General features: G+C 44.3%; 5 protein-coding genes across 7 annotated transcripts in view; 3 read left to right on the top strand and 2 right to left on the bottom strand.

Moving 5' to 3' along the window:
- The first annotated feature begins 18822 nt into the window (after positions 1 to 18822).
- Positions 18823 to 156360, top strand: bmp1a (bone morphogenetic protein 1a). Its single transcript, XM_078565710.1, has 21 exons — positions 18823 to 19177; positions 52315 to 52425; positions 78178 to 78261; positions 79185 to 79346; positions 80420 to 80537; positions 84830 to 85008; positions 85496 to 85601; positions 99359 to 99483; positions 125515 to 125630; positions 127847 to 127949; positions 135399 to 135515; positions 139207 to 139352; positions 140579 to 140774; positions 143330 to 143455; positions 144532 to 144692; positions 146623 to 146803; positions 149355 to 149480; positions 150723 to 150850; positions 151498 to 151711; positions 153207 to 153457; positions 155119 to 156360. Exons 1-21 carry the CDS (start codon positions 19039 to 19041, stop codon positions 155251 to 155253), a joined length of 3024 nt encoding a protein of 1007 aa, XP_078421836.1. The 5' UTR covers positions 18823 to 19038; the 3' UTR covers positions 155254 to 156360.
- An 11583-nt stretch (positions 156361 to 167943) lies between these two features.
- LOC144694927 (phytanoyl-CoA hydroxylase-interacting protein-like) lies at positions 167944 to 228714 on the bottom strand. The gene is made up of 6 exons (XM_078565709.1): positions 228520 to 228714; positions 201261 to 201344; positions 180704 to 180871; positions 173950 to 174124; positions 172660 to 172777; positions 167944 to 170808 (listed from the first exon to the last, which is right to left on the bottom strand). The coding sequence occupies exons 3-6, from the start codon at positions 180866 to 180868 to the stop codon at positions 170271 to 170273; spliced, it is 996 nt and encodes a 331-aa protein (XP_078421835.1). The 5' UTR covers positions 180869 to 180871; positions 201261 to 201344; positions 228520 to 228714; the 3' UTR covers positions 167944 to 170270.
- Positions 228715 to 239120: 10406 nt separating this feature from the next.
- polr3d (polymerase (RNA) III (DNA directed) polypeptide D) lies at positions 239121 to 258237 on the top strand. Of its 2 annotated transcripts, none has more exons than XM_078565708.1 (9): positions 239121 to 239229; positions 244610 to 244788; positions 247792 to 247835; positions 249141 to 249295; positions 250399 to 250523; positions 251330 to 251495; positions 254608 to 254879; positions 255716 to 255868; positions 256860 to 258237. In XM_078565708.1, the coding sequence occupies exons 2-9, from the start codon at positions 244624 to 244626 to the stop codon at positions 256977 to 256979; spliced, it is 1200 nt and encodes a 399-aa protein (XP_078421834.1). In that variant the 5' UTR covers positions 239121 to 239229; positions 244610 to 244623; the 3' UTR covers positions 256980 to 258237. The 2 variants fall into 2 exon arrangements, with proteins under 2 accessions (XP_078421834.1, XP_078421833.1); XM_078565707.1 differs by having other exon boundaries at positions 239156 to 239346.
- A 13055-nt stretch (positions 258238 to 271292) lies between these two features.
- LOC144694925 (WW domain-binding protein 1-like) lies at positions 271293 to 283998 on the bottom strand. Its single transcript, XM_078565706.1, has 4 exons — positions 283833 to 283998; positions 276433 to 276535; positions 275411 to 275572; positions 271293 to 274963 (listed from the first exon to the last, which is right to left on the bottom strand). Exons 1-4 carry the CDS (start codon positions 283914 to 283916, stop codon positions 274326 to 274328), a joined length of 987 nt encoding a protein of 328 aa, XP_078421832.1. The 5' UTR covers positions 283917 to 283998; the 3' UTR covers positions 271293 to 274325.
- Positions 283999 to 287490: 3492 nt separating this feature from the next.
- LOC144694924 (outer mitochondrial transmembrane helix translocase-like) overlaps positions 287491 to 288358 on the top strand; it is a 15479-nt gene continuing 14611 nt past the window's right edge. For both annotated transcript variants that reach the window (XM_078565704.1, XM_078565703.1), the window contains exon 1: positions 287491 to 287664. The gene's annotated coding sequence lies outside the window, so the exon portion shown is untranslated. The remainder of the gene's footprint in view (positions 287665 to 288358) is intronic.

Here is a 288358-nt window from a genome sequence, read left to right as displayed (position 1 = left end):
CTCTGCGGAGGGAGCAGCTTGGAGCCTGAACTCTCCCCCCTCAAAAGCTGTATGATTGTGAGTACAGCTTCTCTCAGAGAATCTGAATTCTAAATCCTTATTCTTGAAGTCTTCTATGCCTAACAGTTTTTTTTTCTTGTGTTCTTTAGAAGGGTACAAAGAGCTGAATGTACCCACATGCATATGTTATTTTACTTTATTGTTTTTGCCCATTTCTTCCCTCTTCTAAAGCTTTATTTAAGGTACCATTTTGCAGGTGCCAGCAGCTCTTTACTCCCTCATCCACGTATAGTTGGCAGGTTATTTGGCTATGTTAAACATTGCATCTATCATGGCTACATCCAATCCTGTACTCACTGAATGTTCACCAATGCACTTCTCTGCGGGAGGAGTGGGGGGCACGGGGGCGGGTGGAGGAATCATTGAGCAATGGGAAGGCAGGCTCATCTCCACCCTCCTTACCTAAGGAGGAGCTGCAGCGCCCGTCACTGCCAACCCACTTAAAGTAAGTTGGCACAATTGAGCCATTGAATTTTGGGCCATGATGTCTGTATGGCTCAGATGCTATCGGTAGCACTGGAGGACTTGCTTGCCATGTGTTTGTTGATTGGAGCTCTCGGAGCACTGAAGCTTGTATCAGCAGACTTCTCAGATTTTACACTTCCTAACTCATTCTACCCTTCAGACTGTGCTCTGCTTGGGTTTACATTATATGTGTGCATTTTCAAACTGCTACCATAGATTTCTCATGCCTCCAAGCTTGTTGTCAATTAACTGCTGCTTCCCAATCTAACTCGCATTTCCTGCTTTCTCAGTCTCTGCAGTGTGTTCTGCACTTAACTTTAGAGTATCCTGAGCTTGTAAAAGGTGATATGGTAAATGCAAGTTTTTTTTTCTCTTACTGTGGGCCTTGTCTCTATGGCTAGCCTTTTCAACATAGAAACATACATCCTTGGTGTAACTGAATTAGCTGTTGCTATAATAATCCGACTGAAATCGGAACTTTGATACACCTTAAAAACCATGTAACAGTGATAACAGTGCAGGATTGCAGCATATTCTTGGGAGGGATGTAGTTAGAGCCTGGACTTTACTCTCCTCACTGTAATATGATTTTGAGTCCAGCACCAGATGCCAAAATCTTTACCCTTTAAGAATTCCAAGCTTTTTTATTTCTTGAGTTTTTAAGCAGGTACAGTTAACAGCAGGAGGAGGCCAGTCGACTTCACGATGCTGTTCCGCCATTCTATATCATGGCTTGATCTGTACTCCATATCTCTCGATACCGCTCCCTAACAAAAATATATTGACATCTTGAAAGTTGCAGCATAACTTCTTCTCCATTGCAGTCCAGCCCCTTGAGATAAAGCCTGACATTACTTTTCAATTACTTTTTGTACCCAGCTTTGTGATTGGTCCACAAGGGCACACACATTCCTTTGCTGCTCCTCAGTTGCTAGTTTCTCCATATTTGGGAAGTATTCCAATTTGTCTTTCTTGAATCTAAAGTAAATGATCTAACGCTTTCCCATAATTAGGCTTGTCTTATATATCGAATAGCTAATTACACTCTAATACTGCTGTAGTTAGCAGTAAGATAACTTGTCCAGTGGAATGTGCGAAAAGGAAAAATATATAATAAAATGGTACTGAGTGCAATGGCACCAGTGAGATGGTCTGAATGGGCACCAGTGCTGTGAATTCTGATAACGCATACAATTTGGACAGTAAAAGGCACACCTGCCTTGAGCTCTGGGGTTTGTGGTAGTCATTTCAGGTAGTTTGGCCAATCCTGAATTATCCACTTTAAGAATGGATAGTGGGGCCCAAGGTAGAAGAAATCAGGTACGGTAAGAATTGCAACTTTTAAAAATAACAAGGTATTTACAAAGCTGAAAGGGCATATTCAATTGCAATAGAGTTTTAAATTAAAACAGAATAGGGAAATAAGCAGATATGGAAGTTCTGTTGCGAAATGTAAGAAGGGAGCATGGCCAAGATTGTCTGTAGATGAGAGACTTAGTGAAGCAACATCGAAGATGGCTGATCCAGAAAGACCAAGATAAATACAGTATCACCATTGGATTAATGTAGCTCAATAGGCTGAGTTCCCTCTCATTCTGAGCAATGTGTTACTAACAGTTGAGAGCAGCAGGAATTGAGGCACTTTGGAGAAGCAACTCTGGGGAATGCAAAGCAAATGTACAAAAAATAATACTGGGCTTAGGAAAAATGCAGATGACCCCCCTTCTATCCTTTAGCCAATTCTGTATCCAAATTTTCGCCATCCCTTTTATGTCATGTGTGCTTCTATTTGTTGAATATATCTGTTAAGTGGTACTTTATCATGTGGCATTTTGAAAGCCCATATATACATATACAATGCTACCTTCATCGGCTCTCACCGTTATTTTGTCAAATGACTCCATCGTTAGTCTCCTTTTAACAAATCTGTGATAGTTGTCCCTTATTCACCTGTGCTTCTCCAAATGAGAATTAATCTTGACCTTGACAATGGTCTCTAATAATTTTCCTATCACTGGCTTTTGACTCACCGACCTTTATTGCTAAGTTTATTCCCTCCCTTTTTTTGAACAGACATGTCTGCAATCTTCCAGTTCTGTGACACCAATCACATATCTAAGAAGGATTGAAAGATTGTGATCAGAGCCTCTGCGATTTCCACCCTTCTCTCCATAACCCAGGATGTGGCCCATACGGAATGGGTAACTTCTTAACCTGGAGTGATTCCCAATCTTTCTATTTTTATCCAATCTAACATCATTATTCCTGCTCCCCCCTCCCCACACTTGGAGAAAAAAATAAAGACTTGCATCTATATAGCACTTTTCATGACAACCAGACATCCCAAAGTACTTTACAAGCAATGAAGTACTTTTTGAAACTGTTGCAATGTAAGAAATGCGGCAACCAGTTTGCACACAGCAAGCTCCCACACACAGCAATGTGATAATGACCAGATAATCTGTATTTTTGTGATGTTGATTGAAGCATCAATATTAGCCAGGACACCAGTTCCTGTTCCTCTTCAAAATAGTGCCAAGGAATCTTTTACGCCTACCCAAGCAGGTAGATGGAGTCCCGGTTTAACGTCACATCCAAAAGCTGGCACCTCCGACAGCACAGCACTCCCTCACTGAAGAGTGCCAGCTTGGATTTTGTGCAACCTGCTGAAATGCCCAGCCAAGAACGCTCACACATAACTCATGTGACTAACTTGCTCAACAGCCACTGTTGTCACTTGTGTAGAATGAATCACCGGGGAGTTGTTGAGCTGACCTCTCCACTATTACAAAACATGCATTACATTGCAGACAGGATTTGGCGTGTTTATCCTTATGCTGTTCCCAAGCATTATGCTGTTGCAAAATTTCAGGATCTGTCATATTGGCAAAATTTCAGGATTTGTCATATTGTCGTGTGCACTGTCTTCGTTACCTCACTTTCCAGTAAAGAAATAAACAACGCCAGGATTATTGGGAATCATCACAAAATGCTGTGCAAAGATGCACTTTTTAAGCCATTCCTTGCAGGCTTATTTGATTGTGGTAATCTGATATGTTTCATTGGTGAGAGATTTGTCAAGAAAGAAAAAACAGAGTATAAACAATATCTTATACAATCATCTGGCATCAATTATCTCACAGCAATAATAATCATTCTGAAGGGCAGTGCTGTTGTAAAATTCATTGTTTGGTAAATATTTGACTTCTCAACGTCGGACAGCATTCATTATTTTTACGCCTTTGAGTACTTGGCTTCAGTTTTCATTTGTAAACTTGGCTGGAGTCTGCAGCTGATCCGATAGCTGATTTTCTGTATAAAATGGCATTTCTCTCTTCAGATAGTAATACAGTTTTATGAGGGAGACTGGAAAACTGCAATAAAAGTGATAATTTAAAAAATTCTTTAATGGGATGATGGTGTCACTGGCAGGGCCAGCATTTGTTGGCCATCTGTAAGTGCCTTCAGGAAGGTGGAAGTGAGCCGGCGCCTTGAACCGCTGTGGTCCATGTGGTGTAGGTGCACCCATGGTGCTGGTAGGAAGGGATCTTGATCCAGCAACAGTGAAGGAACAGTGGTATAGTTTCAAGTCAGGGTGGTGTGTGGCTTGGAGGGGAACTTGCACAAGTGAGAGGAAAATGCACAAAGTGGTCAACTGAAAGAGAAAAGAGGGATGGATATCTTGGGGACAACTCTACATTGGAATTCTGATCGCAGATACAAGGGGACGCATGTCGAGAGTGTGTCATAACTACATAAGCATCTCTAAACCATCTAAACTCCTGTCTGTTTCTAAGGATTAAATTGTAATCCTCATCAAAATTACCTAGGTTTAGTGACTCAGATGGGTAGAGGGGCAGTTGACACTTGCATCATTGTGACAATTACAGGTGCTGGGTAGGGCAGGAGAGACGTGACGAGCCCTGAGTTTGCACTGCGTTGCTCCACATTGTTCTCTAATTGAAGTGAATGTGGCAGGATTAGTGAAAGATCAGAATTTTGAGGCTTGTTTTCATTAAAGGCAATGAGATTAGATAAAACGCAGTTTTTCAATTGCTGGAGGGAAGGATAATCTCTTTCAAGCAAATTAATTAATTTGGATGCAAATGCCGAACTAGAGCAGACAAGTTTAAAACTAAGCCCCAAGCAAGGAAAGACAAAACATTCCCCTCCACCTGAACAAGCAGTTACTGTGAAGTTATTGCACAGTATATTAAAAAAAAGCTGGAAATTATCTTTTGGCAAACTGTTAGAGAGTTAGAGGGATAACTACAGATATAGAAATATGTAACTTGCATTTATATAACACCTTTCATTGCCTTAACACATTCCAAAGTGCTTTATAGCCAATATATTTGAAATACAGCCAGTGTTGTAATGCAGCAAGTGCAGCAGCCAGTTTGCGCACAGCAAGCTCCCACACATCGCAATGAGATAAATAATCAGATAATGGGTTTTGCTGATGTTGATTGATAGATTAATAGTGGCCAGGGCACTGGGGACAACTCCTTTACTCTTCCTCAAATAATGCCAGGGAATCTTTTGAGTCCACCTTGGTTTAATGTCTCATCTGAAAGATGGTACCTCCGATAGGGCAGTACTCCCTGCACTTGTTTGCCAGCCTGGATTATGTGCTATGATCTAGAGTGCGACTTGAACCCAAAACCTTCCAATCCAGAAGCACAGCCAAAATCTAAGATGGTTGAATGATGCGTGGAACGTAGTGCATTCCTGGCTGCTGGAACCATAGTCATGTCAGTCAAGAAAGGCAACCAGTAATGGATGAAAACTGTAAGGTTAGGAGAGACAACCTGGATCTTGATTTATCTTGGGAGCTAAAAAACTCCAAAGATCTTTTTCCTCAGAGCTTTAAATTTGTTCATTACTGGGGAAAAAATGGCCTTGATGTCTCCTTTCCTAGTTTGTTTGATAATTGTGAGTGTGAGTAATACATTGATGTCATTCAGCTTGCTTTCTTTGACATATACATCACAAGGAGGGAATTGTCGCCTTAGCTTACCTGGCAACGGTGTCAGTAGTAATGGGCATGAGTCACTAGTGTCAGAAATTCTGTTACACTCTTCATCCCCTCAAAGAGATCTTACAATTTTAAAAAGCCAACACTTGTACATTAAATAGAAGAGCTGAATCATTCTGGGACATTTGACCATCATTTACAGAAATGCTTTGGGCATCCGATACTTCAGTGCTGATAGTATATGGACCTCCATAATCATCACCATGCACGTTTTCATAATGATGGTGAGGAGCAGGAGGTCAGTGTAAGGGAAGAAATGTTTCAGAAATTGCACATTCGTTGTCACCATAGCCTTAATGGGGCTGTTGTTCCTTCTATGGCTTTCTTCAAACCTCCCTCAGTCCATGTCTCAATGTTATCCACTCATCTGATTTTGCTTCTCCCTCTTCTGTTTTTACCCTCAATTTCTCCTTCAATTGTTGCCAGGATAAGGCTGGCAGATCTTCATTTCCAATGTCTGAACTTGGCGATCTTTCTCTCTCTAACTGTACTTTGCAACTGTTTTGATTCCTGAATTTTTTTTTCTTGGTCTAACCCACTCATTTGTCTTCCTGTCCATCCAGCTGATTCTGAGCATCCTCCACCATACCCACATTTCAGAAGCTGTTATCCTCGCCTCACCCTTTTTCTTCAGAGTCCAACCCTCGCATCCATTGAGTTCAACACTTCACACTAGTGACTACTAGATGCTTTTTTAGCTTCATGCTGATGCTTTTGGACTTCCAGATACTACTTAAATCACCGGTCATGGCTTTTGAAGTAGCTGATCTAACCTGGATTTCATTCTTCTTTGAGCCAAGGAAGATAACAAGGTAGTCAGTAGTTAATCTTTTCTGATTTCACTTTTCAGTATCAGAAATGCTGACTTGAAATTGATTGAGTAATTAAACTGTAAGAATTTCTGAGGATTTGCAAAAAAGACAGTTCCTCTGGGCAGTGTCCTAGGTCCAACCATCTTCAGCAGCTTCATTAATGACCTTTCCTCCATTGTAAGATTGGAAGCGTGGATGGACAGTTGCACAGTGTTAAGTACCATTCACCACTCTTCAAACACTGAAGCATTCCTTGCCTGCATGCAGCAAGACCTGGACAACATTCAGGCTTGGCTGATGAGTGGCAGTGTTACACAGGTGCCAGGCAATAATCGTCTCCATCGGAAAGAGTCTCATCCTGTGACATCATGATTGTCGTATCCCACCCCCTCCCCACCAACCGCCCCCACCATCAGCATTGCCAGCAACTTAACTTGACCATACACACTGTGGTTACAAGAGCAGGTAGGAAGCTGGGTATTCTAGGGCAAGGATTAACCTCCTGACTGTCAAAAGCATTTCCACCACCTACAAGGCACAAGTCAGGAGTGTGAAGGAATACTGTCCAATTGCCTGGATAGTGCAGCTGCAACGACACTCAAGAAGCTCAACACCATCCAGGACAAAGCAGCCTGCTTGATCGGCACCTATCCGCCACCTTGAACATTCACTCCCTCCACCACAGCAGTGTGTATTGTACACAAGGTGCACAGCAGCAGCTCAGCAAGGCACCTTCGACAGTACCCGCCAAATCCACAACCTCCAGCATCTAGAAGGACGAGGGCAGCAGGCGCATGGAAGCATCGCCACCTGCAAGTTCTCCACTTCACAAACCACCCTGACTTAGAAAAATATCACTTTTTTGCAAACTGCATTTGATGCTAGATCAATTAGTAATTTTAAATCTGAGTTTGATAGATTTTTGCCTTCCAAAGGTATGTAGGGATACGAGGAAAAGGTGGGTATGTGGAGTTAAGTCACAGATTAGCCATGATCTCGTTGAATGGTGGAACAAGCTCGAGGGGCTGAATGGCCGTCTCCTGTTCCTCTGTGAGAGAATAGTGGAAATCTGAAACACTCCTGTAAAAAGCTGCTATGGCTACAGGTCAGTTGAAAATTTCAAAACTAAGATTGATAATTTTTTGTATTAAGAGTTAGAGAACCAAGGCTGGTAGATGAAATTAAGATACAGATCTGCCATTACCTAATTGAATTGCGGAACAGGTTCAAGGGGCTGAATGGGCTACGCCAGTTCCTAAGGAAGCAGCCATTAGAGGGAAAAACAATGCAAAAAAAAAATTGAGCTATTTAAACAGATGATTCCCAGGAGTTAGGGTAGATAGTGGCGTAGTGGTAATATCAATGGACCAGTAATCCAGAGGCCCACGCTAATGCTCAGGGAACGAGGTTTTAAATCCCATCATGGCAGCTAGCAAAATTTAAATTCAATTAATAAATCTGGAATCGAAAACTAGCCTCAGTAATTATGACCATGACAACAATTATTGATTGTTGTAAAAACCCATCTGCTTCACTGATGTCCTTTAGGGAAGGAAACCTGCTGACCTTACCCGGTCTGGCCTACAAGTGACTCTGGACCCACAGCAATGTGGTTGACTCTTCACTGCCCTCTGAAATAGCCGAGCAAGCCACTCAATTCAAGGGCAATTAGGGATCGACAACAACTGCTGCCCTTGCCTGCGACGCCCAACATCCCTTGAAAGAATAAAAAAAAAAATTGAGACATACAGTGAAGAATCCACTAGAATTTGGCAGAGGTTGGTGACTAATCCTCTCCTTGCTGCTTACAATGTCCTGTGTCCCAGACAACATGTACCACTAGAGGGACACCTCACGTTTCCTTTAATAAACTGGCAAGAGCCCATTTTTGTGTGTGAAAGCGTAATGTGTAACTTTCCATAGCAGCCGAGCTCAGCAGTAAAACTAATATCTACAAATAAAATGAAGTAGCCGTTCAGTCTAAGAAATAGTGGCTGACCTGAGCTGCACCAGACTAGGAACTTATATTATGTACAATACTTGCAGACCTGTGTTAGGATCGCTGTCTGGCTCTATATTTTATTCATGTCCTGCCTTGGAAATGCCTTAAAAGCCCCGATCGCACAATAACTCGCTTTGTTTTGTTGGCAAGCTTGACAGCCATTTTGTGCTCAGCAAGATCCCACAAAGCATCAAGAAAATAAATGAAAGGTTGATGGCTGCTTTTGGCCAGAACATCACTGGGAAGCCACTGCACTTCAAATAACGCCATGGAAACTCTGACTTCCGCCTGAACCATGAGAACTGGCAGATGGCAGGCTTTGTTAGATTCCTCAGGAGTTGCACTTTTCTGAATTCTCTAAATTAAGACAACATTTTGAATCCGGAAGCTGACTATTTGACTCTGATCGCGAGTCAGGGGGAGGCAGTGGTGTAGTGGCAATGTCACGACTAGTAATCCAGAGGCCCAGGCCAATACTCTGGGGGCATGGGTTCGAATCCCACCATGACAGCTGGTGGAATTTAAATTCAGTTGATAGATCTGGAATTAAAAAGCCAGTCTTGGTTATAGTGACTTCTCAAAATCAATTCTGGACCCCATGAAAAGTCACGTGGCATTACCTCAAACATGGGCAAGAAAACCTTCTGCTGATTATCACCTAGCGCCCACATCCAGCTGTGAATGGTGGTGGACAGTTAAACAACAAACTGGAGAAGGAGGATCAACACTCGTTACCATCAAGCCAGGGGATCAACCTTGTTTCAATGAAGAGTGCAGGAGGGCATGTCAGGAGCAGCACCAGGCATACCTAAAAATGAGGTGTCAACACAGGACTACTTGCATGCCAAACAACATAAGCAGCAAGTGATAGAGCTAAGTGATCCCACAACCAACAGATCAGATGTAAGCTCTGCAGTCCTGCCACATTCAGTCATGAATGGTGGTGGACAATTAACTCACTGGAGGAGGAGACTCCACAAATATTCTCATCCTAAATGACGGAGCAGCCCAGCACATCAATGTAAAAGATAAGGCTGAAACATTTGCTACGATCTTCAGCCAGAAGTGCTGAGTGGATGATCTCAGCCTCCTTCTGAGGTCCCCAGCAAATTTGGTTCTTCAGCCAATTTGATTCACTCCATGTGATATCAAGAAACGGCTGAAGGCACTGGGTGCTGCAAATGCCTGACAACATTCCAGCAATAGTACTGAAGACTTATGCTCCAGAACTAGCTGCTCCCTTAGCCAAGCTGTTCCAGTACACCTACAACACTGGCATCTACCCAGCAATATGGAAAATTGCCCAAGTATATCCTGCCCACAAAAGCAGGACAAATCTAACCCGGCCAATCACTGCCCCATCTGTCTACTCTTGATCATCAGCAAAGTGATGGAAGAGGTTGTCGACAGCTATCAAGCGGCACTTGTTTAGCAATAACCTGCTCGCTGATGCTCAGTTTGGGTTCTGCCAGGGCCACTCAGCTCCTGACCTCATTATAGCTTGAGCCCAAACATGGACAAAAGAGCTGAACTCTATAGGTGAGGTGAGAGTGACTGCCTTGAAATCAAGGCAGCATTTGACCGAGTGTGGCATCAAGGCACCCCAGCAAAACTAGTCCATGGAAATGAGGGGGGAAACTCTCCACTGATTGGAGTCATACCTTGCACAAATGAAGATGGTTGTGGTTGTTGGAGGTCAGTCATCTCAGTCCCAGGGCATCACTGCAGAAGTTCCTCAGGTAGTGTCCTAGACCCAACCATCTTCAACTGTTTCATCAATGACATTCCCTCCATCATAAGGTCAGAAGTGGGATGTTCGCTGATGATTGCACAATGTTCACCATTCGCGACTCCTCAGATACTGAAGCAGCCCGTGTCCTTATGCAGCAAGACCTGGACAACATTCAGGCTTGGACTGATAAGTGGCAAGTAATATTCGCGTCACTAAGTGCCAGGAAAGACCATCTCCAACAAGAGAGAATCTAACCATCTCTCCTTGACATTCAATGGCATTACCATCGCAGAATCCCCCACTATCAACTTCCTCGGGATTACCATTGACCAGAAATTGAACTGGACCAGCCATATAAATACTGTGGCTACAAGAGCAGGTCAGAGGCTAGGAACCCTGCTGTGAGTAACTCACTCCCTGACTCCCCAAAGCCTGTCCACCATTTACAAGGCACAAGTCAGGAGTGTGATGGAACACTCTCCACTTGCCTGGATGAGTACAGCTCCAACACTCAAGAAGCTCGACACCATCCAGGGCAAAGCCCACTTGATAGGCACCCCATCCACCACCTCTGTCACCAATGCACATTGTCAGCAGTGTGTACCATTTACAAGATGCACTGCAGCAACTCACCAAGGCTCCTTCGACAGCACCTTCCAAACCCCTGACTTCTACCACCTGGAAGGTCAAGGGTGGCATATGCATGGGAACACCACGACCTGCAAGTTCCCCTCCAAGCTACTCACCATCCTGACTTGGAAATATATCGCCCTTCCTTCACTGTCGCTGGGTCAAAATCCTGGAACTCCTTCCCAAACAGCACTGTGGGTGTACCCACACCACATGGACTGCAGTGGTTCAAGAAAGCAGATCACCGCCACCTTAGGGGTGGGCAATAAATGCTGGCCTGACCAGTGACACACACCCCATGAAATATTTAAGAAAAAATTTTAAAACAGTACAGAACCAGGGAGCACATAAGTGTGAATCTGAGGGTGGTTCCCTTTAGCCCACTCTGAGAGAGGAAGTCTTGAGGGAAGATGTGTGAGCTTAAGATGATTAACCTCCTTTAAACATGGGGCTGGAGAAACATCTGACTGGGAGTGGGTAGGTGGTTATAGAGACAATGGAGATGGCATAGTCAATAATCTCCTGGACACGTTCCCTCTGCTGCTGGGGCGCAGGGAATGATGACTTTGGAGGGCCAAAGAGTGTCATTGGCTCAGACTGAAAGAGCCAATCTCAGTAACAGTCCTACCATCAGCTTCAACATCCTTGAGGTGGGGAAGTGGCAAATCAGCCTGATTCAGAACTTGTGTGATTCCTGTTGGAAATTGCACGTGTGAGGACAAAATCGGGCTTTGCTGGGACCCCTAAATTTAATTGGTTTGCTGTTGGTTTGTGTTAAGGGACACACACAAGCAATAACCAGAGGACACAGATTTAAGATAATTGACTAAAAGAACAAGCGGGAAGATGATGAGAATATTTTTAACACAGTGCATTGTTATAATCTGCAGTGCTCTGTCTGACAGGATAGATTGAACAGTAACTTTCAAAAGGGAATTGGATATATACTTATGAAGGAAAAATTTGCAGAATGATGGAGGGAAGGGGGGAGGGCAGAAGATGGAATGGAGCTAATAGAATAACTCTCCCTTAAGAGCCTGCACAGACACAATGGGCTGAATGGCCTCCTGTGCTGTATGATAGTCTTTCTTTGTGGCACACTGCACTCTTGCCTCAATTCAGAAGGTCATGGGTTCGAGTCCCACTCCAGAAGCTTGACTACCACAATCCAGTTTAGTACTGAGGGAATGCGGCCCTTTTGCCTTTCACTTAAGACGTGAAACCATCTTAGGTAAAAGATCCCATGGCACTGTTTGGAAGAGAGGTGAGGATGTTTTTACCAGGTGTCCCAGCCCACCTTTTCACTGAACCAATACCTAAAAGTGATTATCTGGTCATTAAAACATTGCCGTGTGTGGGAGTTTCCTGTGTGCAATTTGACTGCCACATTTCCTACATTGCAACAGTGACTACACTCCAAAAGCCTCCCAAGGTTGTGAAACTCAAATTTGTTCTTCCTTGTCAATAATTATCTCGTAAAATGTATGTTACTAATCAGTGAAGACTGCAGAACCTCCCCCACCGTTCCTTAATCAATGTCAGTGCTGACTGAGACTGCTGAATTACAGAGGTCAAGCACACTACTCACTACTAACAAAGCTGCTGCTGTCTCCTGTACCAGCCATAGATGAGCTCCCAATGGTGTGTATTGATCACACACTTCAACAGCAGTGCAGAGCATGGAGCCACTACCGAGCTGTAAAAGGATAAGAGGGGAACAATGTTCAGCATCTGGGTCTGAAACTTCAAACCTCACTCTTGAGCATCAAGCCCAGACTGACTCTTCAGTGCGGCCCTGAGGGAGTGCTGCATTGTTGGCGGTACCATCTTTCGGGTGGGATGTTAAACTGAAGCCCCGTCTTCCACTTCAGGTGGACGTACAACATCCCCTGGCATTATTGAAAGAAGACCAGGACCTGGTATTGCAGTCGATATTTATCCCTCAACCAACACGTTAAAAGCAGATTACTCGGCCATTGCTGTTTGCTTGAGCTTGCTGTGTGCAAATTGGCTGCTATGTTTCCTACTAGGCAACAGCAACTACACTTCAAAGGTCCTCAGGCTGTAAGCTGCTTTGGGACATCCTGAAGTGGTGAAAAGCTGTAGAAATGCATTTCTTCCCCATTGTTGCTGAAAGTGATTTAGGTTTATGCTGAATTTGCTCTGACCCCGTGCTGACACAGCAGAACTCTGCACTCAAATTATGAAATTATACAGCTCAAAAGCTGGCCACCAGAGGTCCTTGGCGTGTACCCAGCTCTTAAGAGTTATTCAATTATCTCCACTGCTCTTCCTGTCATCCTGCAAATTTTTGCTTATCAGCTATACATCCAATTTCCTTTTGAAAGTTACTATTGAATCTACCCTTTCAGGCAGAATATTGTCAGGAAGTGCTTCGCTTTCATTGAGTCACTTTTGAAGAGCAGCCACTGTGATGCAAGCAAGTACGGCAGCTGATCTGTGCACAGCAAGATCCCACACAGCAGCGGTGAGATGAGAGAGCAGTTTTCAAAGATATTGGCCAAGGGAGGGCCAATATTGGCCCAGGGCCCAGGAGAGCTCCCCTGCTCTTCTTTGAGTCGTTCTACAGCACCTTTTTAATATCCAACTGGGACCTTACATGTGAAGATACGAATTAAGAGCAGGAGTAGGCCACTCAGCCCCTCAGGCCTGCTCCACCATTCAATAAGATCATGGCTGATCTGATTGTAACCTCAACCCCACCTTTCCGTCCACCCCGATAACCTTTCACCCCCATTACTTATTAAGAATCTCTACCTGTGCCTTAAAAATATTCAAAGACTCTGCTCCCACCAACTTTTGAGGAAGAGAGTTCCAAAGACTCACGACCCTCAGAGCAAAAATTTCCCCTCACCTCAACCTCTCCTGCAGAAGATTAGGAAATTGAAAGCTCGCAACTGGCTGAATTGGAGTTCAGGCTTCAAGTTTCCAGGAGATCTGTTCATCCTTAATTCTGTGCTGCATTAGATTATGAGTTTAATGTGTTGCTGCTTTATTATTACAAAGGTGCCAAAGGCATCGAGTTTAAAGCTTTATTCAATTTATGTAATAACAGACACATGGCTGTTCTCTAGCAGGGAATGGAGAATAAGCAGTTCAATTAAATTCAGCTACCATGGCTGTAATCATTTCAATTTACTATCCTCCGTTTTCTGGTATAATTCAGACAGCTTTTGTTATTACTTAAATCAAATCAGCCTAAAGGGTCTTGGCGCTTTTGTAATGATAGATCATCCTTTTTCTAAACTTCAATTGAACAGAATAATTTGACGCATGATGAATTTGCCCATTTGGGCAACCATAGCAGAAATTCTTTAAAAAAAAAATCAGAATCAAATGGCAGCAAGTGTTCGTAGGCTGATTGACTGCAGGGACATTGCAATCTTGATTTTAACATCCATACACACTTTGCTGTAAAGGGTTCATTGGATGGCAATCGCCACGGAAACACTGGCTGAGTTTGCTCCTCTTGATTTTAAAATTCTCATCCTTGTTTTCATATCCCTCCATAACCATCCTGCCTCATCTCTGTAAACTCCTCCAGCTCCGCAATCCTCCAAAATATCTGCATTCGTCCAATTCTGGCCTGTTGAGCATCCCCGATTTTCATCACTCCACCATTGTTGGCCGTTCCTTCAGCAGTCTGAGTTCTAAGCTCTGAAATTCCCTTCCTAAACCCCTCTACCTCCCTCTCTTCCTCTCGGATGCTCCTCAAAACCAATTCTTTGACTAAATTTATGGTCATCTACCCTAATATCTCCTTGCGTGGTTCAGTCTAAATTTTTTTGACAACATTCCTCTGTCAACATATTTGAACATTATATTACTAGAATGAAAAGAAAGACTTGCATTTAGATAGCATTTTTCATGGCCACCAAAGCGCTTTACGGACAACGCAGCACTTTCGAAGTGTAGTCCCTATTGGGATACAGGAAACGCAGCAGCCAATTTGTGCACTCCCACAGGCAGCAATGTGCTAATGACCAGTTAGTTTGTTTTGGTGATGTTGATTGAAGGGTAAATATTGGCCAGGACACTGGGGAAAACTTGCCCTGCTTAACTTCGAAAAAGTGCCATTGGATCTTTTACTTCCACTGCAAGAGTGCTACCAACTGAGCCATAGTAATAAATGTGACGTTGTTGTCGTAAAAGTTATTGTAATACCTGCACTGTCACCCCTTACTGATATCAATCAGTCCACAAAGACTCGCTGCCAGACTAGATATGGCATTGAGCCATCACTGCACAATGGAGCGCTTGGAGGGGAGTGGGAGGGGGAGGGGTGGTGCCTGTTTGGGTCTCTTATTTGTGTTTCCTTCAAAGTTTTTAGTTGGCACTTTCCTTGCTTTTGTGCAGGTGTGGCTTGCAGGAATAGTGAAAGTTTTCTACATAACTGCCACATTTGCCAATGAATGCTATACCTCAACTGGATGCAGGAGATTTGCTTGGGGAGGGGAGAATCAGCCAATGAGCCAGTGAGCTATTTAGTTTCTGCTGCAGAGAAGGGTTACTTCCCTGTAATTGACAGTCTTCCATCTCTGGCTGCCCACACTCGCCTGTGATTCAAGGCCATGAGCAAGGCGTCCATGAACCCCAGCAAGAGTCAGTGCCTTTTTAGCTAGTGGCACCAAGGAAAGCTGGGTTTGGGGGGGGGGCGTGGAAAAATTGCTATTGATGTGCCTTGAAAATTTCTTCATTTTCTGATAGACTTTCCAGTGCCTATCATGACCCTTCAGGATGTCTCAAGATGCTTTACAGCCAATGAAGTACTTTTGAAGTGCAGTCACTGTTGTAATCTAGGAAATATTGCAGCCAATTTGCATACAGCAAGCTCCCTCAAGCAGCAATGTGACAATGATCAGATATTCTTTTTCTGCTGAACGATAAATATTAACACAGAGCTGGATGGAGCGATGGGTGAATGTAATTTTCTGACTTGTGTTCAACCTTAAGTCACAGGGAGCCCTGAATAATTGGTTGAATTCCTGACACTTTGCGCTTCCCCTAATGTAATTGTCATTCAGATGACTGTATCATTTCCAGGACAGTGCATGTAAGTGCGCACTTTAACCCAATTTCCAATGACGTAGGAGTCTGTGTTTTTTTATTATAAGCATTGATGGAGATAATCTTCGGCTTGGTAAACAGTGGAACAGTTTGATTCAGTATGTCCCCCTGGGAGTAATAGTTAGAAAGCCAGCAGATCTGATGTAATGTTGTGAATTGAGTCAGATGTGAAGGAAACAGTGAGAAAATGAGGATGCACGACTAGATATCAATAATTTCTCCCTCTCTGTCTCCATGTGTCTCCGAACTGACCGTCATCTTGTTTCACCGATCTGAGTAAAACCAAGACAAAGAGAGATACTCTGACCTGTGACTGAAATACAGCACTGCATCAGCTTCTAAAACTGATTCTATTTTTGTCATTTCAAAGTCAGGTCAAATAAACTTGTCACGTCTTGGGGAAATAAAGGTTACTTTATGACACTAAAAGCACAGAGCTATTGTATGGGCCTGATTTATTCATCTCAAGAAACATTCCTTTGTGTCAGGCCCTTCTCGAGATTATAATGCAGGATACATTCTCCCAAAGGTATATTGTTGACTTCTTGTGCTCTTGCAACTGTACTCTTTTGTTTCCTTGTTGTTTAAAATTCTTTCACAGGATGTGAGCATCATTGGCAAACCCAGCGTTTGTTGCTCATCCCTAACTTCCCTTGACAAGGTGGTGGTGAGCTGCCTTCATGAACTGCTGCAGTCCATGTGGTGTAGGTACACCCACAGTGGTGGCAGGGAGGGAGTTTCAGGAATTTGACCCAGTGACAATGAAGGAACGGTGATATAGTTCCAGGTCAGGATAGTGTGTGGTTTGGAGGGGAACCTGTAGAGGGTGGTGTTCCCATGTGCCTGCTGCCTTTGTCCTTCTAGATGGTAAAGGTCACAGGTTTGGAAGGTGCTGGTGAAGGAGCCTTGGTGGCTTGTTGCAGTGCACTGTAGATGATACACACTGCTGCCACTATGTGTTGGCGGTGGAGAGAGTGAATGTTAGCGGATGGGGTGCCAAACTTTGTCCTGGATGGTGTTGAGCTTCTTGAGCGTTGAAGGAGCTACACACATCCAGGCAAGCAAAGAATATTCCATCACACTCTTGACTTGTGCCTGTAGATGGTAGACTTGGGCAACACATAACTTGGCTTCTGACTCATTGTTACTCGCCGCAGTTTCTGTTGTGAGACACACAAAGTTATTTGTCACGTAGATAAATTGGGATGCTGTGGACACTGAATTACTTTTGGAGTATTGGTGTGTGTCAAAGGGGGCATCTAATAGGTTTACTCAGACTGTGTGCGTGCGCACAGAGGGCATTTTGGGCTGAAGTACTGGAAGTGGACAAGGCTGCCACTGGAGGGGAGTAGGGAGAGTTGGCAGTTTTGGTCTCTTTATTTAAGGAGGAATATATGTGGAGGCAGTTCAGAGTAGGTTCTTTGGGTGACGGGTTTGTCATATGAGGAGAGGTTGAGCAGGTTGGGCCTGTACTCGTTGGAGTTTAGAATAATAAGATGTGATCTTATTGAAACATACAAAATTCTTAGGGGGCTTGACAGGGTAGATGCTGAAAGGATGTGTCCCTTTCTGAAAGAATCTAGGGGGCATAGTTTCAGAATATGGGATTGCTTATTTAAGATGGAGATGAGGAGGAATTTCTTCTCTCAGAGAGTCGTGAATCTTTGGAATTCTCTTCCCCAGAGACAGATGGAGGCTGGGTCATTGAATATATCCAAGGCTGAGATAGGCAGATTTTTACAAGGAAGCCAAGGGTTATGGGGGACAGGCTGGAAAGTGGAGTTGATGCCATGGTCAGATCAGCCAAGATCTGATTACTGCATGGCAGAGTAGGCTCAAGGGGCCAAATGGCCCCCTACTCCTGTTGCTATTTCTTATGTTCTGTGGTGGGAGGCATTTCTGGAGGTTTGACCATGTGATGTCTGATAATGTGACATCTGATTATGAACCACCCCCATTCCTCATTTTGTAGGGATCAATGGGACTTGGTGCAAATTATACAGGTGGCAGAGTTTTGGAGGAGTGGACTTTACAGGGGGTTTGCCAGATGGGAGACCAGCCAAGAGAGCTTTGGAATAGCCATGTCTGGAGGTAACAAAAGGATGCATGAGGGTTAGAGTCAGAGTCTTTAATGCACAGAAGGAAACTATTTGGCCCATCGATTCCATGCCAGCTCTCTGCAGAGCAATCCAGTCAGCCCCATTCCCCTGCTCTATCCCTGTAACCCTGTGAGTTTATTTCCCTCAAGTGCCCATCCAATTTCCTTTTGAAATCATTCATCGTCTCCGCTTCCACCCCCCTCATGGGCAGCGAGTTCCAGCTCGCTGTGTAAAAACGTTTTTCCCCACATTTCTCCCTGCATCCCTCACCCAAAACCTGTGTCCCCCTAGTCCTTGCACCGTCAGCCAATGGGAACAGCTTTTCTTTGTCTACCTTATCCAAACCTGTCAGAATCTTGTCCACCTCTATCAAATCTCCCCTCAATCTCCTTTGCTCCAAGGAGAACAACCCTAGCTTCACCGACCTAACCTTGTAGCTAAAACCCCTCATCCCTGGAACCATTTGGATAAATCCCCCCTCGAAGACCCTTACGTTCTTCCTTTTACTCAGTGACACATCTTTGGGTCACCCCCTTTGTTTATTTGTCAGACAAGGTTTGCAAGAAACACTTCGCTGCGAAGAGTGTTGAAACTCTGGAGCATAGTGGGGTGAGACGCCAAGTCTAAAAGGCAATCTTACTGGATGGACGGGAATTATATCATTTGCAAAGGCGTTCTTTCATGTGGGAAGTTGTGAATCATTGAATCAGCGATAAGATTATATAAAGAGGTAATCTGAGGTAGTTTAGAGATTTGAACAGAGTGGGAGAAGGACCCTGTTTGGAAAATTCCTTCTGGTCGCCAGCTAGCATCAGTAGCAGTCTGCACAGAGAGAGAGAGACACGTTTACTGTGTCGAGTTGGAGTTTCTCTGCCGGCTTGGCTAGCTTCCCAAGTCCCTCTCAGCTGATTAATGGCAGCTTGAGCTTTGCAAAAGGGGGCTGAGCATTGCCACTGTCCCGCCCCTGGACCTCACTCACTCTCCACCTCCTGCATCTCCCCCAATCTCTGGGTTTTCTCCCCCCTCCCCTCTGATTCTCCCTTCCTCGTTATTCTGTGTGTTTCTCTGTGTCTCCTGCGCCCAGACCCAAGCTAAACGCTGCACCCCGGGTGATGGCTCTGGCCAGACTCGCTCTTCTTTGCTTGGCTCTCCACCGGGCTACCCCCATCGACTACGACGACAATCTGTACGAATATTTTCCCGACCAAGACGACCCGACAGATGTCGACTATAAAGATCCCTGCAAAGCTGGTGAGTAGCAAGCTGAGCCGCGTCTCAATGTGTAATCAGGGTGGACTTTTTAAAAAATATATATCTGGGATTTGCAGCTAGTTTGGAACAGTGAAGTTAGCACTGATGGTTAACTTCTGCAAAACATTTGGGGAAGCTTTACAGGAAGGAGACTTGGTAGAGGGAGTGGGATTTCTGTTTCGGCATAAAATGTGCAAATTACACACACACACACACACACACAGCAACCTCCTGATTTGAGAGGACAATAAACGAGGGTGAAGTGTTTCAATGGGGTTGGAGTTTTTATCTGTCGCAGGACCTATTAAGAGAGTTGGGGGCAGAGGGAGCCACGAGAGGTAACGGGCTCCAGGTCTGGGGGTGATCCAGACATCCTCACCGCCGCATCCCCCCCGCCCCAAATCCGTGGCGGGAGCTCAATCACCACCGCCCCTCAAGTGTCACTTTCTGCTCGGGTGAGTGAGAAAGTTTCCAAAGTTTTGGGGACTGGCAGCGGACGCCTGACGCTAGGACGCCTGGAAGAAGGGAGCGGGAAATCTGAATTTTGGGGGGGTGGGGGGTGGAATAAGGGATGAGGGAGAGGGAATGAGAGAGAGACTGCGAGAGTTGGGGAATGGAAAGAGATGGGGATAGAAAGAGAGAACGCGCGAGAGTTGGGGAATAGACAATGAGAGGTGGGAATAAAGCGAGAGAATGACAGATAGGAATAGTGAAAAATGTAAATGAAAATAGAGAGGGGGAATAAGATATGGGAATAGAGAGAGGGGTGGAAAATAAGAGGGAGAGATGGGAATAGAGAGAATGAGACATGGGCCCAGAGAATGAGAGAAATGGAAGTAGGGCGGATGGGGAATAGAGAATACATATAGAGAGAAAAGGACAGAATGAGAGAGAGTGATGGGAATAGAGAGCATGAAAATAGAGAAATGGGGAATAACCAGAACGAGAGAGATGAGAAAATAGAGAGAGTAACCAGATAGGTGAATAGAAAATAGCAAAAAGGGAATTAAATTGAATCTCAAGGAGAAAAACGTGGAAATGGAGAAAAGATGATTAAGACAGGGCAAAATAGGGAATGGGGTGAAACACCGACTGGGAGAAACCGAGAACAGGATGTAAGTGTTACAGGTAGAGGGAATGTTGTCGACAGAGTCATTTCTGCTCTGATCAACGTCGGCCTGCTGCTGGGAGGGAGCACACCGATCGGTGTAGGCCTGTGGGAATCCTTTGGCACCTTTCATAGGTGCCTTACTTGCATCATGCCAGTGCTTGTCAGTGCTCCGATTACTTGAGAAGGAAAAAACCACAGAACAGATAATCCTTTTGTTGTTTCACTGTTTTGGGATGTAAAGAAAGGTTTGCCTTTGATAACCTGTACTGTGAAGATGTTGCTTGGTTGTGGGGTGGCGTGATCCATTGCTGTTCTGTTCCCAGAATGATGATGACTCCATTTAGCTTGCAAGCAGCTGGCAAGGACTAGTTATTTTTGAAGTTTGCAAGCAATATCCTTGATTTGCAGTGCTATCAAACACATTCGCTTAAATTAAAACTTTGTAACACACTGCTAACCTCTTGCTATCCCTGTATTAACTCTCTGTCATGTTCTTGCTTCACATCTGTATTACAGTTGTAGGTGGCAGATGTGGCTCATTGGGGAGAAGATGCATCTCTGAGTCAGGATGTTGTGGGTTCGAGTCCCACTCCAGAAACTTCAGCATGTAATGCAGGCTGACGCTCCAGTGGAGTGCTGCCCTGTCAGAGGTGCCATCTTTCAGATGAGGCCCTGCCTGAGGTGCCATCTTTCAGATGAGGCCCTGCCTGTCCTCTCGGGCATATATAAAAGATCCCATGGTACTACTTTAAATTGGTACTATTTTGAAGGTGAGCAGGTACTGCAAATGATTAAGGCGGCAAATGGAATGTTGGTGTTTATTGCAAGAGGAATGGAAAATAAAAATAAGGAAGGTTTACAGCAGCTGTACAGGATCTTGGTGAGGCTACATCTGGAGTATTGTGTACAGTTGAAAAAGGATATAATTGCATTAGAAGCAGTTCAGAGAAGGTTCACTCAACTCATTCCTAGGATTAAAGGGCTTATTTTATGAAGAAAGAATAACAGATTGGGACTTTACCAATTGGAGTTTAGAAGAATGAGAGATAACCTTATTGAAACATGTAAAATCCTGAGGGGACTTGATAGGGTGGATACTGGGAGGATATTTCCACTTGTGGAGGAGAATAGAACTGGAGGACATCATTTAAGAATTAGAGGTCTCTCCTTTAAGACAGAGATGAGGAGAAATTTCATCTCTCAGACGCTGAGAGATCATCTGGTCGCAGATTCTAAAACACGGGTGCACAGTGTCAGAATAAGGGGCCGACCATTTAGGACTGAGATGAGGAGCAATTACTTCACTCAAAGGGTTGTGAAGCTTTGGAATTCTGTACCCCAGAGGGCTGTGGATGCTCTATCATTGAATAAATTTAAGGCTAGGATAGACAGATTTATGGTCTCTTAGGGAATAAAGGAATATGGGGAGCGGGCGGGAAAATGGAGTTGAAGCCCAAGATCAACCATGATCATATTAAATGGCCGAGCAGGCCCGATGGGCCAAATGGCCTACTCCTGCTCCTATTTCTTGTTTTCTTGTGTGTTAGTCTGTGGGGTTCTCTTCCGCAGAAAGCAGTGGAGGCAAGGTCATTGAATTTATTCCAGGCTGAATTAGATAGATATTTGATAGACAAGGGAGCGTCAAGGGTCATGGGGGGCAGACAGGAAAGTGAAGTTGAGACCACAACCAGATCAGCCATGTTCTCATTGTAAGGCAGAGCAGGCTCAGAGGGGAGAATGGCCTCCTCCTGCTCCTAAGTCCTGTGTTCTCCCTGCTGTCCTGCTCGATTTTTATCCCCCAACCAAACTCAGTGAAACAGATTATGTGGTCATTATTGCATTGCTGTTTGTGGGAGCTTGCTGTGCATATTGGCTGCTGCGATTTCTACATTACAAGAGTGAGTACACTTCAAAAGTACTTAATTGGCTGTAAAGTGTTAAAGGACATCCTGAGGTGATGAAACACACTATTTAAAAGCAAGTGAAACATGCCACTGGTATATAATTGTAAATGTTCCCTTCATGCTGTGTCACATTGCGTGGCTGAGAAGCTGAATGATGGCCTTTCGCTTCAGTTACTCCAGACTGTAACAGCCACTATTGCTGTCAATCAAGACTCCATTATATTTTGCTTTTTTTCCCCTCTAGCTACATTTACACCCCTGTCTTTCCTTAAACATTTCCCTATTCCATACTCAGATTTCCTCCCACATGTGCATCTGGTACCAGACAATCCCTACCACAGACCTGAGGTTTAGAAACATTTTTTGAGGTGGTATGTGGATACCCCCGAGCTCCACAGATCCTCCGTTCAGCACACGTACCTTTTCTAGCAATTAGATAGCCAGGAGGGCTGGTCTCCCACATTTTACCCTCTGTAAACGTGAGGTCATCCAAAACTCTGCTGCCTATATCCCAACTCACACAAGTTCTGTGCACCCATTTTATTCCTGTGCTCGCTGACCTAAACTGGCTCCTCATCAAGCAACGTCTTGATATTGAAAGCCTCCTCTTGTTTTCAAATCCCTCCATGTCCTCCTCCCTCCCTATCTCTGTAATCTCCTCTAGCCCCACAACCCTCCAAGGTAGCTGCGCTCCTCGAATTCTGGCCTCCTTTGCATCCCCAGTTTTAATCGCTCATAGCCATAATTAACCATTGGTGGCTGTGCCTTCAGGTGCCTGGGCTTCAAGCGCTGGAATTCCCTCCCTATACCTCTCCGAGTCTCTACCTCACTCCTTTAAGACACTTGAATCTTGCTGAAAAGAGAGAAAAGTTGCTGACATTTTTCATCTTGCACTCATCAGGAGAAACACAAGAATGCCAAATTTCAAACAATCACAACAATTTATACTACGGGAGAAAAGGTGCTGATTGGTTGGCAAGTCGATTCTGATTGGCTAAAGCCTTGTCATGGAGAAAACAGTGGGGAACTATAGGCTCCCCAAGCTTTTGGGTAATTCAAAGAAGGCACAAGGCTTGAATGTATTTCTTTTATTTGTAGAGAATGAGTCCCTACGTACAAATGTATGTCGCTTCTAGCAAAGTGTAATTTTAAAAATTAATTAAAATTAAAAATTATTCTTAAGTCACTCCTTAAAACCTGCCTGTTTGAAGAAGCTTTTAGCCATCTGACCTAATATCTCCTTATGTAGCTCGGTATCATACTTTGTTTTATAATGCTCCTGTGAAGTGCTGGGGACGTTTATGACTTTAAATGCTGTTGTCGAGTATGCTGATGGAAACCATAGTCTGCTCTGAAGCATGTCAATGGGAGTTCCTGGACTCTCCAAAATTCCTGTCGACGACATGAATTGGCTGGAATCACTTCTATCGGCAGTGCGGCTTGCATAAGAAAATTACCAGTCCAGCAAACACTGAATGCAGATTTGGCTTCTACTTCTCTGATGTTTGCATAGCAGTTCTTCCCTCACTCTGCATTGTCACTCTGGTAGTAAGGCTTTTCCACACATTTTCCCCCATTCCACCTACATGTTTTTCTGCGGGAAGCCCCTCAACATCTGAGGGTAAATAGTTGCAACTGTACTAAAGTGTGAAATCCAGTATTTAAGTTGAATAGTTTGATACTCTTCTGCTACATGGGGACAGTGAGGTGCTTATGCATTGACCAATGCACAGGTCCATGTGAGATGTGACTTTAATTGAGGATCAGTTAAGACAGGAACAAATGGGAAAAGACCATTTTTAGTTGATTCATCCAGCTGTAGAATTTCCAAACAGTGAGCTACTATTATCCCACAATTAATTTTCTCACCGATGTTTTCTTAAAATTGCGGATATTGTGATCTTCAGTTGCCTCATTTCCCCATTCTGTGTGCAAAGTCATTGTATCTTACCTTTTCTACCTCTTCCCTCTTCTGAGCATGTCATTCTTGAGGCCAATGGCATCCCTGCCTCAGTCTTTAGCTTGTTGCTACCTTTAAGGAGCTTGAATATTTCAGCAAGATCCTCTGTAAATCTTTTTTCTCTACTGTAATCAAACTGCTCCCCCCCCCCTCCCATCTCTACATTGCTTGGCAGTCTGACTCCAGGTACTTTAGTAGTGTCTCTACGCTGCTCGTATTCCAGTGTTAAGATGTTATTCCTGTAATAGTGTGACCAGAACTCCACGTGATGCACCAGATAGGGGGGAACCAGTTTCGTGTATGGGCTCAGTTCACTCTGCAATTTGCATTCTGTTCCCTGCACTGTACAGTACAAATTCTTATTGTTAGAGAAGTTTTACAGATTTATTAAAGAACTGTAAGTGCTTAAGAAGTAGGAGCTAGAGTGGGCGATTTGGCTGATCTGATTGTGGCCAGCAGGGAGCTGAGGAGAATTTTTAAAAATGGCACAGAAAATTGCTATGATCTGGAATGCGGTGCCTGAAAGGGTGCTGGAAGCAAATTCAATAATAACTTTCACATGGGAGTTGGATTAAATAATTCAATGAAAAAAACTTGCAGGGCTCTGGGGAGTGGAGAGCTCTCCCAAAGAGCTGGCACAGGCACAACGGGCTGAATCGCCTCCTTCTGTGCTGTGTGATTCTATGAAACACCCAGCTAGTCAGGCGCACAGTGTTCTGTTTTTTTTTGCCCTGTTTACCTTCTTGACTTTCTGGGCGCATGACAAGGGTCCCTGAGCCATGCTATGACTGTTGGCTGTGCTGGTAAATATACAGTCAGCTTCACACGACAATATCTAGCTAAATTACAGAGGAATGGTGTGCGGTTTTGTATCTTTTTCTTGCAATTTGGGTTATTTTTGGAGCCCGATTTCAGAATTGAATTGAATTGTGGGATCGCAGTTAGCTGTAAATGAAGGGTTGGGCAGAATGTGCGAAGATTATGGGGAATTATTGTGAATTATGCTCAACAGAGAGAAGGGAAGAATTAGAGTTTGAATAAGAACCAATTTGTTCTTTTGTGCAGCGAGTGAGGCTATGGAAGTTTGCCTGTTAGAATTTACAAATCTAAATGGGGTGCAGTAGCAGAGGGACCTTGTTGTATTTGTGCATAAATCATTGAAGGTGGCAGGACGGGTTGAAAGAGCGGTTAATAAAGCATCCTAGGCTTTATTAATAGGGGCATAGGGTATAAAAGCAAGAAAATTATGTTAAACTTATATAGAACATTGTTTCAGCCTCAACTGGAGTGTTGTGTCCAGTTCTGGGCGCCACACTTTAGGAAGTATGTGAAGGCATTTGAGAGTGCAGAAAAGATTCATGAGAATGGTTCCAGAGCTGCAGCTCTTCAGTTACTTAGATTGGAGAAGTTGAGACTGTTTTCCTTGGAGAAGAGGATGTTGAGAGGAGATTTGATAGAGGAGTTCAAAATCATGAGGGGTCTGGACAGAGTAGATAAGGGAAAATTGTTCCCATTGGTGGAAGGATCATGAACAAGAGGGCACAGACTTAAGATAATTAGGAAAAGGAACAATGGCGACATGAGGAAAATCTTTTTCACGTAGCGAGTGGTTAGGATTTGGACTGCCTGAGAGTGTAGTGGAGACAGATTCAATCGAATTCAGAAGGGATTTGGATTATTATCTTAAAAGGAAGAATATGCAGGGCTACAGGGAGAAGCCGGAGGAGTGGCACCAGCCCAAGTGAATTGCTCCTTTGGTGAGCCAGCACAGACAAGATGGGCTGAATGGCCTACTTCTGTGCTGTAACCATTCTGTGATTCTGTGAATTGAAGTCTCCCACCAGGTCACGGGATTCGTGTGCAAACTCATGTAGTTTTGTCCAGATGATGCTTTATCCGTAGGGTGATGAGTCTTTTCTGATTTTGCTCAGGGTGTTACCAGGCATTCTCCAGGTGAGACACCTGGCGTGTTGTTACTCTTTTTCTGCTGAGTCTAGAGGCAGTACCTTGAAAAAAATTCCATGACTTGCAATTGGTCTGTGAATGGGAATGGTTGGACCATCCATTTTCTACAAGCACATGCAAGCGGGCAGGGGCATGAGGAGAAGTGAGGAATTTTCTTTGTTCCTCTGAATAAATCCCACTTTTAAAAGTATTTTTATGGTCATTTCAGCCAAGGGTTGACAGGAAAAATCAGCTGCTCATTCCTTTCAAATCTCCCTGTTGAAAATATTTATCGTTTTAGTGATGTGACTGGGATTTCAGTGTAGTGTAACACCTTGAGTATGAAATCTGTACACTGTGTGAACTTGAATTGTGGTAAACAGTCAGCAGGACAGGTCTAGCTTGTATCATTCCAAACTTGGGCTGTGTATGTATGTGGAGAGAGTGTTATCCAGCTCAAAACACAGGGCGAAGTACTGGTGGAGATGAGGCTGTACTGGAATGGAAGCAATTTGAGAGGATGAATGACGAGCTAAAATCGTAGTGATTTCCCCGACAACATATTGGCACCAATGCACCGAACATGTCCATACCTCCCTTGTCTGCTCAAAGGTCGGAAGCAATAAATCCCCAGGAGTATATGCTGCAAATCCCAAGTTGCTAAGCAACACCAAGCACCAAACCACCAAAGTGCTGACACGCATGGAACTAAGCCCATGATATAGCTATCTTCAAGAAAGACTGCCAAACAAATCTGAAGTCCTGTGAAAATGTCAAAATAACCAAAATAAGCATTAGGAGTGAAGTTGAGCACTTGCGTGATAATAACCCATTCACAGATTCAGAAAAAAAACTTGTATTTATACAGCATCTTTCACAACCACAAGATGTCCCAAAGTGCTTTACAACCAATGAAGCACTTTTTGAAGTGCATTCACGGTTGTAATGTTGGATACGTGGCAACTAATTGCACGCAGTAATCTCCCACAAATAACAATATGATAATGACCAGATTATCTGTTTTAATATTGACTGAGGCATACATATTGGCCAGGACACCAGAGATTACTCTTTGCTTGCTCTTCTTCAGAAGAGTGGCCTGGAATCTTTTGTGTCCACCTGAGAGAGCAGACAGGGGTCTTGGTTTAACATCTCAGTACCACACTAGAGCACCAGCCTACAATTTTGTGCTCAAATCCTACAGTGGGACTTGATCCCATGACCTTCTGATGCAGTGACAAGAGTGTTACCAACTGAGTTGATACTGATAGCTGACTGAAGGGCTAATCTTGTCTGCCTTGTGTCATTGATGTTTTTCCGAGGAAGTGGCATTCCAAGTGGACAGCAGAGAGTTCTGTGGAAGGTGTATTCCAAGCCTTCCAGCATGCTTGCCATAAAATTCACCTTCTGTTTAATGCCGAAAGAGGTGCAGTAGCGGAAATGTTAAAGAATAGTCAGTGGGTTGGTTGCCTCCTTTGAAGGAGCCACATGTGCTGTGGATAAAGGAGAACCAGTGGATGTACTGTACTTAGATTTCCAGAAGGCATTTGATGAAGTGCCACATCAAAGGCTTATTGTGGAAAATAAAAGCTCATGGTGTAGGGGGTAACATATTGGCAAGGATAGAAGGTTGGCTGGCTAACAGGAAGCAGAGAGTTGACATATATGGGTCTTTTTCTGGTTGGCAGAATATGACAGGTAGTGTGCCACAGGGATCGGTGCTGAGGCCTCAACTTTTTACTATTTATATAAATGGCTTGAATGAAGGGACTGAAGGAATAGTTGCTAAATTTGCTGACAACACAAAGATAGGTAGGAAAGTAAATTGTGAAGAGGATATAAGGAGGCTGCAAAGTGACATAGGTAGGTTAAGTGAGTGGGCAAAGATCTAGCAAATGGAGTATAATATGGGCAAATATGAAATTGTTCATTTTGGCAGGAAAGAAAAAAAGAAGCTTATTATCTAAATGGTGAGAGATTGCAGAGCTCGGAGATTCAGTGGAATCTGGGTGTCCTAGTGTATGAATCACAAAAGGCTAGCATGCAGGCATAGCAGGTAATTAGGAAAGCTAATAGAATTTTATCATTTATTGTGAGCGGAATTGATTCCAAAAGTAGGGAGATTATGCTTCAATTGTACAGGGCATTGGTGAGACCACATCTAGAATACTGTGTACAATATTTGTCTCCTTATTTAAGGAAAGATGTAAATGCATTAGAAGCAGTTCAGAGAAGGTTTACTAGACTAATACCAGGAATGGTTGGGTCATCTTATGAGGAAAAGTTGGACAGGTTAGACTTGTACCCACTGGAATTTAGAAGAGTAAGAGGTGAATTGATTAAAACCTTTGAGATCCTAAGGGCTCTTGACAGGGTGGATGCGGCGAGGATGTTTTCTCTTGTGGGAGCATCTAGAACTAGGGGTGACTGTTTTAAGAATAAAAGGTCATTCGTTTAAGACAGAGATAAGGGGAATTTTTTTCTGAGGGCTGTGAGCCTTTGAAACTCACTTCCTGAAAAGGCAGTGGAAGCAGAGTCTTTGAATATTTTTAAGGAACAGCTAGGTAGATCTTTGATTAACAGAGGAGTGAAAGGTATCAGGGGTAGGTACGAATGCGGGGTTGAGGTTACAATCTGATCAGCGGTGATCTTATTTAATGGCAGAGCAGGCTCAAGGGACCGAGTGGCCTACTCCTCCTCCTAATTCATATGTTGTGGCACCCAGTATCACAGCAAGAATGGCCCATCACCACCCCCCCCAGCTTTTTGCTTAAACCAAATCTGGGACTAAATCTCGGGATAATTGGGAGTTAAGGGAGTTTCTGGTGAATGCCAGATTAGCTGCAAATGTGAGCTGGGAGTTCCTGCATCCCGGCTTTGTTTCTTCATTTTGTTTATATTTTGCATGTGCTCTCTTAAACTGGCTAAATGTGAATTGCTTATCTCTGTAATTGCTGACTGAGTCATTGAGTATTTAAATTAGGGTTCACCCCAAAAGCCCTCTCATTTCCCCCCCACAAGGCAAACAACGCTATCAAAACTCATTCCATTTGAAACTTTCATCCCAACAAGTCAGAATCTAGGTCCCCAGAGACAAATTTTTTAAAATTAATTTATGGGATGTGGGTGTCGCTGGCTGGGCCAGCATTTATTGCCCATCTGTAATTGCCCTTGAGAAGGTGGTGGTGAGCTGCCTTCTTGAACCGCTGCAGTGAATGACCTCATTGCCACGCAGTCTGCATATAGTTTCTCAGTCAAATACATATACACTGCAGCAAATGTTTTTTTTCAGTATTTCATTTTTCCTTCTAACTTTGAACAAACTTTACTGCATTTTAGCGTGGGACTCAGCTAAAGCTGCTGATTTGCTTTATCCCTGGCTATAATCATGATGTACCTGGCTTGCCGAGGGTGAGAACTGAATGCTGTGTGTTGTTTAAACTCCCTCCCTTGCTGTTATGCTGTTAAGAAGCTTATAGATGTGCCCAGGATTCGAATTCACCAGTTGCGGAATCCAATTGTTTGGAACACAGGTTCAGCAAATATTAACTGCATCAAATTTCTATAGATTCAGTTCTCTTTGTTTACCTTAATGGAGCAGTTAATGATTACCAGCTTTACAGACAACTTGGGGTAAGGGGTTAAAAGGAGGGAATAAGCTGTGAGTATGTATACTTAGAAAAAACAATTTCGGTTCACACAGATTTTAATTTGGAGATGTTTCAAATTCCTTCACCTGCTGCTTCCTTTGCTGTATACTCATCCCATAAGCAGTAAAACTTGGCGAACTTCACCCCTGTCACCATACAGATATTCAAAACTTTTATTCAACCAGTGGAAGCAATCAATTACTGGAGTCTTGCCCACTCTGTCTCCTTTAAACTGTGCACAATCCTTGAACTCTTGAGCATTTTTTTCATGTCATTGGTAATCTATCCTGGTGCCCTTCCCTGCTGCACTCTGTCCCCTTTGCACTAGCAACAGTTGTTCCTCTCGACTCCAGTTGTCTCAAGAATCCCACCATTCTCCCGCCAAACCTACTGTGCGTGTCTGAGCATTTCATTCCCCCAGTCTTTGTATTTCAGCAACTTCTTTCCCCCAAGGGACTCGTGCCATATACATCCTTTCTTTTTTTCCAGTCTTCAGCTTGGTGCTGATTATCTGTGTTGGAGAGGGCCGTGGTTCCCTGAGTTGTGCAGTCAGCTCCTGGCATTTTTACCAACAAATAATTCACCGTCTTCTCTCTTCTTCCTCCCACTCTTCAGCTACTCCTCACAAGCTCACTCGTTCCCTTGCTTTTTCCACCATCTGCTCCAAACCCTTTAATATCTTTGTAGATTATTTCAACTAAATGTTTATCAAATTTTGAGATTGTGATAGATGCCAAAGAAATCCAGATGCCTGTTCTTCGGTTTTTTAAAATCACGGTGTCTATTGCACAGCTTAAAATTTGGGGAAGCTATTCACACACAAATGTCAAAGAAAGAGACTAATTTATACAATTTTACCCCATCTCTCAGGAGATTTTGTGGCGCAGTGGGTAGCGTCCCTGCCTCTGGGCTAGAAACTCCGGGTTTGATTCCCATTCCAGGACTTGATGGCCAAGGAATTCATAACAGTGCCAAACAGGTTGGCTATCAACCTGCAAACCCTTCCAAAACATCCCAATGACAGAATAGATTCCTGGTCAGCCATGTAATGGAATGAAAGTTAGAGACTCTACAATCACTATCCATTGCTCCAGACTACAACGTGCCTGTAAAAGTGAATGTTGCCACAGCAACTCGGACTCCCTGAGTGAACTGTACCGCCACCATTACCCATCTCTTTAAAACATTCAAAGCATTTGGTGCACAGTTAATTATGGACTGCAGTTTGATATTCATATTCCTTTGATTCAGAATGGTATTTTAAGGTAATCAAGTTGAGGCACATTTGTTTGCCCCATCTCTTTGTTGTCAGTGTCTCCCATTATCCACAGTTTGGGTCAACACCGGTTAGTTTGAGCTGCAGCTTGGATCTTTGCTGCGCAGTTTATCCTAGTCTATACCTGCGTTAGGTTTTGTGAGCATTGGAGTTGGCTTGATTGTGCCTTTCAGCTGTGTCAGATAGGTTCAAGATTAGGTGATGCACATCTTTGAGCATGCTTGGTTATTTGTGGGGAGAGGAGTCAATTCCATTTCGGCAGATAATTGGGGTTCCATTAGAATTAAAAGAAGCACCAGCTACTCTCTTCTGGGACATGATAGCACATATTGACGGCATGAAAGTCTCACCTGACTGTTGACTGCAAGAGCTCCACATCAAAAGGTGATTATTACACTTATGTCTGTCTGGCGCACAGGATTTCTCCAAAGACACTGAAACACTTTTTTATTCTTTCATGGGCTGTGGATGTCACTGGCTAGGCCAGCATTTGTTGCCCATTCCAAATTACCCCTGAGAAGGTGATGTTGAGCTGCCTTCTTGGACCTCTGTAGTCTATGTGGTGCAGGTATACCCACAGTACTGTTAGGAAGGGAGTTGAGTGCAGTGTTGTACTGTGCATGCCATTTATTTAAACAGTCTGCTTTGCGTACGAATTGCCCACAACTTGTTGACAGGATTCACAGGTAGTAGTTGAGGTGTGGGCAGTCGGAAGTGGTTGATTTGAACTAGGTGTTGCCACATGCAAACACCCAACAAGACGAATGGCAGAAAATGGCTGAGTGAGGGAGCAGACTTAAGTCGAGATCTGTTCAGCCATGGAAAGGCTTTTTTTTCGCTTTCGGTCCAAAAGAGAAAAGGGCTAGATGAATTCAAAGTCAAACTGGCATGAAATGTACTTTTGAGATTTGCTCAGTATGTCCGCTGCCATGCTTCCTGGCGAAGCATACCTGCAGGATTAGTTAGCAGATTCCATGTTAATGGGGAGAGCTGACGGCTGAATGGATAGGAACCAAATGAGCAGTCTTCAGGAAAAGCACAGTAGTATCAGGTTACTCTGTGTGTATGAAATATGATGTTCAAGCAGGCTGGCGTATTCTGTGAATTAACGGGCAAGAGTTAGCTGTCAAAACATTGGCAAGGCTAACGACACACTGTTATTTATGAGTAAATAGTACAGCAGTTTAAGCAAGGCACTGATGTGCGGTTAAACGTGAATATCTAAAATTTGTTATCCAAGATCCATCATTCTATTGTTAGTTTTGTGAAAACTGCAGCTCGCCCTTAGCTTCTTCTTGCATTTGCCCATTAGACTCACCGCAGAAAGTCAAACTTGTCATTACAAGTATAAGTACTTTTTTAATGAAGTGATGTGTTAATGATTAACAATCGACCTCTCTGGCCCTGAAAACTGACCCTTACAAGCATGAATTCTCATTCCTTTAGGTTCTGAACTTTTCAAGGAGATTTTAAAAATGTCACAGTTTCATTTCTTTTCTTACTTTTCCTCTGTCTCTTTGTTTTTCTCACTCTCGTAATCCAGTTTTTAATTTTCTTTCTGTACCTGCTCCCTTGATCTGACATTGAATTCACCCTGTTTAGTTCACCCCCTGCTCAGTCCTTCCCATGTTTATTTCTCAAGACTTAAGGAGATGCCAGTTTCTTGTCCAGGTCATTCAGGACCTAGCTGCTTGGCTGTTCTCACTGTGCCGATACCAGCTCAAAATTTCAGAAATTTTTGGGCAAGAATATTTTGAGCTAAGGCTGTAGGGGCAAGGCTAGCTATCAGTAAATACCATTAGATGCCCTTCTGAAGCAAATACATCAATGACCTTCCCTCCAATCATAAGGTCAGAAGGGAATGTTCACTAATGATTGCTCAATATTCACTGTCATTTGCTACTCCTCAGATACTGAAGCAGATCGTGTCCATAAGCAGCAAGACTTGGACAACATTTAGGCTTGGGCTGATAAGTGGCAAGCAACATTCACCGCACACAGGTGCCAGGCAATAACCATCTCCAACAAGAATGGATATAACCATCTCCCCATGATATTCAACGGCACTACCATTGCTAAATCCCCACTATCAACAGCCTGGGGTTTACCATTGACCAGAAATTGAACTGGACTAGCCATATAAATACTGTGGCTACAAGAGCATATCAGAGGCTGGGAATTCTGTGAGGAATAACTCACCACCTAACTCCCCAAAGCCTGTCTACCATCTACAAGGCACAAGTCAGGAGTGTGATGGAACACTCTCCACTTGCCTGAATGAGTGCAGCTCCAAAGACATTCAAGAAGCTTGACACCATCCAGGACAAAGCAGCCCGCTTGATTGACACCCCATCCACCACCTTCAATATTCACTCCCTCCACCACTGATGTACAGTGGCAGCAGTGTGTACCATATGCAAGTTGCACTGCAGCAACTCACCAGGCCTCCTTTGACAGCACCTTCCAAACCTGTGGAACCTACCACGTAGAAGGACAAAGAAAGCAAGAGCATGGGACCACCACCAGCAGCAAGTTCCCCTCAAAGCCACACACCATCCTGGCTTGGAACTATATCGCCATTCCTTCACTGTCACTGGGTTAAATTCTGGAACTTCCTCTCTAACAGCACTGTGGGCATACCTATAGCACATGAACTGCAGTGATTCAAGGAGTTGGCTCACCCCCCACCTTCTCAAGGGCAATTAGGGATGGACAATAAATGCTGGAACAAATAAAAAGAAAAATTCCAGCCTGATATATCTGTGAATCTATTGCACTTAATTGCTAACTCTTTTTCTTTCTTTCCCTTGTGCCTTCCTTCCTTCCTTTTAGTTCAGTTAATGCCTAAGCTTTACACGCTCTCTGGGGAACTCGTTATCTTACGTCCTCTCTGGGGATGATCCTTCAACAAACCTGAACCTTGTATTAATGAGCAGTTGGTCTTTGAACGAGCTGTGTTGTTTTTGTTGATTATAGTGACAGGTTTTTCTGCACCTTTTTAACAGCTAAGAAAGATTCTCTCCTGCTGTCTCCCCAGCTTAAGCACGTAAACCGAAGTGTCACACAAATGGGAATTGCATCCATCAATTCTTGGCAGTGTGAATGTGCTTGGGGTTAAGACAAGTACGTTTGCTGTTTGATGGACATGGGTGAATGGGTCTTGTCAGCATTCTGTTTGCTCTGACATGTCTGTGATTTTTCTTTAAGCACCTTCTGTTGCTTCAAACCTGCCAGTCTCGATTTTGTACTTTGAAGTTAAATGCCAAGAGCTCCCAAGAGTGCAGCACAGTTTTGACAGCATTTGTTTCCCTGAGCTAGCTGAAGGTCATTGAGTAATTTTGAAGCTTTAAACAGTGAATTCAGCAGATAAATCGAACATTTGTAGACAAGTGTAAGCCACAGTATGGACTTACAGAATGCGACCTCAGTGGGATTTGAACAGAGATTGGAACACCTCTGCTCCCCATCTCTCTTGGTGGGTCAGATTAAGCTTTACACCAGTAGAGTCATTCTGCTAATTGTGTAATTGATCAGATAATCCGCAGTGTGTCCTGGAAAGTTTGCTTTGCTTAAGGCCTCGCATTCACTGCCACTGTGTATCTTTAACAAGGTATTGTGGTGCAGTGGGTGGCATCCCTGTCTCTGAATCAGAAGCACCAAGTTCAATTCCTACCCCAGGACTTGATGGCCAAGGAAGGTGCATGAATAACACGGCCAAACAGGATGAGTATCAACCTGTTAATCTTTCCAATACGTGCCAATGGCATATGGTAAGAGCATGAGAGATTCCTGGTCAGCCATGTGATGGAAAGAATGTTGGAGTCTCTACCATCATTATCCATAGCTCCAGACAAGAACACAAATGTAAAAGTGTGTGTTGGCATAGCAATTGGAACTCTTTGAGTGAATTGTCAACACACCACCACACATCTACAGCTTTTCACTGATGTAATTTCTTCACTTTCCTCCGTGCCACCCTGCAGTCAGTGAAACAACCATGCTGCAAAATATGGCAAGCTCTTCCAGAATCTCAGTCCTGCCATCTTCCCAGTATTATATCCACCTGTCTCTTAAATGGGCTTTTATTCTCATTCCTTGACAGGATGTGTGCATTACTGGTAAGGCCAGCATTTGTTGCTCATCCTCATTGCCCTTGAGTAGCCATCTTGAATACAATTATATTGAGTGGCTTGCAAGGCCATTTCGGAGGGCAGTTAAGAGTCAACCTCATTGATGTGGATCTGGAGTCACTTGTAGGCCAGACTGGGGAAGTAAGGATGGCAGATTTCCTTACCTAAAGAGCATTAGTGAACCCTTTGGGCTCTTACAGCGATCCAGGCATTTCATGGCAACAATTATTGACACCAGTTTTTTATTCCAGACTAATTTAATTAATTGAATTTAAATTCCCCTGCTGCCATGGTGGAATTTTAAGTCATGTCTCAGGATCATTAGCCCAGACTGCTGGATTATCAATCCAGTAACATAACCAGTATGCTCGCGGGTGTTAAGCATCCTAGCTGCAACAGCCGTTCCCTCTAAACCTCTCCAGCTGCTGATTAGCCCTCTATGCAGTTGATTGAAGAGAGTCAGCATGAATTTGGAAAGGGTAGGTCATGTCTGATGAACCTGATTGGATTTTTTGAAGAGGTGACTGACTAAAGCAGTGGTGAAGGGAATGTTTGTGGATGTTATTTGCATGGACTTCCAGAAGGCATTTAATAAAGTCCCTCAAAAGAGACTTAACTAAAGTTGAAACCCATGGGATTGAAGGCAATTTATTGACCTGCTTAGGAAATTGGTTGAGTGACAAGAGACAGAGAGTAGAGATAAAGGGCAGGTACTTTAATTAGCAGGATGTGACTAGTGGTGTCCCACAGGGAACTGTGGCAGGGACTCAACTATCCACCATATTTATTCATGACTTTGATTATGGGATAGGAAGCCACATATCCAGGTTTACCGATGATGTAAGGCTAGATGGAAGCATAAAATTTCAAAGAGATGTTGACAGATTGTGAATGGGCAAAATTAGCAAATGTATTTCGATATGAGGAAGTGGACCGATAAAGGATAGAACAGTACTTTCTAAATGGTGAAAAGCTAGAAACATTGAGGGCCGAAGAGACTGGGGAGGGGGGAATGGGTCCAGATACATAGCTCATTAAAATGTCATGAACAAGTACAGAAAATAATCAAAAACGCTAATGGAATGCTGGCCTTTATATCTGGAAGACTAGAATACGAGGGGGTTGAAGTCATACTTCAGCTATACAAAGCCCTGGTTGGCCATACCTGGAGTTACTGTGAGCAGTTCTGGGTGCTACTCTTTAGGAGGGATATATTGGCCTTGGAGAGAGTGCAATGGAGATATATTACAATGAAAGCTGGAATCCAAGGATTAAATTACGAGGAGAGATTACACAAACTAGGGTTGTGTTCCCTGGAATTTAGAAGGTTAAGGGATGATTTGATTGAAGTTTTCAAGATATTAAGGGGACCAAATAAGGTAGATAGAGAGAAACCACTTGCACTGGTTGGGGAGTCTAGGACTGGGAGCATAGTCTAACCATTAGAGCCACACCTTTCAGGAGTGAAATTATGAAACACTTAACACAAAAAGGGCGGTAGAACTTTGGAACTCTTCCGCAATTGACCCTAGATCGATTTTTAATTTTGAATCTGAAATTGACAGAATTTTGTTAGCCAAAGGTGTTAAGGGAGAGAGGTCAATAAATGGAGTTAGGTTGTAGATCAGCCATGATCTCATTTGAGTAGTGGAACAGGCTTGAGGGGCTGAATGGTCTACTTCTGCTCCTGTGTTCCTACTGAGCCAGATAAGGAAATATCAGGACTGATAACCTTTAGTAAAAGACACAAAAACAAAAATAGCTGGAAAAACTCAGCAGGTCTGACAGCATCTGTGGAGAGGAATACAGTTAACGTTTCGAGTCGGTATGACTCCATCAGAAGAATGAGTCAGAATGAATAGTAAAAGACGTCAGCTTTAAGGAGCATCTTAAAGGAGGTAAGGGAGGAAAACAACTGTTGTTCAATTTGACATGCTTTGCTATTCTTAGTATCTCTCCCATTCATCAGGGTCTGTGCTTTTTTTTTTGCATTGGATATTGTGTTACTTGGTGAGGTGATGAGTCTGTACTGATCTGTCTGTCTCTTTGCAGAGAACAGCTTCATATTGATTGCGAATAGCTGAAGTAATAGTGTTCAAAAATTCCTCATGGCCAGCAGTTCAAATGAATTGTACAAAACCGTCACTCATCAAATTGCAGACTTGAGTCAGGCTTTGAGTAGTTCTGTTCTGTTCTGTCCTGTGTCTTTTTTTTAAATGACGCAAGTTTTGTCTGGAACTGAAAAAGTTCACATTTAAGGCAATAGTGTCAGCTGGATCAAATAGAGCATGGGCCAGTGAAGCTACATGATCGTTAACAAAAACTCCGAGGGCAGGTACAACAGAGGGTTAGATACAGAGTCAAGCTCCCTCTACACTGTCCCATCAAACACAGGACAGGTGCAGCACGGGGTTAGCTACAGAATAGAGTTATCTGTACACTTTCCCATCAAACGCTCCTAGGACAGGTACAGCACAGTGTTAGATACAGAGTCCAGCTCACTCTGCACTGTCCCCATCAAACACTCCCAAGGCAGGTAGCACAAGTTAAATACCGAGCACCCCCTTCCTTCATAGTTTGACATTTTTCCATTTTCTTAAGTTTTTCAGTTCTAGGGTACCTCAGGTCATCCTACAATTATGGAAGGTGTAGAATAAATGTTATTTGATAATGGTTGAGTGGAAGTGGTGCAGGAAGAAGAGGTCTGAGGGCTGTACCTGATCCTGCCCAGCAAAGTTCATTAAGGATGGTCAGGATAATGCTCCCCTTAACCCATTGCAATCCCAGAATTTATTGTGTGTCCCTCATTGGCAGCAACTCCCTCGACACAGACTGGGATAGAACTGTGGAGTGGCCCAGATTCCACCGTGCCCCTAACATTTATCTGCCCTTATGAATTGTGCCTTCATCTAGTGATGTATAGAAGCTGTGCAATATGGAAGAACTTCCAAGAGCAACAATGCTAAGTTCACACAGCAGGGAATTCAGTATTGGCCATATTCCACAACAAGTCTGCTGGTATAAATGCTGCTCTCCCCGCTTTCTCCTTCACTTTAAGCTAATATTAGCACAAAAACCTGTGCCCCCACCCCGGCACACCCACTCCCCCTACCCCCAACCCCCATCCAGAGACAGTTTCTAAAATCTCTTCTCTCTCTCTCTCTCTGCTGAGCAGGTGACATTTTAACTGGCAGGCAATCTGTATTCTGTATCCTGGCATCGGCTCACATTGCCAAGCAACTGGGGAAAGCTGGTTGACATCAGCTGTGTGTTCAGCTGCTTCTCCTGAAGAATAAGCTGTCCAGCTAGCGGAGAGTGTTGGCTGCGCCGTCTCTGCACAGTTTGTTTGCTCTCAACCCACCGCCGTGGCTGCGGTTATAAAACTCCCTGGGGCTCAGATGGGTTCACAGAGAAACTGTTAAAGGGAACGACAGCGCAGTATCAACTTGTATGCAGAGTGTGACGATCGCACAATTAATGTTTTTCAAAAGCTATTTGCAAGGGGAAAATAAAAACTCCTTTCACTGTGACATTACATCAGACTATTGGACATAAATAGAGGAATTGCTAAATGATAAAAGCCCATCGTGTTCAGCTTCTACAATCCTTGTAGACACATAATGCAATGATAATGGAGTTATTTACTAATTCTAGGATTAAATTAGTCCACAACAAATGCAAACATGAGGGGAGGAAAACCCCAGTGGCGGAGAGCTATGGGAACCATAGCTCTGAAGTCATCTGTTCCTCTCGAGCACACCAAGCTCACCAGATGCCATGTCTTAAATTACTTGAATGCTGTGACTCACTATTAAACTTCATCTGCCACCTGCCTGCTCAAAAGTAATTGGTCTTCCTCGGATTCAGTCCTTAAATATCAGCAGCTGGCGTGGATGTTTCAGTAGGAGTGAGATCCGAGAAGGGTCTCGTTTCACCTCATGTTCTGAATTAGCTGCTGCTACCAGCCTAGGTAACCACTTGGTTTAGAGAGGGGAAAAAGTGAGGCAGAGTCCCCTTTGCTCCTGACTTCTCCACACCTACTCCTACAAACGCTAGCGAGGACAGCAATCAGTTTGGCCGTGATGCTCCTTGTGGTCGAATCGTCAACTGACCCTCATCTATCCTGGCTCTGGCTTAAAGCTCAATCGTAGGGACACGGTTACCTTGGTCTGCCGGCCTTTCGTGCAAGGTACGCCATCGCGAGTCACACGTTCAGGAGGGAGGATTAAAAAAATAATAAATATTTTGCTTTTAGGAGCAGGAGGGGCACCCTCCAGGTAAAGATTTTTTTTTTACTGTTTTGGCTGAAGTGGTTCAGTTTAGCTCTTTTTCTGTTCCATGGAGGGACTGCCCCCCCCTGCTTTTCAAAATAGTGCCATGGGACCTTTTACATTCATCTGAAAGGGGCAGAAGGCCTCAGTCTAAGTGGACTATAATGTGGGAAAACGTGAGGTTGTCCACTTGGGCGGGAAGAATAGAAAAGCAGAATATTATTTAAATGAAGAGAGACTGCGGAATGCAGTACAGAGGGATCCGGGTGTCCTTGTACATGAAACACAAAAAGTCAGCATGTGAGTAATTAGGAGGGCAAATGGATGTTGGTCTTTATTGCAAGGGGGATGGAGTATACAAGTAGGGAAATCTTGCTACAACTGTACTGGGCATTGGCGAGACCACACTTAGAGTACAATATACAGCTTTGGTCTCCTCACTTAAGGAGGGATATATTTGCATTGGGGTTGTTTCAGAGATGATTCACTCAGCTGATTCCTGGGATGAAGAAAAGTTAAGCAAGCTGGGCGAAAACTTAATGGAGTTTAGAAGAATGAGAGTGATCTTATTGAAACACATAAGACTCTGAGGGGGCTTGACAGGGTAGATGTTAGAAAGACGTTTCCTCTCATGGGAAAATCTAGAACTAGGGAGCACTAAATAAGGGGTCTCCCATTTAAGACTAAGATGAGGAAGAATTTCTTCTCTGAGGGTCATTAGTCTTTGGAATTCTCTTCCATGGAGCGCAGTGAAGGCTGGGTCATTGAATATATTCAAGAATCACAGTGCAGAAGAGGCCCTTCGGCCCATCAAGTCTACACCGACACGTGAGAAACACCTGACCTACCTACCTAATCCCATTTACCAGCATTTGGCCCATAGCCTTGAATATTATGACCTGCCAAGTGCTCAACCAGGTACCTTTTAAAGGATGTGAGGCAACCCGCTTCCACCACCCTCCCAGGCATTCCAGACCGTCACCACCCTCTGGGTAAAAACGTTTTTCCTCACATCCCCCTAAACCTCCTGCCCCTCACCTTGAACTTATGTCCCCTTGTGACTGACCCTTCAACTAAGGGGAACAGCTGTTCCCTGTCCATGCCCCTCATAATCTTGTACAACTCGATCAAAGAATTAGATAGATTTTTGATCGACAGGAGAGTTATGGGAGATGGGCAAGAAAGTGGAATCCAGGCCACAGTCAGATCAGCTATGATCTCGTTGACTGGCGGAGCAGTCTCAAGGGGCCAAATGACCTTCTCCTGCTCCTATTTATGTAAGCTCTTATCCCAAAGATGGCACTTCCTCAGGACTGTACTGGAGCGTCAGCCCTAATTATTATAAAACTCTCAGGACTAGGACTTGAACCTATAAGCTTCTGACTTAGAGGCTATCTATTTATCCATCTTATTCAGCCACCCATCAATTGAAAAGAGCCAATGGAAATACATTTCCCATTGATCCTGGCAGCAGTGAAGACCCAACACTGCCATCCCGATGTCTCTAGATGCCCAGTATTGCTTCATGCTGCCAATCCCCCTTTTAGGCTTTGTCAAGTGAAAACAATGACTCCTTTTCAAAAGTTGGCAGCAAAGAATGAGTAACAGGCGATTGACACCATGCTAATGTTTCTCAGACAACGCAATTTACTGGAAGAGCTGGCGCATTGTCCTTCTCCAAGTGCTGGGCAGTAGCAGCAGCGGCATGCACCCACCACGAGTGTATTGCAAATTATTTGGTTTTACAATTGAGCCACGCAAGGATTTGCACTCTTCCAATCACGGCCACGGTTGAGTTGGGGGGTGAACTGTGTGCATGCACGCTCACAGGTGATTGCAGGCACATGGAGGTCTCGTATGTTTCACCTGCCAGTGGCATCTCAGGTTGGCAGGGCTGAAGTTTTGCCTTGCCAGGGGTACCTCACTGTTTGGTGGTGTGGCTAGCCGGGTGGGGGGAGGGGTGGGACATGGTGTGGGAGGAGAATGAGGGGCTTTTATCGGTATTGGGCTGGAGCAGCACATGCTATCTTTAGGCAGTGAGCCGGACTCATTTCAGTCTTCTTTTCCGTGCTGTCTGCCGTTTGGCTTCAACAGGTTGTTATAAATGGCAGTATTTTTTTTATACGGAACAAGGTGTATCTGGTGCAGAATAAGTGTTGAACCAATTTACACAGGGGCTCACAGAGGATGTGGGGAGCTGACAGCAATGTGGGATGTGGCACCATACGAATTTGCTATGGTCACATCCCCATAGACTGTGGGTTACCAAATTTGATGAAGCTTAGTCCATTTGAATCTGTTAACCTAATGGGTCGTTTTGTAGAGGCAGAAACTTTCATCACATTTTAAAAGTGCTTGAAGTGCTGTAACCTACAGGGCTAGGTACCAAGAACTGGAAAATGGGATTAGAGCTGGGTAGCTCTTTTGCAGCCAGTACAGACACAATGGGCCAAATTGTCGCTTCCTGCAATGTAACCTTCCTTTGTTTCTATCTCCTCTCCTTCACTCTCCTCTGTGAACATATTTTTGGATAATTTTGACGTCGCTCCCATCATCTCACTGACAGTCTTTTCTATCCCCTACCATTTTCTGTTTATAAGTAAGTTCAAAAGTCTTCAGTTCATAAGTCTTTTAAACCATTTACTTTCTCTGTCTGATGAGTGTCTTTATTCTCTCCCTGTCCCCCTATCCCCATCTCTCAGTCATCAAACAGTCATTCCCCTATGCTTTCTCTTTGAAATGCTGTTCGAGTTATTGTATATTTCCAACGTTTTCGGTTTTTATTTCACGTGTTCAGCATTAGCAGTTTTTTTCTTGTACGCATTTTTTTCGTATACATTCATGGAATGTAGGGGCCATTGCCAAGGCCAGCATTTTTTGCCCATCCCTAATTTCTCTTGAGAAGGTGATGGTGAGTTGCCTTCTTGAACCCCTGCAGTCTGTGTGGTGTAGATTGGGCCTAGGATACTATTCAGAGGAACTCCTACAGAAATGTCCTGGAGCTCTGATATGCCTCCAACAACCACTACCATCTTCCCTAATGCTAGGTATGACTCCAACCAGTTGCGAGTTTTCCCCCTTATTCCCATTGACTTCAATTTTGCTAGGGCTCCTTGATGCCACACTTGGTCAAATGCTGCCTTGATGTCAAGGGCAGTCACTCTCACCTCATCCTTGGCAGTCAGCTCTTTTGTCCATGTTTGGACCAAGGCAGTAATGAGGCCTGGAGCCAAGTGGTCCTGGTGCAACCTAAACTGAACATCCAAGAGTGGCAAGTCAGTGCAGCTTGATAGCACTGTCAACGATCTCTTCCATCATTTTGCTGATGATCAAGGGTAAACTGATGGGGCGGTAATTGGCCAGATTGGATTTGTCCTGCCTTTTGTGGACAGTACATAGTGGACAATTTTCCACATTGCTGGTGTTGTAGTTGTACTGGAACAGCTTTGCTGGAGGTGCATTTAGTTCAGGAGCACCAGCACTACCCCAGCACTACAGCCGGGATGTTGTCGGGGCCCATAATACACTGTACAAATCTCTGGTGCAGTAGGCAGCCATTGGTAGCTGAGGGATAGTTTAGCTTTTCCCTCCATCAGATGTCTCCCATTCCTCTTTCTCCTTCCCTGAAGACAATCGCTATCCTCTTGTACCTTGCTCAAGTTGCCATTTCATCGTGAGTGATTTCTACTGAAGTAACAAAAGTGTTGAAAGAACACAGCTGCCACTCAGAACAGAACTATCACTGTTCGCTGTATCAGTAACACGGAGTGACCAGAAAGAATCTCCCCATCCCACTCCCATTAAAAAGAATATATTGAATTTGATACGTAACCACACATCTTTTATTTGTTTACCCTGGGAGTGAGATTAATTCAGCTTCGTTGCATCAGATGTTTTGGGAAGAGTGACAGTTCTCTGGCTACGGTTTGCACTGCTTCTGTCATTGTAAAAATTCCAAAGTGTTTTGGCTCATAAGGAAGTATATATATTATACTTTTGTGTATCAGCCACAATTCTGTGGAACGTTTTCAAGGAGAAATACAGAACAGATTGGTGTGATGAAAGAAAGAATAGAGGCCCTTAACTCCCTTCCAGAATAGGAATTACACAACACAGGACTCTTAGGGACAAGGCAAGTCTTCTTCCCAAAAGTCTTATCTCTTTATAATGGATTATCCCCACCATATCCCTCAATCTCACCTATCTACCTTCTCAGTACATCCCTTAACCAGCTACCCACTGCTCCCTAAATCCCTTCATCCCACTTTCTCTCCTTATTCCTCAATCCCACCTACCCATCTTCTCTCCATATTGCTCAGTGTGGTTGCCTCTTAAATGCCCTCTGAACAAGGGCAATTAGGGATGGGCAATAAATGCTTGCCTAGCCAGTGATGCCCACATCCCGTGAACGAATAATAAAAAAAAATCTTTATTGTCATGTCTTTCAACCTGAGCTTCTACCTTCTCACCATATTTCTAAATTTTAAAAATTCTTTTATGGGATGTGGGTGTTGCTGGCAAGGCCAGCATTTGTTGCCCATCCCTAATTGCCCTCAAGAAGGTGGTGCTGAGCCATTTTCTTGAATCGCTGCAGTCCGTGTCGTGTAGGTACACCCACAATGTGTTATGAAGGGAGTGATGTTGTAAGAGACAACAGTCTCTTATGTCTGGAACCTTATCAAATGCCTTCTGGAAGTCCCTACATATATCCATAGACTTTTCCATCTACTACTTTAGCTACTTCTCAAAATAATCGATTGCGTTCATTAGACATGGCCTACCCTTTTGACCCGTCAAAAATGAAGGAACAGTGATATAGCTCCATGTCAGGATGGTGTGTGGCTTAGAGGAGAACTTGCAAGTGGTGATATTTCCATTTTTCTGCTACCCTTGCCCTTCTCCTCGAGTCTGTAATACAGGTGGTCCTGTCTTGTGAGCCTAGGCCCCTTCTGAAAGATAAAAACTATGGTACAGCAATGCTAACCTGGTGACCCACATGGTGGATGATTACCAATCAGCTTCTAATATGGGATCAATGCCAATTTAAAGCGATTAGGCTTCATGTAAAATATCATAAGGTTATGTTGTAAATTAATTGTTTCAGACTCACGAAGTTGCCTTCCCTTTCAACACACTGTTAACATCCACTGGCTCTGGGTGATGTTTGGGGATCTGTGTTCAAATTGTGACTGCTAGTGTAGGGACTGCATGTGCGCTTCTTGGGTTTGGCTTTTCTCCGTGCACTTTGAACCTGATAGAAGATTGAAGTTGAACAAACAGGTTCAGAATTCCTGAACATATTTTGCACAATCTATATCCTAATTCCGTCCACTCACCTTGCCTCCATATCTCAGATTTAGAATTATTAATCTATCTGCTTCTCTTTGTAATTTTACATTCCTGTCTAACAGGATTTACTGTGCCACCAATCTTTGTCATCAGCAAATTTGGATCTGTGAATCTCGATCACATGACTAAGTGATGAATAAATATAGTGACTATAAACAGCACATTTGCTTGTGGGACACCACTAGTCACTTCATCCAATTCCTGTGCAAACCCTATTCTGTCTTCTGCCGGCTAACCAATCTTTTAACCAATTCATTAATTTGCTTTCAATTCCATGAGCTTTAATTTTAGATAAAAATCTCTTACGGAGTTAGGATATAGAGCAGCCATGATCTAGTTGAATAGTGGAATAGACTCGAGGAGCTGAATGGCCTACTCCTGTTCCTTTGTTCCCATTGAATGGTGATCAGGAGTGACAATGCTGACTGACCTTCCACTCCTTAGCCCAAAGGAGCTGAAGTGCCTTTGTTGGCATTCCCAGTAGAGAGAAGCTAACTCGGCACAGGCCAAGAAGCAAGTTTTCTGCGATCTTGGAACCTCAGGGTTGTGTTTTTTTTTTATTCGTTCATGGGCCAGCATTTATTGCCCATTCCTAATTGCCCTTGAGAAGTTGGTGGTGAGGTGCTGTCTTGAACTATTGCAACCCCTGTGGTGTAAGTACACCCATAGCACGGTTAGGGAGGGAGTTCAAGGATTTTGACCCAGTGACAGTGAAGGAGCGGCAATATATTTCCAAGTCAGGAGGGTTTGTGGCTTGGAGGGGAACTTGCAGCTGGTGGTGTTCCCATGCATCTGCTGCCCTTACCCTTCTAGATGGTAGAGGGCACAGGTTTGGAAGGTGCTGTCTAAGGAGGCTTGGTGAGTTGCTGCAGTGTATCGTGTAGATGGTACACATTGCTGCGTCTAGGCACTGGTAGTGTTGGGAGTGAATGTTTAAGGAGATGGGGTGCCAGTCAATTGGGCTGTTTTGTCCTGGATGGTGTCAAGTTTCTTGAGTGTTGTTGGAGTTGCAGTCCTCCAGGCAAGTGGAGAGTATTCCATTACACCCCTGACTTGTGCCTTAGTAGATGGTGGACAGGCTTTGGGGAGTCAGGAGGTCAGTTACTCACCTCAGGATTCCTAGCCTCTGACCTGCTCTTGTAACCACAGTATTTATATGGCTAGATCAGTTCAATTTCTGGTCATCCAGATGTTGAGAGTGGGTGATTCAGTGCTGGTAATGCCATTGAACACCAAGTGGCAATGGTTAGATTCTCTTTTGTTGGAGATGGTAATTGCCTGGCACTTATGTGGTGCGAACATTACTTGTCACTTGTCAGCCCAAGCCTGGATATTGTCCAGGTCTTGCTGCATTTGGACATGGACTGCTTTAGTATCTGAGGAGTCGCGAATGGTGCTGGACATTGTGCAATCAGCGAGCATCCCCACTTCTGACCTTATGATGGAAGGAAGGTCACTGATGAAGCAGCTGAAGATGGTTGGGGCGAGGACACTACCCTGAGGAACTCCTGTAGTGATGTCCTGGAGCTGAGATGATTGACATCCGATAACCACAACTGCCTTCCTTTGTGCTAGATATGACTCCAACCAGCGGAGAGTTTTCCCCCTAATTTCCATTGACCCCAGTTTTGCTCAGTCTCCTTGATGCCACACTCGGTCAAATGCTGCCTTGATGTCACGGGTAGTCACTCTCACCTCTTCTTTGGAGTTCAGCTCTTTTGACCTAGCTTGGCTAGGGGCACGGCAAGTTCTGGAGCACAAGTCTTCAGTACTATTGCCAGAATATTTTCAGGACCCATAGCCTTTGCAATATCCAGTGCCTTCAGCCATTTATTGATATCACATGGAGTGAATTGAATTGGCTGAAGACTTGCAACTGTGATGCAGGGAAGCTCTGGAGGAGGCCGAGATGGATCATCCACTCGGCACTTCTGGCTGAAGATTGTAGCAAATGCTTCAGCCTTATCTTTTGCTCCCCCATCATTGAGGATGGGGATATTTGTGGAGCCGCCTCCTCCAGTGAGTTGTTTAATTGCCCACCACTGTTCACGACTGGACGTGGCAGAACTGCAGAGCTTAGATCTGATCCATCGGTTGCGTAATCGCATAGCTCCATCTCTTCCTGCTTATGCTATTTGGCACGCAAGTAGTCCTGTGTTGTAGCTTCACCAGGTTGACACCTCATTTTTAGATGCTGCGCCTGGCATGCCCTCCGGCACTCTTCATTGAACCAGGGTTGATCCTTTGGTGTGATGGTAATGGTAGATTGGGGGATATGCCAGGCCTTGAAGCTACAGATTGTGATTGAGTACAATTCTGCTGCTGCTGATGGCCCAGAGTGCCTTATGGTTGCTCAGTCTTGAATTGCTAGATTGTTCGAAATCTATCCCATTTAGCATGGTGGTAGCATGTTGGAGAGTATCCTAAATGTGGAATTGAAGTTCTCCCACCTAGAGTATATTCTGCGCCCATGCCACTCTCAGCGACTCCTCCAAGTGGTGTTCAACATGGAAGAGCACTGATTCATCAGCTGAGGCGGGGACAGTATGTGGTAATTAACAGGAGGTTTTCTTGCATATGTTTGACCTGGAGCCATGAGACTTCATGGGGTCCAGAGTCGATGTTGAGGACTCCCAGGGCAACTCTCTCCCAACTGTATACCGCCGTGCCGCCACCGCTGCTGGGTCTGTCCTGCTGGTGGGACAGGACGTACCCAGGGAAGGTGATGGTGGTGTCTGGGACATTAACTGTAAGGTATTATTCCGTAGGTATGACTATATCAGGCTGTTGCTTGACTAGTCTATGAGACAACTCTCCCAATTTTGGCACAAGCCCCCAGATGTTAGTAAGGAGGACTTTGCAGGGTCAACAGGGCTGAGATTGCCCTTGTTATGGCCATCAAGGGAGCTACGTAAATTTTACTAATAAAATTGTGCAGATGGGGATATAGTTCAGAAAAAAAACCTTCTCTCTCTACAGCTTTTCTGTGACTTTTAATTACAGATTTCTCACAAAACATGCATGAAAACATTCTTTTAAATGGTCAGTGCATTTTGTTTAATTCATGGCCCGGTTTTGATTTGGAGACCACAGTATGTTTTAGGCCTACGCTCCCTTTTGACAAGGTTCTAGTGCTCCTCCCGTATTCACTGAATTACAGAAGGAAGGATTAAACAGTCTGGGGTACAAAGATTTGAAAACAATTCATTTACATCTATAGCTTATGGGAATCTACATTCCACAGTCTGTGTTCCTCAGCCAAGCTATTATATGTTCTGCTTTAATGATCTCCTTCATTTTTCATTCCTTGAGTTCAAATCCCACTATGGCAACTAGGGGAATTTAAATTTAGTTGATTAAATAAATCTGAAATTAAAAAGCTAGCATCAGTGATGGTGTCTGAAACTACCTCATTGTTGTAAAAACCCATTTGGTGCATGAATGTCCTTTAAGCAAAGATACCTACTGTCCATACCCAGCCTACACCTGGCTCCAGACCTTCAGCAATGTGGCTGACTCTTAACTGCCCTCTGAAATGAGCCACTCAATAGCTGTGAATTCCCATGAATAAAAAATGAGTTTCTACGTCTATACTGTATCTATCAGGATGTGAATGTCGCTGGCTAGGCCAGCATTTATTGCCCCTACCTAATTTCCCTTGAGAAGGTGGCCATGAGCCGCCACCTTGAGTTGCTGTAGCCCATGTGGCATAGGTACACCCACACTGCTGTTAGGAAGGGAGTTCCAGAGATTGTGACAGTGAAGGAACGACGATATAGTTCCAAGTCAGGATGGTGTGTGGTTTGGAGGAGAACTTGTGACTGGTGAAGTTCCCATGCGTCTGCTGCCCTTGTCCTTCTAGGTGGTAGAGGTCATGGCTTTGGAAGCTGCTATGGAAGGAGCCTTAGCAAGTTGCTGCAGTGCATCTTGTAGATAGTGCACATTGCAGCCACTGCACATTGGTGGTGGAAGGAGTGAATGTTTAAGGTGGTGGGTGGGGTGCCAATCAAGCAGGTTTCTGTGTCCTGGATGGTGTCGATCAGAATTCCCAGCCACTGACCTGCTGTTGTAGCCACAGTATTTATATGGCTGGTTTAGTTGAGTAACTGCCAGGAGGTTAACAGTGGGGGATTTGGTGATGGTAAAGCCATTGAATGATAAGGGAAGATGGCTGGATTCTCTCTTGTTGGAGATGGTCATTTCCTGGTACTTGTGTGGCATGAATGTCACTTGCCACTTATCAGCCTAAGCCTGAATGTTGTCCAAGTCTTGTTGCTGTCAGGCATGGACTGCTTCAGTATCTGAGGAGTTGCAAATGGAACGGAATGCTGTGCAATCATCAGTATTATGCCCACTTCAGATCTTATGGAGGGAAAGTCATTGATGAAGCAGCTGAAGATAGTTGGGCCTAGGACACTACCTAGGACTCTACCCTGAGGCACTCCTGCAGCGATATCCTGGCTGGGATGGTTGGTCTCCAACAGCTACAACCATCTTCTTTTGTGCTAGGTCTGACTCCAACCAGTGGAGGGATTCCCATTCATTTCAATTTTGCTAGGGCTTCTTGATGCTGCACTCAGTGAATTGCTACCTTGATGTCAAGGGCAGTCACTCTCACCTCATCTTTGGAATTCAGCCCTTGTATCCATTTTGGACCAACGCTGTAATGAGGTCTGGAGCCAAATGGAACCCAAACTGAGCGTCAGTGAGCAGCTTATTGGTGTGTAAGTGCCATTTGGTAGCACTGTCAGTGACCCCTTCCATCACTTTGCTGATGATCGAGTGCAGACTGATGGAGTGGCAATTGGCCAGATTGGATTTGCCCTGGTTTTTGTGGACAGGTCTTACTTAGGTAACTGGATATGGCAGGACTGCAGAGCTTAGATCTGACCTGTTGGTTGTGTGCTCGTTTATTTCTGTCTATAGTGCGCTGCTTCTACTGTTTGGCATGTATGCAGTCCTGTGTTGAAGCTTCACCTGATTGGCATCTCATTTTACGTACGCCTGCTGCTGTTCCCTCATGCCGTTCTGAACCCCTCATTGAACCAGGGTTGATTCCCTGGCTTGATGGTAATGGTTGAGTGAGGGATACTCCAGGCCATGAGATTACAGTTTGTAGTGGAAGACAATTCTGCTGCTGCCGATGGCTCACAGTGCCTCAAAGATGCCCAGTTTTGAATTGCTAGATCTGTCCTGAATCTCTCCCACTTTATGGGGTGATAGTGCCACACAGCCACTCACCACCACCTTCTCAAGGGCAGTTAGGGATGGGCAATAAATGCTGGCCCAGCCAGCGATGCCCACATCCTGTGAATGAATTAAAAAAAAGCATGATGGAGTGTGTCCTCAGTGTGGAGACTTGTACAAGAACTGTGTGGTAGTCACTCCTATCACTAATGGGGTAGGATAGATGACTCTGTGTGTGTGTGTGTGTGTGTGTGCATGCATGTGAGTGATTATGCGCATGTCCATTCCCACATTAATCTACCATTGTTTCTTTGAGTCAGATTGTTAATTTAGTATTGCATTAGTGCGGTCTCTCATGTTAGGAATTGAACTAAGATTCAAACTAATTTTGCATTGGAAACTTAGTCTACAGTGGAGACCTTTGCACATTCCACCTGGTCATATATGTTACATTTATGTAATTTTTCTTTGAATTGATGCGATTGTGACACTATAGATTTTTTGTACACAATTTGTCTGTTCCTCACCATCCACTATGGAAGAGTATCTCCCCACCTTCTATCTGTTCTAGCATGTTCGAATATGAGTTATTACAATCCTGGAATTCAGGGATTGTTTCTTTTGATGACACTTCAAAGGAGGGCTTGTGCCCTTTGTTCTGGAATGCGCAAAGTTCAATGCTGTTAATTCCTAATCAGAATTACTAGATGTGGTTGAGAAGAAATGTTGTCTTCAAAATAATTGGCAGCTTAAAGGAAACCCATCACATCAAATTAGAGAAACTAGCTATCGAACTTCGAACCATCTGCAAAACGTTAGTGGCTGGGCAAGTGAAAGCTTCAGGTGTTTTTCAGCTTTGTGTGTGTGGCAAGCCCCTGCTTTGGAAAGCCTCAACACAGCTACCAGCTCTTGGAGGCCATTCAGCCCCTCGAGTCTGCTCTGCCATCCTATTCGATCATGACTGATGTGCATTTCAACTCCATTTTCCTGGCTTTGCCCCTTGTCCTTTCTGTCATATCAGTTGCCATGGAGTGCCCAAGTCTGCCGTAGATCATGAAGACTTAGATACAGATGAGCGTTAAATGTAGATTGGAAGAAAAATACCTTTGAGTAGCAATTCCTTTCTCTTGTTCCTCTTAAACTGTGAATATCTCTTCCTGCAGACACTTTTGTCTTTGCTCATTCATTGTTTAAATCTAATCTCAGCCTGCTATCTTTTACTTTTATTCACCATCTTAGACCTAGTCTCCACTTTGCCCCACAATCTTCATGCTTCTGAAACCCAAGTTTACCGTAATCTAATCACTGCTTCTAGACTTAGCCCAACTTTTCAAGAACACCTTAGATTGTATGGCATGTACAATGTAATTAAAAGTTCACAACGGGAACTAGGGCCAGGCAGGAGGGCTGGGGCGGTGGGTGCTGTGTGAGGGTTTGTTTTTGATGAAGCTTCAAAGGTTGAGAGAGATGCCAAGACAGAGTTCCAGACTGCAGGGCTATAACAAATGAAAATTGTGATGCTGATAATGGAATATGGGGGTGGGGGGGTGGGAACACTCACGGGATCTTGCTGTGCACAAATTGGCTTTCCTGCTTAATAGAGTAAGTACGGCACAGAAGGAGGCCAGTCAGTCCATCATGTCCATGTCTGCTCTCTGTAGATCAATCCAGCCAGTCCCACTCCCTGCTCTATCCCTGTAGCTCTGCAAGTTTATTTCCCTAAAGTGCCCATCCAATTCCCTTTTGAAATTCATTGTCTCTGTTTCCAACACTCTCGTAGGCAGCGAGTTCCAGGTCATTACCACTCACTGTGTAAAAATAAAAGTCCTTCCTTAAATACACTGCACAACCCCCACCCACTCCCCAGGCATCTTTTGTCCAAAACCATAAACCTGTGTCCCCCTAGTCCTTGTACCCTCGTAATGGGAACAGCTTTTCTTTGTCTACCTTATCTAAACCTGTCATCATCTTGTACACCTCTGTCAAATTTTCCCTCAGCCTCACTTGTTAGGTGGTCGAGGAGAGTTTGGAATTGGACCAATCCTCAGTACTGGTGAATTGATTTTAGTTGCTCCTGGCTGTGCGGTTGGGTGGTTTACGCTCTTACGTGAGTGGACTGTGCCAGTAGTATGCCAAGGCTCACAAGGTACAAGGTGAACATTTGGTTTAGCAAATACAAGTCAATGGCCCTGGTTTCTTCATCCTCGTTTTGTTTGTTTACCCCTCACTGCAGCAGTTATGTTTCTTTAATCTATCATCATGACAGAAACTGCTCTCCAATGAGGGGAGTGAGAGAGAGGTACATGCTGCGTGTTTTGACTTTGTTTTCACTGAATTTTCTCTTGCTGTCTGCAGCTGCCTTTCTGGGGGATATTGCACTGGACGAAGAAGACCTGAAATCATTTAAGGTCGACTGGATTGTAGATTTAAAGAAACATAGAATCCAGAAGTTCGGGCATTCTGCAGGTATGCTCATTTCCATTGCTGTTTGAATCATGGTGGCCTTGGATTCTTTCCTATGTAAATACACTGAGAATATTAATAAACTTGCTGAATGGACAAATAATTGCCAACTGAAGTTCAACACACATAAATGTGAGGTTGTACATTTTGATCGGAAGAATAGGGAGCTCACTTATTACTTGGAGGGTGCAAGTCTAGGTGGGGAAGAGGAAAGGGAGGTTGGGGATGGAATGGTAGTTTGTAAGGAGCTGGTTCACAATAAAACAAAAGCCTTGATTTTATATAGCACCCTTCACAACCTCAGGATGCCCCAAAGTGCTTTACAGCCAATGACCTAATTTTGAAGTGTGGTCACTTTTGTAATGGAGGAAACCTGGCAGCCAACTTGCAGATAGCAATGAGATTACCCAAAAGACGCTATCTCTGACATTGCAGCACTCCCTCGGTACTGCACTGGACTGTCAGTGTAGATTTTGTGCCCGAGTCTCTGGAGTGGGATTTGAACCTACAGTATTCTGACTCAGAGTTAACAATGCTAAGAATAATGATAATAATAATACTAAGAATGATCAAAAGGCCCATTCAGCCTGAGATTTGAACCAACTGGTTCTGTTGCACAGAAGTACAGTTTAGAGTTGGTCCAGTAGATGGGTGTAATCTTTTACAGATCAAACTTGGCGTTAGAAGTTGCTTTTAATTTAAATTCAGTTGTAAACTCATCTGATATACAAATAATACCGATCAGCAACCTTCATTAAAAAATCATTTTACTGGTATCTGGCCCTAACTGCAAATGCTTTTGGCAAGCAGATATCAAAGTTGGTCGAGCTGATGAGTTAAGTTGAGCAGTGAAGCAACAATAACTCCCTGCGTTTAAAATAAAAACACACTTTCCTCATCTTTCCTGATTCATTTGACAGTATTTTTAAATCCATGTCCTCTGATTACTGACCCTCCGGCCAATGGAAACAATTTCTCCCTACTTAACCTATCAAAACTCATCATGATGTTGGAAATCTCAATTAAATCTCCCCAATTCAGCAACAAGGAAAACAACCCCAGCTAGTCTCTTCTCTTCATGTAACTGAAGTCCCTCATTCCTGGTGGGTGTGTGTTAAAGTTCACCCAGGGAGTTTGAGTTGCTGTGGCAACATGCACTTTTTCTATGCATGTTGTAGTCTGAAGCTATGGATAGTGATGGTAGAGGCTGCAATGTTCCTTCCATCACATGGCTGACCAGGAATCTCTCCTGCTCTTACCATTGGCACGTGTTGAAACACAACCTGTTTGGCTGCATGATGAACATTCCTTCCTTGGCCGTCAAGTCCTGGGGTGGGACTTGAATCTGGAGATTCTGACTGAGAGGCAGGAACCTACCCACTGCGCCACAAGACCCCCCACCACATCTACCATTCTAGTAGATCTCCTTCGCATCCTGTCCAAAACCCTTGACATCCTTTCTATGCAGCTAACTGATTCAGAGTGGGCAGGATACAGTTTTCTTTCTGGATGAAATTCTCGTCACTGCATGTCTGTGGATGTCTCTGTAAATGAAAAGAAAAAACTGATTTCAGAAGATCACATACCGAGTGCTGGCTGCTCTCAGAAGAATGAGTTCTTTGCTTTGAAAACAAAGTATAGCCCAAGGCTGCAGATGTAATGGTAATTGAATAACATGAAGGAATGTTAAATGACCAGATAATGAGGGGTTGCTTATTGATTGATGGCCACATTTGTGTTTGCACATGTAGGGAAACATTAGGATTAAGTGGGGTTGGTGTAGAGTAGACTGAAACTAGAAGCAGTGAACCAATGTATCTGAGTGTGTATCTGTGTGAGCAGTTTTCCTATTAATACAGCAGGATGAGCACCCTCAGATTGGCCTTAAAAGAAGAGATTTGCAAGGCTACAGGGGAAAAACAGGGGACTGGGACTAGCTTTGTTGCCCTTGCAGAGAGCTGGCACAGACACAATGTGCCAAATGGCCCCCTTCTATGCTGTAACCATTCTATGGTAGTTTATTAAGAAGGTCAACCTGCTGCAATAAATAAAGGGGGGGAATCATTGAAAACAAAAGCAGAGATAGTGAAGTTAGGATATTGGTTGGGCCCCAACTGGAGTATTGTGTCATGTTCTAGGAAGCACATTATCTGAACAGCATTGGAGTTACTGAAAGGACAAAATGAAGATTATTAGGAGGAAGTTAGAATTTTTTTCACACAGTTTTAGAATGTGGAATGCTTCATCGGTTGTTGTCATTGAGACAGAACCTGTAACATCATAACTCACCTCCTTACTACCCAGAGCCTTTCCACCATCTACAAGGCACAAGTCAGGAGTGTGATGGAATACTTTCCACTTGCCTGGATGAGTGCAGCTCCAACAACACAAGAAGCTTGACACCATCCAGGATAAATCAGCCTGCTTGATTGGGACCCCATCCACTTTAAATATTCACTCCATCCACCACTGATGCACAGTGGTAGTAGTGCGCACCATCTATAAGATTACTGCAGCAGCTTGTCAAGGCTCCTTTGACAGAACCTTACAAACACTCAAGTTCTACTACCTAGCAAGACAAGTGCAGCCCTATATCCCTTGATTCTCTGCGAGACCAAAAATCTGTCTATCTCAGCTTTAAATGTATTCAACGATGGAGGATCCACAACCCCCTGGGGTAGAAAATTCCAAAGATTCACAATCCTCTGAGTGAAGAAATTTCTCCTCTCAGACCTAAATGAACCCCTTATCCTGAGATTGTGCCCCGTGTTCTAGATTCCCCAACCAGGGAAACAACCTCTCAATGTCTACCCTGCCAAACCCCTTCAGAATCTTGTATATCTCAATGAGATCACCTCTCATTCTCAAGATCAAACAAAACCTCAGAATCTCAGTGTTAACATGTGCCTTCCCTAATGCCATTTCCAATACTTCGTTTCTTGAAGGAAATCTCCAACTTGCTTGCTGGTAGGATTGCTTCGAGCTCATGTATGACTGAATACGCAGTAACAGCCCCACCAATGCAAGATTTTAAAACCAACTTAAGCTGCATAGTGTGGCCTTTATCTCTCAGTAAACGGGTCACCTGACTAAACGTCCCTGAGGATCCTTAAGCAGTGGTTGGATTTTTTTTTAAGAAGCCAAGTTTTCAGCACAGTGTTTGGAAGTGAATCTCTAAGAAGTATGTCAAATATAAACAGTCATCATGTTGCATTGAGTAGTCTATTTACAGCGTGTTACACAACTCAAGGAATCCAAAATTGCGGGAGAATTGCTTTCATTACCACTGCTCTGCTCTTCGCATTGCACAGTAAACTGGCTGCCCCCCAGTACTGTGACCAAGTGGCTGTTCTTCTGTGAGCCTTGACAATAAGTGGCACGGGCTATACTGTCATGCATCGTTTTACAGCCAAATCCAGAACCTGTTTCCACCTGACATCCAAATCTAGCTGGGATCTCTGGAGGCAGCGCATCAATAGGGACCTTGCTCAATATTTCCCCTTTTTGTTTCCATTTCTAGGCAACTGAGAGCAGTTGTCACAACTCTGGTATCCCCCTATTCCTTCAAGCAACTTTTTAAAAGTCTATATATGGGCTTACTAACCTGTGCTGCTACCTCCAGTGATATGTGCACCTGTGTCCCTAGATGCCTTTGCCCTCCACCCAAACCAACATTTAATGTCACAAAACCTCTTAACTCTTCCAGCTAAAATGCACCACTTCATTTATCTATATGGAAATTCATTCAACTGCACACCTACTCATTATTAATGTCTTCAAATATAACAGGTAACCTACAGAAATGAATATTACAGAAGCAAATCCCATAAGCCTACCAGGTGCTGTAGAAAGAGCAGAGAGAGTAGGCAGATCATTTGGATCCAAGATGGTCAACAAACAATAGAGGAAAAAATATTGCGTTTAGACAGCGCTCACCGGATGTCTCAAAGATCTTTACAGCTTATGATGTACATTAGAGTAGTTGTTGTTGTAATGTAGGAAACGCAGCAGCCAATTTACACCCCGCAAGCTCCCACAAACAAATAATGACCAGATAATCATTTTTTTTCTTTCCTTATTCTTTCTTGAGATGTGGGCGTTGCCAGCAAGGTCAGCATTTGTTGCCCATCCCTAATAGCCCTTAAACTGAGCTGCTTGCTCAGCCATTTCAGAGGGTAGATAAGAGTCAACCATACTGCCGTGGGTCTGGAATCGCATGTAGACCAGACCAGGCAAGATATCAGAATTCCTTCCCTAAAGGACATTGGACCAGGTGGGTTTTTACGAGAATCGATGATAGTTGTCATGGTCACCAATACCGATACTAGCTTTATACTCCAGATTTATTAACTGAATTCAAATTCCACCGTCTGCCAAGGTGTCCCAGAACGTTAGCTGGGTTTCTGGATTGCTAGTCCAGCCACATTACCACTACACCACCCTGATAATCCCCCTGCTCTTCTTTGAAATTGTGGCATGCATCATTTACATCCACCCAAGCAGGCAGACGATGCCTCTGCTGAATGTCTCACCTGAGACACAGCACCTCTGACAGTGTAGTACTCCCTCACTGTAGTGTCAGCTCAAGTCCTGGAGTAGGACATGAACCCAGAACCTTGCAAGTGTACTACCAACTGACTCACTGATGACACACTTCAATAGGAGGAATCTGGAGCTCTGGAACCTAAGTATTCAGAAGAGGGGGTTGAGAGGAGATTTGATTGAGGTATTCAAAATCATGAGCAGTCTGAAGAGAGTGGATAGGGGAAACTGTTCCCATTCAGAACCAAAGGACACTAATTTAAGGTGATTGGCAAAAGAACCAGAGGCAATATGAGGAAAGACTTGTTTACGCAGCGGATAGTTAGGATCTGGAATTCACTGCCTGAGAGAGTGGTGGAGGTAGGTTCAATTGTGACTTCCAAAAGAGAATTGGATTATTATCTGAAGAAAGGAAAAGGCAGGAGAATGGGACTAGCTGACTTGATCTTGCAGAGAGCCAGTACAGACACCAGGGGCCAAATGGCCTCTTGTGCTTGGTTGCCATTCTATGATTCTATTGCTACTAACTTAAACTAGTGTCACCATACGCATACCCCTGTGGTGTAACTTTAAGTTGTCAGTCACAGAGTTTACATCACTCAGTTATAGATTTCTAAAAATGTTGTGATCTGTGGATGCCACATAACAGGCTCTGGCATTATGAAGACTCTTTTGTGACCGAGAGAAGTTGGCGGTGGATTTAACTGAATGGTACATAATTGTCTGCAATATTCAAGTGAGTTTGTCAATTTTTGTGTAACTTACTACTTAAACAAGAAACTGCTGGAGATTCCAAGGCCATGAATCATTCTTTTCCTAATTCATGCATTTAAGGAGAAATTAGGTAAGCAAATGAGGGAGAAGGCAATAGAGGTTATGCTAGCAGAGTTAGATAAGGAAGGATGGGAGGAGGCTCGAGTGGAGCATAAACAGCCGAATAGCCTGTTTCTGTGTTGTATTCATGCATCAATTTGGTAATTGAGCGGCAATTAGCCTGCCTCTCCATAGTCCAACTATCAACTGCATTGTTGGATGTGTAGCTAGCTCTATTTAATTGTGCAACTTGAGGTCAGTGAAGGATCAACTGGTGCTGGCAACTGAAGCTTGCAGATTGGCGGGTGCTCGTGAATTCAAGATGACAGGCCGAATGAATGGAGTGCCCCTTTGTTTTTTTTGATATTCAGAAATCAGGATGTTAAAGGTAGTTTAAGAAATTGAGCATTCACTTAGTACTTTTTAGTTTTTGACCTAGAGCCAGGGCTACTTAAAAAAAAAACCCTTTCCATCTGAATTGGAAGCATAGGGAGATAGCCATCTGTCTCCCTAGCTATCTCCCAATTTCCAGAATACTCAATTTTGTTCTCTCTCTTTCTCTGGCGCATATACCTGCGGAAAACTGGCAAGATGCATTGGCCGAGCTTTCAGGCTGGACTGGCTGATGTAGCAATTAATGGGATAAAGTTTGCACACACACTGGAGCACTGAGTCGAAGCCAGGTATTCCAGGAAGGTGACTGGGGTCAAAAGTCTACACATTCCTCAATGATGCATTCATTAACATGCTCAGAAATGTTCTATGTCCGTTCCGAAGCTGTGTGCAAACAGAGCAACAGCCAGGGCCGCAGCCTCTGTAGAGCTCAGAGATCCACAATGATACAAGAATTAGGAGCAGGAGTAGGCCCCTCAAACATGTTCCACCATTCAATAAGATCGTGACTGATTTGGTTGTGGTCTCAAGTTCACTTTCCTGTCTGCCCCTATAACCCTTGACTCCCTTGTCGATCAAAAATCTATCTAACTCAGCCTTGAAGAAATTCAGTGACTCCACTGCTCTCTCTGGAACAGAATTCCACAAACTAACAACCCTCTGAGAGGAAAACAAAATCATCTTAGTCTTAAATGCAAGACCCCTAATTTATAAATGTGTCTCCTCATTCTAGACCCACCAAAAGGGAAACATCCTCTCACCATCCACCCTGTCAAGTACTCTCGGATCTTATAATAAGATCTTTCAATAAGATCACCTCTCATTCTTCTAAACTCCAACGAGTATAGGTCCCACCTGCTCAACCTTTCCTCATAAAACAACCCTTGCATCTCAGGAATTGGTCAAGTGAACCTTTTCTGAACTGTTTCTAATGCAATTATACCCTTTCTTAAGTAAGGAGACCAAAAGCACACGCAAGTACTCCAGATGCGGTCTGAGGCCCTGCATAGCTGTAGCAACACTTCCCTACTTTTTCCCCTTGCAATAAATGCTGACGTTAATCACCAGGACTTGCTGCTAAGCTTGAGTCCCCATCTTGTGATCCAAGAGATGAGGGTACTGTTGGGGTGAAAGGATTTGAAATATGTTGAGCTGCAGTATGGTGGGTCCTGTCTGGTACTGTTGTGGCAGCACAGGAATTGCTAGATGAGAAAGACCAAAATCTAGTTCTCCTTAACCATGCTGGTAGTAGTGTGATAACTTGTTGGCTAAACCTAGCAATGAAGCTGGACAGAGAAAGATTTTGCCCTTAAATGGAATGGTAATTGAGGTAGAGAGCAGATAACCATTATTTAAAGTTGGGGTGGGGAAGGAAGGCTGAATAGGCAGAGAACACCAGGTAGACTCCTGTGCCATTCTTTGTAAAATTTATAACTGCATAGAAGGATTTCGTATTCATCCATCAAAGTGAATGTAAGTGTCATTATCTAAAATGGAACTCAATGGCTAGTTGGTGATAATGTTGAAACCAATGAAGTGGTCTGAGTTATTACATGTAGCCTCTGGCTGGACTGTCACACAGGATCACGACAAGAGAAGCATACTGTGCGGTAAAGGGCAGCCTTCATCATTTGAACTCTGAATGGCTTCACAAACCTTGTGTCGATTGGCTTCAGTTAAGGATAATTGAATTATAGCTGGTTAACTGGGCCTGGGCCTATATTCTCCAGAGTTTAGAAGAATGAGAGGTGATCTCATTGAAACATAGAGGATTCTTACTGGGCTCGACAGGGTAGATGCGGGATGCTTCCGCTGGCTGGTGGGGTGGTGGGAGTCTCTAGAACCAGGGGGCACAGTCTCAGAATAAGAGGCAGGCCATTTCGGACTGAGATGAGGAGAAATTTCTTTACTCATAGGGTGGTAAATCTTTAGAATTCTCGATCCCAGAGGGCTGTGGAGACCCAGTCATTAAATGTATTCAAGACAGAGATCAATAGTTTTCTAGATATTAAAGATATCAAGGGCATAGTGTTGGATAGTGTGGGAAAGCAGCAGGCTTGAAGGGCCAAATGGTCCTATTTCCTGTGTTCCTATGTTAACGTTAAATGACTATTGAGAGGAGCCCCTCTTGAGAAAGGATTTACAAGTGGAAGCCTGAGGCCTTCTCTGCAAGGAGAGAGGGAAGATTAGGAGAAAGGTTAGTCAAGGCCAGGCTTGAGTATCGCATAGCAGCCAGCCCAAGAGTGTCAGCCATGGATCAGTGGTAATTCAGTCACGTGAGTCAGAAGTTTGTGTTTCAAGTTCCGATCTGGAGACTTCAGCACAAAAGTTTTCAGTGATTTCCCCAGTGCAGTACTGAGGGAATGCTGCACTGTCAAACGGGCAATACTGAGGGAGTGCTGCACTTTCAGAAAGGCAATATAGAGGGAGCACTGCACTGTTGGAGGGGCAATACTGAGGGAGTGCTGTACTTTTGGAGGGCCAATACTGAGGGATCGCACTGTTGTCGGAGGATTAGTACTGAGGGAGTGCTGCACCGTCAGAGGGGCAATAAGAGGAAATGTTGCACTGTCGGAGTGGTAGTACTGAGGGAGTGCTACACTGTTGGAGGGGCAGTACTGAGGGAGCGCTGCACTGTTGGAGGGGCAGTACTGAGGGAGCACTGCAGTTGGAGGGGCAGTACTGAGGGAGCACTGCACTGTTGGAGGGGCAGTACTGAGGGAGCGCTGCACTGTTGGAGGGGCAGTACTGAGAGAGCGCTGCACTGTTGGAGGGGCAGTACTGAGGGAGCACTGCACTGTTGAAGGGGCAGTACTGAGGGAGTGCTGCACTGTTGAAGCTCTTTTTGGGGGTGTGGGGGGCATTTAACCGAGACCCCGTCTGCCGTTTCAGCCAGGTGTAAGAGATCGCATGGCACTATTTAGAAGAAGAGGAGGGGAGTTCTTACCTGTGACATGGGGTCAATGTTTATCCCTTAACCCCACATGACTATCGTCATTATCGTGTTGTTGGAGCTTGCTGTCTGCAAATTGGCTCCATGACAACAGTGACTGCACTTCAAAAGTACTTCATTGGGTTCAGATTTTTTTTTTATTCTTTCACAGGACCTCGGAGTTGCTGGCAAGGCTAGCAGTTTTGAGTTGCTGGATTAGTTTGAAATCTATCCCATTTAGCACAGTGGTAGTGCCATATAACTCAATGGAGCGTGTCCTCAAAGTGAAGACGGGACTTCGTCACTACAAGGCTTATATTGCGGTCCTACTGATGTTGTCATGGACAGGTGTATCTGTGACAGGTACATTGGTGAGGACTAGGTCAAGTACGTTTTTCCCTCTTGTTAGTTCCCTCACCACCTTGACTCGGCCAGCTTAGTCAGTAATGGTGCTACCAAGCCACTCTTGGTAATGGCCATTGAAGTCCCCGACCCAGAGTACATTGTGTGTCATTGTCACCCTCAGCACTTTATGCAAGTGGTGTTCAACGTGGAGAAGAGCAACTGATCCATCAGCTGAGGGGGGGTGGGTGGTGCTGTGTGGGGTAATCAATGGGAGGTTTCCTTGCTCATGTTTGATGACATGAGACTTCAGAGTCAGTGTTGAGGACTCCCAGGGCAACTCCCTACTGACTGTATGCAGTGACCCCTGTAGGCCTGTCCTGTTGGTGGTACCTTAAATCTGTAAGGTATGATTCTGTGAGTATGACTATGTCAGGCTGTTGCTTGGCTAGACTGTGGGACAACCCAAGCCCCCAGATGTTAGTAAGGAGAACCTCGCAAGGTCAACAGGGCTGGGTGTACTTTTGTTGTTTCCGATGCCGGGTAGTCCGTCCAGTTTCATTCCTTATTGACTTTTCTGACTTGTCAACCACATCTGGAGTCACATATAATAAGGATGACACATTTCCTTTGGTTAATGAACCGGATGTTAATTGATGGTAGGTTGGCTAGCTTTATAATTCCAGATTTTAATTAACTGAATTTAAATTCCACCAGTTGCCATGGTAGGATTTGAACCATGTCTCCAGAGCATTAGCCTGGGCCTCTAGATTACAGGTGCAGTGACATTGCCACTATGCTACCGCCATTCCCATGATGGCTGTGAGAGGCACTACGTATGCAAGTATTTCTTCATTGCAGAGGTCTGGGAATGAGTGTACTGCCATCACTCATGCCAGATTAAAAGCTTTTATTGTGAGAGAGAGAGAGTCAGTGGATTCTGTATTTTTGGGAGCTTCCCATTTAAGCCAGTTATTTAGTTTTGGCAAGCAACGCAATTACTTGCGTTGATGCTGTTTATCACAGTGACCAAAATTACATCAATATCTCCTTGGAGTGCTGTGACCACAGGTTGGTAAAATATCAGCACTGTCCACTCTATCTATTCCACAGCATGTGAAAGAGATTGGTGCTGGTGCTTTTCACAAAGATTCGTGACAACAGTGCTCTCATTGATACAGACCATGAACAGGACAAAATCTTAAGGTGCTGCATGAAAAGGGGAGTGGAAAGCAGCCTGAACAGGATTCGAGAGAAGCTTTAGGGGGACTGAATTAACATGTGGATCGTGAGATAGGTTTTGAGAAGGCTTTACAAGATGTAAGAGGTGGAAGGATTTTGTAAGAGAATTCTAGAGCCTAAGGAGCCCAATAATTGAGTCAGTTCATGAGGAAAGATCTTCTCACTTCTATTCTCTTTATTTCATTTTGTGCTGCAGAATCTTGAGAGTTGAGTTGCCAAATACAGTGGTGCCTTGTTGACTTTGAGGTGAACAACATCTGGTTCACGAATGTCCTTCAGGGAAGGAAATCCACCATCCTTAGCCCGCCTGGCCTACATGTGACTCCAGATCCACAGCAATGTGATTGACTCTGAGCTGCCATCTGAAATGACCGAGCGTGCCTTCTCGAGGGGAATTGGGGATGGACAACAGCAACAAACAGTGACAGTCACCACCCTCTGAATGAATTTAAAAATGATGTAGCGCCTTTCATGTAATAAAACGTAGCAAGGTGCTTCACAGGAGAGTTAAAAAACAAAATATGACAATGAGCTGCAGAAGGCGACATTAGGCCTGATGACTAAAAGCTTGATCAACGAGTTAGCTTTTCAGCATGTTAAAGGAGGAAAGCGAGGTAGAGATGTAGGGAGGGAATTCTAGAACTTAGGCCCATGACGACTGAAGGCTGAGCCACCAATGGTGGAGCAATTAAAATCGAGAATGCTCAAGAGGCCAGAATTGGAGGAGAGGCCAGAATTGCAGGTATCTGAAATGGAGGGGGTCTAGAGAGGACTCACAGGTCTGACTCCTGGAAATAGAGGACTACAATGACTACACTTCGAAATTACTACAATTCTGAGACTGTGAAAGGATCTATAGAAATGCAAGCCTTTCCTCCGTTCTTGGTTGAGAAGGGCCAATACAATAAATACTTGCATTTCTATAGCAGCTTTTCCATAGTGGAAAGCATTGGAATCAGTTGAGAACCAGTTGGGTGTCGCAGTGTCAGAGAGTCATTACAGCGCAGAAAGACACCATTCTGCCCGAGTCCATGCTGGCTCTCGGCAGGGCAATGCAGTCAATCCCATTCCCCTGCTCTAACCCCGTAGCCCTGCAAGTTTATTTCCCTCAAGTGGCCATCCAATTTCCTTTTGAAATCATTGATTGTCTCCGCTCCCACAACACTTGTAGGTGGCAAGTTCCAGGACTCCAGGAGTGGCAGTGCCCCTGGATGAGTGAGGCAGAAGTGGGTTGAATGGCCTCTCTTCTCTGTATATAAGTTGTGACCTTGTGAAAGCTCCATGTCTGCTTTCCCATGAAGGATGGCTTCGTGGCAGAGATACCCCTGGGATACACCACAGGATGAGTCACTGCCTTCAGAGTAGCAGGGCAGGAAGTAGGACAAAAGCAAAAGCCCTTTAACTGTAACCTTCTATAGCTAAAGGGAAGAAATGATGAGGCCCCAGCAGACAGCTTCTAATATTTTCCCCACCACAACCCGTCTGATGCTTTTTGTCTCTTCTATTTAACTCCCTGTGGGCTGTAGACCCTGAGTCAACTGTGGGTTGCAGCCAGATTGTCTATTGTTTCCCGCAGCTGATTCTATTGGCTGCACACTGTTAGGTATGTCACTTGGGAATTGGAGACCGTCAGTGGGGTCATGCTGTTACCTGGTGGGTCCCTACTTACTCATCTTCGTATGCGAACACTCAAACAGCCTGTGTGGAGCACAGCAAGCCTGCAGTTGTTTGAAAAGACAGCAATTCTGCAATTAGAGCCTTTTCCAATAAGTAAATACCCCATTTGTCTCTTTGGAGGGGGCTTGCCAGTGTAATTGATACTTTATATAGCCTGCAAGTGTATTTAATTAAACCTGTGTGGATGTTATTTGAATGAAGGAATTAGCTACTAATTACAGCTGCAGAGATGTAACACTATAAAGTAGTTCTTGAGGATGCTTAGTGTGTTGTTAGGTTCTATGGGTGGAATTTTGGGGCCGTAAAGTACGGCGAACTGTTCAAAAATCCATTGAATTTGGCAGGACTGTAAAATCTCGCTGGCGTAAAATTCCACCCTATGTAATTGAAATTATCCCAGGTACTTGTCGTGGCTTGCCTCAGAAGGACGATGTGCTACTTTGCTGTGAGGAGCTGGCTTAGATTTGATTTAGCCTTAAAATGAGCAGACTCCTCAGATTCGGAAGCAATCCTTGCCCACATTGCAGTGCATCCTGGGCAACATTCAGGCTAGGGCTGATAGGTGGCAAGAGACACTTTGGCCACACAAGTGCCAGGCAATGACCATCTCCAACAAGAGAGAATCCAGCCATCTTCCCTTATCATTCAATGGCTTTACCATCTCCAACAAGAGGGAATCTAACCAGCTCGTCTTGACTTTCAACAGCATTACCACTTCTGAATTCCCCACTATCAACATCCTGGGGGTCACCATTGACCAGACACTTAACTGGACCTGCCGCATAAATACTGCAGCTACAAGAGTAGGTTAGATGTTGGGATTTCTGCAGTGGGTAACTCAATCTGATTCCCCAAAGCCTGTCCACCATCTACAAGGTACAAGTCAGGAGTGTGATGGAATGCTCTCCACTCGCCTGGATGAGTACAGCTCCAACAGCACTAAAGAAGCTCAACACAGGACAAAGCAGCCCGTTCAATCTGTATCCTGTCCACCATCTTAACATGCACTCCTTCTACCACTGGTACACAGCTGGTAGCGGTGTGTACCATCTACAAGATGCACTGCAGCAACTCGCCAAGGCTCCTTAGACAGCACCTTCCAAACCCACGACCGCTACCATCTAGAAGGACAAGGGCAGCAGATACATGGGAGCACCACCACCTGAGAGTTCCCCCTCCGAGCCGCACACCATCCTTACTTGGAGCTATACCGCTGTTCGTTCACTGTCACTGGGTCAGAATCTTGGAACTCCCTTCCTAACAGCACTGTGGTGTACCTACACCATAAAGACTGCAGCAGTGTAAGAAGGCGACTCACCACCATCTTCTTGCGGACAATCGGAGATGGACAAATTCTGGAATTTCGAGTGATGCCCACATTCCATTAATTAATTTTTTTTTAAAAGACAGTTTTGCTCTTGAACCATAGAATGGTAGAAATTCTGGAATAGGCCATTTGGCTCACTCTGCTGCCGCAACCTTCACTGGCGTGGAAACACTTATTATAGATTAATGCCGTACAGCAAAGAAGCAGCCATTCTGTTAGCAGCTGTTGGCATTAGCCACACCAGAGAGTACTATAGCTTAATGGTTTTAAAAAATTTATTCATAGAATGTGGGCTTCACTGGCTGGGCCAGCATTTATTGCCCATCCCTAGTTGCCCTTGAGAAGGTGGTGGTGAGCTGCCTTCTTGAACCGTTGCAGTCCATGTGGTGTAGGTACACCCACAGTGCTGTTACGAAGGGAGTTCCAGGATTTTAACCCAGCGACAGTGAAGGAACAGCAATATATTTCCAAGTCAGGATGGTGAGTGATTTGGAGTGGAACTTCCAGGCGGTGGTGTTCCTATCTATCTGCTGCCCTTGTCCTTCTAGATGATAGTGGTCATGGTTATGGTGCTAAACTAGTAACCCATTGGTTTGGAGTTCAAATCCCACCAAGGCTGGTTGTGAAACTGACTCAGTAAATCTGGTCATACGCCTGGGCTGTCTGATTCACTGATATTCTTCAAGGATTCTTCACATATGCAGTCTAGCTGACCTGTGACTCCACTATGTTGTTGAATCTGGGATTGGAAAACCATTGCACTTCTGAGTCGCTTCATTGGGGCAGTCCAGAGAGAGCTTTCCTCTGTATTTGACAACTTGCCTTTATTAGCATCTTTAATGTAGTAAAACATCCCAAGGAATGTCCTCAAATAGACATTGACATCAAACCACATAATGAGATATTAGGGCAGATGACCAAAAGCTTGGTCAAAGGAATACCTCAAATGATGAAAGAGAGGCAGAGGGTTTTAGGGAGGGAGTTCTGGAGCTTGGGGCCCAGACAGCTGAAGGCCGGGTCACCAATGCTACATCCGAGCATACGAAATAGGAGCAGAAGTAGGCCATTCAGCCCCTCGAGCCTACTGCCACACTCAATAAGATCATGGCTGACCTGTTTGTTTTTCGAATTCCATATTGCTATCTACCCTGATAACATTTGATTCCCTTGCTGAATCTATGTATCTCCGCCTTAAAAATATTCAATAACCCCACCCCATCTGCCACCTTCTGAGGTAGAGAGTTCTAAAGTAGCACAACGCTCAGAGAAAGAATTTCTCCTCATCTCTGTTCTATAAGGGCGACCCCTAATTTTAAAACAGTGCCCCCTAGTTCTGGACTCACCCACAAGAAGAAACATCCTTTCTATGTCCACCTTATCAAGACGTTTCAGGATCTTATACACTTCAATCCATCCCCCACTCTTCTAAACTCCATTGGAAACAAGCCAGTCTGTCCAACCTATCCTCATAAGACAACCGGCTCATTCTAGGTATCAATCTAGTAAACCTCCTCTGAACCGCTTCCAACGTATTTACATCCTTCTGATGGAGCAATTAAAACCTGGCTTGCACACGAGGGCAGAACTGTAAGAACGCAGAGATCTTGGCAGGTTGTGGGACTGGAGGGGATTGCAGAGATAGAGACGGGCAAGGCCATGGAATGATTTGAAAGCAAGGATGAGAATTTGAGGCTTGACCAGGAGCCAATGTAGGTCAACACAGGCACAAGGTTCATGGCTGAATGGGTCTTGGTGTGAGTTAGACTGCAAGGAGGAAAATTACGGATGAGATTAAATTTACGGAGGGTGGAGGATTGGAGGCCAGCCAGGGGAGCATTGAAATAGTCAGTTCTAGAGGTTACAAAGGCGTGAATGAGAGTTTAACCAGAGTTAAAATGATTAAATTATGAGGGCAGGTTGCCTAGCCTCGGCTTGTGTTCCCTCAGGTAAAGCAGATTAAAAGGGGATTTAATTGCGGTGTTTTAGATGATTAGAGCAGTTGATAGGGTAGATAGAGGGAAACTATTACTTCTGGTTGGATGAGTCTAGAACAAGGAGGCATAATCTTAAAATTAGAGCCAGGCCATTCAGGGGCGATGTCAGGCAGCACTTCTTGAAACACAGAGTATAAATCTGGAACTCCAAAAACAGTTGAGACTGATGGGGGCTCAACTGAAAATTTCAAAGCTGAGATTGATTTGATTTTTATTAGATAGTTGCCATAAGAGATGTGGAAGTAGGGCAGGCAGATGAAATTAAGGTACAGATCAGCCATGATCTAAATGGATAGTAGAGCGGGCTGAATAGCCTCCTCCTGTCCTTGTGCTTCCTCCAGTGTCTGGCTTCACAGCAACAGAGGTGACAGTGTAAAATGAACTGTCAGAGGCGCAGAGGTGTTGCGTTTTACTGCTGCCTCTTCACATCTCAATTCAAAGCAGTTAATAGAGTTCAGCTGTACGTGCTTCACCTCAAACTGTCTGGCCTCACCGTGGAAACGGAAAATGCCACAAGAGGCACAGCAGCTCCATCAAGGTCCGAAGCAAGAAGGGCGAGTTAACAATGTTCCGAAACATTAGCCTGCCTGTCTTCCAGTCAAACCCCCGCCCCCAGACCTTTTGAACAGCTACAGCACTTCTGTTTCCATCGCAAATGTGTTGTGTTCATAGCTGCAGTTCCATTTTATTCCCCTTACTTCTAATCTGTGCTGTTTTTAAATTGTGGGTGAAACGTGGCAGTGGCTCACTGTTACAAACATGCTGAGCATTTGAAACTGGAGAACGGGGGAGTTCTTGTTTGGGTCTGGACAGTTGTGAGTGTGTGGGATGTAAGCCTACATTGCTTGCATTAACTTTTGTGAAACATGTTTAGTCATGGCTGAGGTTGAATTGCATGTGTATCCATGTCTACTTCTTAATCTTGTGCTCCTTAGCAGTTTATCTAGCTGTTGGCTCTCCCTCAGTTACTCGGGAGCAGGCTTGGTTTTGTATATCCTGTGAGCATTGGGAACTTGCCAAGGCTTAGACAACCCCCACCTAAAGCAGTTGAGGAACCTGGAATTCCAATTGAGTAAAGGGACTCCCACAGTTTGTATTGTGCTAGATTCCTGGAGCCAGCGGATGTTAAATGAGAGATTAAGTGGATTCCACAGCTACATTAATACTTTGGCAAACTGTTTCTTATCAGAAATGTTTTGAGAAGTGTCAAAACTTTTTTGTAACTGTCCATTAATTGCTGTTCAGCCAATCCTGTTTGAAGATGTCCACTGTGGCTCAGGAAGTGGTACTCTTGCCCCTGAGTCACAGGGTTGTGAGTTCAAGCCCACTCCAGGACTTTTTTTTATTCATTCACGGGATGTGGGTTTCGTGGCTAGGCCAGCATTTATTGCCCATCCCTAGTTGCCCTTGAGAAGGTGGTGGTGAGCTGCTTTCTTGAACCGCTGCAGTCCATGTGGTGTAGGTACACCCACAGTGCTGTTAGGGAGGGAGTTCCAGGATTTTGACCCAGCGACAGTGAAGGAACAGCGATATATTTCCAAGTCAGGATGGTGAGTTACTTTGAGGTGGTGGTGTTCTCATCTATTTGCTGCCCTTGTCCTTCTAAATGGTAGTGGTCGTGAGTTTGGAAGGTGCTGCCTAAGGAGCCTTGGTGAGTTTCTGCAGTGCATCTTGTAGATGGTACACACCGCTGCCACTGTGTGAAGGTGGTGGAGGGAGTGAATGTTTGTGGATGTGGTGCCAATAAAGCGGGCTGCTTTGTCCTGGACTGTGTCAGGCTTCTTGAGTGTTGAGCACAAAAGTCTTGGCTGACGTTTCCAGTGTACTACTGAGGGAGTGCTGTACTGTTGTGATGTAATGTTAAACCGAGGCCCCATTTTCCCGCTTGGGTGGTCACATAAAGATCACACAGCACTATTTAATAGAAGAGTTCTCACCAATGCCCTGGCCAACATTTATCCTGGATTATCAGATTATATGATCATTATTGCATTGCTGTTTGTAGGAGCTTGCTGTGTGGAAGTTGGTTGTTGCATTTCCTACATTGCAACAGTGACTATACTTCAAAAATACTTCATTGGCTGCCTGTGATTGTGAAAGGCATTATAGAAATGCAAGATTTAAAAAAAATACTTGTTCCCATTTTTCCATTTTATTAAGTGACAATAGTGCTGGCTTAAATATTGACTGACACTTCTCAAAGCATTTTATCAGAACTGGCAAATTTCCCATTGCCTTGTCGGCAAATAGTTCATACTTCCATTGTGTTTGTTGTAGTAGGTTGATGAGTGGTTACAACACCATGCTTAGGGTAAATAAGAATAACTGTTGTTACCAATAATGTTACCCATTTATTTCAAAATGCTGGAGTGTGACAGCATTACAAATTCAAGGATTCTACACATCAACTATTAAACTGTGAAAAGTATCAAAATCTACACTTCCTACCACCTATCTCACATAATTTCTAATTGGAATTGCCTCTGCAAACATGTCTCACTCTAATCACATTGTCTCAACAGTGCTGATTACATAGAATTAGAAAACAGTACAGCACAAAAGGAGGTAATTCGGCCCATCGAGTCTGCGCCAGCTCCTTGGAAGAATAATCCCATTAGTCTCTCAAATCGTTCCCCATGTCCCTGCATTTTTTTCTCCTTCAAGTTTTTATCCAGTTCATTTTTGAAGCTACTACTGAATCTGTACCCACACCCCTATCAGGCAGTGCATTCCAAATCCAAAAAAACATCTGCATAATAAGTTTTTCTTGTGTCACCTCTGGTTCTTTTGCCAATCGCCTTAAATATGTACCCTCAAGTTATCACAATTGGCAACCGTTCTTCTATATTTACTCTGTCTAAACCCTTCACGAGCTTGAACACCTTTATCAAATCTCCTCTTAGCCTTCTTTAAGGAGAACGACCTAAGCTTCTCTACGTAACTGTAATCTCTCACACCAGGAACCAATCTCTTCCTGAAAAAAAAGACATGCTATCAAAGCTTTTCATCTTGCGCTCATCAGGATCATTCACAATAGTTTTCCAACAGTAAAGGGGGAGCAACAATTTATACTGCATGACAAGAGAGTGCTGATTGGTTGGCAAATGGACTCTGATTTGTGGAGGCATTCAATTGGAGAATGCAGCATGGAATAGTTAACTGCCCAGTTTTGTTCAAATTCAAAGTGGGCAGGTTGACTCTGGTCAAAGCATTGCCCTGGGGAATGGACCAGCGAATGACTGTTCCCTGAGTTTTTGTTTAGTTAAGAAAAGGTGCAATGTATGGACCTGATCCTTTTGTCTGCAAAGGACAGGGCCCTGTGCGCGAATATATGTGGCAATCCTGATTGTGCTAAGAATTACATTGAAGAATAGTTCTTGCATGCGTAAGTGTGCCACATTGTGAGCTTGGCTGACAATCTTAAATTGGTCATCAGTGTAAGCATAACCTGGGTTTTGGACTCTGTGCCTCTATTTATAAAGCCCAGGATCCCGTATGCTTTATCAACTAACTAACTGACAGCATGACAAGTTCAATACTCTTGGTCTCCATTCCTTGGGGATAAAACTCAACTTCAGCAGGGACATGGCGGGGGCTGGGGGTGGTGGTTGGGGGTCGGATCACAAAACAGACAGTAACAGATCAGCTGCCTAATAAGTAGAAAATAAATTATTTATCAGTAGACATGCAAATTAAGCAATTCAAGGACATAGAAGCTTCAAGGACCATTAGGGATGAACACCAAATGCTGGCCTTGCCAGCCAAGCTCGCATTCCATGAAAGAATTTTTAAAAATTTGGAAAATCGGACCTGTTGAGATGATTTTACAGTAAGGTTGATGGATATGCTGAAGTGAATTATAGAGCATTAGCCTTACATGAAGTCTTGAACCATCATCATGGCTTAACGACTGATGCCCTGACCCTACACTGAGATTGCAGCCTTCAAACCACTCCTGTGACACCTATTATTATGTATAATTTGGACCGCGGAGTTTCTTTTTTTAATCCCCTTAGAAGATTCCGATGGCATCCAGCGCCATGGTCTAAACTCAAGCTGTTTCTGAATGTTATCAAAGCCCCAGTTGAAGGAGGTTAGTTATATCTTTGGATTGAAGTGAAGGAATGAATTCTTGGCCTCTCTAAATCTTCCAGCAGCAGACTGAAGCCTACTTTTTAACCAGCAACACCCACCCCCCCCCACTCCATCAATATCTCATCACCAACTCCATCACCCTCGTCAGACATTCACACTTGTCACAGCACAGCGAGTTGTTAGTTTGGTGGCCTGACCTCCGCTTCAAATCCGATGGTTGTAATTAATACTGCTTATTTTTGATTGGTTAGCTTTGCCCACACCCGTTCCTAACTCGGCCCTGAATCCATGCTTTTTTATCACCCTTAGGTTTGCCTATTCCACTGCCATCATTTCAGACTTCCACAAAGGTTGTGGGTTCAAGTCCCACTGCAGAGACATGAGCATAGAAATCAAGTCTGACACTCCCAGTGCAGTACTGATAGTGCTGCACTGTTAAAGGGGTCCCCTTTCACACGAGGCATTAAACCGAGGCCCCGTCTGCCCTCTCAGGTGGACATAAAAGATCTCCTGGGACTATTTTGACAAGAGCAAGGGAGTTATCCCCCGTGTCCTGGCCAAAAAAAAAATCATCCCTCAACCAAAAATAGATGATCCGGTCATTGTCTTGTTGCGATGTGTGGGAGCTTGCTGTGCACAAATTGGTTACTATATTCCCTACGTTATAACAGTGAGTACAGTTCAAAAAGTGCTTCATTGGCTGTAAAACACTTTGGGATGACCTGAGATTGTGAAAGGCGCTCTAGAAATGCAAGTCTTTTTTCAACTAAGCTTCCTGTATGTCATGCTAACCTATCCGTGCCTACTTTCTCACATATTTCTATTTGCATATCACTTTGGGATTTGCTTTTAACATGGAAGGTTATAGAAATGCAAGTTGTTTTGATTCACAGTGCTCTGTTTGTTTAAAGCTCAGTGTTTTACTTGTGTTGCCAAAAGAGCCTCGTAACAAAGGAAAGCAGTTATTACCAATTTTGAGTTATCACCGAGGTTATTGTATTGTGTGAGGGGAGCTGCAGCGTTGCCTAGGTATTTTTAAATTTACAGGAAATGTTCCTGCCTTGTAAATATTGGGTGTGTTTAAATAACTCCTTGATGGTTTGTTTTGGAAGCTGCGCAGTTGGACTCTGGCTCCCAGCTTTCTCTATTTAGTTCAGTGTGTACTGATGTTTGATGAGGAGCTGTTTAACACATCAACCATATATCAGGGGAAGATGTTCTAATATCTCTCTCATCGTTTTAAACAGGACAGCATGAAATTTGTGTGACCAGTGATCGCTCTCAATCCCTGAGCCAAAACACCTGCCTTTGGTGAAACCTTCTTACATGCGTGCTCTGTGCCTGTCTGTCTGTCTCTCTCTCACTCATTCGCATTGTCTCTCTCTCTCACACACTCTCTGTTTCTCTCTCATCCTCACACTCTCTGCCTCTCATACTCTCTCTGTCTCACTCTCACTCCCACACCACTTTATCTCTCTGCCTGCCTGCCTGTCTCTCTCTCTCTCTCTCACACTCTAACTCTATCTGATATAATTATGATCATTGCTTCAATTTCCCAACTTCCCACTCCTGTTTCCTGGATGGCATTACAACAGCTACTACTTCATAAAGCACTTTGGGATGTCCTGAGGTTGTGAAAAGTGCTATATAAATGCAAGACTTTCTTTTTAAACCTTGTTCTTCCCGCTACATTCTCACGGTGTTGAAGGAAAGGTTATTGCACCATCTTGCACTGCAACTTGTTCTACACCAGGGTCTCAGACTGTGGGACACTTATCTACATTTTATATTCTTCAAACTAGGATCTGTAAGCAGTCTGTCAGGGGTATGGTGGTTTAGTGGTTATGTCACTGGATTAGTAAGCCAGAGGGCTGGACTAATGATTCAGAGACATGAGTTCAAATCCCGCCATGGCAACTTGGAAAATTAAATTCAATTAATTAATAAATCTGGAATAAAAAACTAATCTTATTAATAATAATTATGAAACTATGTGGTTGTCATCCCAATCTGATGCACTAACATGCTTCAGGGAGGAAACCTGCTGTCCTTACCTGGTCTGGCCTACTCCAGACCCACTGCAATGTGGTTGACTCTGACCTACCCTCTGAAATGGCCTAGCAATTCACTCAGTTGTATTGAAGTAGATGGCTTATCACCACCTGAAGGGTATTAGGGATGGGCAATAAATGCTGGCCTTGCCAATGATGCCCACATCCCATTGATAAATAATAAATGTTTTGAAACCATTCTCTGTGACTGTGGTTCCGAATGATGGCTTTTGGAGAAGATGAGAAATCTGTATCGCCAGGCAAGTACTGCCACATCCCAGAGCCAAGAGTATTCCATTTGTGAAACTATGGGATTTATTTCGTCCCTCAGGTTCCATTTCATGGAAATTTGTGCATCAGGAACTTGCCAAGTGAGCTGGAAGCTTTCATGTCTGTCTGTCTTTTTCAAGATATGCCACAGAGAGCAGCCCTGTCAACCAGGAACTCTGAAAAATTTACCTTGTAGTTTTGATTAATTGAGAGACTTTAATTATGTGGAAAGACTGGAGAAGCTGGTGTTGTTCTCGTTGGAGTAGAGAGGATTATGGGGAGATTAAATAGAGGTGTTGTGAAATATAAAGGTTTTAATAGCGTAAATAAAAATTCTGTTCCACTGGCAGGAGGGTCGGTAACCAGGGGACACAGGTTTATGATAACTGGCAAAAGAACTTGGGGCGAGATGAGAATTGTTTTCAAGTGTGAGTTGTTGTGATCTGGAATGTGCTTTGCCTGAAAGGGTGGAGGAAGCAGATTCAATAATAACTTTTAAAGTGAATTTGGATAAACACGTGAAAAGGAAAGATTTTCAGAGCTATTGGGGAAAAAGCAAGAGAATGGGACACACTGTTTAGCTTTCTCAAAGAGTCAGCACTGCTCTCTTCAATAAATGACAGTTGATGCTATGTCAGTTGCTAACTTGAGGTTGGTATCCCAATTGAAATTTGAGATTGGTAGTATTTTTGTTAGCCTAAAGTATTAAGGGATCACAGATCATCCATGATCTCTTTGAATGGTATTCAGGTTCAAGAGGACGGAATGGCCTCCTCCTGTTCCTATGTTCCAATGATGGGCTGAATGGCCTCCTCCTGTTCCTATGTTCCAATGATGGGCTGAATGGCCTCCTCTTGCTCCTATGTTCCAATGATAGGCTAAATGGCCTCCTCCACTGTTTCCATCATTGTATCTGCTTAACAGTAAAGAAAAAAGTGAATATTGCTACACCGCCATGTTGGCAATTGAGCTTCTCCAACTTCCCTCTTCTTGTATTGCTATGAAAATTGAAAGCTATAGTGGTTTTATAAAAATGAAATCCATTTTATCGTGGATGTGCAGTGGAAATTACAAAAATTACTGCTATTCGCTTGGTAGTACAAACCTTGAATATTGCTGAGCAGAGAGGCATATTGGTGAAGCTTTTCAGCTTGCACTCATCAGGACAAATGCAAGAATGCCAAATTTCAAGTGTCACAACAATTTACACTGCAGGAGAAAAGGGATTTAAGTGGTTGGCAAGTTGACTAATTAGTTGAGGCATTGCCATGGGGATAGCGACAGGGAACTATAATCTCCCCAAGCTCCAAGGTAATTCAAAAAATGTGCAAGGCTTGAGCATATTTCTTTTGTTTGCAGAGAATGGGTCCCTGCTTATGAATGTATGTTGCTTCTAGCAAACGTAAATGAATCACAGATTACCTTGAATTGGTTGTTAGTGTAGCTATTAGCACACTCAGGATTGTTCAGCAAGTGCTCCCCAATCACAGTTCTCATCTAACTATAGACATTTTGTTTTGGGCTTTGCAAGCATGGGTTGCTTGAGTACGGTCTGCACTATGCCTTTCACAAACAACCAGAGGAATGTGCTGTTTGATTTGATCAACCAATTGCTGGGACGTACAGATCAAACAGCCTTTGGTTGTTCATAATAGGCAGGGTACAGCCTGCACTTGCAAAACTCAAAACTAAAAGTATTTTGTTAGGTGTGATTTCACTTTTGGGCAGCACTTGCTGAACCATCTTGAGTGCGCTAATAGCTACACCAACAACCAATTTAAGATAATCAGTCGAGTTGGTAATGTTGCTAATGTGGCTTGCTAGAAGCAACATATATTCATACAAGGGACCCGTTCTCTGAAAACAAAAAAAAAATACTGCGGAGAACAACACTATCCAGGAAATTAGTCTTTAATTCCTGGAAACTTCAGGACGATTCTGGTGGGTTGGAAACCCTCACTGTTTCCAGTGTATGTACCAATTCGCCCGCGTCATGAAAGGCCTCAGGTACTTCGTGGATAAGGCCATATTTCTGATCCTGGATCTACAGAGGCCATTTCTTTAATGCATTCTTGGCATATGAGCATTGCTGGCAAGGCCAGCATTTATTGCCCACCCCTTATTGCCCTCAAAAAGGTGGTGGTGAGCCACCCCTTCTTGAACTGCTGCAGTCCATGTTCTGTATCTCCACCCATAGTGCTTTTTCTCTGTAGCGCTTTGATATAACCAAATGGCTTGCAAGGCCATTTCAGAGGGCAGTTAAGAGTCAACCACATTGCTGTTTGCCCGGAGTAAGGCAGATTTCACCCCCTGAAGGGCATTAGTGAATCATGATATGCCGGTAATGAGACTGACATTTTATTCCAGACTTAGTAATTAATTTAATTTAAATTCCCCTAGCTACCATGGTGGGATTTGAACTCATGTCTCCACAGCATTAGTCCAGACTTCTGGATTATTAATCCAGTAACATTACCACTATGCTACTGTCCCTCTAACTAACTGTGTTGAGTTTAAGCAGAAAGTATTGGAAGACCCTGAATTGTAACGCTTCTTAGCTCCCACGGTCTTTCCTTCATCTTATATATTTTTAAAACCCAGACTTGTTGCCTGCCCTACTCTTTGCAAACTTGGTGGAGTCTTGCACCTCAGATTCTTCTCCTAGATTTGATGATCCCTGCGATGGAATGACTTTAGGAAGTAAAGCGTGCTCATGCCTTGAGTGGGAAATGAAGCCCCTTGTTTTACTGTGACTTAATCCATTTGGAGCTTGGCACAGATACAGCTTGTGTTGGAGGACTGTAGCTGCAGATGGCTGTCTCAGGGATTAGAGAGGTGACTGGGTCCATTTCAATATCTTGGCACATCCAGGCCACTGCGATAACCCAAGGGTCAGTTACGTATTTTACAGATGTAACGTGCTGCCAATAGTTGTGGTGATATACTTCAGCAAAGTTTTTTTTATAAAAATATTAAAGTGTCGAACCAATTTTGCACCATCTAAAATTTGTGCTTTGTGATCTTGTCTGTGGTCTGCTGTATCCACTCCTGTAAAGCCTGTTTCATTTTTCCCTTCTTGTCTTGAAGGTGCTAACCATCATTGAGAACAGTTTGACATTTCCACTCTCACTGCGATCCCTCACACAACTGGCTGTTCAACACTTGGGGGGATAGGTGTTGAGTGTACACGGACTATCACCTTTGGATCCTTTCCATGCACACACATGCAGTGGGAACACACTCACATACAGATACTTAGCTACACCTAAGCACACTCAAACCTACACATATACAGTCACACATGTACGTAAGCACACTGTTGCACGCATGTACAAATATACAGCTGCACACATGCACTCATGTACACACTTGTGCACGCAAACACAATCTCTCACACACATACACGTTATTGCACATACTCTCATTTACATACACACACAGTCGCACATACACACATTGTCACATACTCATTTCTATACATACGTACACGTACACGCACTCACACAAGTGCACTCGCATACACATACGTACGCATAAACAGACTGTTCGCACACATCTCTCACAGTCACACATATACACACACCCCCACTCAAATACACACTTAGGTATACAAATGCACTCTTTCTCATGTACATATACACATATTATTGCACATAACACACACACGTACACGCACTGCTTGCACATGCACTCATACACATACTTACGCACCTATAAACACACATTGTCGTACACATATATATGAATGCGTGTCTGTTGCGCATACACACATGCACATACACATATACTATCATAAACACGACACACGTGCAAACACAAACACGCTCATGCACAAACACTCTCAATCACTACTTGCTAGGTTTGGGATTAGCTAACTCATTTGGATTGAACCTTTACCCATTGATGGAGCTGGGGTGCTTGGACCTATTGTACAATTGTGTGACAGTGACAGTAATTATTATGGAGCAAACTGAGACAATTCTGCATGAGCTTAGCATCTCACTTTAAATTCTCATGGCGATGTCTGTTCGACTAAAACAAAATATGAACAGCCTCTTTTTTTTCTCTCTCTCTCAGATCTGCTAAATGGTCTGCACTCGAATGGAACAAGCCCCCCGAAGGACAGTAGAACTGGCCAACCCAGCAGCAACACGCGGAGAGGTAAAACCCCAAGCAGTCTGTGCTATGTTAACTAAACTTCATTAGCTTAATTGGAGAATGTAAATGGGCAGGAATCCCATTCCTGCTGATCACTGTCCAGTGAGCTGTTTGGGAAGTAAACATTCCTGGGTATTGGGTTCACCTTGGCCCCTCAAATGAATACTCACTGACACCCACCGAATGCTCATGTGAGTAAAGTATCAGAGCATCTGGTTCCTTATTCCTAATGAGAATTGGTGTGGTCAGCAGAGCTCACTTGATCTCTGACAGTGCTCTAACACAGCTGATACATCAAAGGAAGCAATTTTAAAATCATATTCTTTCTTCGGTGAGACCACATTTGGAGTATCCTTGATGTTTTTTTTTATTCATTCACGGGATGTGGGCTTCGCTGGCTGGGCCAGCGTTTATTGCCCATCCCTAGTTGCCCTTGAAAAGGTGGTGGTGAGATGCCTTCTTGAACTGCTGCAGCCCATGTGGTGTAGGTACACCCACAGTGCTGTTAAGAAGACAGTTTCAGGATTTTGACCCAGCGACAGTGAAGGAACAGCAATATGTTTCTAAGTCAGGATGGTGTGTGGCTTGGAGAGGAGCTTCTAGGTGGTGGTGTTCCATCTATCTGCTGCCCTTGTCCTTCTAGGTGGTAGTGGTCATGGGTTTGGAAGGTGCTGTCTAAGGAGCCTTGGTGAATTCCTGCAGTGCATCTTGTAGATGGTACATACTGCTGCCACTGTGTGTCAGTGGTGGAGGGAGTGAATGTTTGTGGATATGGTGCCAATCAAGCGGACTGCTTTGTCCTGGACAGTGTTTAGCTTCTACAGTGTTGTGGGAGCTGTACTCGTCCAGGTAAGCGGGGAGTATTCTATCACATTTGGCATTTGTGCTCTTGCCATGTTCTCAGACTTCCTCCTGATTATGTGTAGGTGACAGACTCCGGAATGGCAGAGGAAAGTCCGCTCAGCGGAGAGGGAGAAAGGTCCGGAAGAATGAGACTCGCAGTCGAACGCGACGAGCCTCCACCTCCCGGCCCGAGCGAGTCTGGCCTGAGGGTGTGATTCCTTATGTGATTGGAGGAAATTTCACTGGTGAGTGCTACTGTTTCCTCAAATGGGAGCTACCCAACCTTTCTGGACCAATCAGCTCACTGAGCAAAAATATTCTTGAATATTGCGGAAAAGAGAGACATGTTAGCGAAGCTTTTCATCTTGCACTCATCAGGACAAATGCAAGAATGCCAAATTTCAAATAATCACAACAATTTATGCAACAGGAGAAAAGGGTCCCGTTTGGTTGGCAGGTTGATTCTGATTGGCCACAGTGTTGCCATGGAGAAAGTCAGTGCACCAATAGCTACACTGACAACAAATTTAATACAATCAGTCGCGCTCATTACTCAGCTCATTTATCCTTGCTAGAAGTGACATACGTTCATACACCCATTCTCTGCAAACAGAAGTAATATGTTCAAGCCATGTACCTTTTTTTGAATTAAAAAGCTTGGGGAACCTATTGTTCCTTACTTTCTCCATGGCAACGCCTTGGCCAGTCAGAGTCGACTTGCCAACCAATCAGTACCCTTTTCTCCTGTAGAATAAATTGTTGTGATTGTTTGAAATTTGGAATTCTTGCATTTGCTCTGGTGAGTGCAAGATAAAAAGCTTCATCAACATGTCACTGTTTTCAGTAAAGGTATTCTTATTGTAGTTGTAAATGATTCCTCTGTGTTCATTATCCATTTTATAAAAATGAGATATAGGGGCACTGGCTAATGCTCCCTTCAACAAATGCTTAGAAAATTGGATTTGGAAAAGCAAATTGGCACAATAACAATTGAATAACATGATGGGATGTCAAGTGAGCAGCCAAGGTGGGGGTACATAATCAGTGTGTCTCTTGTGTGTCTAGTTGCCTCCATAAGAAAGAAAAGCAAACAAACCCAGTCCAGCAGAAGATTGCTACTTCTGATGCTGATAATTCTCAGCAGAACTTTAAGGAGCGAGTCAGCAGAAGATGGGTAAAGAGCGGGGAAGTGTCTTCGCAGCCCCACATGGTAATTGGAATGGTCTCAGTGTAGGTGTACACCCTGAAGCTACCTGCACTTTGCGCTCTCTGCTCTGCCTGTCTGAATGATTTGAGTAGAATCTGTGTTGTTTTACAGGGAGCCAGAGAGCTATCTTCAGGCAGGCGATGAGGCATTGGGAAAAGCATACCTGTGTCACATTCTTGGAACGCACAGATGAAGAGAGCTATATTGTTTTCACGTACAGACCCTGTGGGTAAGTATCTGTGAGGAGCTGGCTCTCTGGCGCCAGCACAGTTAATACCTTTAACCCAGGGTTGCTGGGAAAGAGAAGGGGAATGGGACTAATTGGAGAGCTCTTTCAAAGAGCCAGCACAGGCATGATGAGCAGAATGGCCTTTATGGTTCTTTCTAAAGCGTTTATTTTTTTTTCATTCATGGGATGTGGGCATTGCTGGCTAGGCCAGCATTTATTGCCCTTGTTCAGAGGGCAGTTAAGAGTCAACCACTTTGCTGTGGGTCTGGAGTCAGATATAGGCCAGACCAGGTAAGGACAACAGATTTCCTTCCCTAAAGGAGATTAGTGAACCAGATGGGTTTTTACAGCAATCAACAATAGTTTCATGGTCATCATGATAACAGATCATTCCATCTGCAATGCGTACATTGCTGGGGCAATTAAATTCAACTGCATTGTTTGTGGGGAGGGGGCGGGAGGGCACGAAATACTAAAAAGCAAAATAGGATTTTTAAATCTTTACTTTTATTTCACTTAAAACACTTGAACAATGACAGCTGAAATTTTATAACTCATAAATTGTTCCTCGAGGGATTAACACTGTGTGAACAGTGGGAAATAGCTTGGCAATCAAAACAACATTTTAATGATATTTTTGCTCATAAAAGTGATGGATGTTCATGAAGTCAAAGAATGATTAATGTTGGGAATTAAACACTTTCATTTCAGAAACCCAGTGCCAACATCTCCCAGGGCAGGGTTAGACACAGAGTAAATCTCCCTCTACACTGTCCCCATCAAACACTCCCAGGGCAGGTGCAGCACGGGGTTAGATACAGAGTAAATCTCCCTCTACACTGTCCTCATCAAACACTCCCAGGGCAGGTACAGCACAGGGTTAGATACAGAGTAAATCTCCCTCTACACTGTCCTCATCAAACACTCCCAGGGCAGGTATAGCACGGGGTTAGATACAGAGTAAAGCTCCCTCTACACTGCCCCCATCAAACACCCCCAGGGCAGGTATAGCACGGGTTAAATACAGGTAGAAATTGCTCTACTCGCTGAGTTTCAGCCCCACTCTCGACAAGCATCCTCTACGTCATCAGTGTGACATTTTTCATTGTCGGCTTGGAATGAGATTGACAGTGGCTGATGACGTGGCAGTATGGGGCTCTGGGTCCATGCTCACCTGAACAGAGCTGAGATTGGTAAAATAGTATCACATACAACCTTTGAAAGCAGGATATGAAGCCTTATGACATACCATTGTTTTGATTTAACTATTTGAATCATATGGCACAGATGTAGGCCATTCAGTCCACCGTGGCTGTGCCAGCTCTTTGAAAGAGCGATTCTATTGGTCCCACTCCCTTGCTCTTTCCCCTTAGTCATGCAAATCTTTCATTTTCAAAGTACTTATCCAATCCCTTTTGCGAGTGAGTAACAGTTGAATCTGTGTTTCAGACAGTGATTATACTGAGGCTGTGCCTGCATGTGAACCAGTACAGCTGCTCGAGCCTCCAGTCCCCATCACAAGTCTCAAATTGACTCGAGTGTTGTTATGTTGCACAGATCCAGCCTCAATATCACTGATTGCCAGAGCTGCCGCCCTTACACAGCTGACAGCAAAGAATCACCGAATGGTAACAGCACAGGAGGAGGCCATTCAGTCCATTGCATCTGTGCCAGCTTTCTGCAGGAGCAATTCACCTAGGGCCACTCCGCTGCTTTTACACCATGGCCCTCAAATTTTATCCCCTTCAGATAATGATCTTTGAAAGCCACGATTGTCAAGGTTTGTTAATGCCCACAACCTATCAGATCAGCTGAAGGGACATTGCATTCTCTTCCAGTGTTGGCAGCTTTCAGCTGTTTTCCCTTCAGCTTCCAGACAGCTGCACAAATCCTGCGCTTTTGGGAGGCAATTCCGTGTTGCCTTTAATATAAAGGTGGACCTCCTTAGGGCAGCAGCACAAATTAAACACTTACCTAAAGGCGTCAAATGATGTCATGGACACTTGGGTCGAAGTGTTTCAATCGTAAACATGGACCAATTCCCCATAGAGGCCCGACACTGAAACAAATATCTTCGCCAGAGGGGATTTAACAGTTTCCTGAAGGAACAGATGTTGAGTGTTGTGTAGCCTTGCGCTGTCATGAGCTGGTGTCAACAGGACTTCTTGGGCTGTCGCTAAGCTACCCAAGATCAGGGGCTAATGCATTAATTGTGTTGGAAAAACACCAAGAGCTTCATATGGTGTGTGAGATCTGATTTATTCTCGTGACGTGAGCTGCATGATGCCTTCAAGCTGCTGAGAAATAATAACAGAGAGAGTGTGAACGAGAGGCACATCACTTGGGATTAGTCATGTGAATGCGGAGCACGAGAAGAGGCCATTCTGCCACTTGGGCCTGTTCCATTCAATGTCATTGGTTCATGGCTTGTTTGTATCTCAACTCTGTCTGTCTGGCTTGGCTCCTTATCCCATAATATTGATAGACAACCAATGTTTTTCAGTCTCAGTTTTGAAGCTTTCAAATGACCCCACTTTTTGTTTCTTTGGGTGGGGGGATGAGTTCCAGATTTGCCAGTTGTGTGAAGGAATACTTCCTCTGATCACCCTTAAACAGCTTAGATTTAATTTTAGATTTATGCTCCTTTGTTAAACTGAGGCCCCATCTGTCTGCTCGGTTGGATATAAAAGATCCTATGCCACAACTTCAAAAGAGAGCAAGGGAGTTCCTCTGGCTGATAATTATCCCTCAAACATCACAAAAAACAGATAATTTGGCTTTTATCACATGTCTGTGTATGGAGGCCTTGTAGTGCAGTGGATAGAGTCCCTGCCTCTGAGCCAGAAGCCTCAGGTTCAAGTCCTGCTCCAGGCCTTGATGGCCAAGGAAGGCGCATTGATAATGCAGCCAAACCATTGATCATCAATCTGCAAATCCTTCCAACACCTGCCAATGGCAGGTAGTAAGAACAGGAGAGTTCCTGGTCAGCCATGTAATGGAAAGATTGGAGCCTCCAGTTCCAGACTAAAACGTGTGTAAAAGTGCATCAGACGCCACCACATTGATGGGAGCTTGCTGTGCGCAAATTGGTTGTAGAAAGCACTATATAAGTACAAGTCTTTTTTCCCTTTTGCCCTGGCTCCTCCTCCCCCACCCCAAACCCACCACCAGTGGAAATATACCTGCCTTATCGACCCTAAAATATGAATTTGTTCCTTCTCCTCTTCATGCGTCTGACTGTTGGGGTAACGGAAACGTTTGTTGTTTGGCTTTTCTTCTTGTTTCCAAAAGGTATTTTTTAAATTGGGAAACCCAGGTGAAGGATTAAGGCGGAAACCCTGATGCCACCAAGGCTGGAAAGGCACGGTGTGGTAAATGAGAGTGTGGTAAAGAGACGGTGTGGTAAATGAGAGTGTGGGGAATGGAAGGCTGAAGGAGCAGAGCTTTGAAGGTGGCCCTGAATCCTGATGTTGTGTGGTGTATCACAGCGCACTTACTGATCCGCTGTGGATTTTGAAAAGAACGGATAATATTCCATTTCCCATATATAGGAAACTCTCCGACACTGCTTTTGTAGTCCGTTGGGTATAGTAGAAGGGTATGCTGATAGATGAAGCAGGGTGGGAGGAGGCTTGTGTGGCACTTCAACACCAGCATGGATGAGTTGGGCTGAATGGCCTGTTTCTATGCTGTACACTCTATGCAATATTGTATTGGTTTCTGTTAAAAGGCTCTGCAACATCTGGACAAATTCTCAGGTTGAATCTGGGTTTGGTATGCATCCTGCTTCATACATCTTCCAACTACTCTCATGAACTTGACATGCCTGCATCCATAGAAATTGAAATATTCTGTTCCATATGCCATTTGATCATCTCTCTCTCTCCCTGCCTCCCGTTCTACAACTCCCTCTTTCAACCCTCTTTCATTCATTAATTAACACAATATCAGCTCTTTAAGAAGAGAGGGAACTGGAGCAGAGAGAATTGATGGTGCTTAAATTCTTTTCTGAAACATAGTGATGGAAACAGAGAGCGTTAATGGATTAAAAGAGACAAGTGCATGAATTTGGAGGTTAATTTTAACTTCAGATGGCATTGAGTCAGCTGCTTGCTCTCTCCACTGGCATTGTCCAAAGTCAAAATGGTTCCCAGGGCATTAAGGCTGAGGGATATGGTGGAGCTAGGTGTATTTGATGTTGGCGGAGGCTTGTTATCCCCAATGCCATTCTGTGCCTTTTAAAGCCTCATCCCCTTCTCACAAGGCTGTGTGTGGCTTGCTTCTGTGTGCAGCTGCTGCTCTTACGTGGGTCGGAGAGGAGGAGGACCCCAGGCCATATCCATCGGGAAGAACTGCGACAAATTTGGGATTGTCGTCCACGAACTGGGCCACGTCATTGGATTTTGGCATGAGCACACAAGGCCTGACCGAGACCATCATGTGACCATTGTAAGGCAAAACATCCAGCCAGGTAAGGGTGGCTGCTGCCTCTTACTTCTAAGTCAGAAGTTTGTGGGTTCAAGTACCACTCCAGGACATAAAAAGGTGGCATATAAATACAAGTCTTTCAGGTGGATGTTTATATCACTGAATAGACTGGTGAATTTGCCAATTGTTTATCACAACCTCTGTGTGTATGTGTGTATTATATATTATATCTTTAATCCTATATACACCCCAAACACGAGGAGATAGAAATCCTTTAATTAAAAACATTGTGAAAGATATATATAGGAATTTGAACAAGTATTCTCTTCCCCCAACACACACGTACACATGCACACATGTGCCACCTGCACAATTACGAACTAACATTTGTACACATACACACACCCGCCCACCCACACATACACACACAGTCTGTGAATTATAGTTGGAAACCTGCCTCACTTGCCCCTTATATAAAGCTGCGCTTCTTTGACTACTGGGCCACTCATGGTTATCAAAACTCTTTGCAGGGCAAGAGTACAACTTCCTCAAGATGGAGCCAGATGAGGTGGACTCACTGGGTGAGACGTATGACTTCGACAGCATTATGCACTACGCCCGGAACACTTTCTCAAGGTTTGAGCCAGCCATCTGGCATTTTTCACTTGTGATGAACTGGAGGCTTTGCCTGCCTCACATTTGTTGGTGTTTTCTTTTCATGAGTGTACACATACTCAGCAAGGTAAATGGTGTTGTTGGCTTCAGTTGCCCTGGACTGTGATGACCGACTACAGACGTCTGTCACTGCTGGACGCAGAACCATAGTCCAATAGGCTCCTAAAACCTCTAAGGAGGCTCAAAAGATATACTGTTTGTATCAGAATTTATATATCAGAAAGTAAAATTGAGGAAAACTGTAAGCCCTATGAAAAATAATTGGATCAGTTCATTGGATCCCAGACTGTTGCTCTGCCAAATTCTCCCTCCCCTTCTTATCTTTCCCACCTTCCTCTGCTCCCCTACCTACCTGCTCCCTTTCTTACCCCATCTTCCTTCCCCTTTCTCCCCACCCTAAGCCTCCCTACCCCTACACCTCCTCATCCCCACAGAGAGAGCGCTGTATTGTCACAGGGGCAGTACTAAGGGAGTGCTGTATCATTGGAGGGGCAATACCGTGTGAGTGCGTTGCACCATCGGAGGTCAGTACTGAGGGAGTGCTGCACTGTCAGAGGATCAGCAGTGAGGGAGGGACAGTACTGAGGGAGCGGTGTACTATCTCAGGGCAGTATTGAGAGTACTGCATTGTCGGAGAGGCAGTATTGAAGGAGCGATGCATTGCCTGAAGCCTTGGGATTTGCAGGAAGTATCAAACAGAGTACCATCATCTGCTATCTTGATGGATATAAAAGATCCCATGGCACAAATCAAAGCATCACAGGTGAGTTCTGGGGTCCTGGCCAATGTTTAATTGTCCATTCATCATGTTGCTATTTGTGGGATCTTGCTGTGCATTCATGATAGTGACTGCAATTCACTGGTATGCCACTGGTTGTGAAGTGCTCTGGGTTGTTTTGAGATTTGTGAAAAGCGCTTTATAAATGCAAGTTCTCTCGCAGTGTAGCACAGTTCAGTCAGATATCCATTGTTTAGAAGCAGACTGATTAGACAGGAAGCCAAAGTATAATTCCCTTCCCTCTGAGTTTCTTATGTGGTGAACTAATTGTGCCACAAAAATGACTAGTTCATGGCTTTAGGCTTGTTGGATAGATAGTTGATACCTGAGTCCATGTTTGTTAGAAAAATTTCTCAATCTCAGTTTAAAATTAACAACTGATCGAGTAACAACTGCTGGTGTGGAGGAGTTCCAAACTTTTACCACCCTTTGTGTGTTGAAGTATTTCCTAACTTTGCTCCTAAAAGATCTGGCTCAAATTTTTAAACTGTACTCCCTAGTCCCAGAATCCCCAGCCAATGGAAATAGTCTCTCTTTATCTAACCTATCTGTTCTCCTTAATATCTTGAAACCATTGATCAAAGCATCCCCCTAATCTTCTGAGTTCCCGGGAAGACGGTCCTCATTTGTGTAATCACTCCTCTGACTCAACTCAACTGTGCCAAGAATGTTTTGTCCACTGAGGCTTAGTGTCTGATTTAAAGAAATTTCCTTGCTTCTTCTTTGCCTCCTGGACACTCTGTCCTCCCTTCCCACTTCCTGCATCACCACACCATCCCCCAGCCCATCCCAGCTAAAGCACACACAATCCAGCTGAGTCAGCCCTGGTGATGAATGCACAGACTTTCTGGGTGAAATCACATTTAACAGGCAAGAGCTGACTCCAGTTCTTCAGCAGCCTTTGTACTTTGAGCAGTTCAGTCCCAGCATCATGTATTACTTGGTCTCTTTCCAGTGGGTTTTTATTGGCTTTCTAGGCTAAAGAACCTCAAGACATTGTGCAAGCATTCACTGAAGATCCATGTTGTTTGGAAGCCTCCTTCAGAAAACACTGCCAAGACTGTCGTTTCAACCTTCCACCTGAATAACTCAAAGGCCAGGGAAGAACTTCATACCCAGCTCTGTGGCCAACAACTCACCCATGACCCAACACTAAAATATCTTGGCATCACTCATGACCGTACTTTGACCCACCGGCAACATCTCCAAAACACTGGAGCCAAGGGCAAGATGAGAGTGAATCTCATGCAGAAACTAGCAAGTACTACCTGGGGCAGCAGAGTCAACATGCCACTCAACCTGGCCTAGCCAGCAGCAGAGTATTGCTGCTCAACCTGGCTCAGGAGTCACCACACAAATGTGGCAGATATCCACCTCCGGGAAGCCATAAGGATTATTTCTGGAACGTTGAGACCAAAACAGCTCGAGTGGCTTCCTGTGCTAGCACAAATTGGATCTCCTGATGGTCGCAGGGAAATCATCCCCCTCAAAGAACACCACTGGCTGACTGTTAACACACTGCTAAAAGCGCTCCCATTGACACAGGACATCAGAAAAACCCACGCACTCATCTGAAATCCTGTAGTCCCCACTGGAACACATTCCACATGCTACAAACTGACTGCAGCCCCACCTCTACATGGCACAACTCCTGGCTGACTGCAGACATCACCAGCTGCAACCTGGTAACTGACCTGACTGGTGAAGTCCCAGGTTTCAACCTTCCATGGAAAATCTGGACAACCCTAAACCACTTGAGGATGGGCCAGGGGAGATGTGGCCACTTGCTGCATAAGTGGAGCATGAGGAACAGCTCAAATTGTGACTGTGGCCATCCAAGTCAGACCATCACCCACAGACTGAACATCTGCCTGAGAGATCCATTCCTGGTGGCATCACAACCATTCACACTGTGTCAGCTGAAGCCGTTGAATGATTGTTAACTTCGACGTCGAACTATAACTGCTTCCCCAGTCACAAGGATGAAAAAAACTTGGTTACTGGGCCATAGCTTGAATCTATTTTTCTTCATTTTAAGAATAGGCAAGAGCAGCCCCTGCCAAAATAAACAGACTTTTAACTTTGACGTTTCCAATCACACTAGATGTTGATGATGTCGTGTGAATGAGTTATCCAAAAAAGCTTAATTTATTACCAACCCCTGTTGAGGCAGTGCAGATGAAAATTTTGGAGAGGGGCCCTCCCAGCAGAGACTTATAGTTTTAAACTTAGAGTCAGCAGCATTGTCAAGGACTGCAAGTTGGATATGGACCAAGAACTGTTACAGCATGGAGCAGTTTGTTATATGTCAGGATTGCCAGATTTAGTTTCTGTTATCCTGACGTGTGTGTGTGTATATATATATATATATATATATATATCCCTAATTGCCCTTGACAAGGTGATGGTGAGCTGCATCCCTTGAACCGCTGCAGTCCATGTGTTGCAGGTACACACACAGTGCTGTTAGGTAGAGTGTTCCAGGATTTTGATCCAGTGATAGTGAAGGAACAGCAATATAGTTCTAAGTCAGAATGGTGTGACTTGGAGGGGAACTTGCAGGTAGTGGTGTTCCCAAGAATCTGCTGCCCTTCTCCTTCTAGGTGATATAAGTCATGTGCTTGGAAGGTGATGTTGAAGGAGCCTTGGCAAGTTGCTTCACTGCATCTTGTAGATGGTATACAGTGCTGTCAGTGGTAGAGGGAGTGGATGGGGTGCCGATCCAGCAGACTGCTTTGTCCTGGATGATGTCCAACTTCTTGAGTGTTGTTGGAGCTGCACTCACCCAGGCAATTGGGGAGTATTCCATCACACACCTGACTTGTGCCTGTAGGTGGTGGACAGGCTTTGGAAATCAGGAAGTGAGTTATTTGCCACAGAATCCCCAGCATCTGACCTGCTCTTGTAGCCACAGTATTTATATGGCTAGTCCAGTTCAGTTTGGTCAATGGTGACCCCCAGGATGTTGTGAATGAGGGATTCAGGATGGTGAGGTAATACCATTGAACGTCAAGAGCAGATGTTAAGAGTGCCCTGTGGCTTGAATTTACCCTTTGCCATAAACCTTGAAGAAGGCAATCAGAGAATCTATTCATGGCCTCTGCCTAGATTGCTCTTGGGCCATGAGATGAAACGAGATGAGGCCATAAGAGCTCACTGCTCTTCCTTACTCTCTCTTTATCCCTGACTGGCTTGAATCAGAAATATGTCGCATTCTCTCTGACATTTTTTTCTCAACTCTCAAAGCAATAGAATTCCTCACTTCCCTGCTTCATTCCTGTTGTCACATGACCTCCACCGCTGCTTCCTGAGCTCCCATAGGTTCAGCCTTGGCATTTGCTGTTCTCAAGGCCTTGGATTTTTACCTGGGTTTCTCGATATTACCTAAAGAAATGAAGCACATGCCTTTATCACAGAGTTGAATCGTGGCTGCTGTATCTGTGTAGGCACAAACCCTCCCCTTGGCACAAGGAAACTATCCAGCCCCCCTCTGCTACCTCACCTATTCATTCTTTTACGCATAGGCTTATTTGTTTTTGGATAGGCAAGAGTAGATCCGACAGTTTGGAACATGAAATCTCGAATGAGCTTTAGTTTCATTTGCTTTTTTTTCCTCTTCTTTGGAAGAACTTGCTGGCAAACCTGTGTACAGCTTTGGCCTCCTTACCTGGGGGGATATACTTCCACTGGAGGCAGTTCAGAAAAGGTTCACTGGGCTGATTCCTAAGATGAATGTGTTGTCTTGTGAGGAAAGGTTGAGCAGGTTGGGCCTATACACAGAGTTTAGAAGAATGAGAAGTGATATTATTGAAACATTGAAGATTCTGAGTGGACTTGACAGGGTAGATGCTGAGAGGATGTTTTCCCCTCGTGGGGGAATCTAGAACTAGGGGGTGCAGTTTCAAAATAAGGGGTCTCCCGTTTAAGATGGAAATTAGGAGGAATTTCTTCTCAGAGGTTCGTTAGCCTGTTGAATTCTCTTCCCCAGAGAGCAGTGGGGGCTGGGTCATTGAATATATTCAAGGCCGAGTTAGAGAGATTTTTGATCGACAGGGGAATCGAGGGTTATGAGGGACAGGCAAGAAAGTGGAGTTAGGGCCACAATCAGATCAGCCATAATCTTATGAATGATGGAGCAGGCTCAGTGGGCTGAATGGCCTACTCCTGCTCCTATTTCTTATGATCTTATGATGCATGAGGATCAGATAAAAGAATTTGTAGCTTCTCTCCAGCTGTGATCCTGTGGAGATCACGCTCCCAGTCAGCACCCCTGTGTCAATCCAATATTCAAAGGCTGTTGGTGTGCATAGCTCATAATTGTTTAAGCCTTCCATGCTTTTCATGATTTATTTTCAGGGAGAAATATATATATGTTCCGTGAAGTTTGTTTTGTGGTACTTAGTGTAGTACAGCGGGGTTGTACTGAAGAGCAGCCAGGCATGAGACTCTATACCCCTTGAGTAAAGGGCATTGAAGGATATGAAGCAAAGGTGGATAAATGGACTTGAGGTACAGTCAGCTACATTCCGATTGAATAGTGGAAGGGCTGAATGGCGTCCTCCTGTTTCAGTGTTGCTACAGTCCCGCGCTGAAGTTCAACCCTGTTCTGCATTAACTCTCCTGTTGCAGGCCTGAGTTGTCCCTTTGTTTTATGGATTATTCCAAATGGTGCTCTCCTTGAGAGGGATCTACAAATCCTGACCCGTAGGAAGTGGACCTCGCTCAACTGTGATATTCCTCGTGTGTAAATAGTGACAAGACTGTGTTGGTCTTCCCATATGGACAGGGTGCTTGTGCCTTAATGCTGAGTAGCATTTATGCACAGGGGGCATGTCCACAGCTTTTTTTGGCATCGAGGATGCCAATTAGTTGGTCATTTCCCGACTTTGGGCGACCATGCAGAGATTAAAGATTGCTTGGGACTGTTGGGGAGTGGAGATCTGCACCTTTGCCAGCTGTGACACGTGTCGACTTGCTGATAAAAGCATTTAGTGCATCTGGCTGATGTTCAGCCAGGGCCCTACACAAGCCTATTTCATTTCTCATTTGTATTTTCTAGCTAAGCCAGGAATAAATTCCACTTTATTATGCCAGATAATGTTCTTTCCCTCACAGCACTCTGAAGAATCAGATGTATTTCATTTGTTTTCACTGTGACGCATTTTGCCTCCAGTTGACTTGAATGCAACCTCTATTTAACCTTGGGCCTCATTGTGTCTGGATTGACAGATTAATGGGATTAGATTGAATTGCGCTGTGTATTGGAGTGATGCACTCTATCAGCATGATGCTGCTTGTCCTGCAGTTTATTCCATATTAAACCGAGCTAGAACCCTGGAACATATCAGAGATGCAAATCAATCACAGGGGTCCATTTCTAAGTGAGTAGAATTGAAAAACGTAAATGTTAAACTTGTATTTAACCTTGGTTAGACCACGCTTGGAGCAATTCTGGTCCCCATAGCATCAAAAGTATATAGCGACATTGAAGAAGATGCAAAAAAGACTTACAGAGATGGTATCAGTACTGAGAGGTTATCTCCATCAGGAAATATAGAAGAGAAACTGTTTCCTTTTGCAGAAGGATCAAGAACCAGAGCTCACTAATTTAAGGTGATTCACAAAAGAAGCAATAGCAACATGAGGAAATGCTTTTTCACGCAGCGAGTGGCTAGGATCTGGAATGCACTGCCTGAGCGTGTGGTGGAGGCTGATTCAATTGTGGCTTTCAGAAGAGAATTGGACAATTATCAGAAGAGAAAAAAATTTGCAGAGGTATAGGAGGAGTGGGACGAGGTGAATTACTCTTGCAGATAGCCAGTCAGGACAGGATGGGCCGAATGGCCTCCTTTTGTGCTGTAACCGTTCTGTGATTGTACAGAGAGGGCTGAGGGGTGATCTAATAGAGTTCTATAAGATTATGAAATGGTTTAATAGAATAGATACAGAGAAGCATTGTAGGGTGACCAAATTCAGGGGCCATAAATATAATGGTCATTAATAAATGCAGTAAGGAATTCAGGAGAAACTTCTTTCCCAAAGAGCAGTGAAAATGTGGAACTCGCTGTATAACACTGGTTAGCTGCTGCTAGGTTATTACTGGAGGTGAGAGCAGTTTCAAATAATCCGGTAGACATGTAAGGAGTTCAGCATCGAAGTCATTCATCCATTATAAATTAATGGATTAATGGACATGCTAAAATGACACAGTGAAATACCAGACGAGCTCAGCCTAAAGTATATTGGATGAAGTGTGAACTCTCTGATAAACCAATACCAGTGAGACAATGCTCATGAGCAATTGTTGAATGTAGCTGGCAGAATTGCTGGATGGTTCAGGTTACTAACACAGCAAACACTCTATACAGTGCTGCCATGTGCCAAGTTTTCTACTGCTCCAAGTGTTTGAAACAATCAAAAAGAAAGAATTAACTTGCATTTATATAGAGCCTTTCATGACCCTAGAGCATCACAAAGCACTTTGCAGCCACTGCACAGCAAGCTGCCACAAATCGCAACGTCATAATGACCAGATCGCTTGTTTTAATTATGTTGGTTGAGGAACAGGACGCAGGGGAGAAACTCCCTGCTCGTTACCAGAAAGTGTCATTGGATCTCTTCCCCGAGAGGGAAATCCTTGGCTTAATGTCTCATCTGAAAAAATGGCACCTTTGACAGTGCAATGCTCCTTCAGTACTGCCTCTCTGACATTCCAGCTCTCCTACAGCACTGACCCTCAACAGTGCAGCACTCCCTCAGTACTGCCCCTCTGACAGTGCAGCACTCCCTCAGTAGTGCCCCTTTGACAGTGCAGCACTCCCCCAGTACTGACTCTTCGGCAGTAAAGCGTTCCCTCTGCACTGACCCTCCAACAGTGCAGCACTCCCTCAGTACTGAAGTACCAGGCTAGATTTCATGCTCAGGTCTCTGGAGTTGGACTTGAACCCACAACTTTCTAATAAGGAGGCCTGTTTGGAACTGAGTGTATTCCTGTGAGTTTGGTGAATCGGGGAGTTATGTGAGGAGGGGAAGGAGGTGTTCCTTTCCTTTTGTTTTTCCTTTTTATAACTTGTTTACCATGTAGGAATTGGTTCTTACTCTACCACAGGGAAAGAAGCTAGCTGTTTGGTGAGTATCTGATAAGTGGTTCTGGCCTATTCTATTCCTAAGGTTTAAAATAGTACAGGAACTGGTGGTAAGCTTAATAAAATATATAAAAGGAAAATAAATGATTGAATAATATAACTAAGTGATTAATTAAAACGCATTAAGGATGGCAGGTGATGTGTCACAGCTGCAGCATGAGGGAGTTCCTGGGTGTCAGTGTGATCCAGGGCAAACACGCCTGCAGTAAGTGTTTATGGCTTGAGGAGCTTCGGCTCAGCCATTGAGCTGGAGCCCAAGCTGCAGACATTGCGACACATTAGGGAGGGAGAAAGTTACCTGGATGCTTTGTAAGAGGAGGCAGTCATATGCCAGAGGATAGGGCCTTCTAATTTGGTTAGTGGTCAGGGAGGAAGGAGGGTGTGACTGTGAGTGAGGCAAGCAAGGGGACCCAGAGGGTGGGAGTGCAAGAGCCTCAGCCTTTGGAATTGTTCAATAGGTTTGAGGTTCTCTCAGCTAGTTTGAATGAGAGGGGGAGCTGCAATGTGGATGAGCTGACTGACCATGGCACCGTGATACAGGAAGCCATTCAACGGGGGGAGCAAAAAAGACTGTACAGTAAGGGGGATTGACACTGTTGTCTGCAGCAAAGAACGAGAGTCCAGATGGCTGTGTTGCCTGCCCGGTGCCAGAGTTCGGGACACCTGCTCAGGGCTGGAGAGGAATTTGGAGTGGGAGGAGGTGGATCCAGTCGTCATGGTCCATGTGGGTACCAATGACATAGGTAGAACTAGGAAAGAGTTTCTGCTTAGCCAGTATGAGGAGCTAGGCACTAAATTAAAAAGAGGAACCTCAAAGGTAATAACCTCTGGATTATTAACTGAGCCACATGCAAATTAGCATAGGGTACATAAAATTAGAGAGATGAATGTGTGGCAATAGAACTGGTGTGGAAGAAGTGGGTTCTGGTTCATGGGGCACTGGCAGCAGTACTAGGGAAAGTGGGGGCTGTACTGTTAGGACCAGTGATCAAGCGATCTGCATAACTAGGGAAGAAGAGAGGGCTTTAAACTAAATAGTGGGGCAAGGGATCAAATTTGGGAAGGTGTGTCAAATCAAGGAGTAGGGACAAGGCAAGAGAGAAAGGTATTACTGTTGGAAATGATAGACAGTGACAAGAAGGGGCAGAGAGTACAAATCTAAGAGTATATCAGCAGATAATGCTAGAGGTTACAAAAATAATAAAAGGACAAAGCTAAAGACACTCTATCTGAATGCACGTAGCATTCAAAACAGATGAACTGATAACTCTAATAGAAATAAATAGGCATGATCTGATAGCTAATACAGAGACATGGTTGCAGGATAACATAGATTGGGAGCTGAATATTGAAAGGTACATGACATTTAGGAAGGATAGGAAGCTCGGAAAGGTGGAGGGGTGGCTCTCTTAATTAAGGATGGTATTAGCACAATAGAGAAGGATGACCTAAGTTCAGGAAACCAGGATGTAGAAGCGGTTTGGGTAGAGATGAAAAATTATAAAGGCAAGAAGTCACTTGGGAAAGCAGTGTACAGGCCCCCTAACAGTAACCATATGATAGGACAGAGTATAAAAGAAGAAATAATGGGAGCTTGTCAGAAAGGTACAGCAATAATCATAGGGGATTTTAATCTACATATAGAATGGAAAAATCAAGTGGGCAAATGTAGCCTAGATGAGGAGTCCATAGAATTTTTTCAGGATAGTTTCTTAGAACAGCATGTTCTGGAGCCAACAAGAAAACAGGCTATACTAGACCTGGTATTGTGCAACGAGATAGGATTAATTAATGACCTCATAATGAAGGCGCCCCTAGGTAGCAGCAATCATAATATGGTTGAGTTTTGTATTCAGTTTGAGGGAGAGGGGAGAGAGCCCAAGACTCGTAATTTAAACTTAAATAAGGGCAATTATGAGGGCATGAAAGCAGAGCTAGCTAAAGTGAACTGGCAAATTAGGTTAAGAGATAGATCCATAGAGATGTAGTGGCAGACATTTAAGGGGATATTTCAGAATGCGCAGAATAGATACAGTCCAACGAGAAAGAAAAATTCCAAGCGGAGCACCCACCATCTGTGATTAACTAAAAAATTTAAAGATACTATCACACTTAAAGAAAAGCATATAATTACGCTAAGATGCATGGCAGGTCAGAAGATTGGACAAACCATAAAAAACAGCACAAAATGGCTAAAAGATTGATAAGGAGGGAAAAATTAGAGTGAAAGAAAGCTAGCTAGAAATATAAAAACAAATAGTAAGATTTTCTATAGATATTTAAAAAAGAAAAGAGCTAACAGTTAAGAGTGTTGGTCCAATAGAAAGTGAGTCTCGAGAATTCATAATGGAAAACAAGGAGATGGCAGATAAATTGAACAGATACTTTGCATCAGTCTTCACTATAGAGGATACAAGTAACAGTCCAGAAATATCTGAAAATCAGGAAATTGATGGAAAGGAGGAACTCAAGAAAATTACAATCACCAGGGAAGTGGTACTGAGCAAATTATTGGAGCTGCAGGCTGGCAAATCCCCAGGTCCTGATGGACTTCATCCTAGGGTCTTAAAAGAAGTGGCTAAGGAGATAGTTGATGCGTTGGCTTTAATTTGTCAAAATTCCCTAGATTCGGGAAAGGTTCCATTTGATTGGAAGAAAACAAATGTAACTCCTTTATCAAAACAGGAGGGAGACAGAAAGCAGGCAACTACAGTCCAGTTGGCTTAACATCTGTCACAGGGAAAATGTTAGAAACTATTATTAAAGAAGTTATAACAGGGCACTTGGAAAAATTCAAGACAATCAGACAGCCAGCATGGTTTTGTGAGAGGGATATCATGTTTAACCAATTTATTGGAGTTCTTTGAAGAAGTAACATGTGCTATAGATAAAGAGGAGCCAGTGGATGTACTGTATTTAAATTTCAGAAGGCATTTGATAAGTTGACACATCAATGGTTATTGTGGAAAATAAATGCTCATGGTGTAAGGGATGTATTGGTATGGGCAGAAGATTGGCTAGCTAACAGCAAACAGTAGGCATAAATGGGTCTTTTTCTGGTTGGCAAAATGTAATGGGTGGTGTGCCACAGGGATCAGTGTTGACGCCTCAACCTTTTACAATTTATATAAATGATTTGGATGAAGGTATCGAAGGTATGGTTGCTAAATTTGCTGATGGCACAAAGATAGGTAGGAAAATAAGTTGTGAAGAGGTCATGAGACTACAAAGAGATATAGATAGGTTAAGTGAGGTGGCAAAGATCTGGCAAATGGAGTATAATGTGGAAAAATGTGAAATTATCCATTTTGGCAGGAAAAATGAAAAAGAAGCATATTATCTAAATGGCGAGAGATTGCAGAGCTCTGAGGTGCAGAGGGATCTAGGTATCCTAGTGCATGAATTGCTAAAGGTTAGTACGCAGGTACAGCAATTAATTAGGAAAGCTAACAGAATGTTATCGTTTATTGCAAGGGGAATTGAATGCAAAAGTAGGGACATTATGCTTCAATTATATAGGGCATTGGTGAGACCACATCTGAAGTACTGTGTACAGCATTGGTCTCCTGACTGAAGGATGGATATAAGTACATTAGAAGCTGTTCAGAGAAGGTTTACTAGACTAATGCCTGGAATGGCCGGGTTGCCTTATGAGGAATGGTTGCACAGACTAGGCTTACATCTGCTGGAGCCTAAAAGAGTAGGAGGCAACTTGATTGAAACATATAAGACCCTGAGGGGTCTTGGCAAGGTGGATATGAAGAGGATGTTTCCTCTTGTGGGAGAATCTAGAACTAGGGGTCACTGTTTAAAAATAAGGGGTTGCCCATTTAAGACAGAGATGAGGAGAAATGTTTTCTCTGAGGGTCATGAGTCCTTGGAGCTTTCTTCCTCCTGCAGTGGGAGCAGCCTTTGAATATTTTTAATGCAGAGGTAGATAGATTCTTGCTAAGCAAAGGGGGTGAAAGGTTATTGGGGGTAGGTGGGAAATTGGAGTTGAGGTTACAACCAGATCGGCCATGATCTTATTGAATTTCTGAGCAGGCTCAAGGGGCTGAGTGGCTTACTCCTGCTCCTCATTCATATGTTCGTATGTGCAACCTGAGCCAAGGCTGACCATTTGGCTAGTTGGGAATACCAACACTGGAGATGCATGGGATTAAATCAGTCTTTAACTGTGTACATCCTCGAAATGTCTTCTGCATTTTCTCTCCTCCAGAAGGCACTAGCTAACCTAGGGTACAGTTTAACAGGTAGTCCTAGAGGATGAACTTGGCAGGGTATTAATTTACAGCTGAGGTTGGTCCCACTCTCACCCAGTGTACAGACAGTCTGAGGTAATTACAGGGATTACTGCATGGTGATCAGGAGCAGGAAATCTAGCTGATTTTATCCCCATGCCTTCCATACTTCACAGATTCTGAGGATAACTGTGTGGAGTTCTTTGCGCTGCCCCAGTTTAGAGACGTTGTATGAAATTCAGTCTCGTGGTGCCTGATTGTTTTTGGCATTGGGAATATGGATTTGCCTCCAAAATGGCACCCACGGCGTACCTGCACACTTCCATTTTGATGAGGGTATTAAACGCGCAGAAGGAATGCCTGCTGCCCTTGTGCAGGGTAGGTGGATCGTGGTGTCAATCACTGTGTGGCACTGATAAAATGCCAGTGCTGCCGTTCTTGAGCTTAGTGCTCCAGCTAACGCCAGCCTACTCACACAGTGACCACCCTTTGCTCTGTTGAAATAAGGTATGCACCCGTGCCTGACCCCACCCAATGCCTGCTTGGCATCACTGCCTCCTGTCCTGCAAGAGAAAGGGAAGTGTGGCGTGACTGTCAAAGTTGACTAGCTGGCAGAGTGAAGCTATGAATGTGATGGGTGTGTCGTGATTGATAAGAGAATTTTGGTGATTGAAGGGAGTGTTGATGCATTCAGCAACGAGTGGGGCTTGTGGTGCTGTTGGTGAGATATGGCATTTGAAGATAGATTCACTGACCTTGGCCGCTTGTGTGAGGTCATTGAACTTCTTGCAGCACTGCATCCAGGACACCACTATGTGCCCTGCTCCCATTGCCTTTACAAAGTTTGTCTGGGCTGACAAAACATGAACAGGCCATCCCTTTGTGAAATTATAAATGCAGGGTTCACATAAGTGACTGACAATTGACGTGATAGCACCCAGCAGTCAGCGTTTATATTCTGCAGCTTTTCAATTTGTGCTTTCTTTAACTATCCACCACTTTTGGTCTGCTAAAAGCTCATTAGCCGCTGGAATGCACAGATGTGGATCGGTGCAGAATGTTTCAAGAAACCAGTTTTCCCCCTTAGTGCCCCTTCTGACAATCGAGCGGCTGCAAAAATTTCTCATTAACTTCTTAAAGCAGCACTAGAAATGTACACTCACAAATGTGTTCTCCTTACCAGCTTTAGCCAGGAAGGATCACAAAGTAAATCATCGTAACTCTATATCTCTCCTCCACTCCCTGTAACTCCAATTGCTCATTCTCTGTTCTTCCAACTCCCATCCCTCAGTTTCTTTCCCTCCAACTCCCGCCCCTCAGTATCACTCCCTCTAAATCCCATTCTCCAATCTCTCTCCCTCCAATGCCCATTATTCAGCCTATTCCCTTCAATTGGGTATGGCTGCTCCAAAGCTATTTTTACTTCCAAAATATTGGTGATCAGGTGTTCTGACTGAACCAGCCATCCTCATTCGGTCTGCTTATGTTGCATGAGCGCATAGCTGACTCTGGAGGACTCAGTTCCATCTTACTGACAGATGCCTTTCCATTTAGGGGGATTTTCCTCGACACCATCCTTCCTCGATATGATGAGAATGGCGTCCGGCCCCCGATAGGACAGCGGACACGACTGAGCAAGGGAGACATCAGCCAGGCCCGGAAGCTGTACAGGTGCCCAGGTAAGATGGGCCGGGGGTAGTTAAAATGTGGAGCAACCCTTCACAGGAACGTTGTGGGACCTGAGAAGGGGCTAGGTAATTGTTTGTGATCAAGGAAAATTAAAAGGCCATGGGGAGGGAACTGAAATGTGGAGTTAGCAGATTGCTTGGGGATAGAAATGTTAGTGTGGACTTGTTGAACTGAATGGCCCGACAATGTGTTGAGACATTTAGTAGTTGTACATCTTATTGCTGTTTGTGGTATCTCACCATCTTCGCCTCCACAACAATAGTGACTGCAAGTTAGGGTAGTGCGTTGTATGCAAAGTCATTCAGAAGTGTCCGAGAGTGAGGACAGCACCAATAGACGTCAACCAGCCACAAATTGGCTAGCAGAGTGGGCAGACAAGTGGCAGATGGAATTTAATATGGAGAAGTGTGAGGTGATTCATTTTGGCAGAAGGGATAGGGAGAGGCAACATAGACTTAATGGCCCAAATCTAAAGAGTGTGCAGAGGGAGCTGGGGGTTCATGCGCATAGATCTTTGAAGGTGGTGGGCATTGAGAGAATAATTAGCAAAGAATATAGGACCTTGGACTTTGTAAATAGGGCATTGGGTACAAAAGCACGAAAATTATAAATGGGCACTTGAGGGAAATAAGCTACCACATGGATAGAGCGGTGGAATGGGACTGACTGGATTCATCTACAGAGCGGGCATGGACTCAATGGACCGAATAGCCCCCTTTTGTGCTGTAATGATTCTGAGACTGGAGTAAACTCAAGTGTACTTTCTTCGCTTGCGAGAAAGCCCTGCCATGTAATTCATACAGCTCCAAAGGAAGCTGAAAGACTGCTGATTTGAATGGGATTGCTTTTAAGGCTGGGACGAGGGTAACATGGTAGTAGAACACAGTGGGAAGGCTGACCTCTGGTCTACATTGGTGGAAAGCAGCAAAGCACCAATAACCTGGCTGTGCTCACTTGTATGTGCAGCATTCACTTAACTCTTGAATGCTCCAGTAGATCACAAGTAAACCCTGCAAAGAACATTTATCTGCTGATATCTTTTTACAAATCTGTTATCTAACAGCAGAGAAAATATCTTCATTTTTGTCACCTGGTTTTAAGTTCTTTGGCTGCCAATTGCCTTTCCTCTCCTGAAGCCACTGATTATTGCCAAGTCCAGCCCCACAAGCATAGCCCCTCCCTCCAGTGCTGTGCTTGAAGGATCTTCCCTTTGTTTATGATTCTGGACAGCAGAAGTTGACAAAATGTACAACCGTTAAGGAAAAGTATACAGGACCCTGAGCTTTATGAAAAGGAGCAGTTGAGAAAGTGGTTAATAAAGCACATGGGATCCAGGGCTTTAAATAGAGGCATAGAGTACAAAAGCAAGGTTATGATAAATCTGTGTAAAACACTGATTCGGCCTCAACTTTATTCTTTCATGGGATGTGAACGTCACTGCAAGGCCAGCATTTGTTGCCCATCCCTAATTTCCCTTGAACTTGGTGGCTTCTTAGGCCATTTCAGAGGGCAGTTAAGAATCAACCACATTGCTGTGGGCCTGTAGTCACATGTAGGCCAGACTGGGTAAGGATGGCAGATTTCCTTCCCTAAAGGAAATTAGTGAACCAGGTGAGTTTTTACAACAACCAATGACAGTTCCATGGTCACCATCACTGAGACCAGCCTTTCAATTCCAGATTGAATTCAAATTCTACCAGTATCCGTGGTGGGATTTGAACCCATGTCTCCCGAGAATTAGCCTGGGCCTCTGGATCACTAGTCCAGCAACATTACCATTACGCCGCCATCTTCCCCAACTCAGCTGAAGTATTGTGCCAGTTCTGGGCACCACATTCCAGTAAGGGTATGAAGGCATTAGAGAATGCAGGAAAGATTCATGAGAATGGTTGAAAATGGTAAGAAAGCAAATTGAGGAAATTCAGTTATGTGGATAGATTGGAGAAGTTGAGGCTGTTCTCCTTAGAGAAAAAAAGATTGAGAGGAGGTTTGATAGAGGTGTTCAGAGCAGATAGGGAGAAACTGTTTGTATTAGTAGAAGAATCGAGAACCAGAGGAGACAGATTTAAAGCGATTGGCAAAAGAAGCAATGGCGGCATGAGGAAAAGCTCTTTTATGCAGCGAGTGGTTAGGAGCTGGAATGCACTGCTTGAGAGTGTGGTGGAGACAAATTCAACTGAGGCATTCAAAAAGGAATTGGATCATTTTCTGAGGAGAAAATTTTTTGGGCTACGGGGAAAAAGGTGGAGGAGTGGCAGTAGCTCATTTTCATGACAGGCCAAATGGCCTGTTGTGTTGCAACCATTCTATGATAAGAGCTAGCACTCTTAAGCCCTATTCTACCCCCACCTGATCTACATGTTGCCCAGCATAGAGCACTGGGGAGTGGTCAGCTGCAGTACTGAGGATGCAATGAAGCAAAGAGCTGAAATAAAAGTGGGGCGGGGAGGGGCGCTTTTCTCTAACCTGACAGCACGGACCCTCAGTCCCCTCGTCCATTGCTGAACTGTGAGCTCAGCTCCTCTGTGCTGCCGTGCGGGTGAGGAGCTCTTTTTACCAGAGCACAAGATCCTGCTACCAGATGTTTCATGATGAAAACCAGCTGTGTTCTGACATCCCTGGGCGAAACTCAATGCTCAAAAAGTTAGGTAGAGGATGCTTGCTGACAACATTCAGCCTTTGCACACGCTCATTCTTTTAACCGGCAAGCTCTGCATCTCTTTCCTTTTAGATTGTCTTCAAAACACAAGGTTGATAAATCTCTTCTTCCATGTACTCTCGAATGGGTAATGATACAAATAGAGCCATACAACATTTTCATACACACACATTTACACATCCGTATAAGGTCGCACAGCATTCAGTGTACTGTGCATTTTGCTTCTTGGCTTGGCTCTGGTTTCAATGGCGGTGGTTTCAAGTCTCACTCCAGGACCTGAGCCTGTATCATGCACAGAAGATAGAGGGAGTGTCATGTTGTCGAATGTGCTGTCTGCTGGATGAGACATTAAGCTGAGGACACTGCCTGTGTGAGGCCAGTTTAAATGAACGTTAAAAGATCTGTGGCAGTATTTGAAGAGGAACAAGTTGTTTACCTGGCCTCTTCCCCCCTGAGTTATAACACTGAAATGAGGTTAACTGGTCGTTCATTTCAGCACTGTCTGAGAGTTATTGCAGGTGCCAAATTTCTAGTGGTGTTTGCCAACATAACTATAGATATATATACACTCAGATTTTTTATATTATATAAAATTGAGCCATGTACTGTTCGGGAGTGCAATGTATGAGCTGCGTTCAGGTTTCTTCTAGTCAAGTGGCTCCAGGAGGGATTAAAGCACAGCAGAGTTAGGCCATTGCAGTCACAGGTGTGCTGGGTATTATGAGGTGTGTAAGGGCAGGTGTAGAAGAGAGTTTTCTTGATCCAGCCCAGTGAGAAAGGAAGCAGTTCTAGATCTAGTTTGAGGGAATGAAGTGGGGTAAGTGGAGCCATGTTTCAGTGGGGGAGCATTTGGGCAACAGCGATCACGATCTCATCCAGTTCAGAATAGTTGTGGAAAAGAATAAGGCACAAAGTATAAACGTACTTAACTGGAAGAGGGCTAACTTCCATGAGTTGAAAAGGGATCTGGCCCAAGTGGATTGGAATCAAAAATTGTTAGGCAATAAATGGCCTCCTTCTGTGCTGTATCGTTCTGTGATTCCAGTTGAGATGCTGAGGCTGCTCGGAGGTGTCAGAATGAGACAAAGTGGCATTCTGTGGGAACGTGAGTCAGGGTCTCAGTTCTTTCCTCTGTGACTTCAGTAGCCCAAAGTGCCATTAAAAATATGCCCCTCTAGTTCGCTGACATTATTATAGCACTGCCTGCAGCTTCTTGATACATTCCAAAACTTGGCAATGGCAAGAACAGGAGGAAGGTCAACTAACTCTTGCTATGAATGGGGATTAAAATGAAAGACTGGATATGTTGAAGGATGAAATGAGTATCTGGAAGAGAGCGAGCGTTTGGGGAGAAGTCCTTCTCCCTCAGCTATACTTTGACCTGCTGCACGTTTGCATGGCTGTGTGCATGTCTTGTTATGAGTGGCAATCTAAACCTGAGTGCTTGTCTGAGCAGCAAAGATGACTCTTTTGGAACATTCATAGTTTAAAACAATGCCACTTGCTGCAGACTGTAATGGAAAAGCAACAAGTGAAAAGTCTGCAGGCTCATAAAGTAACAAATTAAACCGGTAGGTTCTAACACTTCATTTGCAGAAACAGAATAAACCCCTAACAGAAAATCCAGTCCTATTATTTAAAGTATGTTTAAAAAGTTCCAGGTTTGAAAATTACATTTTCAAATGTGGAACTTTACACTGCATTTTAATGTTTTGCGGCTCCATCCCCTCCCACCTCTCGGATTGCTACAATCCCACGTCATCAGGAGCCGCAGCAGCCATTCCTCACACATGAAGCCCTGCCTCTTGCATGAACTGTTGACTTGTGCCAGTGTGTGCTGGGCAGATAATGCAAGGAGGGCAGTTGAGACTCAGGTTTTGATTTTGTTGCTGGAACAGTCTATGAATGTATGATTCCATAGGATACATGGCACAAACAGGCCATTTGGCCCAACCAGTCCATGCCAGTGCTTCTGCTCCACTCGAGCTTCCTCCCATTTTTCCTCATCTAAATCTACCATCTCTATTCCCTTCTCCCTCCTATGTTTTCTAGTTTCCTCTTAAATACATCTAAACTATTCATGTCCACCACTCCCAATGGTAGCAAGTTCCACATTCTCACCACTCTCTGGGTAAAGAAGTTTCTCCTGAATTCCCTATTGGATTTCTTGGTGACGATCTTATATTGATGGCCTCTAGTTCTGCTCTTCCCCACAAGAGGAAACATTCTCTCTGTGTCCACTCGATCAAAACCTTTCAGACTTTTAAAGACCTCGATTAGGCCAACCCCTCAGCTGCCTTTTTTCAAGACAAAAGAGACCCAGCCTGTCAATCCTTTCCTGATTTGTATACCACATATTGTGGTATCACCCTTGTAAATCTTCCCTCCCCCCTCTCCAGTGCCCCTGTATCCTTTCTAGAATACGACGACTGGAACTGCAAGCAGTGCTGTAAGTGTTACCTAACCAAGGGTGTGGCTAGTAATTCATGTTCGAGGTGAGTCGAGCTTAGGAGGTACTGCACAGATCTGAGTGAGACTGTTAGGAAGCAGTGTGTACACACATGGTTTTGTGTACAGAAAAGAAAGTGAGAATACACTTCACCTGGCTTTATAGTAGTAGGTTTATACTCGAGTTCAAGAAATGCCTAGGATATGTGGAATGTTACGTTGTCTTTTGGCACGGTGTATGTTATATCATGTCAGGAATAGCTCGAGGAGAATAGATCATTCAACAAAATAGGAAAAAAGATTGCAATGGAGGTGGAATTTACACTCAAATGTGTGTTAAACTATGAAAGTCAGTGAGCCCTTCATTCCTACCCAGAAATTAGAGCCCCTGAAGTAAAATCCACCCGTTCGAAATAAAAAAACTGCCCATCGCAGATGAGAGGGGCCTATGATTAAATTCCTATAGCAAGTATCAGGAGAGACATCTAATATTGTGCCTGGCAGGAACCCAGCATTTCATCCAACATTATGACAAATTGAGCAATTCAATCACACACACACGTTTTTCATTGTGTAACTATTGTGAGTTCAATGAAGGAGCAGATCATGTTTCATAGCGTGTTGGAAAAATACACTGAGAGATCACAAACCCTATAATTGCCCTTTCTGTGCTGTTTAATAATGCTGCCATATTTGGCTTTTCATTCAAAGGGACCAGTGGAAATAGTAGCAGACAGCAAAAGAAAGTGGCGGGGGCGTTGAGACTGGCGAAGGGTTGGGGTTAGTTTGAGCTCTGGATTGTAGTGAGGTTTGGGTTGGCTTGAGCGGAATGGTGAGGTGTTGAGGTTGAGTTGGCGTTAAGGGTTGGGGTTGGGTTGCATAGGGTTGGGATTACTTTCAGCAAATATCAGGGATTTGGCTTGGATTTTTGGGGCGTTTGTTCTCAAACCCATCTGCCGTGTTAATGAGTTTGCAATTTTAGGGACTTATTTTTGGTTGGTGAATTAGATCTGACGGGAGGTCTTGTAGTGCAGTGGTTGTGTCCCTGAAGCATTTGCAACAATCTTCAGCCAGAAGTGCCAAGTGGATAATCCATCTTGGCCTCCTCTGGAGGTCCCCAGCATCACAGTGTTCAGCCAATTTGACTCACTCCACATGACATCAAGAAACAGCTGACGGCACTGGATACTACACAGGCTATGGCCTCTGACAATATTCGAGCAATAGTACTGAAGACTTGTGCTCCAGAACTTGCTGCGCCCCTAGCCAAGCTGTTCCAGTACTGCTAGAGCACTGGCATCTACCTGGCAATGTGGAAAATTGCCCAGGTATGCCCTGTACACAAAAAGTTGGACAAATCCAACCCAGCCAATTTCCCCCCTGTCAGTCTACTCTCTGTCATCAGTAAAGTAATGGAAGGGGTCATCAAAAGTGCTTAGCAATAACCTGCTCACTGCAGCTCAGTTTAGGTTCTGCCAGGGACACTCAGTTTCTGACCTCATTACAGCCTTGGCTCAAACATGGACAAAAGAGCTGAATTCCAGAGGTGACATTATAACAAATTGAGCATTTCAATCACACACGTTTTTCATTGTGTAACTATTGTGAGTTCAATGAAGGAGCAGATCATGTTTCATAGCGTGTTGGAAAAATACACTGAGAGATCACAAACCCTATAATTGCCCTTTCTGTGCTGTTTAATAATGCTGCCATATTTGGCTTTTCATTCAAAGGGACCAGTGGAAATAGTAGCAGACAGCAAAAGAAAGTGGCAGGGGCGTTGAGACTGGCGAAGGTGACTGCCCTTGACATCAAGGCTGCATTTGACCGAGTGTGGCATCAAGGAGCTCTAGAAAAACTGAAGTCAATAAGAATTAGGGGGAAAACTCTCCGATGGTTGGAGTCATATCTAGCACAAAGGAAGATGGTTGTTGTTGGAGGTCAATCATCTCAGCTCCAGAACATCACTGCAGGAGTTTCTCAGGGTAGTGTCCTAGGCCCAACCATCTTCAGCTGCTTCATCAGTGACCTTCCTTCCATCATAAGGTCAGAAGTGGGGATGTTCACTAATGATTGCACGATGTTCACCATTCGCGACTCCTCAGACACTGAAGCAGTCCATGTCCAAATGCAGCAAAACCTGGACAATATCCAGGCTTGGGCTGACAAGTGACAAGTAACATTTGTGCCACACAAGTGCCAGGCAATGACCATCTCCAATGAGAGAGAATCTAACCATCACCCCTTGACGTTCAATGGCATTACGATCACTGAATTCTCCACTATCAACATCCTGGGGGTTACCATTGACCAGAAACTGAACTGGACTAGCCATATAAATACTGTGGCTACAAGAGCAGGTCAGAGGCTAGGAATCCTGTGACGAGTAACTCACCACCTAACTCCCCAAAGCCTGTCCACCATCTACAAGGCGCAAGTCAGGAGTGTGATGGAATACTCTCCACTTGCCTGGATGTGTGCAGCTCCAACAACACTCAAGAAGATTGGCACCATCCAGGACAAAGCAGCCTGCTTGATTGGCACCCGATCCACAAACATTCACTCCCTTCACCACAAACATACAGTGGCAGCAGTATGTACCATATACAAGATGCACTGCAGGAACTCACCAAGGCTCCTTAGACAGCACCTTCCAAACCCATGACCACTACCATCTAGATGGATAAGGGCAGCAGATACATGGGAAAATCATCAGGTGGTGTTTCGCTGTGGTCCAAGGAACAGACAGTTTAATCCGTGTTAAAGCCAAGATCTAATTCCTTCTCCTTCAGCTACCATGCCCCAAGACGGCGTTGGGAACCATGGAGTTTATTTTTAATTCATTGACGGGCTGTGGGTGTTGCTGGATAGGCCAGCACTTATTGCCCATCCCTATTTACCATTGCGAAGGTGGTGGTGAGCTGCCTTCTTGAACTGCTGCAGTCCCTGTGGTGTAGGTACACACACAGCATGGGAACGCCACCGCATGCAAGTTCCCTTCCAAGTCACTCACCATCCTGATTTGGAAATATACCATCATTCCTTCACTGTTGCTGGGTCAAAATCCTGGAACTCCCTCCCTGACAGCACTGTGTGTGTACCTACACCACAGGGACTGCAGCAGTTGAAGAAGGCAACTCTCAAGGGTAAATAGGGATGGGCAATAAATGCTGGCCTATCCAGCGACACCCACAGCCCGTCAATGAATTAAAAATAAACTCCATGGATCCCAACGCCGTCTTGGGGCATGGTAGCTGAAGGAGAAGGAATTGGATCTTGGCTTTAACACGGATTAAACTGTCTGTTCCTTGGACCACAGCGAAACACCACCTGATGATTTTCTATGTTAAAGGCCATGTGAAGTGCTCATTATTGGTTGGAGATGCTCTGTATTCTGCACAACAAAAGTTGAAACAAGATGAAAGTTCATCCTTGAGCTTCACAAGATGAGCTTTCTATTCCTGATATTTTGAGTGAATTGTGGCATCTTCCATTTTGTTGGCTTTTAAGGGTGATTATTTTTGAACAACATTTTATTGATTTTCCTCTTTACCTTTGCCAATGGCAACAAGAACCTTATCCTGTTAAATCACATAACTGGTATTGGTGTGGACTGCACCACACCCAATGCTACCTACACCTTTGCAGAAGTAGGGATATTTCTTTCAAGTCATCTTTCTTGCCTGCCTTATAAGCTGAAAGCTCCTCCTAGTGCACCCCTTTAGCTGTTGTACTCTTGTGTTCTGTTCTCCATGTGATACTTGTTTGTATGGGCAGTACACATTGCTGTTTACAAGGAGGGAGATTATTGGGCCTACAAAGTGTCACAAGTTAACAGGTTTAGCCTTTAGTTACGCCCAGAATGAGTGAAGTTCTTCCACAGTGTACGTGTGCCATCCATCACCTCTGGAGCCTGATGGGAGGGAAACTATAGGTGAAATCCTGCAGCATTCACATTTAAATATAAATGGTTTACTGAACTGTTCAAAACCAAAATATTTCCGAGAAACAGTCAACATTTTTTAAAAGAAATGTTGGGATGGCAACATTTGAGATGAAGTCTTGTGCGTCCTTCTGTTATGGAATGGGATGGACCCTAATCATCTGGGGTGTAATATGTAACCGTTCATTCCACCACCCCCCTGACATTAATGCAAGACAGATGAACATTTGTGTTAAACGTGGCTTCAGCATTCCGCTAATCTGTGTTTGGCAGTCTTGCGGAGATGTTAACTTGGTGTCATTGAGAGGATTCTGAAAGAAAAATGCATTTCAAGTCTCTAATCACTTAATCCTCTTGGCTGAAATGAAGTTGGCAGCCCATTTGGAATTTGGCTCGTCTCTTGGCAAGCGAGAGCTGAAAAACGACCATGGCTCTAGTTCCTTATATGCCACAAAAACAAACATCACTAGGCCATGAACTGGAGGAAAGGATGCTTGGAGTCATGACGTGTCAGGCAAGAAGGTAGTTGGTGGACACGACTATAAAAATAGTACAGATTCGAAAAAGGCCAGACACACATCACATCCAGGATTCTTCTTCCAACAGACCACATCCAGTTTACTTTGTCCAGACTCTCCCCAGTTCAATTTGTTTACTGACTGTCCAGAAGATTAAACTTTGAGAGCCAATGATAAAACTGCAGGACACTGATGCACCTAAATTTGATCCTGCCCCACCGCATTTTCCAAATAGCATTCCCTTCATTCCAACAGCACTACGACAGTGTGAAACCCCTCTTGTCCATAGCATTAACTGCGTGAGGACTAAATAGGAATATTGCCATTCTCACTAAAATTCTCTACTCTGCACCTTTGGAGGATGAATTTTTATCAACCTTTCTAAACTCTTTCTCCCCAACTTTAGCTCCATTCAGAGCCACTCACCCAGCTAATTTTCTGAGGGTTTGATCTACTGGCAAGCATGGGAATCTGTTCTACATATTTGGTGGTGGCGGGGAGAATGGGCTTCTTCTAATTTCTAAATTTGAGGTTTGCCAATTTCATACTCTCTTCCTCCATTTTTTAAGTAAAAGATTTGCCTACACATTATGAGCTGAATGGACTTCAGCATCACAGTACTCCATTATTCTACTTAACTTTTCAATACTATAGAAATGCTAGAGTGAGAAAAATAGCTCAACATATGGCTCTGTGTGGGAGAGTTAACCAAAACACTAGACTGCAATTAGATTAAGGCTAATGCCCAAATGCTGCATTTAATTTACATGTTGGAGCCTTTCCAAATCCAGATGTCATTCTAAATCATTTAGCAAACATAGATCATTTTTATTTTGTCCTGCTTTATCGCTTTTCTCCTCCTCCAGCCTCCAATTGTATGTTTTTTCTTGGTGAATCAGGTTGGCAGGCAATCCCTTGCCAGGCATTATTCTGGCAGCGATGTTCTTCAGCCACTTTTAAAGTGGAAGGAGGGTGCACAAGAGCTGTCCTAGTAGAGCTCTCAGTACTCTGGGAGCAGAATCTGACTTTCACTTTGACGGAGAGAAGGCTGAGGGCTCTCTGCATGTAACATTGCCATCATGAATCTGTCTCTGCTGGTTTAAATAGTTGGGTTAATAAGAACATAAAGAAATAGGAGCTGGAGCCATTTGGCCCTTTGAGCCTGCTCCACCAATCAATAAGATCATAGCTGATTTCCCTCAACTCCACCTTCCTGCACTATCCTCAAATCCCTTAGTTCCCAAAAATCCGTTGACATTCTTGAATATACTCAACAAGGATCATTAGTCTGTGTAATTCTCTTCCACAGAGAGCAGTGGACACTGGGTCATTGAATATATTCAAGGCTGAGTAGACAGATTTTGATTGACAAGGGAGTCAAGGCTTATGGGGACAGGCAGGAAAGTGGAATTAAGGCCACAATCAGATAGGTCATGATCTTATTGAATGGCGGAGCACTCTCGATAGGCGGAACAGCCTACTCCTGCTCCTAATTCTTATGATCTTATGACTGAGTATCCATTGCTCTTTGGGGGTAGATAATTCCAAAGATTCACAATCCTCTGAGTAAAGAAATTTCTCCTCATCTCCATCCTAGATGGCTGGCACCTTATTCTGAGACTGTGACCCCATGTTCGAGATTCCCTAGCCAGGGGAAACATTTTCTCAGCATCTGTCTACCCTGTCAAGCCATTTAAGAACTTGATATGTTTCAATGCGATCACCTCTCATTCTTCTAAACTCAAGGGAATGTAGGCCTAATCTACTCAGTCTTTCCTCATAGGACAATTCCTTCATCCCAGGAATCAGTCTAGTGAACCTTCATTGCACTCCCTCTGGGGTAAGTATGTCCTTCCTTTAGGTATGAAAACATATGAATAAACATATGAACGGGGTCCAAATGCTGAAAATGTACCACCTAATCCACTTATTTTATTTGTGAAAAGAATATCGTCACAAATCTTCAGAAGTACAGACTTTACTTTCTATTTGGAAGGATGTGCGACATGTGGTTGAAATTAAGTTTAGTTTGTGCACAGATTGGTGTCCAACGTACGCTTTGCAAAAAAAAACTGAACGTTCAGAGTTATGGACCTGTATACACCCAGTAAGTGATGACCTCAGCCCCCGCTCCAAGTACTTTAGTGTGTTTTATTATTTTACATTTTCAGCCTGTGTTAGCAAAAGCAAATAGCAGTGTGAACCTAGAAAGACGCAAGCAAGTACTTAGGACAACGGAATACAAGGCACAGAGAGTTTCAGCCAGATTCATGCAGAGAACTGCAACCAAAGTACTGCTGTTTGCATTAACAGCTGGCTGAACATTTAGTTAGCAATTGGATTGAGTGAGATTAAGCACAGTGTGTAAGAAGATGGGAATTGTTTTACCCAATGAGTTATTATCACCTGGCTCCGCCTGAAAGTGCGGCAGGAGCAGATTCAATAGTAACTTCCAAAAGGGAATTGGATAAATACTTGAAAAGGGGGAAAAAATTGCAGGGCGATGGGGAAAGAGCAGGGAGGAGAGTGGACAGTGCTTTTAAATAGCCAGCACAGGCATGATGGGCCAAATGGCCTCCTTCTGCAATGTAAGATTCTATAAATGCTTTCCAAGCTTTTGCTTTTCACAGTAGAAGGCACTCCGTAAGAGTCCTGCGGGGTTCCTGTGTGAGCTGTGTGCTTTTTTTCATTCATTCAGGCGATGTGGGCTTCGCTGGCTGGGCTAGCATTTATTGCCCATCCCTAAGAAGGTGGTGGTGAGCTGCCTTCTTGAACTGCTGCAGTCCATGTGGTTCTTCAGCTTTCCACAGAGTGCATTTCTTGTGGGACAGCTATGTCTAGATCATAATTGAAACAGAAAATGCTGGAAAAACTCAGCAGGTCTGACAGCATCTGTGGAGAGAGAAACAGAGTTAATGTTTCGAGTCTTCAGAGCTAAAGAGAGGTAGAAATGTGATGAAATTTATACTGTTTAAGAGGGTGGAGTAGGTGAAGCTGAAAAGAAGTTCAGCGATTGGTAGCAGCTAAGGAGATATTGACAAAGATGGCATGGAGAGTGTTAATGGTAGTGGTAAGGACAAAAGGAGGTGCTGACAGTGGCATAAAGGTAAGAAAGCAGAATGTGTTAATAACAGAACAAGGGTAAGTACTCTGAAAAGAACAACCTGAACAAATCATAGATGGCCTCTGTGTGGTGGGGGGGGTGGCGAGTGGCGGGGGCAGTGGTAGAGAAAAAAGGATGGAAGAAGGGATAAAAAGGGGATAAAACAATGAATAAAAATGAAAATGGGCAGATGAAAATAAATTTTAAAAAGGGCATTAAAAAAGGGTGAAGGTAGAGCAGAGAGCTCATGGTCTGAAGCTGTTGAACTCGGCGTTAAGTCTGGAAGGCTGTAAAATGCCTAATCGGAAGGTGAGGTGCTGTTCCTCCAGATTGGATTGGGCTTCAATGGAACATTGCAGCAGGCCAAGGATGGACATGTGGGCATGAGAGCAGGGTGGTGTGTTGAAATGGCAAGTGACAGGAAGGTCTGGGTCATGCTTGCAGACAGACTGAAGGTGTTCCGCAAAGTGGTCACCCAGTCTGCGTTTGGTTCCCCAATGTACAGCAGACCATGTTGGGAGCAGCAAATGCAGTAGACCAAATTGAAGGAGGTGTAAGTGAAGCATTGCTTCACCTGAAAGGAGTGTTTGGGCCCTTGGACGGTGAGGAGGGAGGAGGTAAAGGGGCAGGTGTTGCACCTTCTGTGATTGCATGGGAAGGGGATGAGATGTTGGGAGTGATGGAGAAGTGGACTAGGGTGTCTCGGAGGGAATGGTCTCTACGGAAAGCTAACGGGGGGGGTGAGGGGAAGGTGTGTTTGGTGGTGGCATCATGCTGGAGTTGGCGGAAATGACGGACAATGATCCTTTGAATGCGGAAGCTGGTGGGGTGAAAAGTAAGTACAAGGGGGGCCCTATCATGGCTCTGGGAGGGAGGGGAAGGTGTGAGGGCAGAGGCACGGGAGATGGGCTGGACACGGTTGAGGGCCCTGTCAACCACAGTGGGTGGGAAACCTCGGTTAAGGAAGACATGTCAGAAGTGCCGTTTTGGAAAGCGGCACCATCGGAACGGAAGGAACTGATAAAATGGGATGGAGTCCTTACAGGAAGCGGGGTGTGAGGAGTTGTAGTCAAGGTAGCTGTGGGAGTCGGTGGGCTTGTAATGGATATTGGTGGACAGTCTATCACCAGAAATGGTGACAGAGAGGTCAAGGAAGGGAAGGGAAGTGTTGGAGATGGACCATGTGAAGGTAATAGAGGGGTGGAAATTGGAAGCAAAATTGATAAATTTTTCCAGGTCCATGTGAGAGCATGAAGCGGCACTGCAACAGCCATCGATGTATCGAAAAAAAGTTGTGGGAGGGGGCCTGAGTAGGACTGGAACAAGGAATGTCCACATACCCCATAAAGAGACAGGCATAACTGGGACCTATGCAGGTACCCATAACCACACCTTTCATTTGGAGGAAGTGAGACTAGTTAAATTGAGTGAGAGATCACTCATCAGTGAGAGAACAAGTTCAGCCAGAAGGAGGAGAGTGGTGATGGATGGGGATTGTTCGGGCCTCTGTTCAAGGAAGAAGTGAAGAGTCCTCAGACTGTCCTGGTGGGGGATGGAGATGTAGAGGGATTGGACGTCCATGGTGGAGAGGAGGTGGTTGGGGCCAGGAAACTGGAAATTGTTGATATGACAGAGGAATCGCGGATGTAGGTGGGAAGAAACTGGACAGGGGGAGAGAGAATGGAGTCAAGATAGGAAGAAATGAGTTCCGTCGGACAGGAACAGGCTGACACAATGGGTCTACTGGGACAGTCCTGTTTGTGGATTTTGGGAAGGAGGTATAAACGGGCTGGCAGGGTTGGGAGACTTTGAGGTTGGAAGCTGTGGAGGGAAGATCTCCAGAGGAGATGAGGTCAGTGACAGGCCTGGAAACAATGGCTTGATGTTCGGTGGTGGGGTCGTGGTCCAGGGGGAGACAGGAAGAAGTGTCTGAGAGTTGGCACTCAGTTTCTGCAAGGTAGAGGTCAATACACCAGACAACAACAGCACCGCCCTTGTTGGCAGGTTTGATAACAAAGTCAGGGTTGGACCTAAGAGAACGGAGTGCAGCAAGTTCAGAAGGAGACAGGTTAGAGTGGGTGAGAGGAATAGAGAAATTGAGACAGCCGATGTCACGCTGACGGTTCTCAATGAAAAGATCAAGAGCAGGTAAGGGATCAGAAAGAGGGGTCCGGGTGAAAGGATCCGTAGAATGGGGGGAAGACTCCTGCCCAAAGAAGTGAGTATGAAGACGAAGGCAGCGGAGAAAGAGTTCAGCATCATGCCGAGCCCGGAATTCATTGAGGTGAGGGCGCGAAGGTATGTAACTGAGTCCTTTGCTGAATACTGAACGTTCAGCATCAGAGAGGGAAAGGTTAAAGGGTATGGTGAATACATGGCAAGGGCTGGGATTAGAAGACGGGATGGGGTCAGAGGGACAGGAAGGGGTGGAAGTTCCTTGATGAGCGCTGGTATCAATAAGTTATTGGAGCTTGCATTCCTTAACACCTGAAAGGAAGAGATAAAGTTTCTTGTTAAGGCATCCTTTTGTATCCTTTTACCATTGTGAGGATGAACCAAACATTTTAGATTTTAAACTCCCTTTAAAGGAGCAGCCATGCTCCTTTATGGCTCTTAAAAGCACAAAGTTGTGCTTTTCACTTTATGTATTACAGGCAATGACCTTTAGACGAAGGGCTTTCTTACTGCCAATCGATGCCAGTTCAAACCAATTCATTGTATCTCCTGTTTCAAGCTGAAACATGAAGTACACAAGCTATAATGGGGCCTCATCCCCATAAAAAGGGAGGTTGATCTCCTGCAACCTGTATGCTATGTGTAAGTTCTGCTGTTCTGTAATGCAACTCTGCATAGGTCATTGACTAGAAGAAGCTGTTTGGTCTTTCCAATGTGTTTTTCATTACCTTATCCCTTTCAGCTTAATCAGCAATGAATGCCCTTAGGCAGCAACAGCAGCAGCAACTCGCTGACATTGACCTGGTTTTCTTATTAGGATTGTTTATTCAGTGAGAGGTTAATAAGCGACTGACTGGTCCCCCTCTGAACAATTGCCCTTCATTAAGTTTACAACTTTTGCATAAGGCAACAGGATGAACCAAGTGCCAAGTTGTGCTAATGAGGGGCTGGCTCCAAAGCCCTTCTTCCTCATTGAAAGCACATTATTTAATTTAGACCTTGACAACAGCTCTTTGTGCAAATTAAAGAGTGTTTGTGGTCAATGTAATTGCAAGTCAGTCAATAGCAAAATGTGCACTTTCCTTTGTTCTGCAATGGTGGATGATCAATTCTCCTGTGTTGAGGGGATCAAGTTTCTTGAAGAGAACAAGATGCCTGTCCCATGAAGGGAAGAATTGGAACCTCAGACAAGGACTTCACCCTATGGGGGAGAAAGGTATTGTGGAACAAACAAAGGCTGTTCATTCTTTTGCTTCAGAGGTTTGGGAGTACGGTGAATGTGATGGGCTTTTCATTTATCAGCTCAAAACAGAGGTACAGAAAATAACCAAAGGAGTGAATGGAAAACAAAAATAAAAATACCTGGAAAAACTCAGCAGGTCTGACAGCATCTGCAGAGAGGAATACAGTTAATGTTTCGAGTCCGTATGACTCTTCAACAGAAGCTGGCTTTTATACCCAGAAGACTAAAATACACTGGGGTAGAGATTATGCTTCAGCTATCCTTCTTTGACAGACCTTCGCAATCAAGAATGACTCGTTACCACCCCAGTTTGATGGGTTCTTATATGGCTGATAAGTCCAATGTGCGATCTATAGACTGTGCCACATGTGGGACAGGTGGTGCTTGAAGGATTGAATAAATGGGCTGTTTGGAGATTTGTTCTTCCGACGTCTCGACTTCGCCTCTGCACATTTCCTGACAAGGTCTCTCGATCTGTTTACTGCCTTCCCGAATGAGCTTCTCCATTTTGGTCAGTCACAAGCGGGGTTTCCCATGAGTGAGCGGGGATGTTTGATCTCTTCAGCGATGCTTTGAGGACTTTCCTAAAGCGTTTCCGCTGTCCTCCTGGGACTCTCCTGCCATGACTGAGTTCCGAGCAGAGCAATTGCTTCGGAAGTCTGGTGTCAGACATGTGAACAACGTGTCCCACCCAGCAGAGCTGGTTTTGAGTGATTAACACTCGATGCTAGGCAAGCTGGCTTGAGACAAGGCGCTGCTGTTGGACTACCTTTCTTACTACCGGATTTGGAGGATCTTGCTAGGGCACTGCTGGTGCTATTTCTCCAGTGCTTTGAGGTGCCTGCTGGAGGTTTGTCCAAGTCTCTGAAGCATATAGGAGTATGGGAATCACTGCTGCCCATAAACCATGATCTCAGTATTGGGTTTGAGATCCTGGTCCTTAAATACTCTCGTCCTCAGTCAACTGAAGGCTGAGCTGGCACATTGAAGATTATGATGAATTCAACTATGCAAAGCCCTGGTTAGACCACACCTGGAATATTGTGAGCAGTTCTGGGCACCATACCTTAGGAAGGATATATGAAGGATATATTGGCCTTGGAGGGAGGTTGGTGTAGATTTACCAGAATTATCCCATGACTCTTTGGGTTTTAAAAAAATAATTCATGGGATGTGGCCGTCGCTGGCTAAGCCAGCATTTATTGCCCATCCCAAATTGGCCTTGAGAAGATAGTGCTGAGCTGCCTTCTTAGACCGCTGTAGTCCATGTGGTGTAGGTACACCCATAGTACTGTTAGGGAGGGAGTTCCAGGATTTTGACCCAGTGACAGTGAAGGAATGGCAATACATTCAGGATGGTGATGAAATATATGGGTTAAACTATATAGATTAAATTACAAGGAGAGATTACACAAACTAGGGTTATATTCCCTGTCACCCAGCCAGCGATGCTCACAACCCGTAAAAGAATAAATGAAAATGCAGAAGATTAAGGGGTGATTTGATTGAACTTTTCAAGGTATTAAGGGGAACAGATAAGGTTGATAGAGAGAAACTATTTCACTTGGTTGGGGAGCCTAAGACTAGAGGCTTAGTCTTAAAATCAGAGCCAGAACTTTCAGGAGTGAAATTAGGAAGAACTTCAACACACAAAGGCTGGTAAAAGTTTGGAACTCTATTCTGCAAATGCCAATTGATGCTAGATCAATTAATTTTTAATCTCAGATTGATAGGCTTTTGTTAGCTAAAGGTATTAAGGGATATAGAGTACAGGCAGCAGGTCAGTCATTGAGTGGCGGCAGAACAGGCTTGAAGAGATAAAAGCAAAAAACTGTGGATGCTGGAAATCCAAAACAATAACAAAAATATCTCGAAAAGCTCAGCAGGTCTGACAGCATCTGTGGAGAGAAACACAGTTAGCGTTTCGAGTCCGTATGTTCTGTTGAAGAGTCATACATACTCGAAACGTTAACTGTGTTCCTCTCCGCAGATGCTGTCAGACCTGCTGAGTTTTTCCAGGTATTTTTGTTTTTGGCTTGAAGAGATGATGGCCTGCTCCTGTTCCTATATTCCTAGGTGACTGTTGCTGTTGTGGATAATGATAAATTTGAGTTTTATGCTGAAGTTGCACATCCTTCAAACAATGAGGAAAGATATAGCTTTGTGAGAAATCCAGCCTTGTATCTAGAGTATCAGGATCTGATAGCTCTTGGTTGACATCCAACTTGAGCAGATGAGGTGATGGTCTCTCCAGGCAGCTGTTAGGTCCAACATGCAACGAGTTTAAAACCAGCTCTTGTCGGCCTGGGTTCAAATTTTTTTTAAAAATGGATTAGAATTCTGCACAAATTGGCAGTCAGAGGTGGCCACAGTAATAAGTATCAGTGACTGTTCCTGGAGGGTGCACATGTAAGAACATTAGGGAATGAACGGCCCCTTTCTCGGCTGTGTTGCACCGACAGTCAAACTGTCTGCTGACAAGCACAGCTGCTGTTATTTCCTGTGGCATAGTGGTAATGCCACTGGACTAATAATCCAGAGGCCCAGGGTAATGCTGTGGGGACACAGGTTCAAATCCCACCATGGCAGCTGGTGCAATTTAAATTCAGTTAATAAATCTGGAATGTAAAGCTAGCCTCAGTAATGATGACCATGACAACTATCATCGATTGTTGTAAAAGCCCATTTGGTTCACTAGTGTCCTTTAGGGAAGGAAATCTGCCATCCTTACCCGGTCTGGCCAACATGTGACCCCAGACCCACAGTAATGCGGTTGACTCTTAACTGCCCTCTGAGATGACCTAGCAAGACTCATCCCAAGGGCAGTTAGGGATGGGCAACAAATGTTCGACCTACCAGTGACGCCCACATCTCATGAAAGTATAAAGGAAAAAAATATGACGGGAAGGCTTATAATGGGATGTCCAGTTTAACGATTCATTCAATGGTGGCCTGAGATACCAAGTGGAGAAATGAGGTACCTCCCACAATAAACCTTAGTGGGCAGGTTGATGTGATGTGTTCAGTAGTCTGGGTCTCGTGACCACAATCGTGTTTTTGATCATTCCTCACCTTCCACTTATGGAGCACGTAGCCACATGGCCCCGTGTCCATTTGGTTGAGTGCTGTCCGCTGTCTTCGAGAAACATTGAAGCCAGGGTCCTGTACTGCTGATTCAGTGATGAGGTATTAATTCTTTAAGCTTCATGCGTACCCCCGATCAATTTTGTCCATGTGGAGAGTGGGTTGATACCATAAGACATAGGAGCAGAAATTAGGCTATTCGGCCCATCGAGTCTGTTCTGCCATTCAATCATGGCTGATAAGTTTCTCAACCCCATTCTCCCGCCTTCTCCCTGTAACCTTTGATCCCCTTACCAATCAAGAACCTATCTATCTCGATCTTAAATACACTCAATACCAGCTGTGTGACCATTAGCTGCAGCTTCCCAGAATGGCTGGCACCATAGGGTGTGTTATGGTAGGGAACCACACCGATCAAAGATTCTCCAGGTTGCATTACAGATCTGTGCAGGATCAGTGAATGTAGCTCAGGCAGCAGTGGTAAGGCAGTTGGAATTGTTTTCTTTGGAACAGAGGAGGCTGAGGGGAGACCTAATTGAAGTGTATAAAATGATGAGGGGTCTAGATAGAGTGGGTTGTAAGGCCCATTTCCCCTTGGCTGAGGGGTCCATAACCAGGGGACGTAGATTTATGGAAAGAGCAAGAGGTGTAGAGGGAATTGGTGGAGAAATATTTTCATCCAGAGGGTGTTGGAGAGTCTGAAATTTGCTGCCTGAAAGGGTGGTAGAGTCAGAAACCCTCATAACATTTAAAAAGTACTTGGATATGCACTTGAGGTGCCCTAACCTACAAGGCAATGGATCAAAAGCTGGAAAATGGGATTCGCCTGGATGGTGATTTGCTGGCCATCACAGACACAATGAGCCGAATAACATCCTTCCATGCTGAAAATGTCTATGATTTATAATTTCGACTTCATGCCTCAAATATCTGCAGATCGGAACATAGGGATAAGGGTTTGTCCAGTCTGTACCCTGCAATGGCAATGCCTTTTGCGTCACAGAACTCCCCACCCCATGCCAGAACTACAGTTGACATGTGCCAGTGTGTGCTGAGCAGATAATGTAAGGAGGGCGGTTCAGAGTCAGCCTCTGACATGGTTGCTGGAACAGGCCAGAAATGTAGGATTCCACAGGGTATCCGGCACAGAAACAGGCCATTCGGCCCAACCAGTCCATGCTGGTATTTATGCTGTACTCGAGCCTCCTCCCATTTTTCATCATCTAAATTTACCATTGTAACCCTCTATTCCCTTCTCCCTCATATGTTCAGCCTTAAATACATCGATACTATTCGCTTCAACCACTCCCTGTGGTAGTGAGTTCCACATTCTCACCACTCTCTGGGTGAAGAAGTTTCTCCTGAATTCCCTATTGGATTTCTCAGTGACTATCTTATATTCTAGATCTGCTCTTCCCCACAAGAGGAAACATTCTCTCTGTATCCGCGCTATCTATAGAATGCTGTTAGTAACAATGGAAAAACTAACCCAGACAAGACTCCTTTGTAGAGCAGATAATGGGTCAATTTTTTTTTTTAAATCCCTTACACATTTCTGACATTTTTTTCTTATCATTTCAGATTTCAGCATTTGTGTCTCTCTTTATGTCAGCTGAGCAGATGTGAACTCCTGCAGTCAGTTGTAGAAATCAGTATTTAGACAATTGAGAGGCGATTTACTTCCATAATGTGCGGTTCTGTTTACTTGATATCCCCTAAATCCTAACATCATATTCCTTGGAGTGCAAGGCTGAAGTCAAGAATGCTGCATCCCAGCTGCCAGGACAGGGTGAGCTGTTTGCTCATGTGCTCTCCAGATGCTTGGCCCGGCCAGATGCTGTCGGTTTGTCAAATATTTGGCTGGCTGCACATTCTTCAGAGGGAGCAGAGCTCTGTGGAAACTGCAATCCGAGCACTTTTCAGCCTTATTTTTAATATCGCTGCTGCCATCCATCAGAAGCAGGGCTTCATCTATTGTTTTCTTTGCCTGGGTAACGTTCCTGACCCACAGCCTCTCTCCCGGCCTTGCCGACGTTATTTGCTCTCAGTTGATTAAAGAATAAAATGCCACAGTGTGAGCTTCACTGCTGCCTATGTTTATATAGCTAACCAGTCCAAACTGGAAAGAAAGATTGACTTTTTTTCGTGGAGATCGTGTCCCCAACAAAGAGTGTGATGTGTCGGAAGGTGAAGGATTGGACTGGCCTTAGGAGAGGAGCAGGAATATTTAAAGAGCACCCACTGTTTGCAGGTGCTTCATCAGCGAAGCAAGCACATTGGTACATGTTGGGAGAGACAGTGGCCTAGTGGTGATGCCAGTGGACTGGTAACCCAGAGGCCCAGATTAATGCTCTGGGGACACAGGTTCAAATCCCACCAAGGTAGCTGGTGGATTTAAGTTCAGTTAATAAATCTGGAATATAAAGCTAGTCTCTAATGGTGAACATGAGAACTATTGTTGTAAAAGCCCATCTGGTTCACAAATGTCCTTTGGGGAAGAAAATCTGCCATCCTTATCTGGCCTGGCCTAAATATGACTCCAGACCCACAGTAATATGGTTGACTCTTAACTGCCCTCTGAAATGGCCTAGCAAGCCACTTAGATCAAGAGCAATTAGGGATGGGCAACAAATGCTGGCCTTGCCACTGACACCCACATCCCATGAAAGAATTAAAAAATGAATTTCTTTGCTGCCATGCAACCTCAGGGTTAAAGGTTGGGACTACTAAAAGGGGCAACCATGGTGGGTGTCCCATGTGCCTCCCCCTCTCACCCCCCCCGCCCCCTACCCCCTCCAGTTATCTGTAGATGAGTGCTGAAAGATCCCCCCACCCCAAGCACTGTGTGTGCCTTCCATCCAGTCCAGTGACACTCCCTATGCTTTGCAGCATAGGGAAAGAAGCAAGTGATGAAGGCTCACCTTCTGGGATCGAGTTTGCATCAGTCACTTAGAGGTCAATTCAGCCAACTCCCCCCACTGAATGACACCACACAGACCGTGTGAGCGCAAGGCCAGAATGTCAACACAGGAGGTGCCGTGCAGCTAATGCACGGGGAGCTTCAGTAGAGGAGAGGTGAAACAGAACAGATAATGACCAACATATGCAAACGGGACAGATTGAGGGACAGGGAAGTGAGTTCTTCCTATTCCTTTCTCCCCTTTGCACTCGGACATTTTCTCCTTACTTATTGACCCTTTCTCCCACATCAACTATTTGCATTCCTTCAACACATTTAATGGATTGGAATATCCCAAGGTGCTTCATTAGAGTGATTATCAAACTAAATTTGATACTGAACCACAGTAAGAGATATATCAGGATAGGTGACCCAGGAGGGTAGGTGGGGAGGAGCATCTTAAAGGTGGAGAGGTTTAAAGAGAGAATTCCAGAGCTTAGGGCCTTGACAGCTGAAGGCATGGTGTCCAGTGGTGGTGGAGTGATAAAAATTGGGGATGCACAAGGCGCCAGAATTAGAGGTGTACAGAGATCTTGGAGGCTGGAGGAGGTTGCAGGGGTTGGGAGGAGTTGAGGCTACAATGCCATCAATGTATTAACTTGTTAATAACATATTCTGCATGCGGCATAGCGAATTCTGTATCTTATTTTGTTTTTGTTACCATAAGTCACACGCTATTAGGTTAGGAACGCAAAGCAAGTAATGGTACTAAATGGGATTTAAACAGTTCACCAACTCTCACGCTATGAATTATAGTCATGTGTGTGAGATATGAGGGTTCACTATATGTTATATCTCCATCCAGGTACAGTAGTGTAGTGCTTTTGTGACTAGAAAACATGTGTTCAAATCCTGCCATGGCAATTTGAGAAATGTAATTCATTTTCAAAAAAATATTTGGTAAATGTGATCAGGTTGGATTGTTGTGGAGTTGTTAAAATGTGGAACTCACAATGATGAATTTAAGGAGAAATTGGATAGGTACATGAGGGAGAAAGAAGCAGAAAGATATGCTGATAGGGTGAGATGAGGTGAGGGAGAAGAGGCTCATAATTTTTATTCGCCCATGGGATGTGAGTTTTGCTGGTGAGGTCAGCATTTATTGCCTATCCCTAGTTGTCCTCGAGAAGGTGGTGGTGAGCCGCCTTCTTGAACCGCTGCAGTCCATGCGGTGTAGGTACACCCACAGCGCTGTTAAGGAGCGAGTTCAGGATTTTGACCCAGTGACAGTGAATGTATTTCCAAGTCAGGATGGTTTGTGGCTTGGAGGGTACTTGCAGGTGTTAGTGTTCCCATGCATCTGCACACCTTGCCCTTCTAGGTAGCAGAGGGCATAGGTTTGGAAGGTGCTGTCAAAGGAGCCTTGGTGAGTTGCTGCAGTACATCTTGTAGATGGTACACACCGTTGCCTCTGGGTGCCAGTGGTGTTCTGAGTGAATGTTTGAGGAGGTGGGTGGGGTGCCAATCAAACGGGCTGCATTGCCCTGGATGATATTGAGCTTTTTGACTATTTTTGGAGCTGCATTCATTCGGGCAAGTTAAAAATATTTTACCACACTCCTGGCTCGTGCCTTGTAAATGGCGGATAGGCTTTGGGGAGCCACACTCTGCAGAATTCCCAGCTTCTGACCTATTCTTGTAGCTGTCCAGCTGAGTTTCTAGTCAATAGTAACCCCAAGATGTTGAAGATAGGGGGGTTCTGTGATGGTAATGCCATTGAATGTCAAGGGGCGAGAATTAGATTCTCTCTTGTTGGAGATGACCCTTGTCTGGCACTAGTACGAACATTACTTGGCACTATGCATCCCAAGCCTGAATGGTCTGTTTCTGTGTCTGTATAGATTATTCAATTAAAAATCCAAACTGGTTCACTAATATCCTTTAGGGAGGGAAACCTGCCATCCTTACCCAATCTGGCCGATATGTGACTCCTGGCCCATACCAGCATGGCTGACTTAACTGACCTTTCAGGGCAAGCGACACTCTCAAAAGGAGAATTCATTTACATGGAAAAGGTAAAGTCTGAGTAAGGAAGAGGAAGATCACAGGAAAATAAATGAGAAAACAGGATGTTTGTTGACTATTCAGAAATTGGTGATAATTGGTGGCGTGGCGATAAGAACAATGCCATGTGGTGTCTGGGACCTCACTTGGCTCTGTGTAGCCCAGTGTTATTGAGTCTAATATCGTTTGAGGCTGCAATGAACAGACAAGACTATGTTGTGAAATGTGGGTAAAAGGGTATGGATTCAGTTCTATCCCAGGCAGCGAGAGGCAGCTTTTCAGTAAAATTGTGAGGGTGACTGAACATTTCTGAAGTTTAAAACAAATTACCTGCAAAGCAGAGAGACAAAGGAAAGCCCTGGACTTTCTGCCGTGTCTTCACAACCCCAAGATATCCCAAAGCACCTTAGAGTCAATGATGTACTTTTGAAATGCAGACACTGTTGTAATGTAGGAAGTACAGCAGCCAGTTTGCCCACAGCAAGATCCCACAAACAGCAATGGGATAATGACCAGATAAGCTATTTTGGTGATGTTGTTTGCAGGATAAATATTTGCCAGGATACTGGAGGAATTCCTCTGCTCTTCTTTGAAATAGTGCCAAGGGATCTTTTTACGTCCATCTGAGAGGGCAGATGGGGCCTCAGTTTAACATCCATCCAAAAAATGTCACCTCTGACTGTGCTGCACCCTCTCAGTACCAGAATCTACCTTTGAACTCCTGATAAAGTACTTAAGTGTGGTGACATCCATTTTGTCTGCTCCTGAACATCCCACATACCCTTACAAAAGCACTACCAAGCCAGGGCTACTGATTGTTTTAGTGCAACTGATTCTCCCCGATCCCCACTATCTCACTCACCGAGCAGAGATACAGTTTTTGTGGAGAAGTTTCGCTGTTCCCAGCTGAGCCGACACAGGCCAGGGATCCGATGGTGAGAAAGTGGATTCAAAGAATGTGCTAAATGTAAAATCTGGGGAAGGATGGCTGATTTTGGGCCTGATTAAAATGTCTTTGTTTAATTTTGTTGTGTAGTATTTCTGTTGAGATGTGGTTTGACGAGCAGTTGAGTGACTTAGGGTTGTAACTAATGTAACTGTAGGGTATGAATTTGAGTGCCGGTGCTATGCAAGGCACATAGGCCATACGTCCCAACAACTGGTGGATCATATCAAACACCATGTCTCTCTGGCTGTTTGCAATAGGCAATCTACTGACTGTACTAACCCAGCCCTTGCTTGCAAAACTCATATCATAATGTCTAACGTTAGATGTGATTCCACGATTGGATAGCACTTGCTGAGCAATCCCGAGTTAGCCAGGAATTACACTAGCAACCTATTTAAGCTCAGGCTTGCAATGCAGTTCACTTACGCTTGCTAGAAGCTACATATATTCACATGCAGGGACCTGCCCTCTGCATGCAAAAGGAACATGTCCAGGCATTGAGCTTTTTTGAATTAAACAAAAGCATGGAGGACGGTAGTTCCTTGGTGCATTCTCCATGGTAACACCTTGACCATTCAGAGTTGACTTGCCAACCAATCAGCACCCTTTTCTCATGCAGTATAAACAGTTGCTCCCTTTGAAATTCTTGTGTCTGTCCTGATGAGTGCAAGTTGAAAGTTTCAACAGCATGTCCCTTTTTTTCAGCAATGCTTATTTAGTGTTGTTAAATTTCCACTGTGGAAGGACAGTCTCGTGGCGACAGACCAATGAAAGACTTATTGAAATCATGAGCTACACAAAGTGCCAATTCACCGACAAACGCTCAGTCTTACAACCAGATCTGCTGTACAAGAGTTTTGATTTCAGAGTTGGGTCAAAAGTAAGATTTACTCCATTCGGGGAATGATGGAAGATTTCTTCATTGTGTTTTAACAGCATGTGGGGAAACTCTTCAAGACTCCATGGGAAACTTCTCTTCTCCTGGCTTCCCAAATGGCTATTCGTCTTTCACACACTGTGTGTGGAGGATTTCCGTTACTCCTGGAGAGAAGGTATGAGTCTTCAAGCCTTGTTTTGTTGAATAGAGTCCATCCCTAAAACTATCCGGCAAGAGGAATCCCAAAACCCATTCACAAACACCAAAACCCATTCACAAACACCAAAACTCATTTACAAACCCCAAAACTCATTCACAAATCCCAAACCATCCAGCAATAGAGACCCCAAAATCCATTCACAAAGCCCAAAACTCATTTGCAACTTCCAAAAACTCATTCACAAACCCCAAAACCCATTCACAAACCCCAAAACCCATTCACAAATCCCCAAACCTCATTCACAACCCCCCAAAACTCATTTACAAATCCCAAAACTCATTTACAAACCCCAAAACTCATTTACAGCCCCCCAAAACTCATTTACAACTTGCGAAAACTCGTTGACAAACCACAAAACTCATTTACAACTTCCCAAAACTCATTTACAACCCCCCAAAACTCATTCACAACTTCCCAAACCCCCAAATCTCATCTACAAACCCCCAAAACTCATTCACAACTTCCCAAAACTCATTGACAAACCACAAAACTCATTTACAACTTCCCAAAATTCATTTACAAACCCCCAATACCCATTTACAACTTCCCAAAACTCATTTACAAACCCCAAAACTCATTTACAACTTCCCAAAACTCATTTACAACTTCCCAAAACTCATTTACAACTTCCCAAAACTCATTTACAACTTCCCAAAACTCATTTACAACTTCCCAAAACTCATTTACAACTTCCCAAAACTCGTTCACAAACCCTCAAAACCCATTCTTAAACCTGCAAAACTCATTTACAAACCCCAAAACTCATTCACAAACCCTCAATCTATCAACGTGTCCAAGTCCCAATCACAAAACTCATACATCCCCCTCAGTATCTCACGCAGACAGCCCTCTTGTACTTAAATCCTAACCCTTGTCTTTGGGCTGGCATGAAACCAGTTGTGTTTGAAACAACATTTAAGTAGAGCCCTTCCCCTCGATCAGTGTCAGTCTCCCTGAGGAGATCCACTGTAATGAGTCATGACTAGCGTTTATTCCTGAGGTGGGGCTGAACGAGCACTGCCATTCATGAGGTCAGCTGTGGAAATATTGCCTCGTAACTATCCAAGTTCTTTCACAAAGCAAGTGGGCGTACTTTGCTGCGGAAGAGGGAGGGACAGGAACTGCTTGATGTAATGGGAAAACAGTTTGTTCTCCCACCCCCGGACCATGGCTTTGAATCCAGATGCCCCTATTATTACCATGGAATCTCTTATCTGCTGGCCCAACATGAAAAAAAAACAAAATTTGCCAATGATACCAAACTTGGAGACATAACAAACAGAGCGGACCACTGTAATACCAATTGACTGTCAGGGCATAGATAGGCTAACACAGTGGGCAGCCATGTGGCAGAGGGAATTTAATACAGAGAAGTATGAGCTGATACATTTTGGCAGAAGAAATAGGGAGAGGCAATACAGAGTTAGTGGCCCAGGTCTTACAGGGAGTGCAGGGACAGTACTCCAGACAGGCTTAGAAGCCTTCTATAGGTTCAGTAGAAGCAGCAAGCTGTAACTCCCACCCCATTCCACCCCCCAATAATAATGGCCAAGCTTCTTAATTTCTTTTAAATTTAAAGTCAAATAAAATTGGAGAGGGGACACCTCAAACTGGAGGTGTCCTCTCTCTCTCTCTTGCACACTCGCTAACCTGCCTTGGCATACTGCTCTTGCTTCTGAGCTGGAAGGCCTCCTGTTGCCCCTTAAGGATGGTGAGCCCACCCTCTTGCCATTAATTGGCCAGTTTGGAGAAAGTCACAGGTGAGTTACTATTCCCCGCACTACAGGACTACTGACCTTTATTTGAACCTGAATCTCGCAGAGAAAATCCTGCCCCAAGCCCGGCCTGAAGCTTGAGAGTGACCATTTGGGTGAGATGGAGTACTGCTTTCAGGTTGAAATTGAGACTGAAGTCGACTCTGACTTTGTACCATATTAGAGAATGGGTAACGATGAATCTGCAGCCCACTTCACATCTCTCGCCATTTTTATTTTGCATTGAAAACAACGATGGATATGTAAGTCAGGGGAAATGTGGGACCTGGCCACTGATTCGTTATCACCCATTTTACAGCATCCCACAAAGCCAAGATCAACCCCAATGAATGTAAATCCTCTATTTTCTATTTCAGTGCTGTTTGCATCTTAACCTTTTTCTGTTTATTTTTTAAGATTATTTTAAACTTCACGGCTATGGACACATTCAGGAGCCGGCTGTGCTGGTACGATTATGTGGAAGTCCGAGATGGATACTGGAAGAAAGCCCCATTGCGTGGTAGGGATATGCAAACTCTTAACTTTCATCTAATTGAAGCTTGTCCTGTCCTTGAAATCTCCTTTTCACCTCACTCATTTCTCAGAGAATCACAGGATCACAGAATGTTTACAGTGCAGAAGGGGGCCATTTGAACCATCATATCTGCACCGGCTCTCCGAATGAGCAATTCACCTAGTGCCACTCTCCTGCCTTCTCCCTTTAGCCCTGCACGTTCTTCCTTTTCAGATAACAGTCTAATTCCCTTTTGAATGCTTCTATTGAACCTGCCTCCGCCGCACTCTCAGACAGTACATTCCACACTTTAACCACTCACTGCATGAAGAAGTGTTTTCTCATATCACTTCTACCAATTATTTTAAATCTGCGCTCTCTGCTAATCGATCCTTTCATGAGTGGGAACAGTTTCTCCCTATCTACTCTGTCCAGACCCCTCATGATTTTGAACACCTCCATCAAATCTCCATTCAACTTTCTTTTCTCCAAGGAAAACAGTCCCAACTTCTCCAATCTACCTTCATAACTGAAGTTCCTTGTCCCTGGAACCATTCTCATGAATCTTTTCTCCACTCTCTCCAATGCCTTCACACCCTTCCGAAAGTGCAGCACCCAGAACTGGATGCAGTACTCCAGCTGAGGCGGAACGAGCGTCTTGCACAAGTTCAACATAACCTCCTTGTTCTTGTACTTCATGCCTCTATTAATAAAGCCTAGGATACTGTACGCTTTATTTACCGCGCTGTCAAGCTGTGCTGCCACCTTCAATGACATACACATATGCACCCAGGTCCCGCTGCTCTGCTTCTGTTGCGGTTTTGTTCCTTTGAATTCACAGTCCGACATGTCCTTTCTCCTCCCTCAGTGCACATTACAGTAATGAGGAACCATCTCATTGTCTCAAATCTCTGGAGATGGAGATGGTAGCAGAGTGGTAATGTTACTGGTGAGTAATTCAGAGGCCTGACCAACGTTCCAATGGCATGAGTTCAAATCCTACCATGGCCACTTGGGGGAATTTAAATTCAATTAATTAATAAATCTGGAACAAAATGCTTGTCTCATTAATAATCTGCTGCATTGTTGTAAACACCCATCTGGTTCACTAATACCCTTCAAGTGGTGGAAATTTGCCATCCTTATCCAGTGACCCCAGATTCACAGAAGTGTGGTTGATTCTTTACTGCCTCCTGCTATGCAAGCCACTCAGGTGGCTCATCACCCCCTTCTCAAGGGTAATTAGGGATGGGCAATAAATTCTGGCCTTGCCAGAAACTTTCTCATCTTAAGGATGAATGAAAAAAAACTCCCTCAGTCATTTAAAACCCTCTGCTCCTCTTTTTGTTAATTTTTTGACCACATTGTAGCCCACAGGTAGTTGACTTCTTGACACACAACATAAACACAAGTATAAAGACAGCTTTTGATAGCTTTGCTTCAGCTGGGCAATGCAATGGAGATTTCTTGCTGATGTGCAATTTTGGGTTAGATCACCATGTTCCCAATACCTGTGTTTAAAATCTGTTTAGGTATTTTTTTCTAGTACATTTGCCAGTGCAGCTTTCAGAGATTAAACACGTTTTACAGGCCAGCTGGCACTGCATGTGCCCTGGTTGGCACAGGACTGTGGAATAGCAGGCAGTGCACAGGTAAATCCATCAGCATGGGCTAGTAAACCCTGCGGGTGCTAGTCTTTATTTGTAGAAATTTATTATCTTGAAATGCTGTCGTCCATGTGTTAAATATACTCCCCTAATCCTGCACGGTAGTGAGACCCAGAACCAGTGAAGGAACAGGCAATATATGTCCAAGTCAGGATGGTATGACTTAGAGATAATAGTGTTCCCATGTGCCTGTTGACCTCGATCTTCTTGGTGGCAGGGATTCATGGATCTGGGAGGGGCAGTTCCGTGGGTGCCCTTAGACATCGGTCCAAGTTGCCAATTCCTCTACCTTCTGCCAAGCTCAGCAAGGATTGGATTGTGAGGCTGGCACCTCCTGGCTCGCAAGGCTGAGCATGTCGATTAGACAAGCTGTATTGAAAAGCCCAGGTCCCAGATTGCAGAGGCTTGCTGTGGTGGTAAATGAGATAACCCAGCACCCAGTGGATAGGTAACGCTAAGCCTAGGTTGTAAAAACCTGACAGTGTTAATGTTCTAAACACCCTTGTACACTCAGAGCTTGTTATTACAAATTGGCTGTAGATTTGAGTGCGTGTTCATGTCACAGTTTCTAACTGTTCTCTCGTCTAGTTTAGAGGAAAGGTTTGACGTTTATATGGCGTGGCAGAATTCTCTGAATAATCTCCTGTGAACTCTTCAATTTGGAAGCTAACTGTCCGGGCACCTTTGCTGCCGTTGCTCAAAAGGTGGGCGGCTAAAATCGACCTTAGCACCGCTGAGCTGTGGAAGGGGCGGTCAGTCAGAGCTTCTGTGGCTGAGGACAGCTTGAGGCTCAATTTCGAATTGTGAGGCAGAAGAATTTGGCCAAAAGCCATACCTCAGCAGGAGATAACAGCTTGGGAGTGCGAGGGACAGTAATGGGGGAGGGGGGGAATATTTGTTGGCTTTTCTCCTTACGTAACATTGAGAAGCCTGTAATTAATTCCCTACTGTCATCTTTGAAATTCCTTTTGAATCCCAGCTGGGTTAATTTCTTGTCCCTTTTTGTGACAAAGAAATTGCTTCTGTGTCTATGTCTGATTACCTGGCACAGCAGAACTCCTATGTCGAGACCTGTTTAACTGTCTCCACATGCTGGTTTTGCTAAAATTGAAAACTGCCTGCTTTGTTGTAGTTTTCCACTTTTTCAACCTGACACCCAGCTTTACCCAGTGAAGTTAGAATTCTCAAACATGTGCTTTTCTTGATTGCCCAGGGTTGAATTCACTGTTACTATATGGTTTTTTTCCCTTCCTTGCTTTCCTAATGTCTCTCCTTAAAGATTCAGAATTTCTAACTTTGTACTATTTTCATTTACTATTGTAAAGCACATATGTGTTTGTGACGCTAACTCGAGGCCATATCTTCCTGTACTGATCATTCTGCTGGATGATAGAGTAGAGATTTCCCAGGCCTCCCTCGTTCAACATCAAAATCATCGAAATTTGAAGCACACAAGGAGGCCATTAGGCCCATCATGTTTGTGCCAGTGGCAAGTAGCTATTCAGCCTGATGCTACTTTCCAGCTCCAGGACCATAGGCCTGTAGGTTACAGCACTTCGAATGCATCTCCAAGTACTTTATAAGTATTAAGAGGATTTCTGCCTCTATCATCTTTCCACATAGTGAATTTCAGATCCCCATCTGGATTTGATGAAAAGGTTTCCCCTCTAAACCTCCTGCCTCTTACCCTGAATTTACTCCACTTGGTTATGGACCCCTCTACACTAGGGCCTTCCTATCCACTCTATCTAGATCATTCACCATTTCATACACTTCAATTAAATCTCCCCTCAGCCTCTTTTCCAAAGAAAACGACCTCAGTGTATTCAATCCTTCCTCATAACTAAAATTCTCCAGTACAGGCAACATCCTTGTAAATCTCCTCTGTACCCTCTCTAGTGCGATCCCATCCTTCCAGCAGTGCGGTGACCGGAACTGTACCCAGTACTCTAGCTGTGGCCTAACAGCTATTGAGTTTCAATTCAACAAAAATCTGGAAGAAAAGTCTAATGGCGACCATGAAACCATTGTCGATTGTTGTAAAAACCCATCTGGTTCACTAATGTCCTATAGGGAAGGAAATCTGTTATCCTTACCTGGCCTGGCATATGTGTGACTCCAGACCCACAGCAATGTGGTTGAATTTTGAATGCCCTTTGAAATGGCCTAGCAAGCCACTCAGTTGTATCAAAGTGCTACAAAGCCACAAAAAAAGGAATGAAACCAGACGGACCACCCGGCATCGACCTAGGCACCGGAAACAACAACAGCATTCTCAGCCCTATCGACCCGACAAAGCTTTCAAACATCTGGGGTCTAGTGCCAAAATTGGGAGAGTTGTCTCGTAGACTAGACAAGCAACAGCCTGACATCGTCATCCTCACAGAATCATATCTTACAGACAACGTCGTAGGCACCACCATCACCATCCCTGGGTATGTCCTGTCCTACCAGCAGGACAGACCCTGCAGAGGTGGCGGCACAGTGGTATGCAGTCGGGAGGGAGTTGCCCTGGGAGTCCTCAACATTGACTCCGGACTCCATGAAGTCTCATAGCATCAGGTCCAATATGGGCAAGGAAGCCTCCTTCTGATTACTATGTACCGCCCTCCCTCAGCTGATGAATCAGTGCGCCTCCATGTTGAACACCACTTGGAGGAAGCACAGTGGGTGGCAAGGGCACGGAATGTACTCTGGGTGGGGGACTTCAATGCCCATCACCAAGAGTGGCTTGGTAGCACCACTATTGACCGAGCTGGCCAAGCCCTAAATGACATAGCTGCCAGACTGGGTCTGCGGCAGGTGGTGAGGGAAAAACATACTTGACCTCATCCTCACCAACCTGCCTGCTGCAGATGCATTTGCCCATGACAATATTGGTCAGAGTGACCACTGTACAATCATTGTGGAGACAAATTCCTGCCTTCACACTGAGGATACCCTCCATCGTGTTGTGTGGCACTACCACCGTGCTAAATGGAATAGATTTTGAACAGATCTAGCAACTCGAGACTGGGAATCCATGAGGCGCCCTGGGCCATCAGTAGCAGCAGAATTGTACTTGAACACAATCTGTAACCTCATGGCCCAGCATATCCCTCACTCTACCATTACCATCAAGCCAGGGGATCAACCTCGTTTCAATGAAGAGTGCAGGAGGGCATGTCAGGAGCAGCACCAGACATACCTAAAAATGAGGTGTCAACCTGGTGAAGCTATAACACAGGACTACTTGTGTGCCAAACAGTATAAGCAGCAAGTGATAGACAGGGCTAAGCGATCCCACAACCAATTAAGATCTATGTTCTGCAGTCCTGCCATCCAGTCTTGGATGGTGGTGGACAATTAAACAACTCATTGGAGGAGGAGGCTCCACAAATATCCCCATCCTCAATGATGGAGGAGCCCAGCACACCAATGCAAAAGATAAGGCTGAAGCATTTGCTGCAATCTTCAGCCAGGAGTGCCAAGTGGGTGATCCATCTTAGCCTCCTCTGGAGGTCCCCAACATCACAGATGCCAGTCTTCAGCCAATTCAATTCACTCCTCATGATAACAAGAAACGGCTGAAAGCGCAGAATATGCAAAGGCTATGGGCCCTGACAATATTCCGGCAATAGTACTGAAGACTTGTGCTCCAGAACTTGCCGCGCCCCTAGACAAGCTGTTCCAGTAAAGCTACAGCACTGGCATCTACCCAGCTATGTGGAAAATTGCCCAGGTATGCCCTGTACACAAAAAGCAGGATAAATCCAACCCAGCCAATTACCGCCCCATCAGTCTACTCTTGATCATCAGTAAAGTAATGGAAGGGGTCATCAACAGTGCTATCAAGCGGCACTTGCGTAGCAATAACCTGCTCACTGCCTAGTTTGGGTTCCGCCAGGGCCACTCAGCTCCTGACCTCATTACAGCCTTGATTCAGACATGGACAAAAGAGCTGAACTCCCGAGGTGAGGTGAGAGTGACTGCTCTTGACATCAAGACTGCATTTGACCAAGTGTGGCATCAAGGAGCCCTAGCAAAACTGGAGTCAATGGGAATCGAAGGGAAACTCTTCACTGATTGGAGTCATACCTAGCACAAAGGAAGATGGTTGTGGTTGTTGGAGGTCAGACATTTCAGCTCCAGGGCATCATTGCAGGAGTTCCTCAGGATAGTATCCAAGGCCCAACCATCTTCAGCTGCTTCATCAATGACCTTCCTTCCATCATAAGATCAGAAGTGGGGATGTTCGCTGATGATTGCACAATGTTCAGCTCCATTTGAGAATCCTCAGATACTGAAGCAGTCTATGTCCAAATACAGCAAGACGTTGACAATATCCAGGCTTGAGCTGACAAGCGGCAAGTAACATTCGCACCACACAGGTGTCAGACAATAATCATCTCCAAGAGAGAACCCAACCATCGCCCCTTGACGTTCAATGGCATTACCAACACTGAATCCCCCACTATCAACATCCTGGGAGTTACCATTGACCAAAAACTGAACTGGACTAGCCAGATGTGGCTGCAAGAGCAGGTCAGAGGCTAGGAATCGTACGACGAGTAACTGACCACCTGACTCCCCAAAGCCTGTCTTGTGCCCATCTATAGGAATACTCCCCACTTGCCTGGATGAACGCAGCTCCTACAACACTCAAGAAGCTTGACACCATCCAGGACAAAGCAGCTTACTTGATTGGCAGCCCATCCACAAACATTCACTCCCTCCACCGATGCACAGTAGCAGCAGTGTGTACCATCTACAAGATGCACTGCAGAAATTCACCAAGGCTCCTGCAACAGCACCTTCCAAACCCACAACCACTACCATCTAGAAGGACAAGGGCATCACTACCTGCAAGTTCCCCTCCAAGCCACTCATCATCCTGACTTGGAAATATGTTGCCGTTCCTTCACTATCGCTGGGTCAAAATCCTGGAACTCCCCCACCAACCCCCCTAACAGCACTGTGGGTGTACCTAAACCACATGGACTGCAGCGGTTCAAGAAAGCAGCTCACTACCACCTTCTCAAGGACAACTAGGGATGGGCAATAAATGATGGCCTGCCAGCGAAGCCCACACCCTGTGAATGAATATAAAAAAAAAAACTAGTGTTTTATACAGTTCCAGCATAAGCTTCCGGCTCTTATATTCTGTGCCCTAGCTAATAAGGCAAGTATCCTGTATGGCTTCTCAACCACTTTATCTACCTGTACTGCTATCTTCGGGAACTGTGGACATGCACTCCAAGGTCCCCCTGTTCCTCTACACTTTTCAGTATCCTAGAATTTATTGTGGTATTCCCTTGCCTTGTTTGTCCCCTCCAAATGCACTACTTCACGCTTCTCCGGGATTGAATTCAGTTTGTCGCTTTTCTGCCCACCTGACCAGTCCATTGATATCTTCCTGCAGCCTACAGCTTCCTTCCTCACTATCAACCACACAGCCACAACTCCGAAAATAGTGTATGACTGGCCATTCATCTCCTTGCTGTTTGTGGCATTGTGCTGTGCGCAAATTAGCATGTTACATCCAATGAGTCACTTTTTGGAGTATAGTGACGGCTATGTAGGCAGATGTAGCAACCAATTTACAAACATGATTCTCTCAGTAAACAGAAACGAGATGCACAACAAGTGAATCCGTTCTTAGCAATTTTTGTCCAACTTGCAAATTTATGGAGAAATATTCAGTGGCATTGAGAGAAATATTGGTTGTGGGTCCAATGCAGTGACAGCCTGACCAATGTTCATGTGCTTGCAATGCATCTACTTGCTGACCTGCTGTGTCTCTCTCCAGGCAGATTCTGCGGCGATAAACTTCCACCATCTCTGATCTCGACAGATAGTCGGCTATGGATCGAATTTCGCAGCAGCAGCAGCTGGGTTGGCAAAGGATTCTCTGCCATGTATGAAGGTAACTGTGAATTTTCTTTATTCCCTGCTTCTGAGGCTGGTGCACATGGAAGAAGCTTCTGTGGCACTGAGAGGGGAGTGGAACTCCCCTCCCCTCCAGTGGTTGCTGAGCATTTTTGCTTTCTCACTGCCCCTGCCCAAACAGTGAAATAGAGTGGGAGGAGGCTTGTCTGGAGCTAACACAAGCATGGACTAGTTGGGCTGAATGGCCTATTTATGTGCTATCAATTCTATGGGTGTTCTCCTGTCAGTTTAAAGGGGGAGCTGTGCTAATCCGACAAGCTCCGAAATGTTAGGGTGATATCGATGTGTCAGTCAATCGTCCCTCTCCTGCTCTGGTCATTCCCAGGGTCCCAGAAATGGAGATGATGCTGCCAAGGACAGTGGGAGTTGCTCTCTGTTGCTGCGCGGAGAGGTGTTCCCTCTGGACACTCAGGACTATGCACAGCAGATTCCAGTTGAGCATCACTTCACGAGATGACTGTGGAACATGGAGACAGCGGTTGGTGACATAGTGGTAATGTCACTGGACTAGTAATCTAGAGGCCCAGGCTAATACCCTGGGGACACAGGTTCAAATCATGGCAGCTGGAGGAATTTAAATTCAATTAATAAATCTGGAATATACAATTAGTCTTAGTATTGGTGACCATGAAACTATCATCAATTGTCATAAAAACCCATATGGCTCACTAATGTCCTTTAGGGAAGGAAATCTGTCCTCACCCGCTCTGGCCTACATGTGACTCCAGACCCACAGCAATGTGGTTGACTCTTAAGCTGCCCTCTGAAATAGCCTCGCAAGCTACTCAGTTCAAGGGCAAATAGGAATGAACAAAAAAATTGGGGCCTTGCCAGTAATGCCCCCATCCCAGGAAAGAATAAATAAAAAGAACATCAACTGTCAGGCTCCCAGATGACTGAGAGACAGCAGCGGGATAAAAGCCATCAATAAACTTTTCATTAGACTGCTAAAAATCATCCAGTTGAAAAGAACAAAAAGCAAGTACCTGTTTTTTTCCCAAAGAGGGATGGAGTAAGTTACAAGAAAGGAGCAGACAAGTACTAGTGGAGGGTTTGAGAGAGGGGGGAGTGAAGGGATATAATGGGAATATGGGCAGGTGCGGAGGGAGAAAGCAAATGCAGCAAAATCCAATATTTTTGCCCTGCACGTGAGCGGAAGTTTAAGTTGATTGAATTGTCAAACCCAGTGACACCTGGAATGATTGTCCAACCAGGTTGAAGGAAGGAAGCCGTGTTTTACAGTGCGCAGCAGATTGACCATGCTTTGTGGGCCCACATGTCAAGAGTGGTCACATGGCCTGGGCACCCAGAGGGTCCCCATTGCCCTTAGAACTGTATGGAAGTGGGGGGGCGTGTGGGCGGTTGCGGGAGACAAGAGAGGCTTATTTTAAAATAAAACATGGAAGAAAATCAGAGTGTAGGACGTGAGGAGCCTGGGATTGTGATGTGGTGAGGCTCTCTCCTAGGTTAGGAATCCATCATCGAACAGCGCAGCAATATTTATAAGCCGCAGGGCCGCACAGCTCAAACTAGCATCACACATGAAAGGAAAATCACCAGGACTTTTATTTCCCGTGCAGACCAAGAAGCTCAATGCCAGATGAGGTAGGAATGCGTCTATGTGGTACAAATCCCGGGAAGTAACGGAACAATCTTGGGAGCTTTCCAAAGGATTTAATTATTGCTTTGCTTCTCTGTTTTTTGCTGAGTCTTGTGAAAGAGCACTGTCATTTTAAACAAATAGCTACTTTGTGCTTGATTTTATTTCTCCCAGTTAATTGGTCTTTTTGGAGGTCTGGGAGTGTTTAGATAGGAGGAGATACCAGGGGGGAGAGAATTTGCATATAGTCAGCATCTGTTACCTGCAGTCCTGGCACTTGTAGTGATTGGCAAATAGCCAGGAGCGTCCGAGGACAGACTGTGTAACAAACGTCGTGAGCAGTCTCTTCCTCCCTGTCCTAGCATGTAAATCCGAGCAGGAGGAGGCCATTGAGCCCTTCGAGGGGGCTCCACGATTCAATTCGATCACTGTCAATTTGTATCTTAATTCCATTTACCTGCTTCTGTGAAAATATCTATCTATGTCAGTTTTTAAATTTTCAACTGAACCCCATCCCTTCCACCCTCAACAACTAATTGGGGGAGAGAGTTCCAGATTTCCACTTCTTGTGAGGAGAGAGTTGTAGATTTCCACACTCCTTTACATGAAGCTCCAGTTTTAAAGTTGTTCTGGATTCACCCGCCAGAGGAAATCGTTTCTCTCGATCAAGCCTATCGAATCCTTTAATCGCCTTAAACACTTCAATTATTTCATGCCTTCATCTTCTATACTCAAAGTAATATAAACCAAGTCTATGCAACCTTTCCTCGTAATTTTTTTCTTTAAGCTTGGTGAATCTACACTGCATTCCCTCCAAGGCCATTATATCCCTCTTGAAGTATGGTGCCCATGCAACATGCCACCTTTTGCCCCAACTCCATTGCTCCATTGACTGAGCATGCCAATGCCCAGAGATATTTTAAGGTCATAATTTGAAGGAAAAATGGAAATATTGTGAATATACTGTGACACCATGTTTTCATGTTAATGGTAACTAGTCAGTCCAACCCCATCCAGAACATGTCACCGTGAAATAAGGGGAAAGCACCTGGTTTTTGATCAAAGATACTCCATCCGTGTGGAATTGGGGAGAGGCACTGGGGCCATTTCAAGATTTGAAGCTAAGGGGAGATAACCCACACCCTAACACGGCCTTCCCTTCAGAGGCTGCACCTCTGCCCCTGACATCTCTCTGTTGATGGCGACATACATTTTAAGAGGACCTTAAAAGAGGAGAGAGGTATGATGGTGGAGAGGTTTAGGGAGGGCATATCAGAGCTTAAGGCCAAGGCAGCCAAAGGCATAATTCCAATAATGAAGCGATTGAAATTGGAGATGCTCAAAGCGCCAGAATTGGAGGAGGGCAGAGAGCATGGGGCTGGAAAGAGGTTGCAGAGATAGAGAGGGGCGATGACCAAGGAGGATATGGAATTTAAGACAGGATTGAAACTCAATAGGCTGAATTTCCTTCTTTGCGGTAATGACTCTCCGACTCTAATCATTGAGATCGGGGAAGCCTTGGGCCAATTGAAAAGGTGGAAAAGGTACTTGTGACATGTAACCTCATTTTCCATTGTTACTTTGGGTTGGTGAGCTGTTACCTCAAAGATTGCATTGTCAATTGCCCTCTGGGTTAGTGGCAAAATTTTTGCCTCAGTGCCTAAAGCTGGACATTCTTCCACTTTCCTCCCTATTCTCCTCAAGGGACTGATTAAAGCTGGCCCTTCAGGCTTCAACCTGTCTCCTTGTCTAAGCTGGTAAAGTTGTTGTCAGGTCAGTCTATTATGGGCGCATCATATAAAAATTTCCAGCCCTATCTCCATCCAACATGACCCATAGACACTTAACAGGAGGAGTTTATGGACCAATCAAAAAGCATGAATCCCAGCTCACCTTCGACAGGGGTGAAAGCCATGTTCAACCTAATGAAGTTTTGATGTTCATGTGTTACTCAGGACTCATGCCTGGTATTTCATTTTATCTCTCTTGTAACGATCGATTTTAGTGAGCAAAGCCACAGCTGAAACTGTGCTTAGCGTACCTTTGTTTCTTTTTGTTTAAACCTTAGCCATCTGTGGCGGGGATATCAGCAAGGATCTCGGGCAGATACAGTCTCCAAACTATCCTGATGACTACAGGCCATCTAAAATCTGTGTCTGGAGGATAAAAGTCTCTGACAGTTTCCATGTGGGACTCACCTTTCAGTCGTTTGAGGTAAGGCTCAACTTTCAGAGTCAGGTTATTGTGCTCTGGGCTCCTGTCTCAGACTGTGCCACCAACTGGCCTTTTCTCTGATTTCCAAATGCCTTTATAAAAGAAAACTTGGTTAAACATGATGCTACACACGGTGAGTGTCAAGAATGCACATTCCCCCTATGGATCTCTTACCATTTATCCCAGTGAGGTGTTGCTACAGCAGATCTATTGCCCCTTCCTCAAAGGGGCTATTCCTACTGGGATCTAGTAGCAAAATGCAGGTCCCCTTAATTTACAGAATAGAAACGAAAGGTCTACTGCACTCTGCATTTTGTATTAAAGTCCATAGATCAGATGTTGTCAAGTTGAGTTTGTTAAACTCTTGGTTTCTAATTTCAACGTCAAATAATTCCAATTCTATAGTGCCAATCATTGTAACCAGTATTCCATTTAGGGAAATGCAGAAGCCACTTTGCGCACAGTAAGGTTCTGCAAAGAATAATGTGTTAGTAACTGGTTAAGCTGTTTCGGTGATGATGGCCATGGGATACATATTGGGTAGAACTCTGGGAGAACTCCCCTTGTGTCATGGGATCTGTTGCTGCACCAAACTGAAACTATTTCTTTGTTAGTAATCAGGAAAGGAAGAGGGTATTTGGAAGGCCAATGAAGGCCAGAGCCTGTCAGTTGGTGTCTGGCTAATGGGCTAAGTCGCAGTCCGCTAATGAATGCGTAACAAGTGATGATGGGCAGTAATTTGCTCAGAGAGCTCCAAGAGTTGACAGCTCTTTGCAATGGATTGAATTTACTTCAAGATGTAAGACGCTGCATCACTCACTAATCTCTCCCCCTCCCCTCCTGTGGTGAATACGTGCTCAAATATAACCACTTCAAACTCTGGCCAACAATTACGCAGCACTGGCTTCATGCACGCATCATGGATGTGCGTCATGTGTGCGTAGTATGTGTGCATGGTGTGCGCTGTGTGTTGTGACGTGTGCTTTGGTATGTAGTGTGTGTGTTTGGGTCACATGCGTGTCTGCAGTGTGAATGTGTGCACAGTACGTGGTATAATGTGGGCAATGCATGCGTGTGCAGAATTCTGCACACGCATGCATCACCCACATTATACCACGTACTGTGCACACATTCACACTGCAGACACGCATGTACTGTTGATGTATATTGTGTTTTGAATAACAAACAAAGTCCGAGGAACTGCTTTATTTCCCCCCTCTCCACAGATTGAGAGGCACGATAGCTGTGCGTATGACTATCTGGAGGTCCGAGATGGAGGCACTGACGATAGCCCTCTGATTGGTCGTTACTGTGGTTATGACAAGCCTGATGATATCAAGTCAAGCTCCAACAAACTGTGGATGAAATTCGTCTCCGATGGCTCCATCAACAAAGCAGGCTTCTCCGCAAACTTCTTCAAGGGTGGGCCAATCTCCAAATTCATGAATTATTCGCTGATTGTTTGGACATTTTAAAAAGCTGCTTAGAGAAAGCATGTAAAATCCTAGTCACTACCACTCATGGACCCGAAATTATTCCTATTTGGGATTATCCTCCCATTTACTTGTGCTCAAGCAGCATTAATCAGCGTTCTTCCTGCAAGGTTTCTGAAGCTTAACATCTGCAGTGGAGAGCATTTGAATTAAGAATGAAATTAGTGCATATCTAGATAAAGGGAAAATCATGAGAAATTGCTTGCACAGATTTCAAAAGGGGCGATCGTGCTGGGAAAACCTTAAGGAACTCTTGAAGGAAGTAGCAGACAGATTAAGATTGGAGAAATGCAGCAGATAGGGTGTACATGGACTTCATGGAGGCCTTTATTAAGGGACCACATGGAATATTATTAGAGAATCATCAAAATTTGCAGATAATGCCAACTGAAGGGGTAGCTAACACTGAGGAAACATACTAGAGGACTTTAGGAAACATGCTGACTGGGAAGTTAAGCAGCAAATGAATTTAGGCAGGAAAAACAGAAACATCACCTGCACCTTAGAAAATAAAGAGACGAAGGAACAAAGCATTCTAAGCAGCATCGCAGGTAAACAAAGGAATTTAAAATGTGACCAAAACACTAAGATTTATTTGAGTAGTGAAGTTATGTTAAATTTGTCTAGGTCAGGCTGCACTCGGAGCACTGTTCACAGTTCTTGTCTCCATACTATTAAAACAAGAGTATGGAAGCTCTGGAGAAAATGCAGAAAAGAGAGATTAGAGCTACCTGGAAAGACTGAGCAAGTTAGGTTTATTTTCTTTGATAGAGATCTTTAAAATTATGAATGGGTTGAACAGGGTAGATTTGGAGAAAATTGTTTCCACATGTGGGAGAAGGGACCACAAACACAAGATAGTTACTAATAAATACAATTGCAGAATAAGGAGAAATTTGGTAACTCAGAGTAGGGCAGAATGTGGGACTTACTACAAAGGGAAACAATTGAGGCAAATAATGTTGATGTTTTCCAAAGGAAACTAGAGAAGTACATGAGAGAAAGGAATCGTTATAGAAACTTACAAGACAAAAGAGACTATTCAGCCCATTGTGCCTGTGCTGGCTGTTTGAAAGAGTAGCCATGCTTCGATCCACACCCTTGGTTAATGTACCCTGTAAGTTCCTCATCATCAACTACCTGTCCAAGTCCATTTTAAAATTATTTATGAAATCAGCTTCCACCATCTTTTCTGGTCGAATGCCCCAGATCCCGACAGTTCTCTGAAAACATTTCTCCTAAGTGAAAAAGTGTTGAAAGGGTGAGCTGAGATAGGTGGAATAGGAGGACACTCGTATGGAGTACCAGCACGAATGAGTTGGAGCTTCAAATTCAGGAGAGGATAACAAAACAGATTAAACATTGGTTAGGAGGGAGGAAAGAGAGTATATTGGAAAGGTCAGAAAAAAAGACAAAACTCATTTTCCCGTAAGGTCCATTTATCGGAGTGTCTGAAATGGGTAGTGCTGCCACAGAGTTCAGCTCTGGGGCCTCTTCTGTTTCCTGTGTGCAGTAATGATTTGGATACAGGGTTTAGGAAGGTGGCATCACAATTTGCAGTTGCTGCCAGACTAGGAGGTATAATTAGTTAATTGTTTGGGGCTTCAAAGGAAGCTGATAAGACCAGGTAGGCTTGGTGCTGTGGAAGAGGAGAGGGGCTTGGAAAGGCAAATGCACAGGACATTTAAGGCAGTGCCTCAGGTTAACGAGGCTGTTTTAAACAAAGCGTGGATAAAATTCCAAGTTTTAACCTGAGTTAAGTTTCTGTTTGAGAGAACGGTTAGAGAATGGGGAAAAAAAGCAATACCAGCCACTCCCAGGAATGAGTTGTTCCAGTAATAAATGTCCTGAGGGTGCGAATCTTGACTCACCTTAGATTCAGGGAGAATCCATGGGAAACAGGGAGTGATTGGAACTTGCCAAGGAAATGGAATGTGTTTCAAACCATTCAGCATCATCAGGGAATCTGTCCGGACTTGGTGGAGATATTAACATTGAAACACACGCTGAGTGACGGTCTTGGTGCGGTTAAAGTTCAACCTCACAGCCCATTCCATTGCTGACCTCAGCCTCGACTGGCTGAACTTTCCCACAAGGAATGCATGTGGTGGGAGTGGAATCACCAATTCTCTTGCAGCATTCCCTAAATAGTTGAGAGGCTGGCAAATTTCTCTGCCAGTGATGACGGTTGAGGGGGGTTTGCCTGCTTGTGATAGTCTCACTATCCTCTATCCACAAGTCGGAAAAAAGACAAAAGTGCTGGGGGCCTCACTCAGCAGTTGAAGCAGAAAGCGAGGTTCCTGTTTTATGCTAGTCCTCTCTTATCAGGACGGCTGCACCAATCTTACTCCCTTTGCACTTCAGCGCAAAAGCAGAATGATGCACCCTTGTGTGTGTGTGTGTGTGTGTGTGTGTGTGTGTGTGTGTGTGGCCTTAAGAAGTTGTACTCAATTGGTGCTGATTTCTTTGCTGTCTTCCTTCTAGAGGTGGATGAGTGCTCCCGGCCTGACAATGGAGGGTGTGAGCAGCGCTGTGTCAACACTCTGGGCAGCTATAAGTGCGCCTGTGATCCTGGCTACGAGCTTGCAAACGACAAAAGAAGCTGTGAGGGTAAGAGAGAGAGTTCTTTTTAATTTGCTCTGGGGATGAGAGTGCCGCTGGAAAGGCCAGCATTTATTGCACATCCCTAGTTGCCCTTGAAGTAAGTGGCTTGCTCAGGCATTTCAGAGAGAAGTTAAGAGTCAATACATATCTGTGGGTCTCGAGTAACAAGTAGGCCAGACCAGGTAAGGACAGCAGATTTCCTTCCCTGATTAGTGAACCAGATGAGTTTTTACAACAATCTGGTGGTTTCATGATCATTATTAATGAGACTAGTATTTTATTCAAAGTTTATTTAATTAAATTTAAATTCTGCAAGCCGCCATGGTGGGATTTAAACTCACGTCTCGGAAGCATTTGTCAGGTCCTCTGGATTATTTGACTAGTAATTTTCCTACTATGCTACTGCCCCGATTGTGCACTGAAACAAAGAGAGAACTTTGAAAGCTTCGGGTGGGGGGAGGGGCAGGGGGAGTGGGAGAAGGACCCCTTCTGATGGGCGAGGGGGTGGTGCAGGAAGGAAAAGACCCCTCTCTTGATTGTTGCGATGCTCGTGGCAGGGCAGGGGCAGCTCCAATGCTTTATATGCCCTGATGGCCCAAGTCTGATGTTGCCCTCGAGACATGGCCAGTAGCTCGGAAGTGGGGGTTGGTAGTTGTGCCAGCCTCACCCGCACTCATGGAACCACGAAAGAAAAACTCAGAGAAGGCCAGCTCCCATTGACAAGCAGCACCAGTGCTTGCCTTGATGAGAGTGTGGCTGAGAGTTCCAAGAGCTCAGTGAATGGAAATGCACTGCTCTGTGTGAAACAGATGGGAAATGGTGGGGGACAGAATGGGGAAGGATAACATGAGAACAGTGTGGCTGAGCCTGGAGATTGAGAGAGTGGGGAATGAAGGAGTACTACAAAATTGCAAACAAGGAGGAGTTTTAAAAAAGCATCAATTATTACAGTGTTCAGTGCCAGGCCTCCCTCTGGTATAATAATTGGACTGTATTTGCCCAGCTGGAAGACCTTCCCTTTGGAAACAGAATTGATGCTACAAGTTTGGTCTGAAGTAGTAATGGTGCTTTACTAATTTCAGCTGCATGTGGTGGTTTCCTGACCAAGCTTAATGGTTCCATAACCAGCCCAGGGTGGCCCAAGGAATACCCGCCCAACAAGAACTGCGTCTGGCAAGTGGTGGCACCAACGCAGTACCGCATTTCCCTCCAGTTCGAGTTCTTTGAGATTGAAGGCAATGATGTGAGTATATACCCTGTGTGATTCAGATATCAGCGCGAAAAGAAAGAAAGGCCTGCATTTGTATAGCGCCTTTCAGGACCTCCAGACACCTCAAAGTGCTTTAGAATGAAGTACTTTTTGAAGTGTAGTCACTGTTGTAATGTAGGAAATGCAGCAGCTAATTTGCACACAGCAAGATCCCAGAAACTGTAATGTGATAATGACCAGATTACCTATTTGTAATGTTGATTGAGGGATAAATATCAGCCAGGACGCCAATGATAACTCCCCTGCTCTTCAAAACCGTGCCATGGGATTTTTTACATTCATCTGAGCAGGCAGATGGGGAGCCCTCGCTTTAACGTCCCATCCTAAAGAAGGCACATCTGACGGTGCAGCTCTCCCTCAGTACCGCAGTGGGAGTGTCAGCCTTGATTTTTGTGCTCCAGTCCCTGGAGTGGGATTTGAGCCAGGAAGCTTGTGCCTCAGAGACGAGAATTGAGAACTTGGCTGGTGGGTTGGGGTCAAGGGTGAAATAAATTTAGTGTAGGGCAAAGATTAATTTCTCGGAAGGAGAGTAAGACACAGTCACACACTTCCTAAGGACAAGGCACAGGGTTACCCATTCCCTCCCACCCCAAACTGTACTGAGACAAGATGAGAACAGGAACTTGGAAAAGGAAGGGAGAATGATATACCCTGGCAGATGGATGAACAGAACAGTTCTGTTGAAGGGTCATGAGGACTCGAAACATCAACTGTACTCTTCTCCGCCGATGCTGCCAGACCTGCTGAGTCTTTCCAGGTATTTCTGTTTTTGTTTTGGCTCCATCCCTCTTCCTGGCAACAGTCTGTTCGCAACCTTAGCACATTTGACCCTGAGATGCGCTTCCAACCTCTTCTTCACACTATCACTAAGGCCACCTATTTCCACTTCCGTAACATCACCCAACTTCATCCCTGTCTCAGCTTATCTGTTCTAAAATCTTTGTCCCTGGCTTCGTAACCTCTAGACCTGACCATTCCGACATACTGCTGGATGGTCTCCCACATTCTACCGTCTGTATACTTGAGCTCATCCAAAACACTGCTGTCCGTGTATTAACTCGCAGCAAATCCCATTCCCCTATCACCCCTGTGCTCACTGACCTACACTGGCTACCGGTCAGGCAATATCTTGTTTCTAAAGCTTGTTCTCAAACCCCTTCATGGCCTCACCCCTCCCTATCTCTGTAATCTCCTCCAGCCCCACAACCCTCTGAGCTCCTCTAATTCTGGCCTGTTGTATATCTCAGATTTTGATCGCTGCACCATTGGTGGCTGTGCCTTCAGTTGCCTGAGCCCCAAACTCTCGAATTCCCTCCCTAAACCGCTCTGCCTCTCTCTACCTCACTCTCCTCCTCTATTACGCTCCTTAAAACCTAACTCTTTGACCAATCCTTTGGCCATCTGACCTAATATTTCCTTATGTGGCTCAGTGTCAAATTTTATTTATAATGCTACTGTGAAGTGCCTTGGGACGTTTCATTACGTTAAAGGCACTATATAAATATAAGTTGTTGTTAGGTTTGAGTGTTTATAAAGGTGTGGAAGACACCGAGTCAAGTGGGGGGAGACTGCTCTAGCCCTCACCACTTGGAATCAGAATCCAGATAGGACCTAACTAAGGGGTTACACTGTGACTGTTGTATTAGTATGCAGGAGTTGCTTTTCCTATGCACAACTGACAATATATCTGCACCCTTAACAGTGAGTGCCATATTATTTCTTTTTTAGGGCTCTGACTGGGACCTGATATCTGACTGATATCGCTGCAGTTAAAAAAAAACCTGGGTTGGAGGGTATTATATTTGCTCCATTGATGTGATTTGATCTTTTGCTATTGTATTCTATGTATTGATATGAGGTGTGATGTGTCGATCTGAGTGAACTGATATCTGTTGGGTTCCAGGTCTGTAAATATGACTATGTAGAAGTCCGCAGTGGTCTCTCTGCTGACTCCAGGCTTCACGGCAAATTCTGCGGTGCAGAGAAGCCAGAGGTGATCACGTCCCAGTACAACAACATGAGGATAGAGTTTAAATCGGACAACACCGTCTCCAAGAAAGGTTTCAAGGCCCACTTCTTCTCTGGTATGTGAGCTGTCTCTTCACAGGGTGTGAGGAGAATCACTGTACGCAAAGTGGGAGCACTGACTGATCTTTGTTCACTCATTTAGCGTGCTAAAGATTATGTTTAACACCTGAGCATTGCTCTGGGTGAACTGAGTTAACTCAATGCTTAAGACCTTCTTAGCCTGTATGGGGTCAATGTCCCCTTTAAAATAATTTCCAGTCAGCTACAACCTGCATTTATAGTGTGTCTTTAATTTAGTGAAACATCCCAAGGTGCTTCACAGAAGTGTGATGAGGCAAACTCGGAGGGTTATTGGACTGGTTGAAAGTCTTGTCAGTTCTTCAGCTAATTTGTGAGCATGTGCAGTGCTTGTGTGTATCTGCCTTCTCCCAGTTGGCTTGGTCAGTTTGTTTGGAAGTTGTCAGTTACCATGAGGGAATAAGTTGTCTTATGATTGACTATGCAGCAGCAAGTAGATGAAGAGGTGAGCTTCTTTCAAAAACCTCAGTGTAAAACTGGAGCCTAGTACACTGCAACAGAAAGACACAAGTGATGGAATTAAGAACAAGAGTGCCCCCTTTAGGATCCACAACAGAATGACTCGTACAACAGATTTTGCAAACTATTTGGATTGGGCCAAACGGATTGCTGTCTCCCTTGCTCCATGTAGATATATTCGTGCAAATTGAACCAGAGAGCACAGGAGGAGGCCATTCAGCCCATCATGCCTGGCTGTTTGAAAGAGCTATCCAATTAGTTCCCCCTCTGCTCTTTCCCCAGGGCCCTGTAAATGTTTCCTTTTCAAATATTTATCCAATTCCCTTTTGGAAATTATTATTTCAGGTAGTGCCTTGCACATCATACCAGTTCATTAAAAAAGTTTCCCTCATCTCCCCTCTAATTTGTTTGCCAATTATCTGTAATCGGTGCCCTCTGGTTACTGACCCTCCTGCCAGTGTGTTGCCAGTGAGTAATTGACAGGTTGGCTGTGATTTTCTTCTCACTTAAGCCACCATTGACCAATCCAGATTTTCTGTTGCTCAATTGCCTTATTTTAATTGCAGGAGGAGATGTTGAATGTTTGGAGTCCCTTACTATTTTGGCATTTGTTAGAAGTATTTTCCAAGTCAGCCCATAGAAAGGTGGTGAACTGCATAATCTGAGGACAGACTAACTACAAGTCCACTTTCCGTAAATGTAGCCAGGAATAACTTTATGCGGATGAGGAAGAAAATGATACAATTCCTTTTTATCTCAACGTTTTATTTCTGGAGGGATAGAATTGAAAAATAGTGAAGCTATGTTAAACCTGTATGAAATGTTGTTTAGACCACACTTAAGAGTCCAGCGTGCAGTTCTGGCTGTCATGTTATAAAAAGGATGTAGAGGCGCTGGAGAGGGTGCAGAGAAGATTTAGAAAGATGATACCAAAACTGCAAGGTTATACCTATCAGGAAAGAATTGACAGGCTGGATCCCTGTTCTCTTGAAAAAAGGTGGCTGAGGGGGTGACCTAATTGAGGTCTTTAAAATTCTGAAAGGGTTTGATTGAGTGGATACAGAGAGAATGTTTCCTCTTGTGGGGAAGAGCAGAACTAGAGGTTCATCATCAAGAAATCCAATAGGGAATTCAGGAGAAACTTCTTCACCCAGAGAGTGGTGAGAATGTGGAATTCACTACCACAGGGAGTGGTTGAAGTGAATAGTATCGATGTACTTAAGGGGAAACTAGACAAACACATGAGGGAGAAGGGAAGAGAGGGTTAGGATGGTAGATTTAGATGCGGAAAGATGGAAGGAGGCTGGAGTGGAACATAAGCACCAGTATAGACTGCTCAAGCCAAATGGCCTGTTTCTGTTCTCTAAATTCAATGTAATGACTTACTTTTGAATCCAACCCAAACTATTGTGTCTGCAGTCAAGCAAGGTGAGAGCAGGCAGTACAACCTGGCTGGGGTATGAGAAAAGTTACCCAGAATTTGGCACAAAACTAAAATCTCACTCAGAGAATGGGTTAAGTGGGAAGCAGAATTGTACCACCTGGATATCATTATGAGGTTTCTCAGGTACATTGGGACCATGTAGAGGAGGCAGGGAACTTTACTCTGTATCTAACCCTGTGCTGTACCTGTCCTGGGAGTGTTTGATGGGACAGTGTAGAGGGAGCTTTACTCTGTATCTAACCCTGCTCTGTACCTGCCCTGGAAGTGTTTGATGAGAACAGTGTAGAGGGAGCTTTATTCTGTATCTAATCCCACGCTGTCCCTGCCCTTGGAGTGTTTGATGGGGACAGTGTGGAATATCTGCATGAACAACCATATCAGAAGATCTGGGTCACTGAAGGAGCGAGAATAACTTCACCATGATGTGACAAGTGTGAGGTTTTCAGACTCTGTTTTTTCTGACTGGCTCGGGTCACCAGAAGATAATGAAGATACTGCTGAGGAAATTAAATGACTGAGCAGGGCACTTGAGGTTGTTTGCTTGTGGGGTTGGAGTTTTAGACTGTCTGTCTGGGCTGAAAATCTTGAGATGCCTCCTTCAGGTTCCCCACATTTCTTCCCTCCAGACAAGGACGAGTGCTCAAAGGATAATGGTGGCTGCCAGCACGAGTGTGTCAACACGTTTGGGAGCTACACGTGCCAGTGCCGTAGCGGCTTCATGCTTCACGAAAATAAGCATGATTGCAAGGAAGGTGAGTGACCTTTGAACCACAGTCCCTGATGATATAGAGCAGGGTGCTGGGAACTCCAAATTTGCATGTCAAGAGGTGGGAGTAGGATGGGAAAAATTCTCTTAATGGTGCATGTTAACCACTGACTACTGATCCCCCTGGTGGGTTAGTCAAGGGGTTACAACAGTTTTAAAATGGAGTGAATTTTGACACCATTGTGTCAGCTAATGAGTTGGAGGCAGCGTTGGACCTTGTGGTTTTTATTTACAGAGTCTTTAAACTTGTGAGCGAACCTGCAGACAACAGAGTCTCCTGATAAAAGCAGGATTATTTCTCCAACACAATGCAGTGAGTGGCGGATAGTTATAGGATACAAATGATGAGCAAGGGAAACATCCTCCCAGCATCTACCCTGTCAAGTCCCCTCAGAATCTTATATGTTTCGATAAGATCATTTTCTGAACTCCAATGAGTAAGTAATGTTGTGCAACATTAGAAAATCGCGGGATTGCTTGCGAATGTTTCTCAACAGACTAATAAGGAGCAAATACTTTTTCAAAGTGACGCCTTTGCCTGACATCAGCCATTTCATTCACTATGAAACAAGTAGGAATAGTGTCCATTCAGTCACTCCCAGAGTGGCGATGAGTGCTTCTCATTTATCATGCTGCCCCTTTCTCCCAAAATAAACAAGGATAACTCTACGCAAGCACGCTCCCGATCCAGGCCACACAGCCTGCCGCCTACATAGTGAAACGGTTCAGAACAGGTTCACTAGGCTGATTCCTGGTATGAAGGAGTTGACTTAGGAAATGTGGAGCAGGTTGGGCCTGTATTCACTGGAGCTTAGAAAAACGGTCTTATCGAAACATATAAGATCCTGAGGGAGCTTGACCGGGTAGATGCTGGGAGGATGATTCCCCTCGTGGGAAAAATCTAGAACTAGAGGGCACAGTTTTGAAATAAGGGGTCTCCCATTTAGGATAGAAATGAGGAGGGATTTCTCCTTTCAGAGGGTTGTTACACCTTGGAATTCTCCAACCCAGTGGACAGTGGAGGCTGGAGCATTGAATATATTCAAGACTGAATTGGACAGATTTTTGATTGACAAGGGAGCCAAGAGTTATTGGGGACAGACCGGATGGCGGAGTTAAGTCTGCAGTAGATCAGCCATTATCTTATTGAATGGTGGAGCAGTCCCGAGGAGCCAAATGGCCTACTCCTGCTTCTATTTCTTATGATCTTATGTTCTTATGACTGCAGCTGGATGCGAACACAAAATCAACAGTGTTTCTGGCACCATCACCAGCCCGAACTGGCCCAATAAGTACACAAGTCGGAAGGAGTGCACCTGGGAGATCATAACCACACCTGGGCACCGGGTTAAACTGGTAAGAAATACTCTTTATTGAGGGAGCCCATTCGTGTCTCAGGGGTGGCACAAGATTGCAAACCTGCTTACCATCATTAATCTTGAAGGACCAGATTGGAAACCCACATAGCCATAAACGGCTTATTATGGTCCGTTCACAACATGGGAGCTGAGGAGAATCATAGAGTGATACCTCACAGAAGGTGGCCATTTGGTCCTTTGTGCCTGTGCTGACCCTTTGAAAGAGCTCTCCAATTAATCCCGCTCCTCAAGCTCTTCCCCATAGCTCTACAAATTTCTGCTTTGCACGATATATATAATTCCCCTTTGAAATTTCTTATTGAATCTGTTTCCACCGCCCTTTCAGGTTGCGCGTTTCAGACCACAACAGCTTGATGCATTAAATAAAAAAATCTCCACATCTCCGCTCTGGTTCTCTTGCCAAATCATTGTAAGTCTGTGTCCTCTGGTTGCCAACCCCCCTGCCAAGGAAATAATTTCTCCTTATTTATTCTATCAAGATTGCTCATAATTTTGAATGAAATCCCTGCTTAACCTTCTCACCCCTGAGGAGACATGTCTACGAAATCTTCAAATTTGAAACCTTGAATCTTGTGGGGAGAAAGAACTACTGAGAACATGCAATTGTTTACTTTTGTTTGGAAGGCCTTCAATGAGTTGGATATTGAACAGCACCAGGAATGTGCCTATGATCACCTGGAGCTTTACGATGGCAAAGACTCAAAGGCGAAAGTTATTGGCCGATTCTGTGGCAGTAAGAAGCCAGAGCCCCTGATCTCCACCTTCAATAAGATGTTCATTAAATTCTTCTCTGACAACTCTGTGCAAAAAAAAGGCTTTGAAGCCACTCACAGTTCAGGTAAGAAGCCTCCACTATTGCAAACACACCTATCCAATTGGCTGAATCATGGTGAGATGAAGCAAAGTCACTGTGTAAACATGTTGCTCCAATCATTAATTTGAGCTGCTTTGAAAAGCAATGGTAGAAGATATAAGGATGGAATAACTGGGGGGATTTTATACATGTGTTTCACCTTGTCTTTTGTGCTTTACACTGTCACTCCACCCACTCAGGTAGGTTGTGACCTGGAAACTATGTAATTGAGAATGTGCTCCCTGACTAAACATGGGATATTGTTGGATGAAGCAGTATAGAAATGGGACTTTTATCATCGCAATTTAAGCCACAATAAGAAGGACATCAGTCAGTGAAGGCTTAATTCCTGGCACTTATCCAAATTTAGGCATGCCTATTGTCTCATAGACGAGGGTTTGAGTGGGATCTTCAATTCGGAGAGGAGCACTGTAACGAGCAGTAAAAATGATGCCACCTCCCCCCACCCCCCCCCTGCTCCCCTCAGAACTGAACCAGGCAGATGAGGAAAGTTCTCTAGTTCAGTCCGTGTCTCTGTTAGGTTGGCAATAGCAAAACTGTGCAATCAATCCCCACACCCTCATAGTAGCTCGAGACTCCCAATCCTGGTTGGTATCCATTGACCCTTGGTCGTAAGTGTGAAGGATGGACGAGGTGAGGATTGAACTCCACAGTGATTCCCCACTGCAGCCAGTGCTGGCACTTTAGTTACCTAATGCATGAATGCCCATCTGGCCAAAATACCAAGGGACTGCAGGCTCCTGTGGTACCGTAGCCCAACAACAGTCAGCTGCCAAAATAGAACGGCAAATGGCACTGATTGGATTACTCTGCAGAGAGCCGGCATGAACTTGATGGACTGAAGGGGTTTCCTCCATACCGTAAAGACTCTCTGGTCTTAAGCAGAAAAAGGTACTTAACACCAGAGGACAGAATGAAGTGACATCAGTATTGTAATGTCAGAACCACTGTTGCTAATTTGTGCAGAGCAAGGTCCCATAAGATAAATGTTCAGATTATCTTTTTTTAGTGGTATTAGCTAAAGGATAAATATTGGCTAGGATACCAAGGATAAACTCCCCTGCTCTTCATCGGAATGTGCCATGCAATCTTTTATATCCCCCTGTAAGGAGGCAGGGCCTTAGATCTGAAAGACAGCACCTCTGACAGTGCAGCACTCTCTCAGTGCCAGCCTAGGTTATGAGGCACAGTGGGACTTGCACCCCTGCAATCTCCTGACTCAGAGGTGAGAGTGTGATGCATTGAGGCAAGAACTTTAGATTGAAGAGAGGCTTGATGAGTTGCGGCCCAAGCTGGGAAGGACCTTGCACATTGCTGACTGGTTAATGAAAATAGCTAACCATAAATAGGCAGCAATGTTGTTGAGCAAGTACTACAGGCAAGGAAAGGATGTAACTACCTTGGCAAGCTTATACTGGAGACCAGTGTTACATGCCAGTGTCCATGTTTTATCCTGCAGAATGTGGGGGAAAGCTGAAGGCAGAAGTGAAAACCAAGGATCTGTACTCTCACTCGCAGTTTGGAGATAACAATTACCCTGGAGGAGCAGATTGCCAGTGGGTGGTCCGGGCAGAAGAAGGGTACGGGGTGGAGTTGATATTCCAGACCTTCGAGATTGAGGAGGAAGCAGACTGTGGCTACGATTACATGGAGCTGTTCGATGGCTCAGATGACACTGCTCCCAGGCTGGGCAGGTTCTGCGGCTCCGGGGTAAGAGCTCGTGATGTCCATTCAATGTTTTTCCAATTTCTGTTGGGTCTGTGTCCCACCCTGTGAAACCACACTGATTTAGCACAAACTGCCAATCTTACTGGGTGTTATGGGGAAAGGAAATGAAGAATGGTTGTGCTTGTTGGAGGCCAATTATTTCATCCCTAGGACATCATAGTAGAAGTTCCTCAGGGCGGTGTCCTGGGCCCAATCAGCTTCAATGACCTTCCCTCCATTGAAAGAGGTGGGGATGTTCACTGATCATTGCAAAATGTTCAAAAATATTCATAGCTCCTCAAATAACGAGGACCAATGCCTGCATGCAGCAAGACCTGAACAACATTCAGGCTTGGGCAGATAAGTGAGAAGTAACATTCATGCCACACAAGGGCCAGGCAATGACCATCTTCGACAAGAGAGAGTCCAACCATCTGCCTTCAACATTCGATGACAATTCCATTGCCAAGCCCCCTGCCTGTGTATGGAAGAAAGTGCTAAATCTTTTTCCTGGTTCCATGCTTCTTCGCATACTGATGTCAGTCAGAGTACAGGCCATCTTCGATCTCCATTTTCTGCTCAGTGTCAAACAGTGAGCGCTCTCCCTGGCACTGGTCAAATTCCCTGGTCACTGGGAGGTGTATGCTTGGAGTGGGTGACTTGTCAGCATCTGCCCTTCACTCAACACTTCATCCCTTAGCTCATCTGAAAGCAGAGATTGTTGTGTGAACTGTGCCTAAAGAACAGGAATAATATACACACATGCACATACTCATACACACACATTCATGCACATATAGATCCAAGCATATATGCATACACACATGCACACACCTGCATTGTATACGTGCACACATATACAGATGTACACACACATGTACACACATGCGCACAACACACATACTCATACACATGCATACATACTCATATGTGCACGGCCAAGGGCTCACAGGTACATATGCATGCACGCATACTTAGATTTAGAAGCTGCCTGATACATGAAGCAGATAAAGCGCGAGCTTAAGTCTGTTTCCACAGCTAGGTTCTCCTCGAAAGGGTCACCAGAGACTATAGCTTGAGGGGTGCCACTTTGCATCAAGCATTGCTGATCAGGAGACACTTCTGCTCTTACTACCTGCCAAAGGCACATTGGAAAGATTCACAAGTTGATAATCAACCTGTTTGTCCACATTATGAATGCACCTTCCATAGCCATCAACTCCTGGGGTGGAACTCAAACCCGGAGCCTCTGGCTCAGAGGTAGGGACACAACCCACTGCACCACAAGACATCCTGCCCACAAATATAGATACTTGTGCAGAGACACATACCCACACGTACCCATGTGAATGAGCATACAGATGCACAATCTTTTTGGAGTCAGCTTTACAGGGGGCAGCAGTGGGTTATTGAGCCTCCCAGACAATGGGTTTGTGAATGCATGGAGCAGTAGCTGCAAAAAATTGCTGAGATTCTCACTGGGGCACCAATGATCTTTATATCAGTGAAGGTCAAAGGTTCCTTCTTTCATCTTAACAGGTGGGTTAAAGGAATGGCAGTAGAGAGGCCAACAACATGGAGTAAAGAGGCCAGTCTGGATTGGAAGGGGGCAGTTACAGGTCAACAATAGCCCTCTATTCATGGGTCAACATTTTTTGTTGCAGCCTCCTGAGGAGATTTATTCAGCTGGGGATTCAATCATGATTCGCTTCCATACGGACGACACCATTAACAAGAAGGGTTTCCATGCACGCTACACCAGCACCAAGTTCCAGGACACTCTTCACTTGAGGAAATGATCCCTACCCTTGACCAACTGAGAGACTGGAATTTGAAACTTTCTTTTTTTAATCGTACTGTAAAAATTCTCACACGAGGAACATAGCCATTTCCAAAATTTCAGCACTTTAAACGAAAAAAAGCTGAAATGACTCGAGTGTATTATGATATGTGATGCTTCAGTGCAGTGAATGACTGGGAATCGCCACGCGACTCAGTATTGCAGTGTTCTCAAAAAAGGACTCAGTGTTGTGAGAGATCCCTTTGGGGAAGATGACCGAAAGCTGTTGTATGATCCCCTTTTAATGGGCATACCTAAGCTTTCTTTCAAACAACATGCAAGACGGGTCAATGCAGCCACCCTCTGTACTTGGCCCCTGGACTTCTGTGAAACTTCTCTCCCTCTCTCTCTCGGACTTCGTTACATTCAATTGACGTCACTTGACCATGATCATGAGCCACGAAGTAGCAGGGCATTGCCTGCCACACCAAAGGGTGCTGGGCTGGCAGGGGCAGTGTCGAGCTGAAACTAGGCCCTTCCAGGGGCCTCCTGCTGAGCCAGTGTAGTCTAACCTTGCACATCTGGCCAGAGTACTATTGGCAGAGGATTGGGAGCAGGTCAGCTACCTGCTCTCTCTCCACTGGTCAATGGTGTTTAGCCTGGTGGGGAAGGGGGTGGGGGGTAGCCTCTACAGTGAAAGGGGGTAGACACTTAAACTACCCACTCAATAAAATGTGGTAGCATACAAACAGTTCCTGCAGCTTCAAGTTTATATTCAGGTCCTGGCCTTTATCAGGAGAAGGAGCAATCTCCTTTATTCCGTCTGTGGGGATTGCAAGGAACAATTTCTATGACGCAAATGTTGTTGGAAGAGCTGCGTTCACGTTCATTTTGACATCTTGAGGTCACGGTGAGTACTACCTCCTGCCTCATGAGCCTCGGATTGGAAACGACTGCCTGCGTTCTGTAGTGCAGCTGGAGGCCCCTTGACTGGAAAGCTGTGATTCAACCATGCTAAGAAGGTGCACAGCAGGAGATTGTGTCGATTTTGTCTGATAAGCTTTGAAAGTTCATTCTCAGAAGCCCAATAAAAATAAATGCTGCAGCTTTTGCATTTTGTCCCCTGTTTTCTGGTCTTGTGTTTTTGTCGTGGCCTGTTCTGGGCTCCAAGCATTGGATTTGGGGATCTGGGTAAGAGCCTACACACGGCACGGAGTGAGAGATGGGAATCTCTTACGTTTTATTCCTGACGAAAACCAATTTCTCCCTATAAGGGGAAAGACCATGCATTTCTATAGCATTCCAAAGCACTACACAGCCAATAAAGTACTTTTGAAGTGTCGTCACTGTCGTCATGTAGGAAATGCAGCCAATTTGCATACAGCAAGCCCCCACAAACAGAAATGCAATAATGACCAGATAATCTGTTCTTAGAGATGTTGGTTGGAGGGTTAAATATTGACCAGGACACTGGGAGAACGCGCCTCCTCTTTGAATAGTGACCGTGAGATCTATTACATCCACCTGAGAGGGCAGATAGAAGCCTCAGTTTAACATCACAGCATGAATGACAGCATCTCTGACTGTGCAGCACTCCCTCAGTATAGCACTAAGAGTGTCACCCTGGATTTTGCGCTCAAGTCTCTGGGGTGGAATTGTATTGCCCCTCCTGCTGGCGGGACTTTCCAATCCCGCTAAAGTTTTGAACGGCTCACCACATTTTACAGTCCCGCCCCTGCTTCGACAGGGCCGTAAAATATCCACCTCGAGTGGATTTGAACCCACAACCTTCTGACTCGGAGGCAAGAGTGTGAGCCTCCCTGGCACAGCTGGCACCCCTAGAATGATTATGGCTTAACTCAATCTCAGTAAGATTCTATCTGAAATAAAATAGAGGAAATTATTTAACGATTTGTTTATATCAATATGCTTACAAATTACAGTTAAGAATTTGAGCTGTCTGAATAGACTGGGTTATAGTTCAAAAGATTTTCATTAAAAGAAACGTGTAAAGATACATGCTCACCTCTTGTTTAGGTTTAAAGTTGTGTCTATAACCTCTGGCTGTTTTTAGCCAGGAGTTAAGACAATAAGAACAGAAGAAGTATGAGCTGGAGGAGGCCATTCAGCCCCTCGAGCCTGCTACGCCATTCGACAAGATCAAGGCTGATCTTTTAACTCAACTTCATCTTCCTGCACCGTCACCATACCTCTCAATACCTTAGTATCCAGAAATCTATCCACCTCTGTTATGAACGGGCTCATTAACTGAGCATCCACAACTTCAGAGGTAAATTCAAAAGAATTCCATTCATAGACTTGACTGTTAGCTATTGAGTAGCAATGAAGATTGATATAGATATCAATGTGTGGATAGAATCAGGTTCCAGGGATATTCAACTAAATCCCACTCCTCTACTGCTGTGACCTGTTGACTCAGGCTTCCCTCAGAATTCATTTCATTTCCTCCTATAAACTACATACTTGGTTTTCTTGAAGCTTCATTAAAGAAGGACATCAAACAGAGGTAAGTGATTCTTACAGCAATTTCCAGATGAGGGGATTGGCCCAAAGATTGGCACCCACAGAGTGCCAGGGAGCAGCCAGGAGAGTATCAGTACTTTAATTATTCATTGAGGTGGCTGAAGAGAGAAGTAGGCGCAAGTGCCGTGCCAGATTCCTGGTTGGCACCATCCCCAGCAAGGCATCTCCTACAGGGGCTGTTGGCATTGAATGAAGCCATGGTTTGTTCACAAGTAGACCTGTGTGACAATGTTAAAATGTTATTGCATTTAAAAATTCATGCAAGGAATGTCATCAAACTCAAAGCAAGCACATAAACACTGGAAGCATGGCTGCAAATGGGCGGAACGATGAAAATCAGGGATGCTCAAGAGGCCAGAATGAGAGGAGTGCACTTATCTTGGGGGGGTTATGGGGTAGGAGGAGATTGCAGGGATAGGGAGGGACGAGGATCCTGAACATTAACTCCATATTATTTCTCTCATCATAACTGGTGTGTACAAGAACTCTCAACCCTGAGATGCTCCACTTTTTTGTATCATTGTACCATGTCACATGCGATTTTGAGTAGCCCCAGCTGATTTTAATTCAAAGATGAAGTGTTCACTCTTTGTTCCTGTCTAGTGTGAGGCTATTTAAATGGTGAGGGATGGTACTGAGAAATCAGCACATATTTTGTCCCGTGCAGCAAGAGTGACAGCATCTTTTTAAAAATTCATTCATGGGATGTGGGCATCACTGGCTAAGCCAGCATTTATTGCCTGTCCTGAATTGCCCTTGTTCAGTGGGCATTTAAGAGTCACATGCAGGTCAGGTAAGGGCATTAGTGAACCAGATGGGTTTTTACAACAATCGATAATGGCTTCATTGTCCAGATTTTTTAAAAATTGAATTCGCAGTGGGATTCAAACCCAGATCCCAGAGCATTTCCCTGGACTACTAGTCCTACAACAATACCACTATTCCATTGCCTCCCCTCTGAGGGAGTTGAATGCTACTGGAAAGGGACATGACAGGCCAGCGAAGGTTCTGCTGGCCCTATCAAGCTTTCTCTCCAGATCATTACTTGCACGCCTATCTTTACCTTCTAGTTTCAATAAAAGAATTTCCCTGGATCAAAGTTCATGAAAATCTAGAAAAAGTTCAGCACAAGCATGTGGGCCAAATTACCTCTTTCTATGATATGATTCTCAAAGACCTCAATTAAATCTTATCTCGTGCCCCTCTAGGGAGTTAAGTCCCAAGACCAGACTCAATATCAGCATTCTTCACTTTGATTTATAAGCCACGCAGCAGTAAACCTAAATAGGCATCAAACACATATCAATCTTATCTGTGGTGGCCTTCATCTACCAAATCTCCCAACTGTCTATTCAGATTTCTCTGGATAGTCACGCATGGAGTGGTATTACTGGCCACTGCGCTCAACTTAACACCATCCACAAATGTAGACACCTTGGACCACAGTTTGTTCTCTATCCCTTGTGATGGCCACACCATCATTTGCTGCTTTTCAGCTGTACCTGAATCCAAACCTAATGCTTTTCCACCTAATCCTGTGGCAGCTCAACTTGTGATGCAAGGGGGTCATAGATTATTGGGGGTAGGCAGGAGGCAGATCTGAGGTCACTATCAGATCAACTATGATCTTACTGAATGGTGAAGCAGGCTTGAGGGGCCGAATTGCCCACTCCTGCTCCTTGTTTGTATGTTCATTATGTCCAACAGCCTTTATAGAATTGAGGCAGAAAACATCGCTGCCTAGTAGACTAGATCTGTAATCAAGAACGGAACCAGGCCAGGAGACGAGGTTATATTTGCCAAATGAAGGCTCAGCTTCATTCCTTCAATATTGTGCCCAGAATTGCCTCACTCTGTGTCATAACAGCACAGTGGGCCCAGTTTGCAAAGTGCAGGCACTTCTCTGAATTTGAATTGCTGTATGAATGTGAAAAATTAATTATGTTCCACTTGAGATTTGCAGACTCCAAATAAAGCAGCTGCTGAAATGAGTTGATAGAAGAGGGGAGAAAGAATAATGTTTGGAGCATTTCCACGTTAATAATGTGTTAAAGTCTCCATTGGCCAAAACCCATGGGCCGTGTTGGGATTTAATGAGATTTGACTCCTAATTAACGTTGCTCACGTCTTGGCCTTTATTTTTGAATGGATGTCTCATTTACAGTTAAGAGGACTTCCCAAAGTAACTCTCCTCTACTGTGAATTCCCAATCGAGTTACTATAGAAACCATCTTATTCGGACTACGTATTCTATAATCATAACATGATTAGGCAGGACAAACACAGTTTAATGAAAGGGAAATTGTTTTTGACAAATCTGTTAGTTTCTTTGAAGATGTGATTTGTTAGGTAGATAAGGAGGAAACCAGTGGATGTACTATATTTGTATATTCAAAGAGGTGCCATACAATAGATTATTACACAAAATTAGGACTCATGGGATTGGGCGAATATATTTGCATGGATTGCAGAGGGCTGGATAATGGGCCAAATGGCCACCCCCCAGTACTGTAACCCATTCTATGATTGAGGATTGGTTAACAGACAGGAAACATAGAGTAGGAATAAATGGGTCTTTTTCGGGATGGCAGGCAGTAATTAGTGGGACACCCATCAGGATTGGTGCTCTGGTCTGAGCTATTTACAATCTATATCATGAGGGGATCGAGTGTAATGTATCTAAACTTGCTGATGATACAATGTTAGGTGGAAAGTAAGAGAGGACACAAAGACGCCACAAAAGGATGTAGACAGTTTGAGTGGGTGGGCGAGAACATGGCAGATGGAATATAATGTGGGGAAATGTGAAGTTATCCACTTTGGTCGGAAAAGTGAAAAAAAACAATATTTTTAAATGGCGAGAGCCTGGGAAATGGTTGCATTCAGAAGAACCTGGATGTCCTTGTACATGAATCACAGAAAGTTAACATGCATGTACAGCAAACAATTAGGAAGGCAAATGGTATGTTAGTTAGCCTTTATTGCACAGGGATTGGAGTAGAAGCGTAAAGAAGCCTTACTACAATTACGTAGGGCTTTGATGCGGCCACACCTGGAGTAGTGTGTACAGTTTTGGTTTCCTGATCTAGAAGGAGTGCATTAGAGTTTCACAAGACTGAATCCTAGGATCACGAGATTGTCCAATGGGGAGAGATTGAGTAGACTAGGCCTGGAGTATGGTCCCTGGAGAATGAGAAGTGATGTCATTGAAACATGCAATATTCTTAAGGGGCTTGACAGTGTAACTACCAGAAGAATGTTTCCCTGGTTAGAACAGGCTTGTACAACCTTTTCTTACCAGAGGCCATGTTTCAAATTTTCTCACACTTGGGCCAGTGGGGAGGGGGGGGGGTGTTGGGGCGTGGATGTGGTGTGGTGGGGATTTGGGGTGGGGGTTTGTGGCGGGGGTGGGGTGTGGTGGGGATTTGGGGTGGGGGTTTGGGGGGTGTGGTGGGGGTTTGGTGGGGGGTGTGGGGGTTTGGGGGGTGTGGTGGGGGTTTGGTGGGGGGGTGGGGGTGTGGTAGGGGTTTGGGGAGTGTGGTGGGGGGGTAGGGGTTTGGGGGGTGTGGTGGGGGGGTAGGGGTTTGGGGGGTGTGGTGGGGGGGTAGGGGTTTGGGGGGTGTGGTGGGGGGGTAGGGGTTTGGGGGTGTGGTGGGTGGGGTGTGGTGGGGGGTGGGTGGGGAGGGCAGGTGGTGTGAAATGGGGTGAGTGGTGGGGTGGGGATGGGGGTGGGTGGTGGGATGGGGGCGGGTGAGGGATGGGGTGGTGGGTGGCGGGGTGGGGGAGGGGGGTGGGTGGGGGATGGGGGTGTGTGGTGGGTGCTGTGGTGGGGGGTTGCGGTTGGTGGGGTGGGGGGTTGCGGTTGGTGTGGTGGGGGGGTGTGGGTGGGCAATGAGCAAATTTCAGAAAGATAAGTTTTGGCACAACATTAAACATGAATTTCAAAATAAAAGCTGACTTGATTAGAAAAACTTGCTGAGCAAAAAAAATCACAACAATAAATTGGCAATTTAAAAATTAATAATAAAGATGACCATTTAAGTGTGAAAGAGTGAGAGTGTGCATGTCCAGCTAACTCCGAGTCTCAGGGTGCTCACGCACACACCCTCACCCACTGTTCGAATGCCTGTTGGTGTGTGGGGGTGAGGGTGAATGAGAACCCTGCGAATGGTTGAGGCTGACACACGCTCTCGCCTCCCTCTCTCTCACACACATACACGCACATATAGACGCATACGCTCGGCCTCTGTCTCACACGCTCACCCTCTCATGCGCACCCACCCTCTCATGCACACGCACACACGCATTCACCCACCCACTCAATCCCCTCTCCCTCCTCCCCATCGGATGTGTCAGATGTTGCATCATAGCCAGCTCTGCAAGTGTGCCAATGGAGTTGGCCACCCTTCCAATGCTGGAAAGGATGGGCTCCAAGCTTTGCACAAAGCCCTCTGCAAGGTTAATGCCAAACTCCTCCACACACTTTGGCATTACCTCCAGGCCTCCTGCCAGGCTCACCAATATACTGAGAGTTTTGTTGTACATTGTCATTTGCCGCCTTCTGCAGGCTGCCTCATCAGAGTCCTCTGCAGCAGAACTCGCGTACAACTTCGGCCTCTGGTGAGCTGACATCTGCATTATCCTTGCTCCCTGCCCGGGCTGTAGCCCATGCATGCCTGGTGTCTCACCACCCGTGTGCTGTCCTCTAAGGTATGCACAGTGTCGGTATCTGAGGTGGTGACTGAGAGCGGTAGATCGAGTGATGATGTTTCTTTTTCACTATTGACTTACTCTTTCTTCACTGCCTGGCCAGGTGACAGTTCCTGGGTACCTGAAAGGAGAAAAGTACTGGTGCATGAGCAGCAGTAATGCGAACAAATTAGTGAAGGGCTCTTGCACACTCATGGGCTAGAAGAGGAGGGAACATAGGAAATAGGAGCAGGAGTAGGACATTTGACCCCTCGACTCTGCTCTGCCATTCAATAAGATTCAATTAACTTGTGTTTCGATTTCCGCATTCCCATCTAACTCCAATAACTTTCGATTCCCTTGCCTAACAAGAATCTATCTACCTCTGCCTTAAAAATATTCAATGACCCCATCTCCACCACCTTCTGAGGCAGAGAATTCCAAAGCCGCACAACCCTCTGAGAGAAAAAGTTTCTCCTCATCTCTGTCCTAAAAGGGCGACACCTAATTTTAATTTTTAACTAAATCCTGACTGATCTTCTACCTCAATGCCATTTTCCAACACTATCCCCTATCCCTTGTTATCTTTAATAACTACAATTCTATCAATCTGTGACTTGAACATACTCAATGACTGAGCCTCCACAGCCCTCTAAGTAGAGAATTCTAAAGATCAAAACCATCTGAGTGACGAAATTCCGCCTCATTTCAGTCCTAAATGGCCTACTCCTTATTCTAAAGACTGTGGCCCCCTAGCTAGAGAGAGGGTACAGTTAGATTTATCGATAGGCCAACATGCTGGACCAGTCAATGCTTTTTATTCAGTGCAGCCATATTGTCCGTGGCAAGATCCCCCAACTGCCACGAATAACTGAGCAGTGAATCTGTTCTTGATGGTGTTGGTGGGGTGACTGAAGAGCTCCTGTTCCTTGACTAGTGCCGTGCAGCATAAGCCCTGGACTGTAGGCAGTTCCATGTCATCTATTGTACAGTTAAATCAGCGTATTGTAAATTGAATCTTGCTGAAAAGAGAGACATGTTGCTGAAGTTTTTTGTCTTGCACTCATCAAGCCAAAAGCAAGAGTGCCAAATTTCAAACGATCACAAAGGTGCTGATTGATTGGCAAGTCAACTCTGATTGGCCAAGGAGTTGCCATGCAGAAAGCAATAGAGAACTATTATCTCCCTAAGCTCCAGAGTAATTCATGAAAGGCACAAGGCTTGAACATATTCCTTTTGTTTGCAGAGGATGGGTCCCTGTGTATGAATGTATGTCACTTCTAGCAAGTGTAAATGAGCCACATTACGAGCGCAACTGATTATCTTAAATTGGCTGTTAGTGTAGTTACTAGCACATTCGGATTGTTCGGCAAATGCTGCCCAGTGCTGCGTCTCTTTTCAGCAATATTCAATTTCTGTATTACCAAGGGACTATTGTGAATAGCTTATTATGTGGTGATAGGTGGTTTATTAAATAATCGATTCTTCTACACTATATTAATATGATGACCACTGGTTACCAACTCTTCCGCCCTGAACAACTGTTTCTCCTTATTTACTCTACCAAAACACTGTGAAATTTGAACACCTCTATCACATCTCTATCTCCCCTTGACCCTTTTCTGCTCTAAGCCCAGCTTCTCCAGTCTTTCCACACAACTGAAATCCCTCATCCTTGTAGCATTCTAATAAATCTCTCCTGGGGTGAATGTTTCAAGACTCCCAAACTGGATCCAACAATGCATTGAGGAAAATGATCACCACTTGGACAACAGGCCTTTGCTGAAGCTTTTATTGATTTGAATTTTGCGTGCAGCACAAGCTTTGCTCCACTCAGTAATATTAGCTTGCATAGAAACACATAACACGAATTGCAACAGGCAGACAGATTCACCTGAACACAGCTTTAAATTTTCTTTTCATGCACAACAGAGCTGGTTAACGTGAAGGACTGTTTGAAGCGAAACATTTTGCGGATTTGTGAAAGCTGCCTGTCGCTTCCATTGCCTCGATATGGCGCAGTGACTTTGACACTAAAACATTGAACAGACTTCCCTGCCTTTACTGGACCATCCTGAACTCCCCACACAGCCCAAGCCTATGGCGGACTTGGTTCCATTAAGGTCCTTGTGATCAAGAATTAATCTCTGGATAGGAGGGAACGTGTGAATGGATTTTTAAAAAGGTGATATGGGATGTGAGCATCGCTGATTAGGCCAGCATTTGTTGCCCATTCCTAATTGCCCTTGAGAAGGTGGTGGTGAGCCACCTTCTTGAACTGCTGCATTCCCTGTGGTGTAGGTACTGTTAGGGAGGGAGTTCCAGGATTTTGACCCTGCAAAGGAACGGTGATATAGTTCCAAGTCAGGACATGTAGCTTGGAGGGGAACTTCCAGGCAGTGGTGTTCCCATGCATCTGCTGCCCTTGACCCTCTAGGTGTAGAGGCCGCAGGTTTGGAAGGTGCTGTCAAAGGAGACTTGGCGATTTGCTGCAGTGCATCTTGTAGATGGTACACACTGCTGCCACTGTACGTCAGTGGTGGAGGGAGTGAATGTTTAAGGTGGTGGATGGGGTGCTGATCAAGCAGGCTGCTTTGTCCAGGATGTCGAGCTTCTTGAGTGCTATTGGCGCTACACTCATCCAGGCAAGTGGAGATATTTTGAAGTGATTGTTGACCCAGGGTTTGATAAATATTTAGGGAGAGGCTTTGGAAATTCGGGATGCCAACTCTGATTAGACATATTCCTTGTCACATGGCCTCTCATTGCTCCAGCCCCCCTCATCATTGGTCTAACTTCTCAGCGTTCTGCTTTCCCAATGCCAGTGAATGATTCTCAACTTCAGTCAAGCAGACTCTTCCCGATCACCCATGCCTTTACAATTAGAGAATGTTCAGAGAATTTATTTTTGAAAAGTGCACCATTTTTTTGAATGTCCCAATTTTTTTTCCCCCTAGTTTTGCTTAGAGCGGCGACCTGGAATTTGGACTTTAATCCCAGGTTTATCCTGGAGTGTTGACAACCCTATTTAGAGCAGATCCTATAACTTCAGCTGGACATCTTGTTTGCTGTCTTTCATTCTTAAAATGTTTTTGTTCTATGTCAAATAACTATCCAGCCAACAACTTTGTTCCTTCGCTGTGTTGAATTCAAGACTCAGAGCCCCATCTCCCAGTCCATCTCACTTTTTTCCAGGCCCTCAAATCTGAATGTCCTTCTCTTAGCCACCTCACAGGATGTCGCCTAATCATTGGCTCCTGATTTCCCTTGTTGTCTCACCTACTTTCCCCCAACCGGGATTGCTGTTTCTTAATGACAATTATTTTGTGGAGGAGATCAGTTTCAAAATTCTCAATTTTGTTTTCAAATCCCTTCATCACCTCACCCCTCCACTACCTCTGTAACCTCCTCCAGCCCCTCAACCTCCCGAGATCTCTGCGCTCCTCCAATTCTGGCCTCCTGTGCCTCCGCGCATTTCCTTTGCTCCACCATTGGCAGCCAGGCCTTAAGCTGGCTAGGCCCCAAGCTCTTGAATCCCCTCCCTGCACCTTTCTACTTTGCTTCCCTCTTGTAAGATAGCTCTTTGATCCAGCTTTTGGTTGCCTGTCCTAATTGCAGTATGATACTGCCCAGAAGGAGACCATTCAACCCATTGTCATATCTCCTTTGGCTCTGCAATTTTTTTTTTTTTGCCTGACAATGCTCCTGCGAAGCACCTTGGGAAACTTTACTTCATTGAAGGTGCAATGCAAATGCAAGTTGCTGTTAGACAATGTGACTTGGAACCTGTGGGCTCACATCCCGAATTGAGGCTTGAAAGGTTCAGATCAATGGACAATAACTAGGCCAGCTCTTGCTTTCAAGGCCAAGTATTGTTCAACAGTGCAAGAAATTGCAGAACTCTGATCAAACTATAATCCCATTAAAATAAATTTAACGGTGGGCATGCATGGAACTCAGGCACAAGACTGGGCTAGATGCTTGCTCCCTTCCATGCACTGGGTGCGGAGTGAGTGGAGATGCGGAACAGCGGGAAAAGACATCGGAAAGCAGGAACCAGGAAAACACTCAGCTGGTCAAGGAGCATCTGAGGAGCAACAGGAGTCAGGTATAGGGGGACTGGAAGACATCACAGATACACAGCAGCTCAAAAGGAGCAGAATAAGGAACGGGGAAAAAATATACACGCAAAAATGAAATGGTCTGTGGTGTACTTGGATGGGGAGCAAGAGATGGTTAGTGGCAGAAAGACCTGCATTTATATAGCACTTTACAGCCAATTAAGTACTTTCGAAGTGTAGTAACTTGTAATGTAGGAAACACGGCAGCCAAGCACAGCAAGCTCCCACAAACAGCAGTGTGATAATGACCAGATGACTAGTCTGTTCTTGTTCATGTTGATTGAGAGATAAATATTGGCCAGGAAACTGGGGAGAAGTCCCCTTCTCTTCTTCAACAGAGAGCTGTAGGGTCCTTTACGTCTAGCCGAACGGTTTTAACATCTCATCCGAAAGATGGTGCCGCTGACAGTGCAGCACTACCTCAGCACTGCACAGGGAGTGTCAGTCCAGAAGAGGCACAGTAAGAGAAATTGTGGATCAAACGTGCACTTGGGGACTCAGAAAGTGCGTTTAGGTAAAGGGGGAACAAGGTGGGAGAGAAAGTTTGATCAGAGCAAGCCTCCTACCTGAAAATGGTTTTGTGGGACCATGTATATCTGAGTGCCACCACTGGATGGCAGTGTCTGACAGTGGCCTCCAGTCCTTACCACAATTTTCATTGATGCCTTCCATCTCCCCTGTGGAATTGAGATCCCCTGCCATGCCTCCCATTCAAACTCATCCTGCCACAGTACCTCAGAGGGATAGAATTCCTCACCCTCTCTCTGTTACTCCTACGTTTCACAAGCCTAGGAGCATCCTGATCACCTCCTGAATTATTTGCATTCTCCCACCCCCTAAACCTTTCACCCTTGCCACCATGCGCTCTATGACTTTGAGGCTTTTCCCAGTTTAACAAGAGACATGAGTTGGTCCTTTGACCTGCCAGCCAACTCGCTGCATTGGCTCAAAGGGGCTAGGGTGACATCATGTGACAACTCAAAAGTCTAGTTATCCTTTCTTTCAGCCTTGCCTGGGGCATATTTGACATAATAGTCGCAGAAATAGGGGATGTTTGTGTGGGACTTAGGAGCAGGAGTAGGTCATTCGAGCCAACAGCATGTAGCCACATTCCTGCTGTGAGAACATGCCCTCTTCCAAGCAATTTAACCAAGGTGTAAAAGGAGTCGGTAGAGAGAAGTTATTGCCTCTGGTGGCAGGGGGTCGGTCCAGAACGAGGGGGCATAACTTTAAAATGAAAGCTCGGCCATTCAGGGATGATGTCAGGAAGCTCTCCTTCACACCGAGGGTCATGGGAATCTGGAGCTCTCTTCACCACTGCCTCCTTCTCAGCCCCTCCCAAGGCTGTTGGGGGGGATGTCGAATGAAAATTTCAAAACTGAGATTGATGGACTTTTGTCAGGCAGATGCATTAAGGATCAGGGAATGAAGACGGAGTCAAGATCAGATATGAGCTAATTGAATGCTGGTACAGGCTGGAAGGACTGAATGGCCTCCTCCTGATCCTATGATCCTTAGTGTGGTCCCTCTCTATCCCAGTGTTGAGGAACTTTTTTTCCCTCAAGCTGTTGCATTTTGCTAAGTCGGGTGGTTGGGAATCTAGGCTGCAGTTAGCTTACCTGCTACGGAAAATTCATTGTGAGCCTCAGCCACCGACAGGGAAGCAAAAGGAAGTCGCGACTTTCTGCATCGCAAGCAATCCTCCATCAGCCTAACAACAGCAACAACAACCTGCATTTACACAGCACCTTTCATGGAGTTAAAAACCACCCAAAGCACACGATCAAAGTGAAGTACAAAAACTGACTATAGTGGCACCCCTAGTACAGATGGAGATGGGGATTCACCATCCTTTCATGACCGAGAGATGAGAAGGAGGTGTGATGAGCGTGGTGTGAAGTCGAGGGATGTGCCCGAGGTCTAAAGCTACAACACGTACACACTTTATTCATTTGTGGTCAGCAACATCTGTTCTGCTGCAAAGCTACAGCAGCTCCAATGCATATAGTCCAATCGGACGAATTCCAGTGTTTTGGATTTGGGAATTAGGAACAGGAGGAGGTTATTCAGCCCCTTGAGCCTGCTGTGCCATTCAGTGAGATCCTTGCTGATCTGTACTATGAAGCCATTTACCTGGCTTGGCGCCATATCCTTTGATCCCCTTACCCAGCAAAAATCTATCCATCACAGTCTGGAAAGCTCCAATTGTTTTCTTTTTGGGAGAGAGTATTCCAGATATCTATTCCCTCTTTGTCTGACAACTACTACCAAACAAAATATGAATAAAACATGGAACAAAGTCAGCTTCCAGGGTCTCTAAGAGACACTAGGGAAAAGTATCAGCAAGAGACAGACCCATAGTTGTCAGGGGGGGTGTGTGTGTATATCATGCGGTGCCGTAGTCACTAACTGTTATGTTGTGAAAAGCACCCTTGGCTGCACACTTGCATATGCAGTTACACGCATGCAGGCACGAATGCATGTGCCGTGAGGTTGCACAGTGTGGCAGAAACCGCTTGCTCCAGCTGCTGGCTGCTGCAAGCTGAGAAAGTTCTACCAGAGAGGAAACGGCACTGCCCCTGTAAGTGAGTGTTGGCTCCTTTAAGAGGTCCTAAGTGTTGCCAATAAAGAAGCTCGAACTGGCAGTGGGAAGAACGCCGAGTTGCCAACCCTCCAGGACTCTCCTGGTAAGCAAACCGTGGGAAAAATCGGAAGGGCATATCACAAATTGTGCATCTTTTTTTAATTTTCTTAGAATACTGCTATTATAAAAATATCGGAGATGAGAAGTGGGCTCTTCAACCGAGAGAGGCAGTTGGAAGTGAGAGTTCACACTGAATTATCTAGGAATGTGTCTAACGACAGTTGGCTACCCAACCAGGGGGGCCGTGAGTGAAAATCCCACTGTCTTGCCCATCTGGTGTGAGGGATGATTGAGATCCAGCCCCCATCTAATACATCTAAGGCTCCTGTTCAATTAGAAGGTCTCTTTGATCCTCCATATTACCATTAGATGGAGAAACAGGAAGATACTCTGTGCTTCAGATGGGTTGAGGTGGGACTTCATTTGTGCTCACCAGGCTTGCTGTGCCAGTGGCTGGGATGCATGACCAAATCACTGATAAAAAACAAAGAGCAGAAGGTAACAGATGTTGCAGAGTGTGTGCGTGAGAGAGAGAGAGAGAGAGAGAGAAAGAGTCTGCCCTCTGCTAGATAGATTGTGCTGTCTGTCATGTGCTCTTGAATGAATGGGTTTTCCACCCTGTGCAGACCCAAGGGCATCTCAACTGGTAGGTGCTTTACAATCACATTAAAACTGGTACCAAACACACAAAGCAGAGATGGGTCCATGTATTAATGGGGGCACATCCGTGTATGTTATGTTAGCACCTTCTGGATGTAGAAATTTCAAGACCCTCTCTGTCACCCAGTTATCTCTGGGTGTTTGTTGGTGTTTTTTTGACCTCTCTTATGTCCCCATTTCTTCTCTGGGTTACAACGAATTAAAATATATTTTGCGGGGGGCAGCTCGTCCTACAGGCTGAATACCCCTCCACTCACCCCCTTGAAGGCTGTTTTATTCACAGTGGATCTAATGCTGGTTTTGCTCCCCCCACCCCACCCCCACATTGTGCCCCCATTTAACCCCCACCCCCCACGCATCACTCCCCCCCACCCCCGCCTAACGCCCAACGCTGATGTTGCAGGTCTTGCAACTGGGGTCCTTCTTGGCATCGGCGGTGGAAAGGCTCATAAGCTGGTGGCCGCCGATCTCGCCGAGGGTGCCCAAGGCCAAGCTGAGTGGCTGGGTATAGATCAGTTCCAAGATGAGGTCCTGGGCATGGTGGAAGACCAGCCGGCCCTCGGGGTCCTGGGTGCAGGTCAGGAAGGGGTTGTGGGCGCTGTCCAGCAGGGGAAGCCTCTCACGGCAGAACAGGTCGCCAGCGGTACCCTTAGGCGCAAGCACCAGGATGACGTAGTGGTAGGCCGTATACATGCAGTAGAAGTCGGCAAAGTAGAGGTTGGTGCCGGGGTTGAAGAGCTGCTCGGCATCCACCCGGAACCGAAGCCGGCCATAGGGGGAGTCCATCTGCGGCTCGCCGGTGTTGAACTCAGTGTTGCAGCTGAAGAAGATCCCGTGCAGTGTGCCGTTGACCGGGGAGCCATGGCTGCCACTGCTGTCCTTCAGATAGGGCTGCATGACACCATTGTGGTGCATCCTGCAACGACAAAATCTTAGAGTGAGGCAGCTACTGCCCACCTCGCCCCCGCCCCCCCCCCCCCCCCCACCCCACAAAGGCACAAAGAAGTTCAACCAAAATCCAACAGCTATATAAAAAATCTAGAATGGATCCACACTCCACTACACTGTCCCCATCAAACACTCCCAGGACAGGTACAGGACGGGGTTAGATAGAGAGTAAAGCTCCCTCTACATTGTCCCCATCAAACTCTTCCAGGACAGGTACAGCACGGAGTTAGATACAGAGTAAATCTCCCTCTGCACTGTCCCCATCAAACACTCCCAGGACAGGTACATCATGGGGTTAGATACAGAGTAAAGCTCCCTCTACACTGTCCCCATCAAACACTCCCAGGACAGGTACAGCACAGGGTTAGATACAGAGTAAAGCTCCCTCTGCACTGTCCCCATCAAACACTCCCAGGACAGGTACATCATGGGGTTAGATACAGAGTAAAGCTCCCTCTACACTGTCCCCATCAAACACTCCCAGGACAGGTGCAGAACGGGGTTAGATACAGAGTAAAGCTCCCTCTACACTGTCCCCATCAAACACTCCCAGGACAGGTGCAGAACGGGGTTAGATACAGAGTAAAGCTCCCTCTACACTGTCCCCATCAAACACTCCCAGGACAGGTACAGCACAGGGTTAGATACAGTGTAAAGCGCCTTCTACACTGTCCCCATCAAACACTCCCAGGACAGGTACAGCACAGGGTTAGATACAGTGTAAAGCACCCTCTACACTGTCTCATCAAACTCCCAGGGCAGGTACAGCACGGGGTTAGTTACAGAGTAAAGCTCCCTCTACACTATCCCCATTAAACACTCCCAGGACAGGTACAGCATGTGGTGCGATACAGAGTAAAACTGTAAAACTGAGCATCCTGCCATAAGGTAGCAGCAGAGTGTTAGGGAGCTGACTCTGTGTTACCTGTCCCTGGATGAGGATCCAATTGATTTTAGTGCAACAGCAACACAACTTCCATTTAAATTGCATCTTTAGGATAGTAAAATGTTCACAGAGAAATTGACACTAAATCCCATAAGGAGATATAAGAACAAAGCTTTTGATCATCTGTCTTAATAACTCCTTATATTGCTCAGTGTCAAATTTTGTTGTATACTGCTCCTGTGAAACGTTTCATTAGATAAATTATTGTAGTAAAACGTTCCAAGGTGCCTCACAGGAGCTTTATCAAACAAGGTTTGATACCGAGCCACCTAAAAAGAATTAGGGTTAGGTGACCAAACCATTGGTCAAATTGGCACATTTTAAGAAGTCATTTAAAGGAGGAAAGAGAGTTGGAGACATGAAAAGATTTGGGGAGGGAATTCTAGAGCTTTGGTCCTGGGCAGTTGAAGGCATGGCTACCAGTGGTGGAGCGATGTAAATCGGGGACGCTTAAGAGGCCAGAATTTGAGGAGCACAGATATCACAAAGGGTGGTGGGGCTGGAGGAGCTTACAGATAAAGAGAGGAGTGAGGCCATGGAGGGATTTGAAAATAAGGATGAGAAATTTATTCTTGAGGTATGCCTATCTGGGAGCCAATGTAAATCAGCAAGCATCAGCGATGGGCGAAATGGCCTTGGTATGAGTTAGGACATGGGCTATGGAGTTTTGGATGAGCTCAAGTTTATGGAGGCTGGCCAGGAGACTATTGAAATGGTCAAGTCTGAGCGACCAAAGGCATGGATGAGGATTTCTGCAGCAGACAGGGCTGAGGCAGGGTGGAGCCTGGACAAGTTACAGAACTGGAATTGGTGACAGAGGGGACACAGGTTAGGGGCTGAGCATCAAATAGGAATAGGTAGTAAATGTATCACCTTATGTATTCAAAGTATTCTTCGTGCTGATTCCGATAGAAGACCGAGAATCTCAGCATTCGTCCAGCAATCACTTCTGCTTTCTCCAGCAACTGTTTCAAGTGGGCAGTGGAATAATCTGGGAAGCACATTAACAGGGAATCAGCTACATCAAACGATGCTATCTATGAGGATATCTCGGAGAGTGTGAATATTCCCAGGATGTCTCTGGAAGAGTGTTAATATCTACAAAATATCTCTCAGTGTTTATATTCACAGGATATCTCTTTGAGGCGCTTCGAAGAATCTCTTTAGGAGAGTGTTAATATTTACAGGGTGTCTCTGGGACAGTGATAATATTTACAGAATATCTCTATAATATGGTAATATTCTTTGGTTACCTTTGAGATAGTATAAAGAGGTTCCACTCTGTCACTATTTTAGTAAGTGTAGCTTGAGGGGAACTAATGACTTTGAACCAATAATTCCCAAAACTTTCCATCACCTCATGCCTAGGTCTGTTGTAGATGAATTGATGAGATTGGCCGCTGAGGTTCATGAACAACTCCATTATCAAACAGTCTCTTGGTAGTGTAGAACTTGAATATTGCTGCAAAGAGAGACATGTTGCTGAAGTTTTTCCTTTTGTACTCATCAGGACAAATTTCAGACAAGTACAACAATTTATACTACAGGCGAAAAAGTTGCTGATTGATTGACTAATGATTGACCTCATTAGCTGAGGTGTTGCCATGGAGAAAGCAACAGGGAACTATAGGCTTGTCATGCTCCCAGATAATTCAAAAGAGATACAAAACTTGAATATATTCCTTATGTTTGCAGAGGACGGTCCCTGTGTATGAATGTATGTCACTTCCAGCAAATGAGCCATGTTACAAGGTTGACTGATTGTCTTAAATTGGTTGTTAGTGTAGTTTTTGCACACTCTGGATTGTTCAACAAGTGCCACCCAATCATGGAATCACATGGAACAGTAGACATTTTGTTCCCAATTGCTTTGGCCATGGCAACGCCTCGGCCAATCAGAGTCAGTTCGCCAGCCAATCAGCACCCTTTTCTCCAGTCATTTAAATTGTTGTGATTGTTTGAAATTTGGCATTCTTGCATTTGTCCTGATGAGTGCAAAACAAAAAACTTCAGCAACATGTCTCTCTTTTCAGCAAGATTCAACTTCATTGCGACTACCAGAAGACAATTTAGATGGACTTTTTTTGTCGGGCAGTTTTTCTGTTGCTAAATGCTACGTGAGTGTAAAAGGAGACCAGTCCATGTGTGATTTCACATGCTCACCTCCAGTGCAGAATTCCACCACCTCGCTCCAGTCAGACACGAGGTATTCTCCATCACTCTGCTTGATGGCGACCTGGACAGCGACGCTGTACTCTGTGCGGGGGCTCAGGAACCAGTGCCCTCTCACAGTCATCGGCAGTGCCACAGCCTTGGCCACCAGCTTGGTAGGGACATCCTGAATAGCCAAGAACATAAGAATGAGCTTTGCTGATTGGTGCCTCTGCTGTTGGCTTAAGCGTGTATGTACAGACAACATTTAATGATTGATGGGATTTTCAAAGGCCAATATCTAAGGGGCTGGATTACAAAGGGATGGACATGATGTTTGTTCAGACTCTTGGGTTAAGCCCCATCTGGTGTTTGGACACCCATCTCCAGAAGAATATCTTGTGCATGGAGGGGTTGATGCCAAGACTCAGAGGGTTCGATTGTGAGGACAGATTGCAAAGAATAAGCATGTTTTCCCCTGAGTAGAGAAGATGGAGGGGTAATCTAATCAAGGTTTTTAAAATGATAGGTTAGATAGAGAGAAACTATTTCCACTGGTGAGAGGAGTCCAGAACAAGGGATTAAAAAAAACTTATGGGGGAATTTTATGGCCCCTCCCATTGGTGGGACTTTCTGTTTCTGCCAAAGTCAATGGACTATTGAACAGCTCGCCGCATTTTCTGGCCCTGCCCCACTACAATGTGGCCGTAAAATTCTACTTTTAAAGTCAGAGCTAGGCCATTCAGGGGCGATGTCAGGAAGCACTTCCTCTTACAAAGGGTAGCCGAAATCTGGAACTCCCCCAAAAAAACTTTGGATGCTGGGGACTAAAATAAAACTGCTGAAAAAATTCAAGTGGCTTTCCTCAAGTGCATTTTCAATGTATAGAATCCTGAATCCCATTTAACATTGTCATGTGCTCCCAGGTTTAAAGATGCTCCCCTCAATCTTCCTGACGTTTCCCTCCTTCAGGTCACACTTCTTTTCAGCTGTGATTTCAGCAAATTACATAGGCATTTTGTCTTGTTACATTGTGTAACAACACAAGGCACATCTACCTGACCCAGCCTTGTTTAGTCAGGTCCAGGCAAAGATCCAAGGAGCCTGTCACTGACCCATGAAGGACTGCGTGATGGGGTGTGTGTGTGTGTCTGTGTGTGGAGGTGTCACGGCCAGGAAACTTTGAATTCGAATTACGTTCAGCAGAGCGTGTCTTACATTACAGCCTGAGCTCTGCTGCCTGTAGGATAATGGCCTCTTCACGGCCCCTCATTACTGGAGTTAAATAAGCACTCAGTCAATGCCGGGTGAGGGAGCACTGGCTCTGCTGTGATAACTGAGTCAATAACTGATGTCTGGGCGAGGAAACAATGCTGGACACAGAGAATAATGTGGATATGCTTTCACCTTTGCAGTTTCCTGGTTAAGTGGAAGCTTTATCCTTCTGCGGATCACCACCTAAACTTGTGAATTGTCATGGGGTGACTGACCTACTGCGTGTTTCCATTATTTATTTTAGATTTCTGGCATTTGGGCCTTTTTTCTATTTTTCTCCAGTGATGTCCAGACAGACCCAAGCTCCTGTGCAGTAGTGATTAGTCACAGAGGAAATAAGCATAGCCCTAGAACAGCTTCACAAACAGAAGTGTTGAGTACAAAATCAGAATAGTTCTGCTGATCCTTTATAAAGCTCTGGTTAGGCCACAACTAGAGTATTGTGTCCAGTTTTGGTCACCACATGTTAGGAAAGATGTGAGGGCCCTTGAGAGAGTCCGGAGGAGATTTACCAGAATGGTTCCAGGGATGAGGGGTTTTAGCTACAAGGTTGGGTCGGAGAAGCTGGGGTTGTTCTCCTTGGAGCAAAGGAGATTGAGAGGAGATTTGATAGAGGTGGACAAGATTCTGACATGTTTAGATAAGATAGACAAAGAAAAGCTGTTCCCATCAGATAGAGTCACAGATTTAAGGTTTTGGGCAAGAGATAAGGGGGGTGTGAGGAAGAACTTTTTTTACGCAGCGAGTATTAATGACCTGGAACTCGCTGCCCTCGAGGGGGGTGGAAGCGGAGATGATGAATGATTTCAAAAGGAAATTGGATGGGCACTTGAGGGAGATAAACTTGCAGGGATAGCGCAGGGGAACGGGGCTGACTGGATTGAGCAGCCACAGCCAAATTAAAAGTCGAAAATCTTCAAATATCATCACTCATATTGTCTCCCTTTGCAGACGTTGACGGTCCCAAGTATTCCAACATTTCCTATTTTTTAGTCCTTGTCACTGGAGATGCAGTGAAGTGTGACACTGGGCAGCGCCTGAGTCCGAGAAACCATGCCCATCTCCAATTTCACCTTCTTTCAGATTAGACTCAAGAAGAAATTTTCTCAATCGTCTCTCATTGCCTGCAGAAACTCGGGACAAAGTGATCATCAGTAATGCTTTGTTCTGGCTATGGGGATCTGTAGCTTATCAATCTTCATTGGTGTGCAATTGCGGGTATGTCACAGATGGTGATACACAAATCAGGAGGGTGCACTATAAATTTAATATATTGTGGATTTCGATTTAGTGACAAAAATTCAATTCAATGACCGTTGTTTCCACCTTATTTTGCGTGTTGGACATGGCTCAGTTGGTAGCCTTCTAGCTCTGAATCACATGGTTGTGGGGTTTAAGTCACTCTCCAAGACTCGAGCACTGCAGTGCAGTACAGCAGTGCTGGAGGTGCCATCTTTTGGATGAGACATTAATAGGCCCCACCTGCCCTCTCAGGTGGGTGTAAAGAAGAACAGAGGAGTTATCCCTAGTGTCCTGGCCAAAATTTATCCCTCAACCAACATCACAAAAACAGACCATTTCTCTCTCTCTCCCTGAAACGCCATGATTGTGATAAAAGCAAATATTCATGTGCTCTTGAGCATGAGGATATTCACTATGAAGGAATTGTGAGCTGCTAGCTCTGTTCCTATCTATCATACACAGTAGTAAGCTGAGGCTAGGTTCTGCCAGGAATCCAGCTCTGGATGATGGTTCCCAAGGCAACGGTTGCTTTAGTTCCGTTTGCTGTTTAAAGAGAATGCAAGTTGAGCCAAGGGATGGAAAAAAATAGTTGTCATGGTTTTGATATCCGTCTTAGCCTTCAATATTTTTTACAAGCCAAGATATTAGAAAGAGCCAGAGCACGCAACTTTCAAACATAGCCGGGAGAATGTGTCAGTCCAGGAAGTGTCACCTGTGATAATTTTACACCAGGGAAATGTGTATGTAACAGCACCACTGTTAGTGAAACCTACATATTGATTCCTGGGAAGGAGTTACAGGCTGGAATCTAATTGGGAGGTTTGGTGGGGGAGGTGAGGGTTGGCGGGGTTAATATGTCGAATAACAGAAACCCAGGTGTGAGTTACAGGCTGGGATCTAATCAAGGGGTTCGGTGGGTCGGGGAGTTACATATGGAATAACAGGTACCCGGAAATTCAATCGAGGGGTTGATGGGGTGGAGTTTCGGGAAATCCAGGAATGAGTTACGGGCTGGAATCTAATTGAGAGTTTTGGCTGGTTTATATATAGAATAACAGAAACCTTAGGAGTGAGTTACAGACTGGAATCTAATCAAGGTGTTCAGATGGTTTATATGTAGAATAACACTTACCTGGAAATGAGCTACAGGCTGGAATTCAATCGAGGTGTTGGGTGTGAGTTGGAGTTTATATGTAGAATAACAGAATTCCAGGAGTGAGGTATGGGCTGGAATCTAATCAAGGGGTTCGGGTGGTTTACACATAGAATAGCAGATAGCCGGGAGTGAGCTGCAGTTTGGAATATAATCTCCTAACAGCTCTTTCATCACCTGTGTCGAGCTGTTGAGAGAAAGCATCCCACGTGAACCGTGGATGATTATGTAAGAAATCAATCTGTGTCAGTCAGACGCCCCCAGAGTGCAAATGATGGTTACATTGCGGGGTTTGAGTGAGCTGCAAAGTGGGAGAATGCCAGTGCAATTAGACAGGAGCTGATGGCTTTAATTCCAAAATGTTACAATAAGTAATGTGTAATAGTATCAACGTTCCCTGGGGGTAGCTTCTGATCATCTGTGATTAACTGTTTGATAACCTACACTACCTAACCCCAAGTAAAAGGGAATGAGCTGGATGAGCAGAGATCTCTGAGCTCTGCTCAAATCGCAGAAGCAATCTTTTCACATTCAGTGGGTATGGCCTGAGTTGGAGGAGAGAGGGACAACAATATTTCTCTGTAATACAGGTAAATATTCGCAACCCTATCCAGCTCTCCACCCTCATCTGCCTCAGCTACAATTCATTAGAATGTGAAGTGGAACCAAGCTTGCATGGAAGGCGGCCACGATTTCAGTGCCCCCCTCTCTCTCTCTCGCTCTCTATCTCTCTCTCTCTCTATCAGCCATATGGCTCTCAGTGGGGAAGTGAAAGTCTTCAGGTGTTAATAACACATGCAGGAAGTGTGCCAGGGCCTACTGCACCTGTCTATTATCTCAGTGAGGTGGGAGCTCGCTTTTCTTTATTATTTACTTTTTGCCCATCTGCAGGCTTCTGCTTAAAGACTCTCGCTATCCTTCTGAGATGTGCGTGAGCGCGGATTCAGAGAATGACGCAACAGATTTAGTGTTGTACAGCTTGGTCCAGCATGGGCCAACACTTTCAGAGTAGCAGAACATTGAGTAGTGGACGGGTAGAAGGGGTGCATTCTTAAGACCCTCTCCGACTATATGTCTGACTCATTGTACACCCTACCAAGGCTTGAACTGATCCAGACCTGCAACAGAATGTCCACTCTCACCAGGGACAGTCTTCACTACAACAAGGGTTTAGTAGAGATAGAGTGTTAGAATATTCTGTATGTATGTGAGTTGCACTCTCACTTCTACTCTCCCTCTCTCTCTCCCTCTGCCCTCCCTTGCTTTCTCTTTCTCTGTCTCTCTCAGTCGCTCTCTTTATGTGTCTGTCTCTCTCTTTCAATGTTGCCATCTCCTTGTTTCTCTCACTCTCAGTCTCTGTCCCTCTGTTTTTCCTTCTCTGCCTCTCTCTTTCTTCCTCTATTTCTCTGTGTCTCTCTTGCCTCTCTTTATTTCTCTGTCTCTCTGCCTCCTCGTTTCTCTCTGTCATTTTCTCTCCCCTTGTCTCTCTTTCTCTGTTCTCTCTCTCTCAGCTTCTCTCTCTTTCTCTCTGCTTCTTTTTCTCCATCTTTCTGTCTCATTGCTTTGCTCTTTGTTTCTTTCTCCCCACCTCCACTGTCTTTCTTTCTCTCGCACTCTCTCAGCCTCACTCTGTCTCTTTCTCTATTTCTCTGAGATGAGATAATTCTGTCTCTCTGAAGTCCTCTCTGGTAATAGCTGCTGTGTAGGGAATATTTTGAAATAAAATTTCAATTGGAATTTGCCTCCTTGCTTTAGTCGGAGATGGCAGTTGATACCTCTGAGCTGAGCTGTCTTCTTGGCATCAGCAAACGGTTCCTGCTTCAGTCACCTGGGTCAGCTAGAATCAATATCCTTATTCTTCTCGGATGTTGCCTTTAGTTACCTTGTGTTCCATTTAGTCAGGACAGTTCCTCTTTGATTTTTATGTTTCACTGCTGCTGATGTGGGAAATGCAATTTTCCTCTACTTAGCTTAGAAGGAATATCACAAGACCACAAGATAGATATGGATGAGAAAAGTCATTTAGCTCTTTTATGATCAGAGTTCCCCTCTCAACACATGTAACTAGACTTTGCAAACACCTGTGAGCTGCCCACTTGGATAGATACTAACTATCAGTCAGACCGTGACATTCAGGCTAAGACTAATAGTTGAGTTTATTTCCACTTAAGGTAAATACATGGAACTGGATAGTGGAAAGCTGGGAATTGGAGACATTAGACTGCACTCCCATTATATTCCCACTCTCAAGGGCAATTAGAGATGGGCAATAAATGCTGCCTTGCTGGCGATGCTCAAATGCCAAGAATGAATGGAAAAAAATGTCCCTCACTGATATTGCAGCAGGCTCAATTGAAGTTCACTCGAATAGACAGAGAATTGTGCCTAGTTTTGCGAGAAGGGTTTCCACCCCAAGATGTTCTTACACTCTAGTGCTAAAAGAGGAAGCATTACACTTTAGCAACTCACCAAGGCTTCTTTAACAGCACTTCTCAAACCTGTGACCTTCACCACCTAGAAGGATGAAGCAGAGCAGCAAGGATATGGGACCACCATGACCTCCAAGTTACCAAGCATCCTGACATAGACATACATTGACCATTCCTGTATAGTTGCTGGGTCACAAACCTGGAATTTCCTACCTGACAACACTGCTAGAGCAGCTTCACCACATTGACTATTCATCAGCACCTTCTCAAGTGGACTAGTGATGCCCACATCCCCAGAATGAGTAAAACAAAAGGAAAACCTAGTCTAGTAAATCTTGATTTGAATGTGTGAGGAGGCACTAATTGCCCTTGAAAATGGGAATAAAATGGGAGTGCAGTCTAAGATCTCCAATTCCCAACTTTCCACTATCCACTTGCGAGTAATTATCTTAAGTGGAAATAAACTCAAATATTAGTGTTAGCCTGAGGAAACAAGAGCATGTCTGATGATGACTAGGATAAGAGCAATATCAAGCCCATTTGGCTAACTTTAAAAGGATAAAGTAAAGTTAATCAAATTATACTCTTATAGCCCACAGACATGATTAGTTGTGCCATATATATCTATTTAGTAAGCTGCCAGCCTGGAACCCTGGTATAAACTTACTCTGTGCTTGAATTTATTGGAATCCTTGTTTTCTTTCTTGTTGAGGTCCACAAAGTAATGTGTGATGCGCTCCCTGTCCTTCACATCTGTGTCCCAGCAGATCTTGAAAGAGTCGCAGGTGATGTTGGTGATTTTGATGTTGTGAGGTGTTGACAGCAGCTCCATTTTCTGTTGGAGGAAGAGGAAGAGAAAGCGTTTCTTACACAGCAAGGAACAGCTTTACCCTGAGCATCGTTACTACATGGCTGCTTCACCCCCGACCCTGCTTTGGGGAGGTGGGGAGTGAGAGTTCTCTCAATAGTTGACAATCAACAACAACAACAACTTGCATTTAGGTAGCACCTCTAACATATTAAAACACCCCCAAGGTGCTTCATTAGAGGGTTATCAAACAAAATTCGGCACTGAGCCACATAACAGTGACCAAAAGCTTGGTCCAAGCGGCCGGTTTTAAGGAATATCTTCAAGGGGTGGTGAGATGCAAAGAGGGAATTCCAAAGCTCAAGGGCTTGACAGGTGAAGGCACGGCCGCCAATGGTGGAGCTAAATCGGGGATGCACCAGAGACCAGAATTAGAGGGGTGCTGATATCTCAGAGGGTTGTGGGGCTGGAAGAGCTTACAGAGATCAGGAGGGATGAGGCCATGAAGGGATTTGAAAACAAGGGTGAGAATTTTAAAATTGTGACATTGCCAAACCAGGAACCAATGTAGTCAGTAATCACAGATGATGGATAATCAGGGCTTGGTGTGTGTTAGGATGCAGGCAACAGAGTTTAGGATGAACTGAGCTTGATGGAAAGTGGAAGATGGGAGGCTGGCCAAAAGTGTATTGGAATAGTCAGGTCCAGAGTTAAAGAAGGTATGTATGCATTGGGGGGGGTGGGGTGGGGGGGTAACAGCGGCTGATGAGCTGAGGCAGGGGCAGAGTTGGACGACGTTACAGAATGGAAACTGTCCTGGCGATCGAGCGCTTATGTGGTTGGAAGCTGATCCCAAGTCTAAAAAATGGCATCAAGGTTACAACAGTCTGGTGCGTCTCAGGCCATTCCTGAGAGAGAGTTTGAATCAGTCCCCTAATTAAATTGGACATTTCATAGCCACCCATGATCTTTGTACACAAATCATTCATTGCAGAGAGAACAATGCATTCTCCAACCTGCTGGACACTGATTTAAGGTGATTGGCAAAAGAAGCAATGGCACAATGAGGAAAAGCCTTTTTTGTGCAGCGAGGGGTTAGGATCTGGAAGGCTCTGCCTGAGAGTGTGGTGGAGGCAGATTCAATCGTGGCTTTCAGAAGGGAATTGTATAATTATCTAAAGAGAGACAATTTGTACGACTGTAGGGAAAGGTGGGAAAGTGGGACTACCTGAGCCATTCTTTCAGGGAGCCAGCATGAACAAGATGGCCTCCTTCTGTGCTGCAATTACTCTGTGGCCAGGATTTTACGGCCCCTCCTTCCGGGCGGGATGTTATGGTGCTGACGAACTGAATGGAGATTTAAATGGCTCACCGCATCCGTCGGGGCAGGCATGCCACGGAGAGGCTGTAAAATCCTGGCCTATGGTTCTATCCATCCTGCTCTTTCAGCCTCTGTGCAATGCACTTTATTAGCTGTAGCCCAGGCTTTCATCTCCTGAATTAAGGGATTTTCTTCCAAAATACTTCAAAATGCCCGTCAAAAGAAAATCCTGAGTGGTCACCATCGTGGTGTGACATTTGCATGATCCCAATTGAAAAGAAAAGGTTAGTCAGAGATCCTATCAAACCTCAATCAAGACTGACTTGAACTATGCTAACCTAACATCATGATTGATGTTTTCCAGCATTGTAGTAATATTAACCTTTGTTTGTTAAGTACGGAAGTATGATTTAATTTTAGAGTATTGATCACTGAACATTTGATCCATGACTCACCCAACGGCGCTGGCCAATTTTAATGTGAAGCCATCACCCACTCAACGAAGGAACTTAAATAAAATCGGCCATTCTAAAGTGGTTCCCAAGGGCAGAATCTTCTGCTCTCGCTGGTGGCGAGCTTGTAGGCAGGAAGAGAATTTAATTAGGTGGAATGGTGGTGCGCCAGAACCCAGCCACCTTCACGCCTCCACCAGGATTAAGTTCTGGGCGGGAAACCCCATGGTTGACCTTCCCGCCCTGCAGCCTATTGAGGCCCTTTAGCAGCCAATTAATGACCACTTAAGGACCCCATCCCACTGCCGCTAATATTAACCTAGTGGCGGGCCTGTTGCAATGCGACGTGCACAACAGGTAAACCTGAGCGGCCAGCTTGTCACCTCTGGGGGAGAGGTCCCTTGAATCAAAGACACTCAGTGCCTGATCCAGGGACTTGACATCGGGAGTGGAGGGCAGTACTGCTGAGAGCCACTCCCCTGTTCTTGTTGCCGAGCACCCCCGTACCCCTCCTTCCGCGACTCCCCACTTATGATCCTGGGGCTCCAGTAAGTGTTTTTCCTGTGGCAACCATGGCCCAGCTGAGCACAAGAGCTGCCAGCCTCTGACTGACCAGCAACTCATGGTAGGCGAGACGTCCACTCTCGGGGTCTTGATTCCAGGGGAAGGCCTGCCTTCCACTGTAGCCCTGCCACTGTCCGATTGCCTTGTGATTCAGTGGGCTTTTCTGAAAAACCGAGCGCGGATCTCTCGCTGGCTCTCCTACCAGCTGGCGAGACCACCGACACCTCAACAAGATTCCGCCTTATGTCTCAGGGAGGTGTATTCACTAATAATGGGCTCAAGGACAACAGGTAATCTTGTGATAAAAAAGGACGATTGCTGTCTTTTCATTGGGGTCTGTAGAATTGGAGCATTAGCTGGTGCTGGATGGCACAGAATCAAACGCCTACTTACAATTAAGGTTTCACTTGGAAATAGCAATTATATGCAACAAGAGTAAAATTATTGATAAAAATAATGAAGTAAGGGAGTTATCCTGATCTCTTTACCCCAGCAGATAAAAAATTTGTTGGCATGGAAACCGGCTTGTTAACTGAAATTAATGTAAAAGTGTACGTCCAATTAAATTCTCGTTCTATGGAATTGCAATTTAAATGTTGGTGTGCCTGTTGGCAGGAATTGAGTGAAAGAAGTATACAAAAAGTGTCAGTTTGTTATGAGTATTTGGATAAGTAATGGTTTGTTTGGCCTGTGAGCAGTAACATGTTTGAGTCAGGTGTGGCTGTGGCTTTACCAGCATGTTTAAATATTAGTCTCCACCACTTACAGCAAGTGCATTGGTGGGGATGCGACTTGCTCACTATAACTGGTGGAGGGGATAAAGCTGCAAAACAATATAGATGAGCAAAGCAAGATTGTGGATTTCCTCCTGGTCTCCATCCCTGGATCATTACGATTCTCCCTTTTGCTCTCCATTCGACTTGATTTGCCTCCACAATATATCAGAATAACTCAACAAACACTCCCTGCCTTTGTCATAGTGTTCATCACTTCAAAAGCATTTAAGACGACCAAGCCTCTACCTCCCATTCATTCCAAGAGGGGGCGGACCCAGGGTGTGGAGGGGCTTTTCCAACTCTTTTTGTACCGTTCACATATTAGTTGCAGCTTCTTGTGTGTGAAACCGTTTTAATTTCAAAACAGTGGTGGGGCAGGTAGGGAGGGTTGTATTGTATGTGGGCCATGATGTATGGAAAAGGATGGCTCCTCAGCCATTATGTTACATAAGAACATAAAAAAAGTAGATCATTCGGCCCCTCGAGCCTGCTTGCCCATTCAATCCAATCATGGCTGATCTGCCTCAACTCCACTTTCCTGCCTCTCCCCATATCCCTTGATTCCCTGAGAGATGAAAAATCTCTTTCCCTCAGACTTAAATATTCTCAATGATGGAACATCCACAGCCCTCTGGGGAGAGAATTCCAAAGGTTCACAACCCTCTGAGTGAAGAAATTTCTCCTCATCTCAATCGTGAATGAGCAACCCCTTGTTCTGAGAGTGTGCCCCTGTGTTATAGTTTACAGCATGGTTTTTACTTATGATTAGATGTTTTATCTGTACCCCAAGATCAGTAAGGTTCTTGAGACATTGAGAACAAGCAATTGTAGGTTTCTAAAGCAAGCAGGCATGTGCAATACAGTTCCTCCCACTTATGTGGTGGGATCTTAACACAGGCAAACAGCATTAACTATCACCATTACAGTCAATTGCAAAGATGTTGATTGTATCACATTTAGTGCACCAGCTATTTCAGGCTATATAGTTAACATTAGTGGTAAGCATAGATGATATATCCTTTGAGAGCTTAACAACAATTGAATATCTCAGTCTTGATAGCAACAGCTATCTCTTGCATCCACGCCTCACATGGAGGAGAGTTTTACAATGTTTTGTGTTTCCTGATTTTCCTCCTGAAAGGCCAGTTTTAAGGTTATGTCACTTTTCTACACCAAAAAAAACAGTTTCTCTCTATCTACCCTTCTTTGAACATTTTAAACATCTCAATCAGATGATCCTTCAACCTTCCACACTCAAGGGAACACAAGCCTTGTCGGCCATGATCATATTAAATGGTGGAGCAGGCTTGAGGGGCCAAGTGGTTTGCTGGTCCTATTTCTAAGCTTCTTATGTTAGTGCATCCTAGTTCCTCACTGTTTAGAAAAAACTCTGATTTATAAATACTGTGGCTACTAGAGCAGGTCAGAGGCTGGGAATTCTGCAGAGGGTAACTCATCTCCTGACTCCCCAAAGCCTGTCCATCACCTACAAGGCACAAGTCAGGAGTGTGATGGAATACTCCCCACTTGCCTGGATGAGTGCAACTCCAAAAATAGATAGGCACCTTCCAAACCTATGACCTCTACCACCATGAAGGGCGAGGGCAGCATGGGGAACACCAACACCTGCAGGTTCCCATCCAAGCCACTCACCATCCTGACTTGGAAATATATCGCTATTCCTTCACTGTCGCTGTGTCAAAATCCTGGAACTCCCTCCTAACAGCACTGTGGGTGTACCTACAACATATGGACTATAGCGGTTTAAGAAGGCAGCTGACCACCACCTTCTCAAGGGCAATATCAGATGGGCCAGCGATGCCCACACCCTGTGAAAAAATGAATTTTTAAAAATACATCCTGAGTTCAAGATGGACGATCTCACATTTGCCCACATTTGCACTCCATTTGTCCACTCACTTAAACCATTGAGATTTCTTTGTAATTTGGCACTCCCATCTGCTGCATTTATTGTCCCTTCCAATGTAATGTCATAGTGGCACCTCTGCAAAGCCAATTTTCACCCACATCTCCCACTGAGAAACTCATGTGCCCTGCTAATTGAAGTGGGTTGCACTGTTGACAATTCTAGAGCAATGTGCTGTGCATTGAGTATCAATGGAGGCTGCAAACTCTGTCACTTCCACTCACAATTCTTGGTAAAGTGGGACTGTAACAATGGCAATTACCTCCCCTTTCCTGGCCTGACACCATCAGGTCTGACTTGGATGGGTGGAAGAAGGGTTGGAGTGAAGGAGGGTGGGTGGGTGGCATGGGTGCAGAGAGGGAGGGTGAGTGGGTAAGAGTTGACGGTAAGAGAATGAGGGAGAGAGGGACGGGGGATAGGAAAGAAGGGAGGCGGTTTGGGAGAGTAGGGAAGGGGGTGAATTAATCTGTGTGTTAATCCTGTCATGCACCTGCACTGTCTTCATAACCTTTGATGTATTTTAATGCAAATACATATTGCATCATTAGTGTTTGAAATATTTCATTTCTTGTTGCTATGGCAACGATGCTCCTCCAAAAGGAAAGATGCTGATTATAAACGCATTTCTCTCTAAGACGAGTACAGGCAAGGAAGGCAATTCAGCCCTCATGTTCCATCTCTTTTCTCAATCCCTTCCCCTCTGCATCACAACAATACCTCTAATCTTATTTATATTCTGCGTATTATTTTATAAATGTCCAAGGCGCCTCGATTGCCTCCTTTCAAGGCTGAAGCATTTCAGTTTTTTAGCCCTACCTCAGAACTCAGATTCATAACCCTTCCCTGTGCCTCAAACAGTGATCAGACGCTTCTCTCTCAATGTCTGTCTTGCAATGTATATGTCTATGTATTCAATATGTATACAATTCTCTCTCTCTCTCTTCGTAAGCTACTCTCTTCTTGTAAAAATATAAGCTCTGTATTTTACCAGCATTAAATTGAGAACACAGAGCATCTTTAGGAATGTCAATTGCTTTTTGCCCCACAGAGGGTGTTTTAAATAATCCCCTCGCCCATATATTCACTTATTCACTGCATTGCAACAACCGTCGGGGGAACCTCTTTGCCCCAGGCTTTAGCATTTCTGCTCTTCGAGCTTGGATAATATTGCTTGCCAGGAATTTGGAGCACATATTTCAGTGGTGCTGCTGCAGACTTTAACCCTCATCATGTACCTGAGGTACATGCAGCATCTTCTACATTTTCCCCATCGCACTTGGGAGGGGAATCAGGTTGCACTGTCCTAAATCAAGAGTAAAACCAAGATGCCTGTGTCCTTGACACCTGGTTATATCAACGCAACACTATCCGGAAGGAAGAGCAACATTGATTACTTCAAACTGTTGGCTGTGATGATGGGCTCAAATATCAGTGGAGACGTGAAACAGCAAGCAGAGGAGTCGAGTAGGACTTTTTACTTAAGCGGATTCTAAATGTGGGATGTTACCAGAAATGATCAATGAAGCAGACAGTATAAATTGAGTCACTAGACTATTGAGTGTGTTTCTGAAGAAAAGCAGGATTGAGGGATATGAGTAGATGTCTGATAAGAAGGTAGGGAGATGGTGGCATAGTGGTAATGCCACTGGACTAATAATCCCGAGGCCCAGGGTAATATTTTGGGGATAAGGGTTCAAGATTCCACATCCAACTTTAAATTCAATTAATAAAAAATCTGGAATTAAAAGCTAGTCTAGTCAATCATGAACATCCTTTAAGGAAGGATCTCTTATCAGCCACATCTGCACCTGCATCCCATGAAAGAATAAAGAGGTAATACATTGTGTAAATTGGTTGATCAAGTGAGGTGGGTAGGTGGGATTGAGGGATATGGGAAAAATGTGGGCAGGTAGGATTAAGGGCCATGGGGAGAAGGTGAGCAGCTGGGATTAAGGGATATGAGGAGAAGGCTATTAAGTGGGGTTGAGGGATATGGGGGAATGTGGGCAGGTGGAGAGAAGGTGAATGGGTTTAGCTGTCAAAAAAAGGTTGGCTTGAGGCTTTCCCTGCCCCAACAATTCCTACGTGTGCAAAAATATTTTCCGATTTTTGTTCGGATAGAAAATGAAAGATGCTGGTGGAGGTCACCATCCAGTTGGACATTGGCTAGCTTAGTTTGAATTGGGAAATGATGATTGGATGGGCCATATAGACATTTTCATATATATCTTTATAACAATGCAATTTAGGAATAAGAAATTTTAAAAAATCTTTTATGCGAATAAAGAATTTATATTCAAGGGCTTTTTAGATGTAAATGAAAGTGTTTTAATAAATGACATCCCATCCTATAATAATGATGATGAATGCAGCCGATTAAAGTGAGCAACATTCTGGAATATGTGCCAGTGCAGGGTTATGGGAGCTGACAGCTGGAATAGTTAGTGCCATTTTATCATCAATCCCTTACATTACACAAATGTTAAAAGCTAGCTCACAGATTTAATTGCAACCTCTTTATTATTAGGCTCTTAACTCAGCCATCCTGCCCTGTGTTTGTTAGGAGATGAAGTCTCCTTGTCTATTTGAAGCTAGTTACAATCCTACTCTATAGCTGCCGACATCACTGAAAGCCAGACTAACAAGTCACCTATTTGGTGCATTGTGTCTCAAGGATCCTCATTAAATCCCTTACTCCTCCATCTACCACCAGCTTCCTTTCCTCCCTCACTTTCTTTCTTGCTCATTTTAGAAACAGAATACTATTTTGATGAAAAAATTATTGAGGCAGCCAAAGAGGTCACAACACAGATGCAACTAGTCATTTGGTAGTACAGAACTTGAGCATTGCTGAAAAAAGAGACTTGCTGTTGAAGCTTTTCATCTTGCACTCATCAGGTCAGATTCACAAGAATACCAAATCTAAGGGGAACAACAATTGGCAAGAGGACTCTGATTTTTCAACCAAAATTCAACTAAACAAAAGCGTGGGGGACAGCCATTCCCTGGTTCATTCCCCATGGCGATGCCTTGACCAATCAGAGTCGACCTGCCTGGTTTGAATTGAATCAAAAGCTTGGCAGTTAACTGTTCTCTTGTGCATTCTCCATGGCAATGTCTCTACCACAGAGCCCTCTTGTCAACCAATCAGCACTCTCTTCCCATGCAGTATAAATTGTTGTTACCTTTAGACTTGGTATTCTTTTGAATCTGTCCTGATGAGTGCAAGATGAAAAGCTTTGACAGCATGTCTCTTTTTTCAGCAATACAGATGCAACTGTTCCATCTAATGTATCAGCCAAGTGGCTATTGCCCTCACAATGGGCAGCATGGGTATATACTACTGAGGAAGACACACAGAGAAAGGCTTGCATTTATATAACCCTTTTCACAACCACCAGATGTCTTAAAGTGCTTTCCAGCCAATGAAGTGTCGTCAGTGTTCTGCAGCAGCCAATTTGTGCACAGCAAACTCCCACAAACAGCAATATGATGATGACCAGATTATGTTTTTTGTGATGTTGATTGAAGGATAAATATTGGCCAGGACACCGGGGATAACTCTCCTGCTCTTCTTCAAAGTAGTGCCATGGGATCTTTTACATCCACCCTAGCAGGCAGATGAAGCCTCAGTTTAATGTCTCAGCCAAAAGACGGCACCTTCGACAGTGCAGCACTCCCTCAGCATTGCACTGGAATGTCAGCCTTGATTTTTGTGCTCAAGCCCTGAAGTGGGACTTAAACCTGGAACCTTGTGATTCAGGTGACAGAGAGGCACATTCGGAGGCCCTTGCTGCATTCACTTGACATCCAAGCTCGCGCACTTTCTGGAGGGGTAGGCAGGGAGCAATCGGAAGCAAGAGACTGACCGATTGCCCCTAGCCAATCTCAGGGTACTACTACCAAATATCAGAAATATCAGAAGTGTCAGAATATTGCATAAATCCAGGATCAAACCTGGGACCTTTCCTGGTCTGCATGACTCAGTATCCCACCAGGAATTATATAAACCCACTGAGCTATTAGGGTTGTAAAAAGAACAGTTTAATTTTTACAATAATTATTGTATGTGACATTGAATTTCACATGCCAGTGTGTACAGAAATCCCTGGTTGCTATTCTCTCAAAAGGAAGAACAAGGAAGGAGATTAGGGGAAACTATTTTTACGTAGTGAGTTGTTATGATCTGCCTGAAGGGTTTTTTTAATATTCTTTCATGGGATGTGGGCGTCACTGGTTGGGCAGCATTTGGTGGAAGAATAAAATTAAAAGGAAGATGCATAAATACTTGAAAAAGAAAAAAAACGCATGCTAAAGCGAAGTGGGACTCATTGGATAGCTCTTTCAAAGAGCTGGCACAGGCATGATAGGCTGAATGGCCTCCTGTGCTGTAAGATCCCATGATTCTGGTTTCTAATTCCAGCTTATTTATGACTGTGAAACATCCCGGTTGCAGCTCGCACCGTTTTGATGGGCAAGAGATGGGGCATCAAAGGTGGTGATGAGCCACCTTCTTGAATTGCTGCCATCCAGGGGGTGAAGGTACTACTATTATACTGTCAGGAGGGAGTGAGAATCACAGAATCACACCCACCACTGGTTTGGGAAAAATTGCTTCCCCTTGGGGCAAGTGATTCCAGTAACAACAACTTGCATTTATATAGCACCTTAAACATAGCATCCCAAGGTGCTTGACAGGAGCATGATCAAACATTTGACACCGAGCTAAATAAATAGTTATTAAGACCGATGGCCAAAACCTTAGTCAGAGGTCGGTTTGAAGGAGTGTCTTAAAGGAGAAAAGAGAGAGAGGTGGAGAGGTTTAAGAAGGGTGTTCCTAAACTTAGGGTCCAACTGAAGGCACAGCCACCAATGGTGAACCGGTTAAAATTGGGGATGCTCAAGAGGCCAGAATTGGAAGAGCGCAGCTATCTCGGAGGGTTGTAAGGCTGGAGATTACAGGGATAGGGAGGGGTGAGGACATGGAGGAATTTGAATGTGAGGGTGAGAATTTTAAATTTAAAGCTTGTGGGGCTGGGAGCCAAAGTAGATCAGCAAATATATGATACGCTGCAGCAACTCGCCAAATCTCCATCAACAGCACCTTCTGAACCCATGGTCGCTACTACCTAGAAGGACAAGTGCAGCAGATGCATGGGAACACCCACCACCTGCAAGTTCCCCTCCAAGCCACATATCATCCTGACTTGGAACATTATCGCTGTTCCATCATTGTCACTGGGTCAAAGTCCTGGAACTCCCTACCTAACAGCACTGTGGGTGTACATACACCACACGGACTGCAGCGGTTCAAGAAGGCAGCTCACCACCACCTTCTCAATGGCAACTAGGAATGGGCAATAAATGCTGGCCTAGCCAGCGATGCCCACATCCCATGAACAAATGAAAAAACAGGAAGAAGGGTATGTTTTGTGTTGAGGGTCTGGGTTATATTGGGGCTTGTCTCTGAGGTTAGGCAGCTCCTTATCTCTGTTGCCCTCTGCAGGTTTTCATTGAGGGGACAGCACAGAAACAGTCCATTCGGCCCACATGGTCCGTGCTGTTGTTTCTGTTCCGCATTATCCTCCTCCCTCATCTCTTCATTGCAGCCTATCGGCGTATTCTTCTATCCCTTTCCACCTCATGTGTTTATCCAGCTTCCCATTAAACATATCCATTCAATTCACCTCAACCACTGCCTATGGTAGTGAGTCCCACATTCTCACCACTCATTGGGTAAAGATTCCTGAATTTCCTGTTGGATTTATTAGTGCTACCTTATAGTTATGGCTCCTAGTTTTGGTCTCCCCAAGTGGAAACATCTTCTCTGCATCTATCCTATCAAATGCATCACAATCTTGAAGAACACTATTAGTTCACTTCTCGGCCATCTCTTTTCCAGAGGAAAGTGCTGAAAAGGACTGTAGGGCCTTTCTGGATGGATGGATGGATTAAGGTGGGGCTGAATGGCTCTACACTCTATATATAATAGGACATTTCCTCCCCTCCATCCTTCTCCTCGCCTCTCCCACTCTATGGATGCTGTCACCGATTAGCCCGCTCACTGCTCTAAGTTGAATTTGACCTCCGAGGAGTGGAGAATTTGACGCCGTGTCCCTCCATCCTGTGGTGCCAAGTTATGATGAGCCATTCCTTTATCTCCTGGAACTTTACCATTGTGCAATGTTTTACATGGTACCCACAAGCTCATAGCCTGATACAGTGGCCCTGTTGTTATAAGCGTGTACACACTGCAGTAGTATTCCACATTGTGAAGCAAAATGTTGATACGGGGGAGGGGTGGTTATTCTGCAACCACAATCACCCCTCAGTGAGGGGTCTTTCAATTGGAAGCTGTGTTCATTTACCTCAGAAATAGAGTTTATATCTTTATTTAGCGTGTGCATAGTCGCAGAGTCAAGCTATAGCCTTGTCAGTGGCTGGATGGAGTCCTTGAATTTATCTATTCAGTTGGAGAGACAGGACAAGTTGAGAAAGCTGTTAACAAAGCATGTGGGATCCTGGGCTTTACTAATAAATGCATCGAGGTACAAGGGGAAGGAAGCTATTCTAAACCTTTATAAAACACTGGGTAGGCTTCAGCGCATTGTGTTCAATTCTGTGCACCACACTTTAGGAAGGATGTCAAGGCAGGGCAGAGAAGATTTACCAGAATGGTATCAGCGATCAAACACCAGGTATGTGGAGAGACTGGAGAAGCTGGATCCTTCTCCTTGGGGCAGAGAAGATTATGTGCTAAGAATAATGTTAAGAAATGTGAAGGGTTTTGATAGAGTAGATAGGGAGAAGGTGTTTCAACTAGCAGGAGGGTCAGTAACCAGAGGAAACGGATTTAAGATAATTGGCATAGAAAGCTAGGGGCAAATGAACAGTTTTTTTTATGCAGCATGTTATGATCTGAAACATACATCTGAAGGGTGGTGGAAGCACATTCAATAGGACCTTTCAATTGGATATATACTTGAAGAGGAAAACTTGCAGGAATACGAGGAAAGAGCAGGGGGAGTAGGACTAATTGGATAATACTTTCAAAGAGCCGGAACAGTTGCGACGAGCCGAATGACCTCGTCTGTGCTCTGTGATTGTATAATACTGAGGATTGAGACTCCAGTCTGTCACTTCCCTCACTCCAACACCATTGAGTTGCCTAAGAATGTCAATCAATCTCCCTGTGGAGTTTGCTGGGCTGGTTACACACTCCGAATGTTTCTCATCTCAGTGGATCAGTGTTGTATGAAATGTTAAAGAGCTATCCAGCAGGAGGGCTCGTGTGTAGCTTTTGTTTCTGCATTTCAGTGTACAGGCTGCTGCCAGGAGTTTAATGTAAATACCGATGGTTTAGATTGAGGGAGCCAGATGGACTTCCATTGCATACCGAGTAGTTTGCAGAAGAATGGAAGAGAAAGGACCTTTCTCAAATCTCCGTCCGATAACCCTGCCTTCTTACCGTCTCTCTCAATCCATCCTTATTCTCAAGACCTCTCCAGCAACTCTTGAATCCATGGATATATTGCACCCTCCATAAATGCATCAGCTCATCCAAAATTGCTGCCCACATCATAACACACAGCAAGTCCCATTCACCCACGTCACCCCTGTGCTCATTGACCCACATTGGTTCCTGGTCTGGCAATGCCTCAATTTTTAAAGTTCTCATCCTTGTTTTCAAATCCTTCCCTGACCTCAAAGCCTTCCTGTCTCTGTAATCTCCTCCACCGTTGACAGTAACACAGCAAGAATGTCACTGGGCTAGTAATGCCAGAAATAGAGAAAAAGAAGAGAAAAATTGGAAAAGATGGGGATGAGGAAATAAGAACTCACTTGGTAGTACAGAACAAAAATATTGCTAAAAAGAAAGACATGCCAAAACAAAACGCCTACTGTTAAATGTGATTCTGCAATTGGGCAGTACTTGCTGAACAATCTTGAGTGCGCTAATAGCTACATGAACAATCAATTTAAGATAATCATAAGAACATAAGAAATAAGAACAGGAGTAGACCATTCAGCCCCTCGAGCCTGCTCTGCCATTCAATAAGATCATGGCTGATCTTCTTGTGTTTTGATTTCCACATTCCCATCTACCCCCAATAACCTTTGATTCCCTTGCCTAACAAGAATCTATCTACCTCTGCCTTAAAAATATTCAATTACCCTGCCTCCACCACCTTCTAAGGCAGAGAATTCCAAAGTCGCACAACCCTCTGAGAGAAAACTTTTCTCCTCATCTCTGTCCTAAAACGGTGACCCCTAATTTTAAAACAGTGCCCCCTAGTTCTGGACTCACCCACAAGAGGAAACATCCTTTCAGTGTCCACCTTGTCAAGGCCGTTCGGGATCTTGTATACTTCAATCAAATCACCCCTCACTCTTCTAAACTCCAATGGAAACAAGCCCAGTCTGTCCAACCTTTCCTCATAAGACAACCCACTCATTCCAGGTATCAATCTAGTAAACCTTCTCTGAACTGCCTCCAATGCATTTACATCCTTCCTTAAACAAGGAGACCAAAACTGCACACAGTATTCGAGGTGTGGTCTCACCAATGCCCCGTATAACTGAAGCATAGCATCCTTACTTTTATGTTCAATCCCTCTCATAATGAAGGATAACATTCCATTAGCTGCCTTAATTACTTGCTGTACCTGCATGTTAACTTTTTGTGACTCATGTACTAGAACACCTAGATCCCTCTGTACCTCAAAATTATGCAGCCGTTTTCTGTTTAAGTAAAACTCTGCTTTTTTTGTTCTTCCAGCCAAAGTGAACAGCTTCACATTTTCCCACATTAAACTCTATTTGCCAGATCTTTGCCCACTCATTCAACCTATCTACATCCATCTGTAACCTCCTCATGTCCTCTTCACAACATACTTTCCTACCTATCTTTTGTGTCATCTGCAGATTTAGCTACCATGTCTTTGGTCCTCTCATCTAAATCATTGCGATATAAATTGTAAAAAGTTGAGGCCCCAGCTCAGACTCCTGTGGGACTCCACCCATCACATCCTACCAATCTGAAAAAGACCCATTTATGCATACTCTCTGCCAGTCAGACAATCTTCTATCCATGCTAATATGTTATCCCCTACTCCATGCACTTTTATTTTCCGTAATAACCTTTGATGTGGCACCTTATCAAATGCCTTCTGGAAATCCAAGTCCAGTACATCTACATGCTACCCTTTATCCACCGTGCATGTTACTCCTTCAAAAAACTCCAATAATTCGACTAAACATGATTTTCCTTGAACAAAACAATGCTGACTCTTCCCGATTGCCTTGAGCTCTTCTAAGTGCCCAGTTTTTAACCTCCTTAATGATTGATTCTAACAACTTCCCCATGACAGATGTCAAGCTAACTGGCCTATAGTTTCCTGTTTTCTGCCTCCCTCCCTTCTTGAATAGAGGGGTTATATTTGCTACTTTCCAATCTGATGGAACCTTTCCAGAATCGAGCGAATTTTGGAAAATTAACACCAGCACATCAACTACCTCATTAGCCACCTCTTTTAAGACCCCAGGATGTAGCCCATCGGAACCCGGAAACTTGCCAACCCACGGCTCCATCAATTTGCTCAGTACTGTTTCCCCAGTGATTTCAATTTCATCAAGTTCCTTTCTCCCTTTCACCTCCTGATTTACAGCTATTGCTGGAATGTTTTTTGTATCCTCTATGGTGAACACAGAAACAAAATATTTGTTCATTTCTTCTGCCATTTCCTTATTATCTATTAACTCCCCACTGCCACTCTCTGGAGGACTAACACTCACTTTGCTTACTCTTTTCCTTTTTGAATACCTGTAGAAACTCTTGCTATCCATTTTCCATTTCAAGCTAGCTTCCTCTCATACTCTAATTTCTTTCTCCTGGTTAACCTTTTAAGTCATTCTCTGCCGTTCTTTATATTCTGACCAATCATCTGTCCTGTCACTCATCTTTACAGAGTTGTATGCTTTTTCCTTAAATTTGACACTTCCCTTAACTTATTTAGTTAACCACAGATGGTGGGTCCTTCCCTTAGAATTTTTCTTTATAATAGGATTGTACTTATTCTGAATGCGCTGAAATATCCCCTTAAATGTCTGCCACTGCTTCGCTATTGATCTATCCTCTAGCCTAGTTTCCCAGTCCACTTCAGCTAGCTCAGCTTTCATCCCCACATAATTGCCCTTATTTAAGTTTAAGATACTAGTCTTAGACCCACTCTTCTCCCTTTCAAACTGGATGTAAAATTGAATCATATTGCGGTCGCTGCTACAGGGTGTGCCTTTACTCTGAGGTCATTAATTAATCCTGTGATTAATTAATCAGTCGAGCTCGTAACATGGCTCATTTATGCTTGCTGGAAGTGACACACATTCGTATAAAGGGCCCATTCTCTGCAAACAAAAGGTTCAAGCCTTGCGCCTTTTTTTGAATTACTCAGGAGCTTAGGAAGCCTATAGTTTCCCTGTTACTTTTCCATGGCAACATCTCGGCCAATCAATGTCAATTTGCCAACCCAATCAGCACCTTTTTCTCCTGCAGTACAAATTGTTGTGATTATTTGAAATTTGGCATTCTTGCATTTGTCCAGATGAGTGCAAGATGAAAAGCTTCAGCAACATGTCTCTCTTTTCAGCAATGGATAAGAACTCATTAAAGGCAGTTCTCCATGGGATTGGTAATGGGTGGAGCAGTCACGATTAAGCTTTTAGTGATACTTTGGGTAAAACTGGAATTCTGGCAAGTTGTATTTGTCCAGTGCTGGCAAATCTACGCATGGACAATGATGAAGCCAGGAGGCATGGAGCTGAGATTTACCAGTCGCAGTGATGTTATTTTGCACAAACTCTTTGTTTGGTTGTGGATTTGCTAATATTGGTCCCCAGATGCCATGTCAGACAACAGTTTTCAGAGTGCCATCGCAGCTGTGAGGGGATTCTGTGGGATATGACATTGGCCCTGGTCCAATATTGGAAGGCAATCACTGGTAAAACAGCCTCATTCAGTTAAAGTTTTAATAGCTCCCAGGAACAAGGGAATGTTACTCAGGCAAAAGCTAATCATTTATTTTTGGAATTAGAGGCCTGATATAAAGTGATTGCATCAGCGGGAATTTCCATTGTATTAGGGTACATGTAGGTGGATGAGACTTGTAGCAGTAGAGATTGTAAGGAGGATGTTAGTGTTGGTAGACTAGGGGAGGTGTTGTTCAATGGACAAGAAATCACTGAACGTAAAACCTCATTTACTAAAAGGGGTTGCATTCAAGTGATGAACACTGAAATATAGTTATTTATGAAAGTATGAGGCATAGAGGTACAAAAGCAAGGAAATTATGGTGAACCTGTATAAAACACTGGTTCAGACTCAACTGGAGTATTGTGTCCAGCTATGGGCACCACACTTTAGGAAGGATGTGAAAGTTTTAGAGATGGCACAGAAAAGATTCACGAGGGTGGTTCCAGGGATGAGGGACTTCAGTTACTAGGATAGAGCAGAGAAGTTGGGGCTGTTCTCCTTGGAGCAGAGAAGGGGGAGAGAGGAGATTTGATAGAGGCATTCAAAATCATGAGGGATCCAGGCTGCCCCGACCCAGGGCAAAAGTCAGCCATCTGAAGCTGGGCTCTCAAGACGCAGAGCTGGTCAAGGTAATCTGAGATGTCTACAGCAGCCTCCCATTGCTCAGGATGCAGGTACTGGGGAAACACTTGCCCAGGTCACGAAGATAGGGAAACTAGGAAATGATAGGAAACATTCTTTCAAAGAGCTGGTGCAGGCAGAATGGACTCTTTCTCTTTCTATACTCTATTATTTAAGATTCTACAAGGCAGGCAATAATAACATGCACAAGGATGAATTGCAATTATTTGTTCACTGTTAGATACAGATGGAATTGAGATTAAAAACATCTGCAGCTAGTAAGCTGCCCTCCACAGGGTAACACACCTGCCCTGTTCAGAACCCTGTGACACTAGAAAGCTACACTGCTGAGGTGCCAACAGCATTCTCTGGCATGAAGGCTTGTTGGCAGCATCACCCTGTTGCCCAGTGGGCAAGTGCAAGTTGGCAACCTGCCCCAGAGAGCCACAGGACACTGGTGTGGGAAATGGAACAACAATATAAAGCAAGCTCATTTTCCATGCAAAGCTATTAGGACTAACAAAGCTATTAGTGGAATGCTCAATTGTAAGAGGCTATGAAACCAAGTCAATTAAAGCAGTTAAAAGGAAGATTTGAATAGGAAAATAATTAAAAGCTGCAAAGAAAGAGAGAGGCTTAATGTATATCACTGATGTGAGACTATGGTAACCAGAAGACATGTTTCTGCTCTCCAATTTCAATCAATCTCTGATATAGAAGGGATTGAGGCACATTGTTCAGGTAGAGTGGAGTGTGCTTTACTCTGAATCTAACCCATGCTGTACCTGCCCTGGGAGTGTTCAATGGGACAGTGTAGAGGGACCTTTATGCTATATCTAACCCTGTGCTTGCACCTGTCCTGGGAGTGTTTGATGGGGACAGTGTAGAGGGAGTTTTACTCTGTATCTAACCCCATGCTGTACCTGCCCTGGGAGTGTTTGATGGGGATGGTGTAGAGGGAGCTTTACTCTGATTCTAACCAAAGCTGTACCTGTTCAGGGAGTGTTTGATAGGGACATTGTAGAGGGAGCCTTACTCTGTATCTAACCCCGTGCTGTACCTGCCCTGGGAGTGTTTGATGAGGAAGTGCAGAGGGAGGTTTAATCTGTATCTAACCCCGTGCTGTACCTGCCCTGGGAGTATTTGATGAGGAAGTGCAAAGGGAACTTTACTCTGTATCTAACCATGTGTTGTGCTTTTTTAAAATTCAATCATGCAGTGATGTCCTGGGGTTGAGATTTTGGCCTCTAACTATCAAAATCATCTTTCTTCGTGTTGGGTAAGACTCTGACCAGTGGAGAGCTTTCCCCCAATTCCCACGTACTTCAATTTTATACGGGCTTCTTGATGTCGCACTTGGGCAAATGTTGCCAAGGCATATACTGTCACCTCACCTCTTGGGTTCAGCTCTTTAGCCCATTTTTGGAACAAGGCTATAATGATGCCTGAAGCCTTGTAGAATGCAAACTGAGCATCAGTGAGTAGACTATTGCTGTATAAGTGCAACTTGGTAGCACTGTCAATGATACCTTCCATCACCTTGCTGATGATTGAATGTGAACTGATGGGGTGGTAATTGGCCAGGTTGGATTTGTCCTGTTTTTTGTGAACATGACAATTCTGGCCAATTTTCCACTTTGTTGGGTAGATGTCAGTGCTGTAGCTGCACTGGAATACTTTGTCTAGGGTTGCGGCTAGTTCTGGAGTGCATGTCTTCAGAACTACAGTTAGGATGTTGTCAGGGCTTGTAGCCTTTGCTGCATCCAGTGCCTTCAGCCAGTTCTTGATATCGAATTGACTGAAGACTGGCAGCCGTGATGATGGGAATCTCTGAGGAGGAGGCCGAGAAGGATCAGCCACTCAGCATTTCTGGCTGAAGATGATTGCAAAAACTTCAGCCTTGTCTTTCGCAATCATGCACTGGGCTCTGCTATCATTGGGGGCGGGATATTTGTGGAACCTCCTCCTCCAGTTAGTTGTTTAATTAACCACCACCATTTTCAACTTCAGGGATGTGACAGGACTACAGATCTTTGAGCTGATTGTTGTTTGTGTGATTGCTCAGCATGCAACTTCCCTGGGTGTATTTGATCTAACCCAAGTATCTAATCCACGCTGTACATGTCCTGACATTATTCAAGTTGATGTGGGGACATAGTGGTAATATCACTGAACTAATAACCCAGAGGCCCAAGCAAATTGTCTTGGGGCATGAGTTCAAATCTCACCATGGCAGTTGGTGAAATTTAAATTTGATTAATTCATTAAAAATTCAATTAATTAATAAAGCTGGAATTAAATTGAAAACTAGGTTCAGTAATGGTGACCATGAAACTATTGTTTATTGTCATAAAAATTCATCTGGTTTACTTTAAGGAAGGAAATCTGCCATCCTTACCTGGTCTGGCCTACATGTGACTCCAGATCCACAGCAATGTGGTTGACTCTGAAATGGCTGAGCAAGCCACTCAGTTGTACCAAACTGCTACAGAAAAGTCAAACCAGACAGACTGCGGCAGTCCAAGAAGGCGGCTCACCACCACAATTAGGGATGGGGAACAAATGCTGGCCTTGCCTGCGATACCCGCATCCCATGAAAGAATAAAGACAAAAAATCACCAAGGCAATATCATTTTTAAACATAAACATATTTATGAGATGTCAATCATTCTCCATTAAACCCATTAACTCCACAACGCCCACCCGGACATGACTCACTGCTGTGAGTTTTTTATAGAAGAATAATTCATCCAGACGAATCGCAAAATCAATCTGGTTTAAATGTTGCAATAAAATGTGAGATGCTAGCAAGCAGTAACTGTTTTGGGACTGATCTTTACTGCTCTTTCAAAGCTGTGGATTAGGCTACATAAAATCATCTGGACTAAGAATGGAGCTGACTATTTCAAACCTGCACAGGCAAGGCAAACGGGACACTATCTCTCCGATGTGACAAAAGCATTCACTCTTTGACACTGTCTGATTTGTACAATCATTGGCCTCCCCCCTCTGTAACCTCTAGCCCTACAACCCCCTGAGATCTCTGCACTCCTCAAATTCTGGACCCTTGCACATCTCCAACTTCCTTTGCTCCACCATTGGCAGCCATGCCTTCAGCTACCTTGGTCTTAAGCACTCGAATTCCCCCTCTAAACCTCTCCGCCTTCCTCTCCTTTAAGACACTTCTTAAAACCTACCTCTTTCAACATGCTTTTGGTAATCTGTTCTAATATGCCCTTTTGTGGCTTGGTGTCAAATTTCTGATTACATAAGAACAAGAAATCAGAGCAAGAGTTGGCCATTCAGCTCCTCAAGCCTGCTCTGCTATTCAATAATTCACGGCTGAACTCTAGATGAACTCTACCTTCACATCCTATCCCCTTCCTGCTCAAAAACCCATCAGATTTGAATATACTCATTGACTGAGCAACCGCAACTCTCTGGGGTAGAGAATTCCAAAGATTCACAACCCTTTGAGTGAAGAAATTTCTCAACTCAGTCCTGAATGGCCGACTCCCTTAATGTAATCCCAGGTTCTAGTTTATCCTGTGAAGTTGCTTCGGACGATTTACCACATTAACGACAAGTTGTTGTTGTTGGAAGTGCATATTGATGGAGAAAACATACTGTACAAAGGCAAACCTACCCACCACTTACACCCTGGAGCTTTGCCTATCTTATACTCACGCCAGCAGTTTGTATAACTTAGCAAATAAATTCTCTAACCTGTAGAGCTGAATAGCAGGCTCTTTTCCTGCAGGTCGAGGGCAGTAGAATGATGTTGCTGCTTTCTGGAGCTGATCAGCTTCTCTGTTGCCCACACCAAAGAGAGAGAGAGAGAGAGAAAAAGAGAGCAAAGTGAGATGTGTTCAGTAATCCAGTCATGTACAGATCTATACAAATCCAGCACTATCAGGGTTGTTCAGGCATGCTGGGCTCAGAGTGCAGCTGCAGGGCACATACCCATGGATTCTGACTCACCAGTGATTCTGCCAGGGCCTGGCAAAGCAGCAGCTGAGTGCACAGTCGCGAGGCTTCCCCATGACTCTGAACACAGGCCCTCCATGAGAAGCTTGCAATTGAGTCAGCAGAGAGCTTTCTAGCATAAGCCCACAAAAAGCACTGCAGGCCTGATAGAATCAGGCAGATGAAGGCCATTTGTCCCATTGTGCATGTGCCAGCTCATTGCAGGAGCTATCCAATTAGCCACACTCCCATCCTCTCTTTTCTCATAAGCCCTGCAACATATGTTTTTTTCAAGTTAGATACCCTTTTGAACACAAGAAAGCAGCTTAATATTTGCAGTTGCTTGAAGGGCTGTCACAAACCTGTTGGCATTTCAAAAGTTTTTTTGCTCTTTATTCAGAGCTATCTCACAATCACCAGTTCATCTTCCTTTTAAATCTTGAAACCGTTTCTAGTTTACTGTGTGGCCTGCCACCCTTGAGGAACAAGGGAGGAAAATTCAGATTTATATCAGCGTACATGTACTTATTCAAAAAACCTGACTGGTGCTGATAGGAGAAAACAAAGGGGGGAATTTTGAGCCAGCGGGATTTTACAGTCCTGCCAAAGTCAATGTAGTTTAGAAAGTCTCGCCACATTTCATGTTCCCGTTCCCGTCGCGTTGATGCCATAAAATTCCGGCCAAAGTATCTTTTTTAAGGTAGCTTTCCTCACTCTGACTTGAAAAGGTCGCGTGTTGGAAATGGAGAGGTAATCACTGCACACAATCTGTTCTAAATGGTGATAAAGGGCCCCATCAGGACCCTGTGATAATGATCAAATCACACACAGAGCTCAGAGCAGACAGTTCTGGTCTCCAGATTACAAAATGGATGTAGACGGACTGGAGAAGGTGAGAAAAGATGGTACCAGAACTGAGAGGTTATACCCATTAGAAAAGACTGAACAGGTTGGGGCTCTTTTCTCTAGAAAATAATTCATGAGAAACTTCTTTAGCCAGAGTGTGATTATGAATGTGGAACTCCTACCACAGGCAGTGTTTGAAGTGAATGGCATAGATGCATTTAAGGGGAAGTGAAATAACAACATGGGGCAGAATTTTGCCCTCGTTGGGCGGGCCTGGGAGTGGATGCAAAGTCAACAGCCACCCACAATCAACCCCAACATGGATTTCACACTGGCTGGCCAATTAACGGCCAGCCAGTGTGAAACACCTGCTCAGTGCTGCCGGGGTGGGGCTGGGAGGAGCGCAAGAGTGGTAGTGTGCGCATGCGCCGGGGTGCATGCATTAAAAGCTCCCTGAGGCACGGAGCTGCCTCACATGACTCTGTCACATGAGCAGGGACATGTTAGAAATTAGTTTGAAAATTTTTTTTTTAAATCACTGATCGAAACCTCATCTCGCCTGTGGATGAAGTTTTGCAAAAAATCTAAAAGCCGCTTGGCCTTTGAAAAATGAAAAATTTCATTTAATTAGAACTTTAATGGCCTGAATAGGCCTGTCATTTGTCGGCAGGCACACTGCCAACTCCCACGCGCGCTTGCCGACTGAAATATCGCGCAAGTGCACAATGAGTTGGGACGCTCGCCTGACATTATCGTGTGCCATTTTACGTTCGTTTGGGTTGAGCACGCGCCCGCCCAACAAGCGCAATATTCTGCCCATGAGGGAGAAGGGAATAGAGGGTTATGCTGATAGGGTAGATGAAGTAGATTGGGAGGAGACTCGTGTGGAGCATAAATGCTGGTGCGAACTAGTTGGGCCGAATGGCCTCCTTCTGTGCCATAAATGACTCTAACTGCCTCTTGTACACATAGTGAGATGACACCTCCATAGAACAGCAGTTGCTATTATAGTAAGAAAGGAGATGCCATTCCTGGAATGACTCAACATCTGATCTGTATTTTCTGGTGTCCATATCCTGCCCCAGGCTAAGTCCTGTTCATTTATCAGTCCTGTCCTTACTGACCTACTTTGGTTCCCCATCCTCCAAAACCTCGTTCAAAATCCCTGTGCTTATCGTTGAATTGCTCCATGACCTTACCCTGACATATTTCTCTGTCAGCTCAGTCTTTATTTTAATCATTTTAATCCTCTCTGTGAATACTACCAGGGATAAAATTTCCCCTGATTCTGGTTGGTTAGATTGAGGCTCTCTTCTCTCTATCCTCCCTTTCAGCCTCGACTGTTCCTCAGAATGCTTGGACTAACAATAGCTATTTGGTTAAATGACTGGGTAAAACAGGTCCTGCACATGTTTTTTTAATCCCGACAGAAAGAAGAACAACTTGCATTTATATAGCGCCTTTCACAACCTCAGACATCCCAAAGTGCTTTACAGTGCTTTTCGAAGTGTAGGAGTTGTAGCAGCTAATTTATGCACCACAAGCTCCCACAAACAGCAATATGATACTGATCAGATAATCTGTTTTTGTGTTGTTGGCTGGGAGATTAATATTGGGCAGGACACCATGGAGAACCCCCTTGCTCTTCTGTGAAATAGGACCATAGAACAAGTTACGGTGCAGAAAGAGGCCATTCAGCCCAGCGTGTATGCACTGGCCAAAAATAAGAGAAAAAAGAAGCTAGCCACTCATTTTCCTTCGCACATTCTGGCACCTGGTCTGTAGCCTTGCAGGTTACAGCACTTCAGGTGCAGATCCAGGTACCTTTTAAATGAATTGAGTGTTTCAGCCTCAACCACTGATTTAGGCAGTGAATTCCAGAATTTAAAATATTTTATGTCTGCCCTATCAGGTCCCAATTTAACATTTCATCCAAAGGGCCCCACCTCCAATAGTACAGTGCTTTCTGATGACTAACATTCTCACAATGCAGCACTCCCTCAGTACTATACTTGAGTATCAGCCTAGATTGCATGTTCAGCTTTATTTTTGGGTGGGATTTGAACCTCCAACCTTCTGATTCTGAGATAGGTGTGCTACCCACTGATGCACAGCTGGTACTCAGCACAGGGGAAACCAAAAGAAGAAATCTGTTCAACCTGTGCAGCCATCCCATTAGAAAGCTTTGAAGTGTTAGTTGCTGTTCTGTGGGTAATGCTGTTGCCCCTGAGTTTGTGGGTACAAGCCTCACTCCACAAGATCTCAGCTGCCATTCCAGTGCAGTCCCGAGGGAGTGCTGCACGGTCGGAGATGCTGCCTTTCAGATGAGATATTCAACCAAGGCTCCCTCTTCTCTCTCACATGGATGTAAAAGACCCCATGACACTATTTCAAAGAAGAGCAGGGGAGCGGGGCAGGAGTGGGGGGTGCGCTGCAGGGGGGAGTTATTCCTGGTGTCCTGGTCAAATTTATCCCTCAATCAACTTTGCAGAAAAAAATAGATTACCTGGTCATTATCACATTGCTCTGTGTGGGATCTTGCTGTGTGCAAATTGGCTGCTGCGTTTCCTACATTACAACAGGGACCACTCTAAAACGACACTTTAAAAAGTACTTCATTGGCTGTAAAGTGCTTTGGGGTGCAGAAGTGGTGAAATGTGCTCTAAAAATGCAAATTCTTTCTTTTTTTTTCTCCATCCTGACAATCACTTTAACAATGGTACTCTCAGCCAGTGCATCTCTCATTCAGACGTAGCCAGGAACCATCCATCATCATTCTCCACCCCAGAGACCTGACACAATCACACAATCAGATCGATGTCTTCGAATCACAGGCACCATTCATTCGCACAGCTCTGGCTAGGTTAATTCCCAGATCAGGCATAGACAGCGCTGATGCCTCCACTAATGCTGCGTGCCAATATTAACCCAGTTCTCAATACGATACTTCCTAACCACTGCTTGCCTTTCTATTTTAGCTTCCCTTAGTGCCACGCAGCCAACTGGTTTGCTGCCAGAACATCACAATGCTGGTCCGTGGCCAGCTATTGGGATTGCTGTTAGAGGCTTGGGGTGAGTCGCTCCGATCCTCCACTTGTTTTCTGTGCAAACACTTTTTTTGTTAAGCTCTCCCCTGTTGATGGCTCAGTCAAGGTTGAGCTCGTCATTACTACAGCTTCTCTGACTTATTCTCCATGTTTCCCTTACCCTCCTTTATCACAAAGTGTCCTAATGGCTATCCAGTACCCACAAGTCCTGGGACAGGACCATTATTTCAGAATGGAGGAAACTGTGGCTCCCACCAAAGTCAATAGACTGAAATGTTTTTCTCTCTGACACCAAAGAACCTCAAACTACAACATTGAGTTCCTGGAGCCTTTAATGCCAAAATAATCGTACATGAACCATCTTTTGCATAGGCCCTTAACAGCCTTCTGGAGTCAACATTAGTTCAATAATTTTAGATTTAGCCTCTGCCCCATTCTGCATTAGGTTTCTTTGCAGATATGCTTTTTTACCTTTCTCTTTTTTCTCTCATTTCCTTCACTTTGCATTCAGACGGCAGCTCTCCTGTCATTCACACCTCCTCTAGACACATAAAGAACAGGTCCTCAAGGGTTATAATCTCCGGATTACTACCCGAGCCATGTGCAAATTGGCATAAGGACGTGAGAATAAGGGAAGTAAACACGTGGCTAAAGGAGTGGTGCGGGAAAGAGGGGTTCCATTTCATGGGGCACTGGCATCAGTATTGGAACAGGAGGGATCTGTACTGTTGGGACGGTCTCCACCTGAACCGATCTGGGACCAATGTTCTAGCAAAAAGGGTAAGTAGGGTGGTCAACAGGACTTTAAACTAGAAAGTGGGGGGGAGGGAAGGGTAAAACTCCAAGAAGTATGACTAATGGGAAACAAAGCTGCAGGTTAGCGTGTTGGGGGGTGGATGCAACTTCATTGAAAATTATGAAAAAACTGAAAAGAAAGGAGAGCCCAGGAGAGGCTATTAAAATCTCCAGAACACAAAATAGGACAGAGTGTTTGGAAAGGGCTAGGAATCTAACTTCAAGCACATCAGATAAAGGGACGACAATGAGAAAGGGGACGGGAAATACAGGACTGAAGGTGTTGTATCTGAATGCATGCAGTATACGAAATAAGGTAAATGAGCTTGTGGTGCAGATTGAAATTGGCAGGTATGATGTGGTGGGCATCACAGAGACATGGCTGCAAGGGGATCAGGACTGGGAGCTAAATATCCAAGGATATACATCCTATCGAAAAGATAGGCAGGTTGGCAGAGGGGGTGGGGTTGCTTTGTTAGTAAGAAATGAAATTAAATCGATAGCAAGAAAGGACGTAGGGTCAGATGATGTAGGATCTGTGTGGGTAGAGTTGAGGAACCACAAAGGTAAAAAAAAACATAATGGGAGTTATGTACAGGCCTCCAAACAGTAGTCAGGATGTGGGGCACAAGATACACCAGGAGATAGAAAAGGCGTGTAAGAAAGGCATGGTTACAGTGATCATGGGGGATTTCAATATGCAGGTAGACTAGGAAAATCAGGTTAGTAGTGGATCCCAAGAAAAGGAATTTGTGGAATGTCTACGAGATGGCTTTTTGGAGCAGCTTGTGGTGGAGCCCACTAGGGAACAGGCAATTCTAGATTTAGTGATGTGTAATGAGGCAGATTTGATAAGGGAGCTTAAGGTGAAGGAACCCTTAGGAGGGAGTGACCATAATATGATAGAATTTACCCTGCAATTTGAGATGAAAAAGCTGGAATCAGATGTAACGGTATTACAGTTGAATAAAGGCAACTACAGAGGCATGAGGGAGGAGCTGGCCAGAATTGACTGGGAGATGAGCCTAGCAGGAAAGACAATGGAACAGCAATGGCAGGAGTTTCTGGGAGTAATTTGGGAGACACAGCAAAAATTCATCCCTAGGAAGAAGAAGCATACTAAAGGGAGGACGAGGCAACCATGGCTGACAAGGGAAGTCAGGGACAGCATAAAAGCTAAACAGAAAGCATACGATGCGGCGAAGAGCAGTGGGAAACCAGGGGATTGGGAAGCCTACAAAGACCAACAGAGGACAACTAAAAAAGAAATAAGGAGGGAGAAGATTAAATATGAGGGTAAACTAGCCAGTAATATAAAAGAAGATTGCAAGAGTTTTTTAGATATATAAAGGGTAAGAGAGAGGCAAAAGTGGACATTGGGCCACTGGAAAATGACGCTGGAGAAGTAGTAGTGGGGAACAAAGAAATGTCGGAGGAACTGAATAGGTACTCTGTGTCAGTCTTCACGGTGGAAGACACGAGTTACATCCCCAAAGTTCAAGAGAGTCGGGGGGCAGAGGCGAGTATGGTGGCCATTACCAAGGAGAAGGTGCTAGGAAAACTGAAAGGTCCGAAGGTGGATAAATCACCTGAACCAGATGGATTACACCCCAGAGTTCTGAAGGAGATAGCTGAAGAGATAGTGGAGGCGTTAGTGGTGATCTTTCAGGAATCACTGGAGTCAGGGAGGGTCCCAGAGGACTGGAAAATCACTAATGTAACCCCCCTGTTTAAGAAGGGAGTGAGGCAAAAGATTGGAAATTACAGGCCAATTAGCCTGACCTCGGTCGTTGGTAAGATTTTAGAGTCCATTATTAAGGATGAGATTTCAGAATACTTGGAAGTGCATGGTAAAATCGGGCAAAGTTTTCATGAAGGGGAGGTTATGCCTGAGGAATCTGTTAGAATTCTTTGAGGAGGTAACGAGTAGGTTAGACAAAGGAGAGCCAATGGATGTTATCTACTTGGACTTCCAGAAGGCCTTTGACAAGGTGCAGCACAGGAGGCTGCTCAGTAAGATAAGAGCCCATGGTGTTAGAGGCAAGGTACAAGCATGGATAGAAGATTGGCTGTCTGGCAGGAGGCAGAGAGTGGGGATAAGGGGGTCCTTCTCAGGATGGTGGCCGGTGACTAGTGGAGTTCTGCAGGGGTCAGTGTTGGGACCACAACTTTTCACTTTATACATTAATGATCTAGATGAAGGAACTGAGGGCATCCTGGCTAGGTTTGCAGATGATACAAAGATAGGTGGAGGGACAGGTAGTATTGAGGAGGTGGGGAGGCTGCAGAAGGATTTGGACAGGTTAGGAGAATGGGCAAAGAAGTGGCAGATGGAATACAACATGGGGAAGTGTGAGGTCATGCACTTTGGTAGGAAGAATAGAGGCATAGACTATTTTCTAAATGGGGAGAGAATTCAGAAATCTGGAATGCAAAGGGACTTGGGAGTCCTAGTCCAGGATTCTCTTAAGGTTAACTTGCAGGTTGAGTCAGTAGTTAGGAAGGCAAATGCAATGTTGGCATTTATTTCGAGAGGACTAGAATATAAAAGCAGGGATGTGCTGCTAAGGCTTTATAAGGCTCGGTCAGACCACATTTAGAATATTGTGAGCAATTTTGGGCCCCCTATCTCAGGAAGGATGTGCTCGCCCTGGAGAGGGTCCAGAGGAGGTTCACGAGAATGATCCCAGGAATGAAAGGCTTAACATATGAGGAATGTTTGAGGACTCTGGGTCTATACTCGATGGAGTTTAGAAAGATGAGGGTGCATCTGATTGAAACTTACAGAATACTGAAAGGCCTGGATAGAGTGGACATGGGGAAGATGTTTCCATTAGTAGGACCCGAGGGCACAGCCTCAGAGTAAAGGGAAGACCTTTTAGAACAGAGATGAGGAGAAACTTCTTTAGCCAGAGAGTGGTGAATCTATGGAATTCATTGCCACAGAAGGCTGTGGAGGCCAGGTCATTGAGTGTATTTAAGAGCGAGATAGATAGGTTTTGATTGGTAAGGGGATCAAAGGTTATGGGGAGAAGGTGGGAGAATGGGGTTGAGAAACTTATCAGCCGTGATTGAATGGCGGAGCAGAGTCGATGGGCCGAATGGCCTAATTTCTGCTCCTATGTCTTATGGTCTATCTTTTGTTTCTTTACCTGGCCCATTACCACTCCCTTTGGCCTTGCATCATTCTGCATTTAATCTCTCCTGCTCTCCACCCTATCACAGGCCTCCCCATTTCTTCTTCTTCTCCCCTCCCCACACCATCCCCGCCACATTCACTTGCTTAAAACCCTCTTTTTTATTTGTTCATGGGATGTGGGTGTCACTGGCCATGCCAGCATTTATTTCCCATCCCTAATTGCCCTTAAGCTGCCTTCTTGAACCGCTGTAGTCCATGTGGTGCAGGTACACTCACAGTGCTGTTAGGGAGGGAGTTCCAGAATTTTGACCGAGCAACGGTGAAGGAACGGCAATATATTTCCAAGTCAGGATGGTGTGTGACTTGGAAGGAAACTTGCAGGTGGTGATGTTCCCATGTATCTGCTGCCCTTGTCCTCCAAGATGGTGGAGGTCATGGGTTTGGAAGGTGCTGCTGCAAGAGCCTTGGTGAATTGCTGCAGTGCATCTTGTAGATGGTACACACTGCTGCCACTGTACGTCAGTGGTGGAGGGTGCGAATATTTGTGGATGGGGTGCCAATAAAGTGGACTGCTTTGTCCTGGGTGGTGTCGAGTTTCTTGAGTGTTGTTAGAGCTGGACTCATCCAGAAATGTGCAGTGCATTCATCGCACTTCTGACTTGTGCCTTTTTTATGGTGGACAGGCTTTGGGGAGTCAGGAGTTGAGTTACCCTCTGAAGAATTCTCAGCTTCTGAGCTGCTCTTGTAGCCACAGTATTTCTAGGGCTGGTTTCTGGTCAACAGTAACCCCCAGGATGTTGATAGTGGGCGATTCAGCGATGGTGATGCCATTGAATGTCAAGGGGCGATGGTTAGATTCTGCCTTGTTGGAGATGGTCATTGCCTTGCACTTGTGTGGTGTGAACATTACTTGCCTGAATATTGCTCAGGACTTGCTGCAAGACCTATTATGTTTTGGTTATTTCTGAGTTCTGATGAAAGGTCACAGACCTGAAACGTTAATTCTGTTTCTCTCTCAACAGTACCAGTTCTCCCTTCTAACAGCTGCTATGGGGTTGCAGATTCACACACAAAGTATTAACCTGTCTTTTCTCTCCCATGGATTAGTGCCTGAGCTGCTGTGCACTTCCAGTAGTTTCTGCTTTTGTTTCAGGTTCCCTTAGTTTGCCATTTTCCATTTCTCAAGACACAGACTGGGGTGCATCTGCAGTGAGTTACCTATACACTGAGATCCTCATCTTCTGTCTTCCCATGGACTGGAGCATTTTGAGTCCCTTCCCCCACCCCGCCCAAAAAAAAAGCCTCAACATCACAGAGCTGCTTTGCCCAACAGGGGTGCTTGGGTTTAGCGAGGCCCTGAGAACCTTCCGAAATGGGAGGCTGCAGTGGGCAGAGTTTCATCTTACATTTGTGCTGGGCCAATAATCAGTGACAAATGGTCCCAGCAGGATAAGGAAACAAATACCTGTATTATTTTTGCTAACGTGTACACTTCGCTCAGTGCCATAAAGGGAGGCAAAATGGGATGTCATAGATACTTGTCAAATTGTCCAAAGGGGTTGTAACCAGGGCCAGAGTGTAGGAAAGTAGCTTCAACTTATGTCTTGATGAACCTGTATAAAACATTGGTTGGGCCTCAACTGGAGTATTGTGTCCAGTTCCGGGCACCACACTTTAGGAAGGATATGAAGGCATTGGAGAGGGTGCAGAAAAGATTTACGAGATTGGCCTCAGGGATCAGAGACTTCAGTTATGTAGATAGATTGGAGAAGCTGACTGAGGTTGTTCTCCCTAGAGAAGAGAAGGTTGAGAGGAGATTTGATAGAGTGTTCAAAATCATGAGGGGGGCGTCTGGACAGAGCAGATGGGGAGAGACTGTTGACTTTGCCGGTGACGTCTACATCTCATGAAAGAATGGAAAAAGACAAGAGACCCAGACAATGAGGAAAAACTTCAAAGTGATTGGCAAAGGAAGCAATGGGGACACCAGGAAAAGCTTATTTTACACGGCAAGTTGTTAGGACCTGGAATGCACTGCCTGAGATTGTTGGAAGGAAGATTCAATCGAAGCAGTCAAAAAGGAATTAGATAATTATCTGAAGAGAAAAAAAAATTCCAGGGCTACGGGGAAAAGGCCGGGGAGTGGGACTAGGTGAGTTGCTCTTGCAGTGAGCCAGCACAGACATGACAGGCCAAATGGCCTCGTTCTGTGCTGTAACCATTGTATAATTAAAATATTTAGCTCACTGAACATGAGGAAACTTTACACGATTGTGCATGTCCTGGTACCAACCTAGAGTTTCCTGGGGATCTTGAACCTCCAGTAAAATGGTAGCCGACCAATAGAGTTTTCTCAATGCCTTCCAAAAAAGTTGGAGTGGGTTCATAATTTTAATCAGCTCCAGGTCTTGGCTGGCTTGCTTCCTGCCTCCATGTATAGGATGTAAACCCATCTGGTGGAACACATGATGCTGATTTTCTTAACAATTTTTGAATACACTGTATTAATAATTTGAAACGTGGCCTGAGTGTAGCTTGTTAGGGAAGACCAGGTGACTTTGGGATGTTTGATTCTTAAAGCTCTCCATCACAGGTGTTTCTCCTCATTGTCTGGATCTGTTGTAATTTTTTATTCTTTCATGAGATGTAGGCTTAGCATTCGTTCCCAATCCCTAATTGAGAAGTTGGTGGTGAGCCAACTTCTTAAACCGCTGCTGTCCGTGTGGCGTAGTTACATGCAGAGTGCTGTTAGGGAGGGAGTTCCAGGATTTTGATGCAGCGATAGTGAAAGAACGGCGAGATAGTTCCAAGTCAGGATGGTGAGTGGCTTGGAAGGGAACATGCAAGCGGTAGTGTTTCCATACGTCTGCTGCCCTTGTACTTCTATGCGGTAGAGGTCATAGGTTTGGGAGGGGCTGTCGAAGGAGCCTTGGTGAGTTGCTGCAGTGCATCTTGTAGATGATATACACTGTTGGTACTGTGCATCAGTGGTAGAAAAAATGAATTTTTAAAGTGGTGGATGGGGTGCCAATCAAGCAGACTGCTTTGTCCTGGATGGTGTCAAGCTTCTTGAGTGTTGTGGGAGCTGCACTCATCCAGGCAAGTGGAGAGTATTCCATCACACTCCTGACTTGTGCCTTGTAGATGGTGGACAGGCTTTGGGGAGTCAGGAGGTGAGTTACTCTCCAGCCTCTGACCTGCTGTTGTAGCCACAGTATTCATATGGCTAGTCCAGTTCAGTTTCTGGTCAATGGTAACCCCCAGGATGTTGATAGTGGGGGGGTTCAGCGATGGTAATGCCGTTGAGTGTCAAGAGGGAATATTTAGATTCTCTTTTGTTGGAGATGGTCTCGCCTGGCAAATGTGTGGTGTGAATGTTACTTGTACTTAACAGCCCAAGATTAAAAGTTGTCTTGCTGCGCATGGGTATGGACTGCTTCAGTATCTGAGGAGTTGAGAATAGTACAGTACACTGTGTGCGTGGAACCTGTTTGTACCACAGAGCTGAGAGTGAGAAAAGCAGAGTGCAACTCTCAGCCTGGCTAGAATTGTCAGCTGAGAGCTCTGAGTCTCGGCCAGTTATATTTTTAATCCTTTTGAGAGCACGGGCAAGAGGCCGAGATTCCTCAAAGCATTAAAAGGTTGTAGAATAAATTATAAATGGCCTAGGATGCTAAGAAACCCAAGCAGTGCCACACAACACAGTTCTGACCCTAAAGTGACACATCAAGATTCACGGACTGGTAGAAACCTGCAAAACATATGCAGTCGAATTAGTATCTTTATTGTAACAGTATTTCTTCAAATACAGGATTTCGAGTTATTCTTTCACCCAAGACGTGAACAGAATCAAACCTTGTCACTCTGGAAAAAGCTTCATAAAGCTGTCATTGTGTAAAACCAGGCTGAGGAATATAAATACAAATTAGTCAAAAGTCTGGCCTTGTGACTTGTTTATAGTCAAAGAATCCGAAAGTCTAATGAGGAACTGTTTTCTCCTGAGTAGAAAAGGCAGGTTTTAATCTGATGGGCTCAATGTTATTTGAGATTTAAACATTCTATTTCCTTGGAACCTGCCTGTTATAATGTCAGTATCGAAGAAAACAGCTTCCTAACTATCAATCATGTTTCATGACAAAGTCCTTATTTCAGGTTCACATTTCGTAGCAACATTATATCTGCCCTTTCCTTAAGTTTATGCATTGCCCATTGGAGTTAGACTGTGTAAAAGCTCTGGAGAGAACAGACTGTTATCATCCTCTTCATCTAGAATCAATGCTGATGTATCCTTTTAATCCACCTGAGAGCTTTTCAAAAACCTTTTCATTCAAACCTAGAGCATCTTCACTTTTAGCACAAAGAATAGCCTTTGAAGAGTAAGTTGTCTCAAATGCATCATCGATGAAATACTCCCTCCCCCTTTAGTTGTTCACATTACACTCCTGTCATTCTGTGATTAAGTGGGCTGGGGAGGAGATTCCCCTGTCCCCACTCTACCAGCCCTCTGAGTGTGACTGGAACTAACTTTTGGGAGAGAGTCTGAAAAAGAGTCATATGGGCTCGAAACGTTAACTCTGTCTTTCTCTCCACAGATGCTGTCAGACCTGTTGAGTTTTTCCAGCATTTTTTGTTTTTGTTTCCAATTTCCAGCATCCGCAGTATTTTGCCTTTAACTTTTGGGAGGATAGTGAGAATGGTGTGCGGTGAGTTGCTTTCTAATTTTCCCTCTCTTGCTCTCTCTCTGTGGGGACGGGACAGTTTCTGTGCTCAGTGACTGGCATCAGGAATCCAGGTGGAAGTTTGGGAGCTTGCCACAGAATGAATTCTGCGTATGAGACAACGGAAATTAGGTTGGCATTTAGAGAGGCCAGGGAAAACAGCTGAGGAGGGGAAGCTCTTCGAAAAGTGTAATGCTGAGAGAGGAAATGGGAGGATGAAATATTTAGGGCTATTGGTTGAATCATAGAATCAATTTGAAGAGTTTTTTCACACAAAGAGGTCGATTTTGAAATCGTGCTGACTCGCTGGCACCCATTTTAAATGATCAAAATCTACCTCAAAAAGCCTATTAGGGTATGGAAGTCCAGAAATATAAAGGGGCTTTTAGGCAGTGTCTGTCACAGCGTTTAAATGGGAATTAGATAGGCACATGAAGGAAATCTGAAAATATACAGAGAAAGAGGGAATAGGTTTGGAGTAGATCTCCCTGATGTAGAGATAGCACCAATACAGATGTGATGGGGCAAATGGCCTCCTTCTGGATCGGAATGTGATTTTGTCACCTCTTCCTTTAGTTCTGGAGTAAATATTCCTGAATTATGGAAAAATATGGACTCCGGTGAAAAGTTACTGACTATACATTTCCAACAGATGCAGAGTCTGTCAGCTTAGCAGATGAAACTAGCTCACTGGGCAATTGAGTGTTCATGAATTGCATTATCAATTCCTGGCAGTATTTCTCCTGGGGAAAATACAAGGGCAGTTAGCAATGTGTGGGTAGCACTCTTTGCCTGTTAGTCAGGTATTGGTAAGTTCAAGTCACACTACAGGACTTTAGCATATAACCTAGGTTGACACTCCAAGTGCAATACTAAAGGAGTGCTGCACTGTCAGAGGGGTAGTACTGAGGAAGCAGTGCACCATTGGAGGGGCAGTACTGAGGGAGTACTGCATTGTCAGAGAGGCAGCACTGAGGGAGTGCTGCACTGTCAAAGGTTCAGTACTGAGAGAGTGCTGCACTGTCAGAGGGGCAGTCCTGAGGGAATGCTGCATTATCAGAGGGGCAATACTGAGGGAGCAGTGCACCGTTGGATGGGCAGTACTGAGGAAGTACTGCTTTGTCAGAGAGGCAGTGCTGAAGGAGTGCTGCACTGTCAGAGGTCAACACTGAGCGAACAGTGCACTGTCAGAGGGTCAGTACTGAGGGAGTGCATTGCCATATGGGGCAGTAACGAGGGAGCAGTGCACTGCTGGAGGGGTAGTACTGGGGGACCGCTACATTGTCAGAGGTGCCATATTTTGGATGAGATATTAAACTGAGGCTCTCTCGAATGGATTTAAAAGATCCTATGGCAGTATTTCAACAAAATGCAGGGGAGTTCTCCCCAGTGTCCTGGCCAAGATATCCCTCATCCAACAGGTTATCTGTTATCACATTATCACATGTTGGGAGTTTGCTGTGTGCAAATTGGCTGCTGCACTTCCTACATTACAACAGTGACTACAGTTGAAAAGCATTTCATTGGCTGTAAAGCACTTTGGGGATGTCCTGAGGTTGTGAAAAGCGCTATATAAGTGCAAGTCTTTTTTTTGTTTCCCTTAGGAGCAGAGGATAACAGAGATATGGGTGGCAACCACCTGTCCGCCTAGTAACAATAGTCATGGTGCTCCAGTTGTGGGAACCACTTGGAGACACTTTGACAACCAGAAAAAATATTGCATGAAAACAAAGGGTCCGCAGACTGAACAGTTAATCTTTGATTATCTGAATGTTGTATCCATTGGCAATGGGCCACCAGATCCATGCAGTTGCCAATAGCCCTGTGCACAGTGTTGACTAACAAGCACGTTGCTTTTTGAAATGATCCCTCCTTATTGCTCAAGAATAATGAATCAGGAATTATTTTGGTTATGGTGGCATCAATGTGAGGGAGAAACAGGGAGAAGCAGGGAGCAAGCAAGGCAGGGGATAAGAGGGAATGGGAATGGGAACAAGGAGCAGCAATGAACTACACTTTGATGTGATTCTGGTGGACTTAGAGTGTGTTTGGGGAAATTCTACCCATCACCCTAACACACAGACTGTTTAGCAATGAAATGTAGCTCCATACTGGCAGAGGCTGCTCCATTTCTAATCTGCAAAAGCTGAACCTCTTGGGATCACGCAGTCCACAAGTGGAGATGATGTGATCATTAATCTCACACTTATAAGAGTCATGATCATTTAATGTCCCTGTTCCAAGGGTTGCTATGTTCATCAAGATGAAAAGTGGCAGTAAAAATATAACTCGCCTTATCACATCCTCTGTGTATGGGGAGTCTCACACCCAATAAGGAGCAATCTCTGCTGCAGATAGATAAATGAGCTGTTTTTGTTGGCAATTGCTTGACGGGAATCATAGGTCATGACACCAGGAGAGCTCCCTGCCCGTCTTCGAATAGTGTCATGGGATGTTTTAACATTCATAACACTGAGCAGAAGAGATTTGGTTTATTGTCTTTTCGGAAAGAAGGCACCTCTGACAATCTTGTACTCCTTCAGTTCCGCACTGAAGTGTCAGCCTTAATGATGTGCGGAAGTGGGGTTTGAACCTACGGTGGACTGACAGGCAGGACCACTATCCCTGAGGTAAACTGCCAGCAGCGACGATTGTAACATTCATGCTACCTTCTGTCAACATCGAGCATCTAAGAATGAAGTTCATTTATGCTCCTCCAACAAGTCACCTCATCATGAGCATCAATCCCAGAGGCTTATCCTGCCTACTCTAGTGCAGTTTTCATCATTCTAACCCCTCTTACACAGATTGCAAAGCTATTGTCAAATTGCAACTCGTGTTCTGCTTTATGCTAACACACACTTGAGGTAGCTCTCACTTCGTATGCTGTAGAGGGGTTTATTGATATCATGTTGTTGCGTCTCACTCTCCTCTGTTGAACCAAACACCACTCCAGAATCATCTAGAGAGCAAAGATGACCCACGGCTTCTTTGTGTCACTGTTAACCCCTTCCTTAACATCTCCCCACCCTTGCTTCCTGTTCCCTCCCCGCCATCAACAGTGAGCAGCTTATAGACCTCATTGTCTCTGCTGCTTGCCACCTTTCCCATTGCTCACCGTGTCAACTTTCTACAAGCTCCCCCCTTGCCCTACCCCTGAAGCTGCATCTTACTCTAGCTTCTCCTCTATCTCTCCTCTTTCCATCTCTCACCTCATCTCTCTTGACACTATCTCTACTAAGACTGTTGACCATCCCTATTCCATTCCTGACATCCATGCTTGCTGGTATTGTCAACAGATCCTCCCCCGTCCTCAGGTACCATCTCCCTTTCAAATCTTCCATCAAGTGTCATCCTCAATAAAATCCAGCCCTTGCCCCTCTCAGTCCTTGCTAACCACCATTCCATCTTCAACTACCCTTACCTCTTCAAGATTCTTGAATATGGTGTTGCTTCTAAAATCTGTGCCCATCTTTCCCACAACTCCTCACCCTGCCACAGCACTGAAATGGCTCTCATCAAAGTCACAAACAGCATCCTTGATAGAGGACTTGAGAGAGTGGAAACCAGGAGGATGCTTCCTGTTCTAGGGGTAACTAGAACTAGGGGACACAGCTGAAGAATAAGAGGTCTCCCTGTTAAGACGGAGATGAGAAGAATTTTTTTTCTCTCAGAGAGTAGTTCATCAATGGAAATCTCTTCCCCAGAGAGCAGTGGAGGCTGGGTCATTGAATTTATTCAAGGCTGGGTTAACAGATTTTTGATAGACAAGGGAGTCAAGAGTTATGTAGAGGGCAGACAGGAAAGTAGAGTTGAGACCACAACCAGATCAGTCATGATCTTATTGAATGGCAGAGAAGGCGTGAAGGTCTGAATGGCCTACTCCTGCTCCTAAGTCCTATGTTCCTATGTTCATCCTCTATCACAGTGACCATGGTACATTTTCCCTCTTAGTACCCAATGATGTCCCTGCAGGTTTCAATATGGTTAACCACACCATCCTCCTCCCAAGATTGTTTTCTAGCTGAGTTGGGTCACCCTCGCTTGGGCTCCATTCTTGCCTGCCCTCACCCGGAAGAAGGAAGCAAGAGGTAGACAGAAAGTGGGAAGGAAATGAATCAGTTGCCGGGAATGTGGTAGAACATGGATCAGGAGCCAGGATTATGGGAGGAAATTAATTATGTTCTAGTGTTGCAGCAGTGAGTTTCTCAAAGCTGGAAGAAAGCAGGGTAGGTAGGAGTGAGCAGGTGCCAAGGTCTTGAGCAGGCAGCAGCTGCGGTGTTGGTCTTACATCCCACAGTCGAATTTGTAGAAAGAGCTCTAACACAGAGAAAGAACAGAAGAGACCATGGCAACATAAAAATGGCAAATACAGAGGAAACAAAGGGGAGCGATTAACAATACTTAAAAATGGCATATGCTTGGAAAGGTGGCACTGCAAAGTGGCATTGCTGACCAGTTATTATAATAACATAATCCAATGATAAATGACATATATTTGATGAATTCTTCCCTTCCAATGCACCAGGCTCCATCTGCTCTCATGTTCTTTACCCCAACACAGAAAATCTCTTGAGAGAAGGTTCTGCTCATGTGCCATTCCCCTATCTCGCCCCACTCAGTACTCCAGCGATAAAGCTTCAGAATACTAACCAACCCTTAGATTTGTCTGTCAGTTGTGGCTTGGTTGGTAGCAATCTTGCTTCTGAGGTCACAAAGCTGTCGGTTCAAGTCACACTCCAAGACTTGAGTACCAAGATCTAGGCTGCGAGGTGCTGCACTGCCGGAGGGGATGCAATGTTAAACTGAGGCCCCTGTCTGCCCTCTCAGGTCGATGTAAAAGATCATGTGACATCATTCTGAAGAAGCAATGAGGAGTTATCCCTGGTGCCCTGGCCAATATTTATCCATCAAACAACATCACTAAAACATATTATCTGGTCATTATCACTTTGCTGTTCGTGGGAGTTTGCTGTGCATGAATTGGCTGCTGTGTTTTCTACATTACAACAGTGACTACACTTCAAAAGTACTTCATTGGATGTAAAGTGCTTTGAATATCCTGATGTCACAAGAAGTGCTATAGAAATGAAAGTTTTTTCTTTTATTTTACTGCATCTTGACCAGTTGCCTATTCTTGCCCTGGTATTTTAATGATGACCAGTTGCCTATTCTTGCCCTGGTGTTTTAATGATGACCAGTTGCCTATTCTTGCCTTGGTGTTTTAATGATGACCAGTTGCCTATTCTTGCCCTGGTGTTTTAATGATGACCAGTTGCCTATTCTTGCCCTGGTGTTTTAATGATGACCAGTTGCCTATTCTTGTCCTGGTATTTTAATGATGACCAGTTGCCTATTCTTGACCTGGTGTTTTAATGGCCTCAGAAGCTCAGGTGCAACCGCATTGTTTAAATTGTTTGACCACCTTTCTTTGTCTTAGTCTCTCCAACAAGTGACTAACCATCAAAGGCATTCCATTGACTGTAAGAGGCTTTGAAACTCCCTGAGTTCATGAAAAATGCCATATAAACACAATTCCTATTCTTTCCAATGCATTGATGTCTTTCTGAAGACAGGAACCTGAAGCTAACCACCAAGTGTGACCTTAAAATAATCGATCCAAAGTTACCATCATCAGTTCCAACTTAAGAGATGAATCCTTTTGAGGTTCAGTCAACTGTACCTATAACAGCATCGCATTGATGGATGTTGTCAGTGACTGGTTATTGCAACTGCAAAATCTTTTTCCAGCTTCCTTAGTGGGCATGTTTCATGGTGTATCCACATCTTTGGGACTCTGGAGAATGTTTAGCAATGAGGACAGATTGAATAGGCTGTGGCAGTTTTCTTTGCTGAGGGGAGATATAATGGAGGCGTATAACATAATAAGGAGTCTTAAATAGCGTGGATGGAAGGATCTATATTAGTTAGCAGAGATCAATAACCAGGGGTCATAGATTTAAAGGAATGGCAGAACTTTAGAGAGGAGTTGAGAATTCTTTTCACCCAGAGGATGGCAGAGGTTTGGAATTCATTGCCTGAAAGGGTGATAGAGGCAGAAACATTAATCGTATTCAAAAGGACACTTGGATATGGATTTAGATACTTGAAGTGCCTTAACCTACAGGGCTAACGACCGAGAGGTGGAGAGTGGGATTAGGCTGGTTAGCTGTGTTTTGGTCAGCACAGACATATTGGGCTGAATGCCCTCCTCTTTCTGGGTCTATTATTCTATGATCTCCTAATATCCCCTAATACTTATCCACATTAAAAATCTATTTGCAAGTCCTTTGCTAAGTTCCTTTACTTATGCAGCTCCCTGTGACTGCTCTCAATCTCCCTGACACTTGTTATGCATTTTGGGCTTCTTCTAAATTCTCTCTCATTCTCTCTTTTTCCCTCTCCCTCTGTGTCTCATGTGCCCCTTTTAATAATAAACATTTGCCTCTGATGAATGCTTTCATAGACCATTCTAGAATGTACAGGCTGTGGGAGGCATCAAAACTCTTCCTGAGCAGAATTGCACTGTTGCCCTTTGAGCTCAAAGTGCCCACAGTGGAGGCAAAAAGTTGCGATTGACAGCTTGCTATCGGAGCAGCCTCCCTAGCTCTTACCACCGGTGAGCTAATGTCTGAGCCTTCCTGTGCTGTCACTGTGCCATCATTGCACAGATCCTTGTCCAGGCATCGGGCAAAGTCCTAGTCTAATTGGCCTGGACGTGACATAACTTCAAAACGACAATGCACACCCCGCTGTTTGTGGGAGCTTGCTGTGTACAAATTGGCTGCCACGCTTGCAACAGTGACTACACTTCAAAAAACACTTCATTGGCTGTCAAGCGCTTTGGAACATCCTGAGGCCTTGAAAGGCATTATATAAATGTAAGTCTTTTACATTCACCCTCAGAAATGTTTCATTGAGAACTTCCATTGATGCGAGCAGTGTGTGTGCTGCCATAACAGTATTATCATTAAGGAAAGGGCACATCAATCACACTATCACTGGCCCACACAATGTCAATTCACACAGTCCGTGCATGACATAGTGATAATGTTTCAGCCAAGTCACTTTCTACAAAGGTTAAACCCTACACTGTTGATTAAGCACGATGTGGGGGTGTGAGGAGGGTGGGGGCTGAGTGGTAACTGCAGCAGCCATAAGCGTAGGAGCCAGTAATCTTGAAGTCAGAACCAAGGCTTTCACTATGGGCCACACCACTCCCTGTACATTTCACCAACTATGAATGACAGTTCCGCTAACTCAGTAAATACCATCAGGAATCAGTCAACAACTAATGAGAGTCTGTTCTCGCCAAGTTGTGAGTGTGTGCAGCCATGCAGTAACCTGGGTGGTACTGCACATGCCTTTTCCTGGATTCAATAAGTATATTATATTGTTTTAAATGTTGGCTGTGCACAGCGATTCAATTTTACAGGAGACATTGCCTGAGAGTAATTGATGATCCTATTAAAAGGCACTGGTGTGGAGGGGACTTTCCTGCTGCTGACACATGTTCAGCTGTGCAAGGTTAAGATAGAACGTTAGCTGGAGCATCGAGGTTGAACATGGCCACGCTAGAATCAAAACAGCAGTACACGCTGACTGACCATGCTGACCTGCCTACTCTGCATCCTTCCCAGCCCTGGCATGACTGATCTTACCTATACTGGCATCCGGCACGGACCATTCTAGAAGCGCACACACGGGGCACAGATACTATTTGAACGCTAAATGGCTCCCATAGTGCCAAAATTATGGGGAGCCAAATTTCAGGTCTGAACAATCAAATTGTGATCAATCTTCTTCTATTGATAGTTCAGTATGCAGTTAAAGCAATACTTTACTCTCCCAGAAGAGACATGAAAGACTGTTGCGAGCACGAAATAAGAAGGGTTTTTTTTTTGACCGCTTAATGTTTTTGCAGATTCTGAGATTTGTTCATGGACGGATTAATAGTTCAAATTGTTGGGGGTGTCACCTGACTGAGTAAGTAATGTTCTTAATGCTGACTCATAATACTAAATTATGCAACAACACCCTCACAGGTTAGCTCACACTGAACTCTTTTGTTAAATTACTGCACTTCATTAGATAAAGAGCTGCAGGTACTCGGCAGTCCTTGAAACACAACTGGTCTTGTCCAGAGTATCCTGGAGAAATACTCCTATCCTTGCCCTTAAAATTATCTTGAAAAGGATGCTCACACAGGCATCCCATGAGAGCGTCGCAAACAACAGGACAAGTCACAATGTCGCACAGCCCAATTGGTTCATGAGATGCCCATTTTCCAAGTTTGTACCACTAGAGAGATTCACATCACCAAAGATCAAGTGTTCGGCTGTAAAAGGGGACCAGTGCTGGCATTATTTAAAGGGGTAGGCACCCATCTTGCCGGGAAGGCTACTTTGAAAAAGTGCTAATTCGAGGTGTCTGAAAGTGTTTTTGAAGTTCCTGTGGTTTTGGCAGTGAGCGTTGCTGCATCCTCATGGGTTGGGCAGAGGAATGGGTGACCTGTCCTCATCAAGGCTGCAGTAGGGTAGTAGGGCTGCAGGGAGATGGAGCAGAGGCCGCAGAAATGGTAAGCTCTGCGCCATGCCCTCTGCCAAGATGGAAGATGGAGTCCTTCTTGATCCTTGACAGTGGCAAAAGGCTTTCTGACCGGGCAGCCAATGTACCCAGCACCTCGGTGTGCATGCCCATCAACGTTCTATTGGATGCCAGCCCATCAAGGTCCTCATCGGAGTCCTCTACAGCAGTCTGTGACCTGTTGCCCTCCGGTGAGTTGGTACACGAACCATCCATTACTCCTGACCTGGCTGCATTCGTGCCTGGTGACTCATCATGTGCTGATCCCAACTCTACTTTTGCCTTTTAGGGCAGTGCCAGTATATGAGCTGGTAGCTGTAGCTGTCAGATCAAGTGACAGGGTCTCTTCATCAGTGTTGTGCTCTTGCTCTCTCTCTTCTCCTCCAGGGGCTCTAGAAAGCAAAAGGTCCGTGGTGACACCATCACCATCTTGCACATCATGGTGGTGGGGGGTCGAGGGGGGTGGTGGGTAGGTGGGGTGCAGCTGACAACATTGGTGGGGCTGGCAAAATCTGTAAGTATGTAAGGGTGAGTTGGAATACCTTCGTGATCCTGAGTGCCAGAGTGTGCTACTGGGTAAGTGATGGCTGTATGGTGCATTGAACAGAATGAGAGCTTGGTGGTGTGACAGGCAGTGATGTCGTATGAAGATGCATTAACTGACCTTGACCACCCTGGTGAGGTCATTAAATTTCTTGTAGCGATGTTGCCAGGCTCTCGGGTCCCAACTCCAGGAATTCACTTCCCTGGGCACCTGCTCCCAAACCCTCTGAAGGTGATACTTCAGATCTTTGTGGTCTGTATATGACTGGAGTTTGACTGCTTTCTCTCTAAACCTGCAGTGAACGTCCTGCGGATGTTTTGGTAGGCACTGTGCTTGGATAGAGGTGACTTGTCATTGAGGTAAGTCCTGTATATGTCACATGGACAGGAAACTACTCAATCTCAGATGACTGAAACAAAGACAAAGGTCTCCAAGGGCATACTTTGCAATTTCCTGTTTGCTGATGACTGTGCATTAGCTGCTGGCTCAGAGCTGGACATGCAATGTAACATTCACTTGTTCTCCAATGCATGCGATGACTTCAATCTCACCATGAGCAGGAAGAAACTGAATTAATACACAAGCCTGCTCCCGGAAAGCCCTATCTCAAGCCCAAGGTCTCACCCCTTGACCAGAACCTGTCAGCAGCAGATAAGTTCACTTATCTCTGGAGGACACTCTGTGAGCTGTATATATTGATGACAAGACACATGCAAGAATTGTCAAAGCAGGTGTAGCCTTTGGCAGACTTCGAAGCTCAGTCTGGGAATGAAGAGGAGTACCATAGACCGTGGTGTATAAGTCGACCCAGTATATAAGACAACCCCATTTTTTCAGGCCCAAAAATCATATTTTTGCATACACTCGACCCTACCACCTCCCCTCACCCAACCTTTACATTCGCGACATGCTATACTCACATTAGTATTGAGCCTCAAATTATCACAGTACAAACGGATGTTTTACTTACCAGTGCCTTATAACTGGGTGTAAGGGATTGAGCAGGCGATATGGGCTGTGTTGTGAGGAGGTGCGGTAGTTTAAGACATGCCCACACAGAGCAGACCCTGTGAAGTGAACGACAAAAATGGCGACCACCCATGCCTGCATTTCACTTTTATACTCAGTATATAAGTCGACCCAGTTTTAAAGGGATTTTTCAAGGCTTCAGAGGTCGACTTATATACTACATTGTTACAGTTTGACTTTGTGACTCCTGATTTTCAGGATTGGCTAATATGCAACTCCAATTGCTCTGTCATTGTAAACATCTTTACAGCAATAGATGGTGCCCCATGTGTCTCCCCGGTGAAAGAGATCATCGGAGAGATGTCAGCTGTTCCATTGCAGCTGTACAGAGAAGATTGGAGGCTATGTCACTCAGGATCTTTAAAAAGAGTAACTTTTTGCTTTGCTTTTAACTCAGGCAGTGTTTGCACAGGTCTCTGCTGTGCAGTACTCAGGCTAAGCTCCTTACTGGAGTATAAAGGCCTTATACTGGTTCCCTTGTGTCAGTTGTGCTACCCACCACAGCGCCAGCCTCTCATTCTGTTCAATGCACCATTAGGCCATCACGTACATAGCAGCACTCTTGCTTTTGAATCAGAAGGTCATTGATTCAAGTGGCACTCTGATCAGTGGCAAGTAACATTTACACCACACAAATGCAGGGCAATAACCATCTCCAACAAGAAACAGTCTAGCCACTTTCCACTGACATCCAATGCCATTATCATTTCCAAAGCCATCACCATTTACCAGAAACTTAATTGGACCAACCTATATAAATAAAAGCCAGCCAAAGGCTGGATATTCTATGGCAAGTGTCTCAACTCCTCTCTACCCAAAGCCTGTCCATCTACAAGGCACAAAAACTCCAGAGACTTTGGCATTCAATCTAACTGATACTTCATTGCAGTAGTGAGGGAACTCTGCACTGTCAGAGGTGCTGTCTTTCAGGTTGGGAAGTAAAATAGAGGCCTTGTCTGCCCTTGGTAAAAGATCCCACAGCAGTATTTGAAGAGTGACAGTTAAGTTCTCACCAGTGACCTGGCCAATATTTTTCCTTTGCCAAACTCCTGAAGAAACAGATTATCTAGTTGTTGCAGTTTGTGGGATCTTGCTGTGCACAAACTGACTGCTGCGTTCCCTGCATTAGAACATGGGCTGCACTTCTGAAATACTTCATTGGCTGTAAAGTGCTTTGGGTCACCCTGAGGTTGTGAATATTGCTATATATGTGCAAATTTCTCTTTCTCTGCTCAATGATACACCATCCGTAGTGGTTTGTAGAGTGTTTATACTGTGGTGTGCAGTCGGCACTGACTGACTGAAAAATGACATGAGAACGTATTCCATGGTCATTCTCTCAAGTATTTCATGCCCTGAGCTCTGGACAGACTGCGAGCGTGAGTATCTTTGGTGTGATTATGACTTCATTACATTTCACAACTTTGGATAGAGGCTGCAGACTTTGAAAGCTCTTCAAAGCTCACGATGGCCCCATTCGTCCTTCAGCCCCCACAGCTGCTGAAACCATTCTCCATGCTTTGTCACCACTGAACTCAATATATCCAAGCTGCTCTTGGCTGAACTTACAACCTCCATAAACCTCAATTATTTCCAAAACCAGGTGCCTGTATCCTGTCCTGCTTGTCCATAATTCATGTTCTTCCAGTGTCACAAAAGCATTGAATTGAATCCTCGCATTCATCTTGGATTCCCTCCATGGCCTCATCCCATCCTATCTCTCCCCCGTCCCTACATTCCCTGCCTCCACCCTAACCAACTCTAGCCTCTGGTATTTCCTCCCTTCTTTTAGCCCATCATTGGAGGCAGAACATTCAGTTTCCTTGCTCATATTCCATGGGTCGCCATCTGTAAATCTCTCTGCCTCTCTACTGCTCTCTCCCTCTTTAAAACACTTCTTTAAAATGTGACATTTTTGACAAGGCTCTCACGTGCTACCCTAACTCATGAGTTCTGTCCGCCTCTTTATTCCTTTTGTCTCCCTCCCCTCCCACCCCTGAAAAACATTGGAATATTTTCTGTATTAAAAAAGGCACCACAACAATGCAACTTGTTCTTGTTCCGTCACCAGACCAGTTCTCTGATACTCAGATAGAAAGCAATCCAGAAAAACCAGTTTATTCTTGTCAGGATGAATGCTGTTAGTGACTTCCACATCCCACGCTAGGGTTCCCATGGTAACAGAAAAACCGTGACAGCCAGAAAAGTACTCTGGTCCATTCCAATAATATTTGCCATGAGAATAGAACGTGGGTAGTGTGTGGAGAGGCAATGGTTAGTGAAAGGGCAGGGTTAGACACAAGTCTCCATTTACACTGACAGCCATCTGATTGAACATGGGCCAGAGAAGTGGGTACTGAGGTGAATGCCCTGTATAATGCTTCATTCAGCCATTTTATTCTAACTAACACAGATCTGGTTTTAGCTGATTGCGCATGAACCTAAGCTGTGTTTGTGTTAGATGTGTTACAGCACACAATTCTGGTGCCACTGGTGCATGTCTGTGAAGGAAATGAAGGTTAAAATGTCACCCAATCTGTGCGCTAAACAGTTCAACTGGTGATATTCGTATGTGTGATTGTGAGTGTTGGCGTGAATATGTATCACATTGTATTAATATGTGTAGCAGAGTGTGATAATGTATCTGTACCAGTGTGTTAGAAAGTGTTAATGTGTGCCTTGTGTTTGTGTTAATGTGTGTGTATGAGAGGGATAGTTTGCTTGTGTGTCAGAATATGTTAGTATGTGTGTTACTGTGTATATGTTAACATGTGCATGTTAGCATATGTGTGTGTGTGTGTGTCTGTGTGTGCATAACTGACACAGCCTCTCGGCAGCTGGTGTGATGATCTCGAATATTCTTAAAGTCGCATGACATATTTTTGAATATGAAATATTCTGCTAGCCCTTTGGCCTGACAAGCCAACATCGTGTCTGCTCATCTTCCAGGAGGATTACCCTTTCCTCTCTCCTTTGTTGCAGACAGAGCACAGTTCCATAGGGCCTCGTTGTTTCATCCTAGTGATCTTTCTATGAATTTGATGCCAGTCAGCCCAAGGGAGATGGTTCCACTTTGGGTAGCATCAACCAGCATCCACAATATGTGTGCTTTCCAGTAGGGATCACATGTGCCTGACTCAACCCTCCTCACTCTCAACTATAGAGTTGCTGAGGCTAATGGGGGTACCCAGGCTGCTAGCTCAGCTATGATCGGATAATTCTGTTGTGTTTGATTGGGCACTACAAAGAAACAATAGAGGGAAAAATTCTGCAAGATTAGTAGCTCACGGTGCTAAAGGAGATGAATGGTGGGAACATGTGGTGCAGACTTGACACTCCCATGGCTGTGAATAGATAGTGCAATGGATAGACCTTTGGATAGTGCAAGAGGGCTACTTAACTGAAGAGGCAATCTCAAGTCAGGCAGACTGGGTGCAAGTCCATCCTTTCTTTTCCAATAGGATGGGTTTGGATGTCTCGCCTGGTCGTTGAGTGGGTAGGCAATTGGCACGCAGTCTAACTGAGAGAGGCTGGCAGAGACATGGTACCCTGGCACAGAGGTTTGGGGGCTCAGAGCTTTCTGCTGAATCTGATACTCCCGGCACACATACACAATTCCAAAAGAGCAGCCACAAAAAAAAAACGATAAATGAATGAAACATGAAAAGGACAATTCTAATTTTCACAGGTACAGATATCTGTCAGCAGGAACAAGCAGTTATTCCTCTTTCGTTTTGGAGGAATTTTATCCATCCCCAAATTCCCTCCCTGATCGGAGTGGAACCATTCCCAGAACGTGTGCGTGCAAATCTTAAATCTTTCAAAGGAACGAGTGAGTGTTGTGGGGCGGGGTGGATACACACTTAGTAAACCTGGAGTGAGACGCCCCTTCCCCCGCCCGCCCCCGACCCCGCCGCTGCGTTGTCCATGGTGCTGAACCGGTTAAGTACCTTCTCTCCAGTCAGCACTAGGAGCTGGACACCGGCGGACGATGCCTCTTGCCCAATGCTACATCTGTTTATCTTGCTGCATTTACAGGAACCCCCAGTGTCTGGGGAAGGGGGTGATTTGCCCCGTTCGATGCGCTCCCCCAGAATAACTGGCTGTGTGCTCAGGAATATCCTCTGTGTTTTTTAGGGCTGGAGCTATATTGCAGATGGACCCCCACTCTCCTCAGTCTCCTCCTCCTAAAGAGACTGGGCAGAAGACAGTGAGTATTTAATTGCATAACAGCCTTGGTCCCCGGCAGCCTTCCTACCTTGGAATGAATGCATCCATTCAACCGGCTCTGAAAGAGATCCGACAGTGCACCCACCTGAAACTGTGGCTTCTCAATCCTTCAGTGTCGCCTGGCGTTAAGTTGCAAAGCTGTAATTTTGGGGAGGGGTTTTTTTGGGGGGGGAAGGGGGAGGGGGGCTGCGATGGCTGAGCTTATTCCAGCTGCATCTTTTTCCCTTCTTCTGCCTTCGCCTCAGACGCTGCTCTGTTCTCGGTGGAGCTGCCTCCCAGCAACAGCTGATCTTACGTCAAATCGCTGCATAATCCCCACACTCGTGCAGTCTCTAGAGAATCCTGAACAGTCCAGGTACACACCCCCCCTTAAAGACGACACACCATTTCTAGGCTGTGCCGAACCCTGTGAGTGCAGGCTGTGTGCAACAAAGGGTCAATTCATTAGCTGCTTTAACAGTTGGTTGCAATAGGAGTGACATTATTAAGTAAGGAATGATTTTATTTATAAATTGTTCTCCCTTTTGCTACACCCATATCTTAAACTTCTCCTCCCAAGTTGGAGCTGCGTTCTCTAGAAAAAAGAAGGCTGAGAGGAGACCTAGAATCATGATTACAGGACAAAAATGAGGCCATTCGACCTATCATGTTCATGACAGCTTTCTGTGAGAGCAATTTAGCGAGTCCAACACCTCTGCTTTTTCCCATGTAGCCCTGCAAATCTTTTCTCTTAATATAATCATTCTATTCCCTTTTGAAAGAGTAATGTATTCCAGGTCCTAACTGCTTGCTCATGTCACCTCTGGTTCTTTTGCCAGTCACTGTAAGTCTTTTCCCCCTTGACCCTTTGACCAATGGGAACAGTTTCACGCTATCTACTCTGTCCAGACCCCTCATGATTTTGAAGGCCTCTATCAAATCTCCTCTCAACATTCTCTTCTCCAAGGAGAATAACCCCAGCTTCTCCAATCTATCCTTGTAGATGAATCTCTCATGCCTGGAACCATTCTTGTAAATCTGTTCTGCATCGTCTTTAAAGCCTTCACATCTTTCCTTAAAGTGCGCTGCCCAGAATTGGACATAATACTCCAGTTGAGGTCAAACCAGTGTTTTATAAAGGTTCACTATAACTTCCTGGCTTTTGTATTCTCTGCCTCTATTTATAAAGCCAAGAATCCCATTTGCTTTATTAACCACACTCTCAACCTGTCCTGCCACCTTCAAAGATAGAGGTCTTTAAAGATTAGGAAGGGCTTCAACAGAGTAGATGTGGAGAGATTCTTTTCACTTGTGGGTAAGTCCAGAAGAGGTGGTCCCATGAATATGATAGCTACTGGCAGATCAAATAAAGAATTTAGGAGGAGTTTCTCTATGAAGGGTATTTTGAGAATGTTCAACTCACTGTCACTTGCAGCTGATGAAGCTGACAGCAGTGAAGCATTGAAGAAGGGGCTTGATGCTTACATAGGAGAGAATGAAAAAGAGGAATATGAGGCAAGGTAGGAAGAACTCACTAGACTGGGAAGAGGATTGGCTGAATTAAAAGCACGAGCAATAGGCTGGTTGGACTGAATAGCCTATTGCTTTGTTACAGATTATATGTGTTTCTGTGGGAAACCACTATGTAACATGAACGAGCACTATTTCAGCAGGGAAGGAAGACTCACAAATGGGAATCTGGATCCCCTGAAAACTGCACATATAGGCAACCAGTAGATATAATCTGTAGATCTCCTTCACAGCCACCTCTCCCCCACAGTGGGACACAGTAGAGTCACTCTACTGAAAACCCAGCCCTTTCATATCCCTCCACCATGAGGGATATTTAGCTACAAGGGAGAATGGACATCACCAAATGTTTAACATGGTGAGGACACATCTTATGATGAAAGAAGGTCAGCACCATTCTTAAAGGGACATGGGACATTTTTTATTTGGGTACAATTTGGTAATAAATCTTTGGGTTTCTCCAAGTCATATTTCAGCACGGCGGTTGATACAGGTACCTTTTTTCATTTGGTTTTTCCAGACTCGTCCTCTTCTCAAATATATAGCCAGACCGCACATTGCCCTTCAGGAACAAAAAAAAATCAATACAACTAATGAAGTGTTAGCTTTTATAATTAGAAGGCTATATTTCAAAGGGGGAGATGGTGGAATAGTGGGAATGTCACTGAGCTAGTAATCTAGAGACCCAGCTTAATGCTCTGGGGACAGGGGTTCAAATCTGCCATGGCAGCTGGTAGAATTTAAATTCTATTAATAAAATCTGAAATTGAAAGTCAGTCTTAGTAATGGTGACCATGAAACTATCATCAATTGTTGTAAAAACCCACCTGGTTCACCAATGCCCTTTAGGGAAGGAACTCTGCCGTCCTTACCTGGCCTGGCCTACATGTGACTCCAGACCCACAGCAATGCGGTTGCCTCTTAGCTGCCCTCTGAAATGGCCGAGCAAGCCACTCAGTTCAAGGGCAGTTAGGGATGGGTAAGAAATGCTGACCTTGGCAGCAACGCGCACATCAGTCAAAGAATTTTTTAAAAAGTTTTGCTAAGCTCTTGTGAGACCACATCTGGAGTACTGAGTACAGTCCTGAGCATTGCACCTTAGAAAGAATATACTGGCCTTAGAAGGAGTGCAGGACAGATTCACCAGCATGTTACCAGGGCTCAAAGGACTAATTTTTAAGGTGAGGTTACATAAACTAGGCTTGTATTCCCTGGAATATAAGATTTAAAGGTGATTTAATTGAGGTTTTTATGATCTTGAAAGGAATTGATAGGGTAGATAATGAAAACTTTATCCAAAGGTGAGGAAGTCTAGGACAAGAAGACACCAAGACATCAAACCAGAGCATTCAAGAGAGGAGTTTGGAAACACTTCTTGTCACAAAGGGTAGTAGAATTGTGGATCTCCCACAAAAAAGCATTAGCTGCTAGCTCAATTAATAACTATAATTTTATTGCTGAGTTTTTCCAGGTATTTTTGTTTTTGTTTTGGATTTCCAACATCCGCAGTTTTTTGCTTTTAACTATAATTTTAAGATTGCTAGATTTTCGGTAGACAAAGCAATAAAACACTAATGAGCAAAGGTGAATGGATAGAGTTAAGGTATATATCAACCATGATCTCATTGAATGGAAGAACAGGCTTGATGGACTGAATGGCCTTCTGTTCCTATTTTCCTCCCCTGGCTGACATCGACCAACTCAACACAGGATTAGAACCTGGGACCAAACCAATCTGAATCGCTCAGCAGTTCATAGGATGGTGCAGAGAGGAACAGCTTGATCATCTTGTCAAGGGCTGATGATTGCAAGCTGTTATAGTGACAATAGTGCTGACAGATCAAATGCCAATCTTTATTGCGCACACGCCTGGGTTATGTGTGGTGGTTTATAGTTAAATGTTCTTGCCCTGTAATTACTCCAGGTTGCTCATGCATGCACCTCCACCTCTTCTTATTTAAAGTATATTTTGCTGTATTATTATCTTAGTTTCCAGCTTCCACTGTTGCCTCTGCTTATTTTAGCCTGCTTCCTGTGTTGCACAGCTCTCTCTCCGAGTATGGGACCCTCTTTGAAACAGATGGCAGTCTCTCTTCATTTGTGTTTCTCCTTTTTCTTTTATTAGTCGCAAATTATGAGTCACCTGGCATACATGTCATGTGAAAAAGTGGCATGATTGAAAGCATCACTAAAGCACAAAATGTGAAAGGGAGTTGATTACAGATTGGTGCTGTTTTGGAAGCTCATCCAGTAGATCACCATTGGGAGCTACTGGAAAAGGGCACAGCCTACTGTTGTATGACACAAGTTGTGGTGGAGTGCTATACTCGTGGGGTTGTGTTGACTCCAGCTGCACCCCTTGGTCAGTGAACAGGAGATCTGGCTGAACCTCCTCGCCAAGAAAGATTATCCTCTGCTTCTCACAAGGTCAAACAGCCCACAGATTCAGACAGTAAGAGTAGCCACTTGGGGGAAAGAGCACCTGCTGCACAGAGAAGCATCAGCAACATTCAACACTGCAGGGAGAATGCTACAGATGGGCCAAATGGTCTCCATATGTGCTTTAAATTCTCTATGCTTCCATGAAAAATAATCTTTGATGACGAGGTTCAAACTACACTACTGTTGGTATTTTATTGTCGCATGCTCCATGTCACAAAACACTTACCTGTTTGCAAAGAACAAGCTTATCATTGTGTTACACTTAATGCATAATGGGTATCTTTCATGGAAGTTACCACATTGTAAACATAGAAGGAAGGTTTCCCATATCAATATTTCTACTGTGGTTCTGAACTCATGTTCTTAACTAATTCCCTGCTCTTCTTCAAAATAGTGTCATGGGATATTTTATATACACTTGAGGGGGTAGAGGGGTCTTGGTTTAAAGTCTCATCCAAAAGACAGCATCTTTGACAGTGCATCACTTCCTCAGTACTGCACTTGAATATCAGCTTGATTTTTGGGGTCAAGACCTGGTTTGGGACTTGAACCCAAAACCTTCTAATTCAGAGGCAAAGGTGCTACCAACTGAGCCACAGCCAACACACATTAAATTAGAGGATAAATTTCATGTCTGCAAAGTAGAGGTCATCAAAGTAATGCAATTGATACAGAGTTGTGCTACCAAATCTCTTGCCTTCGATGGGATACACAAGCCAAAAGTTGCAATTTCTTGCTTTCCTGTCTTCAGATTATGACTTTACGCATATTTTAATCATGCTGATAATTCCCAGCTCATTGGGAAGGATGGAAGGAAGACTTGCAAATGGCACTGCAAGTAGGGTGGAAAGGGAAAAGGAGAAAGACAGTGAATAGAAGACAAAGTTGAGAGGAGCAAAGAAGAATTCAAATATTGTTGAAAATGTTGTGAAAGCTTTTCATCTTGCACTTATCAGGACAAATGCAAGAATAGCAAATTTCAATCGATCACAACAATTTATACTACAGCTGAAAAGGGTGCTGATTGGTTAGCAAGTTGACTCTGATAGGCCAAAGTGTTGCCATACCTTTCACCATTGACTTATCCATGGCAACGACATTTGGGATGGATGCAACTCATCTCTTCTGACCATGTTTAAGTTTCAGTTGAGTGTGAGTCCCTGATTTACTGTTGCCAGTAGGAAACCTAACTCCTTGGATAACACACAGGCATCGATTCTGGAGCTGGCCATCAGCAGTCTGGAACAGAAACAGCAAAAAACACCAGCAACTTCTGATTTATAGATTGTGGCAGTCACTGAGTAAATGAGAAATACTCACAAAGCAGGTCCCATGATTAAGGGACCTGTGTTGAGAAAAAAGTGTCACGAGCTGGAGATGGATAGTGGCAGCCTGTGGAGCCAAAACACAATACCGAGCAAACTGATGAATGCAATATGATTCAAAAAGTGAAAGCAAGGAGTAACAGATTGGATCAGGCAATGCTGAAACTATAACCAATGATAAATTATGTAGCTATGTTATTCTGCTCTGGAAATATTTCAGTGTGTGATGCTAGCTGCAGACATTACCCTCACGATCTAGGCTCACCGCTGAAGAATAGCCACTTGGATCATGTACTGGAGAATACCCAGTGTCTATGAAACTCTCCCCAACCAAAGAATTAATGCCTCTGTAGGAGAAAATTGGTAGAAAAGAGGTTAATATTTGTATGACAGGTCCATGAATCACTGCACACACAGAACAAATGCAAGGCAGTCATCAGGATTTTAGTAAAATGTGACGTTGGTGGGTGAAATTTTCACACTGTGTTCACTTATCAAATGAAGCAGCACCAAAGGAGGAATTGGTGCATTGTGAAACGTTGAAGAGTGAAAATAACACGGCGGTACAATTTTAGATTCTGCCCTTCCAAACTTGGAGTGTAGCTGGCGAGGATATTGTGAGCTGTATGGCACTGGGGTGAAGTACTGGAGGGGACTGGCATTAGTGGGAAAGGATATAACCTTGGGGAGGCGGATTAAGGGGCAGCAGACAAAGACAGTCATGACACAACTGATGGTCAGTCACAGTGCCTATATTCTCCACAACCACATTAACATGACACAAACTACAATTTTTCTTCCACCACAAGTATATTTTATTCATAAAATTTGTTAAAGTACATTGCAGAACAGTTCAAATTCCGCATTACATAAAGTGCAATACAGCTCAATTTCTTTCAATGCAGAAAATGAGCTGCCTTACTACACTTGCCATTACAGGTTATATTTCATGTCAAACATTCTTTGGTGCATGCAGTTTGTGGGTTTTAGCCCATCATTGTACTGTAGTGGGAGGGCCTTAGTGGCCATTCCCCATTGAGCATTTGTAGTGGCTGCCTCAAGCTTCAGTGCGTCCCTCAGCAAGGACCTTGGAGTGTTCCAGTCTGCATCACTCGGTCATTGACAGCTCTTTAGTCCGGAAGAACAGCAGGTTTCAAACAGACCAAGGAGCATCTTTCACCGAGTTGATGGTCCTCCAGCTGCAGTTGATGTTTATCTCGGTGTGCATTCCTGGGAACAGCCTATGGAGCACTGAGTCCTGTGTTACGAAGCTGCTCGGGATGAACCTCAACAAAATCCACTGCCTCTCTTGCCAGACCTGTTTTGTAAAGGCACGTTCCAGAAGGAGGTGGGCGACAGTCTCTTCCCCACTGCAGCCACCTTGAGGGCAATGTGGGGAGGGGGATGAGACTCTTGGTGTGCAAGAACAGCCTGACAGGGAAGGGCCTTCTCCCCACCAGTCAAACTGCGTCTTAGTGCTTGTTTGTAAATTTTGGAGATGACTTTAACAGTTTGGTCAGGGAACCATCTGACAGGGTCCACCATCTCCTTTTCCTGCACAGAAACTGCAAATTACAGTACAGCTGGAATCAACAAAACTCCAAAATAAATACCACATTATACTTGTTAATAGTATCCTAATGCGAAAACCCTCTTCTGGTGGCACTGGCATTGTAGGGTTCTTTTTGGAAGCATTATGTTACTAAGATAATTTGCTGCCTATAAATTGTGTACATTTGTTTTTTTAAAGGTACATGACTCTATAATGATTTGCATGCTGTTCTTTTTGGCTGGATGTTGGTAATTTAAGTTAAATAAATACAAATACTTTCTGATCTTGGGAACTAAACCATTATAGAATAATATTCAGAGGAATTAGTCCTCACCTGCTGTTGCTTTTATGCTATCTGTGTATGTTTGTGTGAGTCTTGTTGCTATTGCAAATCTCTGGGAGCCTCCGTTACAACATATTTAAACTGTGGAACACATTTCTCAAATCCTACTTGAAATCTTGCTCACAACTCCAAGTCTAAAAACTAACAGCAGCTGCAGGAGCGAACTATAAAGAACACTTTTATCACTTTTATTGTGTCTTAGAAACAAGCACTCTGAATACAAGGAATTGCTTTGAAGTCCAGCCGCACTTAGGTGAGCATAGCAGCTGTGTTGGACACAACACGGTCCCACAAACAGTAATAACGTGAACAGTCATTCACTTATCTATCCGTCCATCCATCTTTTCACCTGTTTATCTTTCTTGCAGCATATTGAACTCAAAACTGGATTTTGATTCTATTGTCTTTATGTTCTCTCACTCTCTTGCTGTGTGGTTAAGACAGGTTTTTTAAAATCACATTCTTCCCCACCCTTCCCCCATCTTTTTTGAATGTGCAAAACATTATGTGTTAGCTGCAGCTCAGATGTTTCTCACTTGTGCTCCGAGTCAGAAGGTTGTGGGTTCAAGTCCCAACCCAGGACTTGAGTATAAAAATCAAGGCAGGCACTCCAGTGCAGTACTTGAGGGAGTGCTACACTGCCAGAGATGCCTTCCTTTCAGATGGCCCAACCATATTCAGCTGCTTCATCAATGACCTTCCTTCCATCATAAGATCAGAAGTGGGGATGTTCGCTGATGATTGCACGATGTTCAGCACCATTCGCGACTCCTCAGATACTAAAGCAGTCCATGTCCAAATGCAACAAGACCTGGACAATATCCAGGCTTGGGCTGACAAATAGCAAGGAACATTCATGCCACACAAGTGCTAGGCAATGACCATCTCCAACAAGAGAGAATCTAACCATCTGCCCTTGACCTTCAATTATCATCGCTGAATCCCCCACTATCAACAGCCTTGGGGGGTTATCATTGACCAGAAACTGAGCTGGACTAGCCATATAAATACTGTGGCTACAACAGCAGGTGAGAGGCTAGAAATCCTGTGGTGAGTAACTCACCTCCTGACTCCCCAAAGCCTGTCCACCATCTACAAGGCACATGTTAGGAGTGTGATGGAATACTCTCTGCTTGCCTGGATAAGTGCAGCTCCAATAATACTCAAGAAGCTTGATACCATCCAGGACAAAGCATCCTGCTTGATTGGCACCCCTGCCACGAACATTCACTCCCTCACCACCGACGCACAGTAGCAGCAGTGTGTACCATTTACCAGATGCACTGCAGAAACTCACCATGGCTCTTTAGGTAGCACCTTCCAAACCCACAACCGCTACCATCTAAAAGGACAAGGACAACAGACACATGGGAGCACCCACTACTTGGAAGTTCCCCCACAAGCCACTCACCATTCTGACTTGGAAATATATCGCCATTCCTTCACCTTCACTGGGTCAAAATACTGGAACTCCCTCCCTAACAGCACAGTGGGTGTACCTTCAACTCAGGGACTGTAGTGGTTCAAGAAGGCAGCTCACTACTACCGTCTGAAAGGCAATTAGGGTTGGGCAATAAATGCTGGCCTAGCCAGTGACGCCCACATCCCATAAATGAATAAACAAGTAGTCTCATCATCTCAGATGAAACCATAAGACATAGGAGCAGAAATTAGGCCATTCGGCCTATCGAGTCTGCTCCGCCATTCAATCATGGCTGATAAGTTTCTCAACCCCAATCTCCCACCTTCTTCCCATAACCTTTGATCCCCTTACCAATCAAGAACCTATCTATCTCGATCTTAAATACACTCAATGACCTGGCCTCTACAGCCTTTTGTGGCAATGAATTCCATAGATTCACCACTCTCTGGCTAAAGAAGTTTCTCCTCATCTCTGTTCTAAACGGTCTTCCCTTTACTCTGAGGCTGTGCCCTCAGGTCCTAGTCTCTCCTACTAATGGAAACATCTTCCCCACATCCACTCTATCCAGGCCTTTCAGTATTCTGTAAGTTTCAATCAGATCCCTCCTCATCCTTCTAAACTCCATCGAGTATAGACCCAGAGTCCTCAAACGTTCCTCATATGTTAAGCTTTTCATTCCTGGGATCATTCTCGTGAACCTCCTCTGGATCCTCTCCAGCGCCAGAACATCCTTCCTGAGATAGGGGGCCCAAAATTGCTCACAATATTCTAAATGTGGTCTGACCAGAGCCTTATAAAGCCTCAGCAGCACATCCCTGCTTTTATATTCTAGTCCTCTCGAAATAAATGCCAACATTGCATTTGCCTTCCTAACTACCGACTCAACCTGCAAGTTAACCTTAACAGAATCCTGGACTAGGACTCCCAAGTCCCTTTGCACTCCAGATTTCTGAATTCTCTCCCCATTTAGAAAATAGTCTATGCCTCTATTCTTCCTACCAAAGTGCATGACCTCACACATCCCCACGTTGTATTCCATCTGCCATTTCTTTACCCATTCTCCTAACCTGTCTAAATTCTTCTGCAGCCTCCCTGCCTCCTCAATACTACCTGTCTTGAGACATTTAAACCGGGGCCCTAGCTGTTGACCTCTTAAGTGGATGTAAATAAGACCCCATGACATTGTTTCTAAGAAGAGCAGGGGAGTTATCCCTGGAGACCTGGCCAATATTTATCCCTTAAACAACATCTCAAAAACACATTGTCTGGTCATTATCACATTGCAGTTTGTGGGAGCTTGCTGTGTGCAAATTGACTGCTGCAGTTCCTACTTTGCAACAGTGACTACACTTCAAAAAGTACCTCACTGACACTTTGAGACATACTATGGTTTGAAAGATGCTCTATACGTGCAAGTCCTTCTTTTTTTAATGATTATTTTGCCTCCCGTGATACTGTATCTTATTTCCCTGTATTCTTACCTTTTGGCTTGTTTGGACCATTCACGCACCGATGTTATTGGAAATGTTTGAAAGTCTCTATCTTTAAGTAATATGTGTCTAGCAGCAGCATTGCAGCACAGTGAAGCAGATCAGGAGTGCATTGGTGCTCAAGTCTAACCAATTGTTTAGTTGGGGTTTATGATGATGGGAACGTGTGCTGATTAATTTTCTACACTAGTAGCAGGACCTCATTACTTATTTCTACCAATACACCATATGAAGGATTGCATCAAATCAGTGAAAGGATAGAGCAAAATGCTGGCAGCTGAGCCAAGGGACTTTTGACGATTAATGGGTTTACAATGAACCCTACCTATTTTTACCCATAATCACATTACTAAAACTCACTACTTCCTATTGATACATGTGTTTGCACTCAGGGTGGCTGTGATATCAACACATTGGGCATAAGAAGTGATTTTTTTAAACTTGTGAAAAGAGCTGCAAGTAAAAGTGTGTGACAGGCATCAAGATTAGGTCACATTCTTAAGGCAGCATTGGTTGAGCCAGTCCCACTGTCAGTGAGGACAGAATGGACAACACGACCTTTACTTCCGCCCCGCTGTCAGCCGCCATCTTAGTACGGGGCAAAATGCGCCGCCTGTTGCGCAGGCGTATTCGGTGGGGAGACGCAGATTTGACCCGCACTAACATGGCGATTTACAGCAGCCGGCCGGGGGTGTGATGGTAGCGCGGCGGGTGAGTGGCCGAGAGAGAGAGGAGGCAGTAATCTGGTTGGTGGAAGAACCTGAGGATAGTGAGAGATCGGCACAGCGGGGCCTAGCATCAGGTCTGAGCATTAGAGCTCGTCTCCAGGTAACTGCGGCCTAGCGGGACTGGGGTTTGTAAAGCCTGGGGAGGGTTCAAGCCTGGCAAAGAGCTGGTCTTATTATCAAATACCCCAGAATGGGGTAAGCAAATGAAATAAAATGTTATGGCCCAAGCCCTCACTTAACCCCCCTTTCATTTACCTGCAGTCTCACCCCTTTTCAATTACCCCCTGTCTCACCCCTTTTCAATTACCCCCTGTCTCACCCCTTTTCAATTACCCCCTGTCTCACCCCTTTTCAATTACCCCCTGTCTCACCCCCTTTTCAATTACCCCCCCGTCTCACCCCCTTTTATTTACCCCCCGGTCTTACCCCTTTTCAATTACCCCCTGTCTCTCCCCTTTTCAATTACCCTCTGTCTCACCCCCTTTTGTTTACCCCAGGTTTTACCCCCTTTCATATACCCCCAGTCCCACCCCCTTTCATTGACCCCCAGTCCCACCGCCTTTCGTTGACCCCCAGTCCCACCCCCTTTCGTTGACCCCCAGTCCCACCCCCTTTCGTTGACCCCCAGTCCCACCCCCTTTCGTTGACCCCCAGTCCCACCGCCTTTCGTTGACCCCCAGTCCCACCGCCTTTCGTTGACCCCCAGTCCCACCGCCTTTCGTTGACCCCCAGTCCCACCGCCTTTCGTTGACCCCCAGTCCCACCGCCTTTCGTTGACCCCCAGTCCCACCGCCTTTCGTTGACCCCCAGTCCCACCGCCTTTCGTTGACCCCCAGTCCCACCGCCTTTCGTTGACCCCCAGTCCCACCGCCTTTCGTTGACCCCCAGTCCCACCGCCTTTCGTTGACCCCCAGTCCCACCGCCTTTCGTTGACCCCCAGTCCCACCGCCTTTCGTTGACCCCCAGTCCCACCGCCTTTCGTTGACCCCCAGTCCCACCGCCTTTCGTTGACCCCCAGTCCCACCGCCTTTCGTTGACCCCCAGTCCCACCGCCTTTCGTTGACCCCCAGTCCCACCGCCTTTCGTTGACCCCCAGTCCCACCGCCTTTCGTTGACCCCCAGTCCCACCGCCTTTCGTTGACCCCCAGTCCCACCGCCTTTCGTTGACCCCCAGTCCCACCGCCTTTCGTTGACCCCCAGTCCCACCGCCTTTCGTTGACCCCCAGTCCCACCGCCTTTCGTTGACCCCCAGTCCCACCGCCTTTCGTTGACCCCCAGTCCCACCGCCTTTCGTTGACCCCCAGTCCCACCGCCTTTCGTTGACCCCCAGTCCCACCGCCTTTCGTTGACCCCCAGTCCCACCGCCTTTCGTTGACCCCCAGTCCCACCGCCTTTCGTTGACCCCCAGTCCCACCGCCTTTCGTTGACCCCCAGTCCCACCGCCTTTCGTTGACCCCCAGTCCCACCGCCTTTCGTTGACCCCCAGTCCCACCGCCTTTCGTTGACCCCCAGTCCCACCGCCTTTCGTTGACCCCCAGTCCCACCGCCTTTCGTTGACCCCCAGTCCCACCGCCTTTCGTTGACCCCCAGTCCCACCGCCTTTCGTTGACCCCCAGTCCCACCGCCTTTCGTTGACCCCCAGTCCCACCGCCTTTCGTTGACCCCCAGTCCCACCGCCTTTCGTTGACCCCCAGTCCCACCGCCTTTCGTTGACCCCCAGTCCCACCGCCTTTCGTTGACCCCCAGTCCCACCGCCTTTCGTTGACCCCCAGTCCCATCCCCTTTCGTTGACCCCCAGTCCCACCGCCTTTCGTTGACCCCCAGTCCCATCCCCTTTCGTTGACCCCCAGTCCCACCCCCTTTCACTTGCCCCAGTCTGTCATCCCATTTTTCACATGCCATGTTTTTTTTCAGTGTCGCCCTTTTTTTGTAACAAGGTGAGTTAAGGACTATGTACAGACATCTGAAGAATGGCAGACTGGTCCATATCCAGGCTGTCCCTCACAATTGCAATAGGTTTTGCTTCATAAAAATAAACTCCCCACCCTACTGGAAATCATGTAATTTTCTGGGGGAAGTGCAAAGGACAGGGAAATTTGGGAAGATAAAATCTTGGAAATTCCTCTCTGACCTCTTCAGGTGGTCCAAACTAGTGTTGGAGCTCACTGTGACTCTGAAAATTCTCTGCAATACCCACCTTTTGAATTAAGAAAAAAATGAGAATAATTTAAGTATTTAGGAAGCAGAATATCTGCAGGTGGAAGGTGTAGCAAAGAAATAAAAAATAAAGATAGCAATGGAAAAGGCTGCATTTAGTAAGAAGAGACTGTTGCTAACTGGAAAGTAGAATAAACAACTCAAGAACCAGTTTGTAAAGAGCTTGATTTGGAGTGTTGTTTTGTGTAGATGAGAGACTTGGACCTTCCAGAAAGGAGACCAACTTGCTGAATAGCTTTGAAATGTAGTTTGAAGGAGAACTGAAAGAGTCAGCTGGATGGAAAAAAAGTAACAGGTGAAAAAGTGCTGTGGAAAAGTGAATGAACAAAGAAATTTGCTAAATGTATTTAGGAAGAGGCAGAGAGACTGGGAAGATTGCATCGGAAGAGAAAACAGACTAGTAAGAGACATTATGGAGGGAAGATTTCAAGGAAAAAGAGGAAGAGAATATCATTGCTGGATGGCTTGTAAATTGAAGGAAATTATTGGAAAATGGAAACACTGGCACAGGACAGAGAGACATAGAGAAGACAATGAGCTCGGGACCTGCCTTCAGGAAGAGCATACATGATGATGACGACCTATCTTTTGTAAGAATGATTTCCATCCCAGGGAGAAAAGGTCCAGCTCTTGCTTGAAGGGTTTAGAGAATCGGTGTTCATCGCACAAGCTTGCAGCCTGTTCCAGAGGTCACTATTCTCTTGGGGGAGAAGGGGGGAAGAACATCCTGATGTCTAACCGAGAACTGGCCTTGTACAACTTCAACATGTGATCCCTGTTCCTCCTTAAGCTTTTTAAATTGGGATAAACTGCTCAAACACAACCCATTCCTTCCACCATCTTGTAAACTTCGATTAAATGATGCCCTAAGTCTGTGCTTCTCTCAAATGTAGAGTCCTAGGACTTGGATCTTTCTTGCTAACACTTCTAAAATAGAAAGTAGGCATCACAAGGAATACTATTCATTTAGAACCTGCTTCCCATTGTGCTGTTAGCCTTGGAACTGTCATGGTCCTGCTGGTATTTGGAAGGTCACAAAATATCCAATATGAATTTATATGGCGCGTTTAGGAAAACACCCCTAGGGTGCTTCTTGAGGGGGTGTCAGAAACACGGGCTGTCCTGGAACATACAGACTGGCAGGGTTCAACTTCATGCTGTGGACTTCATGTTACATTCCTGGGTAGCCGTCTTTGAAGCTTACAATTTGGATTGCATTAACACAGCAACTTTTAGGGCATTGCTTTCTGCATCGCCGCAGTACTGATGCTGCAGTTTCCATCCAGAGTGAGTGCATGAACTGACTTTAGGATTGGGCCCCCTGAAAGAGGCAGTCTAGCACCCCTAAATTCATGGAATGTGATTGCACTCCATTGTTGAACTGTGACCTGCTTTTAACAGTGGCTGATCTTTATTCATTCTCAAGTTATGACATCACTGGCAAATCTGGCATTTATTGCTCATCCTTCATTGCCTTGAAAGATGGTGGGTCACCCTCTTGCATTCCATGTAATGAAAGTGCTCCTAAGGTGCTGTCAGATAGGGAGTCTCAGGGTTCTGAACTAGTGCTGACGAATGACAATATATTTCCGAGAAGACTTGAACAACCTACAGCAGGCACCTCAAAGCGCTGGAGATGTCCCACCAGTGGTGCCTTCACAAGATCCTCCAAATCAGGTGGCAAGGAAGGCAGTCCAACAGCAGCAACCTTTCCCAAGCCAACTTGCCCAGCATCGAGGCGCTAGCCATTCAAAACCAGCCCCGCTGGATGGGACATGTTGTTTGTATATCTGACACCAGACTCCCGAAGCAACTGCTTTACTCAGAATTCAGTAGTGGAAGGAGACTCCCAGAAGGAAATGCTTTAGGTATGTCCTTAAAGCATCCCTGAAGAGGTGAAACATCCCCACTGATCCATGGGAGACCCCAGCTTGTGACTAAGCAAAATGGAGAAGGCTCATTGGGGAAGGCACCGAACACATCAAGAGACTTTATTGGGAACATGCAGAGACGAAGTGGAGGCATAGGAGGGAACACACAAACCTCCAAACAGCTCATCTACCCAACCCTTCAAGCACTATCTGCCCTGCATGTGGCAAATCATTTGACTTATCGGCCATCTCAACCCATCGAACCGGAGTGAAAGCAAGTCATCCTCGATCCCAAGGGACTGCCTCAGAAGAATGAGATTTCCTACTTGGGATGTTGTGTATCTTGGAGATGGTGGTGTTCCCATGCCCCTACATCCCTTGTTCTTCTAGGTGGTAGAGGTCATGGGTTTGGAAAGTGCGATTGAAGTCATGGTAAATTGCTGCAGTGCATTTTGCAGATGGTACACACTGCTGTCACTGTGTGCCAGTGGTGGAGGGAGTGAATGTTAAGGTGCTGGATAGGTTGCTGAAGAAGCAGATAGCTTTGTCCTGGATGGCATCAGCTTCTTGAGTGTTGTGTGTAATTATTTAATCAAGTGCAGGAGCTCTGTGCCTGTGTGGAACCAAAGTTGTGTGGAGCTACATCCTGGGCAGGGTGTGAAGAACCAGTGAGGTAGCACAACTAAGGGACTGTCTGGCTGAAAGCTGGAGTATAAACAGAGGATAAGAGAAAGGCATTCTACAGAATATATAGGATAGATTGATATAGTGACCCATTTAATTGTGGCCTATTTAAGGTAATTATTTAAGAACAGCAACACTACAACCTCCCCATTATAGTATCCAGCTAGTTCTTAAATGATTCCAGTTCCCCGTTCTCAATCACCTGTATTTGTACTCCTATAGAGAGCTGGCATAGACCTGATGGGCCAAACGGCTTCCTCTTCTGCCGTAATGGCTCTATGATCTACCCTGTTTTGGTTATTGATCAGTTGTTTAATTTTGTCCATGTCAGAAGCTGCACCTACTGTGTTTTCCTCACTAGGGGAGTTCCAAGCATGTTTGGTTCTTCGATCAGCTTGGAATAATCATCCTTTGTCCATAGCTTGCCATGTTTGTGATAATGTGCATGTCCTATGAAGATCAAAAGTTTGGTGGTTTTCCTGAAACCCACAGGAAAACTGCTTTTTTAAGTTGTGATTTCGAAGGATCTGTTCCGTTTCCTGATTGACATGGTATCTGGAGCTATATTATCTTTGTTCCTTTACTTTGCAGATTGAGAAGCTGAGATGTCTGAGAGAGGTCCCAGTGGAGACTCTGGCCACTCTAGCGCCATCAGGCCTCCTGTCACGGTGGGCAGGGGTCTGCCAGGACGACGGAGTTCTGCCACCGTTACCCCAGGTCGTCTGCCTTCCATCCGCTCACGGGATCTAACACTGGGAGGAATGAAAAAGGTCAGTGGCATTGATTGTTTGGGACGAGGGCAGGTCAACGTGGAATGAAAACTGGCTTGAATAGCAGGTCAGACCACATCTGTAAAGAGGACAGAGGTTTGCATTTTGGGTGTCACCTGTTGTTGCTCTTTCAGACGCTGACTGATCTATTATGTATTTGCAGCGTTTTCTGTTCTTATTTCGGCTTTCCAGCACTTGCAGCCAGTTTCTATTATTGGACATCAGTGACGCTCACTGGACTGAGACGAAACAGCAGCAAGGGTTTGGTGAGAGCAGATCTGTGATTGATGAAATGTGGTGCTGCTGAGCATTTGTGTCATGCTGTACTGCAGCAGCTTAAGAGCTTCTTTGTGGAGACTTGTGCAAGCTTCCCCTCCCTTCAGAAAGTGCAGGTTTTTATAGGTTGACTTTTATAAATGTCAGTCTTTGTCTCAGCAGATAACACTCTCGCCCCTGAGTCAGTAAATTGTGGGTTCAAGCCTTAATCCCCAACTTTTATTGCATAATCTAGACTAACACTCCAGTGCAGTACTGAGGGAGTGCTGCACTGTCTTAGGGGCCGTACTGAGGGAGTACTGCACTGTCTTAGGGGCTGTACTGAGGGACTGCTGCATTGTCAGGGCAGTGCTGCACTGAGGGAGTGCTGCACTGACCTAGGGGCCGTATTGGAGGGACCACGGCATTGTTGGGGCAGTACTGAGGGAGTGCTGCACTGTCAGGGCAGTACTGAGGGAGTGCTTTACTGTCTTGGGATGGTACTGAGGAGTGCTGCATTGTCTTTGGGGTCATACTGAAGGGTAGTACTGCATTGTATTAGGCACCTTACCGAGAGAGTGCTGTAAAGTTGGAGGTGCTGTCTCTTGGGTTAAACGGAGGCCCCATTTGCTCTCACAGGTGGGCGTAAAAGATTCTATGCTGCTATTTCAAAGAAAAGAAGGGATAATACTTATACCTCATCATCAAAACAGATTCTCTGGTCGTTTATTTCATTGCTGTTTGTGGGAGCTTGCTGTGCACAAATTAGCTGCTGTGTTTCCTATGTTATAACAGTAACTACTCTCCATTAGAGCTTCAAATTTAAACACTTATCTTACATGGACAGAAATTATTTTTATAGTCGTGTTGTCAAAACATGTTTCGCATTAAGAAGTGAACTGACTGTTGTGTCGGCAAAATCTACGTGCTTAATTGGCCCAGATGTCTTTTGAATGCTGTTTATCTCACCTTGGAATCGTCAGCAAGTTTTCTAATGAGAAAAGATGAGTGGAGTCAAACTGGTAATGTACCGCATACAGACAACCTGTTTAGTAAGCTACACTGTGCTGGTATGGCCCTCCTTTTCATTCTTGAGTTGTACATGCACTTGAATTTGAGGTGGATTTTCAAAGGTTTGTTGCCATCAATGATGGTGCTTTCTCTGGCCCAATCAAATCTTCTATTTTGGTTTATGTAAAGGACTGGTACACTTCAATTTAAGCTGGCAGGGGAGTCGCTGGCGATAGTGACTCTGCCACTAACAACCTGCCATGTGCAATTTATACAGAAATAAGCTCCAAGGAGTTGATGTGCTACATGGTGGTGCTCTATACTCCATCTGGACTATCATTTATAATTTGACATGGCTAATGGAAATGCAATGATGCAATCTGGCTACAATTAGTCACTGTATGGTGCAGAGACACCTCTCTGCTCAACTGGAGGTGGGGCTGTTGGGCTGGTAGTTACTGGCTTGCCCGTATTTTAAATAAATATTTGATAACATTTTAAGCATTTTATCTGTGCACAAATTGTTGAAGTTGGCAGGGCAGATTGAGAAAGTGGTTAAAAAGGCATATGGACCCTGGGCTCTATGAATAGAGACATAAAGTACAAAAGCCAGGGAGTTATGATGAACCTTTCTAAAACACTGCTTGGGCCTCAAAGAGAGTATTGTGTCCGATTCTTTAGGAAGAATGTAGAGGCTTTAGAGAGGATGCAGAAAATATTTACAAGAATGGTTCCAGGAATGGGGGACTTCAGCTGCGTGGAAAAATTGGGACTGTTCTCCTTGGAAAGGAGAAGGCTAAGAGGAGATTTGGAAGAGGTGTTCAAAATCATGATAGGTCTGGACAGAGTAAATAGGGAGAGACTGTTCCCATTGGTGGAAGGGTCGAGAACCAGAAGACACCGGTTTAAGGTGATTGGCAAAATAACCAAAGGTGACATGAGGAAAAACTTTTTTAACACAGTGAGTGGGTTAGGATCTGAAATGCACTGCCTGAAAGTGTGGTGGAGGCTGATTCAATTGTGGCTTTCAAAAGAGAAATGAATAAGTACCTGAGCAGAAAAGCTTTGCAAGGCTTATAGAGTAAGGATGGGAAAGGGAGTCCAGTTAAATTGTGCTCGCTGAGGGCTGGCACAGATGGAATGGGCTGAATGCCCTCCTTCAGTGCTGTATCTATTCTATGATTCTATGAAAACTTACATTTGGCCAACGGTGTAGTGGGTAAATGTGCCAAGACCAGAAAGTCCCATTTTTAATCCTTAGTCTGTCTAGAGCTGGCTGAGTCAGCAATGGCTCAGTATTCCTGAGCCTGGAAGGGGGTTAACCAGTCAGAGTTTCCACTTCTGATTTCCATCCATTAATGGCTGTGGAAGTCTACTGAGGACAGGATTGGGCTTGCTGTAATGAATAGTCTAACGACTTCTAGTTGTTGATGAAGTTCGACTGTGGAATGTCTTTTTTGTGTTGAATAATAACAATTAAATCCACTATTTAACTTGAATGAGGAATTAACCGTTAATTGCAGGATTAAGGAGGGGTTTTGACGTAGTTTTTTTTACAATTGGCACAAATGAGGAGGAGTTTGGTTTCACAAAGGTTTCCAGATTTTAAGACTAATGTCCTCTTTAACCCTAAAAGCTATTGTAATGACCAGGGAATAACAACTGTAGAAAGAAAGAAATGGAATATTAGTTCCTAGTATGAATTGTGTGTGTGACAAATTGTGCCTTCTCTTGCAGAAAACTTTCACTCCCAACATCATCAGCAGGAAGGTCAAGGAAGAGTGAGTATATGTTTACTCTGTGGAATTTGTGACATAGTTTTGGTTTTCCATTTCGTGGTAATTACATGATGCCAGCTGGTAAGTCGTCGATGAGAATTCAGGGAGCAAGTGCCATGGGTCCGTGTACATGACCTCCACTTGCTGAGTACCTGCTGTCTGGGAATTATGATCAAAGGCTGAAAGTTTCTTGCAGGGACAGACAATGAATCATCCTTATACGCCCATTAAGGCTTGTGTGCCTGACTTGCCGGGTGGACTAGTGGTTTCCCAACATTGATAACCAGCGTGATTTTCACCAAGGAGACTAATTTGTACGTTTTAAAATTATTTGAAAGGAATGTATATTCAATGTCAGAGAGAGAGTACAGTTCAGACTCCTAATTCATAGGATGAATAGCAATGATGTATTGACTGCAATAAAAGCAAAATATTGCGGATGCTGGAAATCTGAAATAAAAACAGAAAATGCTCGAAAAACTCAGCAGATCTGGCAGCATTTCTCTCTCCACAGATGCTGCCAGACCTGAGTTTCCCAACGTTTTCTGTTTTATTATGTAATGACTGCATCTGTACAAGCATACCTGAGAACATCTCGTCTGTTCCCAAATGTCCTCATGCCTAACTCAGCCTCTGCAATCTTTACATTGTATGTGTCAATATGAAATTTCTGCAATTCAGTCAATAGAATCATTTGTGTTCTGGCATGGTGTAGTGCTTGGTGTATGAATGATTATCAACTATGTGCACTTTGAATATGAAAAGGACCCAGCAGCATCATTCCTGGGGCCGTGTGTGCAGAGAGCACTTTTTGACCTGGCTAACATTGGGTTAAGTACTGGTGGGTCAGGGCTGTCACTGGAAGTGGGAGAGGTGTGAGGGGATGAGTTCAGAAAGTCAGAACAGGTTGGTTTACATAGAACTCTTCCTGTAATGTATTACTGTAGATAAATCCAGTGAGGACATGGGTGTTTGGAAGTTGAAATTCATGCCGCGTGAGATTATGTCAGATCGCAGTCTCATCTTTGTACTTTGGATGTTTTTAGCTTCAGCAGCTTCTGAATTTCCTGCTGTTTATCCCTCTGCTCCATCAGTAATGTGTTGGTATCACATGAAAGACATAAGCACTCACAAGCCAGATCCACAGCACTGTGTTCTGCCAAAGGCGAACGATCACATCTTGCCAACCTATTCACTGACATCACCTTTCAAGCTAAAGATGTGCTTTTGGTTTTGAGTTGCTGACTAACGGAGCTCACTTGCATCGTGTGAAGCACTTTTTTTTTCTTAAATTTACTTCTCTTTCAGGCCAAAAGAGGAAGATGCATCTCAGAGAAAAGAGAAGAAAGAACGAGACAGGGATCGCCAGAGAGAGGCACGGGGAAGGGGTAGAGGCAGACCCGAGACAATTCAATCCCACTCCATCTTTGAGCAGGGTCCTGCTGAAATGATGAAGAAAAGAGGTGAGATATGGAGAAGGGAATACACGTGGTATCCCACATTCTATTCATAGAATCATGCAGCACAGTAGGAGGGCAAGCCATTTGGCCCATCGAGCCAGTGCTGGCTCTTTCAGAGTGATCCAATTAATCCCACTCCCCTGGCCTTTCTCCAAATCCCTGCAGTTTTGACTCCTTCCAAGTATGTAGTCCAATGGGGCCACATCCCAAAAATTTACCACTCATTGGAAAGATATTTCATCATATTGCCTCTGATTCTTTTACCAATCACCTTTAATATGTGCCTTCAGCCATCGGAAATGGTTTCTCTTTATTTACTTAAACTAAACCCTTCATGCTTTTCTACTTCTGCACTGCAGAATCCTGTGTGTACTCTGCAATGTAGTAAAGAAACTGGTTGTTAGCTGTTGGCTAACAGAGCAAGGGGCTCTGCTAGATATGGCACTATGGCCAAGTATCTGACATTCTCTTTTCATGGAATCCAAAGGGACAGGCATCAAATTGAGCAGCCTTTGTAAATCCAATAAAAATGGATTATGGGATCTGTGGATTGTGGGACTAGAATGTCACAGGGTAGATTTGGGTGTTAGGCGCCGCTGAAAGTTGCAAACATTTAGTGACTCACTTGGTGATTGGATTCGGAGGCAGAGATGTGAATTAATTTGATTTTCACCAGTTGTTTTTTTTTCTTGGTGGACCTGGATGTCTCTGCTGCTAAAAGGCTACGTCGGCTTTCCAGATCTCTGGTGTGAAGCTGGAGCTGCCGGTAGGACATTCCAGGAAAGTGTCATCCAGCATTTTGTGTTTCTCCCACCTTGATTTTGGTGACATTTTGGGAAGCCTGGAAACAGTTAATGGTCAGCAGTCGTGGCCACTGATAGGACAATGCCAGGAGCTTACCACCACTGTCACTGTCCCATCTTCCAACAAACTGTGCACATGCTAAGGACATTTGCCATAATGCCATATCTAGCAGGCTGTTAACCATGTTGACTTGTTATTGATTGTCCAGCTGTTGTACTGTTACTCGCTATATATCTGGCATCTCTTTATCTGTCATTTATATATCTAGCTATCTCTTGATATATCTTTATATATCTTCACAGCTGGTTGGGATTCCTCCATGGACATGAAGGAGTTTGGAACGTCACCAATTATTAACATAAAGAAGGAAAAGCGCGAGTCGGAGGAGGAAACCAAACAGATTCTCCGCATGCTGGACCGTGACGATGTAAGCAGTGGCTGAGGGATTTTGTGGTGTTTTTGCAGTGCCCTAGATGGGGGCTTAGACACTGATGTGGGACGTGAAAGTTTAGGGGGGGGGGGGTTGGTGGTGGGGGGGGGGGGGTGTTGTTGTTGGGATGGAAGGTTCATTTAAAGTAAAAGGTTAAGTGAAAATGTCTAATTGGCAGCAGAGGTGAGGGTCGGGGGGGTGGGGGGTCCATGATTTGTTCCCAAACTGTGCCGAATTAACTAATCTTTTACTCAGCACCCTTGGTGTAGGGGAGGCAACAATGAGCTGAGTATGAGAGTCATGGTGGCCATCTAATGATCTCCCCATATCCCCAACCCAGATGTACATGTATGGATGTCAGCGGAAGACTCAAATTAGGCTGGCATCTCCTGCTCCATTGGTAGAATACCTTGTTGATGCTCACCATTGAGTGCCTCACAAGACACAGCAAGCAGGCCTATGGAACCACACCACAGAGAGAGCCTGTGCCTTTCAGAAGGCACAGCTTTGAGTTATGTCGGAGAAGTTCCAGGGTTTGGTGTTGGGATCACTACTCTTACTTTAAATCATAACTTGGATTCAAGAACTCGGTGCAAACTGGTCACAATTGCGTATAGTATGAAACCGAAATCAGCACAGAGCAAAGTTAGAGTCTGCAACCATATGCTCCCTTATATAATGAATTCCTTTTCTACCTGAGCCATTCAGAGCTCATTTCTTTGTTTCTTTCTTTGTCCACATAAATGAAACATTATGTGTGTCCATTCCGCTGAGTGCTTTTCTTTGTGTGTGTCTGTGTGTAGTTTATTGATGATCCTGGTCTGAAAAATGATGCCCGGAACATGCCTGTCCAGCTGCCACTGGCACAGTCAGGCTGGCTCTTCAAGGAGGAGGTGGAGGACGAGGACATGAAACCCGCATTGCCGGCCAAGGAGGAGAAGATGGAGGTGGATATCTCATCTGTGAAAGGTGAGTATGACAACACAGGCTGTTGTTCGTGCAGGCATGGGTTAATGTGTGAAGCCATTTGGAGGCCACAACTGACTGGGTTAGTTTGTTGGGAACTATTAATAAAGCATGCATCAGTTCGATTTTGTGCCTGCAATCAACCAATCTTACTGTTGATTCACCTAATCTGGTAATATGCTGTGTTAAATGGGAGCAGTCATTCAGATAGTGTTGTACAGAATGTGAGGTGGTGTTTGTATCAATTCAGTGACAATGTGAGTGGACGAGTCATTCAGAATTCAGTCACTCAGAGTTGTTAAATAGTTTTATCATCAGAATTAGTGAGCCTGCAGTGTTGGGACACTTAGTGGATAGTCAGGCTCAACTGTGATGTGAACCTCCCACACATAAAACAAAAGACTTGCATTTATATAAGTGTCTTTCACAACATCAGAACATCTTACAGAATCGTAGAATGATTACAGCACAGAAGGCAGCCATTTGGTCCATCGTGTCTGTGCTGGCTCTCTGAAGGAGCACTTCACCTTATGCCAGCCCCTGACTCGTGGCCACCAATTAGACCCAGCAAGGTTTCTCAAACAGCAATGTGATGATGACTAGATAAGCTGCTTTCGTGATTTTTGGTGACAGGATAAATATTTGTTCCACGTAACTCCTGCTGCCGACCAAAAGGGCGTCGGGAATGGTTGAGCATGCACACTCACCTACACTGCAGCTACTGGTGCATCTTTTCCTGAAGCCTTTGCCTCAAAATGAAGACCATGACAGCAAATCCATGAGAGAATAAGAGAGAAAGGTGCCAATGAGAGAGTAGCAGCAGTGCTAGCAACAATAACAATGTGTGTGTTAGCTACAGTATTCCATAATGGAACACAGCCTGGCTAGCTTAGTTGGTAATTAATTGGCCTCTTAATCCTGGGATCATGATCTCTAGCCCTGCATTGGCTGATTATTTTTTTTATTTAATATTTTATTTAAGGAGGTAATAAATTGTACTTAATTAACTGAGCAAGACACTTTTGGACAAGGTAATTAGGGTAGAGTTCTTTGGCAGATATGTATGAAATGTTTTGGATGACACATTCATTGAAAGTCACCTGGATTTAGCTCCTAGGGAAGTGGTTATTGTTGCTGGCACTGCCACCACTTTCTCATTGGCATCTTCCCCTCTTACTCCGACATGGTTTTGCTGTCCTGGTCTTCATTTTGAGGCACACTTTTAGAGTGGAGCATGCAGTTGATGCAACACTAAACTCCTGCATCACTGTAACAGCAGAAAGTGCTCCCCCTAATGTTGCGACACAAATAAACACAGCCACTTTGGTCAGGAGATTAGGGAGAGCTCCCCTTCCTTTCTTCGAATAATGCCGTGAGATCTTTTATGTCTATCTGAGAGAGCAGTTTAATGTCTCATCCCAAAAGACAGATCCTCTGACAGTGCGCCACTCCCTCAGTACGGCACTAGGAGTGTCAACCTAGATAATGTGCCCGGAGAAGGACTTGAATCCACATTTTTGTGACTCAGAGGCGAAAGTGCCACCGCATGGTGGACTATCCTGGCAATTGTGATGAACTCTGATACTTACCTTAATCGGCAGTTGGAATTGGAAGTTCGATGGCCAGGAATGACAATTCCCAGCAGGCCTCGGGCCTCCTGCACATGCGCTGGTTGGGAGATGGCTGCACATGTTCAATTCATTGTTTTCACGCTTGCGCCGGCCGGAGAATGTTTTTTCTTGTCTTCAGGCCAGGAACCAGCCCTGCGCAGTTTGTTTCTTTAGCTCTTTAGGCCGGGAACCGGTTCTACGCATCTGCGCAAAAGAAAAGAAAAGTGAAACAGCTCAAAGCTCCGGGTCAGGTCACCTGAACAGGAGCGCCATTGGAGAGAAGGTGTCCCATGGAGCGGGATACAGGGAGGGGTACAAGGAGAAGGTCCCAGGCAGGACAAAGACAGGGATCAGAAACGGATCCCAGAAGACAGTCTTAGGAAAGGACAAGGACAGAGATCAGAAATAGATCCTGTCGGACAAAGTTGAGAGAAAGGAGCGAGGCAATTGGCTCTGAGTTAAAGAGAAAGCTTCAGGAAGCAGACATGAAACAAAGTGAGCTTGAGAGAATCCAGAAGATCCGAGGAGGCAGCTGAAGATTGGTGACTCCTTACTGAGGGCCTTTGGAGCAGTGGTGTTCTGCTTGGCATGGCCGAATATCTGAAAGTGTGCTTGGAAGGTGACGCTTAAGTGTTCGCAGAGATCCAGGGGAAGGGAACATCGGAAGGTGAGATTGAAACCCTGGAGGTGGGTCCTTGTTGAAGGTGTCAAGTGGAAGCGACGTTTGGGAGAGAATTTCAAGACGAGTTCTTTGAGCGTGAAGATTGGAAGCCCTTGTGAGAAAAACAGAGTTTCAGTGAGGGGGGAGTGGGGGGAGGTTTTGGGGAGGTGGAGGGGGAGGAGCAGGAAGGGATTGATGAGAAATCCATGGAATCTGCTTTGGTAGCATCTGTCACTCATTTTGGGGTGTGTTGTGTCCAATCACAGTTCACCTATTAGTTCACATGTACTGCATACTTACCCTGAATATTAGATTATAAAATAGATATTGTAAATTGCATTATCTTCACAAATTTGTATGTATCTGTAAAGGTATAGTTGGGGAGAGGAAGAGTGTGATTTGAATCATTTGCTGGGGTTTGTATTGAAATCTTTCTAGCCTTTTTGTCTGGTAATATAGTTCATTTTTTCTTGTTTAATGTTTTGTTCTTTTTGTTATAAGTTCATCAGACTCCTGTAAATTTGTTCAGTAACAACTCCACGGTTTCTAAAACAAATAAAAGTTAGGATCTATCAAGTCAGGTTTCGCTCTAGGATCTGATTTGTCCAGTAGTAACATCAGCTGGGATTGTAACACAATGCTTACTGTATAAACTCGCTCACTTGCATGAACTGTTTGCTGACACCATTTGGGAAAGGAGTGTAGTAATTTTATCCGGTTTTTTTTTTCCAATTCCTCCATATACTGCTGTGACCACTGAAGTGAGTTCTGCACATGCTTTATCCATTGTTTGGTGCGTTAATCTCTAATGTATAGTTACTCGCATTTGTTGCTCTGCTTTCAGTTAAGGATGAACCTGAAGATGAAGGTATTGCCAACGAGATTCAGGTGTCACAGAAACCAAGTGCAGTGAAGAAGTTCCCAACTGTGTCAAAGGAGGTTTCGGTATCTGAGCTGCTCCAAGAGCTGAGTGTGTGTAAAGATGACGAACTGCTGTTTCTGCAGCTCCCTGATACACTGCCTGGCCAGGCTCCCACTCGTGATGAGAAGCCAGTAAAATCTGAGGTTCAGACTGAGGATGGCCAGACCGTGTTATTGAAGCAGGAGAAGGCTCAGGTCTGTATGGGAGAGTCACCAGTTATAATGTAGGGGGTCACTTGAGTTATCTCCAATTGACCACCATTTCCAAAATGGGCAAACGACCCAGTGCTGAGGGTTGGAAATATACCAGTTGCAGTTCTGTTTCCTGATTAAAGTAACAAGTGTTTGGATATAGGAGTGAATTACAGGCTGGAATTTAATTGAGAGATTCAACACAGTTTATATATAGATTAACAGATATTCGGAAATGAGTTACAGGTTGCAATGTAATCGAGGGGTTCAGGCGGTTTATATTTGGAACAACAGATACCCAGAAGTGAATTACAGCTGGAATCTAATTGCGGGATTTGAGTGATTTATTTACAGAATAACAGGAGAGTTACAGGCTGCAAGCTAATCAAGGGGTTCAGGTGATTTATATATAGAATAATAACACCCAGGAGTGAGTTACAGGTTGGAATCTAATTGCGGGGTTCAGTGGTTTATATATAGGATTACACTAATTCAGAAGTGAGTTACAGGTCAAATCTAATTGAGGGATTCAGGAGACTTTATATATAGAATAATTGATACCTGGGAATGAGTTACAGACTGATTTAGATAAAGGGATAAGAGATATGGGGAATGAATGGATCTGTGGTATTAAGACATTTTAAAGGCACTTTGCATCACTTTGTAATCCAGTGAGTTTATTGCCCATCTTATAATTATCCCTGGAACAGAAATACTAAATGATATCTAGATGGGCTGGTGCCCCTAGAGGCTGTTGTTAGCCTGTGCGGATGATTATGCCTGTACAGTTAATGACCTGTTCCATAACCAGTGTCTGTGTGTGTGTGTGTATCCTGCAGGAAATAAAGCAAGCTGAGAATTCCTGCTCGCTGATGGATTTAACTGAAGGCCAGATTGGGAAGCTGCTGATTAGAAAGTCAGGGAGAGTGCAGCTTGTCCTCGGGCAAGTCACCCTGGATGTCACCATGGGAACAACATGTTCATTTCTCCAGGTATGTTCTACATATTTTTCTAAGCAGGGAAGCCGTTTACTATAACCTTTGACTTTTTCCTGGGAGGAGTCCTCTCGTCTGGTTTGTTCCTTTGCTTTGCTGGAGGTCATTTAATTCATTTAGGAGCCTCTGATTGGTGTGGGAATAGGTTTGTTACATAATGAATAATTTCCTCCAATTAAATATTGTAAAGACTGAAGCCATTGCTTTCGATCCCTGCTCCAAATTCCATCCCTGTCCCAGGCAACAATCTTGAGTTTGTAACCTTGGTGTTGCATTTGACCCCGAGATCAGCTTTGACCTCTTTTCATGCCACACTAAGACTGCCTATTTCCACCTCTGTAACATCGTCCAACTTCATCCCTGTCTCAACTCATCTGCTGCTGAAACTCTCATTCATGCCTTCATTAGCTCTAGACTTGACTATTTCAACGCACTCCTGGCTGGTCTCCAACATTCTACCCTACCTCTGAGTCAGATGGTCAGGGGTTCAGGTCCCACTCCAGAGACCTTTGAGCACATAATCCAGGCTGACAGTCCTGTGCAGTACTGAGGGAGTGCTGCCCTATTGAAGATGCCATCTTTTGGATAAGACATTTAACCAAGGCCCCTTCTGCTGTCTCGGATGGAGTAAAGAATCCCATGCAATGCTTTGAAGAGTAGAGGAGTTGCCCCCCGGTGTCCTGGCCAATATCTATTCCTCAACTAACATCATTGAAAAAAATATCTAGTCTTTATTACATTGTTTGCGGGAGCTTGCTGTGTGCAATTAGTTGCCGCGTTTCCTAAATTATAAAATTGGCTACATTTTGAAAGTGCTTAATCAGCTGTGAAACGCTTTGGGACATTGTGAGGTTGTGAAAGGCACCGTAAAAACGCCATTTCTTTGTTTTCTCTTTCTCCCCCCAGTCCATGACAATGACCCTGTAATTGTTAAATATCCATCCTGACTGTTCCACTTAGTTGATTTCTGTTCCCTTTCTCCTTTCAGGAACTGGTTTCTATTGGAATTGGAGAGAACCGGACTGGGGAAATGACAGTGCTGGGACATGTCAAACACAAGTTAGTCTGTTCTCCTGACTTTGAAACACTTCTTGAGCAAAGGCAATAGCTGACATTTGAGGTGCGTCTGTTAAAAGGCACAGGAGAAGCAGAGAAAGTTGCAGGCGGCAGGGTGAGCTCTAATTATTTTCTCTGAGCTGGGGAATGCAGGAGAGTTGACCAGTGAATGACCAGTCCTAAAAGGCAACTGGACTAAAACTTTATGGCTATATTTATGTCATAATGAGGGTTTGTTCTGGTCTGGCTTCCCTGGTAACTAGCTGGCTGCTGGCGAGGTGATGTCTATGATCACTGCAGACGTGTTCATGTAAAGGGTACTAAACCATGGGAGCAGCTGTACATGAATTTCAGGAGCAAAGATTTTCAGAGCTGGTGAGAGGGCTGGAGTAGGTGAAGAGGGGAGAAGTGCTTAGATTGTGTCTTGACACCATGCAACACTTACCAGGTACATTGCTCTAATGTGCAATGTTACCCTTCCTGATGAATATTTTATTTTGAGATTGTTGTGTGAATTACTTAAATTTGCTTTCTTGCGTGTTTTCAGCTAAAGACGTAACTTGTTTTGCATAATTGGAATATATTTCCATATTGTACCTCAGAAACTGGGAATCCTTCTATAGTTGTGGGACCGCTTCATAGAGGATCTTAATTTACCAAGGCATGGCAATGTTAACAAAAACTAAGTTAATCCAATACAATTTAAAGTGATGCTTTACATTTTACCTCAGGCCTTCATAATTCACTGTTATACTTAAACCCATCCCTCGTGTAGTCCTCAGTACTTTACCTCAGTCCTTTACAGCTCAAAAAAATGCTCTTCTGACAGGGCACAATCTCTCACTGTACTGCTGGGTGTTTTTCACAGTTCTGAAGGTTTCACACACTGTACTTTACATTGTATTGAAATCCCAGTACTGTACTATTGCATGTTAAATGCACAACATTGGTCAGGGAATCTCTGGTGGATACCACACTCTCCCTGGTGTCGAGCAATGTTGCAGTGCAGGAGAGAGCTGACAGCACTATTTGCAGAGTTAAATAACTACCCTGACCTTCATAAGGTGATTATGTAAATCAGAGGTCCACCTGACCAATGTAGGATGAGATTGAATACTGACATTGGCCAGGACTGTACAGGCTCTGAACTGGTTAATGCAGTGTTTCACTCAATGTTCTTGACACAATGTATGTTAAAATCATAAAGAGAGTTTTGGAAAATCCTGCTGTGACATTCTCAGTGCTGCGTTACAATATTTGGATTTAAGTATTTTTGAATCTTGGACTGGAAATAAAACAACTTCACTTTTTTTAAGGTGGGACTTTGTTTTGATTTGATCTTCAGTACATTGGTTGTACGGAACCACAATCTGGGCTTGGAAAACTGTCTCGGCACAACATGCTTATTTTATGATCAGTTGAATATACCCAACTTGTCAGTCACCAAAAACATACTGAAATGGGTGGAAATGACTCCTGAACAGAAACGCACACCTTTAATACAGGCAGGTGTTGGTTATCAGGGCTAGGCACAATTACAGCAGATGTCAAGGGATCAGCTGTAGCATGTGCAATCCAAAAGCAGTAAAGGACTGGAGGTGAGGAGTCACTCCTCTGATTTTAAACAGGAGCTGACAGTATATTTTTGCTAAAGTTCAATGTGATTGGAAAGCAATTTGTCGGTGGATGAGAATAATATTTAAAGTGGGAGTAATTTTCTCGCTAATGCATCTTCTGCCACTCATTATCCAATCAACAAATGCACCATCTTTCTCCTGAGGGATAAGCCAGTCTGCAAACTAGGACAAGTGAGATAAAGTTTCTAGAACAGGACAGCATTGGAGCTTACCCAGAAACTTAAGGTTTACATAGGACTATGTTGTAAATCCATGAATTCTTCCTCCAAGTCAAGATTGTGTGTGACTTGGAGGGGAACTTGAAGGTGGCGACGTTCCCATGTATCTGCTGCCTTTGTCCTTCAAGGTGATAGCGGTTACGGGTTTGGAAGATACTGTTGATGAGTTGCTCATTTTGTTCGGTTATCTTCAAAGTTTTGTGCATGTACATCTCCAGGTGTTTGATGCATCTCCTATTTAAATATACCATTTAAATGCAATTTAATGCAATCTCCACCTATCACTGGCCCTCTATCCTGCTCTACTTGTCCCACCCCTCCTTAAACCAGCTTATATTTCACCTCTCTTCTATTTTTCCTTAGTTCTGTTGAAGAGTCATACGGACTTGAAACGTTAACTGTGTTCCTCTCCGCAGATGCTGTCAGATCTGCTGAGTTTTTCCAGGTATTTTTATTTTTGTTTTGGATTTCCAGCATCCGCAGATTTTTGCTTTTACCATTTATATTGTCTGTCCTGATCCATCCTGGCAAAATCCAGAATCAAAGTTTTAAAAGTGCGCTAGAATGCTGAGAAACAGCTTGTCCAGAAATATGCTTGAATGTGCTATAAACAACATTTATAAATAGCCTCTTGACAAATCTTGGTGGCATAGCCTACTATACTTAATTTAGCAATCTAAACACTTGAGGTGAGAAACAAACTAATTCATAAACGTGCTTAAAATTCTTTTTTTTGTTAAAAAGAAAACTGAGCTGCTGTCTCTGGGTGAAGTTTGGCAGTGGATATTTGTTACGTATGCTGAATATCAGAGCTCAGCCAGTTGAGACTGTGCTGAGTCAGGATGAGATTTTCTGTTTGGCCGATTGCCAGCGTGACTTGCAGCCTTAGTTAAATTATTTACAGTCTGTGAAAGCCACCTAGGGCGGTGATCTTTTGGGGATAAATCGACCGGCTCACGTTTGGAAGTGCCTGAGCTGTGATCTGCTTTTCCTCCATTCATGTATTTTGGCTCAGATTGAATGGTCACATTTGTAATGTGAAGTATGAGATTCTGTAAGTAACTGGAGGAGAATTGGATCATTTCTGTACCTCATTTACACTGCAAGTTGTAACTGGCCACTTGCATTTTATTTTTTAGTGTATTGTAGATGTTTCTTGTAGATACAACTGTGCTTTTGTTTGTCTTTTGAGGAGCATCAAACACTTTTTCACCCTCTCGAAAGAAACAATCAGCCATCTAACATTTTTAAGTTTATTGGAGCAACACGAGTAACATGTCCATTCCATTTAGTATTGCAAACTTTGTGCCCGTACACTGTAGAAACTATGTATACATTTCAAAAAGTACTTTTCTGTGAATAATTTTTATTTGGAAGGGCACAATTCCTACTCAGGTAGTGGAGTTGCCAATAGGTCCAATGGGACGTTTACGAGAAGTGGAACGTCAAAGGCTTTCGAGATGACTTAAGGCAATTCCGTTGCATCCACAGAATAGCCACAGTAAGTTTAATGCCATTTTTCCTAACAGCCAGACTTTCTAATGTAGTTAGCCATCTGAAATGCCTTTTTATTTAGCGTTCCTCCATGGACCCCTCTCTTACCCATAATCATGATGAAGACTTTGTTAGACCTGGCAATGGCTATGCTGTGGCAAGGATGGTTGCTGTCCCATCTTTTCGTCCTGATATCCATAGTGTAGTCCCCATCCACATGGAAGTTATCTCTGATGACAAAGCACTTCTTGCCACCAATGGTGAGTCCCTTGACTAGGAAGGTCTTCCGGTCACTGCTCATGATGACTTTGATTTCCTGTGGATTCATTTGCTCAAATAGCCCTTCCTCTTTGGCAGCCAGCAGCCTGGGACAGGAGCATGCAAATACTGCTGCATCTTGGCATAACCCGTCTGCGAGTAAACTTCTCACATATTCTTCCCAGCCCAGCATCCTGTTTTATGAAGCTGGGACCAATGGGGTGAAGTTTTAACTGAGAACAAGGGCCAAAGTGTAGTGACCCTTTTCAGATTCCAGATTGAATTCTTGCTCAGAAGTTTATCAAAATGGTTCTGCTGGAGTGGAGAACACACTTATGAAGGAAGAAAGTAGCAAAGGGTATGAAGATTCTCATGTGCGCAGGATAAAGTTTACAAAGAAAATGTAACTTAAAAGTATCCAAGTTAATTTAAACTCTGTGTCATAAACACAATGATAATTAGGGTTATTGTGACATCACAATGCATTTTTTGGACCATTTAATGTTTAACACTTAACCAGACAAAATGCACAAAGGAACTTTTACCTTCTACATCTGATGTGGGTCACAGGTCCACAAATGGCTCGGTTTTAAGATGCTCATCCTCCATGACTCCCCCCCACCCCCGTACCCCGTAATTTCCTCCAGCTCTACAACCCTCAGAGATCTCTGCGCTTCTCCAATTCTGGCCTCTTGTGCATCCCCGATTTTAATCGCTCCATCGTTAGTAGCCATTGGTCTTTCAGGATTCAGCCAGCTTAGAAAATCACTTGGTGGTGGGTATGACGTGAGAAAACATTACCCTGGTGTAGCATTGGGATACTTTCTGATTTTTACTTTGTTTCTCATTGTGATATGTGACGCCTTGGCATATTTAATGCCAGCAACTGATACCAGAAATTAAAAAATTTAGGTTGAACTGAAGGAAGGAGGATACTGATATAGGTATAGATGTGTAAAATGCTGTTCTAAGCCATTTCTTTATGATTTTATTGCTAATCCCAATCTTAATATTACTGATTCACTGAACTCTTCAGTAGATGATTAAGGGGAACTGAATGGGTGTGTCTAAACGTTTACTCGATGTATTACACGGAACCACATGATATTTAATCCTTGTTCCAAATAATTTGTAGGTACCCCAAGTTGGAGAGAAAAAAATTTTGGTGTTCGGTTCTACCTAGCAAGTAGGGAACAAGGGTAGGAACAGCACTTTGCCAACCCTCCTGGCTCGTAAACTTCAAACACACAAAGTTAGAATGTGGAATGCATTAGCACAAAGATCTATTGAAGCTGAATCAGTCTCAGCATTTGTGAGTTAATTAGTAAAATACTTCCAAGGAAAATATTGAAGTGAAAGAGCAAGAAAATGGGATTCGGGGATCAATGCAACATGCAGCTAGACAAATGGCTAACTCCTGTTGTTATAACATGGCAGGTGATGTGTGCCAGGTGGACCAAATCCACAAGGGAAACTTGGCCATGCTATCAGAAGGATTTTGCAATTTGTATTTATTATGAGGAGATTTGTGCACTAAATTCACAAGTAATAAGTCCACTTAACACCTTTAGCAATTTTAAAAATTAAAACATTAACAAAAAACATTTTCAAGCACAAATAGTTATTGAATACTATAACAAATCCCAAAATTCCTAATTAACCTGACTCCCAACTACACCCCTCCTTTAAGGCAACAGTCCAAAATAGATTTTAAATTTCAATAGCAAGCCAGCAAGTTTACCACAGCACCCACTTGACAGTAGAATTCCAAAGGCTTTCCTCCACCTTTCATTATTGGACACAGCAGACTTTAGCAAAATAGACAGTGTTAAGGGTTTGGATGGAGTGGATTTCTTGAAATGTGTACAGGAGAACTTTTTAGGTCAATATGTAGAGGGTCCAACAAGGGATGGCGCAGTTCTGGACCTAATTCTGGGGAATGAAGCCAGACAGGTGGCTGAGGGGGAGCATCTTAGTGATAGCGACCACAACATGGTACAGTTTAAGTTTGTTATGGACAAAGAAATGGACAAGTTGCAAAAAAATGTTTTGGATTGGGGGAGAGTGGATTTTAGTAAAATATGGCAGGAGAGGATCTGGCCAAGGTAGACTGGGAACAGCTACTTGTGGGGAAATCTACAGAGGAGCAGTGGGGGGCATTCAGAAAGGAAATGGGGAGGGTACAGGCTCAACATGTTACCTCTAGGAAGGAGTAACAAGCCCAGAGAACCATGGATGACCAGAGATATTCAGATTACGATGAGAAGGAAAAGAGAGGCTTTTAGCAGGTACAAGGGAAGCAAATCAGCGGAGGCATTAGTGGAGTACAGAAAGTGCAGGGTGAAGCTTAAGATAGCAATGAGGAGAGCAAAGAGGGGATATGAGAAAGCTCTGGCTGGTAAAAGTAGGGAAAATCTCAAGATATTCTATAAGTATATCAATGGGAAGAGGACAACCAGGGAAAGAGTAGGGCCCATAAGGGACCAAGGGGGCAATCTATGGGTGGAGCCAGAGGACATCACTAGAGTGTTGAATGAATACTTCACATCTGTCTTCACCCAAGAGAATGAGGATGAAGGTATTGAACTCGGGGAGACAGACTGCGAGGTTCTTAAGCAAATTGATATAGGGAGTGACAAGATATTGGAGGCGTTGTCAGGCTTAAAAGTGGACAAATCTCCATTTCCAGATGATTTGTGTCCCAGACTTCTGAGGGAGGCAAGGGAGGAGATCGCAGGGGCTCTGACCCAAATTTGTAATTCCTCTCTGGCTACGGGGGAGGTGCCAGAGGACTGGAGAACAGCTAATGTGGTTCTGCTATTTAAGAAGGGTTGTAGAGATAAGCCAGGGAACTACAGGCCAGTGAGTCTCACGTCAGTGGTAGGGAAGCTATTGGAGAAAACTCTGAAGGAGAGAATCTATCTCCACTTGGAGAGGCAAGGTTTGATCAGGGCTAGTCAGCATGGCTGTGTCAGAGGGAGGTTATGCCTAAAAAATTTGATTGAATTTTTTGAGGAGGTGACCAGGTGTGTAGATGAAGGTAGTGCAGTTGATGTAGTTTATATGGATTTCAGCAAAGCCTTTGACAAGGTCCCACATGGGAGACTTGTAAAGAAGGCAAATGCACATGGGATACAGGGTAATTTGATAAGGTGGATTCAAAATTGGCTTAGTTGTAGGAGACAGAGGGTGATGACAGAAGGATGCTTTAGTGACTGGAAGCCAGTGGCGTACCACAGGGATCTATGCTGGGTCCCCTATTATTCGTCATTTATGTAAACGACATAGATGACTATGTGGGGGGTAGGATTAGTAAGTTTGCGGATGACACAAAGATTGGCCCGGTAGTTAACAGTGAGGTTGTGTCTTGGGTTAGAGGAAGATATAGACGGCATGGTCAAATGGGCAGATGGAATTTAACCCTGAAAAGTGTGAGGTGATACACTTTGGAAGGAGTAATTTGACAAGGAAGTATTCAATGAACGACATGACACTAGGAAGTTCTGAGGAACAAAGGGACCTTGGCGTGTGTGTCCATAGATCTCTGAAGGCGGAGGGGAATGTTAGTGGGGTGGTGAAAAAGGCATTTGGGACACTTGCCTTTATCAATCGAGGCATAGATTACAAAAGTAGGGAGGTCATGTTAGAGTTGTATAGAACCTTGGTGAGGCCACAGCTGGAGTACTGTGTGCAGTTCTGGTCACCACATTATAGGAAGGATGTGATTGCACTGAAGGAGGTGCAGAGGAGATTCACCAGGATGTTGCCTGGGATGAAACATTTAAGTTATGAAGAGAGGTTGGATAGACTCGGGTTGTTTTTTTTTTGGAGCAGAGAAGACTGAGGGGCGACCTAATCAAGGTGTACAAGATTGAGGTGCGTGGATAGGGAGCAGCTTCTTCCCTTAGTTGAAGGGTCAGTCACAAGGGGACATAAGTTCAAGGTGAGGGGCAGGAGGTTCAGGGGGGATGCGAGGGAAAACTTTTTTTACCCAGAGGGTGGTGACGGTCTGGAATACACTGCCTGGGGGGGTGGTGGAGGCGGGTTGCCTCACATCCTTTAAAAAGTACCCGGATGAACACTTGGCACGTCATAACATTCAAGGCTATGGGCCAAGTGCTGGTGAATGGGATTAGGTAGGTAGGTCAGGTGTTTCTCAAGTGTCGGTGCAGACTCGATGGGCCAAAGGGCCTCTTCTGCACTCTGTGATTCTGTGAAAAGTAGTTGGAGGCTTCCATAAGGCTGTTTTACATGGCCCCTGAACATCGCCTTCCATTCTGCCTTAAACATGTTTCTGTAATCTGTAAATTCCATTGTTCTATATGTCTTTGTGAATTTACTTTTCCCATAATATAAAAATCTTTCATGGTGCCAATATGGTCAATACTTTTGGGAAAAATAAACATACTGCTTGGCCTTGCTTATCTTGTTAGTTGTAAACATCCTATAATCCCTTTGAAACCTAAACAACCGCTTTACTTATCTAAAAATGCAAATTTCCTTCACACCCTACATGCAAAGCCCTCATCCATGTTTACTCATTAGCATTTCAAATGCCTTTTACCCCAACTACTTTTGATAATTTCAAGCTTGCAGTCTGATTCTAATTTAATTAAATCGTATTGACAGACCCATCCACACGCACATTCATAAACCTACTTTACAATAAACCAATAATATAATGAAAAAAATGTTAGTTTCATGACACCTCCATCCTTATGGAAAAATGAACCGTCATAATTTTAAAAGACGGCTTCATTTTCTCAACCTATTTTACTTACTATACTTATCTATGTACACAAACTATTACATTACCAGGCGCATGCATTAACATAGCTATAAATACAAATCCTTTGTATCAACAGAGGTCAGAGACAGTCCAGTGTCCAGGTTTTAAATGTCCAATTTCCTTTGAGCTTTAAACTCTCAACAATGCAGCTGCAATTAGATTTTGTCATCCAGCCTCATGTATAACCTGTAAATTAAATGGTTGCAGTAATAAACTCCATCTGAACAGTCTTGCACTACGGTCTCAATTTGTCCAGAAATTTTAAAGGACTGCAGTCTGTATAAACAATTGTTTCTGACAAATTGCTTGCAACATAAACCTCAATGCACGATGCTAACACCAGACCTTTTCGATATTTAAGTATCTTCTCTGATGTACATTCGGCTTTCATGAAAAATAACCTATTGGGTTCTCAATTCATTTCTTCATCTTTTAACAATACAGCACCAATACATCACTTGCATCAACTGCCAACTTAAACTGCTTGCATTAGGTACTGCCAAAATCGGTGTTGCAGTCGTCAAATTTTAAACTGTCAAATGCATTCTGACACTCCTGTGTCCATTGAAACTTCATGTTCTTTTTTAATAGTTCAGTCAATGGAGCAACCACACTGCTAAAATTTGGTACAAACTTCCAGTAAAATCCACTCATGCCCAGAAATCTAAAACCAGCTCGTTTTGTTGTAGGCATGGGGAAATTCACGATCGCTTTTACTTTCACATCGCTTGGAGCTACCTGACCATGTCCACTGGTATGGCCTAGATGTGTAACTTGCATTTTTGCGAGTGAACTCTTAGCCAAGTTCACCCCCAAATTAGCTTCTTGCAGTCAATCAACCAGCTCTTTCAGATGTTGTAAATGCTTCTCCCATGGTTGACTGAAAACTATCAAGCTGTCCATATAAACAGCGCAATTGCTCAGCCCTGCAATTTCTTTGTTTGTCAGTCTTCGAAACGTCGCTGGTGCATTTTTCATACCAAATGGTATAACTTTAAACTGATTTAGTCCATCTGGCGTCACAAAAGTCAATATCTCCTTTGCTCTCTCCAATAATGGAACTTGCTAGTATACTCTCAGCAAGTCAATCTTTATGATAAACTTTGATTGTCCCACTTTCTCGATGCAATCTCCCAACTGTGGAATAGGATATGAATCCACCTTTGTCACCATTTACTTTTTGATAATCCACGCAGTCTTTGTGTTCCATCTGGTTTCGGTACTGTCACAATAGGCGAACTCCAGTTACTGCAACTAGACTCAATGATATCATTTTGAAGCAGGAATTCAATTTCTTTCTGTACTTGTGATAATTTTGCTGGCTTTAATCTATAAAGATGTTGTATTATCGACACAATCACCCACATTTAAATCACATGTGGCTAAATTTGTGTCCCCAACTTATTCCCTGTGACTGCAATAGCTTCTCCAAATCACTTTGCCACTTATCTGGAAGATAACTCAATATGACTTTTAAGTTTTTAAGTACCCCCTCATTATTCGATTTGATTAGAGGAAAATGAATTTCAGAATCCTTCGTTTCTACCTCTTTCTCTACTACCACTAATACCTCCTTTCGGTCATCTTCCCTGTCAAAGTACTTTTTAAGCATATTTACATGACACACCCTCTGCTTCTTTCTTCTATCTAGAGTATTTATTAAATCATTTACTTCACTTAGTTTATTTTCAATCCTGTAAGGCCCACTAAACCTTACCTTTAATGGTTCATCCTATAATGGTAATAAAACTAACACTTATTCCCCAGCAATATAATTACAAGCTTTGGCCCTCTTATCTGCCTTCACCTTCATCAACTGCAGTGATATCTTTAAATGGTCCTTAGCTAACTCACGTGCTCTGTTTAATCCAGGAGAGTAGTTTCCAAATTTTGACCACATTTTTTTCCTGAATCAACTTCAGTGGTCCCCTTACTTCATAACCATAGCCCAATTCAAAAAGGACTAAATCCTGTCAATTCATTAGGAGCATCCCTAATAGTAAATAACAAAAAAGGAATTCCCCGATCCCAATCCTGTGGGTAGTCTTGACTATAAGCCCTCATCATGGTTTTAAAGTTTGATGCCATCTTTCCAAAGCACCTTGTGATTTAAGATGATAAACTGTTGACTTAAACTGTTTTATCCCCGAGCTGTTCACTACTTCCTTAAACAGCTGTGACATGAAATTTGAACCCTGATCGGATTGTATTTCTTTTGGCAAACCATATCTGGTAAAGAATTTAGTCAGTTATTCCACAGATTTTCTTGCTGCAATATTTCGCGAAATATCACTTCCGGAAACCTTATAGACACATCCATTATTGTCAGCAAGTACTGATTTGCACTTTGTGTAGGGCCCCTCCCTAAGACAATCAGTTAGACCCCAGTAAAAAGTGCAGGTTGAATAACTGCTTGATGTTTCCCTGTCACCTGACATGTGATAGGCCAATAGAAATGTTTTTGTATTTTCGCCTGAATCTTCCTAATTCCTAAATGTCCCCATATTGGAATTTCATGAGCTACTCTTAATATCTCATTTCTGTATCCAGATGGTATAACTATCTGATGCACTCATCTGCTGAAACATGAGACGGTCTCCACTTGCTCATTAAGACATTACATTTAAGGTAATAACATTCTGGAATACATTCTGCCTCAGTTTCTGAGTAAGCTGTCTTATATAACTGCTTTATTCATGGATCCTTCTGCTGTAACTCTACAAATTTAACTTAACTAAACACTTCAGCTTCATTCTCCTCTATTCTCTCTCCCTGAAAAAGCTTATCAAAGATAGTATCAGCTCATTGGATATCAGCACATTTACCTGCCTTTGAAATTCCTCCTCTTCCTGTTTTAAGTTGTGAATTTGTGATCTCATGACTATACAATCTGGAAACAATCCAGGATGCTGTTTCTGTAGCATTTGTTGAATGCACCTCCACAGGCTGCTCAATGACAGTAGGCATCACCAACATCTGTAACCCAGCTATATCATTACCGAAAATAAATTGAACCCCTGCAATGGGCAATTTTTCCACTACTCCAACAATCACCTCACCTGTTCTCCATTTACACTTTAAATTTACTTTTCACTATGGAATAGGGTTAGCATCTCAATGAATTCACTTATTCCTGCAATACTGCCTCTGAACAACAAATATCACTATCCCATAACATTAAGGATTGACTAGTCCCGGTGTCTGTCAAAATTTTAATATCTTTACCTGCTTCACCCTGTACACATGGAAAGTCTTTCCCTTCACATACAAAATCTTTAAACATTTCTGTAATCTGCCCTTCAGCACTCCATTGGGTAAACTGTGAACACATTCCCTCTTCTTTACCAATCAATGATTCTTCCTGCTTTGCCTGGATCTCATGTCCCACTAATGCAACAGATTTTCCCTGTAAAACATTGTAATGAGGTTGGGCAGACAAAGTCAATGAAAACACCTCAGTTTAAGTGTCACTTCTACCCTCAGTACCTTCCTTTTTGGTCTGAGAAAAAATTTCCTGAGAATTTCCAACCTTTCCTCCTTTTCCTTGACTACCCACCTTCCTTTCACCTTGCTACTTTCTATCCTTCTCAGATTTAAAAGGGTGATGAAAGGAAGATTTAGATTTATGAACTAATTCACAATCATCAGCTACCTCTGCTGCTTGCCTTGCCGTTTTAACCCTCTGTTCCTCCACGAGTTCTCACTACCAAAGGAATTACTTCTCTAAGAGCTGCATATGTTGTCTCTACCTTTAATGCCCGTATCACTGGTCAAAATTACTTGGTTTTCCTCTATCAAACTCAATGTAAGTTTGACCAGGCTGTTTCCTTTTAATTCATAAATTTCTGCCTGCACGCCTCAGGAAGCAACTCATATGCATGAAGCATAAACTTTATGATCTCTACCTACCAACCTAGACTGTAAAAGCAATGTTCAGATTTCTTGTAGCCATTTCATCTGCTAGCTACCTTCTCAAGAGAAATAAAGAACGCCTCTACCTCCCTTTCCTCAAACTTCAGAAGAGCTTGCACAAATTTAGACACGTCCCCACTGGGCTTTAGATTGGAAGTGATCATTTCATCCTCAGAACCTCCCTCAGCACCTGGGATATCTTTTTTAACTTCCAGCTTCTTAAGCTGACTTTCTTTCTCCTCCTCCCTTGCCAATTCCCTTTCCTGTTTTCTTTCTCTCTCCTGCCTTCCTCTTTTCTTTTCCTTTGCTTCTAATTCCAGTTTTTTCATTTCCATCACTTGTTCACGTTCAAGCTTCTTCATTTGTAACTGAAGTCTCACTAGTTTCAGGTATCCCTTCCAATTTCAAATGTTGTGCTATTACTTCATTTATGTCTGTTTTCTTTGCCCCTGCAGTTGACTTCAACTGCAACTTATCCGCCAATTCTGTTAACTTAATCTTAGATAATTTTTGTAAACCAGAGTTATGTCTTCTATTCCCAGAAAAGTCTTAGCTATTGATAAAGCCATTTTTGCAGTCTCACTATTTTAAAATCCCTCACACCAGCTTATGAGTTTAATGTTCTTCTCGTACTCTTAAGATTCACCAACTCCAAGCCAATCAAGGAATTTCAAAAATTCCGCAAAGAGCCCCCAATTTTATTATGACGTGGCAGGTGATGTGTGCCAGGTGGACCAAATCCACAAGAAAAACAGCTATGCTATCACAATGGTTTTGCAATTTGTATTTATTACAAGAAGACTTGTGCACTAAATTCAGAAGTCATGAGTCCACCAACACCTTTGGTGATTTTAAAAACTAAATTGAAACATTAAAAAAAATTAAGCATAAACATAAGATTACAGTTACTTAATACTGTAACAAACCCCCAAATTCCTAACTAACCTCACTTCCAATCACACACCCCCTTGAAGGCAACAGTCAAATAGATTTCAAATTTAAATACCATGCCAGCAAGTTTACCACAGCACTCGATAGTGGAATTCCAAAGGCTTTCCTCCACCTTTCATTACTGGACACAGCAGACTTCTGCTAAGACAGCTGGAGGCTTCCCTAAGGCTGTTTTACACAGTCCTCTTAGATTTTACATGGCCCCCTAACATAGCCTTCCATTCCTCCTTATATATGTTTCTCCCTCTTTAATCTGTAAATTACATTGTTCTAATGTCTTTGGGAATTTACTTTTCCCATAATATAAAAATCTTTAATGTTGCCAATATGGTCAATAACTTTGGGGAAAATAAACATAGTGCTTGGCCTTGCTTATCTCGTTAGTTGTAAATATCCTATCATCTCTTTGAAACATAAACAACCCCTTCCTTTATCTAAAAATGCAAATTTCCTTCACTTTACATGCTAAGCCCTCATCCACATTTACTCATTAACATTTCAAATGCCTTTTACCCGAACTACTTTTGGTAATTTCAAGTTTGCAGGCTATCTGACTCAATTCAAATCAATTACACAGAGAACCACACTCACACCCATAAACCTATTTAGCAATAAACCACAATAATATAATGAAAAAAATGTTACTTTCATGACGCAGTGTGCTGAAATTTCTGGTTCCATGCAGGAGTGGTCCCGAAGTAGGATTTTCCTGTACGTGACTTTCCATTTCACCAGATGGGCACAATATTACATGCCAGGAAAGTGAAACCTTTCTGTATGCAATCACTACAAGATGGAATGTTTTCAAAGGACAGGAGAATTCTAGTCTGCATTTGATATAAAGAACACATGCTGTCTTGCAGACAGTTGGCTAGACAATATTAAATTTCAATACTTCTGGAAAGATTTTTGCCATTTGCAAACCTGCATTTAAGGAATGCACATTTAACATTGCTATGATGGAAATTCCTTCCCCAAATCTGTTACTGTGACCTAGTCTGCACCCTATTTTTAAGTTTACTGCTTTTGGATTGCAGGATCAGGCAGGTCTGTTTTCCACTGAATCCAAGTGTATTCAAAATAACTGAAAATTCATGATCCCAAGCAGCAAAGAATCCATGTTTTTTTTATTTATATATAAAAGACTTCAGCACTGTAATTTTTAGAGAATAGTACAATGAAATTTCATCACACCTTAGAACATGCATTTTCTAACAATGTCTATCAAAGTATTACAAAATTAAAATGTATTTTTTAAAAAGGCATCAAAATATAACGGCATTCCACTACTGCAAAACTGACACACTCCCTCAAGCTAATATATTTAAAAAGGACACCTGATTACTTACATAAAAAGACACAGTCTGAGGAGCTTTGTTCAACTGTTCCCTTTCTCTCCGCTCTCCAGGTTTATATCCCAAATACTCCATATATTTACATTTCTGCTCAGATGGATTGTGTGGGCGCCTGGAGTTTCCATCCCATCATCCAGCCACATTATTCCTTACCTGTCACTGCGTATGTTACCAAGCTTTCTGTTGACAAACAACTTTCCTTCTGATTCCTGTGCTATGTCCCTCATCCTAATCTGGCTTTTCAGTTCTCCTTTGTGATAATTCAAGGAGCCTCCTTGTTTCACTCATTTTCCAGCTACATCTATAACATAAAACTTGAAGGCCTCCAATCTTTAGGACCTGCCTTTATTGTTCAAGGTTGAGTTTTCAAATCGGAAATTTAAACATTTTGCTCACCACCAGCTTAGTTTTACTATGAGCTCCTTCATACGTTGTTTAAAAACCTTTTCTTGCAGTTGCTATCTTTTGTCTAACTTCATCATGTGGATGACCCAAGTACACAATACTCTCTGTTCACTTAAAGGTCATTTTTTAGAAGCTGCTCGCTCTTTCCACACTATTATGGCTTGTAACGTTTGGTTATGTGAAATAGAGGACAAGTTTTTAATTACTTGTTAACATTGAAAATTGACACTAAGAGGTCAAGTCAGCCAGCATTCCGTATCTGTGGTACTGGCCTTAGATTCTCAGTTTTCCACTGATCTTGAATCCAACTAAATCATCCTGTCTTTCAGTAAGTTCAGAATTTACACTGAAAGGATGTGTGATGTAACACATCCTCGCTTATTCTGCCTTAATCAATGTCTGTTTTGTTACTTCATAATAAATGCCCATACCTTGCAGTGAAGGTTGCTCCTGTTTTTCTCTCATTCCAACTTCTTGTAAGACATTTGTCCTTCATTCTAGTCCAATGTTTATGAACCGTAGAACTATGTGTCTCCAGTCTTATTACAATTCACATACGTTCTCAACTCAAAGTTTATGTTTCTTGCTTCAAAACTAACTGTCTTTTGCTTAATTCTCAATCTAGCTTCCTTTTTCATTTTTGTAGTGATTTTTAGCAGCATTTTCAGTGTGGCTCATGATGCTTTTCTCCATGTTTTGGGGGAGGGTTAGGAATATAGGCTTGGCAGAGCTCATGGGGACGATTTCTGAGCTATAGTTATCACTCAGTCACTCAGTTCCATACACCAATTCCCCCACCCCCACAACATCGCTGTTACGAGACTGTTTTTCCTTCTAACTCACATGTAGTACCTGGCTTTTCTCGGTCAAAGGTTCTGCCTAGCTAGATTTAATGTTGTCTTTTCTACACTGACATCAGATTAATCAGAGGTACATACGGTTGTATATTTTTGTACAGCTCTGTACTCAACACTTGTGTGCTGGTTGTCACAATTCACTTTAAAACAATGGCAGAAATGTAGATTGAGTGTTGGCACCAATAGGCCATGAGGAGAAAAGTAAAACATTTGACCCAATACACTTTAACATTGTAGCAATATATTTATTACATTTCCAATTGCTCCCACCTAGTGATACTCGTGTACCTACCAGTATTTCCGCTACTGTTATATAGTTCAAAATGCTCTCTCCAGACATAGCCAAAGTACAGAAGAGCAGAAGTCTGTACCATTTATGATAAAAAGATCACACATCCAACATTGCTGAAATCCTGAGGACAACGCTGAGATTATTTCAGCTGTGCAGAAAAACCACAACACAGTGTGAGATGTGTGCCATCTATTGCGCTACTGTTATAAAACAGTATTAGCATCCTATAAGTGAAGGCCTTAGGTTTGGTTTTTTTTTAAGCTGTGGGTGGTGCTATGCTTAATACGAAAGCTTTGTAATTCACTTGTACATTAACATTCATTGGTAAAAGGTTCTTCAGTTAAACTTTTACCAACAGTACCACAGAAATATAGTTAGTAGGATCAAATCTAAAATTAAACTTACAAAAAAAATAAACTTGTATGCAGAAATACTTGATGCATTAGTGCAGTCTAGACAACAACAACTGTTGAAACGAAACCCCCATCTCAACCAGGAATCAGATGGGCAACACTGTAATCAAACAGGTCCACTCATAATAAATTATCAAAGTGAAAAAAAAAGAGACACCCTGGGGGTATATGGCAGTAATGAGGCAATAATGCTACACCACAGGGCATAGAGTCACCACGTACTGATCTATTAACCCTAGGCAGGCCTTTTGGTGAGGAACTCTGTGTAGGAGGCATATGCCCACTGCAAGGAGAAAAGGAGCCATGTCATTAACTGAAACAACCTGAACAACTCTTCTATGCCTCCATTCAAAGCTACACAACAGCACCGGCAGAACCCTCATTCACAGGCCCCATCCCCTCCTACTCAAAATGGGATGATCTTGGGAGGTGGTTGGGGAAAAGCTTATTCTCACCTCACCCTCCCTTTTTAAAAAAAAACACAAAACATAAGAACTGAATTTTGTTTCAAAAATGACAAAACAATTCTTAATGTTTTTGATAAGAGGTCCTGAAGACAAATATTTGAAAAATCATCAATATAATATATAGTGCTACAGTCAATTAAAAAAAAATGCTAGCAGGAAATCTGGCTTATGAGCAGGCAACCCTGATTGTGCAACCCTGGACCGATCCCAAACCCTGCATCTATAGACTACAACCTGCATCTTGCTCCTGATGGAAAACATTAGATAAGCCCAGAGTTAATGCTGAACAGTCAGCGGTCATAGATTGCACCATCTGTTTTACTCTTGCGCGCTGGTAACAGTGGCACTTGTTACACAACGTCATTGTCCTCCTCTTGTTCTTTAGCAGTATGCAGCTTAGGCTGCATATTTTGAGCCTGCTTGGAGAGCTGCTCTGTGCGAAGGCGAGAGTTACAAGACGACTGGGGCTCGCAACATTCCTGGGCACCAATGCCACCCACCAGGCCCACTTCCTCATGATAAGGGTCCTCATCCATCTGGCACACACACACCTCTATGCCAGAGTCTCCGGTGATTCGCCTATGCCTTGAGCTTTCTTCCTTCCCTTCCCCTTGGTCGCATAAGTCAGAATCCATGTCCAACGTTTTAAAATCAGAAGCTGAGAGTGCAGCAGATTCCTCATCTCCAAAGATATCACCGTTTTCTCTGTCAGCTGGATAACTGGGCAGTGCCCCTGTAGTGGTGTCTGACACCTGATGGTCATCCTCCTGTTCGCAAATGGATGGGCTGGACTCTACTTCTTGTGTTACTGCCTCTGGCACAAGTGAGGTCACAGACTCCTGCAAGGCAGGCTGGCTCTCGACAACTGCGGTTTCATGGCTAGAAGTCTGCGCATTCTGCTGCTGTAGTTCAGTATAGGGAGGTGGAGGTGTCGGTGGGTGCCCTGCCACTTCCTCGTAGTCTGGGAGCTTACAGTTTGTCCAGAATCCTATTGAGAAGTAAATACGGAGATGAGTAGAATGTGACTGAGACACAAGATTTGTTGCTACAGTTAAATGCAGGACGCATGCACTAAAGATCATATTGCAACTCCTGATAATGTTTGTCCTCATCAAGGTGAAGAGTGCAAGAGATGGTAACTTTTGGAGATGGTAACTTTTGTACATAATCAGCATCAAGGGAAAATAAATTAGCAATTTTCACATAACTGTCTGTTGTACGTTGTGTTATTCAGCCTCATTACTCTCACACCTTTCAATTTCCAGCTCTGATAAAGGGGCTACCAAGATGTGAATGTGCTTTTATTTTTAAATAGTCCTAGTGTATGTTTACAGCTTTTTCTATTTTCATTCACCGAATAAAATAGAGATTTAACAACAATGACAATTGTTGTGTAATCCTCCCTGCACAGATCTCAAATATAAGGTATACTCACTTAAATCCAATGGCTGAGTCGTGTAGGTGCTAGCGCCCTGGTAGGCCATCAAGCTGATCTCCCTCTGACGCTGCTCCTGTTGTAACCGCAGTTTCACACGACGGTGCCGATAAGCACAGCAACAGCTAAGCATAATAATGATAGTCCAGACCAGCCAGAACCCTGCCGTGGTCAAGCAGAAGGAAGGGTCCCTCAGAATTGCATTATACTTGGATGAGCGAATACAATGCGTGCAAAACTTAACTCGGCAAGGACCAAGCCCTTTAATGTACAAGGGAAGGTGGGTGTTGACCAATAACGGCTGAGTTTCTGCCCCATTCCAGAACTTTGGTACACTGGCTAATACTCAATTATAGTACTGAGGGAGGATTATTGGCAATGAGAGACCGAGGCGTTGGCTATTGGCTTAGCTGGATGTTAAAAAGATTCCACAGTACTAAGCAAAGAACAGCGTAAAGCTCTCGGTGCCTTGGCCAATATTCTCCCTGCGACCAAAATTAACACAGTGAACAGGAAACTGGGAAAACTCCTGGCTCTTCCTTGGAAAATGGCATGGGATTTTCAACAATTGTCAAAAACTCTAGAACAGGCAGTTGGGTCTTGTTTTAACACATTGTCTTAAGGGTAGCACTGACAATGCAGGATTAACCCCTCAGTGTTGCATTGAACTGCCAGCCTAGATTGGAGGTATACAATGCCCTGAATTAACCTGATTATTAAATTTCACGTGCAGTTCCTCAATGGCAGCATTATTGCATCATCCCCTGTATATAGGCCACGTATATACTATGGAGAGCACCCAGCTGCGATCATTTGGGTCTGCCAGGAGCATTAAGTGAGAGAAGTGAATTGATGCCAACTGTGTACAGGGCTCGTGATGACATGGCACATTCACTAAGTCCCATTCCAGGCCGCAGGTAAACTCCCACCTTCTGATCTTCAGAGTCCTTGTGCCCAAGACCTGGAGAAACATAATCCTCTGGCAGCTAAAGGTAGTTTCTGTGCCCACGCTAGAAACTTACACCACAGTTCGTAATAGTAGGTGCAACACTCGGTTTCCCCACAGCAGTATCCTGTCTCACACCAGTAAGGCTCGTTGTTCACTCCAAAACATAATTCTTTAGCCTGAAAAGACGAGAGAGAGTAAGAACAGTCCACAAGCGCACAACAATACACTATAGAGATGGAAGAAATAGAAGTGAACCAAGGTAATATGGAAAGTGGTTGTGGAAAGCATATTTTTTATTTACACACACGCACTAATTTTAATCAAGGTATGGTATTTGATCTTTAAAAAAAAACACCCAGAAGGATTTTAAAAAGCCAGAGTTTAATTTAACTTTATTTGAAACATTCCTTACACTTTTTAAATAAATGAAATGTTAGATGATGTGAAGCAGTAAATTTCAGTACTGCTAGAAGGAATGATTCAAATGGCTCAACTCAGCTGCATTGCGATGGACTGGTTGTGAATTACAGGCAGAGACTTGTATTGAAAGTTTTAAGAGCCCCTTAAATACTGATGTGCCTCATCCCTTTGGAAAAAGCTATTTAAGCACATTCTACCCTGGATGTTCTTGGTTGCTTTCATATGAAGTGACAGAGGAGTAAATTTATTACTCTCAGCATTGTCCAAAGGACTTATCTTTGCTGTCTCCTGAGCAGCAGCCTCAAATGCCCAACCCTCTTCTCTTGTTGACGTTCCCACCAAGCACACCAATTACAGACTAATCCCCACTTAACCTCTGTCTCCTTGTAAAAACTGCCAAGATTTACAGTCACCTTTGGTCTTGTGTCATCAGTACTCTCATTCCTCTGCCCACTGTACTTATCTTGCACCAGCCCTGGTCCCCATAGCTCACTTAAAGGCACTTTTCAACTCCTAATTGTTTACCTTTTGGCCCTGTTTACCACGATACTTCTACAGCTGTTGGTTTGCTTTTGTTGTTCTCCTTACGCTAAACAATTCACTTAAACTTTCCGAATTTGGTCATTCCCTTTGAGCCTGCTCCACCATTCAATGAGTTCATGGCTGATCTACTTCAACACTATTTTTCTGCACTATCTCTGTATCCCTTGATGTTTTTATGTGTTGAAATCTATTTATCTCAGTCTTGAACGTGCTCAACGACTGAGTCTCGACAGCCCTCTGGGACAGAATTCCAAAAAATCACCACCCTCTGAGTGAAGAAATTCCTCCTCAACTCTGTCCTAAATGGCCTGCCCCTTATTCTGAGACTATGTCCCCCTTGGTTTTAGATCTTCCCAGCCAGGGGAATCATCCTTCCTGCATCTACCCTGTCGAGCCAATGTCTCTTTCTGACCTCTACATCAGATGATACTGTAAACAATTCCCTCTCATGTTTCCTCACTTTCAAATTTGCCATCACCACCCTCAAAAAAAAACCCCAATGATCCTCTATTCTTGCAAACTACTGCCCCATCTCCCATCGTCCTCTCCAAAGTTGCTGAACACGTTATCTCCTAAATCTATAGCCATCTTTCCCACAACTTCATGTCTGAACCTCTCCTAACAAGATTCTGCCTCTGCAACAGCACTGATGACATCCTCCGTGATGGTGACCTTGGTGCACTATACCTTCCTCATCCTTCTGGAGCTCGCTGCAGCCTTTGGCACAGCTAACCACAGCACCTCCTCCAATATCTCTCCTCAAGTGTCTGGGTGGCCGGGACAGCCCTTGCCTTGTTCCACTCTTACCTATCCAGTTATGGGTCAAGAATCTCCTGCAATGGATTTCCTCCATGCATTTATACATTACCCCTGGACTGCCTCAAGGATCGTTTGTTGGCATCTTCCCATTTCTTATCCACATGCTACCCTTTCCAACATGTCTGAAGAGACACCACCAGGTTTCATGTGCAGGCTGACAGCACACCAAGCTCTATGTCACCAGCACCCCTCTCACCATCACGTCTCTCTGTTCCATCCTCATCCATGGCCACTGGCTCAGGCCGAATCAGACCATTTGCAGCCATTGCATGCTATTTCACATTGAGCGTCCAACCCCATATCCTTGCCATGACTACGATTGCCCATTTCCTCCACCTTGCTTTAGCTTATCTTTTGCTTGATCCATGCTGTTGTCACCTGCAGACTAGACTATTTCAATGCTTTCCTGGCTGGCCTCCTATATTCAATTTTTGTCTTATTCCAAAATAATTAGGCAGAGCATAATGTTTTCCTACATTAAAGGCGCTCTACAAATGCAAGTCAAGCTGACTGTTCAGCCTGCAGATAATGAAAGTGCCTATTTTGTTTTTTAACACATTAAATTTCATGAAAAGACTTCAAGAGATCACCACCTAGTGTTTCCACTGTTATTTTTCAGACTCGTTCATCCAAAATTGGCGTAACAGGTACAAAAGGTTGCAGAATTTTAAGTGCAAATTACACGTGGAACAAATCATGTTTCCATGACCTTTGCCGCTCCGTAATAAGGCATCGCACTAGAAGAAGGCTCCACCGACAAAACAGACCATGTCCCCAGAATTAATCAATCACCATTTAGAGTGTCCGTTAACTCATTTGGGGGCCTTTGAGGAGGTTCTAAAAAATGAAGTGGCTCTTTTGGGTGCAGACACTCTGAAGAAGTTTAGTTTTAGAGACGTTTTTAATTTGCTAACAAACTGACTACTGCACCACAATATAACCATGGAATGGTTCTGCATATAGTTCTGTACATTTTTCAAGAGACATTTTTAGTCATTTAAAATTACCTACAGGTGGAGTGACACCAATTAAAACTTCATTCTCAGCTACATAAAATCAAACAGCACCCAATTACCAGTGCTAAATGTGTCAAGGAATGTTTTCATTACTGCAACTGTACAGCACAAAATGGTTCCCCACTCCATTCAGTTACTCCTCTCAAGGTTCTTTGCAAGTCTTGATTCACAAGAATCCAATCTGCACAATATTTGAATTCAAGGAATGAACTAAGCCACAGTTTTCTGATCTTTGAGTTTATATTGAGAAAACACCTTTTTATGATGATTCTTTAGTAACGGCTGCCTGATTATACGAGAACCCATCAGGGTTCAAGGGCACAATGTTTCTCCAGGTAGTAAAGATGGAAAATCTATTTTCTTTTTAGGTGAAGGGAAATTTTAGCAGGAAGTGGACTACTAGACAAAAAGTTTTTTTAAAAACTGTTGTATAGGGGATTATTTTGGCATTTTCACCTGACAAGCAGTTGAATTGACCAAAAGAAACTGACCCAAACATGCTTTAAAAAACAGCACATCAGCTACTTGTGGATTGTCAGAAGTCAAAAAGACTGGTTATTGAGATAGAGTAACTGAGGCATTGCCTTCCATTGTGATAGGACTCAGCAATCTTCTACGTTCAAAGTCAGAACTTAGCAGACTAAATTAAAATGATCGGTGGCAAGTTCACAGCAGTAATTTGATCTCTAGTGTCTGCTGATGTTCACCAGTCATCAGAACCATGATTAAATTACTTCCGTACGTCACCACTATCCAACTCCTATACTATATATAACTTGTCTGATATCCTAAAGGTGGACGACTTGCTGTAACATCAGCCCACTGTTTACTCTTTATTTTTGGAGAAAAACACGTCTGCCCCTCTTGTTTCTCCTCAATTTGCTTCTGTTGCTCTCCTGTAGATGCTACACAGCTCCTCGGGCATAACTCGTCTTCTGGTACCTCGCAAAAGTAAGTGCACACAAACTCTCAAAAACGGGATGATCAGAACTGAGCAGGACAACATTATTACCTGATGCACTTCCAGTAGGTTTGGGCAATAAATGCTGGCCCAGCCAGCGAAGCCCACATCTCGCAAATTGAACAAAAAAGTAGGGCTTGCTCAATAGCAATTCAGAATAGGAGTTCTGGTTGCTTTCCTCATCCCCAACTCAGGAGCGTCCAGGTCAACTGCGGTGCCTCCACCATCTTCCCGATTTAGATCACATAAGAAATAGGAGTAGATCACACTTCCCACTGAGGCTGCTGCTCCATTGAATAAGTCCATGAATGAACTTTCCCGATCCCCCAATCTATCAGTCTTGATCTTAAATGTACACATTGAGTGGACATCCACACCTCTCCAGGGCAGAGAATTCCAAATATTCACAACCCTCCAAGTGAAGAAATTTCTCTTCATTGCAGTCCAAAATGTCTTTTATCCTGAGACTGTGACCCCTATTTCGAGACTTTCCAATCAAGGGAAACAGCCTCTCAGCATCAAACCTGTCAAGCCCTCTTAGAATTTCATCTTTCAGCAACATTTCCTCTAAATTTCTTCTGAATTCCAGAGAATGTAGCACCATTCTGCTTAATTATTCCTCATCCTACTTCTTAGGCAGTCCCTCTGGATCAAAGATGACTTGCTCACTCTCTGGTTTGATGGGTTCTGAGATGGCTGACTAGTCCATTGCGTGATCTGCAGACTCTGCCACATTATTCAATGGTTACAAGAACATATCAGAGGCAGGGAACTTGGTGGCAAGTAACTCATCCCTGAGTCCCCAGATCCTTTCCACAATCAACAAGGCACAAGTCAGGAGTGTGAGGCAATGCTCTCCACTTGCCTGGAGTGTAGGTGCAACACCATCCAGGACAAAGCAATTGACTTGATTGGCATCCTGTCCACCATCTGAATCATTCACTCCCTCCACCACTGTCGCACTGGTTCCGCAGCAACTCACAAACCTTCCTCGGCAGAATCTCTAAAACCCACAACCTCCACCTCCTAGAAGGATGAAGGCAGAAGGGGCATGGGAACACCACCACCTCCAAGTTCTCCTCCAAGTCTCATACCATCTTAACTTGGAAATTTATCCTTTTTGCTCTGGGAGAATTGCTGGTTCATTGAAAGTTTAACTGGGCATTTAAGTGACTGTGCCAATGACAAACACTTCTATTTTTTATTTTTCCACAGTGGAAGAAGTGATGTTAACAGGTGGGAATTGACACAACATTTGTCACTTCAGTCACACTGGCAGGGCTCCTGTCCAGAACATTCATTGCACGCCAACACGTAATGTATGTTTTGCGCTTTGTGGAGACATTTCACATTGAGGGTGGCCCAAATCATAGGCCAAAGGTCTGAAAGTGGGCTTTGGGCATATACAACACTGAACCCATTCCTCGTGTACATAAATCACAAGCACTTGAGCCAGTTTGTAAGCTCTGCAAATTGATTGCGCAAAAGTAAATGGAAATAGACTTAAAAAGGGTTTGGCTCCCAGCCCAGCATCTGTATAATGTTATAACACAATGGAAGTTTACAGGAACACTGAAGTTCAGAACACGCATTGCCCCTTAGGGCAGGTTCACACCATTGGATCAGTCAAAACCGTACTAATTAGGTACAGTGCTCACTTGGGTTTAAAAATGAGACCCGCTTTAAGGTTAAGAAGATGTCAAGTTTCAAAACTCACTGGGACAGAAACAACTTTCCTATCAGGCTATTTGCTTTCTAAACTCAAACAAAAATGAGAGCCTGAGAAAAGTCATTTTTAGTTTTTTTTTCCTAAATATGTGTGTTTGTACACACATACAAGGAAATGATTTCATGGCTTTCTTATATAACAATATGCACCTAAATTTAATATATATCAAAGTGGTTTCAAGGTCTGGAAATTATTACACAATTCATGTTATCTCATTTACTGTAAATGCCCAGCTTACTTCTCTAATGTATTCCTCTCACATTTCATGGATGACACCCCATCATACTGCGACTAACATAGAAAACAAAAGACTGAGTAATGTTTTGATAATATCAAATTTCATGAGACCCTGGTGACAGCACGGAGGCCTTTTGGCCTATTGTGCCTGTGCCAGCTCTTTGAAAGAGCTCTCCAATTCGTCCCAGTCCCCTTTTCCTGCACATATTTCCTTTTTCAAGTATATATCCAATACACCTTTGAAAGAGAGCGGATTCCAGATTACAACCACTCACTTTGTAAAAGGTTCCTCCTAATTTCACTTCTGGTCTTTCAACCAATTATCTTAGATCGGTGTCCTCTGGTTACCAACCCTCCTGCCAGTGGAAAGAGTTTCTTGCTATTCACCCTCATCGAAATCTCCACATATTTGTAACATCTCTTAAATCTCTCTTTAGCTTCTGTTCTACAAGGACTACAATCCTAGCCCATCTAGTGTCTCTCCATAACTTCAATTCCTCATCCTGATAGCACATTAGTAAACTACCACTGCCTTCTTTGCAAGGCCACAGCATTCTTTCTAAAATGTGGTATCCAGAATTGACCACAATACTTCCAGCTGAGGTCAAACCAGTGTTTCGTAAAGGCTAAGCAGAACTTCTAGCTTTCATATTCTTGTAAACAGGAAACTACTTGGGGTACGCAAATCAACCCATTATTACCAAATTAGAACAGTACCTGTCAGCTTGGATCCCTTGTAAGATTCACCGGTCATACAGAAGAACTTCCTTGCTTTTGTACTCTTATGCCTCAATTAATAAAGCTCAGGAACACGTTATGCTTGCTTTCCAGCTTTGTGAACTTGTCCTGCCACCTTCACAGATCCGTGCTCCGCATTCCTCCAATTCTGGCCTCTTGTGTTTCCCTGATTTTAATCACGCCACCATTGGCGGCCGTGTCTTCAGCCCTCCTTAAGCGCCTCCACCTGTCTAAAAGCAAAATACTGCGGATGCTGGAAATCTGAAACAAAAACAGAAAATGCTGGAAAAACTCAGCAGGTCTGACAGCATCCGTGGAGAGAAAAAAAGAGTTAACGTTTCGCGTCCTTGTGACTCTTCTTCAGCTCTGAAGAAGTGAAGAGCTGAAGAGTCACAAGGACTCGAAACGTTAACTCTTGTTTTTTTTTTCCTCCATAGATGCTGTCAGACCTGCTGAGTTTTTCCAGCATTTTCTGTTTTTGCCTCCACCTGTCTCTCTCTTCCTTTAAGACTCTCCTTAAAATCTGGCTGTTTGATCCAGCTTGTTTTTGTTTGCCATCTATTCTAATCTCACCTTATGTGGCTGGATGTCTAATTTTTACTGTCAGACTTACCCTCCTTGGGATGTTTTACTACACTAAAAGGCGCTATATAAACGCAAGTGGTGGTTGCTGAAGCCCTGCTCCTGCACCCACTTTTAAAAATGTTTCACTCCAGGCCACATTTTATAACTTTTTAACCAGTATTTCCACCGCCCGTCCCCAGCAGGTTATTTGTTACTTGCCCTGATGGGGTTTGGCTGCTTCCCTGTTTCTCTCACATATTAACCAAACAGGCTTTAAACCTGGGTGGGGGAGAGGGGGTTGTAAACTTTAGGCAGAGGGTAGAATACGAGGGGTCGGGGGCCTTCTGCTCCCCGCTTCTGCCCGACCGCGGCCTACCCTCACAGCTTGAAGCCTCGGACTTTCCTGGAGCGGTGGCCAGGCTCGCCCCACCCCTGGCCGGCCGTACCTCAGCGTGAAACTCCATGCGCGACGGTCCAACGGGGAAAGCCGGGGCGATGAAGAGGAGAAAGCCGAGGACCATTTTCTCCATTTCTCGGGGCCGCCGGCGACGCTCATTTAGATTTAATTCAAATTTCCGCTCGAGCCTCCGCCGCCCCGACGGCCATGGACCCGCCCCCCGCGCCGATTGGCCGCCAACTTCCCCGTCCTACCACCGCATTGGCTAACCCTTCTGTCAATCATCGCCGCCGGGCTGCCCTCTTTTACCTATTCCCGCTTCCTATTGGACTATGTCTGGTCGCACGTCCACGGCTGCAGGTTTTGATTGGCTAGACGCCGCGTCAATCATCACTAGGAGAAAACTTTCTCCTACCCCCTTCCCCCACCCCCGGTAAGTTTTGAGCAACTTTTCCAGCTGAGCTTAGTGCTGTTGGACAAAAACAAAAACAGAATTACCTGGAAAAACTCAGCAGGTTTGGCAGCATCGGTGGAGAAGAAAAGAGTTGACATTTCGAGTCCAATGACCCTGCAACAGAACTGAGTGTAGTTAGGAGAGGAGTGAAATATAAGCTGGTTTAAGGTGGGGGGTGGGGTGGTTGTAGGGGGTGGGGTGGTTGTAGGGACAAGCAAGCAGTGATAGGAGCAGAGAATCAAAAGATGTCACAGACACCACTAGAGCTGTACCTTGAGTGTCCTGCCATCCATTCTTAATTAGCATATTCTCTTAGATAATATCACCACCTTCAACACCTCTTTGATCCTTTTGTCTGTGACATCTTTTGATTCTCTGCTCCTAGCACTGCTTGCTTGTCCCTACAACCACCCCACCCTCAACTTCTCTCCCCCCACCCCACCCCCCACCTTAAACCAGCTTATATTTCACCCCTCTCCTAACTACACTCAGTTCTGTTGAAGGGTCATTGGACTCGAAACATCAACTCTTTTCTTCTCCACCGATGCTGCCAGACCTGCTGAGTTTTTCCAGGTAATTCTGTTTTTGTTTTTGTTTTGGATTTCCAGCATCCGCAGTAGTTTTTTGTTTTTATCTTAGTGCTGTTGGAGGTGTGTTGTCATCTTTGTGCCAGGCTAATGTTTGCAGAAGCTTGAACTCTTTTCGTCATTGGATTCTGACAAAAGGTCACAGACCTAAAACTTTATAAAAGTTCTCATGGCACTATTTCGAAGAAGAGCAGGGGAGTTAACCTGTCTTGGTCAATATTTATCCCTCTATCAGCACCATCGGGGACAAAGCAGCCTGCTTGATTGGCACCCCACCCACCAACTTCAACATTCACTCCTTCCGCCACCGACGCACAGTGGCAGCAGTGTGTACCATCTACAAGATGCACTGCAGCAACTCACCAAGGCTCCTTTGACAGCACCTTTCAAACCTGTGACTTCTACCATCCAGAAAGACAAGGGCAGCAGATGCATGGGAACACCTGCAAGTTCCCCTCCAAGTCACTCATCATCCTGACTTGGAAATATATCACTGTTCCTCCACTGTCGCTGGCTCAAAATCCTGGAACTCCCTCCCTAACAGCACTGTGGGTGTACACACACCACATGGACTGCAGCAGTTCTGGAAGGTGGCTCACCATCATCTTCTCAAGGGCAATTAGGGATGGGCAATAAATGCTGGCTTAGCCAGCAATGCCCACATCCCATGACAAATAAAAAAAATCCTTCTGTCTCATAAAACAATTGTTTATACCATGGCAATCAATTTTGCGTTAAGCATCGCGTTGTGTGGCTCAGCAGCCCCATTCTTACATGGCAGTCTCTGCCACATTTGCTGCAGAGGAAGACAGTGGGCTGAGAGGGTTCATGATTTACTGGCCTCTGTTTCTCTGGGGCATTTTCTTGGCCAGCTGAGCTTTTCGTTTCTACTCAGCTCTTCCAATGCCCTTCCAAACCATCAGCTTCCAGGGGGTCACGTCTGTCAGCGACTGGCTCCCAGCTGTCAGTGTCAAGATCCACCAACTTTATATCTTTCTTGCAGGTGTCCTTGTAGCAGAGGCATGAACACCCAAGAGATCATGACCAGTGGCCGATTCACCGTATAGAAGGTCTTTGGGTACATAGTTATCATCCAACAGATGAACATGCCTGAGCCAACCCAGACATCATTGGCTTAGCACTGATGGAATTAGCATACTCCAGGACCTCTGAGTTGATGACCTTGACCTGCCAAGAGATGCCAAGGATACATCTGAGACAGCAAAGGTGCAAATTGTTCAGCCTTTTCTCCTGCGTAGTACATGTTGTCCAGGTCTCACCATTGTACAGGGGCACGCTGAGGACACAGGCTTGGCAGAGTCACAGTTTGGTTTTCTCTGTCAGGTTGCTGTTGTTCCACACTCTATTACTCAGCTTGGACATAACAGCTGCATCTCTTGTGATGTACATATTGGTTTCAGTATCATGTGACAGATTGCTGGTGATTGTGGTGCTGAGATATGTGAAGCTATCAAAGCCTCCAACATGACATTCTTAATGCTGATAGAAGGTGTTAAGTCAACATTCTGGACCATGACATTTGTCTCCCTGATGGACAAGCCAAATTCTTTACAGGTATGTGAGAATCTGTCCATTTTCTGCTACAGGTATTCCTCAGTATGGAATATTAACATAATAAAAACAGATTATCTGGTCATTTATCTCATGGCTGTTTGTGGGACCTTGCTGTGTACAAATTAGCTGCCACATTTCTTACATTACAACAGTGACTACACCTCAAAAATACTTAACTTACTGTAAAGCAATATGGGACAATGTGAAGTGGTGAACAGCGGTATATAAATGCCAATCTTTCTTACTGTTTCTCTCTCCACAGAGGGTGCCTGAGCTGCTGAGTATTTCCAGCATTTCCTGTTTTTATATCAGATTTCCCACATCTGCCGTATTCTTTCATTCTTTCAAATACCTTTGTGTTAAGAGTAAGTATAATTTAAACCCATAAAAAAGCCTATGATAAGCTATACACACCTGAGGAATAATATCTTCCTCCACTTCACAGATGTTCCCTGACTTGCTATTTCCAGAGTTCACTTCACTATTCACACGTTATGATGTGCGACGCAGTCTTTTAATTCAAAAATATTTTCGAGCCATGATTGTTTTTGATATTTACTTACTAATGGGAAATGTTGAAATTGCATTTTTGAGTTTCTTGACAAGTCTTCCCAGAGTCAAAGAGTGATTACTGCCATTCGGGGCATCGAGTCCATGCGTCTCGTCGTAGACCAATCAGTCCCATTCCCCCACTCTATCCCCATAACCCTGCAAGTTGATTTCTCTCGAGTGCCCATCCAACTTCCTTTTGAAATCATTCAGTGTCTCCGCTTCCACCAACCTGGTAGGCAGCGAGTTCCAGTTCACCAGCATTCACATCTAAGTAGCAGTAGAAAGTCATATATATCATATGTGAATGGGTTGTAATGTTTGTGTAAAATGCTGCACACTGTCATCTGGCACAATTTATATAATGTGGTCTCTCTATTGTTGAGAAGATTTTTCAAACCCTCTTCGATCATGAATATTTAATGATTGGGAGAAACATTGTAACTTGCAAATGAATGAATGCGAGAAAGAACACAATTCTTACAAGTTGTTTTCTACCTTTATTTCAAGAAGAAAGCAACATTTATGCCGAGGGAGGGGGTGGGGGAACAAATCCAAGCACGGGCGGAACCATCGTCTCGAGGTCGTTTTCCGGTCGGACGATGTTGTCTGTTACGGGGAAGATGGCGGCCGTTCGGTGATGGAAGTGTTTCGGGTCAATGAATTTGCGGCCGAATGTTTGAGCGTTTTACCTCAAGCTGAACGACCGGAGATAGGTAAGGGTTACAGCTGTTAAACGGGATTTTTTGTTGTGCCGCTGCCTCGTCCTCGGCGACATCTTGGTCTCCTGAGGTATCGGGCCCCGCGCATGCGCGGAGGGAGCTGCCGGCTGCCGGCCCTCCACGGTGGGGGCATTTGTCCCCTTGTCCTAAACAAAAACAGAATTACCTGGAAAAACCCTGCAGCTCTGGCAGCATCGGTGGAGAAGAAAAGAGTCGACGTTTCGGGTCCACATGACCCTTCAACAGAACTGTTTTTTGTTTTTGTTTTTTTTGTCCCCTTGTCCTGCCTGGACTGAGGTGCAGGCCCAGCAGGAGTGTGGAAGTGTCCTCCAGTCCTTTAAAGAGGAAGAAAGTGGCTGTGGGTCTCTCAAAGTCAAAACCAGGGCTCTCTCTAACTGTCTTACCATCACTGAATTCTCCACTATCAACATCCTGGGGGTTACCATTGACCAGAAACTGAACAGGACCAGCCATATAAATACTGTGGCTACAAGAGCAGGTCAGAGGCTGGGAATCCTGTGACGAGTAACTCACCCCCTGATTCCCAAAGCCTGACCACCATCTACAAGGCACAAGTCAGGAGTGTGAGGGAATACTCTCCAATTGCCTGGATGAGTGCAGCTCCCACAACACTCAAGAAGCTCGAAGCTGTGTTATAGATAAAGTGCTTCATTCCCCTGGCTAACAG

This window comes from Cetorhinus maximus, chromosome 20, assembly GCF_964194155.1.
Source record: "Cetorhinus maximus chromosome 20, sCetMax3.hap1.1, whole genome shotgun sequence".
NCBI lineage: Eukaryota > Metazoa > Chordata > Chondrichthyes > Lamniformes > Cetorhinidae > Cetorhinus > Cetorhinus maximus.
This window is presented reverse-complemented; position numbering and strand designations above follow the sequence as displayed.

What these genes read in the sequence shown, in the direction of transcription:
- bmp1a (XM_078565710.1), top strand. Translation starts at nt 19,039, where the DNA reads ATGGCTCTGGCCAGACTCGCTCTTCTTTGCTTGGCTCTCCACCGGGCT. An exon ending in CAAGGCCCACTTCTTCTCTG is followed by an intron (nt 146,804 to 149,354) that starts GTATGTGAGCTG and finishes TCTTCCCTCCAG; the next exon opens with ACAAGGACGAGTGCTCAAAG. An exon ending in CTGGGCACCGGGTTAAACTG is followed by an intron (nt 150,851 to 151,497) that starts GTAAGAAATACT and finishes TTTGTTTGGAAG; the next exon opens with GCCTTCAATGAGTTGGATAT.
- LOC144694927 (XM_078565709.1), bottom strand. Translation starts at nt 180,868, where the DNA reads ATGGAGCTGCTGTCAACACCTCACAACATCAAAATCACCAACATCACC. An exon ending in CCAATAAATTCAAGCACAGA is followed by an intron (nt 174,125 to 180,703) that starts GTAAGTTTATAC and finishes TTGGCTATTCAG; the next exon opens with GATGTCCCTACCAAGCTGGT. An exon ending in GAATACTTTGAATACATAAG is followed by an intron (nt 170,809 to 172,659) that starts GTGATACATTTA and finishes TTGTCGTTGCAG; the next exon opens with GATGCACCACAATGGTGTCA.
- polr3d (XM_078565708.1), top strand. Translation starts at nt 244,624, where the DNA reads ATGTCTGAGAGAGGTCCCAGTGGAGACTCTGGCCACTCTAGCGCCATC. An exon ending in GCATGCTGGACCGTGACGAT is followed by an intron (nt 250,524 to 251,329) that starts GTAAGCAGTGGC and finishes GTCTGTGTGTAG; the next exon opens with TTTATTGATGATCCTGGTCT. An exon ending in GGATATCTCATCTGTGAAAG is followed by an intron (nt 251,496 to 254,607) that starts GTGAGTATGACA and finishes CTCTGCTTTCAG; the next exon opens with TTAAGGATGAACCTGAAGAT.
- LOC144694925 (XM_078565706.1), bottom strand. Translation starts at nt 283,916, where the DNA reads ATGGAGAAAATGGTCCTCGGCTTTCTCCTCTTCATCGCCCCGGCTTTC. An exon ending in GCATGGAGTTTCACGCTGAG is followed by an intron (nt 276,536 to 283,832) that starts GTACGGCCGGCC and finishes TCGTCTTTTCAG; the next exon opens with GCTAAAGAATTATGTTTTGG. An exon ending in CTACTATTACGAACTGTGGT is followed by an intron (nt 275,573 to 276,432) that starts GTAAGTTTCTAG and finishes TGACCACGGCAG; the next exon opens with GGTTCTGGCTGGTCTGGACT.